At 47.2% G+C, this 285629-nt stretch overlaps 3 protein-coding genes across 11 annotated transcripts; 1 reads left to right on the plus strand and 2 right to left on the minus strand.

The window, feature by feature from the left end:
* Nucleotides 1-17123: 17123 nt before the first annotated feature.
* On the minus strand, nucleotides 17124-40829 carry STAM2 (signal transducing adaptor molecule 2). Of its 2 annotated transcripts, none has more exons than XM_068407939.1 (14): nucleotides 40699-40829; nucleotides 32767-32851; nucleotides 30457-30532; nucleotides 30139-30234; nucleotides 28054-28200; nucleotides 26467-26536; nucleotides 26131-26317; nucleotides 25211-25305; nucleotides 24339-24418; nucleotides 24058-24145; nucleotides 23205-23259; nucleotides 22390-22543; nucleotides 20853-21022; nucleotides 17124-20625 (listed from the first exon to the last, which is right to left on the minus strand). In XM_068407939.1, the coding sequence occupies exons 1-14, from the start codon at nucleotides 40736-40738 to the stop codon at nucleotides 20400-20402; spliced, it is 1569 nt and encodes a 522-aa protein (XP_068264040.1). In that variant the 5' UTR covers nucleotides 40739-40829; the 3' UTR covers nucleotides 17124-20399. The 2 variants fall into 2 exon arrangements, with proteins under 2 accessions (XP_068264040.1, XP_068264039.1); XM_068407938.1 differs by having other exon boundaries at nucleotides 24339-24421.
* Nucleotides 40830-64895: 24066 nt separating this feature from the next.
* On the plus strand, nucleotides 64896-196557 carry FMNL2 (formin like 2). Of its 5 annotated transcripts, none has more exons than XM_068407813.1 (27): nucleotides 64896-65074; nucleotides 131427-131510; nucleotides 141558-141638; nucleotides 144330-144406; nucleotides 146694-146777; nucleotides 148546-148698; nucleotides 156321-156429; nucleotides 157465-157541; nucleotides 159683-159776; nucleotides 173042-173116; nucleotides 176794-176904; nucleotides 178761-178910; nucleotides 179589-179690; nucleotides 180028-180343; nucleotides 180770-180970; nucleotides 183703-183827; nucleotides 184314-184516; nucleotides 185473-185707; nucleotides 186375-186443; nucleotides 186603-186683; nucleotides 186878-187007; nucleotides 187492-187655; nucleotides 188408-188509; nucleotides 188958-189056; nucleotides 189813-189936; nucleotides 193304-193350; nucleotides 194552-194668. In XM_068407813.1, the coding sequence occupies exons 1-27, from the start codon at nucleotides 64958-64960 to the stop codon at nucleotides 194588-194590; spliced, it is 3249 nt and encodes a 1082-aa protein (XP_068263914.1). In that variant the 5' UTR covers nucleotides 64896-64957; the 3' UTR covers nucleotides 194591-194668. The 5 variants fall into 5 exon arrangements, with proteins under 5 accessions (XP_068263914.1, XP_068263913.1, XP_068263912.1 ...); XM_068407812.1 differs by having other exon boundaries at nucleotides 193304-193397; nucleotides 194552-194641; XM_068407811.1 differs by lacking the exon at nucleotides 193304-193350 and having other exon boundaries at nucleotides 194552-196557.
* A 2048-nt stretch (nucleotides 196558-198605) lies between these two features.
* PRPF40A (pre-mRNA processing factor 40 homolog A) lies at nucleotides 198606-220429 on the minus strand. 4 transcript variants are annotated; one of them, XM_068407379.1, is made up of 26 exons: nucleotides 219811-220429; nucleotides 218496-218633; nucleotides 215486-215566; nucleotides 213410-213440; nucleotides 213169-213191; nucleotides 211401-211478; nucleotides 211189-211299; nucleotides 210625-210745; nucleotides 209324-209348; nucleotides 208648-208962; nucleotides 207634-207742; nucleotides 206899-206963; nucleotides 206098-206262; nucleotides 205421-205529; nucleotides 204812-204962; nucleotides 203871-204004; nucleotides 203390-203504; nucleotides 203141-203232; nucleotides 202853-202969; nucleotides 202196-202333; nucleotides 201722-201817; nucleotides 200671-200757; nucleotides 200487-200583; nucleotides 200327-200388; nucleotides 199453-199581; nucleotides 198606-198765 (listed from the first exon to the last, which is right to left on the minus strand). In XM_068407379.1, exons 1-26 carry the CDS (start codon nucleotides 220171-220173, stop codon nucleotides 198673-198675), a joined length of 3045 nt encoding a protein of 1014 aa, XP_068263480.1. In that variant the 5' UTR covers nucleotides 220174-220429; the 3' UTR covers nucleotides 198606-198672. The 4 variants fall into 4 exon arrangements, with proteins under 4 accessions (XP_068263480.1, XP_068263479.1, XP_068263478.1 ...); XM_068407378.1 differs by having other exon boundaries at nucleotides 203141-203244; nucleotides 219811-220266; XM_068407377.1 differs by having other exon boundaries at nucleotides 211401-211502; nucleotides 219811-220266.
* Nucleotides 220430-285629: the final 65200 nt, after the last annotated feature.

The raw sequence follows: 285629 nt of genomic DNA on the forward strand, positions 1-285629 counted from the left end.
AAAAATCAGAAATTCCTGGAAGCAGCAATCCCTGTAGCTCCAACCAACTCCTCTCTCCTGACATAACCTACGTGTCTGACCAGACATCCAGCACCGCAAATTATTCCCCAAAAGACAGCAGGAACAACTCTTTGGAAATTAACTGCATTGTGCTTGTGTTTGTGCCTGACCCAAGCTCTTTGCTGAAGAACTTGAAAAGTATAAAGACCACATTTAAATTACTAAAAGGACAGAAATGCTTCAGGACTCCAAACTCGGTGCTCAAGGATCGCAGCGTTACAAGCCTTAAAGTACCATCCCCTCCCTGTGGCTTTTCCCAGAAGTGCAGGGTTTTAGCCCACCGAAAAGCACGGCTCATGCTGCCAAGTGACTGTGTAAAGACACATGGCACGTTGTCCTGCGTGCAATCCTGCCAGTATCTCTGTATGACTATCTCAGATTATAAAGAAATAAGAATTGTGTATTTGATAAGCGATGAACACCTTTTAGTAAACCAAGAGGATCTTTATCTTACAACATCTTAACGCTGCCACAAGAATACGAGCGCAGAAAACCCCAGCGGTGACACGGACACAGTTACCCTTAGTGAATATTTCACATTAACCCATCAAAAACTCTGCTCACCAGATGAACCAGGGTTTGCCAGGTTAATCTTGCCTCAAATCCTAAGGAAGAATTTTGTGAAAAGAGGCTTTTAATATATACAAAGCGTAATAATTAATGACTTTGTAAGTGAACATCTGGCTCAGAGGTCTAAAACTTGTCTGAAGTGCTGTCCCAGTCCCCTGCTTGTACTGGTGACCACCAGTGCCCTTCCAGGGAGGAAGCGCCTGGTATTTGGCTCCATCCCAGAGCCAGGAGTTACAGCCAAGTACGTGACAGCCTGTGAAAACATTTCTCTGCTGCTGGTTTGTCCACTCCCGTTTTGATTTGATTTATTTTGGGGTTTTCTTGCATCCGCAGCACCCTGTGACAAGGAGTTCCCCACCTGGAAGACAGCGCTGAACATCTCCAGAAGATAATTATTCTCACTGCCTGGTAACATGGTATATTATCCATCCACGTGGAGCCCTTATAAGTCAAGTTGCAAGACCTAGCACTGCTTTTATCACACAGATCACCAGCAGAAGAGTTTATCAGCCTAATGCTACCAAGACCAGACTATATGAAAACTACTTTTTCTAACTACATCACTTCTGAAATATGAACAGCCAACTGATGTCATACATCATTCCTCCAGGCCAATCATATTTCATCGTTCTGTTGGGAACTAAATTGGTTTTGGTGCCATTCCCACAAATGGTTTTTCTTCATTTATCAAAATGTAGACGTGCAGGGGCAGTAAACTTCAATTTACTGACAATGGCAGACAAGGGGGGAAAAAAGTCTGCTTGTGTTATTAGCTTATGCAGTGCTGCTTGCTTCGCACATGGAAGACCCTCCCTGATTTCAGGAGGCAAGAGGGATTTGGTCCCAAATACACAATCACTGTTTGCTTAGACACATCAAAGGAAGAGAAATAATTTTGCTTAAAAATAACATAAAATGAGGAAAAAAACCCACAAAAAATCCTCAAGAAAGCACACATGAGATCAACTATATATATCCTAGGCAGGCTCCTAACACATGACAATAAAATATACGGGGTATCTCTGTTCAGTGTCTTGAAATTCCTTTCTCTGCATCCATGACAAAATCAAAATGGTCTTCCATGCTTGTCCCCACCTTCCTCACCACCAAAGCCTTCGCTCACTTCCATCTCAGCCGAAGCCTCCTGCCACCCTCTCTCCCAGGCTGCCTACACTGGTCCACCCACGCCGTTATTATAATGAAAATCACACTTCTCTTTGACTTGTTCTTCCCATAACGTTCTGTATCCTTGTAGCAAGCTGATTTTAGGTCCAAAGCTGTTCCATCTTCTCATGTTCCAAGCAATCATTCTTTACCTTCCAAATCCTCCTCAAAGCACTTTTCTGAGTGAAGCCATTCCAAAATTGCTTCTTGCTGGCTGGTGCTCTTACCGCTGTCTCATAGAGGGAACTCTGGCTTTGCAACTGCTCCTGAGATGAAGGAGAAGACCAGACCACTGCCCTGCTGCTCCCCAGTTATTACTCGTGGCTAAGTTCCTAGGTCTATATTCCTCTAACCATCCCCAAGCTTCAATAGCTTATGGCCAAATTAATATTATATTTATATATTACGCCAAGCAAATATTATATGATGGACAGCATCATACTTTGCTTTCTTCATGAACTGTTTGCAACTCACGGGTTCAAAGGTTTTGTGTTGCCCATGACCTAGGCTTGAAGGCTACAGCTCCAAAGATGTCCGTAGTCGAGGTTTGCAGGGAGATGATTGCACACAAGAGCAGGCTGCATCTTCCTAAGCACACATTTATTCACATATATCCTTACTCCAACAGCCAAGGGATCTCTTCAGAGATCTCCAAAGCACAAGATGTAAACTCTCACGTGGGAGGGCTCTGGGAGAAGTAGTAAATTTAGGAGCCCCTTTTCAAAACAGGGTCTTCAAAGAACAGGTCTGTTGTAAGGAAAATAAAGAAACATCCGGAACCTCACTTCAGCAAAAGTTTACAGATGATCTAAAAATAAAGGTGGGGCAAAAGGGAGACATTTGAGTCAATGTATGTACTGTAGAAATTTAGGGCATGATTCATTAGCCAAAAAAATCTGAACACCCTCTGTAGCTATTTTCAAGGAGGTACATGCATAATTTATGTGGAACAAGAGTGGGCTGCAATTTCCCCCACACTGCTTCTGCATAAATTACACCGGCTTGTAATTCATCACACTTCTGTTTTTCCTGCATGTAAGTGGTAACCTCTCATTTAACGGTCACAGAAAGGAGTTATCTGTGGAAAGGAAGGTGAAGTATTTACAGGAGAAGAAGCAGTTGCAGGTCTAACACACAGATGTGGTCCAGAGAACTGGAAAACAACAGCGGATACGATGAACCAACGTGGAATCATAACCAAGAAAGAGAGACAGACCCCAAAGGAGGTCTCACGTGGAATCTGGATGAGTGCCTGAGAAGGCAGGCACGCAATAAACGCATGTCTTGTCTGGAGAGGGTTGGTTTTGGTCAGGCTTCTGGGCCAAGGAAACTTTGCTTTGCTTTCTGAAGGTTTGGTCCCTGAGTAAGCTTCTCCTTACCACTGAGAAAGCAGGACCACATGTGCTGCAGTCAAGACTGCCTCAAAAAATCTCAGTGCTTTGCAGAAGCCTTATAAACTACATCCCAGGACTGGAAAAACACCTTGGAAAGAAGAGAGCAGCAGAGGTTTGACATTAAGAGTGCCCTTAAAAAGGCCATCGCGTGGCAGAGAGGCAGCAGGTGACTCTGGCCTTCCTGCTGCCTCCTTGTTGCCAGTATTTCTACCAATCCTCTCCCTAACTCTGTGGGGAGAAAGAAGAAGAAAAGGGACCAAAAAGAAAGGAAAGAGAAAGAAAAAAAAGGGATGAAACCAGCATGACCTGCTGTAGTACCAGCTAGCAGGGCTAGGACATGTCTGAGTGCTCCCTGAAGGCAAAGAGAAAATCTTCCTTCGAGAATATCTATGAACAAGGCTAAATAAAGTCACACAAGATGACAGTTACACAAGAGTCACCCATTCTGGCAAGCCGCTATCAACATTTTTAGTTCATTTACTCTTTGTTCTGCAAACCAGCTAGAGACGTATTCTGCCTCTTCTTCCCCAGTCTCTCCCCCCACCCCTTTCCTGCTTCCTCTCGCCTTTTTCTCTGCCCCTGGTTTTTGTTGGGTTTTTGGGAGGGTCTTTTTTATTTTTTTAACTCTTTAGCTCTTCACATCACTTGGCTAATTTGATGGGCAGCTCTCACTAGCCTGGGAGCAAGTGTCACACCATGCCGAGTCCACTGTCAGCTTTAAGAGAGAAACACAGGGTGTGACATATAGAATGTGAGACAAAGAGGATAACAACGTTCCCAGGAAAAAGGCAAGCAAAAAAATCCCACATACCGTCCTTAGTCAAATTTAAGTAGTTACTTCAGTAAAAATTTGTGATTTCCCCTCTTCCTGCTCTTTTTGTGTTACGCAAAACTGGGTATTAGACATTGGAATGGGCTGCCCAGGGAGATGGTGGAGTCGCCATCTCTGGAGGGGTTTAAGAAAAGCCTGGCCATGGCACTTAGTGCCCTGGTCTAGTCAACAGGGTGGTGTCAGGGCAATGGCTGGACTCGATGATCCCAGAGGGCTCTTCCAACCTCATTGATTCTGTGATTCTGTGATTCTGTGGGTAACAAGGCAGCTGCTGACGTTCAGCATGGAGGAATGAGGCACACGGGACGAGAAAGGAGACGGACAAGCCAAAGCCAGTGACCAGAAAGAGTCTTCAGAAGAGGACAAGAATGCCAGCAGTGGAGTTGGAAGAGGACAGAGAAGAGAAATAGGGCCGTGAGCTGCAGGAGGCAGCACAGGAGCGCTGCGAGGGAAAGCCACCCACGGAAGGAGAGCAGCTCAGCGATGGGAGGCGGAAAAACGGCAGGAGAGAATCACAGAAACCCAGAATCAACCAGGTTGGAAGAGCCCTCTGGGATCATCGAGTCCAACCATTGCCCTGACACCACCATAGCAACTAGACCAGGGCACTAAGTGCCATGGCCAGGCTTTTCTTAAACACCTCCAGAGATGGTGACTCCACCACCTCCCTGGGCAGCCCCTTCCAATGGCTAATGACCCTTGCTGAGAAGAAATGCTTCCTAATGGCCAACCTGAACCTCCCCTGGCAAAGCTTGAGGCTGTGTCCTCTTGTCCTATCGCTGGTTGCCTGGGAGAAGAGGCCGACTCCCACTGCGCTACAACCTCCCTTCAGGTAGTTGTAGACTGCACTAAGGTCACCTCTGAGCCTCCTCTTCTCCAGGCTAAACAATGAGAGGGATGTTAGTTAAAAAATGGTGAGTGTGGCAGGGTGGAAAGCATCACGCGGAGGTCTGTTCTGGCACGTGGCAATGCCCATTTACCTGCACCTCCAAAATCTCACTTCCAAACCTGCTCAATCCCCCATCTCATGAACATCCTTCCTACCCACCACTCAACCCGTGCTCTAACTGCATCCTGGCTCTCCCATCTCCTCTTCCTTCACCTTCCTGCTGCCTTTTAACCCCATCTCATTCTTCATTCCTCTGTGTCTCCGACCTGACCTTTTTCTCTGAGGAAGTAGGTTACATTCGGCAGTCCTGGATTCCCTCTCCTCCTGTCACACTGCACAGAAACATGAAGATAAGCTTCATTCCTGCTGCCACCCAGCACCGCCACCACCAGCTCTCCCATCTAACACCCCCAGGTCACACATCTTGTATATCCACGGTCAGCGCGTCAGAGCAGCTCATGTTATCGCCCCATAGGGTTGATATTTTCTCCCCATGATCCCAACACGTGGGGAGGGGAGAGAGGGAGGCGAAGATGCTCCTAATGGCCCAAGACAATCAAAGCCAAAACAGGAGAATATTTAAGCCATAATTGCTACGAGGAGCTTTGGAGATTAATGACTGGCTGGATGTTTAATGTCTCTTGGAATATTAACCCCAACTGGACAATAAGCTCTATGAAATGTCTAGTGCCAAGGCCATTTTTATCACTCTAAGATGAATAAAAGAGAGGAAAAAAAAAAAAAACAGCTTATGAAATGTCTCCTAATGGGAAAATCAGTTTCAATGCTAAGAGGAGATCACCCAAGGAACGAACGCCCCTCCAGGGACAGCAGATCAGGCCAACCCATCTCTAGTAAGAACTGAGTCTGGACTAGGTTCCCTTTCAGTCCTCCACATCTGTATTTCAGAAGCAGCCATCCCTTTTGTGGCTCAGTGTCCATGACCAGCGCCGTGCTGCTGCCTGGCCACAGAGAATCTGCCACCAGAGAGGCTCAGGAGTATCTGCCCTGGCATATTACCTGGGGGAGGCAGGGAAAGGCATCTCCATTTCTGAGTATAAGCTCAAGGTACATAGTGCCTTTGTCAGAAAAGGCTCCAAAAACACTTTACAAAAATTGGAGAAGAACATTTATTTCTGATGTGAGTGTTGTCACCAAGAAGGTCTTGTATGGGACAAGATACTACTGAAGCCATAAGGTAGGAAGTGAAGAATATATCTCACCACAAGAATGTGGGCAAGCAAAATCCACATCAGAGATATAATTTGGTTGGAAAATTGTAAAGTAATCTACCTTTCTCTTCGGAAGAGATATGTAAACCTGTAGTTATCAAGGCTTACTGAAGTCACAAGTGAGGAGCTTAACAAGTTAAGTTACACACTTAGTGCCATGATCTAGTTGACATGGTGGTGTCAGGGCAATGGTCAGACTCGATGATCCCTGAGGTCTCTTCCAACCTGGTTGATTCTGTGATTCTGTGAAGTTTCTCCTGCCAACAGTAATTCAGGCATAAGCTTGGTTTCAGTTCATGAGAGCTGATGGATTCCCACCCAACGAGTGGTATGAGAGCAGCTCTTCATGGAAAGCCCAAGAAACAAAACCAAAGGCCACATGACGTGCAGTCAGCAACACTGGGAATGTCCTTCAAACACCCATTAGGGTGTACGCTTAAGGCCACACAGAGAACCCCAAAGATGCATTTTCTTCTCGAAATGCTTACAATATAATAAAGAACTGATTTTTGTAAGCGTTGCACAGAGAGAATCTACTATTTTGCCAGAAAACACAGACCTCTGCAACTTCAGCTGAAGGACAATCCCCCACCCAAGACCGTCACCGCAGGAGGAGGACTTCAGCAGGACGCGTTTCTTCCAGATCCGATGGGAATGGGACTACAGGGCTGCCCACGTGCAGCTCGCTCCCTCTTCTTCCTCCCCCAGAATAAACCACATTTCTACAGGTGAAATGTGCAAAGTTAATGGAATATCACTGGGTAGAAGCTACCAGATTATCCCAATAGAAGGATTATCTTGACTAAGGTCAAAAGGTGTTTTCAAAATTCCGACCCGCAGTGTTTTACTGCGTTATCTGAATCAGGATATCAAATTTTGCAAGGGATATCAAAACACATTAAGTCTATTAACCTAAAGAAATATTGAGGCAAAGGGACAGTTCCTGCTGTCCATACGTATAAATGGAAAAATGATATATTATATAAGCTGGGAAAGTCACTAGTTAAGCACTGAAAGCATCAGTCCAGAGAATGACTGCCATAAAAATATAAGTGACAGCAGAAACACAACACAAGTAAAACCAAATGAAGGTTACAGCTAGAGTATTGCTTATTCTGTGCAAGAAAAGGTGGCATAACCCAGACCCAAGCAACACAAAGCCATCAGCATCCAGTAGTCAAAAGTGACTCTTACTTAAGGACATTAAATCTCTTATTTAGAACAAAAAAAGGTTTTCCTAAAAATTGTGATGCTCATTGTAAAATGTGTCAAGGAAACAGAGTGCAAAGAGGGTTTATTACTAAGAGGGAATGTGACTGGAGTGTCACTACTAAGATGTATTTTTACCCAAGTACCTTAAAGCATTTAATGCTCTACGGCGCAGATCTCACCAAAACCTGCTCTGGTGGAAGGTGTCCCTGCCCGTGGCAGGGGGGTTGGAACAAGACGGTCTTTAAGGTCCCTTCCAACCCAAACCAGTCTGTGATTCTATGATTCTAAACATGTTTTTAACATCTTTTCTCAATTATCCAATTATCTCACATCGACTACCATCATCACCTTTGGATTGTTTTTATTACATTTGACTGTTAGCCAAACACTGTCTTTGATGGGAGATCTTTTTAACATTGCAAGTGGCTGGAGAAGCTCCTATCTAAATTTTATTCTGCTAGAATTTTATTCTGCTATATTATATATATTATATATTATATATATTATTTTTTAAAGCACAATTTTGAAGAGTATACACATCAGGCTTTCCCATATAACCCTGAAACCAACAGAAAGAAACCAACATATTTTCCAACTCTGTGGGTCACCCGAGAGCTAAGGACTTTAGGAAAAAAGCTATTTCTGTCTCTACCATATCCTTTTCAAAGCAAGAGAGCATTTTTTAGCAAACACAGGTTTGGAGTCCCATGTAATCATCTCTGCTTCCTCCATATTCAGCACAGACAATCGCATCGGGATTGCGTTCGGCACAAACCATCGGTGACCATAGAAACTGCGTGACAGCGAGCGCAGGCTCGAGCTCCCCACAGAATCCCAGAATCAATGAGGTTGGAAGAGCCCTCTGGGATCATCGAGTCCAACCATTGCCCTGACACCACCATGGCAACTAGACCAGGGTACTAAGTGCCATGGCCAGGCTTGTCTTAAACCCCTCCAGAGATGGTGACTCCACCACCTCCCTGGGCAGACCCTTCCAATGGCTAATGACCCTTGCTGAGAAGAAACTATATATTAAATAAACTATAAACTATAATATTATATAAACTATTATATAAACTATATATTAAATACTATGCATTTGGTATGACGCTAGTATTCCAAGTGTTACTATAATCATGTAAATATTTCATTGTAATAACATTGCATGAATAAAGAGAATTCATTTTATAGGTCACGCTAGAAAAATCCACTTAAACAAACACCCACCAAGAGACAGACAACTCCCAAATACTCTGGATGAGGAATAGCCAAATCCTATTTTTTCTTCGTACCTACGCTGCTTACGCTATTAATATCTGACTTCTCTTGTGTGACTTTAGGCTATTTTAAAAACGAAACCTCGTTTCCATGGAGACAATAAGCCGGTCAGCACATCTGCTGAAGAACAGGACATAAAATTTTTAAAGTGAGACTTTCAAAGGCTCCGACTTTTATGAGTCTGCGCCAACGACTCCAAGAGAAGGGAGCCTGGTAACTCAGCGAGCTGTCACCTCCCAGGTCCCTGACAACCCTATTAGCACCAGGACCCACGAGCAGAGATTGCAGCTCTACAGGAGCTGGCACACCAAGGAGATGAATCAGGTCCTGCTGCCACGTGCTGTGCTGGCCACACGCGGGGAGCGGCGAGGACAGCAGCTCATTATGGGTATGATCCACTGGCCCTGCCCGAAAGGCTGAGAGATGGCTCCAACCAAAAACACAACTGGGGGGTTGGGTTTTTTTTAAAGAATGCAATCACGATCGTTATGTGCCTGCAAACACACACACAAAAATCGTTTTCTAAAGGAACACTAAGTGGGAACATAATTGGAGATTCAATTAGTACATTAAGAAACATTTAATTAAGCTTCCTGGTGACACAGAGATACACAGCTACACTCACTTCCCAGATGAAGAAACAAAACCCGCAGAAGTCTGCTGGCTTCTTCACGGTCAGATGAAGTGATGGCAGAATTAAGGAGAGAAGCCAACTTTCCTACTCTTTGTTCTATAACAAAAAAAAAAATCCATTGAGGGGAGGTTCAGGTTGGACATTAGGAAGCATTTCTTCTCAGCAAGGGTCATTAGCCATTGGAAGGGGCTGCCCAGGGAGGTGGTGGAGTCACCATCTCTGGAGGGGTTTAAGAAAAGCCTGGCCATGGCACTTAGTGCCCTGGTCTAGTTGCCATGGTGGTGTCAGGGCAATGGTTGGACTCGATGATCCCAGAGGGCTCTTCCAACCTGATTGATCCTGTGATTCTGTGGGCTCCTGCAGGGACCCGGGTACAGCCCCTACACAGCACACAGCCTACACGACACAAGGGATGGCCTCACCTCTGTCCTCCAGAAGCAGGCTGTCCTCAGAAATCATCTCTGCAATTTGGAAGTGAAATTCAGGCCACGATGACATCGGTGGAAAACACCGATTTCTCCCCAAGCTCACAGGACCTTTTGTAAACTTACTCCGTGGTGCTGCACACAAGAGAGAACTGCAAACCAGCCACAAAGTCACACGGCTGTTGGGGTACGAGAGCAAGACGCTCCAGGGACGTTTATTTCTGCTCGAGCATGCCTTACTTCACCTTATTGATTTAACCTAAATATGTAGATCTACAAAGTGAACCTATCTTAAGCACGGTTTAACTTGAAAGATACAACAGTTGGATTAGTTAATTACTTCGATTCAAGAAGAAAGGTGAGTTACAACAATGTCACTCCGCGGTGCAGCCCTGTGGAGAAAGGGCTGAATCTTTTATTCACCTGTCAAATGCTTTAACAGCTTCTGAACGCTGGGTAGAGAAAAATAACGCTCCACTCCTGTGTCTGAGGAATAATCATATTCTGTGACAGTAAGTTATATTTTAGAAATTAATGACTCATCGTAGAACTGAGCTCACCCTGGTAAATGACTGAGATTCTCATCTGCTCCTCTGCAGATATGTATTTTATTTCTCAAAATCAAATGCTGATTAGATTGATGCCTGGCTCACCGCATACCTAGGTTGGAATGGACAACACTACCCAGCATCACCCATCTCCTGCGTACCAGAAAACCTCTATTACTGAAGACCAAAAGCTCAAGAGTATCATCTGAGGTCTCACACACAGAACCACAGAATCAACCAGGTTGGAAGAGACCTCTGGGATCATCGAGTCCAACCATTGCCCTGACACCACCATGGCAACTAGACCAGGGCACTAAGTGCCATGGCCAGGCTTTTCTTAAACCCCTCCAGAGATGGTGACTCCACCACCTCCCTGGGCAGCCCCTTCCAATGGCTAATGACCCTTGCTGAGAAGAAATGCTTCCTAATGTCCAACCTGAACCTCCCCTGGCCAAGCTTGAGGCTGTGTAAGTCTCATTTCATTGAATGATTTTAAGACGTGATTTTAAGATTTCAGAAAATTATTTTAAGACAAAGGAAAATGCAGAATTGAAGGAAGAAATCAAGTGCATATTACAAGGTTTGTTAAGAAGTGGTCACTGAAGCTGCCTACATACATTGCTGATGAGCAAAGACCAAAGGTTGATTCCCCCTAATTCAGGTCATTAATTACAGGACAGTCAGCAAAAAAACATCAGCTACAAACCTCACACGTGTACTTCAGGCCACACATAGCTCTTGAACACGTCAGCGCACGTAATTGAGCTACCACCTGCCAGAGCTGATGAGCGACCTTGTTGGTTCTGCATCTGCGAAGGGACACCTGAGGTGGCAACCAGGCGGCCGCGTGTCCCCTGTGCCACGGGGAAGGTTTTCAGACTTTATAAATGACAAACAAAACTCAAGACACCCTTAAAGCTTCCCAAATCTGATCTACAACTAGTTTTCCTTGACTAAACAAGAAGATATCTGAATGTAGATGCCAATGTCCAGCTAGAGTGCATCAGAGTTGACCTTATTGCAGTCTACAACTACCTGAAGGGAGGTTGTAGTGGAATGGGAGTCGGCCTCTTCTCCCAGGCAACCAGCGATAGGACAAGGGGACACAGCCTCAAGCTTTGCCAGGGGAGGTTCAGGTTGGACATTAGGAAGCATTTCTTCTCAGCAAGGGTCATTAGCCATTGGAAGGGGCTGCCCAGGGAGGTGGTGGAGTCACCATCTCTGGAGGGGTTTCAGAAAAGCCTGGACATGGCACTTAGTGCCCTGGTCTAGTTGCCATGGTGGTGTCAGGGCAATGGCTGGACTCGATGATCCCAGAGGGCTCTGCCAACCTCATTGACTGGTGCTCTGGGAAGGACATCACAATCCCACCTCCACACACAGAAAAACACTCATCTGAAAACAAGGCAACAAAGCTCTTGAAAGATTTTTTAGTTTTTTTCTGCTTAGAATGTCATTAGGTTTTTTAAAAGTTGCTACAGCTTGAGAGCAGGTGCAATAACCCCCACCTCCAGCACCACAGGACCCCTGCTCAGGGGTCAGCCCACCTCCAAGCGTAAGAGTCCCTCTCTCAGATGCTGACCTTCCCTTGGGGATCCCCAGTCCCGTTACAAAGATGGAGCCATTTACTGTGTGTTTTTTTCCTCCCAAAATTATATTATCACGTGCATAAAAGGTTCTAATGACTTCTGGAACACACACCTACAGCTGCAGCCCCGGTCCCACTAACCCACCTGGGACCACCCGCAGCAACCAACAGCTGCTGGGGCACTTGCTTTTGACAAGGAGTGATGCTCCAACCCAGTGGTGCTCCAACCCAGTGATGCTCCAACCCAACGATGCTCCAACCCAACGATGCTCCAACCCAACGATGCTCCAACGCAACCTTTGGGTGACTCTTGTTGCTCTTCACAGGTCACTGAACTTTTCTCAGTGAAACAAACTCCATTAAAAATCACAGACAATAAAACCGATGCTAAGAGAAGTCAAAGGAAAAAAAAATAAATCACACATACTCACAAGTCACACCACGTCAAAAGAAAATCTCCCAGAAAAAAACAACAATGAATTATTATTGCAGCATTTTGCAAAATTATAAGCATATGTTTTCAGCTGACCTACTTATTGTCTTATAATTGACTTCTGTCCCTTAAGGGGGTTCTTAAATATAATTGAGCAGCACCTGCCACGTAAGAGGAACAATTCTGTACAGCCGTTCCTTGCTCAAATATCTCACTTAACAGCTTCAGTGCCAGGTTCACTCACAGCCTTGGCCGTGCTGCTGGAGACAGAGGTGCCCACCCAGCAACCTGGGAGCCTCCTGCACCCCAGCTCTCTCCAGGACATGGCTGATCTTACTCACTGGAGCAGCTCTTATTTTACACACCAGCCCAATGATTTCCAGCACATGTTCCCACTTGTACATCGCTCCGTCCATCCCTTCAAGTGCAGAGTTTCCCAGAGCAAGAGGCGATCACGGGCACTGCCAGCTTCTGCGCTGGGGACGCTGGAATCGGCAGCTCTGCCCTTGCAACCAGCGATAGGACAAGAGGACACAGCCTCAAGCTTCACCAGGGCAGGGTCAGGTTGGCCATTAGGAAGCATTTCTTCTCAGCAAGGGTCATTAGCCATTGGAAGGGGCTGCCCAGGGAGGTGGTGGAGTCACCATCTCTGGAGGGGTTTAAGAAAAGCCTGGACATGGCACTTAGTGCCCTGGTCTAGTTGCCATGGTGGTGTCAGGGCAATGGTTGGACTCGATGATCCCAGAGGGCTCTTCCAGCCTGGTTGATTCTGTGATTCTGTGACACACGCGGGGGACTCGGTGCGATGGACACTCTTCGCTTGTCACCGTGTGGTGTTGACAAAAATGCAAATTCAAAAGCTCGTCCAAACATTATTCCCTTACTAAATTCGAGTGACCAATGGATTGAAACCAAAAAGTAAATGCAACATATTGAAAAGCCAAGTAAGGAGCTCAAACCCAGGGGACCTGTGTCTCTCCCAACACAACAGGAAGCCAACGATAAAATCACCTTCGGTATTTTGGACTTGGGCAAGAGGCTGGTGCACAACTGGTAACACATACGAGATCTACAACTGATTTAAACTCACAGAATCCCAGAATCAATGAGGTTGGAAGAGCCCTCTGGGATCATCGAGTCCAACCATTGCCCTGACACCACCATGGCAACTAGACCAGGGCACTAAGTGCCATGGCCAGGCTTTTCTTAAACCCCTCCAGAGATGGTGACTCCACCACCTCCCTGGGCAGCTCCTTCCAATGGCTAATGACCCTTGCTGAGAAGAAATGCTTCCTAATGTCCAACCTGAGAACTCTTCTGGGACATTCATTGCAAACCTTACTGACAGGATTTCAGTTTTTTAAGTATCGTACCTCCAACCACCACAACGCTACTGGAAGTTAATCCCTGCTATTAGGACTTTTTTTTCCACTTACACCTCAAAAGCCTGACTGTTATTGGGAAAACCTCACAGCGGGAGGAGAGGACAGCAACGCCGGGCAGCTGGAACCGCGCTGCGGCCGCGTCCAGGAGCCAAAATCCCCTGTTCTCACAGAAAAACCACTAACCACAAAGGCTGAGAAAATGGTTTTGTTCTAGCAGCGAAGGAGCAGCAGAAACACCGTTGTGCAAGGGAACATTGTCCCAAGGATCTGAATCACCCCATGGTGAGGAACATCACATGAAGCCCATGGGGAGGAGCAGCGAGACCCTCACCCCGGCACATCTCCAGCTCAGCGCCAGCAAGGGCAGAGGGAGGCAATCCTGGAGCTGTTTTGGTTGCTCAGCTCACGCAATTCAAACGAAATCTTCTCACTGGTACCACGAAGAGAGCTACTAAAGTTTGCCTAAATCACAAGCTCCTGGTTTCCGTGTGAGCGCGGCACAAAACCCACCACCTGAAGCGACGCTTCTGACAAGCCAAAGGACTCTCCAGGACGTCTCCAAGCAGGGCCCACAGCCGCCTGCAACATCTCAACTGCCACGGGCTAAAACTACCTCCGTATTTATTTATCGGCGTTGCAATTCTAATTTACGTGGCTGAGATCACATTAAACGTCAAATTCTTCACTGTGACCCTTACGCCTTGTTCTGCTGGTGCTGGAAACGGGGACAGCCAGCCCGACACCGCTGAGGTCCTCCTCCAGGCTGGAACGGTGGCGAGGAGACCCCACAAAGCTTCCCTGGGTTATTGAAATCTCCTTCTCTGACAGACCGACCTCACAACTTCCACGGCCCGAGCAAACGCGCTTTCACGCATGACAAGTGTCCCCGACTCTGTCAAGGACCCAGTTCTGCTTTCCTTGCGCTTCCTTAAATTTCTACTGAGGAACCCAGGGGCGTGTGGGATACAGGCTCGTGCTCCAAGACACGTTCTACCTCCTTCACTTTTAAGGCAAATTAACAATATTTACTCTAAGAAGCATCTTTTAGGAGACAAAGTGATGCTTCAGTGAACTCGGGAGGTTGGTCGTTATCTTACCAAGGGACAGCTGGCAGGCAGGAGGGTAAGATTGGAAACAGCAGCGGAAAGGGGGACGGTGAGCAGGAGGTTTCACTCAGCTTGCTAACACTCCTCTCGTTCCAGGAAAGCAGGGCTGGTGTGTAATTAGCACCGACGAGCCCGCAGCCCCACACCGAGCCCCACACCTTCGCAAGTGTATGGTTTCCAGAAACACTCAGCTCTTCGAGTCAGAAGATGACCAAACCCTCAGCTTCTATTCTTTAAGAAAAGTGTATTTTTTGCCCTCAGCGTTACCGGGAATAACCCGAAAATCAGCCCAGCGTATAAATCCCAGCTCGGGAACCGGAGGCAAACACAATACGAGCTTTTATCAGAATAACTCATGACTTCAGTCGGGTTTTTTAGGCCCTTCTCCTCATCCCGGAGCTCGCTGGGTCTGTAGTTCCCAGCCCAGCTCCGCACCCGTGCCCAAACTCCCCCGGCGTTGGGCGCAGAGGGGACGGGCAGCGACCGCAACTCGGGCGGTCCCCGGAGCATCGGGATTTATTAAACCAAACCCCCCCCGCCTGGATCGGCGGGGAGGAGGCGGGCAGAGCCCCCGGTGCCCCCCGGTGCCCCCCGGCCCCGCTCACCTGCCGCAGGATGAAGCTGGTGGAGGTGGTGCTGCCGTCCGAGCGCTTCAGCCGGCTGCGCCGCGTCGCCGTGCCCCTCGCCACCTGCCCCGGGGGACCAACACATCAAGGTCGCGTCTCCCATCTCCCACCACCCCCCCACCCCGAGCCCCCCTACTCCCCCCCTCGGCAGCACCCACCGCGGCCATGGCGGCTCCCCCGGCCCCGTCTGCCTGCCGCCGAGCCGGTGCGCGGTGGGAAGGGCGAGGGCGGGCGGGGGGCGGGCACGGAGGGGGGGGACAGGGAGGTGCCGGGGCGGGGCAGGGCTGGGACACGCGTGTGTGTGTCCCCGGGAGCCCGGGCCGAGCCCCGCCGCGGCGAGGAGCGGGGGCGGGCGGGTGGGAACGCACCCGGAGCCCCCCCAGGGCGGGAGGGGACTGTGGCTGAACCCGCCCGGTGTATCCACCGGGTGTCACCGCGGCCCCGCTCTCCCCGCGTGGGAGGGAGCCCGGGAGGGCTGTACCGGGGGTCTGGTTTGAGGAAACACCCGCAAACTCCCGGTAACCGGCACCGCGCACGCTGCAGCCGTCGGTTTTCTGCGCTGGTGACTCGCGTCCCCCATCCCGGCTCCCCGCATCCCCCCCGGGACCGTTAGCGCTGGAGATGCGACGCGATTTAGAGACTCTGAGCCCGGTTTAACCTCCTTAAGCTGAAACTGAGCCCCAGCCGCCGTGACCACATAAACCACGGCACTGCCCGACGCTTCCGAGCATCGATCGGCATCAGTTTGCACCAAGTACCAGCGCTGTGACTGCACGGTATGGAGAGAAAAAAAGGTAAATCGGGAGATAAAGCGATTTGTTTGAAGTTAAAGATGAATTCTGGGGAAGGTTGGAAGCAGGACCTGGATTTCCTGCTCCTGCGCTTTAACCACACGCACACCTCACCTCCCACTGAAATGAGTAAGAGGAGAGATGTGTGCGTCTGAACTGATCTCACTTTCACACCAGAAAGCTCTGAACACACACACACACCCCTCTGGGCAAGGGCCAAAGCAAACGTTTCTTTCTCTCTCGCCATAGACACAAACCTCAGGCTTTTTTTTTTAATTCATTGGATGAAACGAGGCAGCCTGGTTTCTTTGTCAAAGACGAATGTGGGTCGTGAATGCTGGAGTCTAAATTAGATCATTTTAAAATTCAGTTTAATCATTAAGTCAGTACTAGGAAAGGTACTTTTCTTTAAACATTAATGTGAGCATGACGAGGTGGCTGCTTCCCAAGTGAAGATACTGTCCAGAAACCTGACACATTGTCACCTCACTTTAGCAAGAGGTAGTAATGGTTAGGTTGAGATTCAAAACCAAAAAGCAGACCAGCATTTGCTAGGAATTCAGTAAACACTTGGGCTTTAGAAGATCTAGATTTGCAGCCTGAGGTGACCTGAGCTCAACCCACTGGGGTCAGTAGCTCGAAAGGGCTGTAACTAAATGATGACACACAGTGATTTCCAGACAAATAACAATTAAGAGTCGTTCTCAGGTACATCAGGCTGCTTGCACGTTTTTTGTGTCCAGTCACAATGTTGGCAGAAGGTATCTTCAAAGGATTTATTCTTATAATTTGTTTCGAGTCTCCATGAAAACCTATAACAAGCCCTAAGCAATCACAGCTTGCAGCCTGGGAGGGCTGCAGTGCTGACCTCCACACACCACTCCCGTGGCTCCTGCCTTATCGTTCTGGCAGGGACTTAATTATGTGGCAAACAGAAGGCTCTGCACCCGCGTTCGTTAAACAAACGTGGTTTTATTCACACAAGGCAACGCACACGTATGCAGACAGGAGGCCGAATGGATACCGCGATAAACAGATCCCCTCTTCTTAATACTGCAAACTCTTTAAGATGATTTTCTGCAAGAACTGTGATACATCCATCAGCCAGTACATGTGCACCTTGAACCCCCGACAGGACAGAAGCAGAACCCTGCTCCGAACTCAAAGTCCAGGCGTGCCGTCCGTGGTGGCCAGGTCACGCGCTGGCCGCCCAGATGTCACGGTGTTGGGGAAGGCAGCAGAGCTGTGAACGCTCGGCCGTGCTCAGAACCTGCCCCAGCTCTGTTTCCTTTCCTTCATTTTTCATTTCCACCAATTCAAACCAGCTTGAGTCAGCTTCATGTAAAGCTTGACTGGTAAGAGGCATAAATCCTAAAAGGTTACTCATTCAACAAGACACATCACAGTGTTCAGTTAAGAGTAGTGCCTATTATTTCTTAGAAAAGATGCATAGATAAAAATAAGAAAAAAATAAAATCTTCCTATCAGAAAACAATTCCTTAAGAGATTGCAGCTGCAGCCATGCCCCGCTCAGCTCCCTTCCTACAGGACAGCCTTCGAAAGAACGACCCGAGCCCATGAACATCTATGAACAAAACCTAAAGCAAAACAAACACCAAACATTATTTTTAAGGTTTAACTTGTTACAGAAACAATTCCATTTTTTAACACTGTACTTGCTGTACCAAATTAAATACACAACGTTTGTCACATCAAGGCTGCAGGAAAGACCACGATTCCTCAGAACATCTCGGCGTGGGGATACTGCAGACAAACCCAGTCGTTGCTGTATAACACAGACATAATAACTTGCCAGCTCATACTAGAAGAAAATTTATCTAGTATTGATATTTTCAACACTCATGAAACAAATATATTACAATAAAATCCTCATTATAAAGTTGCACAGATTTCTATGTTAACCATTTAGAGTTTATATGAAAAGCAGAAGTGATCTACTGTTGGTTCCTGATACAAAACAGTAGGTAGAAACCTCATGTAGAAATCTGAAGTTAGAGAAATCCTTTGGCAGCATGTTCAGTTACAATCAGGCCTTAAAAATAAATATGATAATGTATAGAAGTATGAAGAGAAAAAACAGACCCTATTAACACCAAAACCCCTCTAGATACACTATTTTAATAATAATTAAATTATTTTACACTATCTACAAGTTGCATATCACAGATTAGGAATATAAGAGATGACAGAACGACAAATCCTGCTTTTATAAAATCTCAAGCTTTAACAGTATGCATATATGTAGCTGTGTAGAAAATCTCAAGACAAATGAGTATATACATTATTTATATTTAATAATTAACTGAACATAATCAAATCACATCTCAGTTTAAGATACTCAATATTCCTGCTGGGCCAAAGTTTTGAATCCAATCAAAACACCTGCCTTAATCTCAATTTACATGGAGAATCTATCTAAATGATAGCAAGGTTTAGTTTGACTACAGATCAGCTTGGAACAGAGTGAACTCTTACCAAAAAATCTCCAAACAATAAGAATTTCAAACAGCAGCATTCAAATTAATTGCTCTTCTTGAAGAACACAAGGAACAAGTTATCAAAATACTTCAGTATTGCAACATTTATACTACACGACTTCAAGGGGAAGGATACAGACAAAGTCACATCACAAGGAAAGACAAAAGCTTCCTTCCAATTGCACAAATTTAAATTAAAAAAAACGATTTAAAGAGCAGGTGCTGACTATCTTATTGCATAAGCATGAGGCTGCAAATGAATAAGGTCACGATAGTAAATAATTAAATAAAGTGTAAAAGAAATGGAGGCGGTGCTGAGTGAAGGGTGGGGTTTAGTACTCAACACACTCTACAATCTGATAGTTCTCATTTGGTAGAAAATTTATACACCAAACATAGTTATTTAGACATCTGGGAGTTTCATGCATTTAATCAAGGTGTTTCTATCAGTGATTTGCTTACGTTATTTTCCCAATCTGAAGATTATGACTCATCATAAAAGCATTAAAATAGGTATAATTAACGTGAGTAGGTAAATAGGAGGAGAACAAAGTGATTTTTTTCAGAGTTTGAAACAATAGAAGAAAGAAATCCCACATTCCTGAAAGATAATTCAGCTCCCCTGCTCCTCTTGGACAAACCCCACCCATGAAAAAAGTGCATCAGGGAAGCAATTCTTAGATTTCTTTTCTCAGCCACCAAACTCTACGCTGCCACAGTTTCCTAAAGACGTGTCTGTCATTTTCAATACCAACCCCTCCGTGTGTTAAACGAGGAGCACAATCGCTCTGACTAATCAGCATTTATTTAGACATGGAAATGGTGGCAGAGAAAGGAAATCCAAGAGAGGCAAGAACCCCCTGGTCCCACAAAGACGATTCCTGCGCCACTTGGCTCCCCACTGGAAAGGGAACAAGGCAGATTCTCACAGTCTTAAGAAGCATCAAACATTCTTGAGCCCCTCCTTTACCACGAGGAACTACAATACTCCTTCACTTCTAAATACATCCAAAAAGGGAAAATAAAGAGATTCTGCACAAGTTTCTGGCTCAGCACCTTGTATCCACAGAGTGCCCACCCAGGCAGCTGGGAGCATCCCTCCCCTCCCTTGCAAAGGCAACTCGTGCTTGCAGTACCTCTGCCAAAGGACACAAAGAATCTCATGTTTCATATTTCTGTAGGTACGTGGTCCTCACTGTCACAATATCAAATAATTTGCTCTTCCAGCTCCCGTCTGCCGAACTCGTGCAGTTGTTCCAACCACGCAGAGCCCATCCCGCTGCAAAGCTCGCTGCAGCAGCGCAGAGGGAAGGTGGTGTCTAAGGCAGCAGAGACTCTCTAAAGCCACTTGGATGGAAAGATGATAGTAAGATACCAGAGATGCATAACGAGAGCAACACGTAGCAATGATGGAGCATCCTCAACTTTTCATAAACACGTCTAAACCAAAATGATTTTTGGACAATCTTTTAACTTAAGATTCACAAGTGGTGTTTCCTGAAACCTCTGAAATAAGGGCTCAAAGGAATCTGAAGTTATTTTAAACCATTAAGTAATTTAGTTCAAGCTGTCTTTATGCAAACACTTAATCAGCTCTGATGTGTATTTTTACTCTGCACTAAGTTGGGTTATTTAAAAGGAAAATGCATTTTGATATCCGTGACAGGTATTTATAAAAACCATTAGGTCGGGCAATCTTTATTCCTTAATTCAGAAACACGAGCTGGTTCGTTTTTAAAGGAGAGGCTGCTGATGGTAATTTGTTTGCTGCTGTAGAACAGAATGAGCAGGAACTGCCACGGGATAACCTGGTCCTTGAGGCAAACTCGGTGTGTTGTTCTGGTACGCCGACACATCCACTGACATGCCCATCTGCTGCTGGGTGTAGGCAGCTGTGCCAGCAGGGAGGCCAGGGGGCTGGTTCACGTACGTCTGGGTTAACACAGGATCTGCTCCTGGGCTGCAACAAAACAAACCACATCCAGTTCTGACAAGTTCCTGTCTATCTGATAAGCAGGTTTGAAAATAAGAATATTGCTTAGTCCAAAAGCAATCTGTATATTTTCAAAATTATCACAGTGTTATGTGTCACTGTAAATATATCCCAAGAACACACAACCTCTAGACAAAGCAGTAAAATCACCACGAGGAAGATTTAACTGATTTAACAGTTTGCTGAAGCGATACCTTAAATACGCAGCTTGGGATGGCTGAGTTGCTCCAGAAGAATTTATACTTTGAGGCAGAGACCTCAACTGCCCCATCTGATCAGGTCCTAGGCTGTAACCTGGGGACATTGTGACCTGGTGAACACCCTGGATCATGTAGTTTCCACTAGGTGGCTGTACAGGATAGGACTGTAAATAAAAAAAACCATTGTAGACCTTTTATTGTCAATTAAGGAGCAGCAGATGTGGCACAGAAGACCACTACAATGAATATGTTAGGGTTCAAAGGTTGAATGAACATCAATTAATTTTTTCAACAAGGTTGTAAAACCAAAACCTGTAACTTCTCATCACACCTTTTAAATAGGAATCCTTTATTTCAGCAGAAGGAACCTTTCTGAAATGCCCTGCTAACAAGGTCAATGCTTAGTATCTGAAAGAAGAGCCTTTTGTATCATGTACAAGACTTCTGTCCTTCCCAGAAACCTTATTTCTTTCTCTCTAATTTGCCTTGTCTTTAAAATGTTCAATCCTTACGTATTTTCATGCACAGAGTTGAGTAGGAAGATGGGCACCATACGAGATTTGTTACTTAACACATTTTGGAAATGAAAACGTAGGAATATTCTAAGACTATAACACAAAAGGAAAGCAAAAACTTTAGTTTCTTGCACTTCTGGTTCAAGATAATGCAAGTTTTCACTGAAAATTCAGGTAGACCAGGTGGTATAACATGCTTAGCCTACAGAAGTCTGTGCTGCTCCTTGCTTTGGGACTTTGGATGGCATATGGACACTGAAGGAACAGCCAGCTTTGCACCAAGTAACCACACTAAGCTCAGCGTGGTTGGCATTACCTGGTATTTTTCACCATGGAAGCACACCTCTTGGAGGAAACAGTAAACTCCAGCTGCCTTTTGGCTCACGTTACTTTTTAACCTCCAAATATAATGATTTTTCCATCGTTACCAGGAGTTAAGCACACGGAATTACTTTTAACTGACATATTTTCAGATCTAGCAGTTACTATGGCAACTATTCTTTTCCCACTGAACAATTAACATTAAAGTAAAATTCACTTAAAGTAAAATCACTCACTCAAAGATCCTTTTCAGAGAAAGCGTAAAAATCCCTCTTTCCCCTCCATTTTTGTTTTATTAAAACATCAATATGGCACATTAGAGACACTGTAAAACAGTTTTGAGCAACTACATCCCCTAATATAAAATGTTAATTTCTTGAGGGAAAAAAAAAGAACCCAGACTAGTGTTTCTATATTTAGAAAAAGTACATTTTTTACTATTTTTAATACAGCAGCTTTCTGTTAAGTAGAGCAAAATTAACAACTACACCTTATTGTACAAGCAGGTAACTGCAAATTGAAGCACTCTGTTCTACTGCTTAAATGATATTTTATTCTAAAGGCTCTAAAAAGTCACGAGGCAACGTCAGATTGTTCACAGGCTAGCAAGAAAGTGTACACTTGATTTTTGCTGTCAGCTTTTTAAATAGCAATCTATATCAGGAAAGGCTCTATTTCCAGAAAGGAGTACTGACCTGCACCGAAACACCAGAAGATGTAGGTGGGTATTGTGCAGGATGGTGGAGTTTTGAGTAAGCTGAATACATTGGTGTTTCATTCATCAGTTTGTTATAGAGCTCCAGAGCTTCTAGAACTTTCACATTCAACTCAGATAATTCTGAATGTTTTCTGTTTCAAAACAAATACATGCAAACACTGAGTTTCTCTAACATCTAGTGTTAGGTGGCAAAAGAGTGGTTCATTAAACAGTTTTGAATAGGCAAGGAAAAAAACCTTAAAAGGTAGATGGTCAATTTGTTACACATCTATATTGTAAAACTGCCATGCTGCTTCTTACACCTTTCTGTTTCTCACAGCAATGGGACTGGAAGGAGAGTCCAAGTGGTGAACAACTCTTCTTCCCTAGCTGCAATAAGGCAAGCAGCTCCACAGGTTTTAGTCACCTTTTCTTTTCACCCTCAAATATCCCTAGGAGTCTGAGAGGGAAGAGGTGAAGATACCATTGAATAGATTCTTCTTCCATGGAGGACAGCGAGCAGCAAACTGAAAATACCAAGCTCTAGACAGAGTGCAAAAGGCTGCAGTCATAAAATCACTAACACAAAATGCACCCAGTAACTTATGCAGTAAGTTTTGGAAAGCAGCAATCAAATCTCAGCACACACACTTGGACCTCAGTACCTAAGTGTTAAAAAAAAAATAGTAGAATTGTCAAAATTTCTTTCTTGCAAGATTTTCTAGCTTGGGAGATAAAAGAGAAAGTAAAAAAAATAATACAACTGCACAATTTAATCACAGCAGATAATGCAGAGGCTCCGTTATGGCTCACCTATCTATCTCTTCCAGTTTTTCATCTATCATTGGACCCATCTGTTGGCAAATATCTGTGAAGACAAAAATGCCAAGGCAGTTAGTGTCTTGCACAATTAAGAGTTTAAATGCAGCCAAAAAATACTGTATCCAAGTACACTAAAATAGCACACGAAACTGGAGAGTGCACCTAGTTATCACATGTGTCCCAGCTCAAACAGACAGGAAAAATACTTGGGTTATTCTGCTTCATCATCCTCTCTCCTCTTTCCCTCTACCCTCTCAAACAAAAGACTACTGACAAAAAATATGGAGAATTTTGCATTTCTGCTTGCACCATGCAAGACCTATGACTTTCATCTCCTACTGGAATACCCAACCTAGACTGCCCATGAATGTATCAAGATCTGCTGTACCATAGAGCTTCCTTTACCTTCCCTTTCTCCATTCTAGAACACTCCTTTTTTAATGTACCTCAATTGTTATTACACACCTTGAATAAATTGGCTCTTAAGTGAACTGAACTTCCTCTCCCTTCCTAGCCAGTATATTTTGGAGAAATTTTGACGCAAAATTAATTGCTTATTTCAAGCAGAGTTTTGATCTTGCAAAGATCAGGCATTGTACACTAGCTGGTAGTTATGCAAATTACCCTGCTAAACATGGAGTTGGCTTGGCAACTACTAGAAAATTTAGAGTTATACATACAGCCCCACACTCCCACTGTGAAATGAGCTATTCTACAGCACACTATTAGTACAGACCACGGTTTCTCTAAGCTTAAAATAAATGCAAAAGAATTACCAGCTCAATCCACAAAAGGTAATTGTGGAAGAAATAACAAAAACTAGCTCACTTAGTGCTCAAAGTACCTTCTGAGTCGAGAAGATCTGGAGAATCAAGCTTTAAATCTGTAGGATCTATACTCTGAAGTACCTGCAGTGTTTTATCCATCTTATCCTGAAAGGTGAACAGCAGATTAAGAACAGTTATTGCTGAAGCATGGCAGAGGCTGTTTTAATTTTCAAATAAAAAGAAGTTCTTTATATAAAAAGAATTATCTGCTAACATTCAGTAACAAAACGATGTTGTAAAACTATGTAAAAACAATGTAAAACCTCAGCAATTTTTTATATTGAGAGTGACTGCATACCTCATCTATATAAACTGGCTCAGGTTCCGCTTTCTTAATTTCTTCTGCAGGATCCTCAGGAACAGAATTGTTATCCACAGCTGCTGAAAGAACAAACATGAGTTTCTTTTCTGCAGCTGTGTTCACAGAACCACAGAATCATCTTGGTTGGAAAGGACCTTTAAGATCATCGAGTCCAACCATCGAGTCCAACCATTATGTCACTATGCTAACTTAAAAAACACATTTTCTCTTTGCTTGCCATCAGTTCTTTAAACATGAGAGGAATTCAAGTAAGTACTTTAAGCAGGGATACACCTAGCTGCTGGGAAATGGGTTTGCCTAGAAAATGTTTGGACAGGCTGCTTCCTTTGGGCTGTTACCCTGATTGTGAACCTAGGACCAGCAAGGGAAGGACTCTTGGGTCATATTAGCACCCAAAACCACCTGCAACACTGCTGAAAGTACAGTTACTTTCAGCCAAGTGTTAAGATTTATTTTGGTATCGTGATAAATTTAACAATGTGATTCTTACAAACCACTGACATGGGTACGAATGTTATTCTGTACTAGGTCTGATGTCTGACAAGAGACTTTGACATTTTAAACGGCAAGTTACTGGATTCATATGTACTGACAGAACTACAGTAAATTGAACTGAATTTCTGTAACGTGAAAAAGGTAACAACTTAGAGGAGGATCAGAAAATAGAAATCATTGAAGCGAGCTACAGCAGTGGTATATGCTTGCTTGCTTGCCACAAGAGCAGGATTTCTCTCTCAATTCTTTCCTTGGGCTGATTTCAAGAAATTATTTTGCTGATGGGCTAATTAGCAGTTCCACCGTAAGCCCACCTTTCTAAAACAATCTGTCACTTTTAATAGCTAACTTACCTGCCTCGGGTTCCACACTTAAGTCAGAAGTCACAAAATTAGATGGGAACAGTCCTACTCCTCTATGATTTTCACCCTTCCACCAGTTGGCGTCACTGGGGAAAGAAAGCTGTGTTACAAAACTCTGAATATTAACGCTTGGTGTCAGTGACATTTTGGGCTTTTGACAGAAAACCTGTGATATCTAATACACAGTTTCCCTGTGTACCTGATAACAAAGGCAAAGGAGAACATTTGTAGAGATTAGTAGCAAAGCTAAACACAGGAGCTGAGGGGTGGGGAGGAGAGGAGGGATCAGGGGGAGTAAAATTGTTCAGTAGCAATCGCTCAAACTTTAAGACAACTCTTCATTTTTAGATTGATTAGATGATAGCCCATTACAGCTTCATCTAAAAGCTTGTAAGTAGTACACAAGTGGGGACTAACATTGGAAAGATCATTGATCTGTCACAGTCTGTAACAGCATTAGCAGGGAAGAAGTTCTGCTTCTTAGCTATCGTTGGGACAGCAGTGATAACAACAATTATCTTAAGTATTTTTTCTTCAGTTTTATTCTTAGCAAACGTGATGCTTGATAGCCAGATCTTGCCAATTTCTGGAAGTAGCTGGAATTTAGCACTGTAACATGTATGCATATTCTTATGACATATGTTATATCCACGTTAAAAACTACAAGCAAATTGGACCTGCACCACAGCATGAAATACCCAACGTAACACAGAGAGGTTCTCCCTGCACCAAGAATGACTTGAGGTCAAAAGTTTGGGCTAAGGAACGAAGAGTGGAAGATAAAGGGATTTGAGGGAGGCCAGAGTGATAATATACATTTCTGTGGGGGAAAAAGCATCAGAGGAAAAACTTTCTATCCTAAGAAAACAACAGCTCTGGATTAAAGACACCTTCATCTGAGTATATTATACCTGTCATCCAAAACAAAAATAATTTCTCCACTTTTAAAGGTGAGCTCGTTGTCCTCGACAGCTTCAAAGTCATACAGAGCTCGCACCTTCCTTGAGTTCTGGTTGTTTTGCTGAATTTCTGCAGATGGGTACAAGGATTTAGTTTCCATTTGTTGCTGTTTTTGCTCTTGCAAAGACAATTCGATAGCTACAAATAGGGGAGAAAAAAAGAAAAGGAAGTTTGTATATTTTATCCCTGCATACAAAAGCAGTTTGCTTTCCTAGTAAAAATAAACTTGCATTTTAACAAAGCTTTTAGCACACAAGCCTAACCCAAGGCTGTGACTAGCAATTTACCTTTAGCGATATCTTCATCTTCTTTGTTTTTACTCAATGATGAACCATTCTTAGCAGCATTTGGGGTAGCCTGCAAATGTATTAACAACAGAATAAGTTCAGGTTACAAAGGAAAAAGAAAGCTCTATAATTATATAGTTTAAAAAATTAGTAGTAAGTTGTTCCTGGTTAGCTGCCTTACTGTAGCACTTCGTTACTGACTCAACATGACTTTCTAGAAGAAAAAAATACTAGTCTTCAGATTCTTAGCCAGGTTTTGTTTTGTTTTTGGCAAGGAACAAAGCAAAATAAATAATCATATCTAATAATAACTGATCTCATTGAAGTAATTATTTTAGTCTCATTTAATCAAGTGAGAATACTCATTTAAATGACTGCTTTTTCCACCTTTGTCCTCCACCCCTCGCTTCAAAAGGGAAGAAAAGCTTTTTGGAGTCCTACGTCTGCGAAGACCCGAGTTATTAAGCAGCAGCTGCACTTGCTGAAAAGGGAGATCTCCACATCAGAGCAAAGAGCCACCCTCTGTCTCTGCTGGGGGGACAATGGGAAAGAAGAGCCAACATACATCAAGTTGAGAGCTGCTGACTTAAATAATACAAGTCTCCACAGCAGCAGAGTGAAGTCATTCGTAGGAGTTTTCATTCCAACAAGGAAGTCTTCCTGCACAAACCTAGTTTCAGACACTAGCTGTGTCTAGGGTTTACCAATAGTCCTAGAAAACAATTCTGTACAAATGTACCAAATAAAAATAAACCTCAGCTCTGCTTCTTTGAGGTGAAGTGTATGAGGTAAAAACATCAAGATGTCATTTTATATGTATTTGTAGGAAAGGAAGCATAATTGGTTGCCAGCGCTCTAGATCTTTCACGTTTCTGCCATATGTTTTAACACATATCCTAGATTTAGAAGTAAAAACATCTTTGTGGAGGAAGGAAAGATTGCAAAAGTAAAAAAAACCCTCTGTGTTTAATACAGAGAAAAGTAAACTTCATGTAGGGAATACATAATAGAAACTATAGTTCTAATTTTCAGGACTGGTCTTCACCTGACTCATAATTAACACGAAAATATTTAAAAGCATCAATAATAAAACATAGGAAAAAAAACACCTGTCATTGTATCTGCCAGCAAAGATGAGGTGTAATACACCACCAGCAGAGAAATACAAAGGGTGAGGTTAGGGATTGTTTTGTGAGGCTCTGTGAAGAAAAGTTAAGATGTGTGCTCCAAGTCAGCAATTAGAACCATGAAACACCAAGTACAAAGTGTGGGTGTAGAATTGCTTCGATTTAAGGTGGTGACAGCTCAATGATGCTCTAAAAGTGATCAGAAGAAAGGGAGGATCTGAAATGAAACAACTCAGAAGGGCATCATGAAATAGCCTTTAGTCTGTTCTTATTTTTCTTAGGAAGGCAGGGACATACAAAAGCAGAATGAGTGGAAGTGAACCTCAGCATAAGGAGGCAACCAAACCAGAACAAGGGTCCTGCTCTCCTCTGATTGGAAGCACAAAGATTCCACTTGGACAGCTTTTAATTTGTTCACCGCCAGGAACAGTGAACCTAACAGAACCAAATCAGCTTTTACCTGCGATCCAGCTGCAGGAAAAGTTACACCTTCTTCTTTTAAAGATTTAATAGTTGCAGATATTAAGCTACACTGCGGGTCTTTCTGAAATTCTTCCGACCACTCCACCATTAGAGTTTTTAGCTTTTCACATACTTTTGGATGAGCCTAGAAGACAAAATTGCATAGAAAGGGATGATTGTACCTCAAAATGAACAAAACCAGTAGTTCCCTTTCAGTAAAACTCCTTCAACCCTTACAGCAATCCTCTGATGCAAATTCCCTCGCACAGCTAAAGCTTAGATCTTGCAGGCAGCTCACCTACCTACACTGCTGTTATTTTAGTGGGGTCCATTTTAGGTGGTTAAGGAATGGTTAAGGAAAGACTGACAAACTTTTTGACATTTCAAATGTTAGCCGTGTTTCCATCTCAATAGTTTTGAAGAGATTCAGGCTATCTACTACACTTACCCCAACTTTTCTGCACCTTTATGCTAGTCACCCTACATTTTACCTCAATTTTCTCTTCACTACTTCTAATTTGTATTGTTATTCCCCTCTCAACCACCTAAGTTTGTCTTGTAGGGAAAGACAGTGTCTTACATTAGACCATACCCCTTCTCTACCTTTTATGATCTCTGCTTTCTTCTCCTCAGATGCCACAACACATTCCTCCCTGTTGACTTCTCAGATGACAGGAACTCATAAAAACCTGATCTTTGCACCATCTCGGTGTATACAATAACATTAAACATCAGCTGTTAATCCTGTAATCACATAATAGCCTTAAAAAATGTATTGGAGCAAAAAGAGCAACTCTTCAATATAGCAGCTAACATATGTGAAGGTCATGTCAGCACTACGAGGGTAGAACATGGACCAAAGCACTTCAGACTCCATACACTTTCTAGTTTTGTTGACAGTTGATGAAAAGACTATAGTTTGAACCCAAAGCATCCAACCTAACCTCAGGATACTTGCTGGTGAACAAGGGTTCTGGAGCTGCTGGGATCACCTACAAGCTTCACTTGGCTTGTCTGGATAAGAGCCTGGGACCGCACAAACGCAGTGCACGGCCAAGATGTCTCACTTGAGCGTAGCTCAGACCACATTGTAAGCCTGTGCCTCACGTGTAAACATATGCTGAACAGTGAGAACGTTGACAAGTTTGGGCATTTAATTGAAAGATGTAGCTTGATAGGCTCAGTCTGAGCACCAAGACATTTGTTACACTTGTCTGAACTCATTTTCTTTTGGAGAAAAGGGAGGAAGTACAATTTTATTTGCCCTCTGAAGATGATTCCCCCAAGTGGGCCAGGGATAAGGGTAAAACATAAGTATTTCCCAACAACAAAATTAATTATGCTCCAGTAGACCATTCTTCAGTGGGATTAAAGGTTTGTTTTTACATCCACAAGTGCTGTCAGACCATGAAGGTCAATGTTCTATTTCAGAATGGACCATGGCTAATGAGAACAAAGGGGAGGACTTTAAGACCTATTTTTCCATACAAAGCAAGAAACAGAAGAGCTGTGAACTCATTTTGCTTCCCAGCAATTTTATTAGTTTCCTTAATTGCTTTGCTCCACCTCTGATGATTCCAGGCCTCCCATATATTTGAAGACTAACTTCTTTTTAACCCATGAGCCATTTTGTCTTCAACTGGAGCAGTAATTAGGGGAAAGCTGTTTCTGCTTATTCATTACATCCAGATTTAGATCCCATCAGCTGCTTGACTCTAACCATTAAGGTCCTTTCCAACCAAAATGATTCTATGATTTAGGTCTTCCTTTCTTGGTTACCTCCTCATTCAGCATTCTGAGGATCTCTGGAAACTAACAAAGTTGACTAAAGACTTTACCTTTTTCCTTGTAAAAATGTAGTTTAACTTTCTCACAGTTATCCCTTTGCATTTCAGCCAAATAAAAACTCTCCTCAAGCTGCCTTCACCATTATCAAATTAACTGAGCTTAGGAAGAGCCACAGATTTGAATTAAAATTGCTCATGTAATTTTGTAAAAATTTGGAGTACGTATTATCAGCCTGTTCCTTCTTTAATACATCATATTTCATAGTAAAAATTAAAACACAGGAATAAAAAATTACCTTGTTTATTATAGCTCGAGCTTCACTAGCAAAATCACGAGAACATACTTCTAAGTGAAATATTTTTCCACAGTTTGATACACAGGCTCCTAAAAGCTGACAACAAAAATACAATTGTGAAAGTGTATGACAACAAGGAAAATAATCCAGAATAAAAGCATACATAGAAAGGGTTAAATTTAATCCTCTGTTGAGCGTGCACACTCTGATTGAATTCTACTGAAGATATATAAAGGTATTAATTGATCAGTACACACTTGCTAGCTGCATTACATAAAAGAATACAAAGTTTTTTGGAAACAGTGATAGTCTACTCACTGTAAGTGCTTGCAAAGCCACATGGGGAACTTTATGATTTACTCTCTTCATGATGGCTTTAAGGCAATCTTTTGCTCTGAAAAAGGAACAAAGAACCTATTAGTGATAAATGTGACTGACATGATCTGGGGAATGAATGATACCAGATACCACGCAGGGAAAGCAAACAAAACTGGGTCTATTGAAAAAGATGTAACCTAACCTAAACTCCTGCCAGAGCTAGTCTGGAAAAAATATTTAACAACTTGTTTGTTCTTATATATGTACTGGATTGGAACAGACTCCATTTTTACACTGGCATTTTGTATTAATGTCCATAAAACTGATGACAGCTCGTAAAGGGAGGAATTGCAATTAAGTTGAAGAAATGGATTTGAAATAGACAATGAAAGAAATGTCTATATAAAAAAAGGAACGAGGAGCAGTGATGATTAAATAAATGGTTATTTTACTGGCTTTCAGCCAGATCACTGCCAAGATCAGATTCACCAGGAATCCACCACACAATGAGCTAGAGGAAATATTTAGCAACCCTCTTGAGCACAAATTCTCTCTCCTGTCAATTTAAAGTCATCACTGAATTGCAACCTTAGGCAAAGCTTAAAAAAAAAGCCTGTGCAGAAATGAAACCAAAACTGTTTCACTGTTAACAGAAAAAAAAGATGTTTGTTTCAATGTATTGCGTGCACAGTAGTGAGAAAGACTTTATGCCACTATATTAAACAAGACAATAAACTGCATCTATATCCACATTTTGGTTTAGAGCAGTAGTCTGCTTTTGTCACAGATTTTCTGATCATTCCCACATGTTGCACATTTAGTGCACAGAGGAGTTTTGTGCATGCAGATTAATTTCCTCTTGGAAGAAGCTAAGCCAGAAGCTCCTCCATGCAGACCAAATGTGCTCCAACCTTTCCAGGAGCCACGAGAGCCAGAGCCAGTGACAGGATCTGCAGACAAATGTGCATCAGTGCTGGTGTGGGTATTCAGTTTAGGAGAAGAGATTAAACCTGTTCTGTAGGGGGAAAAAAACCCAAACACCCTGAGCTGCAAATTGGATGGATGCAGTGGCTTCAGCACCAACTGCTCTGGGTTACTACTCCAGCTCTCTTGTTCTAAGTTACTTGGTGATGGATACATAGCCAGAGAGTATGGTTTTAATCCTAACATTGAGTCATACTTAATATACAAACAATCCAACAAAGCCAACATACATGTTGTTAAGCTATATATTTATTTAAGGGTAGGCAACAATATTTATTACATTCAGAAGATGGCTCTTAGTGGAGGGCAGGAGGGAAGAAAACTACATAAAACTGAACTAAAATGTGCTAGCAGCAGTGGCATTTAAAATCCGGAATTTAGGATTTTATTGTATATACAAAAATATAAATCAAGATTTAATTACATATTTTTTAGATATAGTTACATATTTCACATGTGTAATTGTTAAAAAAAAAACACCCTAAATTTTTTATCTCCCCTCCTCCAAGCAGATCTGAAACAGCTCCCTCCACAAAAGTCTTTTGGCACTAAAAAGAAAAAATAATTTTTAAGAAAAGGCTCAAAGGACATTCTACACTTTTTAGGAATGAAGATTCCCAGATTGAACTGATTTGATATTATTTCCTGTGGGAGGTATTTAATTAAAAAAAAAAAAACAACTAAACTTTCTCAGTGTAGTAATCTTAAACTTTATATATAACTGATAAAAATTCTAAGATCACTTAAGAATCCAGCCTATGCACTAATTCAGGTTTACTTCAAAATTTAAAACATGTTATCACTAAAAAAGATTACCTTAAAATTCAGCAAATACTTCTGGCCATTATAGGATCACTCATGGTTCAGTATTACCACTCAGGCTAACCTGATTCAAATTAATCTATGTTTTGATCCCAATTTTTTCCGTCCTGTTCCTCCTAATGAATAAACACAAATTTCTCACCGTAAACAGCTAACCTAGCTAGCTAATTTTCTGCAAAGAAACTAGTTCACTTTTTCCTACTGGCACAGTTGCTTCTCGAAATTTATGCAAGACCATTAAATATGAATAACTTGGTCTACTGTGCAAAACTCCATAAAAATTAGAACGCACTCAGCATATACAAACTGCTTTACTAGAAATCCTGTTGGAACATTTCTTCTGAAGACTTTTAAAGCCAACTACACGTCCTTGTGGAGCCTGCAGGAGTGTCACATTGGTAGTGCTTCTGCAGAGCTGCCCACGATGAGCATTTTGAGACACATTCTCTCTGAAACGGTATTTTCACACGAACGTGAAATCGCACGTTGTAACGCTGAGCTTACCCATTAGGAGTACTTCCAACTTTGTCACATATATCCATAATAAGACCCCAGTCCTCACTGGTGTTATATTCATTCGTCGCTTTTTCTAGAAAGAAAAACAAGATTGATTAAGTGTAATAAATTATCACCTTCAGATTCTAGTCAACCAACATTTTCTCAGCCAAAAAAGGAGACTCCACACACAGAACACTGAGAGGCAGCGTCTTCTACAGATCATCACTAATTTTTGCTGTCTTGTCAAGTGTTACGTACAGTTTTCAGCACTGAACTAGCAGATCTGAGAAGTATTTAAAAGCTCCAAAAACAGAAACAACTCTTGAAGCGTAACGTTGTAAATGATGAAAAGGCTTCTGTACAGTTTTAGTTACTCCAGGTTTAAGTCATAGCCTTAGTTTACACTTTGCTCAAGTTCTTCTAACATCCACATGCCATTTAATATTTCACATGGATGTTCCACAAAAAAAAACCCAAAACCACAAAACCAAACCCCCCACTCTTTAGGACTCTAAAGCAAAACCATCTCCTCACCCAACACGCTCATTAAAATATTTTTTTCTACTAGATTTTTCAGGAAATCTAAACACCACAGCAAGTGTTGACAAAAATAAACGGCATGGCAGGATTAATAGAGAGCACAGAAGGGGGCAACAAAAAACAGACTGTTCTATCAAATGTATCCCTAATTAATATTTGCAGCATATCATTCTTTATATTAACTGATAAGGCTTAACGCTATTTATTTGTGCTTTCCTTTTAGGTTTTTATTAGAGCCATGTTATTTTAATCACATGTAGATAATACAGTTCTATTAAAACAGCTTATAAACAGCAAATTAAATATTTTATACATTGCATTTGCTGCCTTAGGATTGAATTTTAACCTGCCAGTTTAGTATTTTAACTAAATTCAAAGGTAAGTGCTTCTAGATTTTTACGTTATATATTAACACCATCAGAATGGGCTTCATAATCATGGCAAGATCATCATCAGTACTTCTACAGAATTTTACTTTGCTAAGAGAAGCCACTAAATCCCTTTGGGATCGAGTATTTTAAAGACTATTTAGTAGATTAAAGCAGAACGTAATGGTCACTCGCTATTAATGTGATCATGTTCTGTGACAGCAGCTGTTCCAAAACTACAAGGTTTGCTGACAGCAATACTACCGCAGGATAAACCCAATTTCACGTGTGCAATTAAGCATCTTCTCTGGTAATCAGCTTCACCACTTAGTTTTGCAGTTAAAAGTTGTAACAATACTCGGGCTGGCTCAGCAGAATGGCTTCCACAAAGAAAACGCAAGCACAGCAGCCAAGAGTGCCCCTAAAAAGCGTTTTGTTACAGATGTAAAAGCAGACCAAGAAGGAGGAGTAGAAATTTGCCTTTTTGGCCATAGGTTGCCTTCACAAGCCAGACTGATCACTTAGAGGAAGCAAATATTGTGTTGAAAGCACATTCCTACAGCACAAATCTTCTTAAAAACTTACCCAGAAAGGACATAATTCTTAAATTTTCGTTTAAGTGCATCAATGTTTTTAGGACACTAACACAAAACTCATTGCTTGTTCTTGAAAATAAATGAGCGCCTGCGATTTTAAACACTTTAACATTCAATTTATTAAAAAAAAATCACAGAATCACAGAATCAATGAGGTTGGAAGAGCCCTCTGGGATCATCGAGTCCAACCATTGCCCTGACACCACCATGGCAACTAGACCAGGGCACTAAGTGCCATGGCCAGGCTTTTCTTAAACCCCTCCACAGATGGGGACTCCACCACCTCCCTGGGCAGCCCCTTCCAATGGCTAATGACCCTTGCTGAGAAGAAATGCTTCCTCATGTCCAACCTGAACCTCCCCTGGCCAAGCTTGAGGCTGTGTCCTCTTGTCCTAGCGCTGGTTGCCCGGGAGAAGAGGCCGACTCCCACTGCGCTACAACCTCCCTTCAGATAGTTGTAGACTGCACTAAGGTCACCTCTGAGCCTCCTCTTCTCCAGGCTAAACACCCCCAGCTCCCTCAGCCGTTCCTCGGAGGTCAGACCCTCCAGACCCTTCCCCAGCTTGGTCGCCCTCCTCTGGACTCGCTCCAACACCTCAACAGCTCCAGCTCCTTCAGCCTGCTGGGACCCACCAACAGCTCTCCTCCCTTGATGGTGTTGGTTATGTAGACACAAGTGTCACTTTTGTCCTCTACAAAAACTCAAAAGCACCTGCCAGAGGATGTACCAAAGCTTTCCTGGACCCTCAGAGGAAATCACAATCAGCTTTGCCTGCCATGACAGAAGATGTCCCATGCTATCCAGACCAACTCTTACACTGCCAACAGCGAGGCTTAATGTTTACCAGGCTTCACCGAGAAGTTTTCAACTCCACACCTTCTACACCCTGAAGAACAGCATAGCTACCACAACGCTTAGCACTACTTACTCACAGCTCCTATGCTTTTCCTCCTCTCCCCCAGCCAGCACGTTTGTACATATAAAATGCAAACTCCCTCCTCTTGTATCTGCACAGCCTGATCTAGGCACAGACATGGTCCAGGTGAGCAGATGACGGCTGCCCTACAGCAAATTCTTACAGCTTTTGTGTTTTTCTTCCCTACCAGCACGACAAATTTAACAGCATCTGTTTTTTTGCTTAACACGAGCTCCAGCTGAAGAATAATCTTGAAGGATAACAACTTCACAGATGCTGAGACATGGACTTTGATCAGAAGCAGCAGATGTGGGAGGATGCATTTTCCAAGATTTTTTCAGTGCTAAGAGAATATAAACTTAAAAAAAAAAATGCTATGACTTCTACTCTGTAGTCCTCCAATTAATGAAGAAACACTAGACTTGAGCTTAGTTTTATGGAAATTATGATAAAAGCAAAATATGCTTATTTTTATTGCTGCTTGGTATATTTTTAAAAACCCAAAAAGAATTAAAAAAACACAATTAATCATTTTTAACTGGATCATTTCCTTGATCTGATTTGCCATGCAGCTGCACGAAAAACGATGCCAACACAGGAGAGGAGACAGCACTAAAATGAGTAGCTGGGAAGGAGATGGGAACTGTTTACTGATCTCACTGCCAAAAGCAGAAATGCTTGTCAAGCTACTGCCTTAAAACACCATCACCAGCTCTTCCAAAACAGAAGGTAATGCTAAAGCCAAGTTTTTCAGGACCCAACATCCAAAAGGACTGCGGGATCTGAAAGGAAAGCTGAACATCACCCTTTCCAGCCCAACTGCACGAGTTCTTCTCCCCTTTTTCACAAGGAAGGGATGGGTAATACACATATGTAACACCAAAAGACAGGGAAAAAAATATACTATGAGGACTGCAACTGGGCAACACGTGGCAATCCTCAAAAGCATTCCTGTTGAGATCTTTTCAAACAGCAAGTCCTCAGCCTCTGAAGATCCTGGCATAACGTCAAGGATCTGAATTCACAATTAAATGTGCTGCTGGGATCACAGAATCCCAGAATCAACCAGGTTGGCAGAGCCCTCTGGGATCATCGAGTCCAACCATTGCCCTGACACCACCATGGCAACTAGACCAGGGCACTAAGTGCCATGTCCAGGCTTTTCTTAAACCCCTCCAGAGATGGTGACTCCACCACCTCCAAATGTATATTCACAATGGCAAGAAGCAAGGGAAACGGCAAGAGCAACCGGGGGAATCTTAAAACACATATATGAACACAAAAAGGAAGAAAATAAAGGGAATTGTGAGAACCTCAGTCTCCAGAATTCCCCAAGTGTGATACGAGCACCCCAAAAGGTCTGTGGAATCTCTGCTGAGGTAACCAACATGACACTTTGATTCCTACCAAAAGTGTATCACGCTCTTACACAACACAACTCTCACTCACATTTAACATACAGCGTTAGCATCTGACACTGACATGGCGAAATCAGCGATCCTGGTCTGATGACAGCTCTACCTCCATGCTGCCTACCACCTATGACCTTCAAACTTGCAAAATATTTTGTTATTTCAGTCCTCAATTCCCTTGAGCCAGGCTTGCCAACACCACCAAACAACAGGACAGTTAAAAAAAATAAAAATACATTTTTTTCCCCACCTGTGCCAATTTTAATGCTAGAAACAGAGGGAAAACAAGCACTCAAGCACTGATTTAGCACAAAGAACTTTTCAATTTGATATGGCATTTGCTAAAGACTCTGATCACTAAAATAAACATTTTCTAGAGACTGATTTGCCCCCTGAAACTATGTGAAATAAAATCTTGTCTGCACACAAATATTTCGACTTTTACACAAAGCCATTCTAAGTAAGTAAAAACAGAGTTAGTATATGAAAAGTGCAAAATAAAAAACAATTGAGGACGACTCCAGACTGCTGTTTCTCAGAAGATAAAGCAGAACCACATGGATGAAAACCAGAAATTTAATCCCACGCACCTCTGTTTGTTTGCCTTGCCTTTGTCTAGCCAAATTAGAAAATTCTAGCTTTGATTTAATTAGTGATTATAGACAGGATGACACTATAGTCATATGACGTGCACTTCCAGTAACGCTGCATGGTCTGCTTGGTCCTTGCTGAAAAGGCAACCCTAATTTGCCTGGAAAGCACCAAATGAAAGTTACCAGCAGTCACACATTATATAACAAAACATCCCTCATAATATAATTAAAACCAAAAAAAGTGAGGCTATGATATATTAAAAAAAATAATCAAGGCAGGGCTGGGGGAGCAGACCAGTAATCTCAAAAATGAGAAAGAAATGTCATAAAATTTCAGGCTCAGAATTTAGGAACGCTAATCAGTCAAATGAAGGCAAAGCCATGGGCTGAAGACTGGAAAGTATCATCCCTACATTTCAGGAAAAAAAGAAACGACATAGAAAAAAAAAAAACAAAACAATTAGCTTGTCCTCAAACATTTGCAAGACTTTAGACAAAATGCTGCAGACAAGAATTATTAGAGACTGAGAAATGAAGAGGAAACATGGTGAATTGTAACAGAAAGCAGCTGCTCTTGGCAAGGATGTCTTAGCAAAGGCGAATCTAACATCAACTGTCTGTTCAGGTTTGATTTTGATGCCTCAAAAGTCAGTCTTGAAATGAGTATTAATATATCCTGGCTGAAACCAACAGCAAGGGTATGGGAAGCTGGAAGGTATCATCAACCAAAGGAAAGGCTAAAACATAACGTAAAGGGAAATGTAAACCCTTGAGGACTGGATTAGGTAGAAAAAGTTAGTAGGACAAATGTAAATTCACAGTCAGAATCAATAAAAGATTCTCCCAGAAACAAAGTGCTCAGCGGTTGGAAACAAGAGAATGACAAGTACACCAAGTTCTAGCCCAAGAGGACACAGGCCACCAAGGTAAAGCAGGCACACAAAGGCAAACACATGCTAGAACGAACCACGCCAGGTAAACATTGAGGCAAAGCACAAGGAAACATGAAATCCTGTCATAAAGGCTATCAGCGACCCACGGTACGCCGTACAATTCTGGATGCCAGTCAGACTCCACAGAAAAATACTTCCTACTCCCTTGATCACGTCAACAACCTTATGCAATAGGGCTAACTAAACAAAAGATGAAAGGGAATACACTTGTTCTCTGTTGAAGGAGCAACTGCTTAAGAGATGAAGGTTATTTGAGACAAAGGACAACGCTGGGAAAACAGCAAGGGCATATGAACTAACTCTGAATAGATTTGGACAGGAAATTAAAAGCTTCTCACACTCTAAAGAAGTGAAGTTTTGTGGTATCCTCTCAATAGGAAAAACAGATGAAAGAAACCACGTTCCTCTAAAACACCGTTCCATAGGTTAATCTTGCCCACTGCGACTGTATACAGAATCACAGAATCAATGAGGTTAGAAGAGCCCTCTGGGATCATCGAGTCCAACCATTGCCCTGACACCACCATGGCAACTAGACCAGGGCACTAAGTGCCATGGCCAGGCTTGTCTTAAACGCCTCCAGAGATGGTGACTCCACCACCTCCCTGGGCAGCCCCTTCCAGTGTCTAATAACCCTTTCTGTAAAGAAATTCTTCCTGATGTCCAACCTGACCCTCCCCTGGCAAACCAAAGCAGATGCCAAGGAACTAAGACTCTGCGCAGCTCTGCTGGAAAGCAAACACATGGGTTTAGAGCCAAGAAAGCAAAACCAGCTGTGGCAAAGCAAAGGTGCCCCAAGAAAACAGCAGTACTAGATGTATGGTCTGGAGAGAGAGCTGGGTCAACCTCATTGCTGGCTGCTGACAAAAGCAGAGCCCTGTTCTTCCCATTAACCTTTGCAGGGGCATCCTGCCCCTTTTTCACCACCATTTCACAGCCTTTGCTGAGCTGATTCAAGTCACCAACGTTCCAAACTCATCACCTTCACAGATGATCCAACCCACCAGCCAAATACTTTCTTCTGTCAAATTAGTCTGCTGGGCTCAGCTATTTTCTTGGCACGTCCCCTTTGTCTTTTTCATTTTAAAAAAGAAAACAAAATGTAAAAAGTTAAATCTTGACAGATGCATATTAAAAGCGAGGAAAACCACTCATGTAAATACTGCAAGTTACAGAATAGACCATCCACGTTTGGTAATTTGATATTCTGGACAGTCTAATTTACAACAGAATAATAATTTTTTTAAGAAGCTCCTAATAGCAAACAGATTTTTCCTGGCAAGGGACTGTAGGACAGTTACACTCAGTATATATAAGGGAAAATTTAAGAAACTGCAAGTGAACAGACTGGCACTTTTGAAGTATTATAGTCTTGAAGCTCTTGAGGCATTTAGGTTTGCCCAAGAATTCTGCACAGCTGTGAGAGTCCCCAGTTCGAAAAGGCTTCACTCGTGCAAATAAATTAGTTAGAGCCATATGAAAGATAAGTCTGGCAAAACACACCTAAAACTTCAAAAGGTATTTGAAAAACTGGACTATGTGCAGCGGGTCTGGCAAGTTTCTACTTTCTTACTTGTTTAGGTCAACATTAAAAACCTCAGGATGGTTTGTGAAAAGCTAAAAAGAAGCTTTTGTTACACAAACTTTGCAGGCACGTTAAGAAAACAGTGCAACTTATACTCAACAAAAAAGAGATGGTGTGGCAATATGAGCACTCACAACAACCTCTTCCATCTGTATACACCGCAGCCTTCATAAAAATCCCAAGAATGTAGAATTCTTCTCTTACCTAAAATTCCACTGTAACAAGAAATGTAAATCTGACTCTGGTATCCAGCTTAATTTAATTGCTTTTTCCAGTGCTTCAATTCAGAACAGGCATTGTTAAAAAAAAAAAAAAAAAAAAAAAGAAGAGAAAAAAAAACCCTAAAATAGCAACACACAGAACAAGTTTGGTGCTCAAGAAAGCACAAGACAGAGCAGAAGCACAAAACAAAACAACTGAGTCATCATTTTCATCCTGCCGATGGCACCAACTCCAGCCAAAGTTGCCTCATGGTTTTGTCATGGGAAGAAATATCAGCTCAGGCTTAGCTTGGTGCCCCCAAATCAGCCTCCAGACGACGCCTTAGTGTCAGGTACTGAAAAAAGCCATAAAAATGGGTTCCTATGGACACGAACAGAGGTGGTTTTCACCCTTGAGTTCCACACCAAAACGACACACTCCACGGACACCTTGTGTACCGAGCAACTTAACGTGAAAGGCGGGAGGTCACCCCACTCCCCGAGACCCAAGGCGGCAGGCGGGGCAGGCCGGGCCGGCGGCACCGAGTGCTCGTAACCGTGTCACAACCAGCACGGCGCTCTGCCCCTGGAGCTGCGCGGCGGGACTGCCGGGCCCCGACGCCCCGGCTGCTCACCGAGGCCTGCAACCGCCGCCCGCCGTTACTGTGTCTCCCTCAGAGCTGGAGGCCGCCGCCCCGCAGGCACCGGCCCTGCCTGCCGGCCCGCCGGGCCCAGCCGCCGCCGCCCGGCCTCCCCGCTGTCCCGCTCGCTCACCCACGTCCTGCTCGAAGGGGTTGGGAGCGAAGAGCGGCATCTCGGCAGCGCCGGCCCGGCCGCCCGCTCCTCAGCCCAGACTCCCCGGCTACCGGCCGCCCGATCCGCCGCCGCCGCCGCCCGACCGCCGCCTCAGGGCCCCGCGGCTGCCCCGCCGCGCCTGACCGCGTGGCTCAGGAAACGCCGCAACAGCACCGCGACGACGCGCCGGTCAGGCGCGGGGTGCGGGAGGGAACCGGTACCGCCCGACGGGACGGGGAAGAGCGAGGCGGGCAGCGGCCGCAGCAGCGGCGCGGTGGCGTCAGGCGCTCGCTGGGGCACCCCGGCGGGACGGGGGCCTCGAGAGGGCGGGGCCACCGGCGGCGTTGCCGCTGCTCGTGACGTCACGGGCGCCATGTTGAGGCGATGGCGGCGGGTTGTTCTCTCCGTCGCTGCCGTGTGCCCCGGAGGGGCAGCTCTGTGAAAAGCCACTTTCTGGGCGCACTCCTGTCCCTGTCCCTGGTCCCAGACGGTTTAATAAAAGCAAGCCTCAAAGCAGGCCCTAAAAGGCCCACTCTGTGCAACCTTTAGGCAGAATCAGCTTTTCTTTCAGCAATTTTCCCTTCAGCTATAGTAACAGTATGTTCTGAAGCTAACAGCATGGTTTGAAGGCAGGGTCTGCTGCTCGGACTGATAACACTTATAGTCATCATGGATTCTTGCTTGCGCTTAGCCTTAGAGAATCCAAGGTCTCTGTTAAATTCCTCACTAATTACAAAGAAGGGCCAGAGATAAGCAAGACTGTGAAGAACATCATTGTAGTGTCTTAAATGACTTGATTCACAGCTCTGGCGCCAGGAGCAGAGATAAATCCTGTAAGAATCAGAATACCTTCTCCTCGGAGCCACCTGCATGTGTCAACAGAAAGGCCTCGACCACGCTTGCGCAGAAGGGGGGTTGTGCAGCAGAAGGTGTAACTATGGGGGGGTTACGACCACTAGAGACCACCAGAGCCCACCCAAGACCCCTTCCCCTATTTAGTAAGCATGCACAAAGACAATTACATAATATATTAGCATATGCATAAGGTTTCTTGGAATAGGTGGGCTTTACTCGGAATTGTATGAATATTCATTTTTCTATAATGTATATAACGAGTGTGCTTCTGTCCCTGGGGGTGCATGCTAGGAGGAGAGATCCTCATGCACCCAGCGCTGCAATAAACCAATGTCGGCTTTCTAAACTATCATTTGGGTTAGAGAGTTTTCTTGGTTACTATTTTCTGGTACCATCCCCGCCGTGGGCAGCCGTCACCAGCTGCTTGCACAAACGTGGGAGCTCCAAGCTGCTGGGCGTACCTCGTTTCTCTGAGGAGTAACGTGACTTCAGATGAACTCAGGCCGGTCGGGGTGTGAGTCAGTAGTTTCGTACCCAGCACCGTGTGAGTTTTGGAATATGCACAGTCATACGGTTTAGAGCCACGTCTCAGTAGTCGTGAGCCTTAGTCACCATCACGGTAGTGTCAGCGCGTTAGTCACAGCCTATTTTCGACTTCTTCAACAAGAGAACTGGTGGAAAGGTGAGGCACAGCGGCGTTACAGTGGCTGTGTTTCTGTTTTAGAAGGGGAGGACTTTGAAAGTACTGAGAACAAGGCTCCTGAACGGTTTTTATATGATTCAGTGATACTTTCCTGCCCACTTACCTCGAATTTATGGGGCCGCGTTTCTTTCCTCAGCTGTCACACAGAAGTATAAAACTTAAAGATACCCAAGTTCCACTTGCACGTGTGAAAAATACTTTTAGCATATTTTGTAAGGAATTTTCGATTATATATTAGAAATTAAATTTTACCTGAAGAATACACTGATGTTTCTTCAAAAATGATAGCAGAGTTCGCATTTCTTGAACATTTGGTACATCAGGAGCATTTATTTTAAATCATTTGGGGCCTACGATGACGCAGGATTATCAAATGCGCTGGTTTTGTTTGGTGATGAAGTGACATTAGGAAATGTCAGCTGGGTGGCTGGTGTCCTGCCTGGAGTGTCCCTTCTGCTCCCGTTCTCCAGGCTTCAGGCAGTCTGCAGGTGGCACCCTTGGCTCATCGTCGCCCAGCCTGAGCTGACTGCTGGAAATGAACTCTTTTCTGTCAGGTTTTTAAGGCAAAATGGAGCGCCTTTCCCTCAGTCTTAAATTTACTTATTACGTTGAAACTTATGATTTCACTTAATGAATCAGACCGAATAAAAATGGCACTAATTTGTTTAATTGCGTTAAAAAGGAAGGACGAATCAATTTGTACAGAAATGCAATAAACATTAATGTTGTCTGGCTGAAATAAAAAATTGTAATGAGTTCTGTATAATTCAAGACAATGAGTTTTCTCTTTTATTAACTGCAGCTCCCTTCCCCTCTGCGGTGTCACGCGTGGTGCAATAATCACAGCAGCTGCACGTGCAAATAAATGCAGAGCTTCTCCAGCTCTTCAGATCCCGTCACAAAATGTCACACATCTCCACGTACGTTTGCTCCATTTGTGATCTGGTCGTGGTGGGACAATGCATCTGAGATCTGCTGTACCTCCTAGAGATGAAGGACTGGACAGGACCGCCCGTGCTGAGTCTGAGCCCCTCAGGTTCAAGCAGTCGTGGAGAACATATAGTCCAGAAGCATCTACAGAACTTCTGCTCTAGGTGACACCACAAACAAAGCCATGGGACATTTCCCAATGGAAAAACCTAAATCCCACAGTAAACGGTGAAATCCACAGTAATAAGAAGACTTGGGATGAGAAAAGAAAATATTAGGGCACTGCCAGTTATCCCGAGTGACAGAATCACAGAATCAATGAGGTTGGAAGAGCCCTCTGGGATCATCGAGTCCAACCATTGCCCTGACACCACCATGGCAACTAGACCAGGGCACTAAGTGCCATGGCCAGGCTTTTCTTCAACCCCTCCAGAGATGGTGACTCCACCACCTCCCTGGGCAGCCCCTTCCAATGGCTAATGACCCTTGCTGAGAAGAAATGCTTCCTAATGTCCAACCTGAACCTCCTCTGGCCAAGCTTGAGGCTGTGTCCTCTTGTCCTATCACTAGTTGCCTGGGAGAAGAGGCCGACTCCCACTTCACTACAACCTCCCTTCAGGTAGTTGCAGACTGCACTAAGGTCACCTCTGAGCCTCCTCTTCTCCAGGCTAAACACCCCCAGCTCCCTCAGCCGTTCCTTGGAGGTCAGACCCTCCAGACCCTTCACCAGCTTGGTCGCCCTCCTCTGGACTCACTCCAACACCTCAACATCTTTCTTGAAGTGCGATTCCTGCAGAAACAAACTGTTCATTAAGGAGAACTCCTCGGAAGCACTAGAGAGGCAGACAGGCAAACATTAAAACAAAGTTACTTCTAAACCTGTTTTTGCAGACCCCAGCTCTGGCAATCCGCTTGTGCCTGAGTGCAGAGCAATCCGTGGCCCTCACCATCGCCAGGACCACCTGCAGGCTCTGGGCTCCGTACCCCCGATGGATCAGCGGGGCTTAGTAGGCAGTCGTTGCTCCCCCCTCATCACACATCGGAGGGGCCAGCTCTGAGCTTTCCCCCTTCTGTGAAACCTGTTGTCATAATATTTAATCTCAAGCCTTAACTTTTGTAACAGATGTTTCAAAGGACAATTTGTATTGTCCAAAGCGTTTGCTTTTTGAAAACTTGGGTGACTCTCAGGAAGCTTTTTCCTGGTGCACAGAAGCGACTTGCTAAAACTTCTGGCTTTGTTTTGTGTCTGCCTGGGCTCTCTGTGTTTCTCCAGCTGCCCTCTAGGTTACTTTGGTTTACTGAAACATTTTTTCGTCTTTTTATAATGCACTCTCTTCCCTGGCGCTCTGTGTAGGAGTAATGCAGACAGAGAAACTGATTAAACAGAGAAATGCTGAAAATAATTCTGTATAAAGCATTTCAAGATGTATGTGAGGACTCTCTCCCACTCGGTTCTGATTTTACTGTTAGGTGATGCTGGTGACGAAGGAAGCTGGTGAGAAGCAGCTCTTTAAAGCGTTAATATCCTGCGCTCTGCTCAGCAGATGAACAGCCTTTGTATCCATCATGCCCTTGCACGAGAAACCATACTGCATCAAGTACATACGGCAGAGCCTGAGCGTTTTTCATGACAAATTTTACTGTACACACAGTCTGATGCCACTTAAATGGAACATACCCTTGCTGTTTAAAGGCTTTGATTCATTATTGTTAAGTTTTCTTTGGCTTTTGTTATTCAGTTTCCTCATAAAAGCATCTCGGACACTTTTTCACGTGTGGCTATTGCAGCACACTTGGAAACAAGTCGGTGTTCACTGGAATACCTTTATTTTTCTAATCGTAGATTTTATTTTCTTATATCTGTTGTTACACAGTGGGAGTCCTCTTTCTTACATTAGCTGCCACGGAGGAGAGAGATTAGGCAGCCAAAATCGATGCATCCCACTTTTTCCCACTTCTCTCATGCACAGCACCCACCCGGCGTCTCAATCCAGCAGTCATCCCAGCGCAGAGGGACAATTCCAGTGGCTAAGGACCTGGTTAATGGACCTTGCTCCGGGGCCTTAGCAGCTCCTTCCAGACATAGCCTCAGCCAAGGCAGGGTGGGTCGCTGCTTCGGGAGCAGCCAGAGGACCCGACCCTTAGACATTCCCCGGCGTAGCTTTTTGTGTGGGAGTGCTGCAGCTACTCGAGCCGCAGCTCTTCACTCCCTGTTTCCAGGAAACTCTGCCAAGACATGTCTAGCTCTGCCTAAGGCCTTGGTCTGTGAGGCTTTGGGAGGTGCTCTTCCAGCAGTGTAGGCTTCTGGGGATGCTTAGAGCACTGCAGGGTCTGTGAATGCACAGTGCCTGGGGTGTCTCTGGGAGGTGGGAGCTCAGACAAGAACATGTGGGGCTGGGGCATCACCTCCTCTGTGCTGGGGCTGTCTGTGGTGGAGCAGCTCCTCTGTGCTGGGCTCTCCATGGTGAAGCAGCTCCTCTGTGCTGGGCTCTCCGTGGTGGAGCAGCTCCTCTGTGCTGGGCTCTCCATGGTGGAGCAGCTCCTCTGTGGTGGAGCAGCTCCTCTGTGCTGGGCTCTCCATGGTGGAGCAGCTCCTCTGTGCTGGGCTCTCTGTGGTGGAGCAGCTCCTCTGTGCTGGGCTCTCCGTGGTGGAGCAGCTCCTCTGTGCTGGGCTCTCCGGGGTGGAGCAGCTCCTCTGTGCTGGGCTCTCCGGGGTGGAGCAGCTCCTCTGTGCTGGGCTCTCCGGGGTGGAGCAGCTCCTCTGTGCTGGGCTCTCCGGGGTGGAGCAGCTCCTCTGTGCTGGGCTCTCCGGGGTGGAGCAGCTCCTGCCTGTTTGTTGTTCTTTCACAGCAGCACATGGGAGGCAGGTGGCCCAGGCTTGTTCTGGACCATCTTTCCTACCCACCCCTCCCCTCCAGCCAGCAGTCGAGAGCACACGAGTGTTTTGATGTGGAGGACAAGTACTCCAGTAGCCCAGTAAATTTGCCTCAAAGAAGTGATTCCGTTCCATGACGGGTCACGCGGGGAGATCCCGTGCCCACCCCATATGGCAGTAGGTTCTAAACCAGCGTCCCAGGTTTTGGCAACACATTTGCCTCCCGTGGCCACCATATGGCCTCCTGGCCACGTCCCCTTGTCTGAATAAACGCACGGCGGGCAGGAATGCAGCTGTCAGGCAATCCCCATTGTTTCGCAGTGCCAGCCAGCTTTCGGATCAGAGGCTTCCTCTCATGAGCTCCAGAGTTCAATGTCCTTTCACTGCGAGCATTTACGCTCTGAATGAAAAATGCCGGCACGCCGCTTTGCATCTCGTTATGCGGGAACAGCACGCGCCCAGACAGCGTGTAAGCGGTTCTTTCTGCAGGGACCAGATTTGGATCTGTCTGCGCCTCCGTCAGTGGGATTGCACTCAGTGCACTGGGACAGCTCTAGCTTTATACTCCTTCACGACTGACATATCCCCAAATATCTAATTTCTCAGAATGCCTTGTGAATGCTCAGAGGTGACCTTAGTGCAGTCTACAACTACCTGAAGGGAGGTTGTAGCGCAGTGGGAGTCGGCCTCTTCTCCCAGGACTAGTGATAGGACAAGAGGACACAGCCTCAAGCTTGGCCAGGGGAGGTTCAGGTTGGACATTAAGAAGCATTTCTTCTCAGCAAGGGTCATTAGCCATTGGAAGGGGCTGCCCAGGGAGGTGGTGGAGTCACCATCTCTGGAGGGGTTTAAGAAAAGCCTGGCCATGGCACTTAGTGCCATGGTCTAGTTGCCATGGTGGTGTCAGGGCAATGGTTGGACTCGATGGTCCCAGAGGGCTCTTCCAACCTCATTGATTCTGTGATTCTGTGAGTCTGGCTTGTACCTGTCAGAGCTGTGGCTGCAAATAGTCAGAACTCAGTGCTGGGGAGCAACACTGCACGTTATTTTGGGATACTCGTCCTAACACAAGGCTGAGTACCCAGACACACTGTGCCTTGAAGCATATAATTAACAAGAGAGTCTAGAATATGCAAGTGTACATTTTTAATTAGTTCTGAACACATACAACCACCTGTACGGAGTCGGGGAAAGGACAGAGCACCACAGCTACACCCCAGACAGTCAGTCATTGTGTCAGAGCCACCTACACCACCGTGTACATTTAGTGTGTGCTCAGCAATCAGCTGATTGCACATTACAAAATGTGGCCGGTTTTGCTGCCAGGCTTGTTCCAGTTCTTCAACAGAAAAGCAGAACCATGTCAAAAAGAAACTCGGGAGGCTGTGAGATGCATCAGCAAGCTTGACAAAATTAACCCCTGCAGGTAACGAGCAACACAGGTTAAAATTAAAGGTGTCAAAAAGAGAGATCGTTCTGCTAGTGGTGGATGGAGCGGGGAGTAAAAGAAATCAATAAATGAAGCACTGAACTGTGCCCTTCAGATATGATTTGTAAATCCAGACGAACTCACGTCCGTGAGTGTGACCTCACAGAATCACAGAATCCCAGAATCAATGAGGTTGGAAGAGCCCTCTGGGATCATCGAGTCCAACCATTGCCCTGACACCACCATGGCAACTAGACCAGGGCACTAAGTGCCATGGCCAGGCTTTTCTTAAACCCCTCCACAGATGGGGACTCCACCACCTCCCTGGGCAGCCCCTTCCAATGGCTAATGACCCTTGCTGAGAAGAAATGCTTCCTAATGTCCAACCTGAACCTCCCCTGGCCAAGCTTGAGGCTGTGTCCTCTTGTCCTATCGCTAGTTGCCCGGGAGAAGAGGCCGACTCCCACTGCGCTACAACCTCCCTTCAGGTAGTTGTAGACTGCACTAAGGTCACCTCTGAGCCTCCTCTTCTCCAGGCTAAACACCCCCAGCTCCCTCAGCCATTCCTCATGACCTCGATGTGGCCTGCTAGTACAGGGCTGTGCGGGGAGGGTGACATAGCCCTGTCCGTGCAGCCGGGACTGGGGGCGAGGGCAGCAGGAACACCATCAGCAATGGTTCCCACTTCAGTCAGGAAGGGCTTTTCTCCCTGCCAGAGTGGTGTGTCATGTTGTTGGCAACCAGAGTTTTACCTGAAACGTGGCACTTCCTGTACTGTTATAAAGTCTACAACTACCTGAAGGGAGGCTGTAGCGCAGTGGGAGTCGGCCTCTTCTCCCAGGCAACCAGCGACAGGACAAGAGGACACAGCCTCAAGCTTGGCCAGGGAAGGAAATTAAGGAAACTTAAAGGAAATTCCCCAAATTGTAAGGAAATGTCCTCTCCCGTGCAAACCTGGGCGAGCTCTGGTTGATTACACACTTGTTGGACGAGTACGATGGGATAGGCCCTGCATGGGTGTTTTGTGGCTTCATTCATGTTTATTAACTACTCCGAGATCCTCAGATGAAAAAGGATTTATGAGCACAAAATAATAAGTTGCCAAACAGTTTCTAACCTCGTAAACAGATGATTTTAAATTCCAGGAGACACCGAGGAGGGCATGATCGTACAAGCGGCCTGGGAAGAGGGTTTCCATCACCCGTCCTGGGAGCTCAAAATGCAGAATTCCCTCCGCTGCTGTAAACCCAGCTGGCATTTTATCATAAATTGAGAAAAGCCTTTCTACATTTATTTTCTAAGTTTTAAAAATGGAAAACTCATTTGTTTTTAGCTAGCCTCCTCCTCCTTTTGTTTCTTTGACATTAGTCCTTTATGTCACAGAAACTATGGCAAACGTGTTCGTTGTGGGGCCATTTCCTGACACAGCTACTTCAGACAATTGTGCAGCCACGCTCGGGGAAGTTGTTGAGTTATTTGTGGGCCCTTTTGCAAATGGAATGGGTTGATCAATGATTAACCAGAGGCACCCGTGGGTAAATGGGCTGGATCCCTACATGACTTGGTGGCCATGAGCCACTGGCCTGGCCACCCAGGGCTTCCCTGTCCCGGGGATTGCTTGACCTCAGCCCCCTCGATTCCTCCAGGGATGCGTGTCCCCTGCCTGGGCTGATGCTTTCCGAGCTTTTCCTCCTGCAAAGGTTAAAGCTGCCCTGAGTAGAGCAGATCTCCAGGCAGAGCATTTCATCATAGAACCATAGAGTGGTTGGGGTTGGAAGGGACCTTAAAGATCATCCAGCTCACAGAATCACAGAATCAATGAGGTTGGAAGAGCCCTCTGGGATCATCGAGTCCAACCATTGCCCTGACACCACCATGGCAACTAGACCAGGGCACTAAGTGCCATGGCCAGGCTTTTCTTAAACCCCTCCAGAGATGGTGACTCCACCACCTCCCTGGGCAGCCCCTTCCAATGGCTAATGACCCTTGTTGAGAAGAAATGCTTCCTAATGTCCAACCTGACCCTCCCCTGGCCAAGCTTGAGGCTGTGTCCTCTTGTCCTAGCGCTGGTTGCCTGGGAGAAGAGGCCGACTCCCACTTCACTACAACCTCCCTTCAGGTAGTTGTAGACTGCACTAAGGTCACCTCTGAGCCTCCTCTTCTCCAGGCTAAACACCCCCAGCTCCCTCAGCCGTTCCTCGTAGCTGAGACCCTCCAGACCCTTCACCAGCTTGGTCGCCCTCCTCTGGACTCGCTCCAACACCTCAGGGACACCTTCCACCAGACAAGGTTGCTCCAAGCCCCATCCAACCTGGCCTTGAACACTGCCAGGGAGGGGGCACCCACAGCTTCTCTGGGCAGCCTGTTTCCCTGCAGAGTGTTTTGGAGGCTCCTTCCTGCACGTACAACAAACCTTTCGCAATCAGCGGGAGTCCAATGTACCCATGGGAAGGAGCCCGCCTGCGGGCACTCCCCACTGGGGCCAAAGGCAGGGCATGGGAGCCTCCATGCCAGCCGTGGTGCTCTTCAGGTGCTTGGGCAGCAGAACTCCCTTCCAGAAACAGGCTGTCCTCCGTGCCATGCAGGTTGCGCTATTTAATATTTTAATAGAAGGCAACATAATTACAGCTTAATCTAATGAATGAATCCTGATAAGAGCCAGCATAACATTTCCTGCTCAATACTTGCCCTGCAGTTGGTGCCGGGCGCTCGGTATGGAGCAATGAGCTGGCGAGCCAACGCTGGCCACCCATGGCAAGGGACGCTGCAGCGAGTGGGGGGAGATGCAAAATAAACAGCGTGGACGGCCATCTGCCGCTTCCGAAGCGGCCGCCAGCGCTGACACCCCATTAGGACACGGACCAAAAGCACAAATCTGGTGGTTTGGCCACCGGCGATTTTCATTTTTCGACCAAAAAGGCTTCTGGCATTTGTTAAAAAAAGAAAAAAAAAGCCAAAGGAAGAGAGCCAAGGGATTGGAGGAGTTGTTTAAATTATGGAAAGGCTGCCACTACCCGTTTTGTTTGTGTCACCAGAAAAGGTTACGGCTTTGAACCCACTCCTGGGCAGCCACGGCGCTGGGTTCACGCTGCCGCAGCGCTGTGATGTTGGGGGTTTGGTCACCTTTCAGCACGGGGACTGCGCCCGAGCAGGCTGGGTGCTCCCTCCCCTCTGTCTGAACCAGGGCTGCTGACCTCAGAACTAGCTGGTTGGGTTTTGTTTTTAACATAGAGAAAGGAGAGGGCAAGAATCGTAACATTTCCCTTCCCCGAAACGTTTAATGTGCTACAGCCTCCTCCTCCGTCTATGAAGTGTCACTGGAAACCCACTAAAGCACAAAACAGGGGTGAGCGTCACCCGTCCTGGCTGTACCCAGAGCACATCCTCCTCATCCGAGACCTCCTCCAGATACCAGGGCTAATTAATTGATTTTTAACAACATTTTACTGTGTTTTGGAACATTAAACCCTACGGTGATTCTGTTATAATTCTATAAATCACAAATCTTTTCTTACAACAGACTTAATTTTCTGTGTACTGAGCCATCCTACATTCCCCCAGTTCCCCTCTCCAGCCAGTGAGCAACCCCAAGGGAGTGCACTCACGCAGTCCAGCCTCTGTTTTACCTTTATTTCAAAATAAAACCAAGCTGGATTATACACATAGGATATATGTGTGTGATTATATATGTAGGATATATGTGTGTGATTATATGTAGGATATACATGTGTGATTATATACGTAGGATATACGTGTGTGAAATAGCCCGGTGCCGTAGCCAGCCCAGTTTCCATGAGACAGTGATATACCAGGAGTTAATTAATTAACAAAAAAAGCATCATTTCTGCTGGCAGAACCCCACTTTGCGTGTCCAACCAGGCCAGGGTTCGCCTGCTGCGGCCCTGCGCCTGCGAGGAGGCCGGGCCGGGGAGAGGGGAGGAAGGTTTCCCTGTGCTGCCACTACAAGAGAAGCACGTGGACATGAAATGCCTGATGTTGGCATCGTCGAATAATTCCTGTTTAACCACTTCTAACTCGCTGCCCTTCCCCTCCAAGTACTGGCTGGGCCATTTGAATCCCTTCTCTCGCATCTCCCTGTCTCTGACTCGTGTTGAAACCCAAACCAGTCCCCCTTGCCAGCAGCTCGAAAAATGAGTATAATGAGTAAAGGAGTGTACGAGCCGAAATACTGTGTCACACGAGTTTTCTGGATGTTTAAAAAGATGTTATTTCATTGCTGGCCCAGAAATAGACCTGCGTGACGTTTTCTGCAGGACACAGAGTGGGTTTGGCCGGCTCGGCTGGGGAGCAGAGCGGGCGCTGGGGCAGTTGCTGGGCGGTACGGGGTCTAGTGTGCAGCTAGTAACTACCCCAAAATGAACATCCTCTTGCTCAAAAGGCTGTGTGTGAAACAGCTCTGCGGGTAGAGCCCTGCAGGTCCTCTTGTGGTTGCGCCCCCTCCGCTTTAAAGTCCCACTGTGGGCTTCAGCTGAACCGTTCCAGGCTTACGTGCTGGGCAGGATCATAGAAACATAGAATCCCAGACTGGTTTGGGTTGGAAGGGACCTCAAAGACCATCCAGTTCCAACCCCCGGCAGGGACACCTTCCACCAGACCAGGTTGCTCCCAGCCCCATCCAACCTGGCCTTGAACACTGACAGGGAGGGGGCAGCCACAGCTTCTCTGGGCAACCTGGGCCAGGGTCTCACCACCCTCACAGCAAAGAATTGCTTCCTAAGATCTCATCTCAATCTCCCCTCTTTCAGTTTAAAACCGTTCCCCCTCGTCTGTCACTACTTGCCCTTGTAAAAAGCCCCTCTCCAGCTTTCCTGTAGCCCCTTCAGGCACTGGAAGGTGCTAGAAGGTCTCCCCGGAGCCTTCTCTTCTCCAGGCTGAACAGCCCCAACTCTCTCAGCCTTTCTCCAGAGCAGAGGGGCTCCAGCCCTCTGAGCATCTCTGTGGCCTCCTCTGGACTCGCTCCAACAGCTCCGTGTCCTTCCTCTGTTGGTGCCCCCAGAGCTGGACGCAGCACTGCAGGGGGGGTCTCCCGAGAGCGGAGCAGAGGGGCAGAATCCCCTCCCTCGCCCTGCTGGCCACGCTGCTGGGGATGCAGCCCAGGACACGGGTGGCTTTCTGGGCTGCCAGCGCACGTTGCCGGCTCATGGTGAGCTTCTCGTCACCCATCACCCCCAAGCCCTTCTCCTCAGGGCTGCTCTCCATCCATTCTCCGCCCAGCCTGGATTTGTGCTTGGGATTGCCCCGACCCACGTGCAGGATCTGGCCCTGCCCGCTCACCAAACTGTCTCTGTGGGTCACATCAGTACGGGGCGACTGAGCTCGTGAGAAAATGCCGCAACGGCTCGAGTGGCTCCATGGGCCCTGCTTCTGTCTTGGGAACAAGGGCTCAGCAAAGCCACCTGCAGAGCCTTGGCACGGGAGCGTGAGCAGCCCTGGGTCTCTCGGGGTTGTCAGCGTTATTGTACCCTTATTACTGCAATCGTTGATGCTAATATATCTCAGAAGGTTGCTGGAAGGACTCCACCATTACAGCGGGGTTTTCCAGTAGCTTCATTAATAGTGGTGCTAATGTGCAGGAGTGATTTGCATGATTGACAGTTCAGGCAATAAAGTTCACCTTGTTTCAGTGTGGGGCTTGGTGGGTTCACGACGGGACAGCAGGGCTCTGGTGACCAGGCAGGTCCCCCAAAGCCCATGAGGACAGCGGTGCCGTGGCATCACCGCCGTGCTGCGGGAAGGGCTGCTCCATTGCGGGGACGCGTGCTCTGAGGATCCTCTCGGTCAGAAGGAACAGGCAAAAAAGCTGGAGGAATGTCACTGGCCACATTCTACATCTGTTACATCTCAGAATAATTTATTTTAACCTCTGAAGATACAAGGGAAAATATTTGAAGGGGATGGAGCCTTGCCAGTATTTCCAGTTCATTATAAGCAAAGAACTGTTGCTTATAGCACTTTCTTGGAGCAGAGAGTAGTCTGGTTTTAAATCCCTCCAGCAATGAGGAATCATTTACTCACCAATGGAAACTGTTCTTCGGTAAAGTATTTACTAATTAAAAAAGTTTAATTTTTAAATTCAGTCTAAATTTCCTCCCTTTACATAAACGTTCTGTCTGCTTTCTGCGGGCATGGCTGGGTCCCCGCTAACCTCAGCTGGGTTCAGCCCAGGGTCTTGCCTGGTCTCAGACAGGGCCAGGGGCAGGGGCAGGGGCAGGGGCAGGGGCAGGGGCAGGGGCAGGGACAGGGACAGGGGCAGGGGCAGGGCTCGCTGGAACTATAATTGTCTCAAAAGAAGCTAAAAATGTCTAAACATTGCAGCTGAGAGGCGGAGGAGAGGCCAAGGACAAGCGATGCCCCAGCGATGGAGCCGGTGGGAACACTGGGGGACCAGTAGCCCACGTGCCACCATCCCCGGTGGCAGCGGGGACGGGGGCAGCGGGACGGGGGACTAGCTGAGCCGTGTGAGGAGACGTGAGCAGGCTTGAGGACAAGTGGCCAGCGCACCGAATCGAGGAGACCCAGAGACATAAACAGCGAAGCAGCTTTGCTTACAGATGACACCGTATGAGCAGATATGTATGAGTGTTACCAAGATTAAACTTTAATTAAATTCCTGCAAGATTTTTGGGTCTTCATGAATTTCCTTTGAGCTTTCTGCCAACTAGGATATGCTCGCTGGCTTCGGAATACAAAAGCAAGTGTTGTTGTGTTTTGCAAATATGTTTTATAACGCATGCAAGTGCTGACTATGCAAAAGTCTCCCCGGTTTCCACGATTAACAAAATTACAAAAGCACAAAGCATAGCAGTTCTTCTTGTTTTGGACTATCCTTTAAAAACACGAGATGGATCAAAGTGTCCTGTGATTAAGTTCATTAATCACACCCACGTCGTGAAAAACCATTGAACCTGCTTTTCACAGAGGGAGGAGTTGGCCGGGCTGGATTCTGGTGTGGGCTGGTTGTTTATTTACTTGTTTTTTCCCAAACGAGGACCTGGATGACTTGGCGTGTCCGGGGGGCAGGGATGGCTCTGGCCATCGCACTCATTTCAAAGGCTGTTGTAAACATCTCTGGGAGCCCGTAGCAATCTCGCTAGACGCGTGTTAAAGCACCTGGAAAATTCAACAGCAAGCTGACAATAACGTCCCCAAGCTTTGCAGAGGACAAGAAAGGGATTTCACGTGACTCCAGGTGAGGACCACAGCTCCAGCCCTACGAGCAGCACCTGATGTTGGTGCTTCTTCGAGTGACGGAGCTGGAGGAGCTTCCAACCGGCCGGGAAGTCACAGTGACCCACGTAGGATGTAAATGTCACCTGCTGTGTTCAGCATAAACCCAGAGCTTTCATAGATGGCTTTTGGGGCCTGACAGTTAAGTGGACACTGAGGAGGACACGTACCTGTGAGGGTCCTCCCTGTCCTCCAAACACAGAGCAGCTGGCCCCAGGCTCTGGCCAAAGGCATCCCTATATGAACGGCACATCCCGGCACAGCCCAGGCAGTGACCTGTGCTACCTACTGCCCCCTCTAAAACTAGCCCACGGATGTGTTTTTTAACCAAATCCTGCATTTCTGCCCTCAAAAGCAAACCTGCATTGGCTTTGGTGGGCAGGAGTCCAGGTCTGCCGCTTCTGTTGGCTGCAGAGACCTGTGGGAGCGATACAGAATCACACAGAATCCCAGAATCAATGAGGTTGGAAGAGCCCTCTGGGATCATCGAGTCCAGCCATTGCCCTGACACCACCATGGCAACTAGACCAGGGCACTAAGTGCCATGGCCAGGCTTTTCTTAAACCCCTCCAGAGATGGGGACTCCACCACCTCCCTGGGCAGCCCCTTCCCATGTCTAATGACCCTTGCTGAGAAGAAATGCTTCCTAATGTCCAGCCTGAACCTCACCTGGTGTAGCTTGAGGCTGTGTCCTCTTGTCCTATCACTAGTTGCCCACACCCACGAGCAGAGATGAAAACATCTGATTCTGGGTGGATTGGCACCAAACTAGGAATACTCTGCACACCGAGGACAAGTTGCTTTCAGTGAGTGGCGTTTGCACCACCCTGTCATCCCACTTTATCTTCTTGGGGGATTGTCTGTTTATAATTCTGATTTTTGTGTTTAAAATATCAGAAATGTGAAATTGCCAAGAAGCTCAGGGAAGCCCTGGAGATGTTTATGGTGGGATTCATCCCTATGATCAATAGGAATAAGGTTTTTGTGTTGTATCTTTCAAGAAAAGTTTCCTCTGCATGTCCTTACAGATAAATGGGGTTGGAACTAGATGATCTTTAAGTTCCCTTCCAACTGAAACCTTTCTATGATTCTATGATTCTATGATCTGCCATTTGCAAGGTGCAAAATAAGCCTTTATATGACACCACTATTTTTTTTTTTAATCTAAATTAACGCTAGGGCAGGGGCTGCAGAGTTTAAACCTCGGCGCAGCATGGAAGGGGTTATAGCGATAAGCCAGCAGCTCCACGTGGAACAAAGCTGGCGTTTCAGGGAGAAGACAATGGATTGTATTTTCTGTGTTCATTTCAGTCATCCATTTGGCATCGGGGCTGAGGTCACCCACCCAATCGTGCACTGCAGCATCTCTGTTCTAGCTAGCAAGGAGAAGCAAAACAAAGAGGAGCTGAGTCGGCAGGAATCGGGTGGCAATCATGTATGGAAAAGTGCTCCCTTAAACGGCTTTTCGATAGCGTTGTCGCAGCCCATTTCAGGACGCTGTTTAAAATCCTTCTGAATAAGCATTTTCTCCGACACACATCTTAGCACTTTGCACGGCCACTGGTCACACTCAATTCCCCTCTCACATCCCAAACAATAATTAACCAGCTTGGCCTGGTTTTGTTGGCTGAATGATGTGATTTGCAATGCAAGCATCCGAGCACCAGCCCAAAGGATGCACCGGCTGCTGCCCGGCTCCAGCAACAGCTTCTTTTCCTCTGAAACATCAAAAAGGCTGTAGGCCTGACACGGTGTGTGTGCAGGCACATGGCTTAAAAAATACACAGGCACACCCCCGTCCTGGTTTAGCCGGAGCTTTGCCCCATGCAAAGCTCCTGTTTTCTGGGAAATGTGCATTAATTGTGTTACTAACAGCTCGGAACCCTGTGCCCGCTGTCGGATGGCTTTATCCCTGGGCGAGATCCTCTGCCTTGTTGGCTGACAGTGCAGACAGTCAAGGACGAGGCGTGATCCTCATGGCCAGGCAACTGCTGCTGGTCGGTGGAGGAGAGCACACGATGGGCTCCAAGGCAGAGCTTTGGCGTTTGGTGCTTGCTTTCACACAGAATCCCAGAATCAATCAGGTTGGAAGAGCCCTCTGGGCTCATCGAGTCCAACCATTGCCCTGACACCACCATGGCAACTAGACCAGGGCACTAAGTGCCATGTCCAGGCTTTTCTTAAACCCCTCCAGAGATGGGGACTCCACCATTTCTCCACATGCAGGAGGGTTTGGGATGCACCTTTCCAAGGCTGTGACGGTCCCCGTGGTGGTGTCACCATACACACAGCCGGAACCATAGGACACAGCTGTACAGGGGGCCAGAAAGCGACAGGGACTTTGGAACCAGATCAGCTGGTATCTCCAAACGCTCACAGCCAGTTTCTTAAAAAAGCTATTAAAGATGCAGCAAGTCTTCACGCTCTCTGCATCATCTAACATCATCTCAGTCTTGTCTGGGTTCAGCCAAAGCCAGCCTGTCTGCCTTCAGTCCCATGTTTCACTGAGGCAGTAAATAATTCAGCGTGAACTTCTGTTAGCCTTGTCTCGTAACAGGAGCGGAGATGTTTCCAGTTGGTTGGAAAGGGAAAATTTTTGTTTTATGGGAAAACCTTCATTGTTGGCCATTCGTTTAATTTGGCATCAGAACAGTGTGGGACCTGGAGGGAAACAGTCCATGTCCCAGCCACAGGTCAGGAGCAAAGCAATGACTTGTCCCAGTGTCCATCCCTCAGCAAGCTCACCGGGCAGCTGAGGAACTCCAGCTTCACGTACCTGCGTGCGCATGGCAGTGTTTATGCTCCCCTGAAAAGCCATCAGCTGAGACTGATTCATCGCAGACCAGTAGCCAACACAAACAGGCCCTTAGAGGTGAAGACAGTCACAGAATCACCGAATCAACCAGGTTGGAAGAGCCCTCTGGGATCATCGAGTCCAACCATTGCCCTGACACCACCATGGCAACTAGACCAGGGCACTAAGTGCCATGGCCAGGCTTTTCTTAAACTCCTCCAGAGATGGTGACTCCACCACCTCCCTGGGCAGCCCCTTCCAATGGCTAATGACCCTTGCTGAGAAGAAATGCTTCCTAATGGCCAACCTGAACCTCCCCAGTCACACTGGTTTGGTGAAAATCAGACCTGTGAAGCCTGTGACGCCACTTACCCACCCTCCTAATGACCCTACACACCCCGTGGGGCCGGGGGGGACCTCACAGGCTGCAGCAACACGCAGAGACCCCATGCCCTGACTTTACCTGATCATCAGGGAGCAATGGGAAGCGTTCCCACCACCGCCCACACCCCACACTGCTCTGGCCATCACGGATGTGGACGTGGATGCAGGCAACTCTTTCCTTGGGAGATGAAGAGTCGTCCCTAAATGTGAACCAAAAGCGAAATGAGGGCCGCGGTGCTGCCCTCCCTGCCTTGCCCTTGCGTCTGTGGGGCACCCTGGGGGCACCAGCCCCGGCACGGGGAGCTCAGCGCTGCCGGGAGCTTCAGCCGCAGTGATGTGTTGATAAAGAGAGAGCTGGTGAGGTTAGAAAACGTGCTTTAAAACACACGGTCTAGAAAAGGTGTTTCCAGCGACTGCACAACTCCCGCTCTTGCAAATCCTCCCCCTCCCCCTGCCTTGCTGGGAGACAAATGTTATTAATCAGCGCTGTAAATTGGAATCCATATATTTCTCATGAGTTCTGAAACCCATTTAAGGCCTCTAAACAGCTTCTATCAGCTGAAAAAATTAAATTAGTTTTATTCCTCTTGCCTAACCATCCTCGGGAGTTCTTTGTCAAGAGATTTTGGTGGGAAAACAATGGGAACTTGTGCGGCGTTTCTGCGCGAAGCCCGCGTGGAAGCACACCGAGGTCCTCTCCTGCCGCGGGGACAATGGCCGGCATTGTCCCATGGCTGTTGTTCGGAGCGAGGAGCCAGCTGAGGGCCACTTCTGTCCTAGCTATGGTTTTCCCAGCCAGCCTGAAGCTGACAGACAGGCGCAGATACCCATCGAGCCCAGCCTCTCTCTCCATCCAAGTTCAGAAAGTGCTGCTTCACACTCAGATAGAAGCTTTATTAAATATTGACTCGTTCCCTACCATTATGTTCTGCTCCATTATCTCAGTTTCATCAGCATTTACAATCCTTTCTGGGAATTCGGAAGTTGTGTTTTACCTGCTTGTCTTCCTGCCAATAAATCATGAACAAGCTCCTGGCCAGGGTGCATCACACCAGAAAATAAGACTCGTGTTGTATTTGCTCACGAGCGAGATGCCTTGAGGCTGAACATCGGGCAGCCCAGCCCAGCAGCAAACCCACCGTGCAGTGCCCGAGCATCTCCCGGGCAGTGCACGTCCTGGGAGCTTCTCTGTAGCGCCCAGATACGGCCTGAGTGAGGATCACAAACCTGGATCCTCTCGTTTGCAGAGCATGGAAAATTTTAGCCTTAAATTGCATTAATTCTTGAGGAAGTATGACAGATGAGCGAGCACGCTGTGTTTGTGAGGGCCTCTCTCGGGGACACGTTTTAAAAGCAGACGCTCTCTGTACACCATCCCACAGAACAAATGCTCGTTCTGTTTTCTGTAATTATTTTTTTCTCCAGACTGTAGCAAATCATTCAGATCAGATGTCCAAAGAAGAAGAATAATCTGAACTTTGCTAAAAATGAATTCTGGAGCGAGTCCAGAAGAGGGTGACCAAGCTGGTGAAGGGTCTGGAGGGTCTGACCTATGAGGAACAGCTGAGGGAGCTGGGGGTGTTTAGCCTGGAGAAGAGGAGGCTCAGAGGTGACCTTAGTGCAGTCTACAACTACCTGAAGGGAGGTTGTAGCGCAGTGGGAGTCGGCCTCTTCTCCCAGGCAACTAGCGATAGGACAAGAGGACACAGCCTCAAGCTTCGCCAGGGGAGGTTCAGGTTGGCCATTAGGAAGCATTTCTTCTCAGCAAGGGTCATTAGCCATTGGAAGGGGCTGCCCAGGGAGGTGGTGGAGTCACCATCTCTGGAGGTGTTTAAGAAAAGCCTGGACATGGCACTTAGTGCCCTGGTCTAGTTGCCATGGTGGTGTCAGGGCAATGGTTGGACTCGATGATCCCAGAGGGCTCTTCCAACCTCATTGATTCTGTGATTCTGTGGTTAGCAGGCAGAAAACCAGACGTGAGCCCCTCGGAGAAACGGCAAAGGAGCTTGGGGGCCTTACTTCACCTCTCAGAACCCCAGGTCAGCACCCCGGCAGTGGCAGCCACGGGGCTGTTTGCCATCACTGCAGCTTTTCTGCTGAATGCTTCTGCTCAAGCTGCTGGTAGAGGAGTGGTCCTGAGCAGAACCCGGGGGCTGATCTCATCGCTATTGACATCACAGTTTGCTTTGATGAAGCTGCATCTGATCCACACAAACAAGTGTTGGAAGTAAGGCCAAGGACGTCAGCGCAGTTAAACCAAAGCGTAGCTGCTGCAAGGAAATCAGATTCAAGGTTAATAATTTAATTTCTAGCAGACAGAGAAAAATCAGAGGGCTAATAAGATATGAACCTAATAACTCGGTGTGCTGGGACCGAGCATCTCCATCTGTTCTCACAAGCTCAGATCTCACAGAATCACAGAATCAGTCAGGTTGGAAGAGCCCTCTGGGATCATCGAGTCCAACCATTGCCCTGACACCACCATGGCCTGACCATTATTTTGCAATTAATTTCTCCAATCTGTTGAGGCTAGATAAGGCAGGTTTCTGGTACTTGTAGGAAATTGCTACAAATAAAAGACTAACAGGCACTGAAGTAGATAGCAGATATGTTGTACTAGGTAAAACATGATGAACCAAAGCGAAACTGCCTCTTTAACAGCGGATGTGCATGAGGATAAAGACTATCTATCAAGTCTTTTATTTCCCATCATCAGGAACTCCCTGCAGAGGCTGATTTTCCTTGAGAAGACCGTTCTCAGAAAGCAGCCTATTTTTTTTGCTTGCTTTTATTACGGAAAAAGTCCTCTGTAGTCTTCTAGGCAAGGTCAGCTGTTCATGTGCTGCAATCAATAATCTCTTCTTAACTCAGCCCTCGCAATGGAGTTTATGGTTGCACTACATCTTTATTATGAATGAACGCTACCTTTGCCACTGCTGAGCTAGGATCTAGCTATTTATTAAAGCCTGACGCTGACCCTCCAGCTTCAAACCCATTAAATCAGATCACCTGGAACTTCACTGAAATGTCAGCTCGGGGTCCGCCTGGAGATGCTGAGCATTGGGAGAAAATGAGGGTTCATAAAACAATCCTCTTTTGCCTTCAGAGTTTCTTCCATAGATGGAGAAGTAGACACTGGCTCAGGGGAATTTAAGAAAGGCTTGGACCCAAACTTCCAGCTTTGTTTTAATGTGGAGATTTTGGTGACAAACAGAGGTACCAGTTAACTTTAGTAAAGGATGAGAAGTATTTCACAGAATCACAGAATCAGTCAGGTTGGAAGAGACCTCTGGGATCATTGAGTCCTACCATTGCCCTGACACCACCATGGCAACTAGACCAGGGCACTAAGTGCCATGGCCAGGCTTTTCTTAAACCCCTCCACAGATGGTGACTCCACCACCTCCCTGGGCAGCCCCTTCCAATGGCTAATGACCCTTGCTGAGAAGAAATGCTTCCTCATGTCCAACCTGACCCTCCCCTGGCCAAGCTTGAGGCTGTGTCCTCTTGTCCTAGCGCTGGTTGCCTGGGAGAAGAGGCCGGCTCCCACTTCACTACAACCTCCCTTCAGGTAGTTGTAGACTGCACTAAGGTCACCTCTGAGCCTCCTCTTCTCCAGGCTAAACACCCCCAGCTCCCTCAGCCATTCCTCGTAGGACAGACCTTCCAGACCCTTCCCCAGCTTGGTCGCCCTCCTCTGGACTCGCTCCAACACCTCAACATCTTTCTTGAAGTGCGGGGCCCAGAACTGGACACAGGATTCAAGGTGTGGCCTCACCAGTGCTGAGTACAGAGGGACATATTTGTCTCATTCTCCAGACATATTTATCTCATTCTCTAGTGAAATTCCCCACGCGCTCGTGGCACTGAGCCCTCGCAGAGCTGGTACAGCCGTTAACCCCGGTGCCGACAATGACGTCCCTGGTGGCATCACCTAGTGTGAATCGCCCGGCTACCTGGGATGAGCTCTGCAAATTACACATTGTGTAGCTGGTTACTTAGTTTAAATACCTAAATGTAAAAACGAAGGTCTTGTCTATTAATTTTTATCCCAGAATAATTTCTTTAGCTTAAGCGTGAGCCAGCTAAGTAGCTGTTTTATTTAGCAATGCTACCACGCTAATTTTGACATTTGCAAACGTCAACATCCCAGTTACAGACAACAACAAATTGCTCAAAAATCATCTTGTTGTCTTAAAAGAATTCCTTTCCTTTGCACCTCTGCATTGATGTTGAACAGTCGCCGTACGTACGGATGGTTAGTTTCATTAAAAATTTTGCAAGTCCGGTTTTGAACTGAATATGCCTTATAGCATGATTTAGAGCTGCCTTTGGCTTCTTGCCTAAATGTAAGCCCAAGAATCCAGTTTGCCCTGCAATTATCCTCACCTCTCCCAGGTATGTGTGGCTAGCAGCGGCTCCCAGGCCTCAAACGTCTCCCTTCGTCCAGAGGGACTTAAAAATGTGGAGATGATTTCCCCTTGATTCAGAAAACCGAGGCTCCTGAGCGCTTCCATGGTGGGAGTTATTGGCTGGGGAAATGCTGGGGCTCCTCAAACCGGAGTCAGTTTGTTGTCGTAGGTAATTAACAGTGACATGAGTTTATTTGTAAAGCTGTGTCATGGTCACTTTCCCCTGTGCAATACACAGCAAATAACACTTCCCCACACCACACAACGGTTGTGTCTGGGGTACTTAAGTGCCACGTTTTCTGCTGGGTTCGGCTGGCAATCGCTGCTGGGAGAGCGAAGGATCCTCGGCTCGAGCCTGCCTTCAGTGCCTGTACCCTGACCCTCATCTGTTATCTGCGATAGGCGAACGCTCCCTTATCTCACAGCACTCTTGTGAAGCTTAATTAACTAATTAATCTTTCAAAGAATTGTGATAGACTTAGATAAAAGGCATCAGCCAAAGTATCTATTACTCTTTCCTTCGCAATAACATTGTTATTAACTCCCAAGAACCGTCCAGGGATTTAAAACTTTGTTTATTAAGGATATTGCAAGAATTTTAGGCTTCTAACAAAGCAGTTGTAGGAAATTTAGACATTGGAAGGGGCTGCCCAGGAAGATGGTGGAGTCCCCATCTCTGGAGGGGTTTAAGAAAAGCCTGGACATGGCACTTAGTGCCATGGTCTAGTTGCCATGGTGGTGTCAGGGCAACGGTTGGACTTGATGATCCCAGAGGGCTCTTCCAACCTCATTGATTGATTGATTGAAATTCTGACCCGTCCCTGGGTAACACCCTTCCTGGTGCCCGTGGAGCAGGAATCCACACCTTCAGCATCGCTCGGGGTCCTGGGCCAAGTCCTTCATGGGCTAGTGCTCCATGAGCGAGGTGGCCCAGTGCGGTGTAAGTCAGGACAGGGTGTGTTGCTCACTGCCCCGGTCGTGAACACATTATGTCTTTTTTTTAATTAGAAAGAGCACATTTAATTAGTCGTGGGTTTAGAGCACTCATAGAGGACAGCTTGCTGTGTCCTCCTTGGGTCTCGACTGCAGGAATGCGCGTGTTGCAGCACGTGACTCCCAACGCATTGCTTTTGTGGCAGCGTCGTAAGCTGTGCTTGTAGCACAATCATCATCCTAGATGATAATGTAAATGATGAAATGGCCATTTTCTAAACAATAACGCTTATCGTCTTGCTTTTTTTTCCTCCCAAATTAACTACCATGTGGATAGTTACCATCTCCTACCAGGCAAAGCCAGAAACGCTCCCATATCCCAGCAGAAATTTACGGATCCGGCCAAATCCCTTGCAGAGCCGGCCACCAGGTAACAGCACTAGTAAAGCTTTGGGTAGCTTGATTCATGGGATTTACTGAATTTCCCAAACTAGCTGGCAGCAAAAGGCAGAACTTCACAGATAATCACTGAAAGCCTTTAATGATGTTTGTAATTTCATCCGTAATTGCGAGGCTGGCACAATGCAGAGCAACAAAGCGGGGCATGTCGTTGTGAAGGTGAAAGCTGAGGGGAAATCCTTCTTCTCTGGAAGGATAATCGAACGTTAATATAGGACAGAGGGATATGGATTGGCAAGGGGTGACAGGAAAGGAATTAGGTCTTGGACTGGAGAATAAAGCTGATCTAAGGGCAATAGAGCACCGTCACCAAATGGGTCGATGCCATCTCGAGCCCAGCTGCAGAATTCTCTTCAAACTGGAGGGAGGTACTACCATGCTGCTGGGCCTGGTGTTTCTAATGCAGCCCCTGCACCATGGCCCGGATTAAAACATTAACGGGCTCTGGGTTTGAGCACCACAATGCTTAAACACCGTGTCGGAGAGAACTTGCAGGGAGTGCTAAAGAAATGGGAAATCCCATCTGAAGAGCAGGCAGCTTTGACACGCTTGGGAGAAGGATGATCCTCCCGATTACGCCCCAGCGGCATTGTCTCGGTTACGGATTTGTTTGGGTGGCGTCACCCTCAACCTGCGGAGATTTATCATCAGTAAATCGAGCCGTGGGCTGTGAGGGAGGCGAGCGCGGCCATGACTCCTTGGAGGCCCCTCAGCGTGGCAGAAAGCTTCCCCGCCACGCGAAGCCCAGAAGGGGTGTCCGCCAGCCCCAACACCCCCTCAGGTACCCGGCGACACACGCCCCGGGCCCCCGGCGGGGGACAGGCCCGGCGGTGGGGCAGGCCGCAGGGTGCGCTGAGGTAACATGGACGCCGAGGGGCGCCTCGACCCCCGCCCGCCCCGGCGGGCCCGCGGCCGGCCCCTCCCCCTGACGGCGGCGGGACTACGAGTCCCAGCGCGCCCCGGGCCGGGGGCGGAGCGGGGCTTTGTGCGGTCCGCGGGGCGGCATGCGGGGGAACCGCCGCCGAGCTGCAGCCGCAGCCCGAGCTGGAGCCGGAGCGAGCCCGCCCCGGGGGGAGGGCGAGGGCGGCGAGCCATGACGGGCGGCGGCGCGGCGTTCCGCCGTCGGTGCTAGAGGGCGACCGCGGGGCGCGGAGCCCGCCTGGCTCGGCGGCGCGGAGCGCGGAGGCAGCGCGGAGGGGCCGCCGCCGCCGCCGCCATGGGCAACGCGGGGAGCGTGGACTCGCAGCAGACGGAGTTCAGGGCGCACAGCGTGCCCCTCAAGCTGCCCATGCCCGAGCCCGGCGAGCTGGAGGAGCGCTTCGCCGTCGTCCTGGTGAGTGCCGGCCCCATTGTCTGTGGGGAGCGGGTCGGGGCGCCGGGGTGGGGGCGCCGCGTTCCAACGGCCGTGCCGCGGGCCTCCGCGGAGGGGCCGAGGAGGAGCCGCGGAGCGGGGTGGGGGGGGGGGGCGTGCGCGGGGGGCGGCCGGTGCGCGGCTGGGGATCGGGGAAAAGTTGGGAGCCCGAAGCAGGAGCTGCCCCGCCGCGCTCTGCCCTCCGCGGCGGCGGCCGGCCCGGCCCCGCCGGGGGCCGGCGGCACAGGTGGGCTCGGCGGGGCGGTGCCGCCCGCACCTCGGCCCGGCTGGAGGCGGCGGGACGGTGCCGCGGCGGGGGGAGGCCGAGAGGGGAGCGGAGCGGGAGCGAGGCGTGTGCGCCGGCGGCGGCTCTTTGTCTCGGGAGCCCCCGGAGAGCCGCCTTCCCCCGAGCCGAGGCGGTTCCCGCACGCCGGGGTCTGTCCCCTCCTCGCGGGCGGACGCGTGGGGAACCGCCGGGAGGGAGGAGCGGCTCGTTGGCGGTGCCGGCCGTCGGCGGAGGGGAACGGGCCGGCCGGTGCGGGCAGCCTCGGTGCGGCCTCGCCTCGGCCTGGCGGTTGGAGGGGGCCCGCGCCCCTGGGCCGGCGCTGGGCCGGTGGGTCCCCCCGGGACACGCCGGTCCTCCCGTCCCTGGCACGCGTGTGCCGTGCGCCTGGGGCTGGGGCTGCGCTGCCCGCGTTTCTGTTGGGCTCTGGTTTGTATTTCGCTCTTTTCCCCTCACCGGAGTGGCACGACGGGCTCGGTGTTGGCGGTCGCCTGCCCAGGAGAGCTTTCCAAGGCAGGGCAGTGCTTCCCTTGGTGCTGCATGAGTGTTTTGGGCAAACGTCCTGTTTTCTTTCAGGTATCTAAGTAGCGCAAGTAGATTATCATGATCCATCTATTCTTCCATGTCCTCCTTACTTTTGAGCAACGTTTACATGAAAAACAGAAGCTGGGGAGGAGGACGACTAAACCCCATGTGCGAGCCATGCCCTGCGTCCCTGTAACGCCGTGTGAAACCCAGCGAGGCGAGCTGCTGCGAGTAATTCCCGTGTCAGATACTAGAGCAACCCCCTGGTATTTGAAATGCTGCTGGTGCTGAGCGAGGATTCACAGGCTGGTGTGTGTTGGGGATTATTTCTGGTTAGACCCAATTAGATTATCATGTCTAAGAAAAGAATAAGCCTATTCAGTCAGGAACCCCCACTGACGAGCCAAATGGCGAGTGAGATGTTACCATTATTAAGCACAGAGGAAAAAGCCTGATCTCGCATTGCTCTTGTCGGGGAAACCCGTGGTCGTTTTATAGACGGGAGATGTCCCCACAAGCAGCGCGTTGCTCAGAATCAAGTTGTGATTCATCTTAACCTCCCGAAAGGGTGCCTGGCTTAATTTGTGTGCGTGATCTGTGGGAGAAGATCAGTGGTTTTTGAGTTAGGACCAATTGATTAGATCAGTAAAAGGAAGAGACGTCATTTGGGAAAGCAGAGTGTGTTAGATATGGGAGATAACAGGACCGTGCCTGTAATTTCTTGAGTTACTTGAAAGGAATAGATGGTGGCTGTTTTTAGAAGATGGACTTAAATGAAGGGTCAGAGGATGAGTGCTGTGGCTTTGCTGGAGGGGCAGCAGGCCGTGCCGACACGTGTCTGTAGAAACAGGGTGTTGGATGGTCTGCTCCTGTCGGGAGGAACTGCAAGATGGGGCCCAAACACCGCTGCTGGAACAGCCAAAAATCGCCTTCAGCCCGTTCTCGAAGCCAGCCGGGGATGGCTGGTGTTTGTTGCAGCTTCCAGGAAATATCTGACCGTTTTATGAAAGAATAAACTCCTAGGCTGTTATTAGTTTGTTTTCTCTGTGGCTCTGAGGGGAAGATGACTGTGCCACTGGTCAAACCCCAGAATGGGGTAGGCAGGAGAACAGCAGGGATTAATGAGAAAGGAATGGTGGTCAGGGGAAAAAAGATGAGCAATATTCTCTGTAGGGAGAGAGGATTAGTGAGGAGATGAGAGCGTGAGGAAGGAGATGCTGAAGGTTATAGGACTAAATCTCACCTTCTTTGCACGCTGTCTTAAGAAATCAGCCTGGCACGAACGTTGCTCACGCGCTTGGAGAGCCCTGGTGAGGTCCCGAAGGGCTTTGCTGACAATAGCAATTTTCGTGCCGCTAATGAAATTTCCAGGACTGTTTTTGACGTTGGTGAACGTGCCGCTTGGTTGAGCTGCAGCCACGTGCAGGTACACAGTCACCACGCTGAGCGGTTCGTCTCCCTTTCTGTGTGTCGAGTGGGGCTGTAAGGGTTCCTCCTGTGCAGCCTCACAAAAGTATTTTGAAGTTTTATTCATCTCTCCTTGTGCAAATCCAGCACAGTGAGCTGTAGCCCTCTAAAACACGTGCGTGTCCACGAGGAGGACGCGGGTTGGTCACATTTTTACCACAAGTGCTGTGACATTGACTGTTGTTTTATTTTTTTCCGCTTTGAACGCACTCCCCTGATCTTTTGCAGGAGCTCTGTGGTCCCTTCAGCAAGGGGATGGGTGAGCAGTGGTGTGCCTGGAGGTGATGCATGTGTGTGCTAGCTTGCCTTTGCCGGGCTCTTAGCAGCCTTAGTCTAGAGGAAGGTCTCTGGTCAAGTCATTTGTCCACTTCAAACATACCGAGTCACCTTGCTGCCTCCTTGCTTAGCCTCGCTCTTTGAGGTCTGAGGTGTTTCCCTCTGGGTCTGTATCTCCTGGTACTGTTTTGGGGACTGGCGTGATAAACGTGCTTCCCTGGCTTGTTTGGTGCTTTGAGATTTGGCTAGTGAGGACCAGGGTCTGTCTGTGTTTCAGGAAGACATCGTATTTGATGGGATGTAGCTTGAAGAGAAAAATGTGGAGGACAACCCAAGAGAGATCCAGGTTTGTCTGTAAGCTAAGTGGTGTTTTTTCCATCCCCTCAAACTGATGTGAATCCTCCCCTTTTGGTAGGACACGTGAAAGAATTCCCTTCGTTTCCAAGTGTACGCAGGAGTGTAAAGTCTGAGGAAGTGCTGGTGTTATTACCACCGAGTTCCTGATTTGCCCGTGAGGGATGTTTGATAAACAGAGCGCTGGTTCTGGCTTTGAGCTGGGAGGCACTGGCACAGTGCACGTCGCAGGAGCCTCCTGCCGCCGTCCCTTCCCCAACAAGCTCCCTTTTCCTCCTCGGCTGTGTTGGATTTTTTTCCTGGCTTTCTCCTACGTGGAGCAAGCGTGCATAAATCATGAGTTCTGTAGCCAACCCTAGTTTATTGCGCTGGAAGCCGTCGCAAACCCAAGCGTGCCGTAGACGTCCCGGCGCTGCCGTCCGGTGCAGCGAGGCGCGGGGGTGAAAGCCAGGCTCCCAGCGCCCGCGCCGGGGTGGTCTCTCTCTGAACCCGTAACGGGGCTGCACGTTTGCAAACGACGCGGGGTTTGGAGGAAGCAGCCAGGACGGAGTTGGCAGGGTAAACTGTTGCCTAATGAGCTGTGATTGACATAATTTGACTGCTGGATTACAAATCTGCGGTGAGGTTAACGGGAAATATCCTCTTACCCCCACCGAGGGGTGTTCCATTTTACAAAGGACTCTTCTGTGCCCGGGCCTGTGGGATGGAGGGGAGCGTGGAGGGAGGAGGGGTTTCTGCCGTGCTGTGCCCTGTCCTCAGTTTAACGCCGTGGTACCTACCTGAGGCAGGGCATCAGCTCTGCGTCGGTTGAATCCACACGAGGCTTTGCCGATAGGAACTTCGTCGTTCTGCTACAATCCCCTTCTTCCCAGTGGGTTTTGTCCCAGCATCGCTTCCCGTACCAGTCAAGGGAGTTTTAGTGTCTATTGCTAAAGAATCTGAAAGCTCAGTGTGAAAACTCTGTAACGTTTCCCAGCTGTTTTCCATTCCTCCTCCTAATCCTCTATCAAATATATTGTGCATTGTTTTATAGTATATACGGTTTAGAGTCTGCGAATCATTAAAAGAGCACGACATGGTTGCAGGAGGTATCTGTGGTGTAGTGTTGGTTCCCTCGCTTCGGTGGGGCACTGGATTCCTGGTTGTAATTCCTAAATTTAACAGAACTCGCTTGGGATGAATTTCAGTTGAGATCCTGTACTCAGGATAATGTGTATTGTTTTTGTGGCATTTGAAAGCAATACGATGGAAGTGGAGAGACACTAAATTAGATTTAGGAACCTCCTTCAGGAAAAGGAGATTTCTAAAATTCAGATATTGAAAAGACCTGTTGTGTTTCCTTGTTCAGGCCTCATCTCCAACAGGTTTCTGCCGCTGCACTCTCTCCTCCAAGTCTCGTTTAAATTATTTGAGCAATGACACCTTTTGCTCGAAGAAACAATCTAATAAATCACGTCATAAAATATATGTATTTCTGAAGGGTTAAATTCACAGGGTTAAGTAGTGCTTCGTGGTGACACATCTGTCAAGCTTGTAAATCAGTAGACAGCATGTGTAAGTTTTTCCACCTAGACATCACAGGAGAATATTTTTGTAAAACAATTTTTTTTTTTGAGTGTCTGGAATACAAGGATACTGTGGTGGGTATTTAGCTACTAGCAAGTTAGTCACATTCCTAAAATTAATTTCCGATCCTGGAAACCTGGAAGACTTACAAAATGGCTAAGCTGATGTAGATGTATATATTTTTCTTTGTACCATTTTTCCACACAAAATAATCTCTTTAATTTATTGGGCTATAAATGATGGAGGTATGAACCCATTCTGTCAAGCTGCATGTGTCACTTGTTCTAAGTGCCGAACAGCCTGAGAGAAAGTAGGAGGCTCTTTGGTCAGAGTCCCACATGGAAGGGATGGGTTTGAAGCGGGGCTGAACCCCAGAGAGCCAGGACTATCCCGGGACGGGGCTGCTCCGAAGGAGCCACAGCCCGGATCTGCAAACCCAGGTACGGTAACGATGGCAAAGAGATTTTCTAATCCTTTTTGTGCTGTATAAACCCATCATCATGTCATATTTCCTTGCAAACCTGCCTTCACCCTTCGCCTGCACCATCATCTTCCCTCCGGTGCGTTGAAGCTTTATCAAGCATCTCTATCAACTTCCTTAACCCTGCGTGCAAGATAAAGTTGTTTTTATTTCATATTCACAAGGAAGGTCATGTAAAACTTGGCCCCGAGGTGTTAAATGGTCTCTGCTGTGGTACTGTGTGCGGTGGGTGATGCTTGGGAAGGAATTTGAGAGACAAAAAGTGAAATTCAGAGTTTACAAGATGATCTTAAATAAAACAGTAGCTGTTGAGTTGTTTTTGATTGACGATTGAATGACTTGGAGCCACTGGAGTCTGCCTTTAGTCTTTCATTTAGAAAAAATAGTCACTGTAGCTTTTTGTGCTGCGTGAAAAGGTATTAAAGTCTACAGAAACTTCCCCCCGGAACAGCAAAACCCAGCAGAAACAGAAACCCAACAAAAATGTTAGGCTTCCCCCACGTGTTTGCTCAAAAGAACCCGAAATAATTCAGATTTGGTGGTGCTTGTTATTTTTATTATATTTTTGCATCATTCGGCAAAGATTATAAATTATTCAAGCAACTTTTTGAAGAGCCCAAATCCTTTTTAAAATAAAACAGCTGTCTGAACCATGCATGCTGGTTATCAACCCATGTCCTGTGCTTGTATGGCCACTTAAGAGAAGAAGGGGAGTATTTTTTCCTTGCTGGGGTTTGGGTGCTCCTTACAGTTGCAAAAGGGACCGGTCAGGTGCTTGGATCAGCACCGCCTCGGTTTTTAACAGGGTCCTGGCAGTCTTTTGCTCTCATTTTGAGGGCTGCACCTGCTGAATCAAAGAGGTTTTTTTTCCCCAGTCTGTTTGGAAAGGTGGTTTAAATCTGTCATCTTGGTCTGTCAGTTCTTACGCTGAGGGAGTCAAAGGCCCTGGAGGAGTAGCTGGTTTTTTTCCTCATTATTTGTAGCTTGAAATATATCCTAAAGTGAAACCAAGCTTTGACATCCTCTTACTGATCTTTTCTTTGGTTATTGGGGTGTTACTAGAGGGCAAACCTAGTGCCAGTTCCTGCCTTTTCCCCCAAATACATTTTTAGTTTCGAGCTTTCAGCATTTCTGCTCATTTTCCAGTGTCGTTGCTGTTCTTCTTCCAACTCGGTAACAGAGAAGTGAGAATGAATGCAGCCCACTGTTCGGTTTTAGAAGTGGAAAATCCCTGTGATTGATTTCAGTTTTGCTTTTGCTTTTCTTTGCTGACCCAGCTACTGGTCTTTCTGCAATGTGGGATGCTTGGGAGCAGCAGCTTCTTGAGTGGGTGTGAGTGGGAGGTGGCCGGGGAAGGGTCTCATGGGGCAGGGCTGTGCTCCAGTGACACCAGCACTACTTACGTCCGGATGAAATGGGCCCACGCCAACACTGATGCCCCACGCTGACCTGTAGCATGGGGAAGTCAAATCAACCTCTTCATTTCTGCTGCAGGTTCTGCTGCACAGGTTGTTGTAGGGAGTTGGTGACGTCCCTCGGTAGAGCTTAGTGCAGTTTACACCACGGCGTGCGAGGGGACGTGTCTGGCAGACGTCGGTGAGCTGACTTGTGCCTAACCAAGTGTGAAAGGGCAGCATCAACTTACAGAATCATAGAGTTGTTAAGGTTGGAAAAGACCTAAAAGATCATCAAGTCCAACCGTAGACCCAATGCCACCATGCCCACTAAACCATGTCCTGAAGCGCCACATCTAGATGTTTTTTGAACACCTCCAGGGATGGTGACTCCACCACCTTCCTGGGCAGCCCGTTCCAATGCCTAATGACTCTTACAGCGAAGAAATTCTTCTGAGATCCAGCCTGAACCTCCCCGGCACAACTTGAGGCCATTTCCTCTCGTCCTATCGCTGGTTACCCAGAAGAGACTGACCCCCACCTCACCACGACCTCCTATCAGGTAGTTGTAGCAGGTGATAAGGTCTCCCCTCAGCCTCCTCTTCTGCAAACTAAACAACTTGCCTCTTTTTGAGCTCCTTTTAAACCAAGGTGCTAACAGGGTACTCCTAGAGTCGGTCCTCGGCCCGATTCGGTGGGGCAGGGAGGGCTGTGGGAGATCCTCCATGGAGGAAGCCGTGGAGGAGCACGTGTGTGCTCTGCCATCTCGACCTCGCGCTGAAGAGCTCTCCACAGCACGATGAAATGAATTATGCAAAACATGCTAATGCAGCAACGCTTTTCAGCACCGGTTTATTTTTAAGCATCTGGGCTTCCTCTTGAGTTTGAATTAAGCACATTACGATCAGGATGAAAATACTTCCCAGTGCAGGAAGCCATAAAGCAAACCGCAAGCGGTTGTTTGTCCCGGTCCCTTTCGGGTGCGTGTCAGCAGAAGGCACGGCTGGTTCAGACAGGCTTTGCAGGTCTCCTGGGAGTGCTCGTGGATGGAGCATGCCCTGCTCCGGAGGGTTTTCTCACCGCTGGGAGAGGTAAACATGGTTTTCTTTGGTAACCAGAAGATTAGACCTTCAAATTAGCTGAGGAGCAAAACTGTTTTAGACAAACTGAGCCGAGTTATTGTTTGTTTTCTTCTTTGTTTGGAAGAGTCCATTTGGGAGTTTGGTGTGGGAAATAAGTGACACCAACTCAATCGATTGGATTTATAATTGCATTAAAATGCAATTCCAGTACCTGAAGGGGCTACAGGAAAGCAGGAGAGGGGCTTTTTACAAGGGCAAGGAGTGACAGACGAGGGGGAATGGTTTTAAACTGAAAGAGGGGAGATTTAGATGAGATATTAGGAAGAAATTCTTTGCTGTGAGGGTGGTGAGACCCTGGCCCAGGTTGCCCAGAGAAGCTGTGGCTGCCCCCTCCCTGGCAGTGTTCAAGGCCAGGTTGGATGGGGCTGGGAGCAACCCTTGGTGGAAGGTGTCCCTGCCCGTGGCAGGGGGTTGGAACTGGGTGGTCATTAAGGTCCCTTCCAACCCAAACCAGTCTGTGATTCTATAAAAACATCTAGGCCCAGCCTCCAGCTCGTAGGAGCTGCAGCATCGCTGCAGCCAAAGGCCTCGGCCTGCTAGTCAGGTAAAAGCACTTTCAGCTGCTGTTGCTTAAAAAACAGTAATTCCAATTTATCACATCCTGCTGATTTAAATTCTGAAGGGTCAGTGTAGTAAAACGAGCAGGTTTTTAGTGCTTGGGCTTCACACGATTGCACCAGTTGGCCCCGAAGGCCTGTGCTGTTACCCACATAACACTGGCAATGAGAAATGCCCTGTTCCCAGTTACTTCTGCAAGGGCTCCTGGATCTGCAGTGGCAGAAGGTACATGACGTGCACCCCCGTTCTAATTGAATATTGTTTCACTTGCACTGATTATTTTGACCTTGATAGTCTGCTTTGTAGTTTTAATAACTCGAGATGCACAACGTTAAATATGGATGTATTGGAAAATATAAGCATTAATTTGTCCCAGGCTTTGTCTCTTCCTAAAATAGTGTCTTGCTGCCTTGGATAACTTGCCCATACTGTTATAACTAACATACTGTAGAACTCCGACGTGTGTTCGTTTTCAATTTACCATGGGGTCTCTGACAAAACCAGTGTTTGTCTTCTGGAATTGTGCATCGTTAAACATATATTTGGGGAGGATATTCATAAAGCACCATAATAGTGGTATTGTGTTGGGAATGAATGGTCTTCAGATGAGTGCTGTGCGATGCGCGGACCTCCAGGACTCTGCCTTGCAGCTCTTGAGAGCAACTGTGTGTGCTTGATCATGAGCTGGAAACGTGCCCAAGCGCTTCCCAAGTGAAGCGCTGAAGAGGCAAGTGGGGACACTCCTGGGAAATGTCCTGCAGTGTGCTGGGACTGCTCCCGGGCCACTAGCGATAGGACAAGAGGACACAGCCTCAAGCTTGGCCAGGGGAGGTTCAGGTTGGACATTAGGAAGCATTTCTTCTCAGCAAGGGTCATTAGCCATTCGAAGGGGCTGCCCAGGGAGGTGGTGGAGTCCCCATCTCTGGAGGGGTTTAAGACAAGCCTGGCCATGGCACTTAGTGCCCTGGTCTAGTTGCCATGGTGGTGTCAGGGCAACAGTTGGACTCGATGATCCCAGAGGGCTCTTCCAACCTGGTTGATTCTGTGATTCTGTGGGTGACGGCACTCAGCACAGCCTCATCTGTGCCCCAGAGAAAACCCCCACGTCAGAAGGATCCTCAGGAAAACCCCGAGCAGATGTGACTTGTCGTGTCACGTTGCCTGGACGGTGCAGAGAGCAGTGTTAACCGTGGGCTCCTGCCCTTTCAGCAGTCGTGTCCCCATCCAGCGGGCAGAAGCGCTTGGTGATGGTGGCAGGAGCCCACAGAGCCTTCTCCAGCGTTTGTGGCCTGCTCTGGCCGCTCTCCTCCATGCAGATTTTGGCTGAGGGCAGAGGTTGCTCCTGGACAAAGATCCTTGAGGCCTCCAGGAGCATATGAAGAAGTCTTCGCTTTTTTAGTGTGTGTTTGGGTGTTGTGGGAGATATCTTAAAATACAAGAGTTAGTGGGATGGTTTTTGTGTTTGTTTTTTTGTTTTTTAATATACATTATGTGACCAGAAGTCATTTTACTATAAAAGGACTTGGAGTGAATATAGATTGTACATCTGTTACTTGTTTGCCTGCAAAACGACTGTACAGTTGAGGCCAAAAGTGAAGAATAGAGGCTTGCACAAATTGGCAAAGTTTCTGAAGTCTTTCAGAAGCCAGTAATTAAAATGAAGAAGCAAATTGTTCAATCCAGAAGTTCTGGTTGTTCATCCATCTAACGCTCTGGCATGTCCCTCTGCTGACTCCTCATCCTCCTTTCCATCCCCTACGAGAGGTAAGCGAGTAACAACGTCCATCTCCAGCAGCTCTGACGCCAGCTGTGCCCGCAGAGGTGGGTGGCACTGTGACCGAAGGGTCTGTGAAGCCATGGAGATAGCTCCGTGGAGTTGGTACAGCAGTTTTCTGACAAATCTTTCCAATAATTTAGTGTGTTTGGGAGTGCTTCAAAGGCCTTTCTGCCCAGCTCTGTGAGCCTTGCGAATACAGAAGATCAAATAAATTAACTATCACAAATATTTAACTTAAAGTGCGGTCCAATAGGAGCTTTGATGTTGCATGCGCATAGGAGAGCCTCTGTGTGGCTGTGCTTAGGTCAACGTTGTATTTGTCTCTTTTCTTAGACATAATAAGCCTAATGCTGCAAATCTAAATAATTGTGTTCCGCCTTCATGGACAGGCAGGTTACCTGGCATCCAAGTGAAATGTGGCGTGGAGTTTTGCTGGGGAGCTGGTGGTAAAAGCAAATCGTGGCATGGTGTGGTCATACTTTTGAGGACGGTGGGGTTGATTGGCATGCCACCTCTGCAGAAGGCATTGGCTCGTGGGTTATCACAGACTCACAGAATGGTTAAGGGTTGGAAGGGGCCTCTGGAGATCATCTAGTCCAAGCCCCTGCCAAAGCAGGGTCACCCAGAGCACGTTGCACAGGGTCGTGTCCAGGTGGGTTTTGAATATCTCCAGAGAAGGAGACTCCCCCCCTCCCTGGGCAGCCTGTGCCAGGGCTCTGGCACCCTCACAGCAAAGAAGTTCCTCCTCATATTCAGATGGAACTTCCCATGTTTCAGCTTGTGCCCGTTGCCCCTTGTCCTGTCACTGGGCACCACTGAGAAGAGTCTGGCCCCATCCCCTTGACACCACCCCTAAGGTATTTGTAAGTGTTGATAAGATCCCCCCTCAGTCTGCTCTTCTCCAGGCTGAACAGCCCCAGCTCCCTCAGCCTCTCCTCACAAGAGAGATGCTCCAGCCCTCTGATCATCTTCATACCCCTCCGCTGGACTCTCTCCAGTAATTCCTTATCTTTCTTGAACTAGGGGGCCCAGAACTGCACACAGTTACTCCAGGTGTGGCCTCACCAGGGCCATGTAGAGGGGGAGGAGAACCTCCCTTGACCTGTTGGCCACACTCTTCCTAATGCACCCCAGGACACCACTGGCCTTCCTGGCCCCAAGGGCACATTGCTGACTCATGGGGAACTTGTTGTCCACCAGAACCCCCAGGTGTTTCTCTGCAGAACTGCTCTCCAGTAGATCAGCCCCCAGCCTGTACCGGTGCAGGGGGTTATTCCTCCCAAGGTGCAGGACTCTGCACTTGCCCTTGTTGAACTTCATGACGTTCCTCTCCACCCAGCTCTCCAGCCTGGCCAGGTCTCGCTGAATGGCAGCACAGCCTGCTGGGGTATCGGCCACCCCTCCCAGTTTGGTGTCATCAGCACATATGCTGAGTGTACCTTCTGTTCCTTCGTCCAGGTCACTGATGAGTAAGTTGAACAGGACCGTTATCTTTCATTGCGTCTGCATGAGGCATTGCTTGATGGCCAACAACACCCTTCAGGTCAACTGGGCAAGTCAATTTGATGTAATGATAATTATTAAAGCACACCATGGTTTGAGCCAGGGAGCATTTGGTAATAATTTTAATCCTTTTGTGATAGCATCTAGCTTACAGGTAACTTGGGTGAATTGTTGTGAATCTTGTTCTCTAAAAATTGCAGCTTCTTAAAATAGTCCTGGAGTTGTCACGTCTTCTCCGCGCTCCTCTCCCAGCGCGCAGGGAAGCGGCAGCGTGTCTGTGAAAACGCAGTTCTGCTCCGTGTCAGAGCTTCAAATACAAATCCCTATTCTCTTGATCATGTAAATGAATATTTAAGTGTGGCAAATGTATGGTATTTTATTTTTGGTGAATAAAACAAGAACTTTTGTACTTTGCAGCGTTTTTTATCCATGAATGTTTCACGAGCCTCAGAGTGCTGCGGAGGAAGACGAGGAGCGAGAGTTACGCTCGTTCCCTTTTGGAAAGGAAGCCTGAGGTGCTGTGAGCCCCCAAAAACTGAGCAACAGGGAAGAGATTAGAAATAACGTCTCCCAACTTCCCAGCGCTTGCTGTAACCCCTGGGAAAAGGCCATGGGAGCGTTGGGTGCCTCCCCCTGTGAACACGTGTCTGCCTGGAGACCCGGGACCTGGCCTTTGGCTGTGTGAAGTCACCTTTGCAGGTCCCCGTCAGCTTTCCTTTAAGGTCTGTCATTTGTCTAGCTCAGCTGCACAGAAGCTGAAGAGCAGCACTTTAGTTTGTTTATGTTCTGGTGTTTCAGGGCATCTTTTCTCTCTTGGAGAAGAAAAGGTGGCATCAAAGCTGTGGTGGAGCTTGTTTCAGGAGAGAACGAGGATGAAAGGAGGTCACAGAATCACAGAATCAATGAGGTTGGAAGAGCCCTCTGGGCTCATCGAGTCCAACCATTGCCCTGACACCACCATGGCAACTAGACCAGGGCACTAAGTGCCATGGCCAGGCTTTTCTGAAACCCCTCCACAGATGGTGACTCCACCACCTCCCTGGGCAGCCCGTTGCAGTTACATTCTGGTTTCATTTCACCTCTGTTTTTGAGGTCCAGTTTACATTTTGTACAATCTTTGAGAAACTCTTGCTAGGTGGTTGCTTGTGAATTGTCTAAACTCTGCTTCCACCTGCAATTCTGGTAGTCGTGAGGGTCTTGGCTTGGAAATTAGTTCAGTGTTTTCTATCAGTAGAAAACATTTCTTCTTTAATGTAGAGATGTGTGAGCAGATGAATGATGTACAGAAATCACTGGGGGGAAGATGCTTTTCTTTTTATTTATTTATTTTTAAATCCTTTTATATGAGAACCTGTCATACCTGGGGTAGATAGTTAACAGTGTTTTCCTTCCTGAATGCACTCATGACAAGCAAGAGATTCAGCTGACTTGGCTCAAATGGCAAAAGAATGGGAGAAGAGGAATTTAGGAAGCTAAGTCTCAGACTTTGTAGGGATTAAAATGAGATGACCTTTCAGATCAGCACACGGGGAGGTTTACATGGTGAGGTATGTGACTGATGACCTTTCCTCCTAAGTTGAGGCAACTCTCTCACGCACAGTGAGTCTGCAGAAGCTTTGTATGGCAAGTCATTGGTACAGTACGGTATTGTACCATGGTTGGAACCATTGGTACCATGGTTGGAACCATTGTCAGGGCAATGGTTGGACTTGATGATCCCAGAGGGCTCTTCCAACCTCATTGAGTCTGTTGTCCAGCTCTCTCTGTTTGTAGGCCATCATGTGGTCTGCAAGCTACCGAGATGTTTTCCAGAAATAAAGCTGTGTGTACACCTGTAAATCCAGACTGATGTTCAGACCAGAAGGCAGGTGGTTTTCCTGTGCTAGGGGAGGATTTTGGCAGAAGATTAAGTGCTTCAATTAGAATATAGAAGAAATTATGCAAGAGTTTACATGAGCTGAGTCCTTCCATGCTCAGCAGCAGCAGGATCCTTCATCGTTGTTTCACAGAGCAGGGCAGGAAAACCAGCTCGCAGTTTTCACATGCTGATAACACTCCTGCATCCTCAGATACTGCAGCAGTTACGGAGGGCAGCCAGTGCGTCAGGAGCACGCTGGATTTTCAGTTAAGATGAGGAACTCAGATACCTACAAACGTGAGTGAGGCAGAAATTGATTAAGCATGAAATTCTTCTTGGCAGTGAAATCTTGGTTGGCTCGGAGACAAAAGGTTGCACAACCGAAAGGGAAAAGTACTTTCACTTAGCTCAAAGCTATTGTTTGTTTGGTTTTGCTAGTGTTTATTTTATGTCTGATGGCAAATCTTTGTTGAAGGTGAATTATCCTTTCTGTTTAGCAGATGCTCTTGTAAGGCATTCAGTAAATTGTTAAACTGTCTCTCTTTGAGGTGCTCTGAGGAAGGGGGATCCTTGAGGTGCGATAGCCCGGGTAGACTGGACTATTCCTTGTGTTTCTACCACAGAGAACAGTTCTTTTGCTGAATCAACCCAGGCAGTGTACATAAATAAGCATCACCATCTCTGGAGGTGTTTAAGAAAAGCCAAGACGTGGCACTTAGTGCCCTGGTCTAGTTGCCATGGTGGTGTCAGGGCAATGGTTGGACTCGATGATCCCAGAGGGCTCTTCCAACCTCATTGATTCTGTGATATAGATTTATGGATGCATTGAAAGAGAAAAAAGAACAACCTGTTGTAATATTTTTAAGGTTCACCTACATTATTTGGGTACATTCTCCCAATTGCTACTGCTGTGCCAAAACGTGTTCCACGGAAAAGGTGTGTAAGGAGAAAACCTTCCCCTCTTAACGTGGAAAAAAAGTCCTATATGGATTTATATTGTCTTCAGAGATGGTGGGTTTAGGAATTACTTGTTAAGAAGATATTCCTTGTGTGGCAGCTCTTCATGGGTGTTGCATCTGCCCGAGTCCGCCCTTCCCAGCAGGGCTGTGGCTGGAGGAGAGCCGTGTTCTAACGCCTCGGTGAACCTTGAGCGCCGCGGTTTACTGCAGCGAGAGCTTTTCTCACGCAGTCACCAGTGACAAACAGGGAGTCTTTCGCTGAGCTGTGAAGCAGTGTAGCCAAAACACTGATGAAGGCCTTGAATGTGGCTGCTCTTATCCTGCTGAGCTTCCAGCGTGGCTGACCTTGTGCTGTGTGATACCACGTCCATGGACACGTCTGCCGTTCCTCTGTGGAAGCCGTGCACACTGACTCTCCAAGGCTCAGTAATGACCTAATTTTGGTTTCCAAGTTGCTGCTGCTTACTCAAGGTGCTGGGGGCCTGGCTGTGGGCTGCTTCCTACTCTTACAGTTTGTGGAGGTTCTTAGTTTTGTGCTTATTCCCTTGATTAGCAATTTTTGGGTTGAAACTTTCACTTTCCTCACAGGAGTGAGAATCAGCAGCGATTGCAGCATCTCAGCATACTATAATAATAATAAAGGCTTTAGATAGTGGTTAAAATAGAGCAGATCAGTAGATTTATGGATTTTTCTCTATTCTTGGAGATGTCTGTGCAGGTCCCTCCTGCAGGGGCTTCTCAAGAATTGTGCGCAGGTGAGAGTGGAGTTTGGTCCTCAGCAAAGGTGGTGTTTGCATCGCTGTTACTGCCAAGTTAACTGCCAGCGCAGGACAGAAAGTTTTTAAAATGATGGAGATTTACACAGAATCACAGAATCAGTCAGGTTGGAAGAGCCCTCTGGGATCATCGAGTCCAACCATTGCCCTGACACCACCATGGCAACTAGACCAGGGCACTAAGTGCCTTGTCCAGGCTTTTCTTAAACCCCTCCAGAGATGGTGACTCCACCACCTCCCTGGGCAGCCCCTTCCAATGCCTAATGACCCTTGCTGAGAAGAAATGCTTCCTAATGTCCAACCTGACCCTCCCCTGGTGAAGCTTGAGGCTGTGTCCTCTTGTCCTATCGCTGGTTGCCTGGGAGAAGAGGCCGACTCCCACTGCGCTACAACCTCCCTTCAGGTAGTTGTAGACTGCACTAAGGTCACCTCTGAGCCTCCTCTTCTCCAGGCTAAGCAAAAGTCCTTGCGTTTGCATCTTACACTCCAGGAGTTGTACCAGCTGACATCTTCTAGGTACCAAGCAGCGCTTTCTGGTGGGGTGGCCTTCACTCCTGTTGAACTGCCAGGCTTGCGGAGCAGGAGAGACCCAACAGGGCTCTCGGAGGGGTTGCGAGCGTTATTTATTACCCGTGTGGGAACCTTAGAGGCATTTTAGTACTTTGATGAGCCTAAATACAGCCTTCCTTGGCTTTGGGTTGCCGTGCTTTGTTTGTGGATCCATGCAGTGATGTGGGAAGTGGTGTGGTCTTGCATGGAAAAGTTAGGAGGAGCTGGGCGGCGGGTTGGCACGTTCAGTGTGTTTATCAGAAAAGCGAAGGGCACCCCAGTTTCGTTGCAGACATGGGTTGTACATTAACAGGACACTTCAAATGTGGCTTAGAGCAGCCTGCTCCGTCTCCCCTCGGTTATCTTGAAGGCATTTCTGACTGTGTGGGAGGGAATGCGGCTGAAGAAATATCAACATGCCATGAGCAAGTACAGTTCGTTAGAGAGCACAGTGTAAAATTTTTTCATTAGTAGGAGGCTGAACTGTGTTGTTTTTGTCGTTTGTGTACTTGGTGGTGGACGGAGAGAGGGAGCTTACACACCCTGCGTTTGAGCAGCAGGGAGCAATTTGACAATATATAATAAAAATTCATCGGAAGGATAAAGCGTCCCACAGCCGCGCCAGCCCCTGCCCTGCTGGAGCAGCTCTCCCTGGCTGGGCACCTGGAGATGCAGGAAGCGATGCTCCTCTTCAGGGGATGCTGCGGTTCAACAAGTGGTGGTTAACCGTGGCTTCGCTGGTGCTGTTATCTTGTCTGTAGGTGATGTGACCTCTTATGCCACATTTTTATCACAGAATCACAGAATCAGTCAGGTTGGAAGAGCCCTCTGGGATCATCGAGTCCAACCATTGCCCTGACACCACCATGGCAACTAGACCAGGGCACTAAGTGCCATGTCCAGGCTTGTCTTAAACCCCTCCAGAGATGGTGACTCCACCACCTCCCTGGGCAGCCCCTTCCAATGGCTAATGACCCTTGCTGAGAAGAAATGCTTCCTGATGTCCAACCTGACCCTCCCCTGGCAAAGCTTGAGGCTGTGTCCTCTTGTCCTATCACTGGTTGCCCGGGAGAAGAGGCCAAAGGCAGAGAGAATGGGAATGAGCACAGGGCAACGTTTGTCCTTTGCCATCGGAGCTGGTCGCCGGTGGCCCTTTCCCGGTATGACCCCTGCAGAGGAGCCTTGCTCTTCTAAAGCTCTTAAAAACAAGAAGAAAAAGAGAAACCAATTGTTTCCAAACAGTAAATAACCTGTGAGTAAGTGGACCTGTTATGTGTTATTTAATACTCATGTTGTTCATCACTTGCAGCAACAACTTCAGCAGTTTATTTTAAGGTTTCAGAAGGTTCCTGTTGTCTGTTCCTTTTGTTGAATTTCTCAGGTGTATTTGTCTCAGATCCCCTCTTTTTCTTTCTATGTTTTTGGTGACTGTGAAAGGGTATCTCCCCCTTCCTTTGTTCCCATTTGGAGCCTGATGTGTCGCAGTCCGTCGCTGCCTCCCGCTCCTCTGCCAGGAGAGTACAGTTTTTCCTAACTTTTTAACACGACTGGGACTTCTGAACTGAATATTTTGATGCCACCTGCCATCTCTAGCTTTGTAAATTCCTTACTGATGATGAAATAACTTGGGTTTACTATTGCGTGTGGCATCTCTCATCTCTTCGTATCCTACATCCCGACAGTTTAGAGACTTTTGTTCTTCCTTTATGCTTTGCTCAAACCTTAATCTGAAGATTAATTTATCAAATCTCAGTCTCGTCTGATCTAGGGTGGTTGGTGAGGCCAGTGTGGCTTCTGAAAATGCTCCTTTACTTTGTCTATTCTCTTCCCTTGACCAGTTGACCACCTGCCTTCCAGTGGTCCTCTCCCTCTCCACCTTCTCCTGCACATGACACGCTCGTGCCCAGCTGGGAGGCTCACAGCTTGTTATTCCTTCTGCAGGTTTTTATGTTGTATCTGACTCCTTTCATCTGGACTGAGCTACAAGAGCTACTTTTCAGTATCTTAATCCTCATCTGTCTAAATCAATCCATTTTTTTTTGCTCGCAGATAATATTATCCCCTCGTTGTCCCTGTTGAACACTCCGCAGGTTTACTTGCATGTCCCTTAAGCAGCTTACATCTAAAAATGAGGATAATTTTCTAGTAATTTCCTGGGTTACCCAATTAAAATTTAGTTGTTCCAGTAATTTGGTGCAAGGGTTATTTATAGCACGATCAATCATGGAGTCTTGGAGTAGCCTGGAGCGCTCAAGCTTGCTCAGCTCCACGACACCCTGGCTGGGGAAGAAGCAGGATTGTGCTGCCCGTGAAGGGACAGTCATGGCTTGCCTGGCGAATGGGCAGGAAATGCAATATATTTTCTTCCTTTATAGAAATCCTGTGTCCAGTTCTGGGCCCCGACCTTCAAGAAAGATGTTGAGGTGTTGGAGCGAGTCCAGAGGCGGGCGACCAAGGTGGGGAAGGGTCTGGAGGGTCTGACCTGCGAGGAACGGCTGAGGGAGCTGGGGGTGTTTAGCCTGGAGAAGAGGAGGCTCAGAGGTGACCTTAGTGCAGTCTACAACTACCTGAAGGGAGGTTGTAGCAGAGTGGGACTCAGCCTCTTCTGCCAGGCAACCAGCGATAGGACAAGAGGACACAGCCTCAAGCTTGGCCAGGGGAGGTTCAGGTTGGACATGAGGAAGCATTTCTTCTCAGCAAGGGTCATTAGCCATTGGAAGGGGCTGCCCAGGGAGGTGGTGGAGTCACCATCTCTGGAGGGGTTTAAGAAAAGCCTGGCCATGGCACTTAGTGCCCTGGTCTAGTTGCCATGGTGGTGTCAGGGCAATGGTTGGACTCGATGATCCCAGAGGGCTCTTCCAACCTGGTTGTTTCTGTGATTCTGTGAAATGCCTTAGCCTGTATTTTCATCGTGGAGCATTAGTGGGCTGCGGCGCGGCTGGCGCTGTGTTGGGAGTTAGCAGGGAACAATGCAGCGAGGGGAAACCGTTCTCAGCTGCTCCGGCCCCGCTGGATGAAGCGCTGGGGCTGGCTGTCGTTCTCCTTTGCCAAGAGACCTGGTTGGAAACCAACTTAAACACAGCCTGATGTAAAGAAGCGTGGCTCTGGCCCACAGATGTTTCAAATGAATCATGCTGCTTGTCTTTATTTCTCAGCTGGGGTTAACTCCTGGCCTATGGAAAATAAAAATGGGCTTTTTATTGCTTTGGAGGCTGCATTGTTGAGCTGATGCCATGGATGCTTGGTGATGAATGCTGTAGCACCAAACAGCTGTCTGGGAGAGCAGTACGAGCGGGAGGCAATATGCAGCTCACCCGTCCAGCGAGATGATGTGATTGAATCACAAACAGATAAACAGAGCTTTGTGTATTCTCCGTGTGTTTTCTGAACGGGGGCTTCTCTTCCCCGTGATTTCCAAAAGATTAAAACTCACAGAAATGAGTAATATTTTAGCTAAGCAGCACGACACTCCCAGCAATACTCTTCCTTGCTAGATTTCTTATGCTAAATCTCCATAAATTTCTTTGAAGGCGGTTGCATTAATGACACATGACAACTCAAAAGCAGCAATAATAATCTTTCTGGTCATTAATTTAGGGCATGGATTGGAAAAACTTCGAAGTCCTAGAAGCTAGGAAGTTTCCAGGCTCTGTCAGCACTCCCGTTTGCCTGATGCTTTTGGCTCTCACCCAGGTATCTCCCAACACGTGCCCTTGAAGGCAGCGTGCTTTGACAGATCTTGGCTGATGTAGGAATAGATGCATAAATATAAGCGTGCAGAATTCAGAGTTGATTGACTAATGCTTTTATTGTGGCATGAGTTGAGCATACTAGTAGAGGCGGATAGTTAATACAATTGGATGGATGTTCTTACGAAAATCATTCTAGCAAATGTTTTTAATTGTAGGCTAAAATGTATTAAAATACATGAAATTCATTGTAACTTTTCAATTTCTTAAACTTTCTTGACAGCAACCCCAAATCTAGGCTTATCAGTGCAAAGTGATCCTTGCTGAGAGCTGTTTATCGACTCTGCAGTGTAATAAATCTTTCTTCTTAGTTTTGGCCATCGTTGCCTAGGCTCAGCGGTGCAGCAGGGAGTTAGCACTGCAGGCTTGTTTCTGCAAGCAGTTGTTAGGGAAGACAGGACACAAGTGGTTAAGGGCAACTTCAACAGAATCAACAGAATCAACCAGGTTGGAAGAGACCTCAGGGATCATCGAGTCCAACCATTGCCCTGACACCACCATGGCAACTAGACCAGGGCACTAAGTGCCATGGCCAGGCTTTTCTTAAACCCCTCCAGAGATGGTGACTCCACCACCTCCCTGGGCAGCCCCTTCCAATGGCTAATGACCCTTGCTGAGAAGAAATGCTTCCTAATGTCCAACCTGAACCTCCCCTGGCCAAGCTTGAGGCTGTGTCCTCTTGTCCTATCTCTGGTTGCCTGGGAGAAGAGGCCGACTCCCACTGCGCTACAACCTCCCTTCAGGTAGTTGTAGACTGCACTAAGGTCACCTCTGAGCCTCCTCTTCTCCAGACTTAAGAAGAATTAAAGGTTGAAGGTGGATGTGATGCAGTGGAAAGAGAAGACGTTATATTAAATACTACCCCCACTTTCACCAATATGAAGCTTTGTGTGGTTTGGCCTGTTTGTGGGAGTTGCCCAGTGGAGCTGATGGGGTGGAGCGCTGCGAGAGAGACTTTACTGAACGATGCTTGTTGTTGAATGTGGAAGGTGTTAATCAGGAAAATGGGACATTCTCGTGAAGTAAATTAATTTAATTGCAGTTCAGATTTTCTGCATGAAGAGGGAGCGATCCAAGTGAGTTCCCTCAGCTGGGGTACGGCGTGGATAGACATCTCTCTTTGGTGGGCAGTGGATTAGTGATCCCAAGCACCCGAGTTCAAAGAGTTCCTGTAGTCTGGTGCATATTTTGCTATGCTTCAGCCATTAACTCTTCGGGACAAAAATTTCCCCCTAATTAGGCCTCATTTCTCACCTGGCCATCTGTTCGCTGAGCCCTCCCTGAACCTTCCTCTGCGCAAACCCTCCTCTGGCCACGCTGGGATCCTGCCCGTCTCTCAGCCGCTTGTGTAAAGCGAAACAGACTGACCTGAAACAAGCTGGTGTTGAGCCTTCGTACCCCGAACCCGGGAGCAGCTTGCACTGCAGAAGTGTTTGTGGATGGACTTAATAAATGAGTCTATCTGGGCAAGAAAAGACCCACAGGACACCCGTGACAGCGAGTTAACAAACAGCCCTTGCAGACAATGGCCTTTTCCCAGCCCCAGACTGCGCGTCTCTCTGGCTCCCTTTTTGTGAAATGCCAGGACTCTTTTCTCTCCCTCTGCTCCCCTTTTAAACTCCGCTTTTCTCTCCAAAACCTTCCTTTAACTCTCATAAGACCAGTGCTTTTGGGATGTCTGCTGCGATGCGTTTTGCAGGTGGCGCGTGTGCTGCAGATGAGCCCAGCTGATCGGCTCTCCCCAGCGCGGTGGGAAATCCCTCTGGTGTTATTGCTTAGCAAAGAGAAACTGGAAATCTGGGCAGGCTTCACCTTCCTCATCTGTGGTTTATGTGACAGCCCCTAAGCCAGGCTCTGTTTGGGTGAGTAGCCTGAGGTTATGTACCCAGGTACACCTTCTGCGAATTCCCTGCCTGAGCAGCTCTCAGAAACCTTCCTGTCCAGCTAGCGTGTTGGATCTGAAATGCCTGCAGTCTCCTGGCCTCAGGGGGATCCAGATGTATTTAATAATAATATATATATATTTTTAATCTCTGTATTTCCCTTTGCCATTGAATGTTTTACAGTGCTAGCGTTAATACACCTTAAGGAGTGACTCCTTCCTGCGGAGGCAGCCCAGGCAGTGCTAGGTCCAGCTCTGCTGCTTTGGGGGTGGATTTTGTTGAGAGCATTCCCCCTGTCATTAAGGGACTTCTCACAACTTGAAGGATAATACCAAATTTGCAGTGATTTTTTTTTTTTTTTTTCTTTTTCCAAGCAACTTCTCGGTTTCTTTCATAATTGCCATGGTGGTGTCAGGGCAATGGTTGGACTCGATGATCACAGAGGGCTCTTCCAACCTGGTTGATTCTGTGATTCTGTGATTCTGTGATAATCCCTGCAAATACAAAAGGAAAGGAAAGAACGAAAAACCAGTTGAGCACCAAAAGGTTTGCAGGTCGTTAGACATAGTGATAGTGATAGCTGGTGTTACCTTCTCTCATAAAATAGAGCAGAAAGAGGAAATACAGATCTGACAAAGAACCAAAGCCCTAAATAAAGCTGTCTTGACGTTGGATTAGAAGACACATTTCATGTTGAGGTGTTGGAGTGAGTTTAGAGGAGGCGACCAAGCTGGTGAAGGGTCTGGAGGGTCTGACCTCCGAGGAACGGCTGAGGGAGCTGGGGGTGTTTAGCTTGGAGAAGAGGAGGCTCAGAGGTGACCTTATTGCAGTCCACAACTACCTGAAGGGAGGTTGTAGCGCAGTGGGAGTCGGCCTCTTCTGCCAGGCATTTAGTGATAGGACAAGAGGACACAGCCTCAAGCTTGGCCAGGGGAGGTTCAGGTTGGACATGAGGAAGCATTTCTTCTCAGCAAGGGTCATTAGCCATTGGAAGGGGCTGCCCAGGGAGGTGGTGGAGTCACCATCTCTGGAGGGGTTTAAGAAAAGGCTGGACATGGCACTTAGTGCCGTGGTCTAGTTGCCATGGTGGTGTCAGGGCAATGGTTGGACTCGATGATCCCAGAGGGCTCTTCCAACCTGGTTGATTCTGTGATTCTGTCTAGTGATGTTTTACATAATACTTGTTCAGTTGAGACAACAGTAGTGCACAGTGAGAAGCAACGTTCCTGTGCCCAGAACAGAGCTCTGGACTCTCCCGTCCCGCTCACGCCATGCCCCAGGCACCCCGCTTTGGGAACGGCTCAGGTGAATCGCTGTGCCAGCCCTGTGACTTTCAAAATTCCCATCACACGGAAGGACGCTGGGGTCAGTGGTCGAGCTGTCTTCCTGCTGACTCGGTCGTGGGCACCAGCTGGAGCAGCCACCTGCTCGTACCTTGCGGCCAGTTTTGTAATGCTCAGCCGTCTACACAGACACATTCCTGGGGGTCCTCGTGCGGTGCCCTGGGGTCCTGCCCGCGCGGCGAAGGAAAGGGGCTCGGGAGCAGAGCGGGGGGTGCAATCCCAGAGCGTAAGCAGGCTGCACAAGAATGAATTATTTCCAATTTTCAGAAGCAGTAGTGGGGTTTGGTGTCAGTAGGTAATTAAAACACTTACCCTGAACGAGTTATCCCTGAAAATCACAGAATCACAGAATGTGAGGGATTGGAAGGGACCTCGAAAGATCATCTAGTCCAATCCCCCTGCCGGAGCAGGATTGCCTAGATCATGTCACACAGGAACGCGTCCAGGCGGGTTTTGAATGTCTCCAGAGAAGGAGACTCCACACCCTCTCTGGGCAGCCTGTGCCACTGCTCTGTCACCCTCACCGTAAAGAAGTTTTTCCTCATATTTATGTGGAACCTCCTGTGTTCCAGCTTGCACCCATTGCCCCGTGTCCTGTCAAGGGATGTCACTGAGAAGAGCCTGGCTCCATCCTCATGACACTTGCCCTTTACATATTTATAAACATTAATGAGGTCACCCCTCAGTCTCCTCTTCTCCAAGCTAAAGAGACCCAGCTCCCTCAGCCTCTCCTCAGAAGGGAGATGTTCCACCCCCTTAATCATCTCCGTGGCTCTGCGCTGGACTCTCTCTAGCAGTTCCCTGTCCTTCTTGAACTGAGGGGCCCAGAACTGGACACAATATTCCAGATGCGGCCTCACCAGGGCAGAGTAGAGGGGGAGGAGAACCTCTCTTGACCTGCTAACCACACCCCTTCTAATACACCCCAGGATGCCACTGGCCTTCTTGGCCACAAGGGCACACTGCTGGCTCATGGTCATCCTGTTGTCCACTAGGACCCCCAGGTCCCTTTCCCCTACGCTGCTCTCCAACAGGTCTGTCCCCAACTTGTACTGGTCCATGGGGTTGTTCTTGCCCAGATGCAGGACTCTACACTTGCCCTTGTTATAGTTCATTAAATTTCTCCCCGCCCAACTCTCCAGCCTGTCCAGGTCTCTCTGAATGGCAGCACTGGTGTGGCAGCCACTCCTCCCAGTTTGGTGTCATCAGCGATATAGCAATAAAATCAGTTTAAACTGTTGGGGATTTTTCTTCTTGCTAACACCCAACAAGAGAGAGCGAAAGGCATTTGCCAGTCCTGTTAAGTCAACGTGAACCTGGGCTCAGCGAGCCTTTATCCGGGAGCAGTTGGACAATGGGATGAGGGGGTCAGTTTTGCCACCTTTTGTTTGTGACCATCAAGGCGTAAGTTAACACTGCCCAGGGGACCCGGGCACACTTCATTATTATTTTTTTGGGATCTCTCTCAGGAATGGTTTGAGATTAGCCTCTCTCTTTTCCCAGGCTGTTACAACGTGCTGTCCCTTTCTTCAGGACGTGATAGGTGATGGCACTTTGTTCATAATATCATTGCGTATCATAATTGTAGAACTATATAATATGAAGCTTAGGAGTACATATGAAAGGTTTCTATTTTCTAGCCGTTGCATAAGAGTTGGATTTGTGTATATGCAATTTATGATTTATTTTCAGGAAGGATGGAAGTTTTGTCCCTGTGGTAGCTTCTCTTGAGTAATCGGTTTCATCCTTCGTATTTCCTGTGTTTTCTTTTTTAGCAGAGCACAGTCTCTTTAGAAGAGTTCAATTTACATTTAATTTGTGTTCAGTTCTCTATATATTCATGGTCAAATTCTGGTTTTAGTTAACTTATAGACAACTTCATTGACGTCAAGAGAAGCTGGATGCATGTAACAGCGATTTTATGCTCTCCATGATTTTATGCATTTATTGCTTTCATTTTGGCTCGCAGATACAGATCTCTGGTGTCTGCCATTACAAAGAACAGATGCCCCTCATTTCAGACCCAAATTTATTCCTATCCCACACAAATCTGGTTAGTGTTCTTGCCCTGTTATTGTTGTATGCTGTGCAAATGCATTTGAAGTGGGAGGTCAGGGACCCGAGAGTACACACAGTGCTATATGTTTAAATTTTGCAGTCTCACAGTATTAACAGTTTCTTACTTTGCTCTTTCCACGTTCTTCATTTGGGGTTCTTACGCATGGGAGAGAGCTAGAGCCTTGGTTCACGTTTGTGTGTGTTTGTTGTCCTGTATTAGTGACATGCTTTTGGGTGCTGGGATACACGTTTGTCACTGTCAAATGAAGTGGCTTTAAAAGCGTGGACTGAATCCCGTTCCCTGGCTCGGTACAGATGTGCAGACTTGCAGGGATGTAAATGAATCGGAAGTTGCACCTTTCAGCTTTGAAGCTGTCTTGCTGCTTTGGTGTCTTATTTTGACGTGGAGAGAGCTGTGAGCGCTGCCCGTGTGCCCCGTAGCTATTGCACGTGCTTTTTAACACTTAAAAAAATGAAATAATCACAGAATCACAGACTGGTTTGGGTTGGAAGGGACCTTAAAGCCCATCCAGTCCCACCCCCTGCCACGGGCAGGGACACCTTCCACCAGACCAGGTTGCTCCAAGCCCCATCCAACCTGCCCTTGAACACTGCCAGGGAGGGGGCAGCCACAGCTTCTCTGGGCAACCTGGGCCAGGGTCTCACCACCCTCACAGCAAAGAATTTCTTCCTAATATCTAAATCTCCCCTCTTTCAGTTTAAAACCATTCCCCCTCATCCTGTCACTACTTTTCCTTGTAAAAAGCCCCTCTCCAGCTTTCCTGTAGCCCCTTCAGGTGCTGGAAGGTGCTAGAAGGTCTCCCTGGAGCCTTCTCCAGGCTGAACAGCAAATAATAATTTGCATCTCAGTTCCTGGAGAAGAGCAGGAGGGGATTTGCAGCAGTTGTGACCTTGTTCCTGTTTGACCACTGAAAAGCTGTCCAAGCTGCTGGGTTCTGTCCTGACTCGACCCCAGGCCGTGCTGGGTGGATGTGGTGGGGCCTTCTGATCCTTGGCATCGGCGGAGGCTGCTGGCAAAGGCAGTGCCAGTGCCGTCTGTCGTGCTGATCGCAACACGAGTGCTTGCAGTGCTGTGGCAGCGTGTTGCTGGTACAGGGCTCCTCATCCTCACCGCTTTGTGCCCTTGAAGCACCTCTCTGCTTTTGCCTTCGGACGGGTAAAACGGGGGTCTTGGAGGAAGCCACAGAAGTCTTGTTCTAGGAGCTGGGAGATAAAATTAGACGTTAGGATGGGTGCAGCCACTTCAGCCAGCCTTGCATCCCTTCAGCGTGATGCCCGTGAAGGTTTGGCAAGGCTCCTGCAAGAGGTGGGCTGGGGCCTGGGGAAGGCATCAGAGCTGCGGGGCCGTGGTGGTGGGGTGGCCGCAGCCGCCGTCCGCCTGCTCCGCTCCGGACGTGGGTGCTCGCAAAGGGATCGCTGTGGCAAGGCAGAAATCGGCTCCGTCGCCCTCCCTCCTTCTCTTTGTTACTGGGGTGATTTATAGGTGCTGGTACAAAAGCTCCCCGTTGAAGCCTCGTTGGGTTTAATGGAGTGAGTTCGCCGTGCTTGGAAATGAAGTAAAACCCCTAACGAGGCAGTAACCTTTGAATGAACAAGAGGGTGAGTAGGATGCTTTATTCTGAACTGCCTGGGATTCTGAGCCGTTTGCCAGATGTACCTGCTGATTAGAGTCCTAACGAAGAATTAAGGATCAGCAGGAGAAGATGGTGTTAAAAAAAAGTGATTAAAAAAGGATACTGATACCAGGAGAGTAACATCTTTCCTGAACCACTCTCCCAGAGTCGTGCCATGGACCCCTCGGAGCTCCCAGGTCAGACCGCGTGTCTCAACATGGACTTCTTGCATCTTTTGTGCTGGGATAACTGTAAATACCTGCCCACGTTCATGGAAAGGCGTCTCATGGGAGCTTCTTCCTTCTGCGAAATTACAGCTTCGGCTCCGGACTTGCCTACACACGTTCCTGTCCCCAGAGCTGCTCGGGGCTCGCTGTGCTGCTGGCAGCCCCGGTGCGGGGTCTCGGGAAGGGGGATGCTGCCTGGCTCGGGGTGCCAGCAGGGACTGAGACCAGCGGGGAGCCAAGGGGCGTGGGGCAGGGTGGGAGTCTGGGCTCTGGGAGGTGGACGCTGTGATACCCCAGCCTTGGTTACAGCTGAGGACCTTTAAGAAGTCTGGAGCATTAACATATTAATAAATCTCAGCTGTAAAGATAAAACAAGTTTAACCTTCCTTGGTTCCCCTCAAATTCAGAAAATATTGTAATGCACATATCCATCTGAATCAAACATTTAGAGAGTGGAGGGTGAAAAGTAAAATCATAGAATCACAGACTGGTTTGGGTTGGAAGGGACCTTAAAGCCCATCCAGTCCCAACCCCCTGCCATGGGCAGGGACACCTTCCACCAGACCAGGTTGCTCCCAGCCCCATCCAACCTGCCCTTGAACACTGCCAGGGAGGGGGCAGCCACAGCTTCTCTGGGCAACCTGGGCCAGGGTCTCACCACCCTCACAGCAAAGAATTTCTTCCTAATATCTCATCTCAATCTCCCCTCTTTCAGTTTAAAACCATTCCAACTCGTCCTATCACTACTTGCCCTTGTAAAATGTGAGTGCAGAATCATTACTGATGAAAAGCAAAATGTGAGTGCAAAATCACTACGGTAAAGTAGAATGTGAGTGCAAACCCCTCCTGCTCTAAGGAGGTGTAGTAAGGGAGGTGTAGTCCTCTCAGAAATAATGTCTTCTGTGGACCATTAACAGTGAACTCAGGAATGTTAATTTCAGTATGATTGTCCTAGACAAGGGATATTATCTCTAATAATTATGTGGTTTGCACATCCAAACACGCTAGCAAAGAGCAGAAATAATATCAGCCCAAATTCAGCCAAGCACCCTCTGAATTAGCTTGATGAGGGTGACATAGTCAGATCTGAAGTCTGAGATCAGCCCTTTGCGAAACGGGCAGCTGGGCTCGTGTTCAAGCCCCCGCCCGCATCGGAGCTCCCACAGAGATCGCCAGCTCTGGGGTTGTTTAAGCAGCGTGAAAATGCATCAAAGCTGGGGGTGTTTTGGAGAAGAGGCGGCGAATTCTGGCCTGGCTGTTTGGCTGAGGCATGAGCCGCTTTCAAAGACGCGTTGGAAGAGAATGCAGGACCTCTGAGTGACTTGAAGAAATTGAAACTGCTTCAAATTTGGGTGACTTAAAAACAGTTCTGTGAATTCTTCTGCCCAGGGAGGTGGTGGAGTCACCATCTCTGGAGGGGTTTAAGAAAAGCCTGGACATGGCACTTAGTGCCCTGGTCTAGTTGCCATGGTGGTGTCAGGGCAATGGTTGGACTTGACGGTCCCAGAGGGCTCTTCCAACCTCATTGATTCTGGGACTCTGTTTCTCCAAAGGATTTTGTGTTGCTGGATTTTTGGGTGGTTTTAGATGCGAACTGCTCCGCTGTGACGCTGAGAGGATGAGACTCTGACGGGCTTTGATGTGGTTGCACAAGCACGTGCTCTCACGTTCGGTTGCATAGGTGTTTGTTTTTCTAGGAGATGAAGTGAAAGGAGGAACGTGAGCCTGGATTTCTTCAGCCCCCTACGTTTAGCAGAGACGTGTAGTCAGTTCGGTTGTAGTTCTTATTGGAAATTTGGGAAGTCCCTTTTAAATGCATTTCTGATTTGTCCCTAGATGTCCCCTTTGTGGAGGGGAGGCTGCAGGTGACCTGGCGTTGGAGGCTCCAGGAGATGTTGCTTTGTCTCCTGGCCCAAGGCAGTTGATGCATAAGCTCTTGATCCAAAACCAGCAGGGAGATTTGCAGCGGCAGGCTGGGAAACTGGAAGTGAAAGAAACCCCCAAGCCCTTCTGGTCCATAGACAGAACTGCCTGCTGCGGGGATCGAGGTAGAGAGGAGTTGGGTGGCGAGGGAGCTGCAAGACAAGGAGGATCTCCTGGGCTTTGGGATCCTTGCGAGCACTTTCAAAGACCTTGGCCACAGAGCAGCGCGTTGTTGGATGCTCACTTCGGAAGGAGGGTGTATACCAGCCTCACATTTTCCCTCCTTTTCTTGGGCTCATCGAGTCCAACCATTGCCCTGACACCACCATGTCAACTAGACCATGGCACTTAGTGAGTGATTGCAGCGAGCTGTCAGCTCTGGAGCTGCCAAGACTATTTTCCTGCCTGTCTCTGGATCAGATGGAGCCAAGGGAAGAGAGCCAACGTGAACTTTCTTCCCCAGATTTTCCATAAGGCTTCAGGAATGCTTTAAGGTGAACCCAGAGCTGCCGTTGGGAGGTGTAACTCTGGTGGCTTCAGGAGAGCTTCCTGGGGATAGGAGAAAGGAGGTTTTAAGGGGGTAGCTGTGGGGTGCAGGATCTGTGCACGTATCAGAGACACCCCGACCCGCTCGCACGGCGAAGCGTCGGACAGGCCAGGTACGAAGCAGCAGGAGCACGCCTGGATTTTCTTGTTGTTTTAGAGATTATGTTAAGTGTTGCTTAAATGAAAAGGCTTTATTTTCTTACACCCACGTGCGTGTTTACTTCCTTGTCATACCTTCTGGAGTTGAAAGGGCTCTTTCATTAAAATTCCCCTGCAGACCGGCACTTCTGTTGTGGTTTTGTATCATGATGGACCAATGAGTGTGTGTCTGCGTTTCCAGTAAGAGCTTGGCGGATCCTGGGTCCGTGGGCTCCTTTCTGCCCTTGTGCCATTGAGTCAACATGTGCCGGTGACTTGGTGATGGTTCCTGTGGGAACGGGTTATGGATCCTCCTAAGGAGGGGAGGAGGAGTGGGCAGAGGGACGAGGGCTTCTGCTGAAACGTGGCCAGGATTTCAAGGAGAACATCATGGCATGAGTCCTTGAGCGAGCGTTTGTGCTCGGTTGCACTCTGTTGAGCATCGCTGCTCCTGGTTTTGTGTGGGTTATCACCAATATCGCTGGTTTTGGGTGAGATGAGAGGGAGGACAGACAGACAGACAGACAGTGATGCCAGCTCCTCGCTGGGTCTGGTGCCAGCAGTACAATGAGGTCAAACTCCCAGTTTGGTTTCCAGAAGCTGTGCGTAACGTGGGAAGAGCGTTTATAATAAATAATAAAGATGTAACCGCTCAGAAATACAAGACCCTTCCTGGTAGTACTTAAATGTTTGCTTCTATATTGTTTCAGAGAAATTAAAATAAACTCCGGTCAGTTTGGAGGGTTTGCAGTGAAAGGCCTTTGTCTATAAGATTTGCTCCTGGAAGTTGTCCTCATAAAATGCAAGAAAAAAAGCAAAGGTGTAAAGCACCCATGTGTGCTTTTGATGCAAATAAATTACTTAAGAAAATAAGAGAGAAAGCAGGTTGGTGTTGATACTATTCTGGAGACAGTTTTGTTACTGTATATGCGGGTGTTTTTATTACGAACAAGTCGGTTGTTTTTTATTATGAACAAATCTCCTATTTTAAAGATTAAGTCAGCAAATAAAGGGACATGTCATTGTCTCAGATTGATAAAGACCGAGGATCCAAACCTCGCCAACATCCTGCATGGGCTGGATACTCAGTGAGGATTGCAACGCAATAATTAAATTTGGGATGGGAGCTGCGTGGTGAGGACCCATGCCTGACATCTCTCTCGAATGAGATCGGTTATTTAAGCTCCAATGATGCAGTGAACCCACAGAATCACAGAATCAATGAGGCTGGAAGAGCCCTCTGGGCTCATCGAGTCCAACCATTGCCCTGACACCACCATGGCAACTAGACCATGGCACCAAGTGCCATGTCCAGTCTTGTCTTAAACCCCTCCAGAGATGGTGACTCCGCCACCTCCCTGGGCAGCCCCTTCCAATGCCTAATGACCCCTTGTGTCCTCGATTCTGGTGATGTGTAGGATGCGAATCCCAGCCTGTGACATTTGCAGTGTGTTAGGAGACTGCGGGGCCTCAGGGACTCGCAGTGACACCGGGGCTGGAAGGGACCTGAGGACGTCTCTGGTCCTCCTGCCCAAAGCGGGGTCAAGACTAAAATCAGCCCACGAGATATTATTGAGCAGGAGAAGGACACTGCCTGTCTGCTGCTGCTGTGTTTGGTGATTCTGAGGAAAGAATGCAAACAGGGAGGGCTTTTCGAAAGCTTTATTATTGTTTTGTTCCCCTTTGGCCAGCTGCACGTACAGCTTCTGGGGCTTGGCGGTGCTTGTTCTCCTGGAGTTGTGACTGGGTGGTTTCCACCTTTACTGCACATGAGCCAGCAAACACGTTTCCTTTTAAGCACTAAAAAGACGTGCGGGTAAACAACTTTGGAATATGGCTCCAGTGGACACAAACATATTTTTTCACTATCTTCTCGTTACGTTGCAGGAGTAACGCAGCCTCTCTTGGTTCGTTGTTTGGTGTTACCTACGGGAGCACCTTCTGCATCCCTTTGAGAGGTCTGGAGGTCCTTGTCCCGTGGCAGCGCTGGGGCTGCACGTGCCCCAGTTAGTGTGTTACTGGGCTAGTGGCACAGCTATATCCTCGGCTGGCACCAAGTGCTGCGTTGCAGTGTTTTAAGACAGTTTGGGACGAGCTGTGTGGCATCATGCCATGTTTTTTTCCAGGCTTTCTGTCACTCACTGTCAGGAAGCCCTTTCTGGGCACTGATAACTCAGAGTCACAGAATCAATCAGGTTGGAAGAGCCCTCTGGGCTCATCGAGTCCAACCATTGCCCTGACACCACCATGGCAACTAGACCAGGGCACTAAGTGCCATGGCCAGTCTTGTCTTCAACCCCTCCAGAGATGGTGACTCCACCACCTCCCTGGGCAGTCCCTTCCAATGTCTAATGACCCTTGCTGAGAAGAAATGCTTCCTAATGTCCAACCTGAACCTCCCCTGGTGAAGCTTGAGGCTGTGTCCTCTTGTCCTATTGCTAGTTGCCCGGGAGAAGAGGATGAGTCCATGGAGGTGGCACGGGGTGCAGAGTGAAAGGCTGCGTGGCTATAAGCATCCAAAGAGGGCAAGCTGTCAGCCGTCCTGCGGAAAGCTGGAAGAACAGACCAGCCATTAACGCTCTGGCCATTAGATGTTGCTCAAAGTACCTGGGGAGAAAATTTCACCCTAGCACTCTCACAGAGTGAGCGGCGCCTTTGTTGGGCTGCCTCTGTGCCCAGACAGCCTCCTCGGGGTGGTTGTAGAGGGTTTCTAGCTGTCGGCCTGGGAGATGCTTGGCCCTCGAGGGTATAACAGAAAAATTAAGGGTTTTCATCCGAGCTGTACGCCTCTCCGCCTCGCTGGTAAATTGCTGGCGATGCGCTTTCTGATGGCTTTTAAGCCTTTGGGATAAAACAGGAAACAATCAGAGGTCAAGGGAAAAAAGAAATCGTTTTGCTGAAGAAGTAAAGAGCAAGGCCAGGATGTAGGTCAGATGCACGCAGCACAGGACGTTAAGAGCTCTTTTCTGTGGCTAAATTGTACTTCGAGGCTTTTTGAAGTTCACATCTGGTGAGCAGATTGAAGGTACAAGCCTCCAGTGTTTGCGTAGTAGTTTCTTTGCTTGCTTTCTAAAAATATGACCTGGAGACCTCCCTTTCAGTGAAAATGTTGAGAATCTCACTGGGCTTCTTCCCCTTGCACATCGCAGAAGTGACTGCGGAGGCTCCAGCGATGCAGCAGGCAGATTAAACTTTGTATTTTCGCGTTACCAACCACCTGCCGCTCAGATTTTCCAAGTCCAGCCCTGGACGAGGGACCAGGGAGCCTCTGGGAGCATCCTCGGAGCCCTTCGGCGTGTCGGATGGTGCAGTGTGTGCGTGGGTTGTGCCCGATGCTTCCCTCGCTCCGGTGTTGCTCTCGTGTTTGATCTCGCTGGAGTCGCTCCAGCCTTGCGTCAGAGCCAGCCCCAGCTCTCCTTTCCTCCGGCAGAAATCTGGACGAGCTCTGCTTCAGGCAGCAGAGCAGCAGAAATATATTTATAGACAGGAAGGGAATCTGGTCTCCCCCCACCCTTTGGCAGAGTAACTATCAGTTTCCTTAAGATACATGCTTGGCAGTAGGGAAGTGTAATTCATCCCAGTGAGTACACTTCTCCTCAGCCTTCATCAGATGTGAAATGTCATGGATTTGTCATGTAATTTAATTTCTTCCATTCGGATATATGTTAGGAATGAAGTCAGCTGAGGAGATCACAAAAGGCGTATTGATGCTGCGGCCCCTGCGCGTACTTCGAGGGGAGGGATGAAATGCCAGTGAGTTATGGGTTTATTGGGGAGTTTGGGAACTGTCACGCTCCTCCTGTAAACAGTAGCTGTAGGTTCATGTTTTGTTCTGCCTTTGCATTTAAGACAAGACAGGCTACGACTTGATGGGTCTGTCACCACTCGTAACGTTTGAGGAAAAACCCTGGCGTTGTTTCTTCACTTTAATAGGAACATTATTCACCTTGAAGCAATGGAGATAGTTGTCCTTTGGAAGTAGATGAGAGCTGAAGTGATGTGGGAGGAATTAGAGCAGTGAAAATACTATTTTATATGTAACAAGGATCTGCTTTGCAAAGGGGGATGCTGTCGCCTTCACGCGTAGGAACTCTTGGCCAGGTCTGCGGTGCCACGGAGCCTGCGGGGAGCTGGGCGCGGTGCTTCCCATCAGCTGAGATCTGTACGGCGCCACAGGCAGTTTTATCTTTTGGCTGCTAGGACTGGGAAGGAGGCTTAGTCCCGGCTCCTCCGCCGCCTTGTCTCGGCCTCGGTGAGCGCGTGGGGTACCAGCCCTGCTTCCCCGCAGAGCAGGAAGGCTTCCGAGCCGCCCGGCAGAAACGTGCCTGGTGCGAGCCCTTGAGGTGATGCTTTGGAGAAGGAGTTTTGAGGCATAAACACCCTGGGGAGGGAGGCACGGAGGAGCGAAGCAGGACACGGAGCCATGTGGGTGGGGGCAATCCCAAATCCAGGCTGGGCGGAGAATGGATTGAGAGCAGCCCTGAGGAGAAGGGCTTGGGGGTGATGGGTGACGAGAAGCTCACCATGAGCCGGCAACGTGCGCTGGCAGCCCAGAAAGCCACCCGTGTCCTGGGCTGCATCCCCAGCAGCGTGGCCAGCAGGGCGAGGGAGGGGATTCTGCCCCTCTGCTCCGCTCTCCTGAGACCCCCCCTGCAGTGCTGCGTCCAGCTCTGGGGCCCCAACAGAAGAAGGACACGGAGCTGTTGGAGCGAGTCCAGAGGAGGCCATGGAGATGCTCAGAGGGCTGGAGCCCCTCTGCTGTGGAGACAGGCTGAGAGAGCTGGGGCTGTTCAGCCTGGAGAAGAGAAGGCTCTAGGGAGCCCTTCTAGCACCTTCCAGTGCTTGAAGGGGCTACAGGAAAGCTGGAGAGGGGCTTTTGACAAGGGCGTGGAGTGACAGGACGAGGGGGAACGGTTTTAAACTGAAAGAGGGGAGATTGAGATGAGATATTAGGAAGCAATTCTTTGCTGTGAGGGTGGTGAGAGCCTGGCCCAGGTTGCCCAGAGCAGCTGTGGCTGCCCCCTCCCTGGCAGTGTTCAAGGCCAGGTTGGATGGGGCTTGGAGCAACCTGGTCTGGTGGAAGGTGTCCCTGCCCGTGGCAGGGGGTTGGAAGTGGATGGTCTTTAAGGTCCCTTCCAACCCAAACCATTCTGTGATTCTATGATTCTGCAGTAGGAGACTGCTGGACAACTGGTGCGACCTCCTGCAACCACCACCAGCAAGTATATACAGACCTTCTCCTGCTCCCTGTCTGTCAGACACCGTGAGGAGTTGAGGGAACACTGTGGGAATGGGGATGAGAGGAGTCTCACCCTACTGCTTATGGTCCTACTGTGGCCATGAAATAGCAAGAGTCCCGTGGATACGATGATACACTTCCCATCGAGGGGCACAGCCCTCGGCTTTCTTCTCGGGGAACACACATTTTTTAGCAGTACCATCGTGTGTGTCACTGAAAGTAACACTTGCACAATCCGTCCCAGGAAGGGAAACTTTGCCTGATGGAGCCGCGGTGGAGGAGGTTTATATATTAAATACCTTTTAATTAAAGGTGAGGAAACCAAGATGTGGAGAGATTAAGGACCAGTTCTCTAAAGCAGCTCAGTGGCTCGTCAGGACTAGATTTTCAAAAGAGCTCAGCACCTCTTGAAGTAGTAAATGAGCAACTGGATTTTCAAAGCATCTGATCACGGTAGATGCTGAGCCCTCCCAGCCGGGCTGTAATTGCCCACCCCGGGCGAGGGGAGGGTGCTCCTCTCCCGCTGCAGTCGGCGATGGGGTTGTTTACAGCTCAACTGGCCCCTTGTAGCGTGGGGAGAATCGGGCGCTCGGGGCTGGGAGAGGTTTGACTGGGTTAGTTTTGCATGGGAGAGCTGGGTCACAGAATCAACCAGGTTGGAAGAGACCTCTGGGATCATCAAGTCCAACCATTGCCCTAAATGTCCTGGACGTGCTCGTTCCTCTGTGTTGTCTGCAGAGGACCATGACCTCAGAGGTGTGTATCTGTGTGGAGAAGGCAAGGTGAAGGTCAACATCAGCTACGCTGAAGCTCCCAAGTGCTTCGTGAGCAAGGGGGTTGCATGGGTAGACATAAGCAGATGCTTGAACCAGGTGTCTATGAAGGAAGACATAAAAATCATTGAAGATGCTGTAATCTAGTTTGGTGCCTTTGCTGAGTTAGTACTGGAAATGTTTTCCCTGAAAGCCGTTGAGTTCCATGAAAAATAAAGGATGTGAAATAGTCTGTAAGCGGTACGCTGGATTATCTCTGTTAGAAATACCGACTCTGAAGAACAGAAAGTGACCGAGACATCATGAAAGCTTTTCTTCTCCAGTAGTTTCCTAGTTTTAAGTGGAGACCCCAGTGCAGCAGAACTGCCCGAGGAGGGAAGGAGGGACGTGGTGTGTATTGTCCCTTTATAGTGTACAAAAAAAACGTGTAGGAAGTTAAAGAAAATGTATTTTCCTGTGGAAATATATTTCCCCACTCTTTTTTTTTTTCCCCTTTTTTTTCTCTTTTCCTTTTTCTTTGCTTTTCTTTTTTTCCTTTTTTTTTTTTTTCTGTTTTTCCTGTTTGGTTTTTTTCCCTGTTTGTTTCTTTTTTTTCCCCAGGATTTTTTTTCCTTTTTTTTCTGCTTTTCTGTGTATACACGGAATCAATGAGGTTGGAAGAGCCCTCTGGGATCATCGAGTCCAACCATTGCCCTGACACCACCATGGCAACTAGACCAGGGCACTAAGTGCCATGTCCAGGCTTTTCTTAAACCCCTCCAGAGATGGTGACTCCACCACCTCCCTGGGCAGCCCCTTCCAGTGTCTAATGACCCTTGCTGAGAAGAAATGCTTCCTAATGTCCAACCTGACCCTCCCCTGGCGAAGCTTAATAGGAGCCGTTTTCCTCAGTGTGGATTAGGAGGTGAGGGAAAGGGAGGACCTGGGGGAGATGGGGACAGATGTGGTTACTCACAGCAGTGCCGTTGGGAGGGTGTGGAGGTGCACATCTCCAGCGGGCTTTAGGAGTGGGTCCAGCACGTGGGATTTGGCCTTTCGGAGGTGGGTGGAAGCCCCGCTGTGGCCAGCAGCTGCCCAGCCCCACGGCTGTGCCCGTAGCGTGCGCCCGGGGCTTGTGCCACCCTGGGCGTGCTGTTAAATGTAACTAATTAATTTCTGCTGCTGCTGGAGGAGAGCTGCTCCGGGGTGGGTTCAGGCCAGACGCGTTAGCGTGGGCCAAACCAGTCTGACTGGTGCGGTGCGTGAAGGCAGATCCTGCTCCTGCTCTGGTCCCCTTTGCTCTGATTGAGGCTCATCCCTCCAGCCCTCGGTGTGGGACCAGCAGCCACCACCTTTCCCTGCACCCTCTAAGCGACGCAGGTGCCCCCGCAGCCTTGTTACCCTTGTTACACAGTCACTGCCTGAACACTCTATTTTAGGTTTTAAATTGGAGGAGGATTTCTGAAGGTGGTGTGGGTTTTGAAGGCAGAGCTGACGTGTCCAAGAGCTAAATGATGCCTGGGGTACTGAAGTACTGAGAATTTTCCACAGATAATAAAGGAGAATTTATCACGAGAATAGCTGTTACTAAAACCAGTCCCCAAACAAGAAGTCACAAACAAGAAGGATGCCTGAAGACAGGCTGAGAGAGCTGGGGCTGTTCAGCCTGGAGAAGAGAAGGCTCTGGGGAGACCTTCTAGCACCTTCCAGTGCCTGAAGGGGCTACAGGAAAGCTGGAGAGGGGCTTTTGACAAGGGCAAGTAGTGACAGGACGAGGGGGAACAGTTTTAAACTGAAAGAGGGGAGATTGAGATGAGATATTAGGAAGAAATTCTTTGCTGTGAGGGTGGTGAGACCCTGGCCCAGGTTGCCCAGAGAAGCTGTGGCTGCCCCCTCCCTGGCAGTGTTCAAGGGCAGGTTGGATGGGGCTTGGAGCAACCTGGTCTGGTGGAAGGTGTCCCTGCCCGTGGCAGGGGGTTGGGACTAGATGGTCTTTAAGGTCCCTTCCAACCCAAACCAGTCTGTGAGCTGGCCGGCGTCGTGCAGGAAGAGGTCCCTCAGCGCCGAGCCTGATTTGCGATCCCACGCAGGGAACATTCCCAGTGACATCAAAAGGAAGTACATGGAGAGCAGGGAACCCAGTTGATTTCTTATGTAAATCTGATGAGCCACTGAAACACCTAAGAGCAATAAGCTGGCTAAATAAGTCTTTTTGCATATTGTGTTTGTTTATCTTGTCCGTGGCTCCCAGTTTGGAAGGAAGGCCGTGTTCCAAATTAATTTGGGTAGGAGCCTAAGGTCTCTCCAGTTGCTCCCTACCCTCTCCACACCTTTTCTCTTCTTAGATGGCAGTTTAATTGGGACAGGAACAATATTTTTGTCTTAGCTGGGGAAACAATGAGCTCAAGCAGCAGCAACAGCCATAATAAAAAGCCAAATTAATTCCTGATGAATTTGCATCACTTTGCATGGGTTGTTTGGTTCTTGCAGAGCACAAATGGCACATATGGATGGGTAAAGCTGCTCGGCTGCAAGTTGCTTTGGAGGTTTTTCAGCCTTGAGCTCCTGGGAGCACGAGCATCACCTGCCCTGCTCTAGTGAATGTACACGGAGAGTTTTGAGCTCCCTGGATGGAAAACGCTCCGGTGAGTGACCGGTGGTGTGACAGTCCCTGGCAGGGCAGCAGAATCACAGAATCACTCAGGTTGGAAGAGCCCTCTGGGATCATCAAGTCCAACCGTTGCCCTGACACCACCATGGCAACTAGACCATGGCACTAAGTGCCATGTCCAGGCTTTTCTTAAACCCCTCCAGAGATGGTGACTCCACCACCTCCCTGGGCAGCCCCTTCCAATGGCTAATGACCCTTGCTGAGAAGAAATGCTTCCTAATGGCCAACCTGAACCTCCCCTGGCCAAGCTTGAGGATACGCAGTAGCTTGAGCAGTAACGGGGCAACAGGATTTTGGGGTTACGGTTATAAAGGATGTCACCACCACAGCCTCGTTGGACATCTTCAGGTGCTACGAGGAGGTTCAGGTTGGACATTAGGAAGCATTTCTTCTCAGCAAGGGTCATTAGCCATTGGAAGGGGCTGCCCAGGGAGGTGGTGGAGTCCCCATCTCTGGAGGGGTTTAAGAAAAGCCTGGCCATGGCACTTAGTGCCCTGGTCTAGTTGCCATGGTGGTGTCAGGGCAATGGTTGGACTCGATGATCCCAGAGGGCTCTTCCAACCTGGTTGATTCTGTGATTCTGTGAGCAAAATACAACACCTTGGCACTGAAGAGAGTTCACGGGTGCAAGCATGTGGTGGGCAGAGCTCAGGATTCTTATGCAATTGTCTTAACATTGCAAGAGCAGGTTTACTTAAAAAACCTTTTATTACCTTTTTCTAGTTGGTTTTCATTTCCACAGTAATGTTTTTAAGCACAGATTTGTATTTTTGCTGCGTGAAGAGCTAATTAGAAGGATGCCAAAAGCCTGACTGAAAGTTGTCATTCTGATTTCTGTCCAAAAAGTAATTGTTTGCTTTACCCTTGCAAATATGTACACATGGCACCGGCAGCTGGGTGAAGTGATTTAGGGCCAGATCCTGCTTTCGTTGCAAGTGGCATCATTTCACAATAGTCCCTTAGTCTGGATTCTCACTGGGTGAAGGCTCTGAACCCAGGAGGGCTGCAAGTATCTGTTGTGTGGCTACATACACAGTTTTCGTGTTAGTATATGGTAAACCAGCAAAATACCTTGTTCACACTTGAAAATGGGTTTGTCAGCATTTTTCTGGTATTTTATTGAAAAATAGAACAAAATAAGAGCCCTGTAGTCAGACATAAAACCCCCTCTCTATCTTCTCGGTGACCCAAACGCCTGGATCAGACGGGTTTGCTTTGTGGGTGGCCAAGGAGGCCAGAACGTTTATGGGGTTTATCTGATGGAGCAGCTGGGACACAGCACCCTACTGCGTGTCCTCCGCACGCACAGCGGCTCGGGAGGAACTGTGTGAAAATTGTGTTTTGATTTTTCACAGAATCGTTTTGGTTGGAAAGGACCTTTAAGATCATCGAGTCCAGGTGTCAACCCGGCACTGCCAAGCCCACCACTAACCCATGGCCCTCAGCACCACATCTACACAGTTTTTAAATCCCCCCAGGGATGGGGACTCCACCACTGCCCTGGGCAGCCTGTGCCAGCACTTGACAACCCTTTCAGTGAAGAAATTGTCCCTCATCTCCAATCTAAACCTCCCTGGTGCAACTTGAGGCCATTTCCTCTTGTCCTATCTCTTGTTACCTGTGAGAAGAGATCGACCCCACCTCGCTACACCCTCCTTTCAGGCACTTGTAGACAGCCATAAGGTCTCCCCTCAGCCTCCTTTTCTCCAGACTAAACCCCCCCAGGTCCCTCAGCCGCTCCCCATCACACTTGTGCTCCAGACCCTTCACCAGCCCCGTTGCCCTTCTCTGGACTCGCTCCAGCACCTCAAGGTCTTGACGTGAGGGGCCCAAAACTGCACCCAGGATTCGAGGTGCGGCCTCACCAGTGCCGAGCACAGGGGGACGGTCCCTGCTCTGGTCCTGCTGGCCACACTAGTGCTGATACAAGCCAGGATGCTGGTGGCCTTCTTGGCCACCTGGGCACACTGCTGGCTCATATTCAGCTGCCATCGACCAACACCCCCAGGTCCTTTTCCCCCAGGCACTTTCCAGCCACTCTTCCCCAGCCTGTAGCAGTGCGTGGGGTTGTTGTGCCCCAAATGCAGGACCCCACACTTGGCCTTGTTGACCCTAAGGTCCCTGCAGTGTTCATTGGTCCATGCATTGGTGGAGGATGAGGGATGCTGTGGTGAGGTGTTCCCCTCAGAGCATCCAGGAGTGGCTCAGCGCCGCTTTACAGTGGAGCCATCCCCACGCGTTAGCTTTTAAAGCTCTTTTCAGAGCCTTAAGGATTGTTAAACTTGTCTGGCTACGAAACTGGTGTGATAATTAATTATGCAAATAGAGTTAAGGAGAGGGTCAAACTATGGGAAAGGAGTAGAGAGAAATCCCCCTTCCCTGGCCGGTGTCGAGGCGTGAGGCTGTATTGCAAGTGTGTCCTGGGCTTTTGTAGGTTTCAACATAAACTTATGACTTTTTGAAACATCCTGTAGAACCTTCAGCGATCCTGAATAACTGCATAATCTTCAAAGGAATATTAGTCTGTCTCCTCTCAAACTCAGTTTGGCAGAAAGCTCTGCTTGAAGAAATACTAATAAAACGGGGCATGATTCACATAGGCTTAATTGATTCAGGTTTATGAAGAACTTTGATCCAAGAATGAAAGGCATTCAACAGATGCGAACAATTCCAAGTGACAATTAGCCTTTCTTTGCAGAGGTGCTCCCTTGTTTTGCTGTAATTAATCTGTGTTGTTCACGCACAGCCGGCGATGGGGAGGATTTTTCGTGGTTCCCCAATGGCTCCCGTTGAGTTCAGGCTCTCGGGGTGGGTCTGGAGCGGGTGCTGCCCTTGCTGCACCTCTCCCCTACGCCCACGCCGTCTGCTCGCCTGGGCTCCCCGAGCGTGTTAAAGCTTGACATCACCCTTCGGTCCCAGCCTGATTTCGCAAGAATAAAAAGCAGGATTTGGAGAGCGAGCTGCCCGTGTTAATAAGCTCTGAAACACACCCAGCCAAGTTTACTTTATTGTTCTTGGGCTACGCGAAAAAAAATTGTTTGTACAATAACGTATTTTGGAGGGTTTGGCCGACTCCAGCCTTTCCTGCCTCCTCCTTTGTTTTCCGGAGGCATCAGCAGATGTCCATGGAAGTGCTAAATCTGCACCCTGCCTGACCTTTGCCACGGGGAAGGTAAATCACTGCTGGCAGGAGCCTTCCCAGAATATCTCCAGAGCGATACTATTGCTATTGTAAACAAGTCTAATTAAAGAGGAATCTGAAGAGCTTTGGGTGGGTTTTTTTTTCCTGCTAATGTTTTAATCAGTAACTTACACATCACAGTGCCTGCGTAGAGTTTTACACTTTGGCGCTTTCTCCAGACGTGAAAAACTTGCTTAATGATTTGAATTTTATTCTTTTAAAGACTTTTTTTGGGGGCAGCGAATAACTTAGAGATTAGGCCACCAAAATTAGACATATGACTTGGAGCAAGATGTTTTAAGTCTTTGTTTGGCACACGTGGCAGTGCTGGACTCCTCTGGGCTCTCCTGACCTGGTCCTCGGTGCTTCGGGGCTAAGAGGAACGTTAGCTGGAAGGAGTGGAGGGCAGGAGCAGTTATCCAAGGACCCAGCCTCAAAGCAGGGGAGGTTGAGTCTCTGTCACAGAATGAATGAGGTTGGAAGAGCCCTCTGGGATCATCGAGTCCAACCATTGCCCTGACACCACCATGGCAACTAGACCGTGGCACTACGTGCCATGTCCAGGCTTTTCTTAAACCCCTCCAGAGATGGTGACTCCACCACCTCCCTGGGCAGCCCCTTCCAATGGCTAATGACCCTTGCTGAGAAGAAATGTCTGTCTGGATCCATCTCGTCAGATGGATCTTCTGCTGTTGCTGTATGTCCACGGGTCATTCTTCTGTCAGTCCTGTCACTCTGGTTAACAATTTGGCCACTACTTCGTCAGCAATTAAGAAAACTTTGTGGGATGTAAAGATAAGTTCCTAAAGCTGTATGTGGTCACCTAAGTAAGCAGATTCCTTTCCCAAGGGTGTGTCTTTAGGTTCTTAGTACAGATTTGAAAGCTGGGCTCAGCCCTCCTGTGGGGACATCCTCGTCCTGTCCCTGTCCCTGGAGCATGTTCCAAGAGAGGGGGAGCCCCAAGTCCCCAGGTCCCATCTTCTGCAGGTGTGACCCCGGGAGTGGCTGCGTTGATCTCCAGAAGGGTTCATCTGGAATACCTTACAAGTCAGATGATTTACAAGTGACCTACAGCAGAGTGAGTTGTTGTATGTCAGGGCAGGGACTGGTGTTCACCTGAGTGCTGGCTGGCAAGATGACCAGGATGGCGAAGGCTTCCTGCTGCCTTTCATGGGAGTTTTTGGCACGTGCTGTTTGCCAGGTAGCTCTTGACCCTAAGAAATGTAATCAAATCATTCTATAGATTTTTTAAAATAAAAATAAGGCCACTATTTTTAAATTGTGACATGTACACGTTAGCAGTATGAACCTCAGCGTGACGATGAGACTGTACTTTGGCTTAAAACAACTCGGACAGGAAACTAATCCTAACGCCCATTTCAACAGCTGTCGTGTGCCAGGAAATCACTATAATGCATTTTCAAATCAGAGCCTCGTTCTGCATGAGAATTGAGCAATAAAGTAATGACTAACACACAGGTAGTGTCAGAGCCCTTCAAAAGTGTGAATTATTTGCCATGGGGAAGAGCAGCGCATGCAGGTACGTGCACGGAGGGTGTTGAAGATGATGGGCTTCACGTTTGGTCCCCACCTCCCCTAAGCGCTGTGTCACATCGCTCCCACAACTGGCATTTTGTCTGAATGTGCAGTTCCCTGCCCTGGGATGGGGAGGAAGAGTTTCCTGGGAGCTGCGCCTGGGGCAGCGCTGGATGTATCTTCTCCTGTGGATCAGCTTAGTGTTGAACAGAGAAACCACACTTAAATACCCCCAGGGTGTTGGTGGCAGTCCTCTTTCTTGACCCAGGATTGTTACAGATACCTTCTACACTCACCTTTGTCTCAGCACTACCTAATGCCAAGTTAGTGGCTTCAGACTCTGGAGCAAGTCGAGACGAGGGCGACCAAGCTGGGGAAGGGTCTGGAGGGTCTGACCTGCGAGGAACGGCTGAGGGAGCTGGGGGTGTTTAGCCTAGAGAAGAGGAGGCTCAGAGGTGACCTTAGTGCAGTCTACAACTACCTGAAGGGAGGTTGTAGCGCAGTGGGAGTCGGCCTCTTCTCCCGGGCAACCAGCGATAGGACAAGAGGACACAGCCTCAAGCTTGGCCAGGGGAGGTTCAGGTTGGACATTAGGAAGCATTTCTTCTCAGCAAGGGTCATTAGGCATTGGAAGGGGCTGCCCAGGGAGGTGGTGGAGTCCCCATCTCTGGAGGGGTTTAAGAAAAGCCTGGACATGGCACTTAGTGCCCTGGTCTAGTTGCCATGGTGGTGTCAGGGCAATGGTTGGACCCGATGATCCCAGAGGGCTCTTCCAACCTGATTGATTCTGTGATTCTGTGTAGGCACATGGGTGCTTTGCGTGTCCTGTCTCCATGTGAGCTTGGCAGTGGCTCTGCAAAGCGGGAGTCCCTGAGTGATGCAGTTAATGGCTCCTGTGACAGGCGAGCTGCGCTGGGGGCCTGGGGGGAGATACGAGCGAGAGCTCTGAAATGCAAACTGAGGGTGATAAGGGTGTCGGGGTGCGGTGTGGTGGTTGGAAATTTGGGGTGCAATAGGTGCCTTGGTTTTGCTTTGCAGGGGTGGGGGGCAGGAAGGGGAGCGCTCCCCGGGCATGTCGGGGCGTCTGTGTGGTTTTGGCTCCGGATCCCCTCTTATGGAGCAGCAGAGATGGGGAGATAGGATTGAGATGCTGCGCTTTTTTTTAGTTGGTGAGACCGGCCAAGTGTATGAAGATAAATATACATGAAATTTGCATAACTGGCAGAAGATGACTGTTTACTGAATCCTGAGAAAATTGCCTGGCTTTTTATTAGTAACGCATTAAAATAGCTGAGCGCACAGCCGGAGCTCCCGCTGGGGGAGTTTTGGTGTCCAGGATGGGTCCCTGGGATGCGGTCCCTCCCCACGCTGAGCCCCACCTCGGGACCCCTCTGGGATTCTGTGGTTCGGTGACAGAGGTTCACCTGTAAGAGCTTGGCTGCTGTAGCTCGGATCAAGAAATTACAAGAGGAATATGCTGAAATGGATTCCCATCTTCAAGATACTTGGGGTTTGAGGCATGTCCGGTCTTTTCTTAAACCCCTCCAGAGATGGTGACTCCACCACCTCCCTGGGCAGCCCCTTCCAATGCCTAATGACCCTTGCTGAGAAGAAATGCTTCCTAATGTCCAACCTGACCCTCCCCTGGCGAAGCTTGAGGCTGTGTCCTCTTGTCCTATCGCTGGTTGCCTGGGAGAAGAGGCCGACTCCCACTCCACTCCAACCTCCCTTCAGGTAGTTGTAGACTGCACTAAGGTCACCTCAGAGCCTCCTCTTCTCCAGGCTAAACACCCCCAGCTCCCTCAGCCGTTCCTCGTAGGTCAGACCCTCCAGACCCTTCCCCACCTTGGTCGCCCTCCTCTGGACTCGCTCCAACACCTCAACATCTTTCTTGAGGTGCGGGGCAGAATGGTTCCCACTTTCTGCTGAATGAACTAGTAGCAGGCCTTGATCAGTGCTAATCTCTCTGCGTTATTCATAATTCCCACTATTCCTTCCTGAACAGCCTTTGCAAGCGCCCGCGCAGGGGTTTGGCCCAGCAGCCAGCCACCCCCTCCCGGGGCACCTCTGAGGAGCCAGAGATGTTTATACCTCTCGGAGCAGAAAATGGCCACGGCAGAGCTTGTGTGTGGAAAGCTGCAACAGCAGAAGATCTTGGGGTGGAACAGAATGGATAACAAGGGACTATAATTAATTAAACCCACTTAGGCAGACTTCAAGGGGTTCTGATGACAGCGTGGCAGCCGGGAGAAGAAAGGACCCGCGGCTTGAGATGGTATCTGTGACACCCCGATACGTGTGCCGGGCTTTACGAACGGCTTTGCTGTGTTGTGTTGGATGTTTTGATGGATATCACGAGGCCCTAATTGGGAAAACATGTTTTATTAAAATAGCCCTCTGCCCTCATGCTTGGCTTTGTGCGGAGACAGGGTTTGTCGGAGGAGATGGGAAGCGCAGGAAGGCTGAGATCCCCGCGGGGCTCCGCCTGGATCGCGCTGGCGTGAGGCCTGCAGGGGTGTATCTGCGAGGAGCCCCGTCATCCAGGGTTAACTGTGCCAGGAATCGGCTGGCTGCTGCTGGGCTGCGGTGCGGAAGGGAAAACAGCGTCAGATTTAGAGATTCAAACACAATTCCATTGATTATATTATTTCTTGTGAAAGTATTTGGTTGTCTGTGTCCCTGTAGACATGAGTACTCGTGATCCTGCTTTTGGGGTGGTTTGGAGCATCAGTGTCACAGCTGGTTTGTATTGGGTGCTTTCTAGCATAAAGGTGTTTTTTCTGGTTTTTCTTTCCACAGACGGTAGCAGGGGGTAGTGTAACTCCTCCTGTCAGCTCAGCCCCTGCTTGGTGGGAAGCTCTCGCTGGAATAACTATTGTCCAGCTGCAGAAAACACCACGTCAATCCCTCTCCTGCCTTTTTCATTCGTTACTTTGCGGCCGTCTCAGACCGCTGTTGATGAAGACGTCCATCCCTGTCTTTTGCTGCTTGCTTATCCTTTCTCTTTTTTAAGTGATGTTCAACTTTGGGTGGTTCTGTTTTCCTTCTGACAAATGCTTTTGGACGAAGGCGTGTGTTTCTCTGGGTGGTGGAGAGCTCGATTGCACAATCTGATTAATCACCGCCGGCAGCAGGGCCCGAAGAGCCAGAGCAGGCCGCGGGGCTGGGGGATCCCGGGGCTCGTGTCTGCTGGGGCGGGCAGCACCCAGTTCTGCTTCCCAGTTAAACTGGGTAGTGCTCTGTTTCCAGATTGCTTCTTACCAGTAATAAGGATTACATTGAACCAGGAAACTCAGAGCACTTGCTGAAAAAGGGTAATGAAACACCACGAGAGAGGTGTTGTCACAGCCCCGTTACAGAGGCACAAGGGGAGATGCAAGAAATACATCAAAGAACAGTGTTGTATTGTTCTCCTCGCTCACAGATGGTTATTTTTCTTGTCCAGCGTGACCTTTTGTGTCTGATCCTGCGTGTCTTCTGCTGTTTCTTTGTTGTTTTCGGGAATACAGGCCCTTCTTTTGCATGGGGATGTCCTCCTTCAGCTGCAAGCACGGCTTTCAGGCAGCGGGGTGAAGGGCTGGAGGCTGTTGTTTCTCCTCTGGTTTGCTGTGCTGCTGCTCTAGCAGAAGGGATTTGGAAGTACAAATGAACGTAGCCACATCTGTGATAATACTAAGAATGCCATCAGAGAAATGGGGTCCCCACTACTGCTCCAAAAGCTGTTTGCTGCAGATGACCATTAGCTCCCCGATGTCTTGGGAGTGGATGTGTCTGCCTGGGAGGAGCAGTAATTATGGTGTTTTGAGTTACGTGATTTGGGAATGGATCATCTGTTCTCATCCCGTAGCGCTGTAACGTATCTGGTTGCTTTGTGTATTTCTTGGCAAAGTGTTGGGGTGGGCATTACACAGCCAGATCCTTCATTTCACAGACTCACAGAATGGTTAAGGGTTGGAAGGGGCCTCTGGAGATCATCCAGTCCAACCCCCTGCCAAAGCAGGGTCACCCAGAGCACGTTGCACACGGTCATGTCCAGGTGGGTTTGAATATCTCCAGAGAAGGAGACTCCCCCCCTCCCTGGGCAGCCTGTGCCAGGGCTCTGGCACCCTCACAGCAAAGAAGTTCCTCCTCATATTCAGATGGAACTTCCCATGTTTCAGCTTGTGCCCATTGCCCCTTGTCCTGTCACTAGGCACCACTGAGAAGAGTCTGGTCCCCTCCTCTTGAAACCCACCCCTAAGGTATTTGTAAGTGTTGATAAGATCCCCCCTCAGTCTGCTCTTCTCCAGCTGAACAGCCTCAGCTCCCTCAGCCTCTACTCATAAGAGAGATGCTCCAGTCCTCTGATCATCTTTGTAGCCCTTTGCTGGACTCTCTCCAGTAATTCCTTATCTTTCTTGAACTGGGGGGCCCAGAACTGCACACAGTTACTCCAGATGTGGCCTCACCAGGGCCATGTAGAGGCGCAGGATAACCTCCCTCGACCTGTTGGCCACACTCTTCCTAATGCACCCCAGGACACCATTGGCCTTCCTGTCCCCAAGGGCACATTGTTGGCTCATGGGGAACTTGTTGTCCACCAGAACCCCCAGGTCCTTCTCTGCAGAGCTGCTCTCCAGTAGATCACCCCCCAACCCTATTCATGCAAAGTCAGTGTTGATGCCACATAATTGTCAAAGAAAGTTCAAAGAAAGCCTGTGGAAACCAGGCTTTCTGCTTGCTGCCTTTCCTTTCACCTGCCCATCCTGGGTTCCTACTTCTCTAGCATCTTTTATGGGTGACATATGAAATAAAGGTGTCCCAGGGCTGCCCTGCACTCTCCTGGTTGCTCTGGCTGAGGGTGTCCGTCTACGAGCAGCTGGGTACCGTACCATACACACCAGCATGAGCTTCTTTGAAATGCAGACATTTAAGAGGGATTAAAGGTGTGGCTTTATCTTATATTATTTCGAAGGCTAAAATACAATCAGAGAAACATGGAAATAAAAAGGATTATGCAAAAGCATATTAGTGTTGAGCTGCTGGCCTTTTAGAGCTAGCAGAGACTTCACTGAGGGAAATACGGAGGTGCGCGGTACAAAATTGGCTGCCGCTTTTATGGGAGGTTTGGTTTGTGAGGTTTGGTTTGGCTGTGTTTAACAGATTTCCTTACCGATAGCCCCAGCCGCTCTCAGTGTGTGCCAGCTCGGTCAGGGCACGTGTGGCTGGAGGAAAATCATCTCGATGGGGCATCCATCCATGCACGGTAAAGAAGAAATGACGTCTTTAATTCAGGACTTTTCGTCCCTGCTGGGGTTAAGGGATTCTGTGTGTGTGTAACGGCGGCACGTTTGATTGCTCTTCACTACCGCCGTCCTTTGAAACAGAATCCCAGAATCAATGAGGTTGGAAGAGCCCTCTGGGATCATCGAGTCCAACCATTGCCCTGACACCACCACGGCAACTAGACCAGGGCACTAAGTGCCATGTCCAGGCTTTTCTTAAACCCCTCCAGAGATGGTGACTCCACCACCTCCCTGGGCAGCCCCTTCCAATGGCTAATGACCCTTGCTGAGAAGAAATGCTTCCTAATGTCCAACCTGACCCTCCCCTGGCCAAGCTTGAGGCTGTGTCCTCTTGTCCTATCGCTGGTTGCCTGGGAGAAGAGGCCGACTCCCACTGCGCTACAACCTCCCTTCAGGTAGTTGTAGACTACACTAAGGTCACCTCTGAGCCTCCTCTTCTCCAGGCTAAACACCCCCAGCTCCCTCAGCCGTTCCTCGGAGGTCAGACGCTCCAGACCCTTCACCAGCTTGGTCGCCCTCCTCTGGACTCGTTCCAACACCTCAACATCTTTCTTGAAGTGCGGGGCCCAGAACTGGACAAAGTATTCAATGTGCAAAGACCTGTCCTCTCTCGCCATGCAGAAGAAACTTATCCCAGTCCTTTACTCAGCCCAGCAGCTCAAGCCGGGAAAACTTCACATCAGCCGTCCTGGAATACAGACATCACAGTGACAGGGCAGTGCTCGTTTCCCACCCTCATTAGCTTAGCAGAAAAGGAAGACTAATTAGCCGCGCTGTGCTCAGCGTGGGGCTGCTGCGTGCTGTTCCGAGCGGAGCCAGCCTCCCTCGGCTCGTTGCCCTCCACTGCTTGGCCATCTGGGGCTGCTCAGAGCCTGCCCTGGGTCCCTGCTCACCCATCCCGCGTGGGTGCGGTGCCACGGCTCCCGTCGAGCGTGTGCCATCTGCTTTGCTGTGGTCCCACATGTTCCCCCCACCCCGGTTTCACCCTGCAGGTACCCCCCGGTGCGTTTACGGGGGCTGGCTGGCATGGGTGCTCTCCTGAGCAGGGGGTCCTGCTGCTCCTCGTGAGGACCAGGAGTAGCAGCCTTCCAGTATCTGAAGGGGCTACAGGAAAGCTGGAGAGGGGCTTTTTACAAGGACATGGAGTGATAGGACAAGGGGGAACGGTTTTAAACTGAAAGAGGGGAGATTGAGATGAGATATGAGGAAGAAATTCTTTGCTGTGAGGGTGGTGAGACCCTGGCCCAGGTTGCCCAGAGAAGCTGTGGCTGCCCCCTCCCTGGCAGTGTTCAAGGCCAGGTTGGATGGGGCTTGGAGCAACCTGGCCTGGTGGAAGGTGTCCCTGCCCGTGGCAGGGGGGTTGGAACTGGATGTTCTTCAGGGTCCCTTCCAACCCAAACCATTCTGTGATTCTATGATAAAAACACACAGTTATTATTTGAAGCAAGCTTTATGGTGCTGGCTTGAATTCCCAGTGCCATGCATAGTGTGGAAAGTCACTTGACCACAGGAAGACTGCGGTTCACATTACCAACATACAGCCCTGACTCCTTCTTCTAATGTATAAATTTCAACTGATGCATAAATAGATGTACCCGGTGGATGGGCAGGAGACCTCATGTTCAGAAGAGCTGAGGTTCTTTTTGTAGGCATTTCCCAAAGTGTTGGCCTCAGCTTCGTTCTCTGCTGATGTTATTTTGAATACTTGGTCAATTAAACATAAGGATGGGATTTGTCATTAGCCAAAGGGTCATTAGCCATTGGAAGGGGCTGCCCAGGGAGGTGGTGGAGTCCCCATCTCTGGAGGGGTTTAAGAAAAGCCTGGCCATGGCACTTAGTGCCCTGGTCTAGTTGCCATGGTGGTGTGAGGGCAATGGTTGGACTCGATGATCCCAGAGGGCTCTTCCAACCTGATTGATTCTGTGATTCTGTGAATCTGTGAAGCATTGGGGTGAGATTCCCCAAAGCCCTCTGGGTGCACACCATGCCGTGTTTAGGGCCCAAAATTCGGGTCCTGTTGGAAAACCTCAGACAAGGCTTCCCAACACTGTCACTTGGATTTAAGAGACACAGGAGTCGTGGGCTGCTCTTGTGTTCAAGCACTGGAGCTGATATCTGAAATCATACACGTGAATTTGACTTTTTTTTTGACATTCCTTCCCTGAGGCACTGTCAGCCATGGAAGTGCATAGCAGGGACCTGGCTGATAGCATCTTTGAGTGTTTGCAGATGAGGATGATGGAGCGTGAGTACGATAAGGATGTACAATTGCTGGGAAGAACATATTTTTTCTTGCCAACTCCGACTAAGGGTAAAGGCTGTTTGTGATCTGGAGAATGAAACTTCCTCTGGGTCTGTCTGTCAGAGAAAACGTGCTTTACTGTGGGGTTGGTGCCGCTTCTCCCATCGCTGCCAGATCCTGTGAGCTTTCCTGTGGTGGTTCACTCCAGTCCATGATCACAGAATCACAGGATCAACCTGGTTGGAAGAGCCCTCTGGGATCATCGAGTCCAACCATTGCCCTGACACCACCATGGCAACTAGACCATGGCACTAAGTGCCATGTCCAGGCTTTTCTTAAACCCCTCCAGAGATGGTGACTCCACCACCTCCCTGGGCAGCCCCTTCCAATGGCTAATGACCCTTGCTGAGAAGAAATGCTTCCTCATGTCCAACCTGAACCTCCCCTGGCGAAGCTTGAGGCTGTGTCCTCTTGTCCTATCGCTAGTTGCCTGGGAGAAGAGGCCGACTCCCACTTCACTACAACCTCCCTTCAGATGATGGGCTGGGGTGGTCCCAGCCCCGGCTCAAGGCAGGTTGCTCAGGACTGGGTCCTGTTGGGCCTCCGAGGATGGGGGCTGCACAACCTCTCTGGGCAGCCTGTGCCAGCGTTGGATCATACTTACTGTATAAAAGGGGTTTTTTATGTTTAAGTGGAATTTGAGGTATTTCAGCCTGTGCCCATTGCTGCTTGTCCCGGCGCCAGGCTGGGGGCTGGTTGCTGTCGGTGCCAGCGTGGGATGAATTCTGCTGGTTGTCTCCGTCATGTGCCGGCTGAGGGCTTTTGCTCGTGCGCGGGCTCGTTGTCATTCAGTGCCACGCTCTGCTTCGGCGTGAGCTGTTTAACCCAATTACCACCCCGGGGACGGCCTGAGCTCCCGGCGTGGGAAGCCGAGGAAAGCCGGAGCTCTATTGAGCAGAGATATCTTCACTGCAGCCCTGCCGAAGGGCTCTGGCTGCGACGCGTGCCCGAGTGACTTAGACATTAAAAACCCCACTTTCACTCGTGGGTGGTGATGCCCTTGCGTGTAGGTGCCACTTGGGGTGTGGAGCAGGCTGTGCGGGTAACAAACATGCCTCCGGGGCTAAAATATATTTGTTAGCAGAAAAAAGTCTCCTTAGGAATAGCTGTTTTCAGCTGTTTCTCTCTTTGGGTATTTTTAAGCTCGCCCTCCTCCTGCCTTGGCTGTCCTCAGGTCTAGAGACACTTAAAACCCTCCCTCGTTAACGGGGGTTAATCAAAAGAGCATTACTGCTTAATTCAGGGCTCTTAGAGAGCAGCGGAGCCTTCTGGAGAGGCGTTAGATTGCTTAGCCTCCTTTTTTCCCCCCCTCTTCTTTTGTTGGTATTTACAGTGTCAAGGTCATAAAAAGAGGATTCCAGGAGGGGCACGGGAGGGCTGTGTGCTCTGAGCTTGCTGTCACAGGGGTGAGGTATTTGCCATTTGCCCGAGAGCATTTCCAAGGAAACCCACCCTGGTTCTCCCAGGACGTCCTGCCTGGACGGTTGTGCAGCCGCCTCCCGCTCCCTCTTACCCCGTGTAGTTTTTCACCACAGTGACAAAGCATGAAGGGCTTGTAACGCAGTGGGTGAGGTTGTCAGCCCGTGTGAACTGAAGAAGAAGAAGAAAAAGAGGAGAGGAGAGGAGAGGAGAGGAGAGGGAGAGGAGAGGAGAGGAGAGGAGAGGAGAGGAGAGGGAGAGGAGAGGAGAAGAGAAGAGAAAAGATAAGAGAAGAGAAGAGAAGAGAAGAGAAGAGAAGAGAAGAGAAGAGAAGAGAAGAGAAGGGGAGAGGGGAGAGGAGAGAAGAGAAGAGAGGAGAGGAGAGAAGAGAAGAGAAGAGAAGAGAAGAGAAGAGAAGAGAAGAGAAGAGAAGAGAAGAGAAGAGAAGAGAAGAGAAGAGAAGAGAGAGAAGGGAAGAGGAGAGGAGAGGAGAGGGAGAGGAGAGGGAGAGGAGAAGAGAAGAGAAGAGAGAAGAGAAGAGAAGAGAAGAGAAGAGAAGAGAAGAGAAGAGAAGAGAAGAGAAGAGAAGAGAAGAGAAGAGAAGAGAGAGAAGGGAAGAGGAGAGGAGAGAAGAGAAGAGAAGAGAAGAGAAGAGAAGAGAAGAGAAGAGAAGAGAAGAGAAGAGAAGAGAGAAGAGAGAGAAGGGAAGAGGAGAGAGGAGAGAAGAGAAGAGAAGAGAAGAGAAGAGAAGAGAAGAGAAGAGAAGAGAAGAGAAGAGAGAAGAGAGAAGAGAGAAGAGAAGAGAAGAAGAGAATATTCAGGCAATTGAATCCTGCCCCTGACAGCCAGCATCCTTGGTGTGCTGCAGGCAGGAGCCGTAAGCGTGCAGCATTTCAGTGTAATCTTTGCTCACGTTTCTGGTTGCTCTGTAGTTTATGAACATTCATCAAAGGGATTTTTGATGAAATGCAAGTTTCTTCTGTTTACAGTTTTCGTGTGCCGCACCGGGAAAATCAGGAGGTAGATATCTTGGAGGGTGAGCAGGTGAAATATCTCAGAGATTAAAAGATGAACTCAGAAACATATTTGTGGATAAACAAAGGCTATTGTAGTACATGTGTTATCATCAGGTGAGAAATCCTCTGGGAACGGGAAATACAGACAACCATGGGAGCGTGACTGGAGCTAGAGAGAAACCCACCAGCTGGCAGTTGGAGTCAGCCAGTTGGGCAGTGGCTTTTCTCACATCCTATGGCTAAGGAATCAGGTGATAACTTTTGTTCTGCCGTAAAGAATGAAGCTAAGAACAGAAAAAACAAACAAAAAAAGAACTATATTAATTGCAGAGGGTTTAATTTGTGTACAGCACCTGCACGGAGTTAAGCCTGGATTAAATACACAAAGCAGGTTTAGCTATTTGTATGTAGCATGTATAAAGAATTAAGCCTGTGTAGGTAGCCCTGGATGTGAGGTACAGGTGGGAAGTTTCCAGAACTTTGGTATCCCTCTGCTCACAGAGGTTAAAAATAGCATCCAGAATTGCCCCATCGTTTTCCAACATGCATTTTGAGCTCATAACTTTAATGTGAAGTGTCTGCGTTAACAGCCCTTCCCTTGGTTCGTGTCTGAGCGTGGCGTTGGGTAACGTGTGTCGTAGGTGGGTTTATTAGAAGTGAATTAGAAGCGGTGCAGGAGAGCTGAGGGCTGTGAAGTGCTGGTGACTGGTGCACACTGGAAACTTCAGCGTGCTGGTCGTGAGCAGGAGCCCAGAAAATGCAGTTGGGGCTTGATGTGGAAAAAGTAACCTAGCAGAAGCTTTTATGGGCAAGTTCAAACATTTATTGGTCTAGCATCTGCCTTTAGGACTGGTTTGGGGCTGGCTGCAGTAAAAGTGCTTAAAGAATAACCAAAGTGTGTTTCCCAGAGTGGAGCTTTTCCCAGGAGGGTTTTGTCCGGCGCCCGGGCGCTCAGCAGGCTGCGCCCCTCTGGGTACCGCGCGGCCGGCTCAGCGTGCCAGGCTGTGGGTCCTCGGTCCCAGGTTTTAGGGAGGGGAACAACCAAACCACATCTGGGATGGGGGAGCCAGCTGTGTGCCCACTGCTCCTTACTGCTGCTTGTGTTGGGAAGAGCATCCTGAGGCTTTGGGGTTAAAACCCGTGTGGGATGAGTGCTGATCAACAGCCGGCTAAACATGAGCCAGTAGTGTGCCCAGGTGGCCAAGAAGGCCAATGGCATCCTGGCCTCTATTAGGAATAGTGTAGCCAGCCGGTCTGGGGAAGTGATCGTCCCTCTGTGCTCGGCACTGGTGAGGCCGCACCTTGAATCCTGTGTCCAGTTCTGGGCCCCGCACTTGAAGAAAGATGTTGAGGTGTTGGAGCGAGTGCAGAGGAGGGCGGCCAAGCTGGTGAAGGGTCTGGAGGGTCTGACCTGCGAGGAACGGCTGAGGGAGCTGGGGGTGTTTAGCCTGGAGAAGAGGAGGCTCAGAGGTGACCTTAGTGCAGTCTACAACTACCTGAAGGGAGGTTGTAGCGGGGTGGGAGTCGGCCTCTTCTCCCAGGCAACCAGCGATAGGACAAGAGGACACAGCCTCAAGCTTTGCCAGGGGAGGGTCAGGTTGGACATCAGGAAGCATTTCTTCTCAGCAAGGGTCATTAGCCATTGGAAGGGGCTGCCCAGGGAGGTGGTGGAGTCACCATCTCTGGAGGGGTTTAAGAAAAGCCTGGCCATGGCACTTAGTGCCCTGGTCTAGTTGCCATGGTGGTGTCAGGGCAATGGTTGGACTTGATGATCCCAGAGGGCTCTTCCAACCTCATTGATTCTGTGATTCTGTGACTCTGAGTGAGGAAAGTTTACGCTTGTAAAAATTAATTTACTTAACCCAAAAGCTGGTGGGTTTGTAGCATCCTGGGTCACTGTGTGAACCCTGCTTGCCTGCTGCTGGAGCTATTAGCCAGTGCCCTCAAGGATGGGTTTTCTAGGGAGGGAACAAAGGGGCAAAGACAGAGGTGTTTGCCCAGCCGCCATGGGGGATTGTTCAGTCAAATCCCGATGCCTCGTACTTGGCAAATCCTTGGAGCCAAATGCCTGAACACTGAAAGGCGATGAAAGAAAATACTTCAGGAAGGTTACATGAAGATGTGACTGGTGAAACAGCAAATATCAGGGCTGGTAGTTTGCAGGTGCCTAATTTTTAGGCACTTAGAGTTACTCATACGATGTGCACGCGGATGTGTGCGTGCTCATGTCTCATACCTTTTTACTGCCTCTTTACAGTCAGCGCAGGCAGACACGGTGTGAGGGAGCCTCGAGGGTCGGTTATGATGGAGTAAAAGACAAAGCAGGCTTGCTGTGGGAAGTATTTCTCATTATGGCCAGAAAGTCACACGTTTGTGGTTCGCTTTGGCTTCCCCTACACCTCTTCTCTTGGGTTGCGGCGGTGCCTGCGGTAGTTAGACCTGTAAATATTTCCAATATAAACCAAAGTTTATAACTTGCCTTTAGAAATTCACTTGGGATTAGAGCTTGGCGGATCAGAGCCTGTTCTTGTGTTTACATTTTTACGTGTAACAATTTTCAGATCAATTCCTTTCACCGTTCATCAGGTGCTTGAGTGCAGCAAAGAGGGATGTAAATAATTTGCATTTTTTAAAAAGTGCTTCTCACTTATCTGACACCCATCAGAGACATAAAACCTGGGACCGGGATCGGGGCCAGGCTTTTTATCCCTCAGTTCATTTATTTTTCTTGGTTTATTCAGCCCTTAATATTATTCAAATGAAGATTTTGTTTCTAGACCGACATCAGTCAGGGAAGCTGGCTTTGAAATAGATTAGTTCAAATATGAGTGTGCATTTACATAAGAAACTCACTCTGAGTAAATTACACGTATTTATAGCCATATGTGTATGTATGTAGGGGAAAAGGTACATTCATACACATGAAACGGAAATCTAGGAGGTGATTGGTGACAGCCAACATGGCTTCACCAAGGGCAAATCATGCCTGGCAAATTTGGTGGCCTTCTACGACGGGGTTACAGCACTGGTGGATAGGGGAAGAGTGTCTGATGTCATCTGCCTGGACTTGTGCAAAGCATTTGACACTGTCCCACACGACATCCTTGTCTCTGAATTGGAGAGACATGGGCTTGACGGATGGATCACTCAGTGGATAAGGAATTGGCTGGATGGTCACACTCAAGGAGTTACTCTGCTCTGGAGACAGGCTGAGAGAGCTGGGGCTGTTCAGCCTGCAGAAGAGAAGGCTCCAGGGAGACTTTCTAGCACCTTCCAGTACCTGAAGGGGCTACAGGAAAGCAGGAGAGGGGCTTTTTACAGGGGCATGGAGTGACAGGACGAGGGGGAACGGTTTTAAACTGACAGAGGGGAGATTGAGATGAGATCTGAGGAAGCAATTCTTTGCTGTGAGGGTGGTGAGACCCTGGCCCAGGTTGCCCAGAGAAGCTGTGGCTGCCCCCTCCCTGGCAGTGTTCAAGGGCAGGTTGGATGGGGCTTGGAGCAACCTGGGCTGGTGGAAGGTGTCCCTGCCTGTGGCAGGGGGGTTGGAACTGGATGGGCTTTAAGGTCCCTTCCAACCCAAACCATTCTGTGATTCTATAAAATTTAACTGCTTTTTTTTATTATTTCCTCGGGATCTTGCAGCTTTTACCCAACGAGGTCGACTTTGCAGACTGAGCAGGTCATTGCTTTAGGTGGTGGGGTCCTGCGTGCTGGAGGGGAGGCTGGAGGTATTACATCCCACCCACCCTCTGCAAATCGCTTCTCTCATCCTCAGGGATGTGATATAACATAACCTGGTGCCCTGAAGCATTCAGCACGTGCACGGGCAGCAGCATCCTTGTCCCCTCGGTACCCTTCTGCCTGGGTCACCGTGGCTCCTGCCCGAGGCGTCCCCTCGCCACCGCAGCTCCTCCTGCACGGCGCTTGGGGCCGACCCTCCTCCTCTGGGAGTCAGAGTCTGCTTTATTTCACAGATGAGGTTTACACCTTTGGAAAGAATCTTTGGGAAGACCTTTCTGCACAGATGGCAGATGGGGTTTGGCAGCCGCTCATAGGTGCTGCTGCCCTTAATTTTGATTTTTCTTTTCGACAGTGGTGGGTGAGCAGCAGTTCGGTTTCACAGGGAGCTCTGCAACATTTGCTCTCATTTCCATAGGGTTTGTGGTGAGCAGTGTCACAAGGGGATGGGATCCTCTGATTTACAGTAAAGCCTTTTTTTTTTTTCAATGAGATCTGGATAAAAGTTTAAGAGAACAACTGAAACCCATCGGCATATTTGGGGTAATTGTGGGGATGCTCAGACTTTGCCCCTTTGTCTGTACTGCTGCGTGCCAGTGCAGGGCTGGAAAAGGTGTAAAAAGCCCTGAAAACCCTTGTCTGGAGGTCTTACACTGTCTCCCTGTCCTGCAGTGGCCAGCAACCTTATCACAGTCTACAACTACCTGCAGGGAGGTTGTAGTGGAGCGGGAGTCGGCCTCTTCTCCCAGGCAACCAGCGATAGGACAAGAGGACACAGCCTCAGGCTTGGCAAGGGGAGGTTCAGGTTGGCCATTAGGAAGCATTTCTTCTCAGCAAGGGTCATTAGCCATTGGAAGGGGCTGCCCAGGGAGGTGGTGGAGTCACCATCTCTGGAGGGGTTTAAGAAAAGCCTGGCCATGGCACTTAGTGCCCTGGTCTAGTTGCCATGGTGGTGTCAGGGCAATGGTTGGACTCGATGATCCCAGAGGGCTCTTCCAACCTCATTGATTCTGTGATTCTGTGAGTGCCTGGGGCTGTGGTCAGCTGCCCCGCTCTGATCTCGGTCACCTCTTTCTGGGATCATGGGGACTGACCACAGCCCATACAAGTCTGAGCACAGCCTTTTTTTAGCCTATATATTTTAGTTCTTTGGAAGACACTTTCTCAGACATTTCACTAAAACGGCTTTAATTTTGGATTCAGTGGTTTGCCTTATCAGCAGCAAGTGCCTTTGAATGATTTAATAAAGCCGCAGGGTTTGCTTGGAGCGATCTTCCCGGCCGGGTGAGTCAGCGGTGAGTTGGGCTTTGAAGCTTTTGTAGCACGAAACTATTTTTTCAGTGGTGAATTAATGAGGTTTCAGCTTTTCCAAAATGCGAAACGCATTAGGCGGGGTCTGAGTTTTTGGAAGGAGCAAAGGGCTCCGTGGTAGCAGCAGTCGTCCCTGGCCACCAACACCTTTGAGAGGTTTCCCAGGGGACGTTTCAGCAGTGGTGGCAGCCCAGCGAGACCCCCCTCGCCGCCCACTCGCCTGGACGACCTCGCCCTGAGATGTACGTGGGGAATCACACATCCAGAGTTAAAGAATTTGCCCTGTTTTTTTCTAATCACGTTTCTGAGGTGTTGGCGTCCCCACCGCAGTCCTGTGATGACCCCCTTGTCCTCTGAGCAGGGACACTGCAGCCCTCGGTAAGTCACCCCGTGCTGGCGAGCCTGATCCTGCTCTCCCTGCAGAGCCGGGGTGTGTTTAGGAGGAGAAAGGACTCGTGCAGCGAGAGCGTTGGTATTTTTAGATCAAAGACCAGTTTAATAAAAAAAAAAAAACCCAGAAGAAGGAGGATTAGAACAATAAGTACATTTAATTTTAGCCTAGCTTGGATTCCTCAAAAAGTCAATGAACTTTTGGGATTGCTTCGCTTGCCTCTAGCTTTCCTAAATAAACACACCGGAGCAGGACTGAGAAGTTAAGCAGCACAGAAAATTGCAAAAAGTTAAATTTTAATATTGTAGAAGAATATTAAGGGCTGTTTTACGGGCCAGATCCTGGAATTAAATTTTAATACTGTACAAAAATATCGAGGGTTGTTTTAGTAGGCAGCTACTGAAGTCAGCAAGAGACTTTTTTCTTTCTTTTCCCTTGCAGAAAGGGTCAGAGTTAGGGGCAGGGTGAGGGCTGGGACGGGGGGGTTCCTCCAGGGCAGTGCTGCCAGCTGACCTTCTCCAGCGATGGGGGGCAAGTGAGGCGAGTTGGGGCCGGGATCTAGTTCTTAGGGAGCTTTATCCCAGGCTAAACAGACCTGTGGCGTTGGGTGATCTGGTTGGTGGGTGTTTCACCTGGGAAGTGCTTTTGAGATGAAGAGTGCTCTACCAAGGCTTTAGATGTTGTAGGTCTTTAGCAGACCTCAGGTCAGAAGTAACTCAAGTGGGATGAGTAAGGAGGTCTCACTCGTGACGGCTTCATGGCCCTGAGTCAACATCAACAGGCACTGTCCCCTCTGACGCTGGTTGTCCCAGCAGAGGACAAGAGCTGAGTAGGTGCAAGTCATCCTTCATTGCTCGAGCCTTAAAGGATGAGCACCTTGAATCCTGTGTCCAGTTCTGGGCCCCGCACTTCAAGAAAGATGTTGAGGTGTTGGAGCAAGTCCAGAGGAGGGCGACCAAGCTGGTGAAGGGTCTGGAGGGTCTGACCTCCGAGGAACGGCTGAGGGAGCTGGGGGTGTTTAGCCTGGAGAAGAGGAGGCTCAGAGGTGACCTTAGTGCAGTCTACAACTACCTGAAGGGAGGTTGTAGTGGAGTGGGAGTCGACCTCTTCTCCCAGGCAACTAGCGATAGGACAAGAGGACACAGCCTCAAGCTTGGCCAGGGGAGGTTCAGGTTGGCCATTAGGAAGCATTTCTTCTCAGCAAGGGTCATTAGCCATTGGAAGGGGCTGCCCAGGGAGGTGGTGGAGTCACCATCTCTGGAGGGGTTTAAGAAAAGCCTGGCCATGGCACTTAGTGCCCTGGTCTAGTTGCCATGGTGGTGTCAGGGCAATGGTTGGACTCGATGATCCCAGAGGACTCTTCCAACCTCATTGATTCTGTGATTCTGTGATTATAAACTTGCTTCTTTTCACACCGACTGAATGTAGAAAACGTGAAGGAACATCTACAAACTCAAAAATCCTGCGTATCTGACAACGAAGGGTGACAATGTCAGTGTGTAAACAGACATTGAATACATGAACAGGTCTGAACTGCACGTGATGTGGCTTTCCCTTCTCTTTTTATTATTTTTGGCATTGGGTTCCTTTTGGATCCTGGTTTCTGGGAAGACATAGACACCTCACAGTGCCAAGAAGTAAACCTGGATCCACTCAGGAGCTGGTGTTTGGTTCTCAGGCTTGCTGTAGCCAGGGCAGGGGGCTGCTCTGCCTCAGTTTTACGAAGGTGGGAGGTATGGCTTTGACTTATGAACCCATTTGGGATCTGCTTTGTAAGAACTCACTAGATATTAATAAAAGTTTGAAATAGTTCAGGCTATGCCTTAAAACAGCAGAAAAAATTAAGATTGCAGCTCATCACGGTGGAGACAGTGGAGATAAAACCAGGAGAGCTGGAGGCAAAACGCAATAGCCATGGCTGTTCTGAAACTCTGCGAGGGATTCGTGAGTTTAACTGATGAGCTGGAGAATAAGCTCAGATTAGGAAATTCCAGGTGAGGACAGGGGGTCCTTGAGGTCTGCAGTTGCTGGAGTAATGAGCAGAGCTTTGATGTCGGGATGTAAATCTGAATCTAATTTACAAGGGCCGAGAAGATTGTTTTAAATGTATTAAAGCCCTGATCTTTTTCATCAATGCTGTTGTGAAGCCAAAAGCTACCCAGGTTTGTTTTTCTGTCTCTCTGGTAGCAGTGCGAGTCAGGAGTAACCCCAGAGGAAGGACGGGAGGAGAAGGTGAGCTGGGAGTTAGGAGCACGTGTGGGTACGAACCTGCACCCTTCTCTGCCGCGCTGGAGGTGCTGTTGTTGCCCATAAGTTTTTCTTGGGGTGCCTTTATTTTAAGTTACCAGTGCCGTTGTGGAAGTGGGAAGTTTAACTCTTTGCTGAGTTTTTTTTTTAAAAAAAAACGTTTTTTACATTTTACATCTCATGTTTTAGGGGTACACGTGCTCCCGTTGTTGTAACTCATGCAGGGCCGTTCGTGGGAGCAAATGGATCAGGAGGACTCGGTCGTGGTGTTGCTGGCACATTAATGCCATGATTCATAAATAAAAGGGATTTAGACTTAAAGGTGATAAGATTAATAAGAAAGACCAACAGCCTAATGCTATTAATTAGCAAAGCTTACGCTTTTGAGTCAGTCAAGTTGCTGCTACGCTTGTTTTCCAAAACATTGAGCCTTTTAATTCTCATTAAAACGAGGAATAAGTTAGAAAAAAATACAGCTCAGTCACCCCACCACCAGCATCTAGGTTGAGGTGCTGGTGCCAGTGTGACCTGGTCTGCAGTTCACACCCGTGGTTCCGTGCTGGTCCTTTCCTTGGCGAGCCCACGAACGCTGCTGGACGCGGTGGTGTTCCTGTGGTGGGGATCAGCTCAGCCCGTCGGGTTCCATTAGGTTGGACATTAGGAAGCATTTCTTCTCAGCAAGGGTCATTAGCCATTGGAAGGGGCTGCCCAGGGAGGTGGTGGAGTCACCATCTCTGGAGGGGTTTAAGAAAAGCCTGGCCATGGCCCTTAGTGCCCTGGTCTAGTTGCCATGGTGGTGTCAGGGCAATGGTTGGACTCGATGAGCCCAGAGGGCTCTTCCAACCTGATTGATTCTGTGATTCTGTGGTTTTCTTTGCATAATGCTGATAATACGCGGTGTCGTGGGAGCGCTCTGCCCAAGGCCCGGGGCCACCATGCGTGGACACCAGTGGCTCCATGGGCCGAGCCAGTGCCCTTGTTTTCCATGGAAGGTGATGGCGTGTAGATCCCCAAGGGCCAGGTTCAAGGCCAAGGGGAAGCCAGGCACCGTGGCGGTCTACAAAAAGAGATTTTAGTGCCAAAAAGTGGAAATAGAGACTGTGCAGCTTCCGTAGTCAATTCAGATGCTTTGTCGACTCAAAACCCAACTTGAAGCTGCTTTTCTAAGGAGGCTTCTGGAGGAGAGAGGTGAGAAGGTTGCAACCAGCAAGCCAGCCGGTTGGAGTGGATGGTACAAAATTTGGTCACTTTTGAACGGGGCAGCAAAGAGCAACCCACAGCCTTTCCCTTGAGTTACGGAGGAGTTCGGCTCTCCATGATGGAGCTGTACTTACAGTCGCCCTTCTCTTTTTTGGGGTGGTGTGTGAAGTGCTCGTGGCCAGGAGATAACGCTGCTGCGTGGGAAAGAGAGTTTTCCTTCCCTGGGCTGGACCACTGCTCCGTTGTCACACTGAGACGGGTGAAATCATCTCCTTGGGGTGAGGCTCAGACTCAACACGTCCCGGTACGCAGCGCCGTCACCCAGGCGTCTGGCCCCGTGCTTTGGAGACGCTCTCAGGGCTGCCAGTTTGGCCGGAGCTGGGCTTTGTTTCATAGGTTAAAAATACATATATTTCCTTGATGTGCTGTTGGTTTTATTTTTAACTCTTAAGCAATTGTAATATTTTGTAGGTCTGCTGGTATTTCCCCCAGTTTTCCATCTGCTACTGTGATTAATTTAAGTTCTAGCTCTATAATGCCAACCCAGAGCAAACGGAATGGAAACCTTACCTATGTTATTTGGCGCGGAGCAGTAGACGTGAATAACTCTGGAATTTGTGGGGAAAAGAGAAGTTACGGGGTTTTGGAGCCAAAATATGGTTGGAAATGGGCCCTTGCAGACAGCACGATGCCGTGTAGGATCTGGCTGCAGTCACTCCGGAGTGCAGCGCTCCAGGTTTGCGTTGGGAGGTGTTTCTGAGGAGCTGGAACCCTCGCTCCCGGCAGCGTGCACCCATTTCCTCTTGCACAATGACGTGCCACAGGTTTGCTCTTCTTTCTCTTCAGTCCTAGAAGCAGTGTGACGTCGTGGAAACTTGCAGCGCGGTGAGGAAGGTGGGATGGATTTCCTCAGGCTCTGGAGCTGTGGGAGGAGGGAGCGGAGCAAGGCTGCGGAGCTCGCCCGGGCGCAGATGCTCGGGGTGTTGAGCTGGGGCGATGACAGAGGCAAAAGCCCCAACACAGGGAGGTTGTGTCACGGCTACTACGTGGTCCGGCACGTTCATGCCACCGTGCAGCTCGCTGGACTCATGGCACTGATTTAAATTAAAAATAGCTTGGCCAGGAATGGTTATTTTCAATCCGGATCGTGGTCAGTCCGAGCCAGGCAGGCGTGTGTGCGGGGCCAGCCGGGGATGGGGATGCAGAGCTGTGGGGTACAGGACAGTGGGGCTGCTCCAGCTGCTGTTGCCACTGAAAGAAATGGTCTTTTGTGGGATCCTCATGGAAGATGGGTGTCCAGTGTGAAGGTGTAGTTCTTCCTGAGCTGGTCAAAGGCTGCTCTGCTGGCAAAGGGCCTCCGGGTGCACAAGTGCTGGGGGTGACACGGGGACAGTAAGGGACGACCTGGCTGGGGACACAGGCAGGAGAGGAGAGAGTGGGGCCATCCCCTCTGGCAACAGATTGTATCAGGAGTGGAATACTTAGGCTATCAAACCCCTTCAAAGCATGAACTCTAATTAGGGTAAAGATGGAAAGAGAAATTACAGCTCGTAGACCAGTAGTTAACTAAAACACGCTGGTATGTGTGAAGCCCACAGTCGTTAAGAGCTGGAAGTGGCCGGGAGACATTTGTGAGTCATTTCACTGATGCACAGAGAAACCCAGACTGCTGATGCGTCTGGTCAGTCCTGACTAGAGTCAGAACTACTGCAACCGGTCAGGCCACGCTGGCCAATTCAGTAGCCGCCTTTGCCGTAGTTACTGATGCAACAGCTAAACGTTATGCAATTAGGTGCAGGACACTTGGATTTCAAAAAGCCAGTTGGTGTAGTGCCATGCATAAACGTAAAGAAAATATATTGCTTCCCATTTAAGTGGAAATATCGTGGTTCAGAAACTAGTTTTCCAGCAGGGAACGGATGTTAAGAGTAAGACCAGCTGAAGAACAGCATTACTGAAGGTTTTGGAGAAGATATGGTCTACACTCGTGTTATGTCCATGGTTGGACTTGATGATCCCAGAGGTCTCTTCCAACCTGGTTGATTCTGTGATTCTATGTTGTACGAAGAGACAAGGGTGATTTGGTACAGCTACTGGCAGCCTTGATGAAGGTGTAGGTTGAGCAGGGTCAGGGGTGCTGGAGCACCGGCCTGGAGGTGCAGGAGAGCCGAGCCGGAGGACAGGGAGCTCCAGGGGGATCAGGAGACCCGATTCAGCAGATGTCTCATAGATGGGCGTGCGTGGTGCAGCCATAAACCTGCACGACAAGAGGAGAGCCTCAGGTTGTGGGTGAGAACGTCTTGCAATGGTCTCCAGTAAACGAGTGCGATTTGATCCAGTGCTAAGAAAGCCATTCAGACTGATTTATGTATAAAACATTAAAGTTAATGTCAAATGACTCTGCCAGCGTGAAAAACCCTGGTCCAAGCACATCCCTCCTGGTCCAAGCGCATCCCTCCTGGTCCAAGCACATCCCCCCTGGTCCAAGTGCATTCCCTCATGGTCCAAGCACATCCCCCCTGGTCCAAGCGCATTCCCCCCTGGTCCAAGCACATTCCCCCCTTCCCACGTGCGTGATGAGGCCAGAGTGCCAGCAGACCACAGAAGTAGCAGTTTCCTTCCCAGTTCCCTCCAGGAAGGGGCTAGAGGGGCTGCTGGGGTGACCCGCCGTGGTTTGCCTCAGCGGAGGGTCCTGTCCATAGCGTGGCAATGGACTTGCACACAAGCAGGTTTTAAAACCACTTTAAATATCTTACTGACAAATGAGTAGGTGCAAACCATCCGCTGGTTGCACACAGGGGTTTGAACCGGGTTGCACGTGGTGTATTTGGAAATAATTTTCCCTGTTGGAGCAGGGCGGGGGGTATCTGAAGTGAATTGCTGAAATACATGGAATAGTTGTGTGCAGCGAAACAATGCGGAGCGAAGGAGTTCACACTTCAAAATGAGATCGGATTTAATTCATTTCGAAGTGAGATCACTGGAACCTGCTGCCTGGGTCTTGTTTTCCCCGTTTCAGGCTTTCATCTGTGCTTAACTCTTGCCGTGACTGACTTCTGCAGAGGTTTCCAGGCAGGTTTCTTGTCCGAGCGCCAGCCTGGCTGGGTAAGCTGATTAGCTCTAAGAAGATCAGAGTTTGACAAGGGCTGCATTGCAGGTAAACAGTGCAGCTTTTCCTACAGCTGGGAGTTAGCGTAGCTATGAAATATGTTTGCGTCCTCAGAGGTAAGGAATGGTGCTTGAAAAAGCCCCAGGAAAAATACCAAGCAGTGCGTTGGAATGATAAGTAGAACTGATAAGGTACACGGTGAGAGACTGAGAGGAGAATCGAGCGCAGATACGATCGCAGCCTATAAATACTGTCAACATGACAGTGCAGATGAGCAAAAGGAAGAGTATTTGTTATCTGATGGCAAACAAGCTTTGGGAAGAGCAGTCAGCACAGCAGCAGGGCTGGGGGGGGGATCCCCAGTGACCCTCCTCAGCTGGGATGGGGGGAGATAAGGTCTCGTGGGACGACAGTACCACTGCGATGTGCGGTGAGATTGGCTGGAGACCCGTGCTGGCCTCGCCTCCCTCGGTGGCCCTGCATGGACCAAGGGGTACAAGTGCACCAGAGGGGTCCCTCGTGGGTCTACGGGGTTCCTGGTAAGGAGGGACGTTTGCTGTCACACTGGAGATGTGGGAGGACGGCGTTTTGGGCGTGAGCCTGTTGCTGCCTGTGCTCCTGTGCGCTCAGGGGGGATGCTGGTGCTGGGAGAGGAGGTGGTGGCTGCATCGCGCCAGCCCACCCGGGGACACCGTTGGGTGAGGGGTCCCCTGCGCCGAACTGCACGTGTGGCTGCTCCCTCGGCGCGCGGGGAAGGCAGATGGCTGCAGCAGCCTGCGCTTCTCCCCCCTCCTCCTCGCAGGAGGGCTGGGGCACGATGCGGGAGCAGCCGTGGCATCCCTTCGATCGATCGCTGCCTGCTGGAGACCAAGAGGTGCTGGAGAGGTGCTGGAGAGGTGCTGGAGACACCTTTGTTAGGGCAATGGTTGGATGGACTTGATGATCCCAGAGGGCTCTTCCAACCTGATTGATTCTGTGATTCTGAGACCGAGAGCTGGAGACCGAGAGGTGCTGAGTAGGTTTTTGTTCAGCTGCATGCCGCCACGCTGATAGGGAGGCTCTCCAGACATGGTGCTTGGAAACCTCTCGAGGTGTTCCTGGGCTCTCCAGGAGCGTAGGCACGACAGTTATGCTGGACATTCAGAGACATTCTTTGGCAAACTGCCTTGGGAGCAAGTAGCCAGCCTGTGCGCCCTGCCCCGGGCAGCTGCCCGTGGGAAGGTGTCTCAGCTGACATCAAAGGAGGCAGCAAACGATAGTTTGGTATCATCTAATAGGCATCATCTAATTGTGCCTCTCCCCGCCTGCTGACTCGGCACTGCCGGTCGTCATCCTCAGTCTCGGCATCGTTATCTTTGCATGTGTGAGCAGCACGTCACGATGGGCAGCAGCAATCCTGCCTCCGGCGTCTGTGTTACCCAGATAAGGTTGCATGTGGTGGCATTTAAAAACCTGAATGGTGTCCCGCTGTTGGAATGAAATGAAAAGGTATTTCAAGATGTTGTTTGGAGAGAACTGGCCCTCCGCAGTGCCCAGCCTGCCGCTGGAGCACGCGTTTCCCTTACGAGCGTGCCCAGGCGGGGGCAGGCGAAGGGCAGAGGGATGTGGTGCACCCCGGGGACCTGTTTGGGGTGGAAGGTGGCTCCTGTGCCGTGGCAGCGCGGGGAAGCCCCGTCCTCCCCTCCGGACAGGGGTGGCTGGTGCTGAGCTCCGGTCGCTCACCTCCTCCTGCGTCCCGGCGTGGCCCAGCACCGAGCCCTGCCCGTCGGTGCCTTGGGATTCACTGGTGCTTTTGGGGCCAAAGACGACATTTGGAGGGAATGTTTCCGAATAACCCTGTCAACAGGAATTCACAGAGAACAATTACAGCGACCGCAGCCGCCTTGCCTTGGTTTGCTCATGTCTGGCTCCGCCTGAGCCCGAGCCCACTGCGGTCCCTCACGTTTGCTTTCTCTTTCTCCGCAGAACGCGATGAACTTGCCGCCCGACAAAGCCCGGCTGCTGCGGCAGTACGACAACGAGAAGAAGTGGGAGCTCATCTGTGACCAGGTAAGGGAGGTGCAGAGGGCTTTTGGCAGACATCCCATTGCGAGCACTGGCTGGGGTTCAGCAGCAGCGTCCCTGCGCTTGGGAAGGGACCGTGCAGAGGACAAGTGTTGGAGTAGTTTTGAACACTCATTGGCCTTATGCTCATTAGTGGTAATGACTCATAGAGGCCTTGCAATAGTAATTCCCTTTTTTGCCACGAAGCGATATTTCTGTCCCCTCTGACGTTACCATCAACCCTTGTGCCTGTTTCCTCTGGATGGTGGATGCTGCTTATTTTGCCTGGCACAGACTCGAAGAGACTGACCTTCAGTCGCCTCTCGGCGAGTGCTTTGAGTTTGGTCTGTCTTGACCTGTGTAATAGGTCCTGACCCAGCACCTATTTGGCTTTCCACATTGTGAGCTGTTGTCGCAATGGTGGTAGCTGTCGCCTTCAGGGAGGTGCGATGGTGATGTCGCCTGAACTCCTCTTCGCCTCCAGAGGCTGAACCACCACCTCGGATTAAGCAGCACCGTATGCTGAGACATCTGTGTACGAGCTCTGCTGCGGCGCGCAGACTTGGCAGCAGTATAGAACAATTAACAGGTTGGCTCTGCTGTGATAAATGAGCAGAAACTGCATTATTTAGAGAAAGTGAAGTGTGCAAGAGGTGGGATGTGCATTTGTGAGCCAACAGCAAGATGAGGTTCTGCCATAAACTTCAAAAGTAATTGCTGCTGAAAATAATTGATCCAGGAGTGAGAAAGTAAGATGTTGCCTTGAAGTGTAAACACAGCGGTACCAGGGTGAGAGTTTGGCAGAAGGTACAGTCATAGCCTCAAGCTTCACCAGGGGAGGTTCAGGTTGGACATTAGGAAGCATTTCTTCTCAGCAAGGGTCATCAGCCATTGGAAGGGGCTGCCCAGGGAGGTGGTGGAGTCACCATGTCTGGAGGGGTTTAAGAAAAGCCTGGCCATGGCACTTAGTGCCCTGGTCTAGTTGCCATGGTGGTGTCAGGGCAATGGTTGGACTCGATGATCCCAGAGGGCTCTTCCAACCTCATTGATTCTGGGATTCTGTAGGACATTCTGTGAGGTCAGGAACTTTTTAATAAAAGATTTGTGGGACATTTCCTATTTAGCTGTTACAGTGGTGGACCTCTGATAAAATCCAGCTACCTTCAAGTAAAGCTGAATAAAGAACGACTTGCTTTTTTTCCATGAGTTTTCTGCGCAGCGAATGTAAAGCGTTGAGCTATTTAAAGTTTCAGTTTAGTGAGACACTGAACAAGTTGCTTAATCTACCATAAGTGATTTGTTTCATGGGTGTTTGCTTAGAGCATGCACGCTCCGAGCACGCCCGTGTAAGCGTGGGCTTTGTGCTGGGGTCTGCGTGCTGTCCTTGCACCGAGTTGGCAGCGGGGCCGGCAGAAGCAGTTAGATCCCGGCCCCTCAGAGCTGATCCACCCTGTGCAACGTGCAGCTGCTGCTGATTCACTCCTGAACTCTACGGCAAGACAGGAGGGGTGAGCAGATGGAAACGCAGCAGAGGAAATGCGCGACCTGGAGTAATCACGTATCTTAATAGCTCATTTCACAACGCTGAGTCCACCCCCGGGCTGGGATGAGTCTGCTTCCCATCGCTGGGAGAGGGCGGGCGGAGGAGCAGCGCAGGACTGGTGTCACCAGGACCCTGAAGGGACGGGAGGTGACGGCGTGCCACCCTGCCAGGGTCCGGCCACCCTCGCTGCGTGTCTGTGACCTGTCGCAGCTCCCCGGCTGCTCTGGCATCCCTCGTGGGTGCTTGTCAGCAGCTGTAGGTTAGAGCAGCGTGAAGCAGGTGTCTGTTAAAGCGCCGTAATACAGCACATGGGGTGTGAAATATTTATATCTGTCCACGTAATTATGGTGCGTGGCTGAAAGTACTTCCAGGAATAGATTTTGTGCAGAATGTATGTTTTTGGTGTGGGTGCAAATTTTGACTGCTGTTTTCTGTTGGTATCACTCATTACACCATTTTCGCCTGGTTTTGCTTAGTGAAGGACTGAGGATGTGAATTACTGTAACAGTGTGAGGAAATTAACTCTTACCTGCCTGTGCTCATTTTCAACCCTTAAGCTGGTTTTCCTGATCTGAAAGGAAGAAGGGTCCAGAGGTTGCTCTTAAATGATGAGGACAAGAGGACACAGCCTCAAGCTTGGCCAGGGGAGGTTCAGGTTGGACATTAGGAAGCATTTCTTCTCAGCAAGGGTCATTAGGCATTGGAAGGGGCTGCCCAGGGAGGTGGTGGAGTCACCATCTCTGGAGGGGTTTCAGAAAAGCCTGGCCATGGCACTTAGTGCCCTGGTCTAGTTGCCATGGTGGTGTCAGGGCAATGGTTGGACTTGATGATCCCAGAGGGCTCTTCCAACCTCATTGATTCTGTGATTCTGTGATGGGAGGGACGTTGGGAAGGACCCAGGCAGGGAAGAGGCTGCCATTTCCCGGCCTCACGAGCCAGCCCTTTGGTGTGTGCTGAGCCTCTTTATCCGTCTGCATGCCATGAGGCGTTACAGAGAGGGCAGGGATGTCGAGGGAAGAGGTTGGGGACATCTTGCAAAGTTCTTCATTGCCCTCTAATGGCAAACTGTGGCAGGGGCATCACCGTGTCCTCACCTTTGGAGACACTGGAGGTGCGTGTGGGGAATAATGAATTAAGAGACCTAAGGCGAAGTTCATGCGGTTTACATCCAAAATATCCTCACTGAGGTATCTGTAGAACTCTCTCCATCTCCTGATGAAACTCAGAATGAAGGCGGGTGCCGGCTGTTTCGGAGGCTGGTGGCTGGCGTGGAGCTCACCAGGATGGCGGTGGGTCCTGTGCCACCCTCAGCTTTGCTTCCAGGGGCTCGGGCCCCTTCGTGCCTGCGTTGGGGGTAATTACAGCTCAAACAAGGCCACGCGGGGTGTGTTGACGGGGTGCCGTGTTCCGCTTTAGGGTTTATTTCAACTTGTGACTAAGCAGCGTGTGGGTACAGGCCCTGTTGGAAACACAGCCCCGGGTGAGAAGGTTGTGCCGTGCCAGGCCCCGAGTCCCCCAGCCCATTCCTCGAGCTCTGCAAAGGGAATATGGCGTGCGGCCTTCCCAGCCTTCCCCTCTGTAAACCAGGTTTGCGGGGAGGCAGGTTCTTGGTATTGTTTTTTTTTTTTTTTTTTTTTTTTTTTTTTTTTTTTTGTGAGATTGTGCACTGTGGAGTGGTTGAGAGTGTAACCACACAGAGCCGTGGGGGTCCATGCCTGCTGTGTTGGAGTCCAGACAAATATCCGTACATCCTTTGGATTTGGACTGGGAGTTACTTGAAAGGCAGCAGGGCCACGTCCAGGCCGCAGGCAGGGCCATGTCCAGGCTGCAGGCAGGGAGGGTGCAGGCAGGGCCACGTGCAGGCCTCAGGCAGGGAGGGTGCAGCGATGGAGCAGTCAGAGGTACCCACACGAGGGGTCCGAGGCTCAGGGGCACGGGGCCGGGCAGGGGTCGGCATCCTGGGGTGGGGGACGGGTGGGGGACACGTGTGCCACGTTTACGGTGTGTTTGTGCCTCGGGAGTGTGAGGACGCTGGTCTCCAGCCCTGCTTGTTCACCATGCACATGCTTTGTGCACTCCGAGCAGTCACTGCCTGTCTGCTGGGGTTTGTGACTTGCCTGGGTACGAGTGGGATGTGCTCTCTGCTTACCTAACGCACGTGAATCCTAAGAATGAAACCAGTCAGCGAAGGGAATAATAATAACAACAACATATGTCACTAATGCAGAAAATGTCCTGAATGTTTTTGGAAGCAAAAGATCTCTGGAAAAGCCACAATTTCCTGGTTACGCACTTAATACGTTTTCCAGATTTGGGTGAAGAAGAGATGTGTCGAGTTCTTTGTGGGATCCCGTGGAGGAGGAAATGCAGAAATCCGGCGGTTCCTCTTTGCTGCTGAAGTAAAGCCCACCCCAGCCCCCTTTTTTTGGGTATCTATCAGAAAAGAAAGTGCTAATTCTGAAGATTGCTGGTAAAAGCAGTGCAGGAGTGGCGTTGTGCTCCCCGTCCAAGCTTTTTCCCTGGATTCTCCTCATTTATTACCCTAAAGGGAGGTGCTGGGGACTGGGTTGTCTCACCGCTCTCTGCGCTTGTCTGTCCTTCTGGCTTACAGCACCACTCCTCAGCGATTTTTCAAGCAAGAAAGAGCCTTTTATCCTTGGGAAATTAGGTTAGTTTGCTTTCTAGGTGGCTGACAAAGGCAGGGCCGAGTTATTGCTGGCCTGTGCCTTTCTCCTTTCAGGGCTGTAGATAGTGGTGTTGCTTATAGGAGTCACGTAGCGGAGATAAAATAGGTTTCATCGGGATTTATTAACTTTGTTGTGTCTGAATGGCCCAGTCCTGGGGCGACCAGGAGGGGAAGCCACCATGTCCCGGTCGTGATGTCACCCACTGGCTCACGCTTCTTGCTCAGCTACGTTTGGACGCTCAAATAGGGATTTTAAACTTTATATGTGTGTGGTAAAAATCCCCAACCTCCTCGTTCAAATAGTGTTAAACCCCTTGTATAAATTCTTATTTTGAAAGCAGATTTGGCCAGTGGGCGATAGCGGATTGCCAGAAGTGGAGAGGAGGAGCAGACAGGAAAAAGCAAGAGTTTTTAACTCATTATTTGTGGTATCTAAGGCGAGTGGATTACGTGTGGGCAGCGGTGCCTCTGTGTTAGCCAGGAGGTGTCTTTGTCTCTACAGGGAAGCAGATCAATCCATCAATCAGGTTGGAAGAGCCCTCTGGGATCATCGAGTCCAACCATTGCCCTGACACCACCATGGCAACTAGACCAGGGCACTAAGTGCCATGTCCAGATGCTCTCCAGAAGGTCCAGAGGACCTTGAGAGGAGCCGGGCTGGCCAACCTGCACAGCCTCTTACCCTGCTCATGGCAAGCGAAATACCAGGCTGCGATCGTGCTGGTCCAACGAGCACCAGGCCTTCCCACCCGCTGTGAGCTCTGGCAGAACATCAGGTTTTTGGGAGGACGATGGCTGCGAGTAGACGTTCAGGGTGTCCCGGAGGCGTCGGGGAGCCTCAGGCTGCTGTCGCTGCACAGCACCGAGCCCTGGTTCTTGCAGCTTGCGACGTATCAGCCTCTAATATAAAAAAACAGTCAAAGCTGGATAGCCCCAGACAGTAATCACAGCCAGGAAAGGGCAATTTTAAAGGCTAATCCCTCATGGCTTTCCAAAGCAGAAAAAACACTTTAAGGGGCTATAAAAATGTTTCCAGGACGAGTAGATGTTTTCCACAAGTGGTTCTTGGTCCCTACTTAGAGAAGAGTGTTGCTGCTATCTGCTGTTCATAGATAATGTCTTTAAAATCCTTCAACACAAATAATTCCACTATACAGTAATGAGCAGCATCTTTTTTAATGAAGTAGCTGTAGAGATTATTACATAAATACATAATTACAGCTAGGTTTTAAGAAAACAAACAAAAACATACAGTATCTCCGTCACAGACTGCTAAATGTGCTCACTGAGCCTCTTGAAGCATTTCATTTTGAAGACTCCAGATATTAAAACTGGCAGTTAGGAAAAGCTCCTGTCACTTCAGCGGATGATGGCTGATTAGTTAGTAAGAGAAATAAATCCGGAAGAGTAAAATAGCTTCTCTGGAGGATTAGGCTAAACAGAGCAGAGCTACACCAGCACGAGAGAAAGGGTTATTAGACATTGAAAGAGTGGGAGTTGGCCTCTTCTCCCAGGCAACCAGCGCTAGGACAAGAGGACACAGCCTCAGGCTTTGCCAGGGGAGGGTCAGGTTGGCCATTAGGAAGCATTTCTTCTCAGCAAGGGTCATTAGCCATTGGAAGGGGCTGCCCAGGGAGGTGGTGGAGTCACCATCTCTGGAGGGGTTGAAGAAAAGCCTGGACATGGCACTTAGTGCCCTGGTCTAATTGCCATGGTGGTGTCAGGGCAATGGTTGGACTCGATGATCCCAAAAGTCTCTTCCAACCTGATTGATTCTGTGATTCTGTGAGAGAACCCCCAAGAAGAGAAGGAATAAATACGAGAGCTACCATGGAGCCCTGTTACCCTGGGAGGAGCAGGCTCCCGTGCCTGCTGCTCGCTGGTGCTCTCACGTCACCCACTGCTCTTGGGAGTGGGTGCACCCTTGCCTTGGTGCTCCACCACTTCCCTCCATCGCCTGCAGATGCAAAGAATAACATTTGGATGTGGTTATCAAACCACATTCTTTGGAGTGTGTCCAAAGAAGGGCAACAAAGCTGGTGAAGGGTCTGGAGCACAAGTCTGATGAGGAGCGGCTGAGGGACCTGGGGGTGTTTAGTTTGCAGAAGAGGAGGCTGAGGGGAGGCCTTATCACCCTCTACAACTACCTGATAGGAGGTTGTGGTGAGGTGGGGATTGGTCTCTTCTCCTGGGTAACCAGCGATAAGACAAGAGGAAATAGCCTCAAGTTGTGCCAGGGGAGGTTCAGGCTGGATCTTAGGAAGAATTTCTTCACTGAAAGAGTCATTAGGCATTGGAACGGGCTGCCCAGGGAGGTGGTGGAGTCACCATCCCTGGAGGTGTTCAAAAACCGTCTAGATGTGGCACTTCAGGTCATGGTTTAGCGGGCATGGTGGCATTTGGTCAATGGTTGGACTTGATGAGCTTTCAGGGCTTTTCCAACCTTAACAATTCTATGATTCTATGATAAGTGGCACAGTGAAAACACTTCTACCTTCCTGTTTTTTTGTAGAGGACGTGGTTATGCAAATGCTGTCGTGTCTCTGGAACCAATATAAAACTGTTGAGGGGGAAAGTGAGAAACAGTGGTGGTCTCTGAGGGCCAGATACCTCCTTAAACTCTTTACTAGTCTACAATGGGCCAGATTCTCATGTACAGCAACATGCTTTTTTTTGTCTGTCTGCCAGTGTGAGGAAGTTTTAAAGTGGGTTAATGGATGGAAATTGCTTCTAAATAACTTACATTTATGCCCACTGTAAAGCCACAGTCCACAGTGTCCTGCGGGGGCTGTAAGTCTGAGAAACTGGCTGAACAGTGGGCTGTGAACAGTGCAAGAATTAAGCTAGCAACTGTGATACTTGGGCATTTGGACTAGATGGTCATTGTAGGGCTCTTCCAAGTGAAATAGTCTAGTCTATTCGAATTCTGGTCTATTCTTATTCTGTTCTATTCTAATCTTTTAACTGATTTATTTTATGTGCGTTTATATTTTTATTCTTTTATTTCCTTTAAAATCCTCGCTAACATCTGTGGGTGTTCCTGCTCCAATTTTCCAGAGACTTGGATGCTAGGGCTGACCATTGTGCACCTCTGGGGAAGTGGCAGTTGATTTCTGTGCCGGTGGAGCTGTGTGATGGAGCCTTGGCACACCGTTTCCAAACCTGTCTGTAACTCCATGTGTCTACCTACAACTACCTGAAGGGAGGTTGTAGCACAGTGGGAGTCAGCCTCTTCTCCTGGGTAACTAGCGATAGGACAAGAGGACACAGCCTCAAGCTTCACCAGGGGAGGTTCAGGTTGGACATTAGGAAGCATTTCTTCTCAGCAAGGGTCATTAGCCATTGGAAGGGGCTGCCCAGGGAGGTGGTGGAGTCACCATCTCTGGAGGGGTTTAAGAAAAGCCTGGCCATGGCACTTAGTGCCCTGGTCTAGTTGCCATGGTGGTGTCAGGGCAATGGTTGGACTCGATGAGCCCAGAGGGCTCTTCCAGCCTCATTGATTCTGTGATTCTGTGAATGCACAAGACACAGTGTACATGTGAGGGTGCATGGAAAAAATAACCCGTTTGTAAAAGAGGAAAGAAATGCCCGCTGTCTGTCTTCCAGAGCTCTCGCCCAGGGCTGGTGCACCACAGGGCAGATATTTTAGTTCATTTTTTCCTGCTGACCATGATGAATTGTTTTTTTTACAGCAAGCAGCAAGATAATAACAGGAACAACTTTTAATGTTCAGACAGTACGTTTTGGTAACTGGGCAGCAGTTTCCTACACATTATGAAATAACTTTCAGATAATGTAGTCAAAATTGCATCCTGACCTAATAAAGGGAGGTTTCAGATATCAGTTATAAAATACGAAATTTCAGGAGGAAATTGTTGTGAGATCTTTCCTCAAGGGAAAGGGCAGAATAGTTTAAAATTCTTCCAAGATACAAATAGCATCAGAGCTTTTGGTAATGCTCTTCACAGGTTTGGACACAGCATACTCCTCGCAGAACAACTCGTGTTTCACAGCAGCTTTGTAGGATGAATTTTTGGCCATGCAACTGGTAAAAAAGCAAGCACAACTGAAGCAGCTCTCAGAGTACACACTTTGCAGGCCTTGTGCTGGCCATCAGAATCCTTAATTCAGCTCTGAACGTGTCTGAGGCTGGATTGCAGATCACAGAATCACAGAATCAGTCAGGTTGGAAGAGCCCTCTGGGATCATCGAGTCCAACCATTGCCCTGACACCACCATGGCAACTAGACCAGGGCACTAAGTGCCATGGCCAGGCTTTTCTTCAACCCCTCCAGAGATGGGGACTCCACCACCTCCCTGGGCAGCCCCTTCCAATGGCTAACAACCCTTGCTGAGAAGAAATGCTTCCTAATGTCCAACCTGAACCTCCCCTGGCAAAGCTTGAGGCTGTGTCCTCTTGTCCTATCGCTAGTTGCCCGGGAGAAGAGGCCAACTCCCACTTCACTACAACCTCCCTTCAGGTAGTTGTAGACTGCAATCTACAACACTTGATCTACAGTCAAAAAGTTGACTACAGTCAAAGATCTACAACAAAAGTTGTAGACTGTAGATCAAGTGGCCTGCTGTAAGGTTGAGCACTGGGAAGCCTTCAGGGGGAAACGAGTCTCAAAGGCAGGTGGGGATTTCTTGGCACTGGGCTGAGCAGCAGGTGAGTGAGATGGGGAAAGGAAATCAGGCACGTTGCCGGTGTACGACTGAAAGCGAGCGTGGGTGGTGAGGTGTTTTACATGGGTAAAGCCCACCATTGTGGGAACCTGCCTTCCTCTGTGTCCTGAGGTTGACCAGACTCCAGCCTTGGCGGGGAGGAGAGGCACGTGGTGGTTCCCAGGCTTTCCCAGAGGGATGGGGATGGGCAGCTGGCCCATCATTTCCCTGGGAAGTAGAACAGTGGCCTCGGTAGCACTTGCCAGCTTGCTTCCCACCACGCTGGAGATCCTTCAGCTCTGCCCTCGTGTCATACAGGTGTGGAAGGAAACCTTCTGAATCGCCGGGAGCTGTGGGTGGCTGAGACCAGCTCAAGCACCAACGCTCTCCCCGTGCGAGCGGTGCTGGCAGAAGTGGTGTGGGGAGCTGATCCCAAGGCACGGTCAGCGTGATGGTGCTCTGATGTAGGAAGTGGGATGCTGCTGTGGTTGGGCACCTCTGTGTAGAATGAAGAAGCCCTCCCATGTAAATGGGACCCTGCAGCAAGGGCTGGGCTGGGAGCTGCTGGGCCACGTACAAAGACAATCAATTTAATATCGTGGAGTTAAAACATTGCTGGTTTATTGCTGACACACTACTCTTGCCTTCATTTTTCTGGAATCCCAACAATGAAATGATGAGGCTTCTCCTGTGACTAGACCATGCAGCGAGTCTTTAGGCTTGTTCCAAGTGATAAAAAAGGTGTCCTGGCATTTGTGGTGAAGGCTTTTGGTCAACCACGGACACACGTCCACTCTTCTAACGCTTCTCTTTCCTCTCAGCACTCCTGGCTAGCAGAAACCCTGGTGTTCCAGGTGTGTGTGTTTGTATGTGGAACTAAAATTCAAAATTATCATTGAATATGTAAGGTACATTTTAATGCATCTTATATAAATTTCAAATTCCAGAATATCAAGATGCATGTAAATATGTTTTATTTGCATGCATATTGTATATGCATAAGTTATATACTTAGGAATATAACGTATGTAAATATAGAACTATATTATACATACATACTGTTTAAATATATATGTGTGTGCATGCATTTTATGCATATACTAAGTAAATACAGAAGGTGTTATAAAATGGCTGATGTTTATTCTTGTGTCCTTCACAGGAAAGATTTCAAGTGAAGAACCCTCCGCACACCTACATCCAGAAGTTGAAGGGCTATCTGGACCCCGCTGTAACCAGGAAGGTGAGGAGCGTCCTGTTTCCTCTCGCCCGTCCCTCGTTCCTCCGCGAGGATGGTCCCGGGTCCGGGTTCCTTCCTGCCTTTGTGTAAAAGGCCCCGTAAAGGTCTCTGAGAAGAGTCTCGGAGATGGAACAAAGTGCAGAGAGAAGCAAAGAGAAATTGGAAAGGCGCTGCAGGTTTCGCAGCTCAGAAAGGAGAAGAGATGTTGCGAAGAAAAGGACCATCTGACACATGAAGCAACTTGTGTTAATACCTTCAGCTTCAATAAATAGTCTGGCAGATTATTGCTGAGCTAGACTCTAGGTCACAGAATCACAGAATCAGAATCAATCAGGTTGGCAGAGCCCTCTGGGCTCATCGAGTCCAACCATGGCCCTGACACCACCATGGCAACTAGACCAGGGCACTAAGTGCCATGTCCAGGCTTTTCTTAAACCCCTCCAGAGATGGTGACTCCACCACCTCCCTGGGCAGCCCCTTCCAATGGCTAATGACCCTTGCTGAGAAGAAATGCTTCCTGATGTCCAACCTGGTCTGACTTCCCATGTGGGCAGTGCTGGTGGTGAGTAAGACCTCAGTCAGATGGCACTTTTCTCACCCGAGTGAAGGGGATGTTGCAGTTTTGAGTCCCTTTCTCTGGGCGTTTGCGCCACAGAAGTCCAGCACAGCAAACCTACGTCCCATTTGGAGGACCATCGCTGAACCTTTGGTATTTAACCACGTTGGATATCAGCTCATATCCTGTGTTGATAGCTATAAAAAAACCCCGGGTACCCTCCGCTTCCAGCGTGCCGGCGCTAACTCGTGTCTTCAGGGCTGCAACAACAGCTCCTGACAGTGCTTCTCTTGTTGGAGGCTCTGACAAGGAGTAGGAAACCATTTAGGAGGAAACCTTTAACTTTGCCTGTAGCTGATTATAGTGTTTTTTTAAAAAAAAATGGTGAACAGAGGTCTTTGTGTCTTTGTCCTGAAGGGTTTTTTGAAACTGGTTTAGTGTTTGGCTTTGCTCTGCGGTTACTCCTTGGGCACACATTGAAGCCTTTCTTATCCTAATACCGCTGTGAGAGTCCCATGACAAATGACAAAACCAAAGGAACCTAAAAATAACTCCGTTGAGTTCCTCTCTTTTGTTGCGTTATCCTGTATCCCCAGCAGCCTTTCCTCAGCCCGGGCTGCGAGGCGGAAAGATTTACAGACGGGCTTCTGGACGGACGTGGTGGGGAGAGCTCGTCCCACCAGGATTATTGCTGTCGTTGGGGTGGTGTCGGCGTTTTTGCCGACGTCCTCAGCGCGGCCAAGAGAAGGTGGCTCCAAACGCTGCTGCAAAATGTGCCTTTTGGCTTGAAATTGGGGTCATAATGGCACTGGTGCCTCTCGCTACGTCAATATTTTACCTTAACTTCTGGAGAGGTGAGGCTTTGTATTGCTGGCAGTTAGAGCGTGTGAACTCTCTCAGGAGCGAAGGCACGGTGGTTTTGTGCTCTGAGCTAATTAACTGAGGTCCAGAGGAGCTGTGTGTCTGATCTCAACTAGCTACTTCAGAGTGAAAATTAATAGTGCCTCGTGTCTCCTCGTGTCTCCTTTGGAGCGAGTCCAGAGGAGGGCGACCAAGCTGGTGAAGGGTCTGGAGGGTCTGACCTATGAGGAACGGCTGAGGGAGCTGGGGGTGTTTAGCCTGGAGAAGAGGAGGCTCAGAGGTGACCTTAGTGCAGTCTACAACTACCTGAAGGGAGGTTGTAGTGAAGTGGGAGTTGGCCTCTTCTCCCGGGCAACTAGCGCTAGGACAAGAGGACACAGCCTCAAGCTTGGCCAGGGGAGGTTCAGGTTGGCCATGAGGAAGCATTTCTTCTCAGCAAGGGTCATTAGCCATTGGAAGGGGCTGCCCAGGGAGGTGGTGGAGTCACCATCTCTGGAGGGGTTTAAGAAAAGCCTGGACATGGCACTTAGTGCCCTGGTCTAGTTGCCATGGTGGTGTCAGGGCAACGGTTGGACTCGATGATCCCAGAGGGCTCTTCCAACCTCATTGATTCTGTGATTCTGTGCTTTGAGCTGTGAAGTGGGACTCTCACTGCGTCCCAAGGAGGTTTTCCCAGGTCACCCTGTTTCCTCCCGTATGGAGACGACATGAAACCTCATCTCCTTTCTGCTGCCTTGCTGCCCAGCATTTTACTGCTGACGTTTATGGCCTTTTCCCAGCATCTCTTTTTGCAGATACAATTCAGTGTGCACAAATCATTAAAGCTGCAGGTGGCGGCACATGTGTACTTCATTATTGGCTCACACCCGCGGATTTGGTAATTAGACAGAAATCATGGCAGGTTTTTTGGTGTGGGTGTGAAGTCTCGAAAGCGAGATGAAAGCACGAGGCTGAGAATGAAGCCCAAACGCTGTAATTCTCAACAGAGAATTTGATACTAAAACAAAGCTTGTATTGTAAAGAAATGTTTATTTATCTATGAACTTTTAATTTTCTTAATCCTGGAAACTCAAAAATGTGCACGGGAACAGAAGTTATTTTTCTGCACGTGTTTTTGTTGACTGCTGGACTATTGTCGTTGCATTCCTCAGGATTTAGAGGGGTTCTCAGTTTACCTTAACATTTTATTTATTCAACCTGCACTGCATGAGAGGTTGATATTTTTAATAGCATCACATGAGTCTAATTGTTATTTTTACCTGCTCACCCAATTGCAGAAATTCAGAAGACGAGTCCAAGAGTCTACTCAAGTGCTCCGAGAACTGGAAATTTCTTTAAGAACAAATCACATCGGGTAAGAATTTTTGATGACCTCTGGTCTAAGGTTTTGGGGGTTTTATTTGAGAAAATATCTCTTTGCCTGTCAAGCAGTGATACCTCTTGATTGATCATTAAAGCCTGAAGGGCTCAGTTAAGGGATCGCTGGGCATCTCAGGAGAATAATTCGGCTTTAATCCTTTCCTGATAGGGTTCATCCACATCTCTGTGAAGGCTGTGAAAAGATTGCAGCCAACTTTGCTCACCCTAAGTCAGTCAGAGCAGGAGTGGGCATGATCGTGTCGAGAATATTAATAGTATTGCAGCCATAAATATATATATAACCCCCGCCGTGCTGTTTTATGGCTTTAGCATGATGCAGTTCATTAAACCTGGCTGTGAGTACCAGGATTTTACTTCCACAAAGCAGAAAATTCCTCTCTAATAGCAAAAGACTCTCAGGGACTTCAGATTTTTATTGAATGTGCCATTCTCGTCTGTGTTTCCACCGATCTCACCTCTCTGCTCTGGGGCTCAGGACCAGAAGCCGCTTCAGCACTGGTACATCAGCCGGGATGATGTGTTTCATGGTCACACACTGTGTCCAGCTCAATTACATCGATTTTACAGGATGCTGCTCTTATTTCGAGGAAATGAGGATGGTTTAAACTGTGGGAGGAGCAGCCCTTCTCTCTCTGTGGGAGCTGGCTCCCCAGCGTGGTGTGCACGGGCAGCGGGGGACCCTCCTGCAAGCTGCACCCTCACAAATACTCACAACAAACGTCTCCCACACCCCTGTGCTGGCTCCTGCTACGATTTCCCTCATTTTCCAACACAAAGGGGTCCCCACCAGAGGCTCGGGGCATCCGAAACGTGACACTCTGCGGATTTACAGCAGCTCATGGGTGCACAGAAGGAACCGTGATGGTGCACAGGATAAATAAAAGAGGCCGACAAGACCAGTGTTTATTTATTTGGTTCACATGGCTTTTGTAAAAATGCCAGGCTTTTATAACAACGCCAGGTTGTTTATTTTAGCAGGTAAACAGTGAAAGATTTAAAGCCTGAAGACTAGAATAGCTCAGAGGTAATGACTTCCCACTCTGCTGGGAGCAGCGCCCGAGGCAGAGCGAGCCCAGAGCCCCAGTTCCCCCCCAGGCTCCCCACTCCTTCCAGGGGCACCTAACCCACTCCTGGGCTGCCCTGGTTGGGGTTTGATGGAGAGTGGAGCTGGGCTGTGCTGACGCTCCTTGCTCACCTGGGTTTGCCCCCAGATCTATGGGTTTTCAAACTTTACTTGGCACGACACAAGAAGGACACGGAGCTGTTGGAGCGAGTCCAGAGGAGGCCACGGAGATGCTCAGAGGGCTGGAGCCCCTCTGCTCTGGAGACAGGCTGAGAGAGCTGGGGCTGTTCAGCCTGGAGAAGAGAAGGCTCCAGGGAGACCTTCTAGCACCTTCCAGTGCCTGAAGGGGCTACAGGAAAGCGGGAGAGGGGCTTTTTACAAGGGCGTGGAGTGACAGGACGAGGGGGAATGGTTTTAAACTGAAAGAGGGGAGATTGAGATGGGATATTAGGAAGCAATTCTTTGCTGTGAGGGTGGTGAGACCCTGGCCCAGGTTGCCCAGAGAAGCTGTGGCTGCCCCCTCCCTGGCAGTGTTCAAGGCCAGGTTGGATGGGGCTTGGAGCAACCTGGTCTGGTGGAAGGTGTCCCTGCCTGTGGCAGGAGGAACTAGATGATCTTTAAGGTCCCTTCCAACCCAAACCACTCTGTGATGATTCTGTGATAACAGGCTTTTCTGAATTGGAGATTATTTTGTATAATTCTCAGGGACCCAAATTCACAGTAACAGCTTAACAGCTTTTAAAAGGAGAAGGCAAAATGACTGTTACACATACATCCAGGCTGTCAGGCCGAGCTGCCCAGCACCCCCGTGACCCTCTTGCAGCAATGCCACTGTGGTGGGAAAGGCATTGCCAACTCTGGAGCTCGGTGCTTGGAAGAGCAAACTAGTTTCTGAGCAATGTAGAGTGTGCACAGAGGTTTTTATGGGGTTTTTTGGTGGCGTGTTTTTCCCATCATAGCGCTGCAAAAAAGCTTGTTTCAGTGCGTTTGTAAAGTCCTCTAAAGGTCTCTATTTTAAAGTCCTCTAAATAATAAAGGGCATTTTTTGAAAGGCCCCTTTTCCTGAGTGAGAAAGCAAAGATGTGCTCAGCAGTGCTGCCTGCCCTGCAGTGGGTCTGTCTCCAGTTTATCTGACAAGAATTCCAGTCGCTGCACCAAGCCTGTGAAACGCTCTGATGTCTAATGATTTTTCTAACAGATGGGTCAGAGAGTTCCTGAATGAAGAAAACAAAGGCCTGGACGTTCTGGTGGAGTACTTGTCGTTTGCACAGTATGCAGTCACGTAAGTAAGACGTGCCTGGTGCTCCCTGGGCTCGCAGGGCAAAGCAAGGCTCTGCCATCGCTGCAGAGCAAGAGAAATCCTGCCAGCAGCGTGGTGTGATACTGTGTGTGTACCTCAGAGCAGCAAAAATGGCACCATTAATCCAAACCCATTGGGTCATAACCTATTGCAGAGGAAAACAAACCTAAACCCTGAGATTATTTATCTCTAAGACTGTACTGACGTATTTTTTAGCTTTGGCCTCTGACTGTCTTAGAGGCACAGTGCAAAAACATTCAACAAATGTGTGTAAGCATGCAATAGGTACACAATTAGTAATTGTAATTATTAATTGTAATGCTGCCTACCACGTTCCAAGCATTAAGCACTTCTCACGAGGTTCCTGGTGAGCAAAGCTGTCGGCATCGCATGCAGCAGATGCACTACAAGACAACAGGAGGAATTTCAAGGTGATTTTGCAAGTTGGGAAGACGATAAAACAGGCTTTTGCAGTTCTGACATCTGGTTTAGCTGAGAGTCAGGTTTATTCATTTAGGTAATAAATCATTAAATGTACTCTATTAAGAAATTGGGAAAAAAATCAGCTTTCATGAGTTGTTTCATCACAAGGTTTGAAATAGACGTTCAGCTGAGGATCTGGTTTTATATATCACTTCAGGGTCTTGTACATGTAGATTTTTGTACAAAATTGCATGAAAAGAAGCAATAGGTTAAAGATACTGTTGTAGTTAGGAACTCGAGCTGAGTGGAGCTGATATTTTATTTTTAGAAAAGATGCTGTCAGATGTATATATATCATCGCACAGAAAAGAGATTTTTCGTGGGGTTGCAGTAAAATTAATGAAGGAAAATTATATGTTTTAGAATGTTACTAACACTGGAAAAAACTGTGCACAGCAGAAGTGTTTGTATAAAGATTTTCTTCCTAAAATTATACAAATGTACGCATGTTAGCTTGCTGGGTTTTTCCCCTCTCTGACATGGTAAATATGAGTAATAACCTCAAAAGCTGTAAGAGGAACAAGCAATTTTTGCCTGAAATAGCGGTACAATGGGCAAGGAGTCAGAAATCAAAGAAAATCTGTAATGATTATGGTAATATATTACATATGCTGGAAGATTGGTGAGGGGCAGCAAGGCAGCATAAATGCTTGGTCACATATCGATGGAGGAAACTAAATTAGTACTTGCACAACGTGTTGATTTATTGAAATAAAATGGAGACAGCTCTAAGCAGTCGCCTTCTTTCCTTCAAGGCAGGGCTATTCATCAGCAAAGCGGACAGTGTTGTATTTATTTTACACTGAAGCAGAATAACACGTAGCTGTTTGCAGTAACTATTGCAGTCTACAACTACCTGAAGGGAGGTTGTAGCGCAGTGGGAGTCGGCCTCTTCTCCCGGGCAACCAGCGATAGGACAAGAGGACACAGCCTCAAGCTTGGCCAGGGGAGGGTCAGGTTGGACATGAGGAAGCATTTCTTCTCAGCAAGGGTCATTAGCCATTGGAAGGGGCTGCCCAGGGAGGTGGTGGAGTCACCATGTCTGGAGGGGTTTAAGAAAAGCCTGGCCATGGCACTTAGTGCCCTGGTCTAGTTGCCATGGTGGTGTCAGGGCAATGGTTGGACTCGATGATGCCAGAGGGCTCTTCCAACCAGGCTGATTCTGTGATTCTGTGATACTAAAACCTGCAGATGTTGGACAGGAAGGAAAATGCAATGTGCATCTTTTCTGTCCAACCCGGCGCTGGAATTCCTTATTTCCTTTCAGGTTTGACTTTGAAAGTTTGGAGAACAACGTGGAAAACTCGATGGACAAGTCCAAACCTTGGAGCCGATCCATCGAGGACCTGCACAGAGGCAGCAATTTGCCCTCGCCGGTGGGCAACAGCATCTCCCGCTCTGGCAGACACTCGACTTTACGGTGAGGAGTTAAACGGGGCAGCGGGTGACCCACAGGCAGCGCGTGCCCGAGTCACAAGAGTCCGGTTTTCCCATTAGAATATTTTTCATCTTCCCTCTTTTCCCAGTATAGGCTTGACCTATATAGGAGAAGTGTCCTTGTGGTGGTGAGTTTGAGGTGGAGAGAAGTGCTAAGCTGGGAACGTGGGGCAGCGTTACCCAGCAATTGAGGAAGAGGCAGGAATAACTCAGCCTCCCGTGCCAGTGGCAGAATGATCTAAGGCTGCGCCATGCGTTTCCGTCAGGTACAATGTGGCTGGCACAGAGGAAGCAGTTCCTCTTCTCCAAAGAGTGTCTCAAGATTTCTGTGGACCCAGCTGGTCTGGGGCTCCAGTCCGGTGCCTCGTCCAAAAAGGTCTCTTCTAGCAGCATGTTCCTTCCATGCTACTATGAGCAAGATTTTTTTTAAAAGGCCACTTCCATCCTTCAAACCTGCTGTAAATCCTGTCACCACCCCAGGCTTTACTAAGAACTCCCTCCTTCCAAATACCAAGGGGTTTTAGAGTTTGTGGGAAAGGCAGGATCCCCTCGGTCACAGTCCTTCAACACTTCACTGTTACAAGGCGTGGAGCCAGTGAGGACTGGCAGCGTTTTCCTCCCTCCTCCATTCAAGGTTCAGTTTTGGTTTGTCAGTCAAGGGTAATGTTGGCTCTTCAGTTCCTGTGAAGTCAGTGCCTTCCACCTCCACCCTGAGCTGTAGCGGCTGTGATAGCTGGAGGATGCAGCTCACAGACCTCGGGTGGTGGAGAGGAGGAGACAGACACACACTTCTGGTGAAGAGATACACTGTGGAGTGCAGCAAAATCACTTGACCAGCTGATTATTTTTATCTTTTAATGTTGCAAAGGTGTTCTTAGTGGTTTTGGTTTCCTTTGATCTTTAATTACTATGATGGAGAACTGGTGGAGTCGTGTGCTTGCAGGAGGGTGCCTGATGCTGCTCTCTGTCTTTGGGAGGTGTGCTTGTGATGAGGTACACTAGAGATGTGTAAGCCAGGTGGACATTACGTGTCTCTTACATTTTTTCTCTTCATTTTCCTTCCATGCTTTTTCCTTTTTCACATCCCCCTTTATTCCTTACCTTTTTTATTTTCCCTTTCAATGTCTCCTTCCTCGCATCCTTCATTCCCCTCCCTCTTTCAAACGCTCTTCTCCAATCCTCTCTCTCGCCTCCTTCCCTCCTCTGCTCTCATCCGCCTCTCACATACCATCAGATTGATTTCTCTGCCTGAGCAACTTCAGTTCAAACGCCACCAGAGCTGCTTTTCAGCCACCTGCCTCTGGAGCGGCTTCCCTGGGCGCTCTGCTGACGAGGCTCCGAGCAGGAACACCTCGTAAGTCCCAGGGACAAGGCTACCCGCAGGGCATGGGGGCCACGTGGCCAGCACTGCTCCCCATGCCTTATAATCTGGTAATCCTACGGCGTGGTGGAGTTTTCAGCCTCCAAAACGTGTGGTTATCACATTATAACTTCTGAGGGTAGTTTGCTTCTGTAGAGTGGGATTTTCTAAAGGAAAATAAAATGTGTTTTACTGTGAAGCGAGATACTAGTTGTCTTTATCATACTGCAAATAGTGTTACTAGTTTCATAGCTAAGACACAGAGCCCTTAGTCATTGCACATGTTATTTCATCTTTTTTATTACAAGTAGAGACTTAACTGGCACAGAAGTGTAACCTAGCGCAGTGTTGTTCAGCCAAGTGCCCCCTCCTGCCTGCAGAGCCATCTCTGTGCTGAGGAGACTTGGGCAGAAACATGTCTGGGCCGTGCAGGGACCCAGGCCATGGGTTCAGGTTGGACGTTAGGAAGCATTTCTTCTCAGCAAGGGTCATTAGCCATTGGAAGGGGCTGCCCAGGGAGGTGGTGGAGTCCCCATCTCTGGAGGGGTTTAAGAAAAGCCTGGCCATGGCACTTAGTGCCCTGGTCTAGTTGCCATGGTGGTGTCAGGGCAACGGTTGGACTCGATGATCCCAGAGGGCTCTTCCAACCTCATTGATTCTGTGATTCTTCTGTGTGGAAGCTCCTCTTGTGTCTTTGTTATAAAAACCATTAAAATGGAGAGAAAGGAAGAAGCGGTCCTCCCTCTTGGATGAAAAAGGAGAAGGCTGACAATCTTAACAGGGTAATTTAAAATTCAGGAGCTGGACTCATCCCTGCTATGCCATAGCAGTATGAAAAATGAGAACAGATTTGGCCTGGATTCCTTTTTAGTAAAACAGCAAGAAGATTTGGGGAGACAGTGTTTCCTGCCAGCTTTAACACTGGGTTTGCTCATTTTTGGTGCCTGTATGGCAGTGTCAGGGCACCAGCTCTCCTGCCTGTCCTCAGGGTTCGACAGCAGAGACCTGCTGTAGCCCTCAGCACCCTGCACGGTCCCAGCTGATGTTCCCTCGCAGCCAGCCGGGGCGAACTTGGGCTTGGCGTGGGCACGGAGGCTCTCTGTCCCTTCGTTTGCGTGGCCGAGGCTGTCCGCTGCTAATTGTGACTTTAACTGGCTTCCCGTAGCTCTTTTTAGTAGTGCTGAAGCCTGCCAAGTCCCTGCTCGCTGGGTTTCCTTGGCAACTGAGGGGTTTGGGGTTGTGGTTTTTTTTTTTTGAAGAGGAGGCAAAGGGATTTGGGAAGCAAACACCAAAATGAGGGCAGAGGGATAAAAACGGGGATGAACCTTTGGGGGTTTTATTGCTGCTTTTTTGAGAGGAGAGAGCATTACTTTCACATGAGAGTCATACTCCTGTCAGATAAATATTAATGCAGACTGTAATGTCCCAACCCATTAGAAATTCCCTTTCTTCCGAGTCAAATACTTCAATTTTCATGTGGATTGAACTGAGAATCTTCATTTCTTTCTTCAAAATCTGCGGAGTCCGTAATGAGAGCGTGATCCAGGCAAACACATCTTCATCCCTGAACGCATTCGGTAATGGGACTCAGCTCTGGCCCTGCTGCTGACGCTGCGATGAGTTGGACTTCGCCGTTAACGCTTTCACTGCTCAGGGACATACAGACACCCCCACCTCCAAACCACCACCACCAGGATCGCAGGAACGCGATGCAAAACCCACCAAACCCAATGAAAACCAGGAGTCCCAGCCCACGCAGAGCTGGGCGAGCTGCCAGGGGAGCGGTGAGATCCACCCTGGGCTGTCCTCTGCGCTCAGTGCTCCTACTCCGAGGGAGCCAGCGTAGAGAAATGAGGGCAGGATATTCTTTAGCAGATAAGAAGATAAAAATGAGAGGAGAAATCAGCTGTAACTTGTATTTGTTATTAATGTGGTCCATTAGAAGTCTGTCTCCACCATTGGACTGGGCACGTGTCCTCGTTTCAAGCATGGAAGTCCTTCCATTGAAGTTGGTGGAGATGGCAGGAGTTTGTATGGAGATTTGTGCTTGCTCACCAGAGTGGAAAGGGCTTTTATTTACTTTGAGTATCCTAATGTGTTGTGTAGGTGTTTTAATTATCCATCTGTGGGTCTTCAGTGTCAGTGTGAGCTGGTGTGCACCAGAAGACACCCTTGTGTGTTGAGTTTTCTAGGTCTTGGTTTACAAAGTGCTGGATGAGTCCGGGATACACTGGACATTTTCAGCGGTTCTGGCTGATCACGTTAACAAAGTAGCGTGGCCATGGAGGCAGGAGGAGGTTAGCAAAATTAATTTCTTCAGGCTTGAATGGTCCTTCTCACCTTTCTGTAGGAGGCTGGTGGGTAAAAGAGCAGCCTGGTCTCCAGAGACGTCACGGTGGCACCTTTACGAGCACTGAATTAAGTAAATTGTTAGTAAATTGAATAAAAATGATGCATGAGTTATTCTTGAATAGAAATGTACTCTGGGTGAGAAAAAGAACCTTAAATCATCCTGTGTATTTCAGCATGGGTTTAGCCTCATGGTGGTGGGTTTTCTCACACGGGTGCAGCGTCCTGGCTCTGGAAATGTCCTGTCCCCACCGCCCGTGAGAGCCTCACGCGGCAGGAGCTCGCGCCTGGGCAGGTTTTCTGCTTCTGCTTTTTTTTCAGCAGTAAGGTTTTGTAGTTCCTCTTTAAAGGAGGGGCAGAGGAAATAAAAGAGGAACCATCTGAATTTAATTACCAGGATAAATATACTCTTGGTGACATAATCTTTGACCTGCAGCAGACAGGAAATCAAAACCAACAATTCATCCAGATGCTCGGATCAGCCTCGTGTTTGGTAACAAGAAATGAAATAACAGCAAAAGAAGATCATCCACCCTGGTTTGGCTCGTGTCGTGTAAAGGGAGGTGTTAGAGCTACCGCCGGTCCGCCCTGCCTTCAGGAAGGGAACAAATAACATCAGGGGTCGTTGCAGTCGCCGCTAATACAGAGAAAGCATCTCGAACCTCAGTTCCCGTGTGCAGAGTCGTCGTAAAAGAGTTTCTGTACAAAAAAATCCTCATTAATTCTTGGCATTCATGTCTGTGTGAAGAAATTTGCATCTGTTGAAGGGAAGCGATCTAAATCTAGGGCAGAATCCCATCTGTGCTGGAGCTATTTTCTCTGCACTGCAGCGCTCCATTGCATATTCCGCACCCGTTTCTCAGCCCAGTCGTAAGCTGACACGGGTGGAAGCTCTGTGAGCCGGAGGGTGTGGAGTCCCCATGTCGCTGATGGTATCACTGAATGCCACCCGCCCGCCCAGGGGTGTGTGGGGCGGTGGGGAAGGCAGGAGGGCAGCCATGGGGAGAGGGCCCCGCACTTGAAGAAAGATGTTGAGGTGTTGGAGCGAGTCCAGAGGAGGGCGACCAAGGTGGTGAAGGGTCTGGAGGGTCTGAGCTACGAGGAACGGCTGAGGGAGCTGGGGGTGTTTAGCCTGGAGAAGAGGAGGCTCAGAGGTGACCTTAGTGCAGTCTACAACTACCTGAAGGGAGGTTGTAGTGGGGTGGGAGTCGGCCTCTTCTCCCAGGCAACCAGCAATAGGACAAGAGGACACAGCCTCAAGCTTCACCAGGGGAGGGTCAGGTTGGACATTAGGAAGCATTTCTTCTCAGCAAGGGTCATTAGCCATTGGAAGGGGCTGCCCAGGGAGGTGGTGGAGTCACCATCTCTGGAGGGGTTTAAGAAAAGCCTGGCCATGGCACTTAGTGCCCTGGTCTAGTTGCCATGGTGGTGTCAGGGCAATGGTTGGACTTGATGATCCCAGAGGGCTCTTCCAGCCTCATTGATTCTGTGATTCTGTGAGAGCACGGAGCGGGGCGGGCAGCCTGCGTGGGGGCAGAGTCCCCAGACGTGGGGGCATCTTGGGCTCTGGGGAGAGAGCAGAGCAGCTGCCTCTGGCCTTGCCTGTGTGGTCACTGGGATGAGAATCCTCCAAGGGCACACCTCCAGGCTGCAGAGCGGCAGCTTTCCTGGCTGCGGGCAGCCGTACGGGATGTCTGCGGCCCTTGGTGGGTTTCTGGGGGTCTTTTCCACTCTCCAGAAGAGGCGAGTGTTGTTTTCACCTCACACCTTCCTCGTGGTGCCTGCCTTGCTCCTCGGAGCAGGCTTTGGTAGGTGCCCAGACAGCCGTGCAGGGTGTAGAGGGGAGCATCACTGAGCCCGGGGTGATTTTTTCCTTCTATCAGTGGCCTGATAAAGATCTAATTACTCTGCTTATTTAAAATGTAAAGAAAAATAATGTGTGCAGTTTAAAATGGAGATAAGTCATTGTAGGAACGATCTCTGTGTGACTAGAAATGACTTTTAAACCCCCCCTCCACGGGGTCCTGGCCCCCAGACCCGGCTCCCGGGCTTGAACCGTTCGCTGTTCTCGGACAAAACTGGGTCATGTTTCCTGCAAACCTGCAATCCGTCTGGAGTGCCCTGAGCTGATTTATGCATTCATATCTATGGGGGAAAAAAAAAAAAGCAGTTTGACTGAATTCTGCTTTGAATTTTGGGGTTTCTTTCATCTTGGCGCTCCTGGGAAATGACGCCCAGAGCCTCGTGCCAGCTGCCTCCTTCGTGTTGTTCGGTGCATTTAAAGGGAGAAAATTTGCAAGGATGTTCTTTGTGTTGGAGAGTGGGCTAGTGAGTCAGAACAAAACACAGAACCACAGAATCACTCAGGTTGGAAGAGCCCTCTGGGATCATCGAGTCCAACCATTGCCCTGACACCACCATGGCAACTAGACCATGGCACTAAGTGCCATGTCCAGGCTTTTCTTAAACCCCTCCAGAGATGGTGACTGATGTCAGCCGTGTCTGATGCCCTCTCTGAACCTGCCCAGGAGCAGATGCTTGGTGCAGGAGATGCTCAGAGCCCGTGGTTAGTAGGAGCAAGGCAGATACCCAGTGATGTTTCTCCTGGCACGTGCTCCTGCTTCCAGCAGACTGTAGGTTTAAGCATCCCCATCTAAGGATTACATCTCATGTTTAATAGTTCTTGATGGATTTTTTTTTCCTCTGTGAATTGCTGTAAGTGCTTTTGGAGCCCGTGCCAGGCTCTGGGCTCCGCAGCAGTGGTGCTGAAGAGCTCCTGCTCTCCGGAGCACTGTGTGGAGGGGGTGCCTCGAAAATCACCGGGTTTGCTTTGATCCTGTCACCTGATAATTACCTGTGATGCTACGTAGTTCCCGTGTTACGAGGAATAATGACAGGTCGTTCCTCGTTGGTCTCCGTGTGAGGCCAGCTGCAGTTGTCTGAAGAAGCCTTGTTTTTACTGAAGGTTGTATTTACCCCACCAGCCAAGCTGCTTCTATGAATTCCTCTTTCCTCCCCCAACGGAGTTGCTCTTCACATAAATGTCAGAATTTGCACATCACTGCAAGCGCGTCACATTATTTTTCTTTCTGTCTTTTTATTTTTATTCTTTCTTCCTCTGTTTTCAGGCCCGAATGTGATAGCTGGAAATGCAAAAGGATAAATAATGTGTTTTTCCACCCCCAAACACCACCTTTCGCTGTCGGGGTCACCTGTGGTGCTGCCGGCGGGGGCTGCTCGAGGCAGCCTGAGCAGCTTTGCAGAGGACCTCCACATCCCTGGCACGGCCAGGGGAGCCCTGCAGACCCTCCCTGGTTTGGATGTATCTCAGGAAGAGCTGAAATGTGGTTTTCATTTACTACGCCATAGAAATGACAGATTTAAAGAGTTCCCTTTGTGTTTATTCCATGTGCTTATTTAATTGAATTCGAGGTTGATTTACCAGTTAGGGGTTACAATTAAAATAATTAATGCCTCTGTTCTGAGGAAAGTTCCTAAGGGCTGTATTTTCCTCACATAATTCGAAGGGCTTTCAGAAAGCTCAGCTGCAGAGTAGAAGAGAGGCACCATTCTTAAACGAAATGCAGCGGGAATTAATACATTTGCTGATGCCTGTGAATGTTCAGTTCCTTTAAAAGTCTGTGCCATTCTCGTGGGCTGTGCTGGCCCTGGGTGGGCAGCGGTGGCAGCCGTGGAGCCCTGCATCTGGGCTTCGTCTGCCCGTGGAAACAGCCCGTGGCCTTTTTTCTGCTTTATTTGCATGTGTATTGTCCGCTTTCAGCTCTGCAGGGCTGAAAGGTGTCTGCAGTTTCACCCAGTGGAGGAAAACTTCCAATCCTTTATTGTTACCACCTAAAAATAGTCTTGTGATTGATGAGAGCTGGTTTTATTCGCAGGTATAACACCTTGCCAAGCCGAAGAACGCTAAAAAATTCCAGATTAGTGAGTAAAAAAGATGATGTTCACGTCTGCATCATGTGTTTACGAGCCATAATGAATTACCAGGTATTTCCCTTCTTGTTCTTTGGACCAAGTAACTACTTTGTTGTTGGGAGGGGAGAGGAAAAGGGTAGTGGTGAATTGTTAAGGTAAAACTGGTGTGAAGGTTTAAATTCCTACTCGTAGGTGGGAAGCAATGCAACACAGTCCTTGTGTGCCCGTGCAGGTGGTTTAGTACAGATGTGAAGACACACGTAGGTGAGAGCATGGTCCTGTGTGCAGCGATGGGCTCAGTGTGCACCAGCCTGTTAGCCACGCAGCTACACAGCTGAAGTTACAATTTGTCTCAGAATTTACTACTAACACTTAGGAAATACGAGTGTTTTTCAGATGAGCTGCACACTGATGGAAAGTCCAAGCTTTTGCTCATTACATGTTTATCACAAGGCAATTGCAATAACTGCAAGTCAAAGAATAAACTAGACCAAAAGTAATCTTATTCTCATGAGTTTCTTCTCTTGGGATTTTTTGCTGAAGCAGTAACAGCTAAAAGTTACGTGCTTTACAGAAAGGCTGTGGTGAACACCTTTGTTACGAGTTGTAGGCTCGTAGGAGGTATTTCTAACAGAGCTGTGTGTGTGAACCCTGCCCTTGGGGACACCAGCTCCCAGTAACTGCAAGCTGCAGTCGCTCTAGGGCAGCGTGTGTGTCGGAGTAGGAGTAATTTTGGCAACTGAATTGCAAATTCCTCTTTAGAGAGTAAAGGAGACATTTGACTGTCGGAATTAAAAAGGGGTTGGAGGGGGAAGTGACGAGCAGAGGGGCTGAGGGTGGTGTAGGAGCAGCTCTTGAGCCCCTTTTTGTTGGTTGTATGACCAAAGCGAGTGCTCTCAGCACTGTTAGGGGCAGAGAAGTTGTTAGGCAGGGTGGTAAACTCGTGCCTAACAGCTTGGTAAAGTAAACTCGACAACGTTTTGTTTGGCTTACAGCGTTGTGAAAGACTGCTGCCAGATCTGGCCAGAGATATGTAATTTGTTGGATTTTAAATAATAATCATTTCAATCTCAAAACTGAAGCAATATTTTCCTCTTCTCTTTTCAGTATGGATTCAATATGGTCATGTCGCATCCACACGCCGTTAACGAAATTGCACTAAGTTTGAACAACAAGAATCCCAGGTAGGCTGTGCTTGCTTTTAGAGTTTAAGAAGCAGGTAAGTAAAGAGGGAAGGGATTTTCTGGGGTATGCTCATGCACAAACCTGTAGCAAAAGTCAGACTTCATTCTGTATCAGATTAAATCTGTTTCGTGGTGCAAATAGATGAGCAGTCGCCATCTAGTTCCATTGGTTCAGAAGCTGCTGACTCTCCAGCTGGAAGTTCGACGCTTAAACCCTCCAGCTCTGTGTCAGTGCCTGCTGATAATGAGCGGCTTAGCGTGGGAGTTCCCTGAGGAGTAGGAGAATCTTTACAGAGTTTTATCTAAAGGGTCCTTAGGTTTGAATTTCCTTGAGTGAGGGTTTAATTCTCGTTCCGTGGCGGGTTGCTGTTCAGCCCCAGCAGCAGTTCTGCAAGCGAGGCCGTGTCCCCTCTGTCCCCGCACACACCGTGACCCTGGCAGCCCCTGCCAGCACAGCCCGGGGCTGCAGGACCTCGTGCACATCTAATGCAACCAAATCTGACAGACTGATGTTTGCAAGGAAAGGTAAAACCAGGGGGTGAGACAAACTAAACAACACTATATATGTGTATCCATATAGGCTGTCCGCTTGCTTTGCAGTGCTCTGCGTGAAATCTTGTCCTGATGGAAGTAGGTACTTCCTTCTTCTCTGTTATCTAGCCCTAAATCAGCAAGCCTAGGCACAGGATAAATGGGGAGGATATGGGAAGTTTGTTGTTTTTATCATTTATGGTGTCCTGTGCCTAGAAATCAGGTGATCAAGAGAGCACCCAAGTTTTCATTTCTGAAAGAAGTGGGTTGTTTAGATTTCTGTTTCCAGAAAAAATAAACAAAAGCTTTCAAACGTGGCTAAAATAATCTGAAGACAAAACTTAGTGCTGTTCAAAACCGAATTTCTTTTTGGTTTAGCCCCATTGTAATTTTTGAGGAAGCCAGAGGTTTGAGTGCTTGGGGTTGGCTGAGATGGAGCAGCTCTGAGCGATGCTGCAGCATGGAGCCCATCCCCGGACCGTGCCCGCTGCAGGACTGGGCAGGACAAGTGGGGGGTGATGTAGGGAGGATGAGTGGCTCCGTCTCCTCTGCTTGTGCCCACACAGATGCCACTGACACAGCGTCACTGTCCCCTCCCCGTCGCCACCCCAGATGTGGAGGCAGCAGCGGGGTGGCAGGAAAAAAAAAAAAAAGATGATAAGAATTGAAAATGATACATTTAAAATTTCCTAGGAAAGTGAACATTTTATCTGGTTTCCAAAGATAACCTTGACACTTTGAAAGCCAAAAGGTATTTCTGTTTCTGTAACATCTGGTTTGAGTCAGTGCTTTAGCATGAGACTAATTTCGTATGTGTCTGCATGACTTTACTCTCTGCTCAGAGCTCATCTGGCCATAAAGTCCGGTTGGTGCTTTTGCCTGATGTGAGCCCTGTAAGGAAGTACTGGGGATTATTGATATTAGAATTACACTGAGTCTGCTGCATGCTTTTCTTTCAGTAATCTGTTGTCTTCCCTCATTAATACGCCTGTGTTAGTGCTGCTGTCAATCAGTTGCCCAGATTTCTGATTCAAGAGGGGAAAGACGTGTGAAGGCATCCTATATTTACTGCAGCGAGCCACGTCTGTTGTTTTTGTGGCTATGAATAATGCAAATTATCATAGAAAATAATTCAGATTTGTATCAGGAAAAATACAGATTTGAATTATAAGCACATTCGTGAGAGGGAAGGGGCTGCGTTGCGGTGAAGCCAGCTGGCTGATGGCTGGGTGCGGTGATCCTGGCTGGTGTAAAACACCCTCCTCGCCGGCAGCACAAGCTGTCCAGGCTGCCGTGGGGTGCCTTGAGTTACGCAGCTGCCTTTGGTTTGCTTGAGTTGCCACGAGTATAATTTGTGATTGAAACTTTTGCATGTTTTGAGAAGCTTTAAAATGGGGGAAAACTGCATGATCCTGGGAGAGTCGGAGTGCCCTGGATCAGGTGGTGCTCAGCGTTCTGCATCTGGCAGGTTTACTGGTTTGAAGGGATTCGGAATACACGGGGTGCAAACTACATCTCCCGGTGTCTCCACGTCTGTTTTGCAAGCAGGTGGAAAGAAGGTGGTTCAGCACGTGGTGGTCATTGGCTGTCACCGTTTCTTTTCTTCACAGGACAAAGGCCCTTGTCTTAGAACTTTTAGCAGCTGTTTGCCTCGTCAGAGGAGGACACGAAATCATTTTATCTGCCTTCGATAACTTTAAGGAGGTACGTTATTCTGCTTTATTACTCCTTGGTGTGTCGATGATTCTCTTGCTAGTGACTAGAGCTTTCTCATGCAGCTAAATTTCCTAGAGTGAGGATTTTCCATAAACTGCAGATTTTCCGTAAGTCGCTTTGAGCTGCAGCGGTGTCGATGCCATCGTTTTGGTCATGTTTGCGTAGAAGAACCATAATCCATCCCAACAAGATGACTCCAAACTGTGAATTGCTCCCTTTATCTTTTTTGTGTCCCTGAAGTGGAAAACTGATGGAGATCTTGAGAGCTTTACTCCAGTTGTTCTGTCTCTGAAACAACCAGGAATGGTGGATTAGATCTCCCATGTTCAGAGCCGTTCACACAAGCCCTTGAAACGCAAAATTCCTGGTTTTACTCTCAGTAGGAATTTTATTTGTGAAGAAATAACAAAATCAAGTCTCTGTGCTGGAACACTGACTGCTGAAATGAATACAAGTGTTCCAGTTGGCTCAAGTGGGGCAAACCAGTGTCATCCATAGTTGTGTACGTTCAAGTGTATCACAGGTTTGCGTACAGTGGTTAACGGGATTTGAGAACATTGCATGAAGGTTTGGAAGCACTAGTGAGAGAATCAAGTCCTAGAAAGCTGCTGTCCTGGTTTATTTTGAATATTGGATATATGTGTGGATTTATTATTAAAGAAAAAATGAATCTAGACTTCCCAGCTCAAAAATTGTTCGACCTGATGAGTCCCAGCTGGGCTGTGTGTAAACATGTAGCGTGTTTTTCCTTAATGCTGCTGTTGCTAGAAGTGGGTTAATGCAGATGATCGACAAACCAAGTTGTTAATTTTTTTACTTTTTGTGCTTGGGGAATTATTTCTGGTGGGGAGATACCAATCTCTGATTTACATCCGCTGTCAATGTTTGCATGTCGTAGACAAATAACTGTGTTTCTGAGGTGCTCTCCCTTACACAGAGCCAGAGCAAAAGGTTTGAAGTCATCTCCAGCGTAGAGAGCTTACTGTTGTAACCTGTTGTAGAAACCTCAGCTTTGCAAGACCAGACCTGACCTACGTGTGAGCTGTGTTGTGCATGTAGAGCTGCCTGAGGACAGAGGTGATGGGAACGACACGGCTGCTGGTGGCTTCCCCGGCTGTGAAGTAGAAGTCGAGTTGGAAGTGTTGTGTGACCATGGAGAAAGCCTTGCTTGTGGGTTACACCATGGTCAGAATACAGAAATACGACGTTCTGCTTCCAGCTGGGGTGAGGTCTGCAGCCCTTTAACACAGAACTGGAACTGGAGATTGCAGTTTGGTTCTTTCATGTATTCATCTGTAGCCTTGGGCAAGCTGCTGGTATCTTTGTCTTTAGTTGCACCTTTGTGAAGTGAAGGAATCACGGAAGCTAATGCAGTCGAGATTGTTATGAAGAACAATTGGGTCATATGAGAGAAGTGCTTTGAATAGGAGAAAGCACTGTAAACATGCAAAGTGCAGTGTTATTATTCCAGGCTTAAATTCTCCTGGCTTGTTACTGCTCTATTGTAGAAGAAACACGACTCATTAGGGAGGATGGTGTGAGGGATTACTGGTAAGCTGGGCAAACGACTACAGCCAAAACACCACTGGTGGGGAGGGTCTGGAGGCTCCTTGAACCGTCCCTTCGCGTGTCACAGGAAGGGTGGGTGAAGTCCCGTTTGCTTTCTTACCTTCCTGACATCCTTGGTCGAGGTTTTGCTCCTCCTTTTCTTCCGAGTGCTCTATCATTTCTCCTTCCTCCTGCTGACATTCAGAAATTCCCCTGTAACACGTGCAGTTTGTCTGCCATTATTTATTCCATTCCTGTTTGTGGTCGATGAAGTGGTTTGCTGTAGGGAACTGTTGGATGTCGCGGGTGAAGGGGGTGTGCAGGAGGGGATTTTGCTTTCTCAGTTCTGCGTTCGGCCGTTCCTCTCTTTATCCAGTTATGCTGCTTATTTCTTGCCCCGTGCTGTTGTTTTCCAGTTTCTTCCTGGGCAAATTTTCAGTAATGGTTTCAAGCCTTCATGTTTATAACTCATTCAATCGGTATATTAAAAATCTCTTGAGCTGCTGACATGTGAAGTACCCAGGGTTGGATTTCTAGCAGTGTACTTCCAATTTACAGTACTGTAAACTCAGTAATATTTGTGTGGCTTCTGTAACTACGTGTTGCAGGACTGCCACAGCTTCTCTGTGGTTCTTTCAGCAGACACTGTGTGCATATTTAGGACAGATTAGACTCGTCGAACTAGATCTCTGCTGCTCTATCTCCTTGCCATAAAATAACTTCAGAAGAAACCTGGACTCCTGCCTAACGCTCACCCTGTAATAAAGGCGGTAGGGAAAACAGGATATTTGGGACCAAATTCTGCTCTCATTTACATCAGGGTGAACATCAAATATTTCATTAGGCTTTGAGCTTTGCTCTGATGTAAATGAGAACAGAATTTGGTTCTCAGGGTCTGACTGAGCTGGAAAACCACAGTTGATCTGAATCTTGTCAAGAATTCTTTTTGAAAATGACTTTTCGTTTGAAAATTATTTTACAGGCCAATCTTTTTCTGGCTGGACTCTGGCTGTTCAAATGGAGGATGGTTTGTTTTGTTAAGCTGTCTCCTGAAAATCATTCTTGCCCCTTCTTTCATCTGAAATCACTGATTCTCGTGCACAGGTGGTTTCTCTTTGCAGGGCACTCAGCTCTGTGCGTTACAGACCCAGCCCAGCGCTCACTTTTCGCTGCAGGGGTAAGATCATGTTGCACAGGTCACTTGTGAACACAGAAACACGAGGATATGTCAAAGCCACCAAGAAGTTTACAAGAAACCAGGAGCTTGAGATGGAAGATGAATATCTGGAGATATTCAAAACCCGCCTGGACACAACCCTGTGCAACGTGCTCTGGGTGACCCTGCTTTGGCAGGGGTTGGACTGGGTGATCTCCAGAGGTGCCTTCCAACCCCAACCAGTCTGGGATTCTGTGATTCTGTGAATTGAATAAAGCAGAACTCAACAGGATAAGAAAATCCAGAAGCATTGTTACTGATGGAGGACGGAGACCAGGAGAGGGAAGGAGGAGGCTGGGATGGATGGAGGGAAAGGCAGGTGTTTTATGCAAAGTTCATCATTGGAGTTGAGGAAACCAGGCTTCACGCAGTCACGCTGGTGGTAGGACACGGGCTGGTGAGCGGCAGAGCTGTTGAATACAATTTTTTTTTAATTTTGTGAAAAGGAAGCAGTTACGGTGAAATCCTCCTCTGTGTTGTACGGAATGAATCAGGAGTTTCAAGGCAGACATCAGTATTAGTTTCTCCCATCTGTGTATTTCTCCTTTGTGTTCTCTGTAATGTTGAAGGAGTTTGGATGTTGAGTACATCAGGGGATGGTTTAGGTCAGTCTCTCGTGGTGTGTGTCTGCTTTCTGCAGCTAGCTCAGCATTTTGGGAACTATTTGGCACTAACAGAGCGACAACTTCCAGCTCTCTGAGAAAGCAATGCCCCAGATGTTCACACACCATCTGGTCTGGTCGTTCCTTCCAGGCCAGTGCAGTGCCCAGTTTCCAGCCTAAATTCAGCTCATCCATTATCAGGAGGTTTCGATCTGGGCTAAACGGGAAAGAAAGTTCAAATTAAACTGTGAAGACCCTGTCCCTGCTTGTTGCTGAGCGAGGTGGATTACACCATCCCGTGTTTCTCCTTTTGAAGATATTAGTTCTGTAACTCTCATCACGTTTGAAGTCCAGGTGCTGCTTGGCCTCTACGTCAAGAAAGGCCTCTGCAGCCCGGCGAAGTTTGTGCTTGCAGGACGGTCAGATCCCAGCTATGAGGAGCTCCACTCCTGGCCTGCAGATGTCACGGTTGTCCTGCAGCCGCTCCCGGTGTCATCAGGCCTCAGACAGCTTCTGAAAGCTCCCGGGGCAGAAGGAGCACGAGGAGCCCCCTCGGCTGGAGCAGGCCTGTGCCTTCTCCTGCAGCCACCCGCACCCTGCAGCAGGAAAATGTCATTTTTCTGAGTGACGCTGGGCTGAATTCTGCTGTATTTGTGGGAAATGGTCTGGGGTTACTGTGCCGCAGGTAACCCACCGGATTAGCTGGGGCCTTTGGCTATTCCCTTGTCTTTTTGGTACTTTCTGGCCTGTTCCCGGCCCTGTTTGCAGCCACCCTTATTCCCAGCACCTCGCACCGAAGGCAAATAGCACCTTGCAGTACCTGAAGGGGCTACAGGAAAGCTGGAGAGGGGCTTTTTACAAGGAAAAGTAGTGACAGGATGAGGGGGAATGGTTTTAAACTGAAAGAGGGGAGATTGAGATGAGATATTAGGAAGAAATTCTTTGCTGTGAGGGTGGTGAGACACTGGCCCAGGTTGCCCAGGGAAGCTGTGGCTGCCCCCTCCCTGGCAGTGTTCAAGGCCAGGTTGGATGGGGCTTGGAGCAACCTGGTCTGGTGGAAGGTGTCCCTGCCCGTGGCAGGGGGTTGGAACTGGATGGTCTTTAAGGTCCCTTCCAACCCAAACCGTTCCGTGATTCTGTGATTCAATGAAATGATGCTTGAACGGGCTGTCGCAGCCTTGGCTTGGGGGAGCTCTTCGTCATGGCCGCGACCCTGCCTTCCCCCGCTTGCCAGTGGGCTCCTTACAGCGTTCCTGGCCCTTTGTGCTTGTTTCCATGGATCTGTGAGAACTGGCTGCGCCGTTTTATCCGAGTTGCCTGGGATTTGTGCTGCAGGACGAGCGAATGCGCTCCAGCAGAATGCCTGGGGAAGAAAACGAGAGGGGAGTTAGCTGCAAGAGAGCTTTGGGGGAGCTCGGGGAGGCATGGACCAGATGCTAAGAGTTGAAGCAGGCTGAGTGCACTGTTAGAAAACAAGATATATCTTCCTAATGCTCATTCAGAGCAGTTAATTCATTTTAATAGTGTGGATTGCATGTGTGGGTATACAGAGAATTAAGCTGCCATCTTTTACTGCCAACAGTAAAACTTTGTTTTGCTGTTACTTCATTGCTTACTCCCCTTCATGTTCCTTCATGTTCCTTTGGTCGTGCTGGAGCTCAGGCGCATCGGTGCCCTGGTCAGTGTGCCTGTGCCGGCAGAACAGACGTGGTGTGAAGGCTCTGCTGCTTGAACCACGGTGTAACCACACGCCGCTCGCTCAGGACCCCAAACTGGCATCGTTCCAAAGCTGCCCTTGCTCTCTGTCATTTCCCTGACATCTCTCTGTAATCAAAACTCCTTCGTTCATCACTGCCTTGTCAACGATGTTTTCGTGTTGATGAGATTCTGCAGACTGAGAAGATCTTTTAATCATCGCTGCTGTTGACTGGATGCTTCTAACGTACTTATATGCCGAGAGCAAATTGTGTAGGAAATGTTTTGCTGCAGTTGATACTGGCTGGAAGATGAAAAAGGTTTTACAGAGTTGAGAAAAATAATATGAGAACCAAACCTGTTATTCTCATGTCAAGATTTCTGTGCAGAGGTAAAGGTGGCTGACGGGGCAGCTGTGATTTCAGTCAACTGAACCCCGCCAGGTCTTGGTCCAGGGAGAATTTGTGGGAAAATTTGGCTTTCCACATGGCTGGGATTTTGAATTGCAGGGAAAATACGTTTTAAATGTAGCAAAATATCGAAGGGGGAAATTTCAATGCACTGCACTCTGCAGAGGTGTGTGACCTGACTTCCCTTCATCAGCGGGATAACGAACGGCTGATCGTGGCTGTAAAGTTTCTTACAGTTCTGTGTACCTAATAACAGGTAAATAATGCTTTGCCCATTTTATATCCATATTTATATACGTATATGTACATACATAGACACCTTTGACTCTTGGGTCAGTTGTAAGGAACTTTTGCTTAGAGTCAGAGTCTCTCAGCCCGTTTCTCTTTAGTTGTAGAAAACATCACTGACAGAGCCTGGAGGCAAAGGCTTTAGTGCATCACGTATCCCCAGAATTACCTTAATTAGCCTAATTGCATGCAGGGCTCAGGCAGCATCGCGGGCATCCCTGGGAAGCAGGTGGTGAGACCTCCCATGGCAACACCACCCCAAATAAGCTCCTTCCCCAGCTCAAAGACTGCACATGTGGTCACAGGCTGTGACAGCATTACCAGCCTAAACGAGGATTCCTCAGAGCTAAGGCACAGAAATAACGTGGGCAGAAATAATTGTGAGCAAGGTTCGAGCTTCATGCTTCACCAGGGGAGGGTCAGGTTGGACATGAGGAAGCATTTCTTCTCAGCAAGGGTCATTAGCCATTGGAAGGGGCTGGCCAGGGAGGTGGTGGAGTCACCATCTCTGGAAGGGTTTAAGAAAAGCCTGGACATGGCACTTAGTGCCCTGGTCTAGTTGCCATGGTGGTGTCAGGGCAATGGTTGGACTCGATGATCCCAGAGGGCTCTTCCAACCTGATTGATTCTGTGATTCTGTGATGAAATCTGGGGAGATCACCCAGAAAGAGAACTAACAGAAAAGTTCGAGTTCAACAGAGTTGCAGCTTGTTGAGGCTACTGGTGCAGAAGGCTGTTTCCCAACTCATTCATGGCCTTGGTTCAAAATTAAAGATTTTTGCGGCATTTCTAGTTAGCTGTTTTATTTACATGGTTTACATGGTTTTAATTTACTGAAAGCATAGTAGCCAATAAACGAATAGCTTCAGTAAGTGAAAAAAAGCTTCATACGTCGAAAAAAATCACAACCCAACAGGACTAATGTGATTGCATAATGAAAGCAGTTACAAAGAAATGTTGGGGTTTTTTGCAGATATTAATTTCCTCAGCTTTAGTGAAGATCTGAAAAATGACAGTTTTTGAATACACTTCCCAGCACTCTCAACTAACATTTTAAGGAGCAAAATCACAGATCCTTATGCAGCTTTTTGTTAATCTCTATGTTAAACACAGGAGAGTTTACTTTCATAACAACAAAATATTTCTGGGAAAAGACCAGAGGACTCTACCACTCTTTTTTTTTTTTTTTTTTTTAAACACAATAGTAGTTTTAAAACAGATCCAAACCGAGGAGGCGAAAGAATTGACTGGGATCTGTAGTGAGACAGAAAACCAGCCAGAAATAATCCTGGCTCTCTGCAGGGAACAAGTCCTGACTTTGGCTCTCATCCAGCAAAGCAGTTAAATTGCTTATTATGCAAGTATATACCAGAATAATTGAATTCAGTAAGGTGAGTGTATGCTTGTGTGCTTCTCCGTATGGGAAATAATTTTAGTATTTAAAAATAAAAACAGAATTGAGGTGCTTTTCCTGAGATGAACCATACCTTTCAAGAAACCGCCTCGTTTTGCTCCAAGACAAGAAGAAATGCCAAAAAATAAATGGGAATTCAGATAATCCAGAGAATTTTTGGGAAGCTCATCGTCTGGTGGTTATTCCAGCGTAACTCGATGGAGGCCAGGGGGTGAGAGAGGAGCAGGGTCTGGCACTCTGGTGCTCCCTCTTGTTTTAACAGCACTTTAATTTAGATATTAGGAAGCAATTCTTTGCTGTGAGGGTGGTGAGACCCTGGCCCAGGTTGCCCAGAGAAGCTGTGGCTGCCCCCTCCCTGGCAGGGTTCAAGGCCAGGTTGGATGGGGCTTGGAGCAACCTGGTCTGGTGGAAGGTGTCCCTGCTCATGGCAGGGGCGTGGGACTAGATGATCTTTAAGGTCCCTTCCAACCCAAACCAGTCTGTGATTCTATAATTGACTTATGTGTTTGCTGCTTCTGAATTATTCTTACTGGTCGTTATAATAACCCAGTACTAGAAGAAACTGTTTGCAGGTGCTGGAAAATGTAACTACATTTGTTATCTTTTGCACTGTGGCAGTATTTTGAGAGCGCCTTAAGCCTGCTGGTAGAGAAGTGAAAGGTATTTTAACCTAGTAAGTATTAAATAACTGTTTACTTAACCAGTAACTTATGGGAAAACTGATTTTTTTGTTCTTCAGCAGCCTGCAAAAATGTCAGCGTGATCAGTGCAAACACAGCGTTCCTGGGGAGCGCTGCTTGCCGGTGGTGGGATCTGCTGGTCACAGTGGGCTGTTGTGGGGGAGAGAAAGCCAGCATTGTGCCGCCGGACAAAGGAGCACAGACAGGAGAGGAGGTTCACAAAGGGCCCCGTGAATTTTGGGGTTGCATATACTGTTGGTAACACCGCATCCAGTCTGGGCTGCGTTCGTCTACACAGTGCGTGTTTGCTGGGATATTGTGCTACTGCTTCTCTCTCTTACAGAACTCAAAGTTACTCAAGGAGGGGGGAGCAGCTTCAAACAACCTTTGGGAAATACATGGTAGATGCTCATTTTAACGTTTACACTGACTCAAAATGTCCTGTATTGCAAAGCCTTTGCTAAGGTTTAGATATTTGAAATTTGGTCCTTCAGAGAGTTGTTTTCCCTGCCTTGAGTTCGCTGTTAGCTGCCTTGGCCATGCCAGACCATATCCACCTAGCTAGCTCCGAGCTGCGTTCTCTCTCCCCACCTTTGCTGACAGACCGACGCTCACGTCGAGGCAGTGGCTGTGTCTGGATGGGGCTTTCTCCAAAATACCCTTGTTGTCTTTCGCTCTCTGCCCATCATGCCTTTCTGGAGCATCTCACGGTAATCCAGCCATGGAGCAGGAGCAACGCAAGGGTTGTTGTGGTTGAACTTTGCTCTTGGGTGGTCTGGATGTGAACTGTACAAGCTGAGAGCATTGCCAGGTGGATATGGATATAATTGTCACTACATTTTTCATAACGGATCCTTTTCACAGAATCAATGAGGTTGGAAGAGCCCTCTGGGATCATCGAGTCCAACCATTGCCCTGACACCACCATGGCAACTAGACCAGGGCACTAAGTGCCATGTCCAGGCTTTTCTTAAACCCCTCCAGAGATGGTGACTCCACCACCTCCCTGGGCAGCCCCTTCCAATGGCTAATGACCCTTGCTGAGAAGAAATGCTTCCTAATGTCCAACCTGAACCTCCCCTGGCGAAGCTTGAGGCTGTGTCCTCTTGTCCTAGTGCTGGTTGCCTGGGAGAAGAGGCTTCCTTACAGGATTGTACCGTACCTTTGCTGTAGATCTGTGAGGGGTTTACTTCATTAGCACCCAAAGCCTTTCCCAAGAAAGGACCCTTCGTGGGTGGTTTTCCATAAAGCCACATTGTTCTTCTAGAATGACGTGGGCTTAATGCAACCTAAAAAGTTTTTTTTCACAGCCTAAGTAGAGACAGAGGTTTTTTATAGCTGTGGTAACCCGTTTAATCTTGCTTCTTACACAGAATAATGCTAATAAAAGAAAGATCAGCCTTTCGTAGTCCCAGCCATACTTTCAAATGACAGACCTTGGAAATTTATTCAAATATAAATGGCAACATATGGTTTTATGCGGTGGGATTTGATTTCAGCGTTCGTCTTGGATTTCGGCCAATCTTCAGGCTGTCGGCTTCATCTACAGTTTCACTCTCTTTAATCTTCCAGGGTAAATTATATCATTTCATGGAAGTCAGCTCGCCGTCTCTCGAAGCGCACGTGTTCCCAGCACTGACTCATCTGATGATAGTGTGAAGTATCCGCGGGTTGTTGTTGCTTCTCCTCTTGCTGTCGGCTGCTGTATCCCAGCCCGTTCTCTGCCGGGGCTGCAGCACTTCGGGTTGCTCCCTAATTTAATTAGTCAGCCATAAATGGCTTGTAGTTGTTGATGTCAGCTTTTCTCATCCATGTGGAACGGTTTAGATTATATTTCCCAGAAATGGGTCCTTCTGGCTTCTATTGCTGAGTGATCGTAGGCACCATTGTTGTGTTTCCACAATACATTATTTTGTTCAAGTCGGCTCCATTTGTTCTGGAGTGGGTACAAGAGAGACACAATTGTTCAGAGCTCACAGTTGAGATGAACCTACTTTTTCTTCTTCTGTTATGTTGACTCTTAACTGTTTTGTGGGGAGGGGAGAGTACGGAGAGTATGAAGGGCACTGGAACAATTTGCAGTTGGTTGAACTGAAATACCATCCCGTTTACTATAGTAGGAACAAAATGGCTTGGGATGATAACGTAGGGATGAGTGCGTCTGAGCAACCTGTGGTGCAAGTGAAGGAGAAAGTGAAGTGATTTCTTCTCAGCAAGGGTCATTAGACACTGGAAAGGGCTGCCCAGGGAGGTGGTGGAGTCACCATCTCTGGAGGGGTTTAAGAAAAGCCTGGACATGGCACTTAGAGCCCTGGTCTAGTTGCCATGGTGGTGTCAGGGCAATGGTTGGACTCGATGATCCCAGAGGGCTCTTCCAACCTCATTGATTCTGTGATTCTGTGAGAGGGTTCCTCGGGTTTGCTTTGAGTGGGGATTGGATCAGACCCAGCCTACGCCTCCAAGATCAAATTATATCAAATTATATCAGCGGGCAGCTGCTGCCTCTGATCCTTGCAGTGCCAGTAGGTTCTGGAAACTCGGCCAGATTCTGGTTTTCTCTTTGGCTCTTCCTGACAGAGGCCGGCCTCTTCGCAGCGTTGTGCCTCTTTTCCAGCTGAAGGACGTGTTGCTCCTGCGTGGAAGCGTGTGCGTCCCGGGAGGGGTGTACGGCACAGCAGAGCTGCGTGCCTGCGGGCTGCAGCCTGCCAGCAGTGCTTTTGGTGGGCCCTTGGGGAGAGGGTGCCTGGCAGGGCGTTGGTGGTAAGTGCCTGAAGCAGATCACATTGCCACATGGTCAATGAACATTAACTTCTTCATGACGAAATGACTCCTGGTCCTGCACACGGAGAGCGGGGCAGCAAGACGGGATGCTGGCAGGTGCTGGTGCCATCGGCTGGTGCGGAGATGCTCTGGTCCCCGCTGGAGTGTGTTCACCCCACCTCTTGCTGTTAAATGCACGCTTGTGAAACCAGGATAGTCATCCCAAATGCTCATGATGATCTGCCCGTTTTCCACGACGTGTATGCGGCGTTTGGGCTTTGATCTCCCAGCCAGGCGATCCCTGACGCTGTAGGGAGGCTTTATGAGGATTACTCCTGTGAAAAGCCCAAGGTTAGACTGAAGATGTACAAGCTGAAGCTGAATGGCACTAGGTCTCCAAACTCACCCGTCCTTCCCGTGCCCCAGAGCCCCCATCTCTGCTAAGCAGAGACACAGGTCGCGTGTGCTTCGCCCCTCGCACAGCTGCGGGCCAGGCAATGCCAAGGAGACTTGCTCCATCCAAGAGTGGGGCTGTCTTGGCTCTGTTTTACTCTTAGACCTTAATGTGTGTCTCATGGGCCTAGTGGAGCAGCCCATGTAAAGGCGTTTAATGCTTCAAAACCACTTTCATGGCATAGCCTGTAGAAAGAGCCGAGTCCTTTGGGTGATAATCATGATATCACCCAAATCATGATAATTTGCTTGACCAACCAGTGTAATCTCTTTTTTGTGAGGGTGCATGCTTTGTTCTTTAAGTGTGTTTGTTCTACCTTGTGAGTCTTTAAGGTTCAGCTGGAAACATTTAAATACAACCTCACCACAGGCTGTGCGAGCCGGGGCTGCTGAGCCTGCACGGAGCCCGTTAGCTGCCACTTGTGGGGTTGTGGCCAGGAATATTGATGAACGTTATCAAACGGTTCATCATAACCAGCGTCCCTGTCCTCCCGCAGAGATCCAGTGGCAGAATTCCCATTGACGTCAGGTACTGACCACAAATATCTGAATAATAACCCAGTTGTGGCAGTTTTGCATCGGAATGGCAGAAGATGTATCCCGTACACCACAAGTTTTATGTGGTCATAAGAGGCAGCAGAAAGCGTGGCGAGAGGTCACCCGGCAGGCCACGACTCGCAGAGCTTTGCAGATGTTGTGATCAGCTCAGTTCAGGTCCAGCTAAACTCTGAGTGACTTCACTGAGGTCTGCTCGGTGCCTTCATCTTTGTGTAGGTACATGCTGTAAGACAGACACAGTTAGAAAGAGCAAGCTGATACGGGAGTAGTAATAAGTTTCAGTCCTCCAGATGACCGGACTCTGCTTTTCAGGACCTTTAAGAGCAAACCAGCTTCTTTCAGAGCTTCTTCTGTCCCTCTGCAAGCAGCCAGCACCTGAGGAGGGTGACGCTGGGAACAGCAGTTAACGTTGGTGCATGGATGTGCCCACCCGGGCACTGTCCGCGTTGTTCGGCAGAGCGTGCCTTGCTGTTCCTGAATCCACTGCTCAGTTTGATGCCAAAATCCAGCAAGACAGAGGTCAGCTCATGGTGCGGGGTACAAGGAGACTCCCAGTGGATTTGGGAATGTGCCGGACCCTCTGCAATGCCCCCATCACCTCCCATCTGACCGTGCTGGGCCGGCTGGGCTCGGGCAGCTGCCGTGCACCAGCTCCTGCCCCTGAGGTTTCAGCGCTTGGTGTAGTTCATTAATTCAGGGGTAGAAAACCCCCCCCGCAGGATGCACCGCAGAGGGAGGAGCTGCAGCTGCTAATTAGGGAGGACGGGGAAATGGGTGCACCTCCCAGTGCTCCCTTCTTCTCCCTTTTGCTGCCCAACTTACTTAATATTTTGTGATTTTGGTGTGGATTGTTTGTGTGCTGAGAAAAGTGGGACTGAGCCAGAGAAGCTGCTGGGAAGTAATAAGATTTAAACAACATCCTGAGACCTGCTTTATCTTAGATCTTACTTCTCCCTCAAGTTGCTTGTGTTCCCTGCCAACACCCTTGTGTTACGGCTCTGTAATTCTGACCAGCTGATAGTTGTGCTGATGTATTTCACTCCTTATTTAGCCAGTGAGTTTTCTTTTTTTCCTCCCTGTAATTTGGTCTCCTTCCTAATTACATTATATTACAGTGGAAAGCCAGTTCTGAACTGTGAAAGAGGCCGAGCCTTCCTGTGGCATAGCCTGGTGCAGCTCTCTTGCTTACATTGGTACCATCAGTGGGTATGATTAAATCTTTAGGGGGAAAAGAGATACCAAGAGTTACGTTATAATTGTACCTGACCCCTTAGCCTTGCAGTGCAGGTGTTCACGTGTGGTGATTCAGCTGGATTTGTCATGAAGAATGTTTTTATCAAGAGAGGAAACCTGGACAGAGAGGTTTTGAGCAAGCAGAAAAGCTGCTTTTGAAATGAAAATGAAATTTCATTTGTGAAATGAAATGCCCCTCCCTGGCAGTGCTCAAGGCCAGGTTGGATGGGGCTGGGAGCAACCTGGGCTGGTGGAAGGTGTCCCTGCCCGTGGCAGGGGGTTGGAACTAGATGATCTTTAAGGTCCCTTCCAACCCAAACCATTCTGTGATTTTATGTTTTTAATCCTCTCTCTTGCAAGCTGCAGTTTAACAAGCACGTGGCGATTCTTTTGTAGGTGTGTGGGGAGAAACAGCGCTTTGAGAAGCTGATGGAGCACTTCCGAAACGAAGACAACAACATAGACTTTATGGTGAGTGCTATTTACCATCAGCAAACTTTGGTTTCAGCGTTGCTGTGTCTGGTCCCGCTGTCGCAGGCAGGGATGTATCTGCCCTTCTGGTCTAAAATGCCCACAGTACAGGTTTTAATATTCCAAACTACATAACGTGCGTTTCATTTTTAGCTTCCATTCAGTTCAGTCCTCCTCAAGAAACGCCGTGTGCCGTAGCGAAGGTAAGAGGCGAGTGGCCTTTTGGTCGCGTGTGCTGTTCCTCTGTGGCAAAGCAGCAGCTTCTGCGATGGCAAGACGCGTGTTCTGCCCGTGTGCCAGCGTCCTCGGAGCCACAGACAGGGAAGTGGGGGAGAGACTCACTGCAGCTGCTGGCTGTCCTCATCTGCTGATAAATATAGCGGTCGTTTGCACCACTGTTGGTTCCTCAGTGTGCGTGTGCATGGTCATTCACCAAATCCGCTTCCCCTGGAGCAGCGAGGGGGGAAGCTCTGGCTGCACCCACCAGCACCGGCGCCAGCTTGCACGGCGGCAGCACGGGAAAGGAGGTGGGGACAGTAAGGAGGAGCTGGCTGGTTAGGTGTCCCATACCAAAAGTACTGCTGGGTCCAGTTCTTTAGTCTATGGCAAGTGAGTGCTCGTGTCACAAGCGTGACAAAGTCCTGTTTTAGTTAGAAGACAAGTGGTGGCATGGTCAGCGCAGTCTCCCGTGCACCACTCGTGCTCAGTGCCTTGGATCTGGTGTGATCCCACGTCAAGGTGAGAGCAGAGCAGGAGGCCTTTCCACCCAGTCACACTGGCCTGTCTGCTGGGGCCTCTGTTAAGCATCTCTGACACTTTATACTGTTTTAGTGCTGAGCGTTGTGTTAAAGACCTTTTTCTGCCAGGAATTAGGTGTTAAAGCACCCAGTGTGGTGTTTTCTACAGGCTTTGAATGCTCCAGTGTGAGTGTTGTGCAGCCGTGATGGCCAGGGCAGGCTCGCACCCTCGAGGGGACAGCAGGATAAAAGGGAGGTGGTGTGAGCAGACAGGATGGCCTCGTTCTTGTATTTAAAAAGAAAAAAAAAGTTACAGTGATCCCTGCAACTGCACTCAAGTCAGCAAGCTGCTCTCAGCAACTCTCTGACGTGTTACAGTTGGTTTTGTTCCTTATTACTCCAGTCCCAGTAAGGACATGTTGGTAGGCACAGTATACATTAAGTATTCTCAGATGTACATACAATTTAGTCTGTAATTTAACAGGAAGATTTGTCAGTGCTCAACACCCGACTCTTAGTCATTTTTCCTGTGCTGGCAGGGAGGGGTGATCGTATTTGGGGAGCGGGAGAGGAGCCCAGCTCAGTGCAGCCTGCAGCCAGCCACCCTGCTGTGAGCTGCGGGGTTTGTCCACTCTTTTCGAAAAAAAATCATCCCTCATCTTTACTTAAGATGTGAAATGGTGTATTGTAAGGGTGTAATAGGGAATTGCAGTCTACAACTACCTGAAGGGAGGTTGTAGTGGAGTGGGAGTCGGCCTCTTCTCCCAGGCAACTAGCGATAGGACAAGAGGACACAGCCTCAAGCTTCGCCAGGGGAGGTTCAGGTTGGCCATTAGGAAGCATTTCTTCTCAGCAAGGGTCATTAGCCATTGGAAGGGGCTGCCCAGGGAGGTGGTGGAGTCACCATCTCTGGAGGGGTTTAAGAAAAGCCTGGCCATGGCACTTAGTGCCCTGGTCTAGTTGCCATGGTGGTGTGAGGGCAATGGTTGGACTCGATGATCCCAGAGGGCTCTTCCAACCTCATTGATTCTGTGACGTAATGTTAAAACTTGAGTAATTCCAGGAGTTGCAAGGCCTGAACATAAACAAAGAGCTGTTCCTGCAGGACCTGGCTTTCACGCCGCCCTAAATGGAGAGCTGTCTGGGAGGCTGGAGCTGGAAGGGGCCGTGGTTAATTGCACGGATCGACGGGGAGGAAAGAGCAACAAAAAGGCAGAAGTATTTTAGAGAAGGTTCCTGTTGTTCACATTGACTTGCTTCATTTTAAAAGCAACTTTCTTAGGTCCGTTTTCTTTGACTTGATAAATTCCTTAGTTGTGTATGTAAGGATCTGAGAAAGGAAATGAGAACTTGGCCCTAACGTTGCGAGAGCCAAAGCAAGTGCAACAAAAGCGCTTTTGAAATAGGGGGATTTGGCTCTGGGTGATAGGACAGGACAGCAGGGTTCAGCTGGCAGAGGCCAGTACCAGCCCTAGGAGGGACTGGGGTTCGCCACAGGAGCTGGAAAGGGTCCTGCAAAGACTCAAAACCTGAAGTCAGGTTTCCAGCTGCATGGATCGGGTTGTCCGTGTGAGGGATGGGTGCACACAGAGAGGTAGGGATGAGGAGCTCCTGGATGAGTCTTTAGACCATTTTCCTTCCTCTCTTCCTTATCCCTGTGGCCAGTCTCACAACTTTGCATTATCTAGGGTTAAAGTCATTTTGGAAACAGAGTGGTTAAAGCTGGTCAGGATCTACGTGGGAAGATGGAGCTGAAAGGTGTTGCTTGACCTTTGTTGAACCATTTTGGCTTGTTGTGTCCCTGTGGTCCCAGCTCCAAAGCCAAGCAGTACGGGGCAGTCCAGCCAGGGAAGTGTTTATGGCAGCTCAGCGGCTGCTGGGAGCTCTGGCTGGGAGGAGCAGCCTGGGGCATGCCGACCAGACCTGTACTCAAAGGCCACCATGCAGCAGATGCCTGCCCACGAGTTTATCCTCTGGGCCCTCCAGCACATCAGAGAACTGGCCCATTTCCTGCAGCAAACTGGTAATCCAGGGAGTGCCCTTCAGGTTGTTCTTCCCACAAAATGACCCAGGGACGTGGGGTCTCCTGGAGGCTTTGAGTTGATCTTCTCTCAGATTCATCCTAGAACTACTGAGACGCTTCCCAGATACGTTGAGAAGGTCGGTGTTGCCCCTGCTGTGGCGTTGCCGGCAGGATAGGGTTATGCCCTTGAAAAACCCAGCAAGGACTAGGCAAACCCTGTCTTAAAGCAGCTGAGAGGGTGACAGACGTGGTCATCTGTGAGCTGAAAGAGGGTTGGGGTACTTGTGCAGAGCAGGATTTGGCCGTGCCTTACACTCAAGTAAAGGGCAAACCTTTTGGGGTTCGTAGCGGGAGGTTTCCCCCACTGCTTGAGGCCCGCTTCGCTCGAGAGACTTTTACTTTCCTTGGACGTGTTTGGGTGCCAGCTCCTATGATGTGGTCCCTCGTTCAGTTACCAAACCACAGCTTTGGAAATAGGCTTTCTGCAAACAACAAAGCGCCTTTTGTGAAAGCCCCGTTTCCTGGGCTGGGGGTTCCAGTTGCAAAATGAATCACACTTTTACAGGCGGTTTCAGAAACAGCATTGTTTTCTTAAGAGCTTGTGTGCTTGTACGACGTCTGGCCGAGCGCGCTGGCATGGAGAGCGTTCACCGGCACGCAGTAAAGGTAGACGCTGCAGACATGACTTAATTTCTGGAAGCTGCGTTTGCCTTTATCACAGCAGACAAACGCCCCGTGAGCCTGCATCCAGCTTGGAAAAACGCTGCAGAACAGCGGATCACAGTTTCCCCTCGTAGTAACGAGGAAATGTGGTCATTCGCTGGGTCTGGCCCACGGGGAGCCGGGTCCGACCCCGACCCACAGGCAGCTGGGGCTGTGCCGCCGCCTCCTCTCACGTGCGGGGGTTCTCCTTGCAGGTGGCCTGCATGCAGTTCATCAACATCGTCGTGCACTCGGTGGAGGACATGAACTTCAGAGTCCACCTGCAGTACGAGTTCACGAAGCTGGGCCTGGACGAGTACTTGGACGTGAGTATGACCTGGGTCGCTACGCCTGGGTCTGCTCTCCCGGCAGGGCTGACCTCTGCGTGGGGCTGCGGGCTGGATCCACCAGTGGCCCTGGAGGGTCCACGCCACGTCCCTCAGTGCCACCATTGCCCAGCCTAGCCCCAAACCTCCTGAAACGCCCTCACCCGAGAGCTTTCAGGAGGGCACAGCTGGGTTGTCCCATAGTCTCTGCTAAACATACCCTGCCTTGGCCGCTGCCTGGGGCTGTGGCCTGGAGCCACCCCTGCAGAGGAAAAATCAGCTGTGACTAGCTGCAATTACAGCCTGGGAGCTAAATTTGTAGCTTTGCCTTATAACAAAGGGAGGATGAACCGCAGCCGTCCTCGCCTGCGCCACGTCCCTGGCCTCCAGCCGCGGCCTGCAGGCCTCGTGTAGGCCCTGGCTCAGGTGCCCCAGAGCTCCCTCCATCTCCCTGTGAAAATAAATCCCTCTGAGCGTTCCCCTGACAGCCAGGCGCTTGCTGGCGTCCTGTGGGATGTGCTCTCTTTCAGAAGAAAGCTGCTTTTCTATTTCCCCTTTTATATTTTCCTCTCTCTCCCTGTCCCTGCCCTTGGGAGCGCACACATGAAAACAGTGCTCGTGTTGACAAGGGACTGGTTAGTCCCCACTGACTTCTGCTCAGCAGTAACCAGGAGAGAGGTTCTTTGCTGTCTGCAAGAAGTATTTGTACACAGCGATGCCGAGCATGGGTCTGTTTGGGGTCCCAGGGTGGCACAAACCCTGCAGTCCATGGGGAACAGGCATGGGGTCCTGGGGTGGCACAAGGGAACAGGCAGAGCAGTTCAAAGCGTGCTCTGATGTTATCTCTGGAGATAAGGGATGCTCATTTTGAGCACAGCAAACCCAACACGAGGTCAGTGAGAGCGATCAGAGGGATTGCTCCGGGCCACGTGGCTGCTTCGAACACAAACACGAGTGATGGCTTCACCTCTGCGTACCCACCACGGGCAGCAGCAGGGTCGGCCCCACCGGCCACCCGCCTCGCTGGCCTCGCACCGGCCCAGGGCTGGGTGGTGGATTCAGAGCTTGCCACGGTCAAGCAGCAAGTGTGGAGGAAAGCAGTAGTATCCTCTGTAGTAACAGAAGATCATAGAATGGTTTTGGTTGGAAGGGACCTTAAAGACCATCCAGTTCCAACCCCCTGCCACGGGCAGGGACATCTTCCTCCAGACCAGGTTGCTCCAAGCCCCATCCAACCTGTCCTTGAACACTGCCAGGGAGGGGGCAGCCACAGCTTCTCTGGGCAACCTGGGCCAGGGTCTCACCACCCTCACAGGAAAAAATTTCTTCCTCATATCTAATCCAAATCTCCCCTCTTTCAGTTTAAAACCGTTCCCCCTCATCCTGTCACTCCATGCCCTTGTAAAAAGCCCCTCTCCCGCTTTCCTGTAGCCCCTTCAGGTGCTGGAAGGTGCTAGAAGGTCTCCCTGGAGCCTTCTCTTCTCCAGGCTGAACAGCCCCAGCTCTCCCAGCCTGTCTCCAGAGCAGAGGTGCTCCAGCCCTCTGAGCATCTCCGTGGCCTCCTCTGGACTCACTCCAACAGCTCCGTGTCCTTCTTCTGTTGGGGGCCCAGAGCTGGACGCAGCACTGCAGGGGGGGTCTCACGATAAGATGCTGCTTAGCTTTATTTGAAAGCTCTGGATGTTTGGTCTTCAAAAGTGAGTGTTTATCACTTCTGACCCCAGCTAACATTAAAATACAGCGTTTTCATGGGTGATGGAAGCAGCCTGAGCTCCCACCGCTCTCCCACCCCGTTTGCTGTCTGTGGCCCTTCGCTGCCCGTGCCGAGTGACACCCTTGTCTTCTTGGGTTTGCAGAAACTGAAACACACGGAGAGCGACAAACTGCAGGTGCAGATTCAAGCTTACCTGGATAACGTTTTCGATGTGGGAGCTTTACTGGAGGATGCTGAAACCAAGAATGCAGCCCTGGAAAGAGTTGAAGAACTGGAAGAAAACATTTCCCATGTTAGTACCACGCTTTGTCCCCTCTGTCTCTGCAGCTCAGAGCCCTCTCTGTGCGTGGGCTTTGCTGCTGCCCGTTTCGGGAGGTGGAAGCACGGGCACAGCGGGGCTGCAGCCTTTGGGGTGAGGTTCACTTAGGAGAAGCCTTAGGGCTACTGTGCTTCTGCACTGGGGGAATGACCAGATATTTGGCAAATGAAGGAGTCAGGGAGATCTCAGGCAGGTAAACTTCCTGGGTGCCTTCATGAACCTCGTATTCTGCATGTTTTAGGTTACTTCTGTTCTCTTGTGACATAAGCTAGACTCATCCCAGGAGTACGGACATAAGTTTCTGTCATGTGTTGACAGAAATACTAATAATAGACTTGCAGAAGTTTTACCTGAAAAGCACAGCAACCGGTGCCACCTCACCCCCTCTGCAGCCTCGCCTGCCTCGGCGTGCTTGGTGGTGGTGGATAAAGCCAACAAGAACTGTGGGGCTTTCTGATCCCATGTTTGTGGGGCTGGCAAAAATAACAATAAATCAGAAGACAATGGAGGAAAAAGGGAATAAACTCTCTTCAGGGTCTGGTGGAGTATCAATAATTTACCACGTACCACTGCTCCAACAAGCGTTCCTGACATTTGGGTTGAGAAAACGACTTATCCACTGACATAATCTGTTTCTCTTTTGAATGATAGTTGTCTGAAAAACTCCAGGATACGGAGAATGAAGCCATGGCGAAGATTGTGGAACTGGAAAAGCAACTGATGCAAAGAAACAAAGAACTGGATGTGATTCGGGTGAGTGCGATGGGAAAGCTCTGGCCGGGTGCCACACTGCAGGGGAGCGGTGTCCTGTGTGCTTGGTGTATGGGTGGTAAGGACTTTTAATGGGCCAAGTGACTTCTGTTAGCTCCCTAAGTTTGAACCTAGGACACATTTCAAGTAGAATTACTAGTGTGTGCACTCAAAGATGGACATAAAACTCTCTGGATGTGCCAGCAAATCAGTGAATGAGTCAGGTACATCTTGTCACTGAGGTCTGTAGCATCTGTGTTGGGAGTTCTGCACGTGTGGTTGGCTGCTGAGGGGCCTTGGAAGCCAAATTCCTTGTTTCTGTTTCTCCATTCACTCTCAGGAAATCTACAAAGATGCAAATACCCAGGTTCACACCTTGAGAAAAATGGTGAAGGAAAAAGAAGAAGCCATCCAGCGACAGTCAACGCTGGAGAAAAAGATCCATGAACTGGAGAAGCAGGGAACCATTAAGATCCAGAAGAAAGGTGACGGTGACATCTCCATCCTCCCCGTTGCTCTGGCCTCTGGGATGGTGCCGGCAGGGTCAGAGGCTGTGGCTGGCACATGTGTGGCACCGGTCGCTGGAGCTTCATCTTCAGTACCATTGCCACCACCTCCACCACCCTTACCCGCCTTAGCAGCAGCATCTGAGGCAGGTAAGAAGCAATTTGTCCCCAAGACATGGGCTGGCCGGGAGCTGGAGGTGGAGTTCATTGTGCTGGGGACAGCCACAGCGGCCTTACACTGACACAGACACCTTCAGGTGTAATGAGCCTGCGGGTCATGGCACCTAGCCGAGGGTGCTGAGGTCCCCTGGCTGTGTTTACACTCACTCCTGGGTGGCTCCCATGTTTGTCTGATCCATTTCTGAGCCCTTCAGCTGAGAGAGAAAAATACTAGCTTCTTTCATTAGAGTAGTTTCCTCCTGTGTTCATACACTGAAGTACTTTGGTGAACAGTCAAAAAAATGCTTGGGCCAGTGTAGTGGTGGAGGGGAGGTGGATAGTGGGGGACAGGGTGGATGCTGGGCCTTTTTCTGTGGGTGCTTGTGAGTAATCCCTCATTTTTCCATCATTTCATAGTGCAAAACGGTCCTGTGTCGGTGCCGATGCCGCCTCCACCCCCTCCTCCACCACCACCTCCACCACCGCCACCACCTCCTCTCCCAGGTCCATCTTTGGAGACAGCTCCTGTGGCTCCGCTGCCCCCACCGCCCCCGCCATCAGCACCCCCTCTGCCCGGGACCGCCTCTCCCACTGTGGTGTTCAACTCAGGGCTCGCAGGTAAATCACCCACGTGTCTCCTCGGCGTGCTGCAGGGTGAGCAAAGGCAAGGGCAGGGCAGGGTACCGAGGTGGGACTCCTTCACCTAAATAACACCCATTATCTCTTACTGGTATTATGCTTAGAGGGGTTTATAAAAGCAAAGAGCATTTATCAACCAAACACTTTCAGTTTGGTCTGGAAGAGATGGCTTCTGCACGAAGCTATTGCCAAAAATATTTTTCAAACATGATCATTTTTGGCTTTAAGCAAACAAAATGTGGGTTTAAGCAAAGCAAAGCTTCATGGTTTTGATTTCTTCTGAGGACTTAATAGAGAAATAACTGTGCAAAAAAAAAAAAGGGCAAACTTTTTGTAATTTCTTGGAAGGGAGAAAAATTTACTGACTGTCTTTAATCATGTTTTTATGCACTCTCTGACATATGCCAAGCAAGTAAATGCTAATTGGTACCCCAGGAAATCTCAAGAGCATGATATGAGTCCAGAAAGAGAGACCGAGGAGCTCTGATTAATAGCTTTTTTCTTTTGAAAACTGATTAAATATTCCAGCCTTTAAAGTTTCCTCTGAAAGTGAAAAGCATCGTGGAAGTAGAGAGTCCCAGGGCGTATCACAAAAAAAAAGAAAGCACAAAAGGCGCGATACGGCAGGGGCTCCAGGGTTTATCATAGAATCATAGAATCCCAGACTGGTTTGGGTTGGGAGGGACCTTAAAGCCCATCCAGTTCCAGCCCCCTGCCACAGGCAGGGACACCTTCCACCAGACCAGGTTGCTCCAAGCCCCATCCAACCTGGCCTTGAACACTGCCAGGGAGGGGGCAGCCACAGCTTCTCTGGGCAACCTGGGCCAGGCTCTCAGGGCAGGAGCCTTCCGGGTCAGCGGGTAGTCAGTGAAATAACAAATTTTGCTTTTCTGACCATTACTAACATTTTTTTCTCTGTTCTTTCTGCTTCCTGGTAAGACGGTCCCATCAAGCTCTTCTGTAGGTTGCTTTCTGCTAAGTACTTCCCTCCCTCTCCGCGTTCCCCTCTGTGCTGTGCCCGTGTGTGTGCCCGTGGATGTGTGAGGGTGGTGGGGAGGGGGTGCAGGGGCGCGCTGGCCGGAGCTGGCACCAGAGCTGGAGCAAGCCAGCAGCTCTGAGGGTGCTGCCAGGCCCCAGGATCTGGCACTGGGAGGCCCTGAGTCAGCAAAGCACTTCAGCAAGTAGTTAAGACACGATTTCTTTTGAGTGACGTGCCTCCCGGGAGCGTCCCCGTGCCAGGGCTCTGTAACGGAGGAGGAGGGGAGATTCTGAGAGATTTTGATTAGCTGCATCAGGAGCTGGCCCACGAGGCACTTGGCTTCCGTTCCTGTCCTGAAATAACTCAGGAGCAGCTAATAATCTATTCTAATGTATGCACAAGTGGAAAATGGTTTTTTGGATGGATGTTTCAGATGGAAAAAGCGATTTTTTTTTTTATTTTAGGAATTATTTTGAAGTAACCACATTAATTAAGCAGAGAGTAAAACCCTGTTTAGTTTAAATGAGCAGAAGTTGATCACGTGTGTTCATGTCTTCCAGCTGGATAAATATAATTGTCAAAATACACAGCTGAATATTGTGTATGTTCCCTGTTATGCACTTACGGTTTTTTGTTTCAAGCAAATACTCTTGCCAGTAATTTATTCTTTGTGATGTCCCTGCAAAATGAGCACGAGCATGAAAGGGACTTGGGCACTCAACTGGATTCTTGTTTTAAAAGTGGGATGACAAAGTGAGAGAAATGTTTCCAGCATTCACCCAGCTCCGGTGCACGACAGGACTGTCCCCTGAAATAGGTCGTCTCTGTCCTGGCACAAACAGAGGCAGAAAATCATTAGGGGAAAATAAAATAATTACTTGCTCAAGTGCTTTGCAACCTGGGAACCCAGCCGACTTCTGAAAGGGAGGGGAAAAGATCGAGCATCTCTCCAGAGCATTGAGTGTTCAGGGTGCTTTAACGAGCATCCTGGTTTTGTAGCAGCGAACAGCTTCGTGTTTAAATTGAGATACAAAGAAATGAGACCTGAATCGCAGAAATTATTCATGCACCTTCCAGACCTGTCAGGAATAGGAAGAGAAAAGTGTTTTCCTTGCTCCAGCATTGCTTTGTTGTACTCTGTTCACAATAAGAGTAGTCAGTCTTCATTTTCATAGCTCCTGTGTAAGTTACTAAGTCGTTTACTGGTTCTGCACGGCACGAGAATATTAAATCTGGTATTTGAACCGTGTTAAAGCTCCCGTGTGCTGCAGCGTTGCAGCAGCGTACCCTGTACCAAAGCCTTGCCAAAGGGGCTTTTTTTTCTTCTTGTCACCTCTTCTGCGTTGAGGTTGTGCCACAGATCAGCTGTGCAGCGGCTCGTGCCAGGGTGGGCTCTGCAGCCAGCAGGACGGGGTTAAATTCAACCGCTCTCTCCATTTTCTGTAGCGTTTAAAAATAGCCTTTTAAATCACTCCAGACAAGATGCGGTAAGAAAGCAAGAACACATTTCCTTGAGTGAAGTTTTCACAGCCTGTGGTGTTCAGTCCGGTGCTGCCGAGGCTGGGGGGAAGCCCCTCAGCGCTGTTTGCCTCTCGGGGCAGTGGGATCCTGCCAGGCTTTCTGGTGGGATCATTTAGCTCTGGCCCGTTCCTCCTCCAGTGCTGAAATACCGACTCAAAAGCTGCACCCAGGTTGGGGAATTTGTCATTTTCTTCTCCTCTGCTGTCTTTAGCTGTGAAAATCAAGAAGCCCATCAAGACCAAGTTCCGCATGCCGGTGTTCAACTGGGTCGCCCTCAAACCCAACCAGATCAACGGGACTGTCTTCAACGAGATAGACGACGAAAGGATCCTGGAGGTACGAGTGCTGCGTGCTGCCTTCTGCCTCCTGCTTCTGTCCGTGACATGAGTGAATTCTGGCCTTGGCAGGGATAGATTGCAGAATTATTTTGGCAAACGGCTCGTCCAGTGGCCCCTGGTAGCCAGTAAGGAGAGTGTAAGGTCAGTGTGGGCACCTCAGTTGAGAAGCAGGGATGGTAGCTGGTAGTATCACAGAATCAATGAGGTTGGAAGAGCCCTCTGGGATAATTGAGTCCAACCATTGCCCTGACACCACCATGGCAACTAGACCAGGGCACTAAGTGCCATGGCCAGGCTTTTCTTAAACCCCTCCAGAGATGGTGACTCCACCACCTCCCTGGGCAGCCCCTTCCAACGGCTAACGAGGGATCCTGAAGGCCAGGTTTCCTGATCACTAACTCAGGCGTGTGTTCTGGCACACTACGAGGCAGCGCGGGTTTAGTGTTCACTGCCGGAGGGATAAATCATTTTCTTTCCTTTTTAGGATTTAAACGTGGATGAATTTGAAGAAATATTCAAAACAAAAGCCCAGGGTCCAGCCATTGATCTTACTTCAAGCAAGCAAAAGATAACTCAGAAAGGGTCAAACAAAGTCACGTTACTGGATGCCAACAGGGCCAAAAATCTTGCCATTACTTTAAGAAAAGCTGGAAAGACGGCAGATGAAATATGTAAAGCTATTCACGTGTAAGTAAAACACCTGTCAGCAAAGAAATCATGTTTAAGTTTTACTGTGATTTTGGTAAGTGGGATGGTTTTGAATTGGCAGTTGATGTAAATGTTTTTGCATCTGGAAAAAATCCAGGGGTAAGGATGGGACCCTTCTGAATTCCCAGAAATCAGATTCCCTTGAACTAAAATAAAAAAATTCCATTTTTATGTTGCTGTATCACTAGTTAGGCTTAACAAATTAACGCTTCTTTTATTAAAGAAGCTAACTCACGTCTACCTGCAGCATGCCATTGCATACTGCATCTCTCATTTTGTTTGCACAGTACTTTCTGCTACAACGAACACTCAGAAGCCGGAGTGTTGGCAAGAGGCAACTATTGTAGTTTGCTTCATAAAGCAGGACTTCAGTCCAAGTGCACTGGAAGGGTTTTGCATGGAATTAGGTTTATGTAGCGGCCCCAGGCAGTGCTAAGCTCCGGTGTGCCCCCGCTGATATGGCCCCTCGCCTGCGACTCCAGCAGCTGCTGGGGATGGAGCGCAGGTGTGCCTCCTCCTTGGGGCTGATCCTGGATCCAGCCAGAGGTGCTTAGTACAGAGTCACAGAATCAACCAGGTTGGAAGAGCCCTCTGGGATCATCGAGTCCAACCATTGCCCTGACACCACCATGGCAACTAGACCAGGGCACTAAGTGCCATGTCCAGTCTTGTCTTAAACCCCTCCAGAGATGGTGACTCCACCACCTCCCTGGGCAGCCCCTTCCAACGGCTAATGACCCTTGCTGAGAAGAAATGCTTCCTAATGTCCAACCTGACCCTCCCCTGGCCAAGCTTGAGGCTGTGTCCTCTTGTCCTATCGCTGGTTGCCTGGGAGAAGAGGATGACTCCCACTGCGCTACAACCTCCCTTCAGGTAGTTGTAGACTGCACTAAGGTCACCTCTGAGCCTCCTCCTTCTCGTTTGTTATCTCACAGGTTTGACCTAAAAACGTTGCCGGTGGATTTTGTCGAGTGCCTCATGCGGTTCCTGCCCACTGAGAACGAAGTGAAAGTGCTGCGGCTCTACGAGCGGGAGAGGAAACCCATCGAGAACCTGTCCGACGAAGACCGGTTCATGATGCAGTTCAGCAAGATCGAGAGGCTGATGCAGAAGATGACCATCATGGCCTTCATAGGCAACTTTGCAGAGAGCATCCAGATGCTGACCCCGGTGAGTGAGGGGCTTCCCAGGGGTTCAGCCTGCACCTAAGAGCTGCGCTCTGTGGCGTGGGTCAAGCTTGTGGAGAGCATTAGTCATGTGAAGGTGTGGGGCAGTCGTGAAGGTTATAGGTGAAGGTTAGAGAGGATTTAATTTTTCTAAAACAGGTGGTTTGAGTGTTGTGATGGTCAGTTCTCACAGAGACAGAACAAGAAACAATTACACAAAGGGAAAAAGTGGTTTTCAAGCTGTATTTTCATACATCAACACCTGATATCCCAGGTGCTGTTTGTACCCTGGACTGCTCCATACCATCCTGTTCCTTTACCCTGTAGAAGTTTAAAACTGTTTTAAATGAAAATCTACTTGTATCATCAGGGAAAGTTGTTATCAGTGCTGCTCCGTGGGCTCTTTGAAGCGTGCCCCGTTCAGCCTGGTGCATCTTTCACAGTCGTAAGGATGCAAATATAAATATGCTTTTACCCAACTGAGTGTGGTAGATCTGCGGTGCAGGTGAATTATTTGAAATCCTGACGTGTCAGGGCAGGATGTCATTCATGCTAGGGCCCATGGGATGGATGAAAAACAAGGTGTTTTTCAGAACATGAGTGTTTAGGTTTTAGTTTTACTCTTGGGTTGGACACGCATTAACCAAAGCTCTTCCTGTGTTTACTTGCAGCAACTTCACGCCATAATAGCTGCCTCTGTCTCCATAAAGTCATCCCAAAAGCTTAAGAAAATACTGGAGGTAGGTCTGATTTTAGATACTTCAACAGCTCCCTCACTCACTGGTGTGTCCCCTGAAGCCATACCTGCATGCTGACATACCAGCTCTCCCTCCAGACGTTCCTAAAGCGTCATGTGTTTGGCCTGAAAATTCACGCTCTGCTCTGTTTCACCCTGGCAGATAATCTTGGCTCTTGGAAACTACATGAACAGCAGTAAACGAGGAGCTGTGTATGGATTTAAGCTACAGAGTTTAGACCTGGTAAGTGAAGCAGAGGTGCCTCGTGGGGACCAGGTGGGGATGCGTGTCGGGTACCTAGCGAGTGGCTGCTGGGGGACTCGGTGCTTCCCAGAGGGTGAAGGCAGAGAGCAGCAGCGGGGAAGGTTCTGGGGGAGTCCCTGTGCATGGAGCCTGCTGCAGTTCCACCCAGCCAGCTCTTTGCCTTCTCTCCCCAGCTCCTCGAAACGAAGTCGACAGACCGAAAGCAGACGCTGCTGCACTACATTTCAAACGTGGTCAAGGAGAAGTACCAGCACGTCTCCCTCTTTTACAACGAACTTCATTACGTGGAGAAGGCTGCTGCAGGTACCGTCACCCTCCTGTGCCTGGCCAGCGGTGGTGGCACACGAGGGACTCCACAGCACATCACAGAATCACAGAATCAACCAGGTTGGAAGAGCCCTCTGGGATCATCGAGTGCAACCATTGCCCTGACACCACCATGGCAACTAGACCATGGCACTAAGTGCCATGTCCAGGCTTTTCTTAAACCCCTCCAGAGATGGTGACTCCACCACCTCCCTGGGCAGCCCCTTCCAATGGCTAATGACCCTTGCTGAGAAGAAATGCTTCCTAATGGCCAACCTGAACCTCCCCTGGTGAAGCTTGAGGCTGTGTCCTCTTGTCCTAGCGCTGGTTGCCAGGGAGAAGAGGCCAACTCCCACTTCACTACAACCTCCCCCCACACACACATGGGCTCTGAGGCTCTTCTCAGTGGGGAATTGTTCAAGCTGTGGGTTCAGGCGCTTGCACAGCAGGAGCGATGCAGCACGTTTGTTTTATTCCCTAGTGTCTCTTGAAAACGTCCTCTTGGACGTGAAGGAGCTGCAGAGAGGCCTGGATCTGACGAAGCGCGAGTACACCATGCACGACCACAACACGATGCTGAAGGAGTTCATTCAGAACAACGAAGGGAAGCTAAAGAAGCTGCAGGATGATGCCAAAATAGCCCAGGTATTTCTTTCCTCTCGGGGTTTGGCGAGGGGGTGCGAGTGACGCAGTGACTAGCAGCATATCACTGCAAAGGACGTGCTTTAATACACAGCAGGGAGGGGAATCACAGAGTCATGGAATCATGGAATCGTTTTGGTTGGAAAGGAACTTTAAGACCGAGTCCAATCGTTAACCTACCAAGGCCACCACTAACCATGTCCCTCAGCACCATATCTACACGGCTTTTGAATCCCTCCAGGGATGGGGACTCCACCACTGCCCTGGGCAGCCTGTTCCAGTGCTTGACAACCCTTTTGGTGAAGAAATTGTCCCTGATCTCCAATCTAAACCTCCCCTGGTGCAACTTGAGGCTGTTTCCTCTTGTCCTATCGCTTGTTACCTGGGAGAAGAGACTGGCACCTCCTCACTACACCCTCCTTTCAGGCAGTTGTAGGGAGCGATAAGGTCTCCCCTCAGCCTCCTTTTCTCCAGGCTAAACCCCCCCAGGTCCCTCAGCCGCTCCTCATCACACTTGTGCTCCAGACCCTTCCCCAGCTCCGTTGCCCTTCTCTGGACTCACTCCAGCACCTCAGTGTCTTTCTTGTAGTGAGAAGGTGCAGCAATTTGTGGGTTTGTTCCTGAGTTCAGGTGCTAGATGTAGATGTGCTGGTCTGAGCCGAGGGTTTCGCAGCAGGGGAAATCTAGACCCTTTACACTGAACACTGCAGCAGTGGGTGGATTTGTTCAGCGCAGTAAATCGGTGCTTTTTGTAGGATGCCTTTGATGACGCTGTGAAGTACTTCGGGGAGAATCCCAAGACGACACCCCCCTCCGTCTTTTTCCCAGTGTTTGTCCGGTTTGTGAAGGCCTACAAGGTAAACAGGAGCATCCTCCTCTCCTCTTCCATCCTTGTGAGCCCCAGTTGGTACCTGCGTGGCTCGGGGCTCCCGACAAACCAGCCTGTGGCTTCCCTCTGGCTTTGACGTGGTGCGAGCACAAATACTTGTTTGGGGATTATTTTCGGGGCTGAAAGACAACCCAGCTGTCTCAGACGCTGGAGGAATCCTCAGAAATTGGATGTGTGGGCAGCAGCTTTCACCTTTAACCCTGAACATGTGTCTTTTGGGACTGGGCGAGGATGGGTTGTGTGACCCAGCAAGGTCCCTCCCAGCCCAGCTTTGTCAGACTGTGTTCAGAGGCAGCTGAATTGCTACACCTGATCTTGCTTCCTTGGAAAGCCTCGTGGTAGCAAGTGATATTGTAATGTTTAGGTTCCCTGTAGCAATTGGAAGCTATAATCTGTGCTTTTTTTGTGATAAATAGCAAGCAGAAGAAGAGAATGAGTTGAGAAAAAAGCAGGAACAGGCCTTAATGGAAAAACTTATGGAGCAAGAAGCATTGATGGAGCAACAGGACCAAAAGGTATGGAACAGCTGCGTCTTAGAGGCAGGAGCCATCGTGTTCATGTGTTTTTCCTGGTGGTTCAGAAACCTCAGCTCTGTGTAAGAGCTTCAGTTGCTCAACTTATTGTTGCCTATAAATAGATTCTCTGGAAGTTTTCTCCTGGTGGGGAGAGAACCAAAATAAGCTGAAAGAGTGCAAGTGTGTGGTTCTGCTACTTGGAAGCCTGCAAAACGAAGGAAAACTGAATAGACAGAAAGTCACCTCGTGCCCATTGCCATCAGCTGAACTTTGTGCTGCTCTGGCCTTGTATCTGGTAAAACCCCACCGGTGTTCAGCGTGCAGAGCACCTTACACTTACAGGGGCAAGGAATGACCCTCCCCACGTTACTCTTTTATAGGAATTGCCCTGATTTGTTGCTCTTTCTGAGGTAACACTTTAGATTTGCTAGAGAAGGTTTCCCATGGCTCTAGAACGGCCACTTTGTCGGCTGGTGCTGCTTCCCACAGCTCTTGGTGGGATCTTTAATCCCAGCCACGCTTTCTGCCTCGGAGGAAAAGCCCGTTCCCCTCATTCCCCTGATGTTTTTCGGAGGTAAGGGCTTGGAGCTCCAGCCCCAGGTGGTGAGAAGGCTTGGAAGCAGATTACAAGGGTAAGAAAGCAAAGCAGGCTGGCAGCCCCTGGTAGCGGGGCTCACCTGGTGTTTCACGTTCAGGAAGAGAGAACCAGGAGAGCTGGAGGTCGGTCCTTGCAAACCCTCTCTCCTTTGCTTCCAGTCTCCTTCACATAAAACAAAGAGGCAGCAGCAAGAGCTGATCGCAGAGCTGAGGCGGCGGCAAGTCAAGGATAACAGGCACGTGTACGAGGGGAAGGACGGTGCTATTGAAGATATTATAACAGGTAAACACCTCTTCTGTCGTCTCACAACGGAGAAAAACGTGTATCTGCTTAGTAGCTATTGTCAGTGCTTCATGTACTTAAAGCATTACTCGAGCACAGCTTAGGACATTGTTTGTATGGTGTGAATCAGGTACAGACACTTTGGCTAATAGTCTATATACTAATGGTGTGTAACAAACCAACCCCAGTAACCTGCCTTTACGTGCCCACTGCCCTCGGGGACACGCTGGGTTCCTTAGCTCCTGCCTTCCAGCATGGAGGATGTACTCATGCTCTGCTCCTTAGAGTAGCCAGTTCGGTGCCTGAGCTCAGCAGATGCTCCGGTGGGGATATGCATGCTGGGCAGATCTTTCCCAGAAACCTTTTTTCCCCCTAAATGAATGAATGACGGATGTTTAACATTATTCAGAGCCTGCCTTTTCACTAAAATGTACTAATGGCACCACCTTATCGCACAGTTACAGCAAATCATTTAGTCCAACCTGAATGATTTACCATCCTAAACTGCTGCTGGTTTCACTGCTGCTCAGACTGGTAGGCAAGGGCTGCGCTGACCCAGCCTGGGCTGCAGGGAGTTGACTGCACATTCTTCACCCGTGCTGTGGCAGGAACACGATTTTAACACTGATATAGATTTACAGTTGGTTGTTTCCATTGCAGAGAAGCTCAAAAAAAAGCTCTTGGGGCAGGATTTCCTTGGCTACTGCTCTGGAATGTTTTTCACCTGGGTTTTTCCTGCAGGAGAGCTGTTTTACTGCTCACTGAGGAAAGCCAGGGAATTTTTGCCCGACTAGATGACAGGGCTGAAATGCTTGAAGCTTTCACAGCTCTCCGTAACCTCGATTAACAGCTTCCTAAGATAGTATTAAATATCTAATCTGTTACTGCTTCTGCAACTCCTTCAGACTCCTGGAAGCTTGTTTAATTGGTAAAGTGGTTCTCCTGCTCCAGGGGAGAAACAGGTTGTGTGGCAGAAGAGCATCCACATGCAACAGGCAGTTCAGTGGAGGGAGTGCCAGACTCTAAGGAAACATTCAGCCTCAACAGGAGGAAGAACTTCTTCACTGTGAGGGTTACAGAGCACTGGAACAGGCTCCCCAGAGAGGTTGTGGAGTCTCCTTCTCTGGAGACTTTCAAGCCCCGTCTGGATGCGTTCCTGTGTGACCTGCCCCAGATTGGTCCTGCTCTGGCAGGGGGTTGGACTCAATCTCCAGAGGTCCCTTCCAACCCCTCACATTCTGTGATTCTGTGATTTCCTGTGGTCTCGTGCCTGGTATTTCCCATTATGGGGGTGTTTGAGGGCCTCAAGCCATGTAATCACAGAATCAATGAGGTTGGAAGAGCCCTCTGGGATCATCAAGTCCAACCATTGCCCTGACACCACCATGGCAACTAGACCAGGGCACTAAGGGCCATGTCCAGGCTTTTCTTAAACCCCTCCAGAGATGGTGACTCCACCACCTCCCTGGGCAGCCCCTTCCAATGGCTAATGACCCTTGCTGAGAAGAAATGCTTCCTCATGTCCAACCTGAACCTCCCCTGGCCAAGCTTGAGGCTGTGTCCTCTTGTCCTGGGAGAAGAGGCCGACTATGATACAGGTTAGGCACAGAAAGCCAGGTAGGACTGAGGCCACTTGAATATGGCCCGTCAATGGTATGGAAATGATCGAAAGTGTCGTTTGAAATTGGACAGTGCCTCGTTAGGTGGGCAGGAGAGCTCTTCATCAGCAGAGCAGAGCTCTGTATAACATCACACCCTTTTCCAGAGCGTGCTTAGCCGTAGTCTCTCAAAACAACTAAAAGCCACGTAAAATAAGATCTTGTTACTCAAAGACTTAGCACAGGCCTGTTGCCAAAGCCTGCTGAGCTGCGGTGCTGCCAGACAGCAGGCTGGGCCGTGCTGACCGGCCCCGGGGTGTCCCTACCCGAGCACTAACCCCGTACTAACGCGGCGGACGCGCTTCTCACGGCTCTGTTTGTCTGTTTGGCTGTTGTTATTCCCATGCAGTGCTGAAGACTGTGCCCTTTACCGCTCGAACCGCCAAGCGGGGCTCTCGGTTCTTCTGCGAACCCGTTCTCACTGAGGAGTTCCATTACTAAACTGTCCCTCTTTCACATCTGATGCTCTTAGAAAAATGAAAGGTCGCTGTAGCTTTTTTGACACTTCTCCATTCGTACGGATCTCAGCCAGGATCATGTGAATGTTGAGTGTATAGTCACGTCCGGCGTCCACCCAAAGTTGTGTTCATGTCACCTCTCGCATGTTCTTGTGTTTCAGTAACTCTTTATTCCATCCCATCGACTCGGCGTGATGCTTTTGGCCAGCTTTGCGTGCCAGAGGCATCTCGCCCCTCCTGACAATGCCATAGAACAGCGAGTGGTGGAGTCACGGGGGGTTTGGTGCAGGTTTCCTGCGGTTCACAAGACCGAGGAGATCACACGTGGTCAAAAAGTGATGGTTCACTTGGCTTTTCTATGGCATCTCTCGTGGCCTGTGGCTCGTTCTCAGGCAGCCCGTGTGAAGTGCATGTGATACAGTCAGCTAAAGCAAAGGGATGGGCTGCATGAACTCGGGGCTCACTTGGGATTTCCCTTCTGGCTGGGAGGGTAACAACGTGTGTCCTCTGCCCGGGGTGGTTTGGTTTAGACTTTTTAACCAGCACTTGCATATTTGCATGTAACAATAAACAGCATCAAACCTGTCCTCATTCGCTCACATCCATATTTAACTGCTTTCGGTTCCATGCCAACTCGATCTAAATAAACCAGAGGTGTTTGCTGAGCGCTCACCAATGCACTTGGGCTTTGTGCCTGACCCCGGGGGGACGGGGGGAGCGGGGCTGGGGACACTCACCTACGTACCCAACCCACCGACACGGTGGCAGTGAGAAGCTTGGCGTGGAACTGAGCGATGTGCATCGTGTGGTGTGAAGTGTTAACGAGGGCGTCTCTAACCCAGCATGGCTGTTAACACTGTTGTCTTGAATTAAGGCCTCTTAAGAAGACAACAGTGTGTCACCTCTGCGACGTGTATTTTTATGAATGCTTCTAATAAAATGGCAAACTAGAACCAGCTCAACGGTTATTCACTCTGTCGAGTTAATTGCTGTGTTACCTTCCTGGAGCCAATCTTCAAAGCAGCTTGGAATTGGGTTAGCGAGAGGCGGGGGTGGCCCTCCTGTCCCTCCCTCTCCTGTCTAACCTCCTCTCGTGGCCTCGCCTTCCCCCTCCTGCTCTGTTGGCTAACGTGCCTGGGAGTGTTGAACGCTGAGTTGACTTGCTCTTCATTTTCCATCCCATTTTTTTACTTAACCATCATTTTGTGTTTTGTTTTGTTTTTGTTTTGTTTTGTTTTTTTTTCTGTTTAGCCCTAAAGAAGAATAATATCACTAAATTTCCAAATGTTCACTCGAGGGTAAGGATTTCTTCTAGCACACCGGTGGTGGAGGATACACAGAGCTGGCAAGCATCACTTTTTACTTAGCTTCCTCCTCTCTCTGTATGCCAGGCAGCCTCTTGGTAGATGTGGCTAAGGGTAATACTGGTGAGAGCCTCAAGGCCTGGGGAGTCTGAGACCGTTTAATTCCACCCTCCGTGGTGCAGGGGATCCACACCATGGGCTGGTGACCATCTTCAGCCCTTTCTCTTAAGAGTTCAGCCCGAGTTGGGCAGTCCTGCCCCCAGGTTGGTTGAACCCCGTAGTTCCCTCATATTCTGCTGCCCCCGAATGGGACGTGCGAGGTGGAAAACCAGCAGCTCCCAGCGCCGAGGTGGGAGCGGGCGGCCCCCAGCGAGTCCCCTCTGCTGGGGTGCCCCAGGAGCTGAGCGCTTTGGGGCTTGTGGTTAAGCCAGGACATCAGTCAGTGAGGAAATGGGAGGGAGGGTTTGCCCAGTCCAGCGCCAATTTGTTAGCGAGAGAAATATTTTAACTCGAATTATTCTTCAAGTGCTCGTTATGTGGTAGCAGCACATGTAACACCTAACAGCACATGTAACACCTAACAGCACATGTAACACCGGCTGTCCTCAACAGTCCATCTCCAGCTTTCCCTGCTGTTGGGTCCATCGCACGCTCAGCCTTCCCTCCTGCCCCCCCCAGCCCTCACCCCCCCAGCAGCAGCGGCAGGCAGGTGAGGAGGAGGAGGGAGGGGGTTGGCCGCTCCGCTGCCCTCGGCTGATGAAGCATCTATGAAGCATCTTTTCAGCTGGGCGAGGTGGTGGCAGGGGGGCAGCTACCAGCTGCTTTATCTCAGGGCACCCCCTTCTAAATACACAAGTATCTGGGGAGTAGAGCCCCACCCTCGTGTTGCTCCATCATACCCTGGGTCAGACACCTTCAGTGAGCTTCATCCCGCTGTAGAAACCCCCTTTCAGGTCACCCTGACGGTGTCCCCACCGTCCCTCACCAGTATTACCTGCTGCTTGGGCGCGTAGTGCGAGGGCCCGCCAGCCTCCGCTCCCTTCTCTCACCGGGTTGGATCCCTCCTCCCGTCCCTACACAAGCTGCTTTGATTGGCTTCCAGCAGGACCTTTCCGTGTCTAGCCCGCGCGTGCGTGCGTGCGTGTGCCCGGGGCCGAGCCGGGCGCGCTGACGACGGCCCCTTTCCTCCCCGCAGATCTTCGCAACCAGCCGTACCGCCGGGCCGACGCGCTGAGGAGGAGCGTCCGGCGCCGCTTCGACGACCAGCCCTTGCGCTCTGCCAACGGTGCCGAAATCCCCATGTGAGCCGGAGCCCCGCGGGCGGCGAGGAGAGGTGGGGGGGGGGTGCTGGCGTGATCCTTGTCCGTGTGAACTCGTTTACAGCCTTGGGAACACTCAAATTCACCTTCCGAAGGGCTCAGAGCAAAGAAAATGCATAGGAACATCAGCGCTGGGCTCGCCAACCAAGTGCCTGAAACTGAAGTACCTGCTCAGATTAATGGAAGCAATAGGACGTTGTTTGATTGGGTATCTCTTCACACCAATACATTATCCAGTATTTTTTAACCAAAATGTAAAATACGTGTTGTTTTGAGGGGGGGGTGTTTAGTTTGGTTTGATGATTATATAACAGTTTAGTGACTGGTCTCCCGTGGACCTGACCTGCATCCCGACTGGTTGTAAACAGGTAGTACTTGGACGTGCTCTGCTTTTAAATGCATTCCTGTGCTGGCCGCCGAGGGGATTCACCTCGCCTTCAGCTGCACTTACTGGCTTTTGGTTGTTTTTTTTTTTCTAAAAAAAAGGAAGACATTTAAGGGCTTTTCTATCTGTAACATGGAAATAATCCCAAGAGAAGCGCCGTACCTCACCCCACCGCGCAGCCCCCGCCTGGGACGTGGCCCCACGTACGTCGGGGCTCACCAGACGTGCAGCAAACGCACCCGGCGTGTCCCTGGGCGGTGGGAGAGGGGGTTTGGGGTGAGCACTTTGGGGACACAGGCGAGGAGGGTGGCGAAGGCACGGCTGCGTTCTTCAGCTAGAGGCAGCTTTTGAGTAACGGCGTATTTATTAATTAGCACTAAGGTATTAACATCTCGATAATCAGTATTAGGATCCCGAGGGGCGCTGCGGTTCAGTTACTCACACAGAGAATCATCCCCACCCCGAGGGCTGGGACAGCGCGGGCCAAAGCCCCGCTGAGGAGCGGTTGGTCAGCCCCAGCTCGGCCATCGCCTTCTGGAAGCTGAAAACACTCGAGGAGCCTGAATTTAGCAACATTCTGCCCTGCTGCTGGGTCGCACCCGTGTCCCCGAGCATGAGATGCAGCAGGATCCTGCAGGGTGCGGGAGCTTCTCCGGGGTGAACTGGACTGAAGAGAGATTCGTGCTTTCCAAGATGCATTTTTGCTCACAGCTTCCCCGCCCTGGTCCCACTGCATCAGTATGTTCATTGTAAAATTTATTGTATAGTATTTAACCACTGAATTCCTTTTTTTCTTTTATGTTGTGCTTATGTGAACCACTGGTGAAGGTCCCATTGTTTTTTTTTTTCCCTTGGATAACGTGTAGTTATATGATAATCCGTTTTTAAATGTACAGATATTTTGCTACAAAATTGGTGCAGTTTTTTATGGTTTTTACACTTCTCTTTTATTCCCACTTCAGCCTCTGGGTAATATTGTAAATATTGTTTAAAAAAAAAATGCATCAGCCTGTGCTATACAATCTGAATGTTATTTTAACTTATAGTTTTTGTTTTTATATTTAACTAAATGGACAGTTTGGGGCTCAAAGTTGCCACGTTGACCTCTGCTTCCCTATTTACAGGATGTTTACTTTAAAAACTGCCACCTTCTTGCATTTACAGCAACGTGTACCTGACATGCTAAAGAGAACATGCCACGGCGCCTCCTTCTTCACTCCCAGTGACAGAAGAGCGTGTTAATCTGCATAAGAAAATTGGACAATTAATTTAATAAAGTGTTAGGCAAATGGTTACCAGCACTAGCTCTGGCATTCTTAAGCTCAAAGGTATTTTTTTAATTGACGACAAAAATTGTTGTACAAGAACTATAACGGTGGCATGTTCTCTTTAATATTTTTCTAGTAATAGACCTTCTTCTTAGCAATATTAGAAGTGTTTTATAAACGCAGTTCATGTTACTTTCCTGGTCTGTTCCTGGCATAAGATCAAATAAACTATTTACACTACTACACGGTAAGCTGTGGGGGGGTTTTTTTGGTCACTTTTATGTTTTTTTCCCTGTAAATAGTGGTGTTTGCCAGGTGAGCATCCGGAGCTTGCAGCGGCAGGGAGAAAAACCCGCTGCTGGGCTGCTTTGGGGGGATTTTTTTTGTGGATTTTGTTGTTTGGTTGTTTTTTTTTAAACGCCTCCCTGGTCGCTGTTGTACATCCCATCGCTCCGTGACTGAGAATCCCAGCATCAATGAGGTTGGAAGAGCCCTCTGGGATCATCGAGTCCAACCATTGCCCTGACACCACCATGGCAACTAGACCAGGGCACTAAGGGCCATGTCCAGGCTTTTCTTAAACCCCTCCAGAGATGGGGACTCCACTACCTCCCTGGGCAGCCCCTTCCAATGGCTAATGACCCTTGCTGAGAAGAAATGCTTCCTAATGGCCAACCTGAACCTCCCCTGGCCAAGCTTGAGGCTGTGTCCTCTTGTCCTGTCGCTGGTTGCCTGGGAGAAGAGGCCGATTCCCACTGCGCTACAACCTCCCTGCAGGTAGTTGTAGACTGCAGTAAGGTCCCTGCCCCGAAGTGTGACTTGTTGGGGTGGTTGGAGTTGGGGCAGGGATGGAGAGGAACCTCCCAGGCCTTTTCCCACCCCCTGCAGCGATTGCACCCTGGGCCGAGGCCACCTTTGTGGTGGGTTCCCACACGTCCCTGCCCCTCTGCCACCAGCCATCGACACATGGTATTGACACCGAAATACGTCCCCAGGTCACTGATTTGCATCATCTCTGCACTCTGCAACCAGACCAAGGCTGCAACACGCTCTGCACTGAGCCTCCTGCGTGTCCTGTCAGTGAGGAATGGCACCAGCTCCTGCTGTCCCCAGCCGTTTATACTCCAACTGACTAATTTCAATCTCAAACCCTTTTCTTAAGGAGTCTGAATCATGTAACCACCCCAGCAAGAAAAGATGCTGTAGGAATGTAGGGGATTTATGCACAGCTGTCATGTTATTAGGAAAAACCACACTGAAAAGGAAGCTGAACTCTATACTGTGAGCACTAATGTCGCTTAATTCCAATAATAAATTTATCAGAGCTATACAGAGTACTTAAAACTAGAAATAAATACTAGTACACACTAGAAGACAAGGTTTAATAATCAATAAAAATGTACAAAAATATTCCCATCAGCGAGGTTTCTGACCATGTACCCCCGCAGCCCCCGCTGGGCACGGGGCAGGGCTGGCACAACCTCCCCCAAGTAGCCCCAGGAGCCGGGGCTGAAGCTGCTGCCTCCTCCCCATGTTCTACACCCGTGGCTGCAATCGGTGGTACATTCTTCAGCAGGGTCTTAAGGCAACACATTGAAATTCATTTACAATTTGATTTTTATTCTTGCTGTGAAGATAAATGCTGAAATAACACCCATAGCTGTTCTGGAGCAGGTTGAGGGGACACAAGAGGTGGCTGTGACACAATTTTCTGTGTCTCCCCGACAGAGAATTTAGAGGAGCCTCACCCAGGGAGTCACAGCTTCTGTTTCATACAAACCTTGGGTTGGCCAGTGCCACCACAGCTCCCAGAAGAGCAAGTCCAGTATCTGACACTTTTTTTGCAGTACAGACCCACAACTGGATTCGTTACTCCCCTTCCCTTGCAAAATAAAAACAAATCCATAAAACAAATTAAACCACAAGAAACTATATTAAGAATCTCTTCCTAAAAATGAAATTTCACCTGCCTACAGCAGCCAGGAGAAGGGGCGTCGCTACCTTTCTAGGAAGGCCCGTCCTTGGGAGGTGCTTTGCTAGAAAGGTGCCAAGGTGGCCCTGGGCACCAGAGGCAGAACTTCCCCCCTGGGGTCCCCTCGTGGTGCCCACCGCACCCCTCCTGCCTCGCAGGGCTGGGGCAGACGCTCGCCTTCGCCCTCGGAATTTCATTTACTTCTCTAGAGTTGATGCCAGGCCCGTGACAGTAGTACTTGAATGTAGGGATGTGGTAAAATTAATTTCATTTCAACAATGGAACCCAGGATATCAGACCCCATGTCCTGCATTAGACATTGGTTTCTTTTATTATGCCACAATGTAAACATATTTGGTATAAATAACGTTCTCATTGATCTTCATCCAGTTGTTCCAAAAGAGTCCTCCTCTGTTTTTCCAGCTCCCCTTCGCTCAGCTCGCTGCCAGAAGTGTCCCAGTTGGCCTGAGGAGAGAAGCAGGGTCAGTGGAAGCAGGGTTTACCCCCCACGCTGTACTGGAACCCCGAGAGCGGCGGCAGCCAGGACAGGACGTGGGGAGGGCAAGGGGGAAACTGGAAGGTCCTCGTGCAGACTGCGTCTGGGTTCACATTCTCAATAGAAGCCACCACCTTAGGCCCTGTAATTGGGTTTTTCAAAGGCAGCTGGAGGCCAAAGCAGCTTATTTTAAGAAGATAATATAAAAAGCAGACACCTGCCTCCCATCTCCTGAGAAGGTGGAACATACGGGGCGTTATCCACCACCACAATAACCAGAGCGAGGGAAATAACCCCCCTGAAGAGACACCAAAGGTCTTGAACCAAAAGAAATCTGTATTTTTCATTCACACACTTTTATGCATCTTTGAAAATACTGCTCTAGTCCCCTTCCAAGCCAAGCTACACAGCGAAGCACCACAGCCACAGGCACGCTCCTGCAGGACTTTCCAGCCTGAACCCTGCCAGAATTGCAGAACTTTGTTCCACAAAGGTTTTCTTCCAGCTCCAGCCCAGCACTGCAACTGCTAAGACTGGAATGCAGGTGCCACACAGCCACTCAAGTGCTTAACCAGCTCTGCTGCTCGTCTCTTTTGAGATCAGCCTGAACACAGAAAGCCCAGAGCACCAGGTAAAAAGGAAACAAGAAAGCTTACAGAATCCTTCCCAGGTCGTTTTTTAGTAGGAGATTTATGTTTAGATTCAGATCTTTGTCTAGCTCTGTCCTTTTCGCTCTCTCGTTCTTTCTTGTCTTTTTCTCGTTCAATATCAGATTCTGGTGAATCCTGTGGAAATAAAGGGGAAAATATTAAATATATTAATTATTAATTTATAGAATAACACCTCAGAAAAGTCTGACTTGAGGGATTAGGTGTCACTTAATAAATGTGCTTATTCCACATTTCACCCCAAAGCTGCTAAGCTTACGTGACCCTGGTTGTGTAACAACCCTAGCACTAGTATCTTACTCAGTGACTAACAATTAACACCCCTCCTCCTTGTGAACAGTCCACTGAAGAGCACAGCTAACCACTCAGGAATTACAGGAACAAAAGAATACATCAGTTTTGAAGAGTTTTGCAGCCAACATGGGTTCAGAGACCCAAAAGTCTTTCTTTACCCAGGACAAAAAAATATTCACTCTATCAGCTGAGGCCAGAGAAATCTCTTTCTGCTCTTTAGGTCCTTTTGCTGCTCCAGTACATCAGATATCAGAGCTTCTAGCACAGCCCTGACACTCAAGCAGACAAAAGGAATGATGCTGAGCATCAGGCAAAAGGAAAAGGCCGCTGGGATTCTTCCCAGCTCTCCACAGTAAAAGCAAACACCAAGACTTGCCACAATAAGCAGTCTTAAATGGTTTAATATTAAGATATATATAACAGGAGGTTACCAAGTTACCTCCCCCAGTCTGATCCCTCACAGCCCTATTGCAAAGCCAGCTGGATGATTACAGACACCCAAAAAGGATTGCTGACACCATAAGGTGTCAAGTAGCCCATTAGCCAACTCAAAGTTAACTGCACTTACAGACTTATGTCTTCTCTTCTTGCTCTTTTTCTTGTGTTTTTTTGACTTCTTGTAACTTCTCTCTGCAGACATAAGAAACAAAAATACATCAATAAAATTATAAAAACCCAGCAATAAAACAGTAGCACTAATTTAAAAACAAACAAAAAAGATCTCATACCAGATTCTGCACTGGAAGAACGCTCCGAAACTGATCTGGATTCTGAACGCTGCCTCTTCTTCTTTGAATGGCTGTCATCATCCTCGGACTCTGAGCCCTGGAGACACAAACCCAACGTGATTAGTGAGGCGACAGCACTACCAACAGTGACAGAAATAGATATTAAGACACTGTAACACCTTACCGAACGGGAACGTGATCGCTTCCTGTGGTGTTTTTTAGACTTTTTAGAATGTTTCTTGTTCTTTGAATGATGATGCTGACACTCGTGCTGGGGTACAAGAGAAGGCAAACAGAATCACAGAATCAACCTGGTTGGAAGAGCCCTCTGGGATCATCGAGTCCAGCCATTGCCCTGACACCACCATGGCAACTAGACCAGGGCACTAAGTGCCATGGCCAGGCTTTTCTTAAACCCCTCCAGAGATGGTGACTCCACCACCTCCCTGGGCAGCCCCTTCCAATGGCTAATGAAGCTTGTTGAGAAGAAATGCTTCCTCTGTCTACAATCAAAATGTTACAATCTGTCTACAGGACACCTCTGTCTACAAAACATTACAATCTGTCTGCAGGACACAGCAAGAAACTGTGATGATGTTTCTCATCATCCACAAAAGCATCTACAGCTAGCAGTGGTTAAAAGAAATAAATAATCACACATTTACTCTGTCAAAACCCATAAACAGCTACCAGCACTGCCATGTTACAGCTGTACTAACAAGAATGACTTGTGAAACCTTCTGCAGCTTAACTCTAATTAAGAATGAAACAAAACTACATCATCCCTTCTGCACATCAGCAAAAAACTGGGTACAGAATAAAAAAAGGTACATCTGCAGAGCTCAGCATGTTCCTGAAGTCCCAGATTTGTAGTGAATAAAATACTGCAGAAGTTCCATTTTCAATTTCATCATGTTTTGTATGAAATCACAGCAATAAACAATTTTTCTAAAACAAACCAGGGAATTTTGATGTTAACTTCCAAAAATTCTTGTAGGGAAGCAGATTGAAAGAACAACTGTGTATCAAATAATATCAAGCAACTGTTAACATGTCTCTGCAGTTCCTTACTTTCAAGATCAAGTTTTAACATCCATTACTTTTAGATGACACACAATGTCCACTGGAAGAGAAAGCAGTAGAATTCTAAATCTCTCTTCCTTCCCATGCAATTTAAGAACCAATCAACCAAGACATTTTTGTGTATTCTCTTATCAGTAAAAAGTAATAATTACCTCTAATACATGCATGAAATCTTTAAATATTCTTTTTCTTTCAGACTCGAGAGTGATGTCTTCAAATGCTGGTTCCTTCACAAATCTATCTCTGATCTGTAAGAAAAACAGCAATGAAATACTAATATGAAAGTTAGAGACTTTTAACTACGCTGAGTGCTTTATCTCCAATTAAATCAAGTTTGGGGGCTTTGTGGTGTTATTTTTTTGGGGGGCGGTGGTAGTTTTTGTTTGTTTGGGTTTAAGGGGTTTTTGGTTTTGTTTTGAATTCAAATGAAAGCATCAACAGAATGAAGTTAATCACATCAAATTTCAAATTGCACTGAAGAAAGGACAGGACAATTATGGGTCTGAGTGATATAAACAGAAACACTAAGAGCTTGCAGAATCTAGGTTTACTTATAAAAGCATCAGCATGCAGCAGCCTGTTAAATGTATTTGGGAAGACTTTAATAATTAAGTGATGATACATACATCTTCCCAGACAGCGTCCAGTTCAATCGGAGGAGTAGCTTGCTTCAACATACTCTTGAAGGCAGACTCTTTCCGCTTCATTTTGCGAGCTTCTTCTTTTTCCCTCTCTCTTTCACGGGCTTCTGCCTTTTCTAGCAGCTATATCAAGCAAAAGTCATAAGATCATTTGAAAGATATCAAAAAGGAAGACTAATAATTCAGTTTAATGCAATTGTTGGAAAGCCCAATGACAGTGCACTGTTAAGTTTTCTATTAGTCACTTGAGGATCCAGGAAAATTACCCAATTACTTACTTTCAAAGCATGCAACTGCTGTTTGTCAAAGAGAATCTAAAATAGAATTAATACATTATGCAAGCCAGAACTACAGAAACACACACACATATAAAATCCCTGAGAAAAGTTACACATAAATGAGAGAACATTACTTAATTCCTACCACAGAATTTCTCAAGTTGAAGTGTTTATGTTTTGAATAAAGATATACCTCTGCAATCTTTATTTTGGGAACCTACAGCAGGATAAGCAAGTCTGAAGTACAGCATCACTCAAATATTACTAAAGCAGTCATAGCAATACAGTGAAAATAAGTGCCAATTCCTGTTTTTACAGATTTCACATTACAAGTTTTTGAACATTCCCATATATTAGTACTTACACTGTTGAAAGCCAGCTTGATATTTCCTGCATCTAAAGTAGTAGCTCTTTTAGTTGAGCTGATGACCGTAACGAAATCTTCAAAAGAAGTATTCACTTCAACCACAAATCCTTTATCCTGGAAGGAAATTGTTTCTTTGGCATCAGGTAAGTCAAGAACTCCCACTTCAGTGCTAATGCACGACATGAACACAATGTGACATCCCATCTCCCCGTAGCAAAGAGTTCACTCAAATGATATATTTGGTATTAAAAAAACCCCACAGAACAGAGCATTTCCCCCTCTCACCTTTAAGATATCTTTTATTATCTTCTTTTCATCATGGTAACGTGCTTTCAAGTCTTCAACATAGAACTTGAAAAGATCAAGTGCTGTTGATCCTGATGAAAAAACTAGATAAGTCAAAAGCTAGCTCTAATACAAGAGCTGCATTTTTTTAGACATTTAGAAAATATATAAATAACCCTGCTCTATTCTGCCCCAAATCCAAGACCTCTACCTTACTTTCTACAGGGTTGCAAGAGATAGTATTCTTACCAGGCTGACCAAGCATGTTAGTGAATCTGATGTCAGAGCTTATGGTTGGGTACAGCTCCATCCAAGAGGACATCGAATGTAATTGTCCATGCTCATGCAGTTCATCTAAAAAGAGCTACAAAATACAAATGAAATGGAAATTTGTAGTCACTCATCCTACTTTTACTTGGCTAACAGCTAGAATGGATACTCTGGATAACCAGAATTCCATTTTTGTTAAAATGTGATTGAAAAATCATTCACATCATTTCTTCCTGCCTTCCTCCACCATTTACAATGTCCTTTCCATTCAAATCTATCTCCTTTTACTTTCCCCTACTCTCGCAGCTTTCTGGCAAACAGATGTATTATATAGCAGACAAAATGCTAGAAAACTGATAACTGATGTATTATATGCACCCACCAGCCTACCCGAAGAAATAAAAAACCCCCATACAATATCACATGACACATCTAGGACAGCAAAAGAAAGTCCACCAACCTGAAAAGATTCTCTATTTTTACGCTGCCGCCTTCTTTCTCTAAGCAAACTTTTCTGCTTTTCTTCTTCCTCCTCTTTTTCCAATGCCCTGATATGTTCCTCGAAACAGATCAGTGCATCCTCCTTATCCATGTCTAGCAAGACAACAACAGAGGGATAAGAGTAAAAATGAGGTATTTCTTTCCCACTAACTGTAGAAAGTTTCTTACTAGGAGATAAGAGTTGCCATTTGTTACTGTGAGTGGAAGTCACAGCAGCAAAACCCAACCTCCCCCAACCTGCAGACATTATCTTTGCCAACACAGAGCACAGAAGCCTTTAGGAGAAAAGCACCATGGATGAGCACTTGTGCATCTCCCTGCATTACCACAGGTATCTTAAAAACAACACAGGACAGTGGTGAGAGCACAGAGCATCTTTGTCAAATGCTTTAGCAGCTGTGTAAGTGCATATGCTGCTCTTAAAAGACAGGATCAACTCATTTATAAGAAAAATGTGCTCACAGTGGAAAAATCACAGAATCACAGAATGTTGGGGATTGGAAGGGACCTCGAAAGATCATCTAGTCCAATCCCCCTGCCAGAGCAGGATTGCCTAGAAACTGCCGCCTTACTCTAGCAGAAGGTAGCGTAAGTATTTGCAACACAGATCACGTTGTCAAATAATACTTCAAATTTCAAAAGGCCAACAACTACTAAGGCAATTCAATCCCACAGAAAAGGTGTCCTTTGTTTTATCACTAAGATTAATCAGCAATGATTTTTGAAGCTGACATCTCTTTCCTAGAACCCAAACAAGACAGGGTCCTTGATACAGGCTGCTCAGCAGCTGTCCTAGTGGCTCCAGACCAGGCAAGAGCAAGCCATACCCAGTCAGGAGGCCTCACTGCTCAAGACAAATCCACTCCCTCTTCCAAAAGAAATGATGGACTTTTTACATACTCTGAAGCTCCTCATCTTCTGCAAATGTCGGATTGTCCATCAGATACTGCTGAGCCTCCGACCAAGTAGTACAGTAAGTGACATTAGCCATGTTATCTAGTATGTTCTTCAAAGCTTCCCAATTCCTCTTCCGTAACTGTTTGGCTTGTTCCTGAGGAGAAAACGCGTTTTTTTTTTTTATTAAATTTGAGGTTGTATAGACAAAAATACATGACCCCTCAAGCTCGTTCTCCAAGAAAACACAAAATTAACCTTTCATTTACATGTACACAAAAACCTTTCAAAGAAACTGCTATGGTATCTGCCATACAGAGTCAAATCATCTTGTCCACCAGCAGACCGCAATGAACTAGGGAAAGATGACAAGGGCAATCTACTCCTAGCATGCCTGCCCAGTTTCAGACAATTTTGATCTCCAAAACATCACCCTGCAGCAGATAGCTCCACAACTTCAGTTCTGTACTGTGCAGGAACAGAAATTCCAAGAGTTTGTTTAGGTAAAGATTCACCACCTTCTGCCTGCTAGCTCTACTGAATATGCCTTATGCATTTTGACTGCCCCTGATTTACAGATAACAAGTAAAAAAAAGAGGTTCAAAAGAAACTTACCTTCTCTTTCTTAGAGAGAAAAAACAAGACATCTTCATAAATTTCAAGACGATCACGCTCAGATATCGCATTCCAGACTTCCATCTCCCCAAACATTTGTTCAGCTTTTCTGTACAAAACAAATTAAAAACAAAATCATTTATTGGAAAACTCTGACTTAAATTGTCCCATCAGCTTACAATAACATTAAATGAACTCTGTTATAAGTAGTGATGCTTTTGTACGACATCTCCCTAATTTTCTCTCTTGGAAAACTTTCTGTGACACCTTTCTATCTCTTATAAACAAAGGAAATAGTTAAAAATTATATGTTATATACGAAATTTTCAACAAGCTTATTAGCTATACGTCCCTTCGTACATGAACTTCCATGAACAAGCTATCAGAACTACTTTGTTCTTAATGGTAGATGTAATAAAACTCCTCTCAGTGTCATCTTTCATTTCTACTTACTAGAAGCTCAACCCATTATCATCAGCACACCACTCATTTGAGTTGTTTTTTTGCCTTGGTCTATGAAAATGAGAATATTTGTGGTCCTATAAAAATTTTAGTTCCAGGCTGTTCCAGGCTGAGCGCACACAAAGGTTAGCATTCACCAAGAGCAAGCCAGCAAGATTTGATAATTAACTTGGCAAGCTCGTAAAGGCTGGAGCTTCATTTAATATTGCTCTTACTTGTATCTTGTTGTGGATGTCATCTTTTCATGGTTTTCAAGAAAGCGCTGGAAGGATTCTTTAGCTTCTTTGTATTTTGATCTTGCTTCTTCCTTCTCTTCTTTTTCTGTCTGAACTTTGTAAGCATTAAAGGCTTGCTTTTTTTCACTTAATTTTGCCAAAGCACTTCATATCAAAGAAAAAGTAAACAACAATGTTAATTATAGAAAAGAGAATTAAATTAGAAAAACAAAACCAAGGAATGAAAAGATAACACAGATCTGAATAATCCAGATTTTTGAGACAAAATTAAATATAATCTAAATGGCCAGTCATCACTGTCTCTCCCTTAGGATTAACAGAAGATCATTTAAAAAAAGCAATAAAAACAAGCACACATTAATAAAAGCAGTTAATAATAAAACACAAGCTACTATCATGCTTTCAAGTTGCACTTACACATTTTGCATTACAACATTTTCATCATACATATAAACCATTTTTCTGCCAATGTTTACAGCAGCTGCTCATTTCAAAAGGTAACCCAGAAAGTCTTCAGCTCCATCATTGTACATGTGTGCTTTTATTCCCAAGAAAATAATATAAATAGCACAAAATACAACCAACTACATCTTTTCCAAATGAAAAATTAAGCCTAGGACTTGCATTTCTTTATGTAGGAAAGGAACAAAGTTCCCTGACAATGGTATGTGTTTCACAAACACACAAAAATCTATTGAAACAAAGTTACATCAGTAAAGTCAAACTACCTAAAATAGTATTTGTGTAGTAATTTAAGGAAAAAAAAGAATCAAGCAGTACCTGTATCTAGGATCATTAATGATCATTTTCATAGCTTGCTCCCAAGAAGCATTGGATGGTACTCGCTGCGAGGACATTAAATAATTAATTAGATATGGAACCAACAATTTCTTACAAAGTAGCCCTTAGGAGAAAAGCACTACACTTCTGAGGCTAAGACAGCTTTCTTTGTTCTTACATCTTTTATTAATAGTCAACATGGAAAATGAAACAAGGTACTTTTGGAATTATTGCCATTTCTACAATAAATTCTTCCTGGAAGTTTATCTACAATACAACTGTGTTGACTCACTAGACAAAACACAAACAGATCCCATCCACTCTGAGGGAAAACCAAAGCCAGTCTCATTTTTACTCTCACATCATCTCCACCTTAAAACAAAAGATAAAAAATTCAGGGCTCAGACAATCAGGTAGCACTTTTATTAGGAATGTACCTCACTGTCAGACAAAAATATTGGCAATAAATTTCCAATAAATAAGAAAAAAACTGAACTGAGAGCCCTGATGAAAATTCAGCACTCCCCCACAGAGCTGAAAAAAAAGTTTAAGCCATATCTTGTTTTCACTGTAGTGTTTTTCTCCCTCATTTCTTGTCTAGTACAAAAGTCCTTTCACAACAGTGAGAAATTCTTCACACACAAAGTCTAACAATTCCTGGCAAATGTAGTTTTTGTAGTTCTGTAAAACACGTAGAATGTTTTACATTCTTCCAACAGAAGTTGGCTGAAATACCTTTTCTTTTAACAGTTCTTTAAATGCTTGCTTTGCTTCTTCCTTTGTATTCCACGTGTAGGTTTTTTTAACCGGTTGGGCATCGTCATCCTCCTTCTTTGAAGAAGCACTATATACAAAAATCAATAATTTTATTTTTTAAGTATTTTTTTCTTAAGTTAGAGCCACTGAAGAGTCATAAGCCACCATAATCAGATAGAATGAGTTTTTTAAAGAGCAACTCCAAGAAAAATAATAATGCTACACATGATAAACAGCACAATTTGTATGAGACTTTTCCTTACAGACACCATACACAACTGATCCAAAAAAGCTAACTACTTCAGAAAAGTATTATCACTTGTGCAGCTGGCTACCTGCTCAAGTTATCTAGAAATGATTCATAAAAAATATAATGTTGAAGCTTAGCAGGAATATTTAGATACATATTATATAAAAACATAAAGGGGAGTGCCTAAAAATATGCCTCCTGCCCTTAATGAGCTCCTGCTGGCTATAATCCCCCACAGCGTGTTTCTTTTTTGTTTGAATGATAAAAATCATAAGCTATAATTCTCCACATAATCAATTCTCCATTATTAAAAACAAAGGATCTCATTTCTGGTGGAACAGATAACGATCTATCTAGTGTTGCATTTCCTTCTAGTGACAGACAATTGCACAGATCTATGGAAGAGGAAACATACAGGGTAAGCATCCAATGTTACCCCAGGAAGCTCTTACAGCTACTGAAAATTTATGAAATGTTCACACCACTCATGTCCTCTGTAGGGTTTAAGAGCTCTGGGAGAGGGTTGGCAAGGGAAGGGTGTTAATTTTTCTAAAAATAATTTAATACTTCTTCCTCTCTTTCTTACTCGTTATTCTTCTCTGCTGCTATTGATTCATGCTCACGTTTCACTGAAGAAACAGCTAACTGTCAGAGAAGCCTGGCCACCTACAATTGAAGATAAATCAGATCCCAGAAGAAACACAAAACTGCAGCAAAGCCACACGCTTTGTAATTTCACTTACTCTCCTGAGGCCTCCTGCTTGGAGGAGTCGTCTGCTGCGTTAGCTGCAGCCTCTGCACTCTGTTCCTGCGCAGCGGGTGCCGAAGTTGCTTGTCCCTGTTCCTCAGCTGCAGCCGTGCCACTACTCTCATTTTCCACCCCAGCAGAAGCTGCAGCAGACTCTGCTTCGGGGGCTGCTGTTGCTGCAGAAGTAGCAGTGGTGGTGGTGACAGCTGCAGCAGTTTCAGCAGCAGTCGTGGCTGTGGTGGTTGCATTTGTTGCTTCTGCTGCAGCAGCTGGAGCAGATGTCGTCGGAGTTGATTCTTCAGGCTTTGTGCTATAGGTATCAAAAAACAGAAGAGTCACCTACAAGCATGTGGTAACTTAATGGTTTAGGGAAACCCATAGTTTAAGTTAATAAAGTACAAAATGAGAGGTTCAGGTCTAGTTACAAAGATTTCTCAGAAGACAAAATCTTAGCTCAGAGAAAGGAAACGCTTTACTGAAACTGTGTATCTACGTAGATCAATCATTTCAGTTAAAAAGAAACTTAGAACATATTACTTGAGTTTTTATATATTAAGCCACTATTTGGAATGAAAAGCTGCCAGGAGAATGTTTTACAATTCAAGAACTAGATTCCATTTTAATAGGCAGCTTAACATAAAAACCTCATTACCATACTATTAAAAACATACCTGTTTTCTTCAGCTTTAATCATTGCTAGAGGAGAAAGGGGAAAAAACAATCAAAATATAGCTTCAAAAATAGTTTATATATACATGGTAAAAAGTTATTGTTAACATAATTAAATAAAAGCATAACTTTAAATATTTTTGTTACTATCGATAATTTTAATATTTGTGCCCTTTAAAGACTGAAATCAATTCAGACTAAAACAAAATTTAGAAATCCCACTGAAGAACTATTAAGAGTATATAAAGAAGGACATCTTGGTTTAAAATAATTATTTCAACTTTAAAAGACTAGTTTAAAGAACAGAAAGCCAGGCTTACTGAAACAGATGTTTCCTTCTTTTTTATTCTAATAGTCACCGATGCTTATTCTTTGTAGCACTTTTTTAAACGCTCATTTCTTACCCCAGCTGGTTTTGTAGCTTTTTTGTCACCTTACAATACCAAACAAAACCCTGCTAAAAGTGAAAAACAGGAGCACAGCATCACGTTTGTCCAAAAGGGGATGCTGCCTTGGTAATACAGAAGGGCAATAAAAAATTACTAATATTTTTGCCACATCCTAGTTTCTCAGAGTAATTTTTGTCAAAAATTAAAAGCAAATTGGTACCTACGCAAAGCCTTACACACAATTTTGGCTTTCAGCAGACAGCCAGTACTACTGCTTTGAGTATAAAATACATTACTGTGTTCAAAATTCTTCCAAGACACCAAACCAAAATGTAATTCTTGCTCAATTACAAGCCATCCTGTGTCACAGAAGCCCAACACCCTTTCACCCTGGTTTCCCAAGTGAATGGGGATTAGCACAGCCGCCCCTCTGCCTTGTCCTTCCCCATCAACCTGAACCCCTTCACAAATCCTAAGTTCCTACAGGTTTCCAAAGGATTGGTGGCTAAGGAAGAGCCAAGTCCTACCACAGCCCTAAAATGAAGACTTGAAGCATCACCTACTGCTAACACAGAGAGCGTGCACATAGCCCTGACCAATCCACAGCACGTTACATCCTATTTCAGTTCCCGTTCAGGGACACGAGAGGGAGCTGATGCTGCTGCCACATAAATAAAGAACTAAGGGTGTAATAGAAAAGGGAGGATGAGGAGGTGGTGAGGACACAGGAGACAAGACCGCGCCATCGAAATCTCCGACTGCATTAAATCTGCTACACGCAGCTTATTTCAGTAGATTTAATTCTAACAGAAGTTAGACTGCTATGCTTTGATACCAAATCTCTGCCAAAAGTTATACACATGCACAGCTTGCAACTCACTGCCACCCTCCCTACTCATCTTTGTTAACATTACCTTCAAGATCCTCAAGCTCTTTGGGTTTTGCCCAGCGTGATTCCTTTGTTTGGGAATTATAATAGTAGGGCTTTCCAGAATCAGATTTATACTCTTTCCAGGGACACTTCGACAGCAATTGCTAATGGACAGAAAACAAAAACATAAAATCAAGCTTACAATGGTGTTTTAAAATTAAAAGGATAGCTAGAAGTGAGCCACAAACATTACACCAAGAAATAACTTGCGGATCAATGAATACAAGGGCTTACACTTTCCAAGGAAAATCCTCCTTAGCAATAAACACACACATTACTTATCTAAATATTAAAGAATGCCATCTTTTCAATAAGGAAAATTTATCTAAAAATTAAGGAAAACTGCAGAGAGTTTTGTCCATTTTGCAGCTTCAAGTTCTACCAACATAAGGAGATATAAATATTTTTGCAAATTTCTTATTTGAAGAGTTTGCTCCCACTGGGAAAAAATCTATTGGCATAGCTATCCTCCTGCACAACAGTTATGTTAGTAAATCCCTGCTTTCACACAAACTCACACAATAATCTTCATCTGAATTTAGTTTACCTCAGCAGGTGTTTTGAGATCATCTGGCTTCTCCCACGTAGACTGCTTTGTTTCAGTGTTATAGTAATATGTTCTTCCATCAGGTGATTTGTGTTCTGTCCACGTAGTTTTCTAGGAAAAATAAAAGACACCATAAATGATGAACACTAATTGCTGATCAACATGCTATCAAAAGCCACTAAAAGTTAAATACAAGGGGAAAGCAGATAAACCTGTTTAGAGTGCTCTTCGTTAACAGAACTGTTGGTTGTGGCTGTTTGCTGGGCTGTGCAAACTACAGGATGTGTTGTCTGAGGGCGAAACAAAACAGAGGTCTGAAAAGACATTCTGGTTAATATTTATTTTTCATTTGAATGTGTATATTAAATATACTAAGTAATTCAGCAGCAAAGACAAGACAGCAAGCCAAAATCTGAACACATTTAAGTCAGTATTGTTTTCAAGAAACTAATTCTTTGTGACAAGAGCTGTTAAGAGTCTCACACCCCCTCCCAGCAACCCAAGGCAGCCAGTTACCATCAGAAAAGAGAGCAAAAGCGAATGTGATCGGACCCTAACAAGTGAAAGTCCCTGAAACACACCAGAAAGACTTGCTTCAAAAAGATTCTGACTTCAAGAGTTCAGTGTGAACTCAGCAGTACCTTCCTACTGCTTTTCACTGGCAGTTTATATAAACTCTCTGAAATTAGGACTGGCAGAACACAGCTTTAGCCATCTGCTCTGTTTCAGTGACTGGATATGGCTGAGGAAACAACTCCCTTACAGGTCCAACTGCCTTGTTCAATTACACAGAATGCAAATCTCAGAGAAATAAAAGGACAATTGATATTCACTGATATTTAATAATTCAGCTAGGTACAAGGTCCTCAAATTTCCAAACAACCACCACAAACTTCCAATGGAGTATCTTCGAGGCCACATCACTGTTTTTACAGATTCCACCTCTTAATTATCTAGCCAAACTATTTTCTTCATAATGTTAAAAACTAAAGGTAAATGTCTGGGATATCTTCTAGAGAAGTAATTTAATATTTACAAAATTTTAAATAGAAATCTTATAGCGACTGAAAGTTATTCATGGTCACTCGAGGTGCCACGAAAGACAAATGTAAAATTTGAGATATTCCCTTTTTATTTTTAAAGGGTTTGGTAACAAAACTCTCAGTAAGCTGACAATGCTAACAAAGGTTCCAATAAATCACACAGGACTGAACAACACCAGAACCTTGACCTGGCTCCTCCTGCTAAGCACAGGAGTGTTAAGGAACAGCAAAGAAGACCTAATCATTGCTTACTGAATCCTGCTATACACATCCGAACTGCCAAAGCAGAATATTCATTAATATGTAATGGGCAAAAAGTTACCCAAATGTAAGTGAAATAAAAATCTGTTTATAAACTGATCATTGATATGGAAGGGAAAAAAAAAAAGAGGAAAAACATAAAAAAAGGAGCAACCTTCAGTCTTTGTCAGTGCAAAAAAAACCCCAGCTCTACTATGACTAACTATCTAGCCCAACACCTGCAAAGATTAAAGCTGACTGTTTTCAGATTTAAAAGTAACACAGGTATCTAGGCTACAATCCACTTGCTGTTCAGGTAGGGCAAAGAGACCTAAAAATGCCACAAGAAACATCCCATGTTGCTGGCCTGCATACTACAAGAACTAGAAATAAATAGACTTTGGTGCTCAGAAGTTAGTGGAAATACAGCAGCAAGCACACCTACTTTAGTTCAAGCTCAATTTCTGTAAATAACAAAATACTACATCACACAAAAACATGTGTGCTTGACAAATAAGAAGAAACACATTTGGAGCTATTAATTTTAACATTAATTGCAGACTGACAGTCAAATAAGCAAAGCAGCTCCATATGAGGAGAAAAATAAGATACAAGGTTTACTTTTAAGCCTCTAAAGCCATGCATGTGCAACACCACATTGCCATTACAATCTTCTACAACTTTGGTTTCCACATACCTGAGTTCCAGGAGGCGTTACACCTAAAATATAAAATTAAAAAGGGTTTGGTTGCTTTATTGTCTATGTAAAGACTCTAATTAATCAATGTTTGAAAGAAAAAAAAATATTCTGGGTATCAATGAAGGTGTCAGTTAGTGAAATGCTAAATCACCTTTGCCATAAAAGTATATTCTTTTTTAATTACTTAATCTAATTCTGCTGAAATATTGTGAAATGGTAACAAATTGTTTATACTTACCTACACTCGCATCCATACTGTTCACCCCTGGCTGTAGAAACAACCAACAGACATTTCAGTACTGAGTGCAATTGTAATTAAATCATCAATACAGTACGTACTCAAACAAGTGCTTTCAGCAACAAAATGCTCCACTGCCTTAAATATGGATTCCTGGCTTCCCATCGCCCACTTAATTATTCCTGCTTCTTAAATAAGCGATTAGGAACATCAAGCTACTCTTCAGAAAGGCAATATATACAATAAACCACACCGGGGGGTCCCTTGCCATCATTCCAATACCCATCTTTATCTCCCAAATTAGTACGTTGGGAGGAAAAAATAAAAGATATTCTGAATTTCTGCTGGAGCAGCTTAGCAGGGTTCTGCTATAATGATGTGGCATAAGCCTCTGAATGCATTAGTGCTGCATTCATAAAACTGCTTGCAAATAACCAAAGCTCTTGCAGACACCCTTTCTGAAATTCCTTCAAACTGAGGAAAAAGATTAGCAGAATTCAAATAGAGTTTTCCCAATTTCTTTTTCTGTAAGCAAAAATACAGCTTGCAGATTGATCTTTTGCTAGGATTTATCTTTCAGCTCCCTTCTACAAAATTCATTAACGAGGAACTCCTCAAGTAAAATCTGTTAAAAAGGGAAAAGAAATCATATTGGATCAATTATGTTTGATATGATCTGATAGAACTAAACCAGGTGAATTGTCAACGAATTTTAGGCCTTTAAAGTGCATTCTATACATTAGCTATTCCACCATACTTGGGTGAAACAGTCAAGACCAAAGAGCCCTGACATCAGTACAAACCCTCCAGCTGGCCTCAGTGAGCTTTAGATCACATCTTACAGCTGGAGAAAGCATTTTCCATCAGACAGCCAAACCTAGAACAAGTCAATCATCTCATGAAGTTTACCAAGCAGATCATCAGAGCTGCAAAGAAGGTCACGATTTTTCACTCATTGACAAATTATTTTAAATTAGGAAGTAGTAAAATCATTCTTTTACTTCTAAAACACTTTCCAGGCTGTGGTACACATGGTACAAGAATGCTGCCACGACAGACCAATGCCTTCTCACACATACACACAACGGTGTGAGCTCCTGCTACCACTGCCAAGTGGGTTAAGGGCAAAGTTAGAAGCTGGAGCCCTCTGCCATGCTGCTTTGCCTCCTAAATACCATATATCCACAGGCTTAATTCAGTCAAAATTTATTCTTATTACTCCAGAGGGCAGATGAGCTGCTTAACACAATGCATCTGGTTACACACAGCATATTTAGGAGGGGAATTAAAGATCTCTTTCAGCAAACCCTTAATGAAAATAAACAAGTGGAGTATTAACCAATTTATTTTTTAAAATAATCAGCAAAAGCAGGAGCAAAAAAAATGCAGAGTTCTACAAGGGTGAAATCTGACTTGGGGGTGTAGTATCTGCATGGTAAGAAAATAAAAATTAATGTATTTCTAAATTTAAGTGGATAGAACTGTTTTTCAGTGGATCTCCTACAGTTACTTTAAATCTCCAAAAAGATTATGTTAATAAGAAATTTAGCCTTTTCCACTTCAGAGAGAGACTTCATCTGTAACATCTGTTAATTGTTCCCTCTCCACTTCCACTCAAATAACTTCTTCATATCTTTACTGACTTCAGCAAATTTAACTCAAGATCTCAGACATGCTGTATCAGATATATAGTGGTCTATTAGCCCTCCCTCCACACAGCCAGACTTCACACTGGTTCCTGTCAAGCTACAAGCAGGAAGGGACAAGGGAGGAGGCCAGGGGTGTGGGAAGCATTGTGGGGAGCAGAATCCAGAGAGAAAAAAAGAAGCGAAAAGCAGATGCAGTTACAGAGAATAGTTTAAAGACTGATGAAAATCCACAGGACACCAAGGATCACCAGCTCTACCTCTCGCAGAAATCTTAATTTTTACAATAACTCAAGAGCTAGATAAAACTTCACTGCAATTAGCAATACTTTTTTCATAATCCAGTTCAAGAAGGGCATATCCACACTGCCATAACGACAGCAACTGACACAAAGACCTTTTAAAACCTAAAAAGTTAAGTTAAACTCACCGGAACCGTAGGCTGCATAGCAGCTTGGGACATGTGAGACATCATCATCCCAGGCATTACTGACTGCATCATTCCAGGCATCTATAATCAAATAGTATTTCAGATATATTTTATGATATTATAAACACAAAGTATGAGGATACTTTTATTTTTATTTAATCCAAAAAAAAACCTTTTAAGCACTTGGCAACAAGAACTAAGGTTTGTAGAATTTCATTACACTCCTACAAAATGGACATTAGGAATAACACATCTACAGTATTCCAAAGTCTGAAAGGAAATATTAATAAAGAAGACCATTTAAACGACAAAAGAACAGCAGCAAATGATGTGTGATCTGTTAACAAGCTGTTACTGAAACCTTAAGTTAAAGGAGGAAAAATAAAGGTTGGGAAAGATGTCTGCAAAATTCCAAGGCCACAAGGAACAAACTAAACACAGGAAAAGTGAACTAAGAATCTAAGATTAGCTCTGCTCACGCTTTTTGACAACTTTCAACCTGTCTCCCTTTCCTCTTATCGCACAAATAGAAAGAAACACTTTACAGGGACGCTAGAAGAATGAATTTCTGCAAACAGCTTCAAGATGAAGAGAGCTATTAAATTTAAATATGAAAGCCCTAAAACAATTCTGAATGCTTTTTTTAAAGGTCTGGAAAAAAAAACCCTTAATACAGACATCCAATACTAAACCATGTAACAGTGTGAACTTGGTAATGGGGACACACCACGCTACAGAAATGAAAAGTTTGAGTCTAGACTTGTGTCTGAGTTTGTTGGGTGGCCTGATGAGACCAAAAAAATCACAGAACTGCTACTCAGATAAGCTAGCTTTTGCCCAAATATTTATGCTTAAGGGATGGTCACGTAGAAGTTATGCATCACTGAAGTGATGCACTGAAAAAATGCTACTGAAAAAGTGTTTAATACCTTGCATGTTTCCCATTATTTTTGCTGATCCTGGCTTTTAAGAACTAACAAGCCATAGAAAAAGTGGCAAAATGAACAAAATATATAATTTAGGTCATTACGAACATCAGCTTTTGGCCACTCATCCCCAACAGCTCTCGAGAAGTCAACCCCCTTCAACCTTCCAGTTACACCCCTTTACCTTTATGGTCCTTGGCAGGCTGGCCAAGTGACCCCATCCCCCTGTATCTTCAGGGAGCATCAGGTTACCACTCTCCTCATCTTGCATCTCGTGTGGAGAGAGGGATATGTGGTAGGGCTACTGCTCCACCCTCAAATCCACAAGGTTTTCTTGGGAGGGTGAGGGAGGAAGGAAAGACTGGAAGGCGGCCCCTCCTATTCCTCGCCATCCTGTAGAAGCAGGAGAAGAAAGCACTCTTGCCCCACCGCTACTTTGCGACTAAGGGGGCTCTGAGGGTGTGAAACTTCTTAAAAGCCCTAGCCCAGGTCCTGAAGAAACCCTGTACACTGCTTGGCTTGTGCATAACACTAACCCAAGGTCAGCAAAGGAAAAAAAAATGGGAAGGAGAGGAAGTTCTTTACCAAAAGACCTTCCTCTGAATGATGCTGACAGAAGGGTCACCTGTCCTACGGGGGTTCACCTCAGAAAGGAGAAAACAAGCTACAAAACATCCCATCCTGCAAAGCCTCAGAAATAAACCTCTGCTATCTGCTGGAAGAAAGAGCTTATTGTTCAAGGAAACAAGCCAACCTGGGCTGATGGTTCCAGCACAATAGTTCCCATATGAGAATATCACCGTCCTGTCCCATCCTTAAGGCTGTAGGGTAACTGAGCCTCTAATCTCCTCTCTGCCACGCCATTTACCTTGAGCATTTTGCTCCACATCTACCAAAAAGTCCCAAGTTCTCTATATTGCTCACTAAAATATTAAAGATTGAAATATTCAATATATGAGAGTGAGAACAGTGGAACAGAAGCTACAAAAGAACTGTTAAGTAGAGGAATAAACAGAATTGCTACTTAAGTTTCGAATGAACACACACAAAAGCTCATGCTATTAGCTATCATGCTAATGGTCAAACCCTCCTCATCTTTTAAAACTGCATTATTTTTACACCAGAAGCTCTAGCAGGCTGAATCATGCTGAGGAGATTCCTACCAAGCCTTTACACACCAGTTAAAAAACCCCAAAGACGACACACACTCTATCCAAGGTACTGCAAAGGAAGACATTGAGTTGCCAGCATGACCTTGTGGGCTGTTCTCAAAGGGTTAATCTTTCTTGCCATCCTCTGTCTGCTCTGGTCTACTCTATCCCTCTGGTCTAGTTGATGACACTCAGTTTCTACTCATGTAAACCATCATCACAAGTGATATCACTAAAATATTTAATATATCCAGAAAGAGAATTGTTTCTTGTAGGAGTTCAGAATTTAATCAGAAATCACACAGGAAAAGATCTTCAATTATTAAAAATAAAAGCTTTAAAATTGCAAAAAGCACAGATATGATTCTGGCTACTCTACCTGTCAATCCAGGTTCACACCTGCCAATTTGAATGGCCAAGTTTATTTTTCAATCACACGACACTAGCAACAACTGCATATATACAGAATTATAAACCACCCCCTAGGATTCAAGAAGGAATTCTGCAAAAATTCAAAATGTAATTATTTCTTCCCCTGCATCTCCCTATAATTTTCATCTGTGTAGACATAAGAGTTAAAGAAACGTGAAGTTCTCTAACTCTGAAAAGAGCCACTACTTTGTTTCTAGGATATATTAGTAGGACAACCTTACTTCTTCAAAACCTAAAGAAAACTACCAAAAAGCTTTAATAAAAAACAAATTATGGATTCATACCTACAGCTATTTACAACTGATGTTACACATGAGGTGCATCAATTACCTGTTAATAATGAAAAGTTTCTGCATGGACAGGAACTGTGGCATAAAATACTTTGAATTATTAACCTTACCATTTGCAAGCTACTGTATGAGACTTACCTCCCTCAGGGATTACCTGACAGCATGATGGGAAGAAAAAAAGAAAGAAGAAAGTCTTGTAAAAGGGCCTCACCTGCCCCATTGGTGGTCCTCCCATGGGAGGCATCATCTGAGGCATCATACCGTGCGGAACTGGCGGCATATTTGGTGGTCTCTGACCCATAGGGTGCATTCCCATGGGAGGGTAATGTGGCATGCCCGGGTGTCCCATCTGAAAGGCAGCAACAAATGAGAAAAATCAGCATGAAGCCAACAACCCAAACCCCCCACAAAAGCATTCATAACAAGGAAGCGTTCAACACTGAACTGAAAAGGATTCGGGCAATTTTAGATTGATGCTACAAAACAGCAAGCAAGATCACTCACTCTTCTAGGTCCTCTAGAGCCAGTTAATCACAATTAACAAATCCATTTAAAATTTCAAACCCAACATCCAAATTAAAAAAAACTCCATAATCTTCCAGCTTATGGTTTGTCACAGAGAAACATACTACATTTAGGAACACAACTACTTCTGCGTGCTCTTTTGTAAACTACAACTAACCCTCTGGCACAAAAGTCAATCAGAGAAGCAAAACATCTTCTACTCAAGATGTTCAAGTCTGAAACAGCTTCTACACCGACTACCACCCCCGTCTCTGTATTTTCCTAAAAACCTGAACCCTGGTGCTGTTCTAACACTAACACTACTGGTAGAAAAGTGGATACGGATATTTTTTCCTATTTTTTTAATTACCAAAACAAGGTTTACCTTAAGATAAACCCTGGAAAGCATTTTGACAAACATATAACTTAAATATATGCACACAGAAGTGTGTTAGAAAAGTCCACTAGTTTATTAATATGAGAACTATTCTTAAACAAAGTATCATTTTAGGAGGGTCCTTAGCACAAAACAATAAATAACTTATTTTTGATGTGTTTAAAACCAATTTTTCTACGATTCTTTTGTACCAGAAGACTCTCTGAAACTGGGAAGGGGCAGCTCACACGTAGAAATCACAAACAACCAGAAAGGTTTGAAACTTCTGGATGTAACAGTTGACTCCCCACCGCATCCTTGAGTCTCACAAGACACGCAGTGACAGCTCGCCTGCTCACCGAGCCTCAGGTGCTGCCTAAATAACTCACGGTGTAAGAACAGTGTTTCTCAGACCCTCCTGCGAGTGTCACCGCGTCTTCTCTTACTTCTGCCGCTTGTCACCTTCCTGCCCGGAGCAGCACTGGCTGAGCCCCCCCTGCCCTCAGCCGCGCACCCGGACAGCAACGCGCCGCCTCGGGAGGCGCAGGCCCGCCGGGACCGAGCGCCCCGGCAGCTCTCCCCCGTTCACCGACAAAGCCCGCCCCGCCACGAAGGGCCCGGGCCGGCCCGGCGCGTCCCCACTCACCATGAGGGAGCCGCGGTCGACGCCGCCCGGCCGCATCGAGGGGCTCAGCAGGCTGCCCCCGCTGCACCTGCCAAGAAGGCGCCCTCTGAGTGGCTGCCGCGACGAGGGGCCAAAGGGCATGAGCGGCTCGGGCTCCCCGCGGGGCGGGAGCAGCGGGGCCAGCAGGCTGACTGGCTTCCCGGCCGGCCAATCCGGGCGGCCCGTCAGGCGGGTGTTCTTCGGCGATTGGTCCGCGGCGGAGGCCACGGGGCGGACGGCGTCCCCCGGCGTCAGCTGCATGAGGGGAGGGGGCTTCGGCAAGGAGAACGGGAGCGGCTGCGGGGAGGCGGTGGCGGCCGCCGCCGCCGAGTCCCCACCTGACATCCTGGCCGCCGGCCCAGCCGCGAGGAGCTCTTCTCCGCCTCTCTTGGCGGCAAGGACCAGGCGGATGGAGAGAGGCCCCGCGCCGCGGGGCGAAGAACGCGCGGAGAAAAGGCGGCCCCCCGGACTGGGAGTGCGGCGGCAGCGAGCGGAGGGGCCTCCTGGAAAGAAGCGGGCCGCTACCGGCGGGAAACGGGGCGCAGGCCCGGCGGGCCGCGGAGCGGGCGAGGGGGAAGTGGCTGCGGCGGGGGCCGAGCGGAGGGGACGCTGGGAAAGGGCTCACGTGGGCCGGGGGCGGGGCGCGAGGAGCCGGGCGGCACCAGGAGCGTCTGAAGGAGGGGGGAGGCGCCCAGCGCGGTCTTCGCCGCTTGCTCAAGCAAGGCCGGGAGGTGGCGCCCGCGCTCCCCTCCGCCTTGCGGCGGGTGGTACGCGCCGGATTGGAGGCTCGGCCTCCTTGTCCTTCACCCCCGTGCCGGCGCGGGTTGGTACGTGCCGAGCGGGGGCTGCTAGAGGCGCGCGGCGGGGAGGCAGCGTGCGTCCCCCCCCGCCTTGGGCGCGCGGTGGTAGGCGCCTCCTGAGGAGGGAGCGGGCCGCGCGCGGCGGCCATGGCGGGGGCGGCTCCTCAGGGCGGGAGGGGGCCGGCGGCTAGGCCCGGCCCGGCCGCCCTTCCTCCTTCCCTTCCTCCTTCCCTTCCTCCTTCCCTTCCTCCTTCCCTTCCTCCTTCCCTTCCTCCTTCCCTTCCCGCCGTCGAACCGTGGCTGAGGGCGGGCAGCCCGGAGCTGCTCGGGCGGGAGGCTGCGGTAGGCCCGCTCCGGGCCTAGGGCTGCTGGGCCAGCTGTGGGCCCGCGGAGGAGCTACGCTCAGCCCGCCCGGGAGCGGCGGGACGGGTAGCACCGCCCTGAGGGGGGCTTTGTGCGGCCCCGTGGGTTGAGATCCGCACAGTCCTGCAGCAGTAACTGTCCTGGTCCCTCTGCCTCCTTCACAGAATCATGGAATCATTTTGGTTGGGAAGGACCTTTAAGGTCATCGAGTCCAACCGCTAACCCAGCACTGCCAAGGCCACCACTAACCCATGGCCCTCAGCACCACATCTACACGGCTTTTAAATCCCTCCAGGGATGGGGACTCCACCACTGCCCTGGGCAGCCTGTTCCAGTGCTTGACAACCCTTTCAGTGAAGAAATTGTTCCTGATATCCAACCTAAACCTCCCCTGGCACAACTTGAGACCTTTTCCTCTTGTCCTATCGCTTGTTACCTGGGAGAAGAGACTAATACCCCCACCCCGCTACACCCTTCTTTCAGGCAGTTGTAGAGAGCGAGAAGGTCTCCCCTCAGCCTCCTTTCCTCCAGGCTAAACCCCCCCAGGTCCCTCAGCCGCTCCTCATCACACTTGTGCTCCAGACCCTTCACCACCTTCATTGCCCTTCTCTGGACTCGCTCCAGCACCTCAAGGTCTTTCTTGTAGCTTGGTTTCTCTCATACTAAAAATTGGTTTATCTTCAGCAGTTCATAAAACCATCATCCTTTCCTAACAGCTTGGTGTGTCCTGCTGCGTGATTTAAGACTTGATTCTTAGGCTTTAATATGCGCTGTGAGCACTGGAAACAAAGTTTAAGTTTTACAGACTTGTGCTTGTGAATGAATGAACTGGATGATTTCTCTGTTTTCTGGGGAGGGCTGAACGCATGCTGTGCCCTTAGTGAAGGTGACACGTGTCTGTTCTTGAGAGTTTTGTGAAAGTTTCATGAACTCACTGTAAAAAACCTACCAGTTTGTACTCAAAACTTACAAGAGGGATGGATGCATATAAGAGATGTGAACAATATCCTGGAGACAACGGAGGTAAGAGTTTTGCCTGAAGGGAAGAATTTACCTAATCTCTTGTTTAAAAAACTCTTGCAAAGTTGAGCAGTTTGGACAGAACCAGCTGTGTTGCAGCTGTTCTGGGTTCTCATTATTAGCCTCTGTTCTTCTTCTAACTAGAGTTCTTCTTCAGCTAATGTTGATCTGTATTACAGCTGCACTAAGTAACTGCACTGCATGTAAGCTAGGGAGTCACTAAATAATTGTTAAAACCTGGCAGTTAATACATATGGCCATTAATTATGGTATAATGGATTTGGGTGCTGTGATTATTGCTGAACTGTGCATTATTTAAAATATGATGCACTCATTAAACTTAGACAAAATGTTCTGGTTTTAGAGAAAGGAATCTAGTATGAATGTAGAGGTGAAATTGCATATGTCAGAAATCATTTCATATGACCTTGATACTAAAATTACTGCCTGTGAATTTAGTCAGTGGGGAGATACTTGAATAAAATGGGAGAAGGGCTGGAGGGGCGTGAAGGGTGGAAAAAATCTGAATAATTTATAATTTTGTTTTGTGCCATTTAACTGCAACACCAAATGTAGCTGTGATGGGGGTGGTTTTCTAAGGTCCAGCTGTGGAAACAGCTGTAATGTGGGAAAGGGCCGAGGGCTTTGAGAGCAGTATAAGCTGAGCTTAACAGTGTCATGGTGCTGCAGAGCAGGGAAATGCTGTCTCGAAATTCACAGTTTAAGAGATCCAGGGAGTCATGTGCTGTGCCCGGCGTTGGCATGGCCCTGGTTGATCTGCTCGTGATCCTAAATGATCCGAATGACCAACAAGCTGGCACAGAACTTGCACAGAGGTGAGACGAAGCGCTGAAACAGCGGCTGCTGCAGACATTCCTCGTGCAAAGGCGGCAGCTTCTCGGGTTGAGTTGTAATGGTGACACATTCAGATTAAAAATTAATTTAAAAAATTACTTTATCACAAACTAAAGGTGGAGAGTGAGGATTTATTTAGAATTTAAATACTGGCGCTATTTTCTTCACGCTGTCATGCACAAACACTTGTTTTCTTACTTAATTTTCACCGAGATAATGTATTGCTAAAACGAGTTAAATTTTAACAACTGCAGTAAAAAACTTCTGGAAATAACTTCTGTGGGAACTAAAGGAAAAACCACTCAGACCTGTTCCCTTGGTTAGCATAAGTTTATTTGTCAGGGTGATGTCATGTTTAATCTTCCTGTTGCTACTATGTAACTGTTGTAATCGGCGTGTACTTCCTATAATTGCAACACTTGTAGTATGTTTTTCTTTTACTAGGTTGCGCTGCATCTCACATGTTACATTGCCTTCCCCTTTGAAGAGCGTCTTTCCTGGATTGTGGGAAAAATTCTTTATAAATATCCACTGTAGTTCTTAGGTAGGGGATAAGAGATTAAAAATGCAATCAGCTTGTATAATTTTAATTCAGCTCTGAGTGTGTTTGTGCATGATTACACATATTGAAGGGATGCTTTATACATTGTGTTTCTTACATTGTTCAATATATGAAATAGAGGTATTCTGGTGAGGAATTTATTTCATATCTCTGATGTATGTGTTAATGTTTTCTGTTGAGTATTTCTCTTCAGTGCTAGCCAAGAAAGCCTGTTTTACCCTGTTTGTAGACATTGTTTCTTAAGTGTTTAAGGTTTGTTACAAATAGGGTAGAATTCAGCTGAGGGTGATGGTATTAAAATGGAGTGGGCCCTGCTTTTACTGTTTCCAGTCCCACACCAAGCCAGTTCTGCCACTTCAGGATGGAGATACTGATCCACTGTGGAATAGCTCCTCAATCACTGTTTTACAAAATTCATACGTATCTTGAAACGTGAGTTAAAACTACAAACCATAATCCTTGCGCCTCTGGCGTAGTCCAAATTAGCAATCTCTAAATACATAGACAGTAAAAGGCCTTTACTTCATCAGATTTTTCTGCCATGGTGGAATTAATTTTTTAAATCTTGTATTTGCTGTCTAGAATTAATGGTGCTGCTAAAGCATCCCCTTTAATCTGAAACATCCTCCTATCCAAACAAGATCTGCTCGCCTCGTACAAGAAGAGAAGGGATCTCATTCGAAATCTGCAAGCAGGTGCTTCACCTTTTCTTGTCTCTGCCCAGCCTTCCCTGGGTTACTCTCTTCAGCCTTGTGATCTGTGGTGGATTTAGAAGCTGTAGGTGAAGTTCCACAGTTCTTGGGCACGTCTTCCCAAACAAGGACACCTGAAAGACGTTCTTGCCCTCTCGTGTGAGCGCTTCACCCTTATTTTGCCTGTGTTTGCCTCCTCAAGCTGTGACTCTCTCCCTGTGGCTACTGCACCCCTCCGTGCTCTGGCCCTTCCCTGCCTGTCAGGCGCAGACTTGAACCGTCCTGGTGTGAGAACCCCAATTTGCCACAGGAACCCCCAGCCTGGAATGATTTCAAACCACCCGTTGTCCTAAGGAGCGATGTGGTTGACTTTGCTTTTGTGTTCAGGAGAGCTGAATCTGGCTGCTTTCGAATTCACACAGTGAGCGCAGCTCCAACAGGGGGTTCAAGTTGCTTTTGTTATCCCCAGGTGCAAGTTTGCTATTTACAGTCTCTTTTTCTCTCTTTTTTTTTTTTGTTAAACATTTTTGCCTAAAGTCTAAATCAAGTGATTTTTTTTCCCCCTGAAGTTTTTAACTTTTTTCATTGTTTTTCATACGTGTTGGCAGAGCACCTATCTCTCACCCTTCCTTCCTTTCTGGTCCTGTAGGAAAGTCCCCTGCCAGCACATCTGTATTTTGAAACAGAGAATTTGTAGGAAGCTGGAGGCAGGAGTGCTTGTTTCTTTTACAGTGGAATTATAGCACCACTGGTTAGAATTTATTTAAACACAGAGTGGTCTTTTGGTTTTGCTCTTAGAAATGCACTTACGCTTTCTATATATAAACTGAAAACAAAACTACTCTCAAGTGTTTCCCAGACCCCTGTCACGTTCTGTTTGGCTCGTTAGTTTTTGGAAACACAGCGGTTCCCAGCACAGTCTGAGGTCTGGCCAGCAGGGTGAGGGCTTGTACCAGAATAGGCTTTAACACCGTGAATCTAAAAGGAAACATTAGTGACGCTTCCAGCTTGTCTGTCTTGGGATTCAGTTAATAAACCAGGAGCAGCTTGTTAAGGAAAAAACCTTTGTAAGATTTTTTTTTAAATTTTGGAGTGCCACTTAGAATTCTGTCCTGCTTCGTGTGCACTGGTAACATTTTCAAATGTTGGCGTATGAAGCAAAGAGCAAGTGGGTCTAAAAGGCAGTGTTGCCTTAGCAACTGCCGTCTTAGTTTCTGGATAGATTAGAACTATTGGTTTCTAACACGCTGAGTTAAAGAAATCCCTCTGGACATTAAAAAAAACGGGTGAAATCATATTTTACATGAAGCTACTTATGGTTTTGGTTTGCTGGTGTGTCTGATTATTTCACAACAGATGTGCTTTAAGTTATACAGAAGGATTTATTTCTCTTTTCCATTAGAGCTTCATAAGTCGTACAAGAATTGGATTGATTGTGCTTTTTAAAAATACAGTTTCGATGCTGTGATGAGGGTGGTTTTGGTTTTTTATGCCTTGCAAGGAGTCCCAAGGAGGTATCTAGTTAGATATATTCAGCACATAACCCTAGTCTCTTTTGAAAAGAGCTGTAGGGAGCTTTGTCCCCTGTCCCAAACATATTCTTTGCAGCTTATTTCTTCCCCTGAATAATTTTACCTAATTTTCACTCTTTATAAAAAATATATTCAGATTTTCCACTACTGTGTTTATAAACTGTGGGATTGTATTATATGCTGGGTGCTGTATCATCGTGGCATGCTATCATGATTGTGTGCTGCTTCCACTTGCACTGCTGTCACAGAACACGTCAGACCAAGAGCAGGCTGGATTCGGATCAGTCCAAGGCAGGGAAAAGGAACAAGAACGTGTCTAACTTTGTTCCTGAAAAAAGTCTAAAGCTGAGGATGAACACAGAGTTATTTCGAGGGAATCTAGAGAGGGAATGCCTGGAAATGAGCTGTCTTCTTTGTGGGGTCTGAAACTTCCTTTGAGCATCTTGATCGTGGAGGTGTCCGTTTCCTGAGGTCCTTTGGGGGAATTTGAGAGCCTGAAAAACTCGGGTTCTGGGGGAATCAGTTGAATCCCTGCTCCTCTGTCAGCTCAGGAAGGCAGAGTTTAGGTGTCAGGCGCCACGAGAAGCAGCACGTCCTAAACCCAGTGCCAAAGGAAGGGTGCGAGGCAGTTGTAGCAAAGTTAAGGCAAAATGAAAAGCTAAAATATGTGACAAATAAAAAAACCTGATATTCACCTTGGGTAGCTTATGGCTTTGTGAGTGTGTGTTCTCCCCGGGGGAATTCTCACTCTGAGATGGATAATTCATGCATTTGCAGGTCTTGTGTGGTAAATGTTGGATGGCTTCACCTGATTTGCTTTTTAGTAGAATCCTTGCTAAAATCTGATGCAAGCCACTAATTACTGATTTCGATGAAGCTAATAAGGGATTTTGTGATGAGTAATTGCATATCCCACGTTATTTGTTCATATGCTTGTTTTGTTTCATAAAAATCACGCAATGAAACATAGATCAGTAATGCTTGTTGCTTGAGCCTACTGCTGTATAGCTGATGAATTCATGGATTTAAGACAAATAATCCCTATTTCATTACTAGCAAGTGCTAGATATAAAAATGTGCTCCGGACTATTGGTTGAAAAACAAATCCTGAAGTCATAAGAGAGGATTAAAGTTGGGGGGAAAAAAATCTCTCAAGAGAAATGTTAAAAAATGAAGAGAGTAATGACATCTGCTTAATAGCATCCAGCCCTCTCAACCAAGTCGTGAACCTTTGAAGTCTTTAGATATGGGAAATAAAAGGGGGAGGGGAAGGCAATGTGTGAGGAAAATCAGAATAAAATAGCAGTCCAAGTTGCCTGAATTTTTTATTTTTTACATAGGAAAGCTTTGAAGCCTGTCTGAAATGTGTTTTAATGAAGCTAAAGATAAAAGTGGGGGGATAAAGCTTAAAGGGCAATAGAGCTACACTGAATTTCCAAACAACATTAGCAGTAGCAGGAGAAATCTTATAACGTCAGGACATTCTCCTTGTTTCTGAAGGAGGTTTCTTTCACTTCAGGGCACCTATCAGCAGGAAGGGTTTTTTATTTGAGGGAAAAACAAAGACAGCCTTTCAAATTAACAGCAAGTGTGATGGAAAAGTCAGAACAAACCCCCTAAATGGGTATATTGAAGGAGTTGTGGAAGTGCAGCTCGCTCCGTGCCTACGTGTGACCTGTCCTTCAGGGAGGCAAATCAATTCTTTGTTAATCTTCCTGAGTGCTATTTTTTTTTTTTTCAAACGTACTAAGTCTTATGTAGCTTGTTTCACTCCTGGAGTTTATTTTTTAAGGAGACTTCTTAATGCATCGAGAAAGGAATCAATTTGTTGTGAGCCAGGAAGCTGTCTCTGCAGGTAATGGTTTTCTGTGAACTTAAGCTTGAAAATCAGGGTAAATGGAGCTCAGCCACACAGAGGAATGTTGTTCCTCAGGCTTCTGATGGAAATTTATTTCCTTGTTTCTGATGGTCCTGATTTGAACTTACAGGGCTAAACACAGAGTGAGTGTTATTGGTGTAAGTGAATCAATGGTATTATAAATAGTTAAGTTCTGGTCTGGTGGGTCGCAGAAAGTAGGCTTTACCATCCATAATAATGTTGCATAAAAATGAGCTTAATCTTATTATTAGTTTTATTCCCTTCCTCAGATGGTGTTTTACTGTGAGAGTCAATGTGAAAGTCGTTGGTTGTCGCAGAGGTTTTTACAGAGGTTGAGATGAATCCCTTAAGGGTGTAAAATCAGAACATCAGTGTTTAAAAAGTGGGATATCGCCTGGCAGGAGGGTCTGCTTGGGTTGCCCTAGCTAAATCTTCTGGTGTTCCTTTGCAGCGAGTGCTGATCCGAGTTCACTGTCAGGAAGGGTCCAGGCTTACCTTCGGGAACAAAAGTCACCCAGACTATGGATGATTAAAGGTTTGAAAGAAACCATCCTATTTAATGGTGGGCGTTTTCTAATCTGCTACTTAATCCTGCAAATAATAGCATGGGAGGAGCAGAAGAGCTAAAATCAATATGTTAATCCGATGTAGAACAGGAGAAATAAGCTGAACGTGGGCAGAGGGGAGAGCAGGTTCCTTCTCTGACATGTCCCACACCTGGGAAGAGCCCTGTCCCAGAGGTGTCAGGAGGCCATCTCCAAAGTGATGTTCTATATAATCACTCAAAAAAGCTTTTTAATTACACTGGCATATGCCCGCAGAATGAAATAAAGGGGACATTGGAACTGTCTTTCTCAGTAATCCATTTGAAACTAGCCAACAGTTGCTGCCTGGGTCACCCTGCCATATTTCCATTCAGCTTAAAGAGGAGGCTCAGAGGTGACCTTAGTGCAGTCTACAACTACCTGAAGGGAGGTTGTAGCGCAGTGGGAGTCGGCCTCTTCTCCCGGGCAACTAGCGCTAGGACAAGAGGACACAGCCTCAAGCTTGGCCAGGGGAGGTTCAGGTTGGCCATTAGGAAGCATTTCTTCTCAGCAAGGGTCATTAGCCATTGGAAGGGGCTGCCCAGGGAGGTGGTGGAGTCACCATCTCTGGAGGTGTTTAAGAAAAGCCTGGCCATGGCACTTAGTGCCCTGGTCTAGTTGCCATGGTGGTGTCAGGGCAATGGTTGGGGTCGATGATCCCAGAGGGCTCTTCCAACCTCACTGATTCAGTGATTCTGTGATACAGTGACTAACTTTTTTTTTACTGTTTCATTTGACTTTGACTTCAACGTTTGCAACCCCTACCCCTTGCTATGGAGGCCTTTTTATAAAGAGAAGATGTCAGCCTGCATTGCTGTAAAGAGCTTTTCCTTGTTTTTCCCATCGTGTTCAAGTGTCCTGGCAATCTGCGTGGTGTGCAATGGACAAGGAAATCGGTTTGACAGCACCAAATGTTAGCTGTACACCTGCTTGCTTTTGGCACCGTTCAGCAGCTTTACGGTTCTTCCTAATGCACCACTGAAAAGTCTCTCAGAGGCAACTTTTTTAACAATGCCAACAATTAAAAATTAAACATTTTAGTCAAGTTTTGACATTTTCCTGCTGGTACACCGCTTCCAGCTGGGCGTGCTCGCAGACGGGCAGCGTGGAGAGCAGAACAGCCTGTCCCACAGCCAACACTTTCTGCCGGCTGTGTGTTTTCGTGGGGAGTGGAAACCCACGGGGCTGTCACCTTGTCCAAAATCCACGTTTGGAGAAGTGTTTGAGGGAGACTTGAGGAGAGGGATTTCCTGGAGACCGGCTGACTCTGCACATGGGCAAACCTCACAGATCAAAGCCTACTGTCATTATTAAGAAATGTAATTAAGCATTTTCTTATGCTTGTGGAGTTAACCATGATTATAGAAGAGTTCGTGAAGAATTTTTCAATATTTATAAGTATATTTAAAGGTGTTGAGTACAAATAATAAGTTTGATTATATGCAAAAGGTAAATAAAATATATTTTAATTTTGGCAGTACCTATTTTATTGACTGGGGCCTAAGTTCTACACCGATGCTGTCCATTTGCATTATTTCCCTCTCACTTCTTAAGCAATCTCAATTTCAGAGAGTTCTTCAAGTTTTCAGAAAGCAATCATACGATTGCTTGTGTTCATGAACACCCCCGAGTCCATTTCTGAGGAAGGAAGGGGTCCCTGGAGGCCGTTTGGTCTGGGCCAGCACTGGAGCAGGGCCAGCTCTGCGGTGGGTTTGTCCTTGAAGATCAGCCAGCTGGGGACCTTGTCCAGCTGGGTTCCAGCATCTCCAGGGTGGAGGTCCCTCAGCAGGACACTGCAAACACTGTGCAGGGCACTAATACTGTGGTAACTAAGGCTTCCTACAGGGTCGGGGTGTTGGGGGTAGAGCTATTTCATCACGAGCTCACAGCAAATGTGGCAACGATCTTTTTTTTCCTAGTACTTTAGAGCATTAAAATAGCTATTTTAGATCAAAGTGAAGCTGACAGCAGCCGTAGCTGATCTGATCTGATAGTGATGTGTGGGCTCAGTCACTTGTAAAGTCAGAGAAAGGCTTCTCCTACTTGTTGTCCTTCATTGTGCCTTGGTTTTAGGACTCCTACTTTTGCGCTGATGCACTTTTTTTTTTTTAAACACAAAAAGTTTTCCCGACCAGAACTTCCCCCTGAATCCCACAGCAAAGAGTTTGTGGTTTAAATGTGTCTTCTGCAAAGATTGCTTCTGAATTACTGTTATCATCGTCAGGGCCCCGCCGGGCGCTGATTGCACATCAGAGCTATTGTTTCTGCTGCAGGACCTCGAAGATAATACGTTATAAATAAACATCCCAAATCCCCCTGGAGCTGCAGCACACGATCGCATGGAAGATTGGATGGAGAGCTGAACTGATTGCAAATTGTCCATTTCAATACGGATCCTCCAGCTGTCTGGAAGATGGCGCTGATCAGGTTTTCATGCAAGGTTCTCTTGTGCTTTTTTGGTCAGATTTTATGTTAAATGTGTTTGCTGTGTGACACAGTAGCTCCAGTGGAAACATAAGCATCCATCAACGAGGAGCTTAGGGCAGAATTGGGGTCTATGTACACAGCACTAGTCTAATCTAATTAGCCTCAAGCTTCGCCAGAGGAGGTTCAGGTTGGACATGAGGAAGCATTTCTTCTCAGCAAGGGTCATTAGCCATTGGAAGGGGCTGCCCAGGGAGGTGGTGGAGTCACCATCTCTGGAGGGGTTTAAGAAAAGCCTGGACGTGGCACTTAGTGCCCTGGTCTAGTTGCCATGGTGGTGTCAGGGCAATGGTTGGACTCGATGATCCCAGAGGGCTCTTGGAATCTGATTGATTCTGTGATTCTGTGTAATCAAGGTAGTGGTTGTTCTTGGTTGTAGGAAGTCTAATGTAATTCTATTCAGCTGATGCACGTAAAGTGGTCTCCTTAAATTGTGTTACATTGGATATCAAATTTGTTAATTAAAATGGCTTTATAAAATAGAATAAATGTATCTGTATGGTCGGTGGGTGGGTTTGGGAGACTCTGTGTTTGTTTTAATGCTTCCTCCCGTGTGCTGTGTCTGATGCAGCTACTGATGGACTAACTGGCATGGGTGATTGCCAGGTGCCAGCTCGTGAATGACTTTACAGCTGAGTGTAGCAGCTAAAATCCAGGTTCGCTGGAGTTGTAACCTACTCCTTAACTTGCCCTCAACTGGGAGTAAAGGCAAGATAACTCATTGTTACTTCTCAGATCTGCTTGTCAGCAGCTAAAATGTCCAGCGTCCACCCAGTTAGAGTTAAAACTCTAGTAAGAAGACCCTGAAGTTCCCCTCTGAGCCCTTTTGGATGTGGGAAGCATGACCTACAAAGCGTTGTATGTTTGCAATGACTGATGCAAACACCTTACCTGCTGCTTTTGGTGTGTCTTGCCCTATTGCACACGTAGGGGAGAGAGTAAACGTGAGCTTGGGTAAAGCCTGATTCTCTTGTAGACCAATCCCTTACGTGTTTGCTCTTCACTACGTGCTGCTTTGTTACAGTTCGAGAAAGAAAAATAAAAAGTACACAGATGAAGTGGGCTTGATTAATATCACTGTGTAATGAGGTGGCTGCTCTGGAAAAGGAGCTTTATTTAAAAGGCAGCAGCATGGGAGGGTGAATTGCTGGGCTATCAAAAGAGCACACTGGATTTCTTGCTTTTATTAAAGTGCCTGGGCATGGCTCACAGTTGTGTCGAGGGCAAGCTCACTGCAGAGGTGAGCTTTCTTTGAGTTAGGCTGGTGGGCAGGTAGTGATACCTTTCCCTTGCGCCAGACCCCACTGAGAAAGGGGTTATGATTATTTGCCCTGCCTGCCCCATGGTCCCTGCCTGCCCCACGGCCCCTGCCCGCCTGCCTGCAGGCTTTGGCATTCAGCTTCTCACCCGAGTTATGCTTTGTGCTTCGCAGGGTAACTGTGAAAACGTGTCCATCAAAGAATGTTTCTTCAAAGATCCGAATAAAAGCAGCCATAAGCGCAGCAGGTATGTTATGACTGACAGCTCAAATTTAAAAATGTATAAAAATACGTTTTTATTAACACATGCAATGTCTGTGAAATCTTATCGAGTTTTTATACTTGTTATACAAAGCAGTCAAACAAGGTCTGTCCTGTTCCTCCTCCAGCTGTCGGGCGGGGAAAACAAACTGCTGCTCCCATTTCAAGTCTCTTTTAGCTGTTGCTCATTTAAAGTATTTGAAATAAATACGTTTTAAAGTCAATGTCATTCTGCAGGGCCTGGTTCATTTAGTTCAGAAACTGTTTCCATCAAATAAAAGGACTCTTGCACCCTTCATCCTGAGCAGAGTCAGAGCTTCTCCATGGCTTTAGGATTTCTTTCACCCCTCAGCCGTCTGGGAGCGGATGACAAAGGCGATACGATCCAACCCTGTGTCAGCAAAAGAGTGTTGAGAGGTAATGCAGTCGCGCTTTCATGGCGTTCTCCCTCCTGCCTTCTTTTTTACTCATTTGTGGACCTAAACGTGACCTTTCCACCCTAGTCATTCCACACAACGTTGTCCCCCTGCACGTGTATGAAACGTCTTCAGCATTTCTAGGTGATTCACTATTTATTATACAGTGTGTGAAATCGTTCTCTGCGCTTCGTAGAGCACGCGTAACATCCACTGGGGATTTTTTAAAGTTCATTTTTAGCTTTTCCAAATAATTCACAGATTTGGATTAAATTTCCCTCTACGTAGCAATTTAAAACAGTTGGTGTATGCTGAACGTCTGTCGCTGAAAACCGTGACCTACAAAAACTGTGTGATAATATCCTAAGCAATGAATTATTCAGATGCTCGCACATACTGTAGATGCAAGAGTGGCTTCGGAAATCCAGACTGAGCTTTTGATCCCGTCATTCCTCCCCTTCTGGCACTTGGCCTGTGCTGCAGTCGGGGAAAGGGCTACGGGAGGCCAAATAAAGCTGTGTGGAATAAACCAGAGAAAGAAGATGGAGAAGAAAAACAGCCTGGTGGAAAGAGACCTCAGGGTGCTGATCGACAGACGGCTAAACACGAGCCAGCAGTGTGCCCAGGTGGCCAAGAAGGCCAATGGCATCCTGGCCTCTACTAGGAATAGTGTAGCCAGCCGGTCTGGGGAAGGGATCGTCCCTCTGTACTCAGCACTGGTGAGGCCGCACCTTGAATCCTGTGTCCAGTTGTGGGCCCTGCACTTGAAGAAAGATGTTGAGGTGTTGGAGCGAGTGCAGAGGAGGGCGACCAAGCTGGTGAAGGGTCTGGAGGGTCTGACCTCCGAGGAACGGCTGAGGGAGCTGGGGGTGTTTAGCCTGGAGAAGAGGAGGCTCAGAGGTGACCTTAGTGCAGCCACTCAACAGCATCACAGCGCTGCAAGAAGCATCACTGCCCAGTTCAGCCTGGCTCTAAAGAAACCAGTACCAGGTCTTGTTTTTATGATACTGATTACACTACACATTCTCTTCACACTTATTGCTGTGCACAATGCACCTCCTGTTCGTTGCTCTGAGGGTGGCCAGAACATCAGCTGGAGATGTGCCCCTGCTGATGCCCCCGTGGTTACGGGGGGCTGCCGTGGCTGGGGCAGGGGGGTGAATGCAGGTGGGGGGAGGCTCAGCTTAAATGTCATCCTTTTCCCAGAGAGCTTTAGTCTTTAGGTTTTCTTGCTAGACTACAACGCATCATTCTATTGCCAAATTGTATTAAATTAACTCTAGACTGCTAGACCAAGTTAACAGATCTGTATATCACCAAACAGCCTTTTGTCAACGCTGACTTCAGTCGCATCAGGACCTAGAGACAGTCTCTGTGTTGCAACATTATTTTTCCTACTATTTTACTTACTTGTGGGGCAGTAGTGGGGAAAACTGTGTGAAGGAAGCATCCGCCCTCAACCACGGCCTGCAGCAGCACTCGTTTTGTATTTTTGTGTTTATTTTATCAAAGTCTGAAATCATAAGTAAAAAGAAGTTTAAAAAGCCCTATTAACATACTTCCTTATCTTTTTAATGACAGCTAAGACAGAATCCTATTTTAAGTCTGAAATGACAAAAACTATCTATCTCCATGGTTAAAATGTATTTTGCCGAGTCTTTTATGTTTTTGATGTAAATAAATAGAAGCCTCTGTTGTTCTGGGCTTTTATCTAAATATATTACTATTTTTAATGTCAAAAAGCAATTTATCTCTGCCATTGACTGAATAAATTCTAATACTGATGCTTGATGTACGGATATACTGATGTATGTAAAATAACATTAAGTAGTACTTTGTAGTGAAATTAGACAGAGCTATTAAATGATTTCCCGAAGGCTGCTCTTCACATAACAATATCTTCAAAGCTCTCTGCAAATACGGTGTAATTAATGCTCATAACAGGCTTGTGAAGTAGCTGGTATGTGCCGTGGTGGGGACGGCTCCCGGCTCATGTGCAGAGAGCCCTGAGAGCCACTGGCAGCTCCACGCGCCGTCCCCAGTCCCACTCACCATCCCCACTGTCACTGGGTATAGAGAGGTCAATGTTGACACTCAACGCTTCTCATCTCAGGGTCCCAAATTGCTTCATGGGGTAACTGGGGACGGTTACTGCCCTGCTGCACAGACGGGGAAGCAGGAGAGAGGCAGCAGCCACCCCAAGTACTGCAGCAGCTCAACGCGGCAGCGGAAAGGATCTTCTGACTCCCAGCCAGGATATTAGAATCACAGACTGGTTTGGGTTGGAAGGGACCTTAAAGCCCATCCAGTTCCCACCCCCTGCCACGGGCAGGGACACCTTCCACCAGACCAGGTTGCTCCAAGCCCCATTCAACCTGGCCTTGAACACTGCCAGGGAGGGGACAGCCACAGCTGCTCTGGGCAACCTGGGCCAGGGTCTCACTACGGTTTTCCTCTGTTAAAAGGCAAATGGTTTGTGGGAGAAGCAGGAGGAGAAGCAGAATATGAAAACACCCTTTTCTCTCCCTTTCTTTCTCTCTCTCGTGTTCTCTGACAAACTAAACTGTGTATGGCAGCGTTACTGCTGGTAAGCTCTTTGGCTGGTTTGTTGGACATGAGTTACTGGGAGAAACTCTCCCAGGAAACTAGCGATAGGACAAGAGGACACAGCCTCAAGCTTGGCCAGGGGAGGTTCAGGTTGGACATTAGGAAGCATTTCTTCTCAGCAAGGGTCATTAGCCATTGGAAGGGGCTGCCCAGGGAGGTGGTGGAGTCCCCATCTCTGGAGGGGTTTAAGAAAAGCCTGGACATGGCACTTAGTGCCCTGGTCTAGTTGACATGGTGGTGTCAGGGCAACGGTTGGACTCGATGATCCCAGAGGGCTCTTCCAACCTGACTGACTCTGTGATTCTGTGAGCAGCAGCACACACAGATGCTGGGAGAGCGATGGAGCAGCAGCTTCATCTAAAGCGCAGTGACCGCTCTCCAGCGCCAAGCTTCAGCTCCAGCGCTGACCCCGCGGTGATATTGCTAAAGGCACCTTTTGGCTTGTATCCCTGCTCTCGCCCGTGGCTCCTCAGCCCGGGTTTTTGGGCTGGTGCCAGGGCGAAGGATTACAAAAGGGTTTGCAAGTGATATCAAACGCTTGTGTTCTGCTTTTGTTCGGTTGCAAAGCGGCCGAGTCTCATCTGCCAGCTAACTGCTGGTTTGTATCTGAATTCCAGCTTCGCTTGGGTCGGACAAAACACCATTGAAACAGGTTAAAAAAATAGAAACTGGCAATCTGCATACCTTAGCGGCATCCATGGCAACAGTATTCCAGCTGCAATTAGGTAGACTCAGGAGACAAGAGTGTTTATCATGCTGAAGGGGATAAATAAAGACTAATAGCCACCTTTTTAATAATGCTTCCCCCTTAAGTCTTCCATTTTTACTGGATTAATGTTAATGATTTATGGTTAGGAATGCATTATCTTGCATATTGGCATTTTTTATTCAGATACTGATCTTTTATGTCTTTTGGCATCTGGTCAATGTTATTTCCTAAGCAGAGTTTTAGAAGATGTGTACCCAAATCCACTTTGTCTACTTGAGTCCTAAAGCACTGGTTTGTTTTCAAAAAGTATAAGCTGCACGGAAATATATGAAGTGAAATCAACAGCATATACTGATATTAATGGTCATTTCTCTCCATCATTTCAAAGACGACTGTGTCTTACCCACTGGGCTGGACAGACATGACCATCACATTTGCTACACCTGCAAACTGAGCTAAAAACCCTGGAAAAGATCCAAGTAGTTTGACAGTAAAAGTTGCCACAAAACCCATGGCCTCGTTCCCTCATCCGTGCGTTAGTGCCAGGGGAGGTTCAGGTTGGCCATTAGGAAGCATTTCTTCTCAGCAAGGGTCATTAGCCATTGGAAGGGGCTGCCCAGGGAGGTGGTGGAGTCACCATCTCTGGAGGGGTTTAAGAAAAGCCTGGACATGGCACTTAGTGCCCTGGTCTAGTTGCCATGGTGGTGTCAGGGCAATGGTTGGACTCGATGAGCCCAGAGGGCTCTTCCAACCTGGTTGATTCTGTGATTCTGTGGGGCTTCTTCAAGACATTTTCCTTTTCTGTCTTTTTTTTTTAGGAAAGCAGAGGGCAGGGAGTGTCAATTAGGGGCTCCCACGGGGCGACTCCAAACCTAAGAAATGACAATAGGGCAGAAACATCAAGACATCTTCTGTTTTCCTCAGCACCATACATGATGCAGCAAGCAGGATGTAAGGATTATATGTTTTTAAATAGCGTATCCCACAGTTTACAGGGCCTTGAACTTCCTGAAGTTCACCCTTTGTGAAATCGCTCCTCTGCTAATGCCAGGATGTTTGTTTCATTAAGTCTTTTTAACATAAACGTTGTGGAAACTTCCTGATATATTTTTTTTTGGCAATGAGCTATTTGTGACAGATAACTAACACCGCACTCCCTGCAAACTGCGATGCTTGATTAAAAGGCTTGGTGTCATCGAAATGATGGAAGTGGATGTTCTCAGGGTTGTTAAGTCCTACGGAGAACAATCAAAAAGTCAAGTTACGATTCCTCAATTAGCTGCAGGGTTAACTTGTGATGAAAATGAGGCACCCAGAAATGCCTCAGACTGTGTCTGACAAGGCTTTCTATAAGGAATTGCTCAGTGCTTTTGTGCTCTGGCAGCACTCTTGGTTGGCTGAGCTGCAGAGATGGGAGGTGTATGCTGGAGTTTTTAACTCAGAGAATATAGGCTCTGGTTTTGCTTATGCTGTTGTGTCACAAGGAGTATTTAACATCATTGTTAAATACCAAAGAGTCATTGCGGAGAATAACAATTACAATTTCTGTCACACGCCCAGAGCTGGGGACAGATGGCAGGCAGCCCTGGGCGTGCTCGTTTGCTGGGGGTATAGTCAAGGCAGGTCTTGCTCCCTTCGGATGCCAGCCTGAAATATCCACAGCTGGGATCTCATCCCTCAAAACCGAGGAAAAGCTGCCGTACCGATCCCACAGAGCGGAGCGGGACACGGGGTAAATATAGAAAGCAAAACTAATGCGAGCAGCCTGAGGGAGGGCAGAGGTGAGAAGCAGCAGCTGTGGGCAGGGGAGCTGCTGAAGGACACAGTTTTTTCTTCTCAGCAAGGGTCATTAGCCATTGGAAGGGGCTGCCCAGGGAGGTGGTGGAGTCACCATCTCTGGAGGGGTTTCAGAAAAGCCTGGCCATGGCACTTAGTGCCCTGGTCTAGTTGACATGGTGGTGTCAGGGCAATGGTTGGACTCGATGATCCCAGAGGGCTCTGCCAACCTCATGGATTCTGTGATTCTGTGTCACTCCTCATTTCCCCTCGCCACGTGCCAAGGAACCTCGGCAACATTTGCATCGCGTTGGCACCCATTTTAAGCCACAGCATCACCATTTAGGCTCGGCTGATAACACGGGAGTCCAAATGCGCCCTGAGAAAGTGACTCTGAGCGTGGCCAGGATCGAGCTCTCCTGGTGTACAACTGTACTGACAGCAACTCCAGCCCAACCCACCGGAGATTTATGGATTGCCAGGAAAAACATAACTTAAGAAATTACTGGAAATAGAAAAAAGTGTTACCGCTTGTTGAAACGTCTGGGAATTTTGCTGTTGATTTAAACGGCGTGATGGTGTTGCCCTTGATACTTTACTAAGCACCTTGAAAATACCTCCCACAGTTCGCTCAGTAGGGCTGTAGCTATTTTTAATTGCGTGACTACTGCTCATGCACAATAGTTGCATTTTCAAACAAGTTCCAGAAGGGTTCCCGTTAATAGCCCTGGGACTTGTTTAGTATGTACAGCAAGCTTTTGGGCTGTGGAGAACATAAAGGATCCAAAATAAATCTCACTTTACAAGTAGATGATGCACATCTTAATGCCTCCATAGTTCACTGTAACAATACCAAATGATTAGAGCAAGCCCAAGCACTTATTCCTGGGAAAAACCATTCATAGGAGAGATCACAATCAAAAGTTGTTTATTCCTTTGCTTCACATTGACAATAACATAAGGTAACACGATAATAACCAGATTTTCTCACTTATTCCCTGTCCCTGTTGCTGTAAATATCAGGAGGAAAAAAATGAAGGTTTATTATTGAGGAACTTTGTAATCAGGCTTGGCTACAGTCCTTGGCAAAAGAAACCTACATCTGTGCCTTTTAATTTTATCTATCGTCTCGGTTATAAAGGCCCTAAAATTTAATTCTTTGTATAAAATTTTGCTGTTAATCTTCATGGAATTTCCTCAGTAGAATCTAAACAAAAAGAAATTAAAAATCTACAAGTAAAACACCATCAGCATGTCCAATTGTGTAATAAAACGTAACATATATTTGTAGGTAACAGAAGAAAACCAAAAGCAGAAAATGAGAGCAGTGAAGAGACTCATGGCACTCTGATGTGCTGTCCACCTAAATTGTGGTTTCTTTAAAAGAAATGGCTGATCATTAGTAAAAGCAGAGCTTTGACTTTATCTAAGCATTGCTGAATTTTATGTTTCCAAATTAGCAAACTTTAACAATTCGAGTGAGTTACATGGCGATGGGGATCATTCTCCCACCACTGTGGTCATCTCCTGCACTTCTCATGCTGTCCAATGTCCAGTCATCTCAGAATTCAACACATAAATGGAATTTATGGTGGAAATAAATAATTTGTAAACGAGAATGGATTTTAAAGTTCCTCACAGACTTGTTTTCCAACAAATGTCCTTACAATTACATAAGGCATGAAGTTGATTACATTTCAAAACTTCTTAGGTGCTTCCCATTGCCTCTGAGGCTCCTGGTGCTTGAGGACGATGTCTGCAGAGCTTTGGAGCTGGACTGAGAATTTCGAGTACGCCCATCGGAGCAGACCACGGCCCACCTGTAAGAACAACTGACAGCAAAGAGAAGGTCCATTATGGCAGTAGTTAGGAGGACCAGGGTGGAGATTCCCAACTCTTGACTTGTGGTAGATGCAGGAATTCCCACGTCCCAGCGAATAATGGTGGCAGGGTGTCTGTCTCTCCTTGTTGGGGTTGCTTTGTCTGATTTGACTTGTAAAGAACAACTTGCAGCCTGGAGGTGAGGGACGCTGGGCTCAAACCTCTGAGTAATATTTATTTCTATGGAGTGCAACAGTATGAAGAGAAGCAACTGGGAGAAGGTTCCCCAGGTTCCTCCAGAGCCTGATGTTCAGGGCACCTTGCTGGGGTGGAAAACAGCTCCGTTTACACCTCTGCAGAATGGGGCTTAGAAATGGGGGCTGCAGAGAGTAAGTGGGTGCTCAGGCAACGCGGTAGGGACTTGGGTCTGTGCTCCTCTGGTTCTGCCATCCTTGCTTGTTAGAGTATCTCATCGTACACCGGTGAGGAAGGACTTGGATGCAGGATCCTGGCGGAAGAACTGAGCCCATCACCTTTCTTACAAAACATTTTTCATGGAAAGATTTATTTTCCCTTCCCCCCTTGCATATTTTTTCCTTTCCATCTTCTTCCAAGCTGTCAGGAAGCCCCTCTGTGTGATATTCACGAGAGAAGGCAGATGAATAGCATCCTGTCATCTCCCTTATTACAATGGATGGGCTGGGGATTTTTTTGCTCACACTGTTCTTAAACCTGTTGGTGATGCAGTTAGAACTGCAAATGGTTCTAGGGACAAACGTAGAGGTAATCTGTTTGCTGATGAATATCCCCTCGAAAGTGGTTTATCTGCAAATTAGGAGCCTATACTATGAAGTGAGAGCGCACCCTCAGTCAAATCTGGGCTTTATTTGAAGATTATCTAAAGAATAAAATAGATTCTCCATCGCCTGTGTTTAACAGTTCACATCTGGAGCAGCTGGGTCGTCTGGCTGCAGTGGTTCACAGCATTCATTACTCTGCATCATTTATCAGTGAATTATGTGCTAATTTGAACCAGTAACAGCAATTCACGTCTTCAAGGGCAATTGTGATGTTGGGGCTGAGTTTCTTGTCACTTTGCTAGTTTTTTATGTCAGAGCAGTCAGAGGACACAGCAGAGCATCTGGTGCCCCACGAGCTGTGGCTCCCTCTGCTCTTGCTGCTTATTCAGCTCCAGTTCCCACCCACGGGCTGGTAGGAACACACACTCAGAGCCACTCTCCAAGTTCATGCCAGCCACGCCGTTACGAGCAAGGAAATTAATTAAAATGGTGCCAGTTTTCTTAGATAGGACTTGCACACCGTAGGTGCGTGAGAACAAAGCCAAAGAGCCCGGGGTCACCGCAGCCCTGCGTGGTACCCGGGACCGGCGGGGCTGAGTGCGCGGCCGCTCTCCTCCAGCTGGTCCATCGCCAGCACTTCCATCAGAGGGAATCTTCGGGGCGTATAAAATATTCTCTCTGGAGAGCCCATTTATGAGAGAGCTTTAACGCTGCTTTTAAGTACAACAGCAAGAAAGCAAAAAAACCACCAGTGACGTGACCTTTTTGTTTACCCCTGGCTCTTGCACACTGAGTTGAAATCCGTCACTGATTGGAAACTCTTGGAGCGTGGTCCAGGAGGTGCAATTTGGCTGGAGTTTACACAGCTGAATTCAAGAGCGTGATCCAAGAAACTTGGCTGGTGGCGTGTAGATGCCATAAACAAGTTTCCAAAAAACACATCTTTGGGCACCTCCAAGTTCTTCTGTCATACGTACCTGGACTGGCCTGAGGGTGTAGGCTCACACATCCCGTGATGGTGCTTGAGGTTCAGAAAACTAACGGCCCTACAGACCGCAGGACCCTGTGATTTGATTATGCCAACCCATACTGCCAGTGCTGAATTCTGCTTCAAGTGATGGTGGTCGTAACAGCCGTGTGTCCATCACCAGCCTAAAAGATGTCAAGGTCGGAGCCAACAGTGCCCACTGTGGGGCCCGATCCTGGGCATGGAGCAGGCTATGGCCCCGCTCCCCTCCAGCCGTCCTGGCCCCGCACAGCACTGCCTGGAGAGCGGGTGGCACAGCCGGTGCTCCTTGATAGTCCTCAGGAGGGTGTTTCCCAAATGAAGGTCTTTGCTAGTGTCCCACTTGGTCTTTGTCCCCCGCTATGGCAGGTTTGTGTGTGCTCCCCTCACCCCATGTTTCCTGCGCGTGCTGCACGGTGTGTCGTGGGGCAGCAGGACGAATCGTCACCAGATGTGCAGCATCTGCAGCGGCCAAGGACTTGCTTTGCCCAGGCAGAGATTTCAGCTCCTGCCTGATGTTGATGCCACCACACATTAGAGAGAAACTAATGCAGTGCTGGCAGCTGCCTCCCCTTAGACGAGACAACGATCAAGGACTGGGGGCAGAAAAGGGGGTTTGGGGCTCTTTGCATCCAGACTTTGGAGGGCAACAAAGGCAAATCACGTCCTGGGCAACATTCACTCGCTGATTACAGAATCACAGAATCAATGAGGTTGTAGCAGAGTGGGAGTCGGCCTCTTCTCCCAGGCAACTAGTGATAGGACAAGAGGACACAGCCTCAAGCTTCGCCAGGAGAGGTTCAGGTTGGACATTAGGAAGCATTTCTTCTCAGCAAGGGTCATTAGCCATTGGAAGGGGCTGCCCAGGGAGGTGGTGGAGTCACCATCTCTGGAGGGGTTTAAGAAAAGCCTGGCCATGGCACTTAGTGCCCTGGTCTAGTTGCCATGGTGGTGTCAGGGCAATGGTTGGACTCGATGATCCCAGAGGGCTCTTCCCACCTCATTGATTCTGTGATTCTGTGAAGTTCTACCAAAATTATGTAAGAATATCCATGATCCTGGAAAGTTGCTTTATGCTCCGGATCCACTTACGACTCCTCCTTTTCCATCTGTAGGGTTTTTCACTGCTGGCTTTTAACGAGCTGTTTGGTTTGGGTTTCATTTTGACTTCGTTCACACCCAGTTGGAAAGCTTTGAACGTATTGACATCACCACAAAAAAGCTATTATTTTAATTAGTTATTAAAGAGAGGATTTGACATTGCTTCATAGTTCTTCCTGCCCGTGTTTCTTGAGGGCTGTCTCTGTGGGCTTTGGGCTATCAAATACGAATTACTAGTCTTGATCAAAGTCCAAACCAGTTCTTGATGAATTATTGAGTTCTTGGGAAAGCTGTGTGCCATTTGCAGGCACAGGGAACTTGAAATCTGAGACAAAACTTAACAAAAGGGCACGAAATGACTTACAAGTTTGGCGTTCTGAATATTCTGAATTCTCATTTTAATAGCAGAGAGCACAGCTTCGGATTATTGATCCCATTTTTTTTTTCTTTCTTGCAGCTCTTGTACTAAATTGAAAGAATAAAATCTGGAGAGCTGTCTTGGCATCTGGCAGAGATCTGAATGCCTAAGAAACCGTCTGAATAATGCATTGCTTCTTTCCTGGCTGTTGTCCTTAATATCAGCTTCCCTACTCTCAAGCATGTTGGAGTGACTCTTTTTAAATATTATATTGCAAGACCAAGTGTATTAGGGCACAATATGGCTGCCCCCTCCCTGGCAGTGTTCAAGGCCAGGTTGGATGGGGCTTGGAGCAACCTGGTCTAGTGGAATTGTCCCTGCACGTGGCGGGGGGTTGGAACTAGATGGGCTTTAAGGTCCCTTCCAACCGTTCTGTGATTCTAATATCCTGGCTGGGAGTCAGAAGATCCTTTCCGCTGCCCCGTTGAGCCGCTGCAGTACCTTGGGGTGGCTGCTGCCTCTCTCCTGCTTCCCCGTCTGTGCAGCAGGGCAGTAACCGTCCCCAGTTACCCCATGAAGCAATTTGGGACCCTGAGGTGAGAAGCGTTGAGTGTCGATATTGACCTCTCAACACCCGGTGACAGTGGTTTCAATGTTTCGCGCTGATTTAGGGACACTTGCTTCTTGCAGCACTCAGGACCAGGGGGACTCAGGACCAGAGGTCTGGACCCGCACCCCCACCACATGCAAGTACCCCACTGCAGCCAGAGTTCTCACTAATCGTCCTTTAACATCTCACAGGTTTCACTACGCTTTACTAACGAGCCTTCCTTCTAGAGGTTGTAATTTACTATCACATGGGAATCTTCTCTGCTTTGTTTGTTTCCACATGTTTCTGATAATACGATATGGATTAATATTCAGTGCTCTTCAACACCGTGTGTAGACTTGTGTCTTTATGGTCACGGGGTGACAGGCAGCTGTTACTGTTAAGTTATTCACAGAATCCCAGAATCAATGAGGTTGGAAGAGCCCTCTGGGATCATCGAGTCCAACCATTGCCCTCACACCACCATGGCAACTAGACCAGGGCACTAAGTGCCATGGCCAGGCTTTTCTTAAACCCCTCCAGAGATGGTGACTCCACCACCTCCCTGGGCAGCCCCTTCCAATGGCTAATGACCCTTGCTGAGAAGAAATGCTTCCTAATGGCCAACCTGAACCTCCCCTGGCCAGGCTTGAGGCTGTGTCCTCTTGTCTTATCGCTGGTTGCCTGGGAGAAGAGGCCGACTCCCACTGCACTACAACCTCCCTTCAGGTAGTTGTAGACTGCAGTAAGGTCACCTTTGAGCCTCCACTTCACACCTCCTTCTTGTCAATGTCTTCACATAGAAACAAATCTGACAAAGTAAACAGTAAAGATATGAAATAACCTAGGAGAAAATATTAAGATATAAAATAATCCAGGTCCTAAACCTACCATATCTGGATCTGACCAGCTCAGCTTTATTCACCCTTCCTTGGGTACCCCTGCATGAGCTGCAGATACCAGGTTTGGTACAGAATAGGTAAGGTACATAAACCCAAAGCTTCCAAAGAAGCAGGTGGGCAAGGTGCTATTAAGGAGAGATTTTAACAACCCTGCTGATGTTTTCTGTCAAACTTACTATTTCTGGTAGGTTTACCCTATCTTTTAGATCCTAACTCTTCCAAAAATGTCTAATACTTTTAATTCTCAGTGTGCCTCACCTCAATATCTTACAGCCAGCTTCCACAGGAGGAGACCAGTCTGTTCGTTCTGCCATTCATTCTTCCAACCCTACTAACACACAAGAACTTGGAGATCATCAAGAGTTTAAATCTACCATCTTTTATGAGAAATGATTTATAAAGCACTGTGGGTGTGGAGATCTTTCTAAAAACAGGTCATGCTTCACCTTAAAAAGTGGGCAGCCTGTGGGTCTGATTTTATGGGTTCTTCATGCATGTACGTAACGCCTCAGTGAACAGTGCAATCAAAGTCAGCGTGACCTGCACTTAAATAACCAGATTGTGCCTCCTATAATGGGCCCTCAAAAGACAAACTGATTCTTCATCCCCTCTGGCAAGCTTAACCCTCAAGGCTAGTGGAATAAATACAGCCATGCACTTAGTGTCAATAATTTATTTGTTCATTAGTGCATCCAAATTTGGTCTGGGTCTCATTTAAAATGATGCGTAACTAAGTGACAGCCACTCTTCTGATGAGCAGGTGTTGCAAATGCTTCTCCCAGTGCATTGCAACTGCAGCCACCAGTGCCTGTGGTGATTCCTGCTCGTTCGGTACGTGGCCTTTCATAAAGGATCAGATCATTTTGCCAAAACTAGGCAAAATCCCACTGATTTTGACTGAAATCCCACTTCATTGATTGCAGGACTGGAGACTTCAGTCTGTGACATTATCCAAAGACTTGAGGGTGAGAGTTTTTTCTTCCCTTGACTGTCATGTCTTCCTTCAGTGGGGCACCAGCCCGGTACAGCAAGTCAGCCTTGTCTTTGTTATACCCATCTTTGAAGGTTATGTTTACATAAGCAAGAATACTTTAGTCCTAATAGAGGTTTACTCCATGTTGCGTGCATGAATACCATGCCATTTACATCTGACACAGGTTTACTCCATGTTGTGTGCATGAATACCATGCCATTTACATCTGATACCATGTGTGCTAGAGTTAGCTCTGCATGGATCCACACCAAGGGGAATATGCCCCAAAAGAAAAGAAATGAAGAGGAAAGTCACAAACTGAGCTGACCCATTGGGTTTGGGACATTCAGAGATTTCACAACCTTTTGCATGCATGTATCTTGAAATTTGTGGTATCAAGCAAAAATAAACTTTCAAGAGGTGAAAGTCTCACACGTGTGACAGTCCCATGGTCACAGCCTCCCACTTTCGTGGTTGCACGGACCATTTCCCTTCCTTCTGGCACAGCAACTACCTCCTCGTGCCAATTACAGCAAGGGGCTCCATGGGAAACCAGCGCCGAGGCCTCTCTCAGAGCACGCTGAGCCTCCTGCGAAGGGGGTTCAGCATCTGGGCACTGGGAAGGGATGCACCATGGGACCAGCCAGCTATTTCCAGACCATCGCCAGTTGCTCTGCAGATAAGTTTGGATGAGGGATTTGGGCGAGCAGCCAGGAGCAATGGAGACAAGTAGTCAGAGAGGAATAAAGAGAGAGAGGCTGCTCTTCCTAATGAGGGCAATAAAACAATAAAAGTGCAATTATGCAGTAAAACTATTGTCATTCTGTGTTTAGAAGATAATGTACTAGGCAATGGTACTCATTTTAGCCTGTGTTTTCAGGCATCCTTTAGCCTCTGACATTATAATTACGTACCGCTATCTCACTCCTGCATCTCTTCATTTTTATGGGTACTGAAGCATCGCATCAGAGCAATGTCAGATCCCGAAATTCTGTCCGCTCACGCCGGTCCTTAATGTTGTTTTGCTTTGCCAGCTTGTGCCCGTGCCTTGAAATGGAGTCTCTCTCCATCTGTCACGTTTGTCAAGAGTTATGATAGCACAGAGAGAAACAACTCAAGCTTGGCCAGGGGAGGTTCAGGTTGGACATGAGGAAGCATTTCTTCTCAGCAAGGGTCATTAGCCATTGGAAGGGGCTGCCCAGGGAGGTGGTGGAGTCACCATCTCTGGAGGGGTTTAAGAAAAGCCTGGCCATGGCACTTAGTGCCATGGTCTAGTTGCCATGGTGGTGTCAGGGCAACGGTTGGACTCGATGATCCCAGAGGGCTCTTCCAACCTGATTGATTCTGTGATTCTGTGATTCTGTGAACTACAACCAAAGTGCGAGGTGTATTCCCCATGCTGAGCACAGCGTGGCTATTTCTCTTGCATATGAAATGTAGAAATTGTGCATGACATAATTTTTATCAGCTTCCTCCATACCTTGTATAATAGCATAATTTTATAGATGTTACAAATTATGGTTTTGGTTTGATTTTGAAAAATGTCCTACTAATTCCTGTGGTTAAATTTTGATTTCATAACTGGAAACACCAACAGCATAGCCTGCCTTCTTGGTGCTTTGTCTTTTTTTTTGGCAAATATTATTTGCGCTGCCTCTGCCTCCCTGGTTTCCATCGGTTATTTTGGAAATCAGTTTGATGGTGGACTATCAGAAATATACCTGTGCTGTTTGTGTGTGTTTATACTTAACTCACTTCAGTATTATCCCCTGGCTTCGGGCAGTTATTTCTTATGTACTGTTACATCTTAATTGTTGTGAAGTTTTTAAGCTGTGTTAGACTCAGTTTAGTGAAGGGATTTCTGCTTTGGGGTGGTCTAAAATGATCACCTGGGAGTTTGACCAAACTTTTTCCCTATGTGCTAAAAACAAACGTTACTATTTAGAAAATTTTATCTTAAAGTTATATCTGCATGATGATATAACACCAGAGGAAATTCCTACTTTAACTGTAGCTTTAGGATTTTTGCAATGGTATAATAATAATCATCATCTTCTGTCCGTTAGGAAAGCACCATCCTTCAATTTTTAATTGACTTGGGTCTTATTCTTAACAGTGGTTCATCCTGAACGCTGGGATGTAGTCCCTGCTTTTCTAAAGGTTAATATAAATCTGTAATGAATGGTACAGATTAAACACTGGTGACATTCTGTTTTCCCATCTTGTACAGATAAAATATTTACACTTTAACAGAGATCAATTTAGAAAGCAGGTGCAGCTTTGATGTTTACATCTTTTAATCAGCAACCTTAATTAACAAGTTGTTTGCTAATGATTAATCACCTGCACAAATACCATGTGGATTTGTCAATGGTGAAGTTAGAGGCATCTCGGGTGTTGGGTTTTTTCACCTTAAGATGAAAAATGACAGAAGATGACAGATGATTGTGTCCTTCCAAGTGCTTGAGCTGGGAAGGTGCAGGAGCAGCACCAGGTGTTTCCCAAATCCAAAGCAGGAAAGGCAGCCCTGGGCTAAGCAGGGAAATGCATCTTTTGCAGAAACACAGACATTATCTACCAGGGTTTGGTAATTGCTACAATGCTTCTGGTATCATCCTTCCCAGGTGCAGCTTTGCAGGGAGGAGGTTGGGGGTGATCATTACCTACACCTGTTAGTAGCTCCTCTCCATATAAGTTAGGCTGGGGAAGGTAGGAGTTGTTTGCTGGGCATGGAGGAGGCTAGGCTGGCTGTTGCTTCTGACGTTGGCTTTTGAGAGCAGCGCTGCTAAAGGTACAGGTTTGTTTTGCTTCTGTCTTTGTGGGGGCTTGGAGAATGATGATATCTAGATAAGGAAAATTATCAGGTTAGGGCATGCTCTGGATTAGAGGAAAATACTAGAAAGCAGGCTGGAAAGAAGGCATCAAGTGTTTAAGGGGGGAAAATGTGTGTTAATACTTGAACTTTTGAGATGTGCCCAATTTGTTTCATTATTAGAAGTTATTTCCCCAAATAATGCTGCCCAGTGGCTCAGACTTTGCTTCTGAGTTTTTAACTCCGGGGCCATCGAGGTGCGATAACTGTTGCAGTTTGGCCTGCCTAAGAAGGGTGAGAGTTATAATTTGAAGTATTATTTTTCTTTGGACAAGTTCAGTATGGATTTGGTGACCTTTTCTGGCTCTGGGGGTTTCTTTTGGCCTCAATATTGTTGTGTTTTTGTTGTACAGAACTAAGTCTTTTTTGCATTACACAAGACTGCCTTGGTGACTCGAAAGCTGCTAAAAGTAGCAGTATCAGAACATATTTGCCACAAACCCAGGGGTTTATTACTTTTTCTGCAGCATCCCTAGTGGGCAATGGGAGCCTCTCTCTTTTTCCTGCAAATTTTCGTGTCAATGACAGATTTCTGGGCAAACTCATTAAAGCTTAACTCTGCTGTACAGCTTGTGATGATCTATTTTTGTTAGGCAATATCCTGCTTTCTGGTAACAAAGGCAGAGGTTGGAAACTGTCTCTGCTACAGCGGTGTCATTAAGTTTTAATTCCCTGCTTTATGCTATGAAGTGCTCCGTGGCTTCGTTTAGTCCTATGAAGGTTTTGACAGTGATGAAGGTGGAAAAGCCTCTGTCCTCCTAGATGGGCTTCATGGATGCTCCATGGAAAGCTCCCCTGCTGTTAATGACCAGATTATTTGCAGCAGTCTGTTAACTCCTCTTATTACTGGATTGTGAATCTTACAGCTGGCCCCTCGAGTGCTGAGGGGGTGGCGAGATGATTGGTGTCTATTCTGCTGTTTTATATTACTGTGCCTCCTGTGAAATGAATTATAATGCTGAATCACTGAGGAAATAAGATTTAAGGGAGGTTTTGTGAAATGAGTGCGATATTTCAGAAAATGTAATTAGGAAATATTTAGAGGAACAAGACACCTTAATAACTGTCTTCAGTAGAAGTGAGAGTATCTGGATCCCCTCGAAGGCAAGGAATTGATTGCTCTGCGGTACAGTTCTCCTATCGATTGGTAGCCCATCTCTGGAGACGAGAGCTTGGCATTTAACCTCGCACAGCAGAGGCACGAAGCCTGAGCCTGGTGTGTGCGGAGCTCTCTGTGCTCTGCTTCAGCTGCTCTCAAATGCCAGAATAAGAGCTGCTGCTCCTTGAAACAGACTTTCATCTGCTTGTGTGACAGGCTGGTAGCAGCTGATTTTGTGAACAGCTTAAGGATTACTAGAAATGTCATGTTTAGGAGTTTACCCTCCACTGGAGACAAGATGCTGAGCTGACACTAATGAGGGCACATGTATGGTGGATAAGGAGGAAGCGGGGGCTCCTGTTGGTTATTTCTTCATTGTTCTGTTACTTATATGTATCTTGGCCAACTACAGCTAATCCTGTATTTCTGGACTCACAAACAATAATCACCTGCTGTGTTCCTGCCTTAGGGCCTAGGGAATTAACAGTGCTGTCTACCCAACAAGAAAAGCCTGGACGTGGCACTTAGTGCCCTGGTCTAGTTGCCATGGTGGTGTCAGGGCAATGGTTGGACTCGATGATCCCAGAGGGCTCTTCCAACCTCGTTGATTCTGTGAACAGTTGGAACTACCCAGTGTTATTTGCAGCACGCAATACAAACTTATATTTCAGAAATGCAGTTTGCAGCCTGGTACAGGTTTCCTGTGCCAGGTGCAGGAGTGTGTGGATTACAAGTAGTCCTAAACCCAATGCTGTTGCAAATTTTTTTCCTTTATGCCACAGCAAGGATTGCTTCTGTGTATCAGTGGGGATAAACGCTCTCCACTGAGATGTGCTTGACCAAATGATTCTGCTAGCCTAAAACTTGAAGTATTTAGGAGGTAAGTTTCTGCAGTAAGTGGGGGATTGAGGCACTTGGCAGAGGTACAAGGGGAGAAGACTCTTAGCCAGCTGGGTCACAATGTCATCTGCAATACCACTTGGTGCACCCTCCTAGAAAGATCTGGGTGAAAAGAGGTCATGCTTCCTCTTGTGCAAGCTCAGTTTGGTGACAGGAGTAGTTGCATACCCATAAGCACAGTCTGTTTTTTGCCTAGAGTGTGGCTGATGGGAAGCTGCTTAATGTTTTTCAAGTTAGAGCAGCTACAGAGGTTCTTGGTTATGGCATGATAGGGTGAAAGCTGGCTCTGACTGGTGGGACATGTGCAGAGAAGATATCAATGCGTGTCTGTGGGCCTCTGCTTCCAAACTGCCCCCTCCAAAGCAAAGCTCTAGTCTCTTGCTTCGTCATGGAGGTGGTCACAACCTACAGTCTTTTATTCTAGGTAAAAGGATGCGGCATGGTGACAAACATCAGACTTTAAACTGGAAAACGTCTTGATGCTGTATGTCTGTTCACTGTGAGCCCTGCTATAAAGGACAAACTGCTGCTGAAATGAGCGAGCAAAGCACTAATCCTGAGATTGAAGGCGGTGGTTTAACCAGCCTGGCTCAATTCTTCAAGCAAAGATGCAGGCCCCTGATAGCTCAGATTGAGGGGCTAAAGCATTGGTTATCTGCAGGGGAAGGGATTGTTCTTGGAGCATTTTCTTACTTGAATCTAAACAGTCGCTGACAGCTTTGTGGCTGAGATGCTCAGGTGCACAAAAGGGATAAAAGCCTTCACAGAGCCCACAATTCCCAGCATTTAACAGCAGCCCTCGGCTATTGTGAGTGGCATTATTCCATACTGGTGCTGTGATTTCTGTGTGTGAGGGTTTGGTCTGGATTTGGTCTGTTTTAAGAGGTCACACGTGAATATTAATTGTCTTTGCTGTAAAGACACACATGGCATTTACAATGTGCTCCTCAGTTTCCATGGATGATTTCTTTCTACCTATTTGCAGTAATTTAAAGATTGATGCATAGCAATTAAGTGTAGCTTATAATGAGACAAAATTTTTTAAAAAAATGCATATCAGTCTTCAGTGAAGGTATGTTTCAAGATGAATCTCTCGTGCAGAGTTCATCTTTAGTTCTGCTATTTAACTGGCAATAAAATACCACTTTGTGTTTCTGTTGCTGACTTTCTTCACGAACTCTTACACCTCTGTAATAGACTGAGTCTGTAAAACAAGATTTGATGTTCCAAAAGATAAAACTGGAGGCTAATTCAGTATGCATTTCTCAAAAATGGGGTGTCCTCATGCAAGGCAGTTTGCTATGGAGTATAAAATAATTATTAGGAAATGCACAAAGTCGTCATGAAAAATAGAAACCTTATATCTGAGTGTGCTGCCAATTTAAATTTACAGAAATGTTCTTTAAATAAGAGCATGTCCAAGTAATAAGTTTTTAGCATGTTTTATTTGGTACCAATTTAGCTGTATGGGGTAGATTCATTTCTAGCTAAGTGCCATGTCCAGGCTTCTCTTAAAGTGACTCCCTGGGCCACCACCTCCCTGGGCAGCCCCTTCCAATGGCTAATGACCCTTGCTGAGAAGAAATGCTTCCTAATGTCCAACCTGAACCTCCCCTGGAGAAGCTTGAGGCTGTGTCCTCTTGTCCTATCGCTAGTTGCCTGGGAGAAGAGGTCAACTCTCATTCCACTACAACCTCCTTCAGGTAGTTGTAGACTTCAACACCCTTGCATACACTAAGTATGTGCAGTTTTGCATGGATGTATTGGCCAAATTTTTGTTTTTTAAGCAAAAACACATGGCCAAATCTTATGTAGTTCTACTGCAGGTGATGAGCAGTACCTCTTTACTCCAGCTGGGATATAGGCCACTGTGTTTGCCACGAGTAGGGCAGTGTAGGTGACGGGCAGGAGTCTATACAAGCACACAATGAGTGCTTCCCCTGCGCCTCACCTGGTGTTTGGTTTGTGTTTCTTTATCCCTAGAGCAGGAAGGCTGGTCTGTGTCCCAAGGAGCAGATTGAAGGGCTATGGTGCATGTGCTCTTCTCTCCTCTGCCCCTTGATGCTGCTCTGGGCACAGCTGGCACCAGCAGCCTGACAGCAGGCATGGCATGTCCTGCCCAGTGGATCTTGCCATGTGGACCAGTATCTTGACATGAATTCAGAACACCTAAGCTCAGAGCAGGAACAGAGATCAGATCTGTGTCCATCGTATGTGGGTGCCCGTTTCCAGCAAAGACCACTTAACTAGTGAATTAGGTGTAAAATTTCGTTCCTCATCCTTACAGCAATAAGTTATCACACTGAAACATGAGATGCAATTTTTTTTAATTAATTGCATTTGAGCATACATAAATGCATGCTTTGTTATTGTCTGTAAAAAAAACCCTTTTTTTAACATCCAGCTGCTGTGCTTGACTCCATCCTGCTGTGGCAAACCACTCCACATGTCACTTGGTTGTGCTAAGTATCTCTGCTTTGAGTTTACAAGGTGAGAGCAGACTTATTTGTCCTTTTACTTTGCACTAGGGAAGCTGCAGAGAACTAGCAAGTCAGCTGTGGTGAGCTAACTGCTCGTCACTGAGTGCATTCATTGCTGGAGATGTGGAATTTGTATTGGCTTCCAATTTAAAAAATTCTATTTGCTTCAATTTGTGATGCTCCTCACTGTCCAGAGTGTCAAGTTAGCATGTACTGACAGACCTGTTTAAAAACAAGCTCCAGAGGGGATGCTTGTGTTTGTCTTGGTGGAAATTATTTAAAACCTGCAAGGATTAAAAGGCAGAGAGCTCTTGAACTCTTTCCCCCCTGAAAAAATTTGTGATTTCAGGTCTGTGGATGATGATCTGATGGACATAAAACTGTGCCTGATGTTCTGCTGTTGTCATAAACCCTACAGCTTGATGGCCAGTGGTGCTGGGGGTCTGTCTGCCTTCTGCTCCACTCAGGTCATGCGTGACTCCTTCAGACAGTGTGTCATCCACCTCGGGATGCTTTCCAAGGTGAATGTCCCAGAAGGAATGTGGTGGTGTGAAATGGCAGTGACTGGAAGCATGAAAAGGTTACAGAGCAGTGCCCAACAGCGTGGCTGGTCTTTAGGGTGCTTTTCCCTAAAAAACAAGGAACAGAAGCAGAGACTGAATGGTGGGAGCAGGTGGCAGGAGCTGTTAGGTGTGTGTTAAAGGGTCTGTAAGAGCAGCTTGTGCCCACAGGTAAGGGTCAAGTGTGGGCCTGGCTGAAGGACAATGATGTGGTTTCACAGTGGCTATCTAGAATTTAAAATCTTTCCTTCCATGTAAGAATGAAAAGAAAACCTAAGTGCCTTTAAAAAAAATTGATTCAAAAATGTCATTTTGCTCAGAGATGGGGTTTATCTTTAGAACAAGGACGCTTATAAGTTATACCTGAAACATCAGGAATATTGCTATCAGAACCCAGAGAGACCTGCAGAAGCCTCACTTGCAGCAAAAGCAGCACTAAAAATGGGTAATTTGGAGAGGATGCCAGAAAATTGACTGCATGTCGTGTGTTTGTGTGCACTGAGGCTGAAGGCTGGCCAGGAACCTGCTGGCAGACGATGGTGTGGACAGAGGCACTGGTGGTGGCTTAGTGCTTATTTCTGGTTTCACTGCTGTGCTGCCCAAGGTATTGCAATAACCTTCAAAGAGGGTTTGTAGTTTCTTTGGTAATTTGCTGCCTGGTGGCTCAGCAAAACGGGCACTTTGACTCCTCCAAAGCTGCTCCTTCAGTGCCAGCAAAGATCAGCGCAGCCACCCCTGGGGATGGGCTTTGGCTCAACACACAGGTTGCCTCACCAAAGGAGACAACACGGCGAAGCAGATGATCAGAGGGCACAAAAGACAAAATCTGTCTGAGAAATGTCAGGCACATGACAAAGGGCTGGAGAATGGTGTTATTTCTAAAACACAGCTATAAGTGACCTTTAAATGCTCACAGCAGTCCGAAGAAAAGCAAGAGGAAGGCAGAAAAGATTTTGCTTTGCTAACTTTAGGTCACAGAGGACAGCAAAAAAGCTGGAATTGTGCAAAATAAAAGATCCTTCTTATAGGCAAAAGTTAAAAAAGATTGGTCACAGGGGTTTTGCACTGTAACATTTAATTTAGTCCAATATATTAGAGGTTGTTGAATGGTTGCAAGCAGGAGGAATTAAGTACATCACAGAAAATATCAGTTCTGGAGAATGAGTTTCTCTTCAGTAAAACCTGGGTATGTCAAATCCTGTATCAACTGTGTATTTCACCCTACTCGAGTTCACAGAATCAACGAGGTTGGAAGAGCCCTCTGGGATCATCGAGTCCAACCATTGCCCTGACACCACCATGGCAACTAGACCAGGGCACTAAGTGCCATGTCCAGGCTTTTCTTAAACACAGACAGAGATGGTGACTCCACCATCTGAGTTATCTCAAGGCATCATTTCTTTATCACTTTGGTGTGTAGGCAATGAAGCCTCTGCCTTCACTTGCTTTGATTTCAAGCATTAGCTTTCACCTGCTGTGAGCTAAATTGTTTTAAGGCATGGAAATAAAATTTTCAGCTAGACTCAATTCACATGTTCAGTTTAAGTTATACCCCTAATTATATCCTAAGTGAATTTACAGCCATTTGAGTGTTAAGCATCTTGCCCAGAGTCGTCTTATACTAGTTCTGGCTGAGTTGGGCCAAAATGAAGGTTTTGGGGATCCCTTACTTCCAGGTCCACTGCAAACCAGTGGGCTTTGCTTTCAGCCGTTGGGGTGCCAGGGTTGGGGTGAACACTCCTCCCTCTGGTTAGCCAGGAAAACTAGGACTCAGAGCCTGCTGTTAGACTACCAGGAAGGTAAGATAAGGCTCTGACATCCTGCAGGATTACCCAACCCCTGCCTCAAAAAACCCAAAGTAGCAGCAAATGCTGACTGCTGTATGGAGATGGTTTAGGCAGTAATAAAATATTGAGACCCTGGTGCTCACTTAAATGGCTGCAGAGCAGTGACAGTTCACGTGCTGCTCTGTCAAAACATCACGCCAAGGCTGAGGGTCCCTTCTGCATCACACTTGTGGTGTGGGATGTCTTGGGGGGCATCTGCATTAGCTTGATGAGCACAAGTGGACTCATCTACTAATGCCACCCCAGAGTGCCCCTACAGCCTCTATTTTCAGCAACATGAAGTGTGATGGGTGGGGGTTATCTTGTTTACAGTACTGCTGTTAAAATATGCTTCTGAATCTTTGAGACTAATATTTGCTCGGGAAAAAAAAGTCATTAGGTTTCTCTTGTAAAGATGAATGTGTAGTTTTGAGGAACCGTATCTGTCCCAGAATAGTTAGCAGCTGCTGTAATAATTCTTCTGAAGTCATAAAGTGATAGGCTTCCTGGGGTTTGTTTTGGTAGGAGTCCAAAAAGGAAGAAAATTGAGCTTCAGGCACCAGATTCATCACTGGGGCTGGAAATGAAGGGAAGTCAGTGCAGCCCTGAAGCTTTGCTCCATGTAACGGCAGGAGAAAGTCTTGCAACTGCCAGCCCTGCTTCCCCCAAAAGGGAAAATCCATGGTTGTGGTTGGTTGTGGGTCAGAGAAACACCCTGGGCTGGTCACATCTTTTAAAGACCCTGTTTTGGAATAGCTGCAGATTGAAGCATGCTCCTCTCTGTTGGTTTCATATAAATCTCATTCTTCCATGCTGTTTTCCTGAAATCATAAAGCAGATGCTCCCTGTTCTTAGAGTGGAACGGAGTAAGAATGGTTACAACCTCCTTAAAGCTTGTTCTGCCTATGGGGCTGGTGTCCCTTGTGCTGGATTAGTGTTCCTGTTCTTCAGATTTCATAGGTGTCCATCACTGTAGAACAATACATAAATATATCTCATACCTGAACAAAATAAATTACTTTTTTTCACCTAGAAATAGCCTAACTGGAAGAAATGGAGCATAAAATATTGCACAGCAGGTGGCAATGGTGAAATGATAAAAAAGAAACAGAAAATAGCTGCATAGTTGCTTCTGTTTTTCCTTTTCTTTCCCAGGAGGGAAAATGATTTGCAAAGTAATTTGAGATGGATGCTTTGAGCCTCAGCAGTGTCAATTTTCCATGACTGAGGGGACATAGTGCTTAATCTACCTACTTGGTCTGTGTGGGTAACAAGCATCTTTTATTTCTATGGTTTAATGAGCACATGTAAATCATACCAGGTTCCCAGACAAGCCTAAATCCTAAGAATACTCCAGAAGCTTTCTTTCCTCCTCTGAACTCTCTGCTCAAAACTAGAGAGGGAAAGCTGTCAAGCTGGTGAACTGTTGATAGACGTGTCTGTGAAGGGAGTCTGAATTCATGCTCTCCAGCTGGCAGCAAAATGAGGTAGGGAAGAATCTGTGGGTGCCTTCTAGCTTTATAATCAAGTAAATCTTGTAATTGGTCACCTCTAGTGGCTAGTCTCCTCTGCCCAATTCTTCTGCTGTCTGCTCTGCAGTGTGCAGCTCTTGGATGTATCTTCTTGAGGACTGGACACTGTGGTATCCCTTTGAGGGCCATGGGGATACATGTGATGAACATCTGGGTGTAGGTGAGGAAGATGAGGTGACTCTTCTGCCAACAAGCCTCTAGGATGCAGTACAAATGTTGGGAAGTGAATTGATCCTTGTGTGAATTCATCCTGACACATAGGCTGTACCTGATGTAACTTGGCTTTGAATCTGTAGACCAACAGCTTTACCCAAAACCTGCCATTTTTTTCAACTTTGGGTAACTTTGCAGGTGACTTTAGGATTCCCTGAAGTCCCTGGCATTAATGTCTGTAAGGAGGATGTTACTAGATGAGAGAAACTGTTGCTTTTTACTCTTGTGCTCTTTCAATACCCCAAGTTTTGTGTAATGTCTAAAGTTGTGAATTAATTGATCTTAGTTGAACTATCCTTCACTGTCTGCTGGCACTTTTGTACCTGGAAAGACCCAAGGATGAATGGATGATGGAAACAAACTGTCTGTGTACAGAATGCAGCATTTTCTGTTAAAAACCTGGAGGAAAGCTGTGTTCTTCAATTCCCTCTGCACATTTCTGTTCCAGGACTAGGCAACACTTGCATCTTCTCAGAAATCCATTTGGTACTTCTTGTGAGCAATAAAATCAAATCTGAATCAAAGGAGAAGTAAACATGGATGAGAACACCCTGTTGTTTTGATGTCAGACTGGCGCCAGTCTTAAGAGTTCTGGCTGAAGCAGGTTTTTATCAAAATTTGGTCAGCTGACATACAAACTGCTGCAGGAGTGTCTTGGTTTTGAAGTCCTTGTTGAAAGCATCACGATTTGGGTGGGAGGGAGCCTGGCCATGGAGCACCTGGGGCATTATGGGCTTGGGTTGTGTAGGCTGGCAGAGAAAACCTCTCTGGAAAATACCAGAAACAAGATCACTTAGTAAATCTGCTTTGGCACCATGTATGTGGGCATTATGACAATTACAGGATGACTTATTGCATGCTTCGTGCACTTTGAGAAGGCTTTTCTTAGTCATAAGGCTAATATGCATTTGTTTAAATCTTTTCAGTTTTATTTTTGATCATCTCTAATGACAATAAGTCTCACAAGTTAATTGAATTCTTAAGCAGTCTCTTTTTTTGTTTTTCCCAGGAAAAACATCTGATCTCATACATTTCCCTGAAGATGCAAATCTTTGAAATGTATTTAAGTCTAACGTGGAATTTATTTTATGACAAAACAGAAGATACTTACAGATGAAAAATAAATACCAAGAATAAGTCATGCGTTTTTCATTCTGAGTGTGAGGGCAGAGAGCTGAGGAGTCTAAATATTTAAGATAAGCCCTCTGGTACCCAGAAGAGCTCAGTATGGATGTGTGCATGCTGGGTGATGGCTGAAGCCTCACGATGCCACAGGGATCTCTGCTGTTTTCCAAGTTAGCTTGGAGGCAGATGGTCCTGGAAGGATGGAGCTCCTCTGCCCTGAGGACATGCCTCATTTGACACGTGGAGCTGTGGGGATCTGCTGGGTGATCCTATGTTCCACTGGGATGGCTGTTTGCAGGGATGGGGATGGGAAGAGCCCCAGCTGTACGGTGTGTGTTGTGCTGGACTCCCAGAGCAGTTAGACTCTTGACTGTCCACTGTTGTCACCACATATTAAGTGGAATTTTTGGGGGGAGGTTAGGATTGAAGTGATCCAAGCCTGTAAACCAGGATGGGGGAAGAGGTGATGGTGGAGGGAGGGAAAGTAAATGACTGATCCTCAGGTAATTCCTCTGTAAGACAGAAGAGTATCATGTCTTTTCCAGTTTGTACCTTTTTAACCTCCTCAACGAAACATTTTGTCCTGCTTATATATGGGAAACCTCAACAATCCTCCAAAACACATGTATTGCTCATTAAGAAAATCATGCAATATGCTAATGTATGCACCAGGCATCACTGAACTCTAATTGCTCTTCATATTATAGCAATCATCACCTCTGAATTTGTTGTCTTGGGTTGCTGCATGGGCATCGTTTATATGGGTGCCTATCTGTTGGCAAGTGGAATTGATATCATCAGCTCTGAATTGGTGAAAAATAAAGGATATGGAAGGAATAACAATTTTTTCAGAGATTAAGATCCATGTGGTTTTCAGAGTAGTGAAATTGCATTTTTTTCTTCATCTGTTTCCAGCTGCAGTTGTCTTTATCACTACTCTCTTCCTTTGCTTTTCTTGATCTTGCTTCCTTTGACCAGTAACACTCAGTCTGAGCAGCCTACAGGTTACCAGACTTTCATTATCACACTTTTCCTTACTTCCCCCTCTTGCAAAAAAATCTTGCCACTTTACAAATTGTTCTTCATCAGAGATAATGTGTCTCTCTGAAATGGAAGCACTTTTCCCCTCACTTTTTCCCAGAAAGTGGCCAAAACACCTGCAGGTGCTGATGGGTTTTAAAAAAGGAAAATCAAATGTTGTCTCAGCCAGAAGGCTGTTCAATTAACTTTTCCTGCTGGGAGTTACTGGACCTGAGGCTGTGCTGTTGGGAGGGATCATTTCTTAGCATCAACGCTAAGTGAATTAGGGCTTTGTTGGTAACAGAAAAACTTCTCAGAGCATGAGAAGCAACAGCAAAGCACTGAAAGTTTAAATAAATATCAGATGGAGTTCACTTCTGGAGGACCATAATGTTTTGCTGTGAAAAATACATTTAAATGAGAATGTATTTGGTAATAATGTCTACATTTTAGACATCAAGATGTGCTACAGGAATGCCAACTTAAACATGGGATTAAGAGCAGAAATTTTTGATGTTTGCTTATTTTTTTTTCTAAAACTTACCTCTTCCTTAGCACAATCTCTGAATTCTTCCTTTATACTGCTCAGCTCAGCCTGTCCCTGGATAAAGGGCAAGCAGCTCCCATTAGGGCAGGATGACTTGCCATGGTGCTTACATCCCATTTTAAGGGCTCTGTGGACCACGGGTCAAAACCAGAGCCTGCTGCATCCAAGCACTCACTGGTTTCTCGGCGCTCAGGTGAGTGCTCTGACTTGGTCCAGTGGCCAAACTCTGACATTTGAAATAGGAGAACTCTAAAAATCAGTGGATTATACTTCAAAAGGTAAATTTTTCCATCCATGTAATGTTTTTAGAAGCATTACTGTGGGCTGAACCCCAAACTCTTTGGAAACCACTAAACACATCATCAAACTCTTGCGTATCTTTTTATTTGAATCTTCGACAAAATCGTGAGCAAACTGTATTTATTTGAGCCTAATTGTGTTTTTAAACAGAATATTTATTTACTTAGCAGTGCTGCTAAGGGGGATGCAGGGTTTGGAGGGATGCTTGTGTGGTGAATAGCACCTCCTCCTTGCTGGTACACCTGCATGTGGGGCTGGGCACAGCTTTCCCATCACACTCTAACAAAAGTTATAAGCACCAGAATTTGAGCAGTTCTTAAAATGCACAAGAGGCTCTTTAAAACTAACTTTCCTTTTCTGCTTTAATAGGTCACTTTTATGCAGTGCTTTTCTTCTTGATACACAACTTCAGCTTCTTTCTTTCCTTCTGACCTTCTCCAATTCCAGTATTTCATTCCTTCCCAGATCTTCCCTGCTTTGGTTTCTTCTGATTGTGATTTGATTTTACTCAAGCTGTTTTCTGGCACTCTGAAAACCCAACGCAGCAGCATCAGCATCTCTAACTGATCACAGGCTCCCAAGGGCAGCAGCACCCATGACATTTAACAGAGGAGCCCAGAGCCTGTTTGCAGGGAAACCTGATGGGGACTTGGGAGTCCAACCTGTCCTATCCATCTCCCTTACCTCCAGTAACTCACCTGTTTAAGGGGATCATTGTGTGTTAACGCTCTCCATATATCAGCAACTTAGTGTGGTGACACTCAATTGGATCTCTTCCCTCACGAAGAGCAATGGTTTTCACTTGTCTCACTTCAGAGCAAAGGACCAAGTTTCCATGAGCAGCTTTGGAGCTGGTTTTGAGCAGCAGAGGTGTGCCTGTGGTGGGGGAAAGTAAAGCCTGGCCTTAGCAAGCACAAAATAGCACGTTGCAGAACCCCTCATCTACATTGGGTGCAATGTGACATCTCAGCATCCACCATCCAGGACAAAACTAACACAAGTTACTTTTGGGGGAAAACCCATCCCTCAGTCACGTAACTGCGCTGTCTTTGGAGGAGTTGCATGGTGGTATAATGAACAAGAAACCCAGTTGTTACCTTGTGGTGCCAAAGGATGAGCTGAATGATTACTGTGTGAAAGTGGCTTTTTGCTTGGGGGGTTCTGGGTGCCCATTGTGCTGCCCAGAGGTGGTTTGTGCAGCTGGCACTGGTGGAGAAGGTGGTTTTCTGTGGGGTCGTTGTATTTATGTGCATTGATATGTATATAAATACTCTAATGGAGCAAAATCACACAGTTTAAAATTATTACTCTGATCTAAAGCTCTTCTGTGCTTATCCTCCAGAAATCTGGAGGATTACTTCCCCTCCAAAATCTGGCTTAGAAATGGAAGGGGGTGATGTGCTTCACCTTTCTCTTTTCAATCCAGGCTTGTTAAACAGCTCCAGATGAAGGCTCAGCTGTTCTGACTTGCTGTTGTGGGAGAGCTTTGGGCAAATTTCTTTAGGGACTGCTCCCAGGTAATTAAAACATGCCCTGCCTCTCACCCCACCAGGCTGATTTGAATTTGTACTGAGTTACAGAGGGGAGTTACTGGGATTTTCTTACAGGAATTTATTTGCTACAGACAAGTGATGTTAAAATTTAAGTAGGTAGAATCAGTAAACCTGTGCTGTTGGGGTTGGAGTGGTCAGGTCCCAGGGAACCTCAGTCCTGAACCACTTTGCTGACAGGATCTTGCAGACACTTGGGTGATGAGCTGGGAACCAGCCATAAGACCCACTATTAAAATAAATAAAGCTCCATTGCTTGGCATGTGGGCTTTTAGCTAATGAGCATCCCAGGGAGCGGACACAGCTCTGGGCAGCGCTGCCAGGAAGGAGAGGGCTGATGGCAGCATGTGAGCAGCAGTGGTAATGGAAAGTGCAATTAAGGCATGTGTGTCAGCTCTCTCTGATTGAATCTGGGGGCTGCAAAAAGAGACCTTCAGCTTGAGCTGTCCTTACTCACAATGCTTTAAGCATGTCTGTAGCAATCTCTGATTTCTGAGGGTTTTTCTGGCTTTATTTGGGAAGGTGATGCTCCTTTCTGTGAAACGGTGTCCTGAGCTGGTCCTGACCTGTGGGGTGAGGGCTGGCGGGGTCCCAGCGCCTGTGGGCTGCACCCATGAGTGCTCACCCAGTGCTAATGCTTTAACTGCTGGGTCTATTCACAAGAAACTCCTCTTCCACTGCTGAAATACATAGTAGTCCTTATAAATCAGCAGTACGCTAAGTTTGTGTGTCATCTTTTAATTAGGGGAAAATCCCTGGGATCAGAAGATGGCATCGTAAGGTTTACAGCTCAGCTTTAGTTTGGCTTCAAATGCCTTACTTGGTCAAAATTTGCTCTCAAATTCAAAAGAATTTGTCTGAATAAGGCACGCAGGATGCAGTTTATCATCACTGTGTGCTGTGGGTAATTGTACTTACTCAGCTCTTAGCTGCGTACAGCCTGATAAAGCAAACAGCCCAGCCACATTACAGCCTAAACCAGATAGATAAATCCTTCCTTTCAAAATGAACTAGGCAGGAAAGCATGTTGTTTTTCACTAAACGTCTATAAGTTGTAGCTGAATAAGGTATTTGTTCTCTCTGAATGGAGCAAGGGCTATAAATAATGTATGGCACAGTCTGGGTTTACTCTCTCTGACAGGGATTTAAGGGAGAAGATGCTCCCTAGAGCTGAGTAAGAGCAAAATGTGTGTTGGCATGATGTCTGCAGCTCGGGACGTGGTGATGGCTGGTTCTGTGGGAGGTGGGCAGAGCCAGGCATGTATGTAACAGCTAAACATAGTGACACAACTCCCCCCAAATGTATAGACCTGTATATAATATATATATTATATATAATTCATAATTAAGAATGTATTAATCCTGGTGCTATCAATTAACCCAACTGGCATAAAGATCTGGGAGGGGATGACACATACTCAAGGCTTTAAATAAAAGAAAAAGATCTGAGAAACTTGCTTTTATGTACAGAGCAAATACTAACAGGTTGCTGATTTAATAGGAGCAATAGGCAGAGGGGTTTGGCAAGACATGCAGCTGTGCAGGACAGCTTTGTTTGCCTCTTTTATACAATGATGAAAGCACAGGCTGAGAAATTCATTCTTCTACACTTGAAATTTGTTGGGAAACATGGGATCTGCTCCACTGCGGAGGGAATAAAGGCGTTTAATTGGGTTGTTGCCTTGGATAAGACAAAGATCAGCAAAGATGAGTCCTCAGTGAAATTTTATATGCAATGGTAGAGTGGCTTTTTTCTTTATTTCTGTAAATACTGTGAGCCCATCAATCCTTTGTAAACTTGTGGGAAATTATAGACAACAGGGCTTCAACCTTTAGCATAAAGGTTTCCTTGGACAGGGACAACAAATGCCAATAAAATAAAATTCTCTTCAGGCTTTTTCCTTTTGCAAATGACCCCCTCAGTCTCCATAAACCATGATGGATTCTGTTGCCATGGCTCTGCTGAAGCTGGGGGTGAATTTCTGCCGGCTGTGGCAGGTTTTTGTGGTGTATAATCAGGTAGCTGAGCTCTCTATTCCAATTCAGAATGCAAAGTTTCCTCGTTATATTTTTCACGAGATAAATAGCTCTGTTGAACAACTCGAATGACACGATGGCAAGTGCTTGTTTTGAGGCAATGTTCTGCTGTTGCAGGCTTATTTTTGTACTGAGAAATAAAAGCACCTTCTCAAAGGTGAGAGGATACAATCCACCAAACTACAGAACTCTCATTTTTCCCAGCATTTGATAAATACTTCCTAACAAAGTATTTCAGATTCCCCAGTAGTTGTTTCTGGAGAGGTTTTATTTTGGCCTACTAAAATGATGCTCACAACATTAAGCCATTTTATTAGTTTTTAACACTTCCACATCCTGTCAGGGTCAAGAATCAACAATTCTGCTGATCTAATTGCATCAGAGCACTGAAGGGCAGGAAGGGCGGTGTGGTTCAGCAGGCTGGGCAAGGGCTCCTTGACCTTGCTTTTGGCAGGACCAGGACTCCTTCCCTTCTGTAACTACTGTTCTCTGTTGGTCGTGGGCTGGTTTAGTTGGTCGTGGGCTGGTTTAGTTGGTCGTGGGCTGGTTTAGTTGGTCGTGGGCTGGTTTAGTTGGTCGTGGGCTGGTTTAGTTGGTCGTGGGCTGGTTTAGTTGGTCGTGGGCTGGTTTAGTTGGTCGTGGGCTGGTTTAGTTGGTCGTGGGCTGGTTTAGTTGGTCGTGGGCTGGTTTAGTTGGTCGTGGGCTGGTTTAGTTGGTCGTGGGCTGGTTTAGTTGGTCGTGGGCTGGTTTAGTTGGTCGTGGGCTGGTTTAGTTGGTCGTGGGCTGGTTTAGTTGGTCGTGGGCTGGTTTAGTTGGTCGTGGGCTGGTTTAGTTGGTCGTGGGCTGGTTTAGTTGGTCGTGGGCTGGTTTAGTTGGTCGTGGGCTGGTTTAGTTGGTCGTGGGCTGGTTTAGTTGGTCGTGGGCTGGTTTAGTTGGTCGTGGGCTGGTTTAGTTGGTCGTGGGCTGGTTTAGTTGGTCGTGGGCTGGTTTAGTTGGTCGTGGGCTGGTTTAGTTGGTCGTGGGCTGGTTTAGTTGGTCGTGGGCTGGTTTAGTTGGTCGTGGGCTGGTTTAGTTGGTCGTGGGCTGGTTTAGTTGGTCGTGGGCTGGTTTAGTTGGTCGTGGGCTGGTTTAGTTGGTCGTGGGCTGGTTTAGTTGGTCGTGGGCTGCTTTGCCCTTATTTCTCGACGCCCTTGTTGGGAAAACCAACCTGTTGTCAGTATGACCTTTTCCCAAGTGCTTTTTATGCCCTAAATCTTTTGCAAAACCTTCTTAGACCAGTTATCTTGCATTTGCAGGTGAGACTGAGCCTAAACAATGGCAATGGTTGGACTCGATGATCCCAGAGGTCTCTTCCAACCTGAGTGATTGATTCTGTAAACAGCTTAAACCTGTTAAGCAGACAGAACCCTAAAAGGGTCATTAGCCATTGGAAGGGGCTGCCCAGGGAGGTGGTGGAGTCACCATCTCTGGAGGGGTTTAAGAAAAGCCTGGACATGGCACTTAGTGCCCTGGTCTAGTTGCCATGGTGGTGTGAGGGCAATAGTTGGACTCGATGATCCCAGAGGGCTCTTCCAACCTGGTTGATTCTGTGATTCTGTAAAAAAACTCCTTAGCTTTGGGACATCTGTGCTCCAGAGCTGGATATTGAGCTTTGGGGTCACATCTGTGTATCCCCACAACAGCTTATCCATCAACTGTGTTCCTTTGGGTTTGTCTGTGGCTGATTATAATTAAAGGTCTGGGTATAGAGTTACTTTCAGAGGTAGAGTAATGAAATACAGCTTTCATTGCAATGAACTTTTAGAGTGTCAGAATTTGGCATTTTATTTGTTGTTTTTTTATTCTGATAAGGCTCTCTTGAAAGATGTGACATTTTGAACAGGTACCTAAAAAGGAAAATTTCCTCTGCAAATGAGTCTTGTGGAACTGATTAGAAATGAGCATTTTGAGTGATCTCCCACTGCTGCTGCTCATCTCTGATGAGACCTGAGACACTGTGAGCTCGCTTCGTACCAGCCTCGCCAAGGCAATGACTTTTAAATTTTGTGAATTCTTTAATAATGTCTTCAACTTAATGGGCAATCTGAGACACACGTGATGCTGTTTGTTGCTCACCAGATGAAATGTCCTGCCTGTAAAGCTAATCCCCCATCGCTCTCCCTAGCAATTCTTTTCATCAGCCCTTAGTTCCACACTTAAAAAGCCAGATTATTGTATCAATATCTTTCCTGTACCTACCTCTAATTAACTAACTGGGGAGACACATTTCTCTATCCAAGTGAGATTTTTTTTTTTGACTTAAGCCTTATTTTTACTGTTTAAACTCAGATAAGTCTCCTGAAGATTTTATGCCCTTTGTCTTTCAGCTCACAGTTAGTCAGTATTTCTTAAGGGTTGTCAGATGACGTGCTGGCAAATGAAACACTGGTGGGTCTTTTTTATCTGATCTCACCCAGTCTTTCCTCAGTCTAGGCTGAGAAAACTGATGATCAGTGTGTTTGACTCCAATGTAAAAGGGGTTTTTCCCTTCACAGAACAAATTACCCAGGGAAGCATCGCTCCATGTTCAGTTTAGTTGTTTATTTTGACACTGCCTAGATCTCAATTAGGGCAAGAGGTCACAGCCTCAAGCTTGGCCAGGGGAGGGTCAGGTTGGACATTAGGAAGCATTTCTTCTCAGCAAGGGTCATTAGCCATTGGAAGGGGCTGCCCAGGGAGGTGGTGGAGTCACCATCTCTGGAGGGGTTTAAGAAAAGCCTGGACATGGCACTTAGTGCCCTGGTCTAGTTGCCATGGTGGTGTCAGGGCAATGGTTGGACTCGATGATCCCAGAGGGCTCTTCCAACCTCATTGATTCTGTGATTCTGTAATTTTTAGAGAATAAAATCAAAACTGAGCAATGATGGGAAAGAGCAAGGAAGCATTTGATGCTATGCCTTGAGTAAAAAACTTTTCTTCCAAGCAATCTAGAAAGATATTTTCCTTCCTGAGAAGACATTTTTACAGACCATCAAATGAGCTGGCTGCTAGCTGACAAGAGTGAGAAATAAACAGATACAGGTCAGGATCTCTGGGTTCCTGTGTGACTCATGACATTGTTGCAGCTGAAAATGTATTTTGATGGGCAGCTTGTCAAATAAGAATTTTGTTATGAGACTCTGAATAAATATGTTTTCAAGACACAAATTGCAATATCGTCTCTGAAATGAAAATATGGGAAATGATAATTTCTAGGTGCTCTAAATAAAATAGTGGGGTACACTTTGAGTTTATGGATCTTTGCTTCTCTAAAATGTTCATTTGACTGAAATAAGAACTGTAATTTATCCAATTAATGTTTTGGAATGTGTGATTACAAAATAGTACAATCATTTCTGTTGTGTTATGTGGCCTTGAAACTCAAGAGCAATGCAGGTAGGACAAAATGCACGAGAGGGGAGGAAAAATACTGATATTTAATTCCCTGAGGAGAATAATAGTCTCAAGACATCCCTATACGTGCTGCTGTGGCCAGTTGGCTTTTCACGCTGGGAACGGCAAGTGCTGCTTTGGTGGCACACGGTCCCTCTGCCCACCCACGGTTGGGTGGCATGGCCAACCTGCCTGCCAGCCCCAGCCATGAGCCCTCCCCACCTCTGCCTCCCATAAGGGTGCTGTGGGTGCTTGGGCTGTTTATTTGGGTGCTCTAACAAACTTTGCTCGGGCTCATTTGCTTTAATGGCATCTGTGTAACCTTTGGGGGTGATTCTCCATTGACGGGTCACCGTTTGCATCCTTTGCCATAAGGTTTTACTTTCAGAAATGTGGTGGGTTTGTGTCTGCAGTTATATATTCAGTCCCTCTCTGGCACACGGGAGCTTGTTTCCCTAGAAGCTCAGCACAGACAGCATTTCCTAATCCAAAACTTATCCCTTTCCTCTCCAACCCGCTGATTTTCTTTGACACTTTTTTGCAAGCTTTTTATGACAGCTGATTTCCCTTGTCTTTCCCCTTCCATACTGGTGGGTTATATTGATTTTATGTCACCTGCACATTGTGTTTCTTGCGGTTTCTCTCAAGCTGTGCTTGCAGGAGGGGAGGGGGGTGAGGGGCACAAGCCCAGAGCCATGAGCACGCCCTGGAGCTGGCCCCTGCTGTCCCTGGTTAATCTGCAGCATGGGAGAGGAGAAAAGGATTTCCTTTTTTTTAATCTAGGTTCTTTGTTTTGCCAGGTGCATTTCAAAAGTGTGGGCAACTTGTTATGTTTATGTTCATTACACATATCTGTCAGTGGAGGTGTTACACAAGTCTGCTATGAAATAACACAATTTTTTCATGTCCCTCTAAGCTCTAACCAAAGCCAGACCCTTGTCTCAGATCCCTCTTACATGTCTCATCGGTGGAGTGGGTGTCCCAGTAGTCCCTGTCTGTGGGGCACCCAAAGGGCCCCTGTCCTGGGGCACACCATGACTCCCACAACCCTTGCAACAGAAACCCGTGGGGCCCTCCAGGGCCCAAAATACATGTGATGAACCCAAAACGTGGGTTCCTGGCAGTGGGAAGGTTTCCTTCATGATTAAGGCTCTCAGATGTGTGACTGCTGCCTGGGTTTGTTGGCTCTGCACTTCATCGTAGGGCTGCGCTGTTTGGAGTTGTGATGTGCCAACCATTAATGAAATTCCCCCTTGCAAAGGACCCCGAAGTCATTAACCAACATCATTGATTGCGTGTGAATGTTGATCGATGGCTTCTGCTGGCGAGCGTGGATGCAGTCAGATCGTGTCCCAGCACAGCAGATGCCCATCTTCTCAACTCACCAGTTTATCTGTGCTAAACCCTGTGCTCCTCTGTGGCTCCATCACGGGCACAGAGGAGCAGAAAGGCTGAGTAAGGACCAGCAGACTGGTGCTTTTAAAATATGCAATATATTTGACTTCTGCTTGCTCTTTTCCTTGTGTGTCTTCATTGTTTTGGTTTTTTCCCTCCTTTAACGTTGAATTATAACAAATTGTAACATCATTGACACTCACAAATGACTTAATGTTGGCATTTCTGTGGATGGCAACACACACAGCCGAGGGTTCAGCAGATGCATTTGCAGACTGTGGGGAGAGAAAAGAAGTAAAAAGAAAAAGAGCAGGTGACTGTTGCTGTTATGAAGCCCTTGCCTCCCCACTTCTGAATAATGAATAAACCATCCATCCGATGGCCTCTTCTCCCAGGCAACTAGTGACAGGACAAGCGGACACAGCCTCAAGCTTGGCCAGGGGAGGGTCAGGTTGGACAGTAGGAAGCATTTCTTCTCAGCAAGGGTCATTAGCCATTGGAAGGGGCTGCCCAGGGAGGTGGTGGAGTCACCATCTCTGGAGGGGTTTAAGAAAAGCCTGGCCATGGCACTTAGTGCCCTGGTCTAGTTGCCATGGTGGTGTCAGGGCAATGGTTGGACTTGACGATGCCAGAGGGCTCTTCCAACCTGACTGATTCTCCAATGAAAATGCAGATCTTGGATCAGGGTTTGTGTAGCTCTTCTTTTATAGACAAGGTTTGCTTACACAGCAATTTGAAACGTTAGTCCCTTGATTTGGGGTTGTTTTGGCTTGGTGTACCCTGTATGGTGCCTCAGCCAGAGCTCTCTGAGCCTATTGGTGTTGGGATGAACAGCAAAACCCACCTTGCTGCTGCCAACTGGGCATTAATGGTCAGAAACTCTCAAACAGAATCATTTTACTCTAATTTTCTGGTCCTAATTCTGGGGTTTTATTCCCAGGTGTCTGGGGACATTACAGGGCAGAAGGGAGGGTGAGAGGAAAGAGAAGACTCTCTTAAGGCATCAGGAGTTTATCTGAAATTCTTTAATGGTTTAAATTACCCAGAATCTCGAGAAGCAGTGAGGGATGAAGAAATAGTAGCATTGACTGGCTTATCATTGAACAACAAGCAGCAGAGCCTGTCCTGGTGTGCCTTTAAAGCAGGTTTTTCTGTTCTGTTAATATTAACTTGAAATATTCTCTTAAGAGTATCTTTCCAAAACAACAAGCTTTCCTACATCCAAGTGTCCTTGTAGGAAAGGACTCCAAGGCATGGGACTTTTGCTTTATTTCCTTCTTTTCTCCTTAGAGATGAATGTTAATAGGCTGGGGATAATACAGGTTAAGCAGATTTTTGTAATGACTTCTGATAAAAGCAAGTTTCCCCAAGGCCTCTGCTGTGGGAGAAGTGATATCTCAAGCCACAAACAAAATCACCAAATGTGACTGAGGGTTTCAGATGAAAATGAGACCAAACTGACCCCACCACACTCCTGCTCTTCCTTTCAGGTGGTTGCAGTTGCAGTGGTGCTGGGTGGGATGTACGGGGTCATGGCCCCCATGCTGGGACAGTGGCACTTGGGGATGCTCTGCCTGGTAGTGTCCATCACCCAGTGCATCCCGTGGCCCTGGGCAAGCTGTGTGCCAGCCCTGCACCATGTCAATAAATGGCTTCAGGGTTGATGACCTGTTGGTCTGATGCCATCAGAAGGCATGTTGACAACGAGGTGGGGTTGACTACCCTGTTAAATACATAAGGCTGGGGAAGGAGCAGCTGGTTGGGTGAGGAAGGACCTCTGAAGTGACCTGGGGGGAAGTGGGTCCTGCTGTGAGCAGGGTGGCTGTGCTGCAGAGGGCTGGCTGGGGTCCTGTGAGGCCATGGGCAGCTCTTGATAAGATGAGATGACTGAGCTGGTTTGAAAGACCGCTGGTGTGTCACGCTGAACCCCATGGGGATTTAAAGTGCTCTGTGAAACTAAAAATAACCAAATGAGCACAGCCTCATCTGAGCGTGCTGATGTGTGTTTTTATGTTCAGCCCATCCAGCTCTCGTACACTCATGTCTGAAGACCATGCAGTGCTCCAGTGACGAGAGAGGGGCTGCTTCCAGCCAAGGGCAAGGAGGCTCCAGGGCTCTCTGACCGCAAAGATGAAATGCCCTCCTCCTGCCATCTTGTGGGTCCTTCACATCACACTTGTGTTTAGGGCCCCTGTCCCACTGTGTGGGATGAAAAATGACTGATGTTGTAAAAGCAAGTCAGGATTGGTCATTACTTTCCTCAGTGTTATGTTTAAGGGTCATTAGCCATTGGAAGGGGCTGCCCAGAGAGGTGGTGGAGTCACTGTCTCTGGAGGGGTTTAAGAAAAGCCTGGACATGGCACTTAGTGCCCTGGTCTAGTTGCCATGGTGGTGTCAGGGCAATGGTTGGACTCAATGATCCTAGAGGGCTCTTCCAACCTGATTGATTCTGTGATTGTTTGCAGTAAGTGGGAAACTTCACAGCCATGGCTTCCAGAAAATCCCATGGCAGATTGGTACGCAAACTGCTGCTTGCTGTAAGAGTTAGAAGTTTTCAGTAACCAAAGGAGTTACTTCCAGGTTACCTGTTGCACACGCTGGTCTGTGCCAAATTACTGGACTCCAGGCTTGTCTTAGCAGTGATGGAAACTGGGTACATCGCCCAGCTGCAGGGATTACTTCTGGTTTGGGGCTGTGGTGTTGGCAAACGTGACTCTTGCCCAAGCTGAGCTTTGGTGTGTCTTTCTGCCATCTCTGTGCAGACGGCCAACAGTTGCTGACTGAACGCTTGTGCTTCTGATGCTGCATGAGCTTGGGCTCCTCTTGCCCCTGGGGTCCTGCTGGGCCTGGCCCCCCTTGACCCCTGCTGATGGTGGCAATTCTTGGAGCACCTCTTTCCAACATGTACCTTGTATGTGTGCTCCTTACGCTTGGAGAAGCTGGGCTGCACATTTTCCCAAATCACTGCCCTTTCCCCTCCCATTTAGACTTTCTAGAAAGCCTGTGCAAACCCCTAAGCTGTTAAATAGTCAGTATCTTGTGACACCAAAAAGTTAATCTCACAGTTGCTTTGTACTTCCAACTTAAAACCCAACATGGTTCACTCCAGCATTTTTTTTTAGATTTTTTATTATAGCTTCCTCATGTTAAGTTTGCTTTGATGTCTTCGTACAGCACCTGGCATGGTGCAGCACACCTTTCAGATTTGAGCCCTTAGGCGCTGACACAATAGAATTAGTGATCTTCTACCATTGCAGCCTCTTTTATAGAGCACCTAGTGTCTTGCTGTTGCGTTGGCTTTGTAGAAAGCTCTTGGCTTCCATTAAAATGATAGAGGGCAATGTTGGAACTGTTTGAAATGATTCTGGTGCTACAAAAATAGATTGTAAAAAGTGCCATTATTAAAGTGACTGGAAGCCCTTTTTTCTACATAATCTTGGCAATGAAGATACGTCCCTATCAGATAAAAATAATTCAATTTTTTAAATAACTTCCGTCATGTTTATGCTCTGTGGCTCGGGTTTTCTCAAGGGCTCCTGTTTTACAAACACCAGCCCTTGTGTTCGTCGAGATACAGCGCAGGAATAACCTAGCTGGCAGCTCTTCAGACTGAAATCTGGAATTGCTGTAACAATTGTTCGTTTGCAAGGTAAGACCAAAGAGCTTAATTGCATGCACTAAATGAGCTGAGCTCCAAACAATTGTATCCTCATTTTAATTAAACTGTGAAAATGAGTCAATAGCTGTCTCCTCCTTTCTTTTCCCCTCCATCCTGTAACTTCTTCTAAAGATTAAGTCAGCTCTGGCATGACCCCTTGGGCGTCATGGGTTTTGCTTCCCCTGCAAATGTCACTGTGCTGATGGATGAACAACCAAGTGATGTGCATGGGTGTGTTTGGAGAGCACATCACAGACTTGGGTGTAGAGAGAATAACTCCTGTTTGCTAACTTGATGTTGGATGCTTAATAGGTGTTAAGTGAATTGTTTCAAGAAGTAGCTTTGGAAACTTGTCCCCTTTCAGGGCTTCCTTGCAGTCAGAAGGTGTGTTTGGACCACCTAAGAGATGAGTGTTCAAGTGCTGTAATGATTTTTGAGCAAGGCATGGGTTTAATGTGTTGAAAGTTCACATCAGTAGGAAAAAATATCCATGTACTCTTACACCTTATCACAGAATCATAGAATGGTTTGGGTTGGAAGGGACCTTAAAGATCATCTAGCCCTAACCCCCCTGCCACAGGCAGGGACACCTTCCTCTAGACCAGGTTGCTCAAAGCTTCACCTTGTCTCATTTTAATTTGTTGCAAAATAGCTGATTTCAATTCTCCATCCCAAGCAAGCCATGTGCACACCTAGTTACCTACGGGTGATGTGGGGTGGGGTTGGGAGGCTGTGGGGCATGGGAGAAGGGCTGGGATGCCTGATTCAGGGTGCCATGCAGGGCTTTAAGGGGCTGTTTGTTCCTTTAACACAAGGTCAGCAGTGATCCTTTAACCTAGGGCTGAAACAAATATTAAGAATGAGGTGCTGTGAAAATGTCACTTTAGGAAAAGGAGCCCATTTTAGAGGAATATATTGATTTTCTTTCCCTCCCTTTGTTTTGGGTAACAAATAGAGTTCCCTCATCGTTACCTAGCTGACAGCGGCTGTTACAGCCCGTGATTAATAGTTCAATTGCTTTGCCAAGGGGATGCTTTAATTCTGTTTTAATACAAGCAGTGATGCTGAGAAAATGCTGTACGTACACAGGGAAAGTAGCTTTTCCCATGGAAAAATTATAATCTCCCAACTGCAGAGTAAATTTCTGCCTTTTATAAATAGGGACTGTTGGATATTACAGAATCACAAGCAGATCACAACTGACTGGGATCTTGTGCAGAAAATACTCTTGACAGTAGTGATCTAGGCTTTAAAAATCTGATTTACCCAGCTAAGAGTGATGTACAAAAAAAGAGGGCTCTTCCCTATCGTATTATTTTTATGCTATAATAAAACCACCTTCTGAACTCTACCTTAGTGTCAGTCTCCAAGCATCCAACCAAGAGGTTGCAGGTAGATTGATCTTTCTTCTCAGCAAGGGTCATTAGCCATTGGAAGGGGCTGCCCAGGGAGGTGGTGGAGTCACCATCTCTGGAGGGGTTTAAGAAAAGCCTGGCCATGGCACTTAGTGCCCTGGTCTAGTTGCCATGGTGGTGTCAGGGCAATGGTTGGACACGATGATGCCCCTATCGCATCCTCTCACTGTGAATGCTTCTTCTGGACTGCCTCAGCTGCCTGGAGAGTCTGTTAGCACCTCCTTGGGCAAATATACTTCATTGCGTGCTCACTGCCAAGCAACTGCTGTGAAAAAGCTACCTGAGATTGTGCCAAGCGATTTTGAAGGGCTGAGAGAGTTTTGACTGAGAGCAAATATCCCTGCAAGGGACTTGGGATGGAGACTTTGGGCTTTGAAGGTGACTCAGAAGAGTCAAACCAGACTTGTGTTTGGGTTTAAATAGATTGGCTGATGTTCAATTTCCCGTAATTTCTAAAAACCCTGAAAAGTAACGTTCGGTAGAGGTGCAAGGAGTCGTCTGTAGTGACAATACACTACTTGATCCAGTATTTATTGTTGATTTGCTAAATTTGAAGAGCACAGACCAAAGATAACCTTTGCCATTTAAACAGGATAGAGGGAACATTACCATGCTCTGCTCCTGCAGCCAGTCATGAGGGTAATGTTTGCAAATGCTATTGAAAGGAAAATCACTGTAGGAGGGGAATAGTTCTTAGGTGTATCGACTGATTTGAGGCATTTCTTCTGTTTTAGCAAAAAAAAAAGTCAAATTATAATATAGAAAATAAAACATGGTTCTCTGGTTTTATTCACCTCTAAAGGTAATAAAGTAATCGGACCAAAATGCTGGTTTATTACAATGTCTCCTATTTTGCTTTTTTTTTGCTCCCAAGATGTAATTTATATAGTGATGGAAACAAATATCAATCTTTAAATTGCTCTCAGTGGTGCAATACCAACACGCATTGCGGCTCTGATAATGTGCTTGATCTTTTTTCCTGCTCAGTTAGTTTCGCAGTGCAATACTGAGTTTATTTACACATATTTCTGAGCAATGTACGTGATAAAGCTGCGATATAAATCCAATCCTGCGAGTGCAATGAGAGCCTGCTACTCTGCTGCTGATTTTGTTATTCCCATTTCAGTCTCTTATGCCAGAGTTTGTGGAAAAAGATTCTTTTCAAATTTAATCTGTTTTTTGCTAGCTCTGCTTCAACCTCATCATGTTTCATTAGAATGCTCAAAGTCCTTAATCCTGAATTAGAGCTTGGGTTTATGAAATTTGCTTTTGAATCTGCTCCTAAATGTGAAATTATGTGAATAAACATGAACTACATTATTTTTTGTGGCAGTGAACGTGGCTGAGGATATTTCTAGCAAATCAGTCCTGTCCCCCCATCCCAGTTTGGTCCCTTTGTGTCCCAGCTTTGTAGCTGCGGGGCATGGTGGTGTGCAACGAAGAGGCGCATCTTGTCCAGTGGCTGAACTGGTCTCTCTGTTCTTATTGTTTATTTTTATGGTTATTTTTGATCTGGATCGCTTTAGCAACCTGGTTTACAGTGTTGTCATGTCAGTAAAGTCTTAGAAGCTTAAAAAAAAAAAGAAAAAATAGTAGTGAGCAGCATAAGGGGAGTGGGATAAACACAAAAGCTTTTAGTTGTCACTGTTTGGGAGATGTCATGTGCATCTCTACACTGAAAACCAATTCCTTCTTTCTCTGAAAGAAATACACTTCCAATTTTTTTCACCCTTAATCACATAAACTCACTACACAGGGCATCCAACCCACCCCATGGAGGTGATGGTGATAGACAGAAAACGCTTCTGCACTGCGGTGAAAACAAACACTTTGTGTTGGAGGCATCAGGTGAGCAGCGTTTTCATACATGCTTTATTTTTGCAGTGTGTTTAGTTAAAATCTAACACAACATTGAGTTCAACTTGAAAATAAGTAATCTATGTTGGAAACTGTAGCGCAGCATTTTTGAAAAACACTGAATCCAGCCCAGTTCTTATGTATTTTGTCTTGCAAATTAATGACTCTCTTAAGATTAGTGTAGTAGGAGAATATTGTCTCAGCTCTTCATTCTCTAATTTGGACACATAGTCCAGTTTTAGACCCATTTGAAAGAGGTGTGTATTTCTCAAAGATAATTGTTCCCATCAAATATCATGAAAACTGGCTCTCGCCAGGGGAAAGCAGCCTAAACTATGGGTTTTGCTGAATCACGTGCTACTCCGTGTGCTGGAGTTACTTGTGCCAACCTTTGGTTACTTACAGCCCTAAGCCTCTGACTGTTAATTGTTTATTTTGTCCCTCATGGTGTGATTTTCCTCCGGGGAAGCTCTGTGCCCGCCAGCATCCATCCCCACACCATGCTCCACGTGCACATGCCGTGGCAGGGCTAAGTTCAGGGATGTGTCTAGGGGTGGTCCAGCTCGGTCTCTTACTCCACATCAGGCTTTTGCTCAGAGCACTGTCTAAGTATCCCCTGATGGATGTGGATCAGTAAGACTGGTGACCTTATGACAGTCTACAACTACCTGAAGGGAGGTTGTGGCGCAGTGGGAGTCGGCCTCTTCTCCCAGGCAACTAGCGATAGGACAAGAGGACACAGCCTCAAGCTTCGCCAGGGGAGGGTCAGGTTGGACATGAGGAAGCATTTCTTCTCAGCAAGGGTCATTAGCCATTGGAAGGGGCTGCCCAGGGAGGTGGTGGAGTCACCATCTCTGGAGGGGTTTAAGAAAAGACTGGACATGGCACTTAGTGCCCAGGTCTAGTTGCCATGGTGGTGTCAGGGCAATGGTTGGACTCGATGATCCCAGAGGTCTCTTCCAACCTGGTTGATTCTGTGTGACTGACACTTGTATTGCTGTTGCTCTTAATTAAGGCTGGGCTAATTATCCCACTGTTTGCAGAATACCCTGCACAGCCATGCTGGAGCTCTTCCCTCTGTCGCCTGGCTTTGCTTACCCATCGTGTCCCAAGCCATGCTGATCACTCCTTCCAATCTCCCTCGGACAGCTGCTGCAAAATAATACTTACAAAGACTTTCCCACTGGAGGGTGAGGGATTTTTTTATTTCTTTGGTCTGGACTCCTGCAAAAGAAACCTATGAACCCACATATGAACTTTTAAGCCTTAACAATTTAATTTGTCTGGCTTTTCCTGCTGATCTGCGTGACGGCACCAAAACACTGCGAGTCTGCTCAAGGATGTTCAAAGTTGCCCATTTCAACCCTGGTTAAGGTTGATTCTGGGAAAAGCCCTGCTGCAGGCAGTGCTGCAGGTCTACTGCCCTTGAGGTGTCATTTTCTCTTGAATAGAGATCAATTCAATAAAGCTATTTTTTCTAGTTAGCATCTTCCTGTCTACCCCTCTCTGCCCTCTGCGACTTGACTGACAATGTTTGAAGGATTTATTTTTACACCTGGGAACATTGCCAGATTTGAGCAGTTTCTTTTGTAGGCAGATGCTTCATGCTGTCCGTGTGTTCATGTGATCTCATGCTGCTTATGGCAGGTTCCTAATTTTTCCCTGGCTTATATATTAAAGAAAAAGGAAGACGGGAAAAAAAAGTCTTGAAATACATTTTAAAACACAACCCAATCCTTGCTCCATGTAGATTTAGAGTAACGTATGGCTGGTGTCATGGTTCCTGTCTCAGTTTAGTGCACTTTCTACGCATAAAACCAGGATGGACCTTATCTCTCAAACCTTATTTGTACAGTGCCTTGGGATGTGGGACAGGAGAAGTGCTTTACAGAGTTTATTGTATTTTATGATTGTGTTGTAAGCTACCCAAGGCTACGGAGTTGTATATCCCTCTATCCAATAACGCAGTGAGTGATAGGAGTAGGAGCTGCGCACATCGCTTTCCGTCTTGCCTGTGTGAAGCCCGTTATTGGGTTATAATGAAGAAGGATGGAGCAGAGGTGGGATTGACGTCTGCACCCTGACCCCCTCGGGGCTCCACCACGCCAGGGCTCCCAAAAATGCGTGCAGTTTGGGGGCTCTGATGTCTTACTGCATCAATTCAGCTTGGCATCAACCATGGAAACGAAATTAAAGGCTTATCCTAAAAAAGCCTGCAGGCTGCCAGGAGCTGGAAGAGGAAGGGGAAGACAGGATTTCAGCAAATTTCTCCCCCCATAAGGAAATGATAATGGGGAGCGTAGACAGTGTTTGCCTGCAAAGAGTGAAGAGAGGCTCTTCCTGGCCCCTGGTCCTTGATTTTCATGTGCCACAAACCCACAGATAGAAAGAAAACCACATTTTTCATGCACTGGATGTGCAGCTGGGTGGGAATGACCAACGCTGCCCCAGCAAGTGTGAGCACAAGGGCTGTGGAAGGTGCGGTTGCAAAGCTGGGGTGCACGGCGGTGGGTTTGAAGATCGTTAGCCATTGGAAGGGGCTGCCCAGGGAGGTGGTGGAGTCACCATCTCTGGAGGGGTTTAAGACAAGCCTGGACATGGCACTTAGTGCCCTGGTCTAGTTGCCATGGTGGTGTCAGGGCAATGGTTGGACTCGATGATCCCAGAGGGCTCTTCCAACCTGATGGATTCTGTGATCTCACGGTGGGGTGTGGGTACAGGTCTTGCTGCAATGGCAGAGGCTGCTTAGCTCCACTTTGCATGGTTTTGAGAGCTTTACGATGCTCAAACCCATCAGCAGTTGCTCCTACAGGGCTGAACGTCGCCTCTTGTGTGGTAGTTGTCTTTTTACAAAAATATGTTGGCCAAAAATAATGCGCTTTGATGAAGAGCTTTAGAAACTATGCTTTGTGCTTTGATACTGGGCAAGCGTTAAATGCATTTAATTTCCTCATGGAAAGTTGCCTTCCATCGACTGGAGAGTTTTGGTTTAGTCATGGGATTAAACATAAATTAATCAAAAATAGAATTGAAGCTATTCCATTTATTTCAACAAATACTGGATTGATTTAAAGAATTAAGGGTTTCAGAAGGCTCAATGATAGAAAAATTTTGGCCAGGTGAACAGTAGCAATTAGTTCTTAAGGATGGACAATATGAACAGTTTAAATCTAAACTAAAATGTTTATTTTTAAAAAATATATATTCAGATGAAATGGATAAAAAATTTAATCTATGTGGGGATAAAAAGTTTTTACCATGGTCTGCTTCCTCTTGCTCCTAAACTGAAATGTAAATTATTCACTAAGTCCACTAGTACCATGCATACTTCTGTGCTTAATTAATTTACATAATATTTTTACCTCTAATCTCTCAGTGTTTTTACTATTCTCACTTTTGCAGAGGTGGTTCATGTCATTCCTTGTGCTGTTGTACAGGTGGAAACCGAGGCAGGGACCCCACTGGTAATAAAATGAGTTTTTTCAGGCTGCCTTCAGCAGTCGTTGTTGGGGAGGTGGCGTATGGCAGTGCCGAGTTGGATGTCCCATTCACTCCTGTTCAGCTAACTGTCATGTCTGTTTAAATTAAGTCTTCAAAATAGGTGCAGTTGGCTTGCAATTAGACTAGAATGGAAATTGGTAGAGTCGTCAGACTATTTCTCAAAACCTTTGTGAAGTATGATAAGACTTTGGCCTTATTGTAAGACTAAATTACGCCTTAACTGCAGCACAGAGAGCTGATCTTAAAATAGTGCAATTTGTTTTCTATTTCCTTTTACACGCTACTAAACTGCTGCTTAGTGGCCCAAATTATTTCCATTAAAGAAATATTCATTTAACTTTATCTTACTTTAAATATGAATATTTTCCTTAAGGAAAAACTCGGGTAAAATGGGAAGATACTGGTATAAAGAAAAGGGCTTTGTGGATGGGCAAAAAGCAATTCTGTTTGGAAACGATGGGGAAAAATGAGAATTCAGCAGCAGAAGCAGTGTCAATGTTTAGGAGCAAGAATAATTAAGCACCAAGTCTCTAAACGAGGACTAGATAACTTTCTGTAAGGTGCTTGAGCTCTAAGACAAATCATGGTCTTGCTGGGGGTGAGTTACTGTGGTGTCGGTTTGTAAGAAGCCTTGTAATGTTATTGTAGTGATTCCTCCAGCCCTTAAAATGAGTGAAAGCATTTTAAGAAGAAATGGGCTTATCTGAGCACAGCACTAAAAATTTAATTTGTCGCCTTCAACTCCACAAACAATAGCTACTGCTGAATAAAAGACACGCAAGGACATTACTTTTAGCCAATTAAAACAATTGTACAAAGGGATGTTAGACTTTATTTCTACTTCTGAATCTAGCGATGGGTTTTTCAGTTTTACACTCAATTATAACAAACAAAAAAATCAAACCCAAACCAAATAAAAATAAAAAAAAAACAGAACCCACACCTACCCCCATATCCAACAGCTCAGAAACTTACTGTACATACACATATTTCCACCAAATTCTGTAGAAAGAACTGAAGTCAAGGTTAAACCTTCATATATATTTATTCATTCAGATGTCTGCTGAAGCTGAGAGCAACCACTTTTGACATTTTTTTCAGTAATGACTCTATTATTGTCCTATGTAAATGTAAAGACTTTCTAAAAATACATTTTATTTTTAAGATACTGGGTTTTTTTAATGTCATAAACAGGTTGTTCTTTGCTCTACTTTCAATATTCTTCCAAGCACCTGTGTTTGGAGACTAGCACTTGAGGGACCTGTGGTATCTCCACAGATAATAACATTTAACTAATGAGATAGGGCATCAGTTAGCATTGGTAAACACCCATCCTGCTGAAGTCCGTGCCATGGGTAGTGTTGGCATCAGCGGGGCAGCGGTTGGTCCTGGTGATTTTATACTCTGCTTCAGAGCTTGTAAATTATTTTCCCCTTTTGTGGAGGTTCATCTCTATTCACACAGCTGTCTGTAAAACTGAGTGTTGTTCTGGAGTTCTTCAGTCCCTTCGTTTGCACTGGAAGCTCCAGCTCCATCACCGAGGGCTGTTAGTCTTGAGTAACGAGCGTGGCTGCCTCCACCACCTCCTGCACAAAAGAGGGGCTGCGATCCTTCACACCAAATTTATCTCTGCCTTTGTGCTGGGTATAATTCCAGGGATGAATTTGTCACTCTCCACGTATTTTCACCTTGAGGGGAAAAAAAAAACCCTTCTCTGTTCCAGGAACCTTTTCTAATTTTAGTTTGCTAGAGGATAAGCATGATAAATAATTCTGCTTTCACACAAGAGTTTTTCTGCATAACTGTTGAATTTTTTCCCCTACAGTAAACACTGAGCAGAACATTTTTTAAAATTATCTTTGAAATTCTCCATAGGAAAATCTAATGATGACTTGTCACAGCCTGAGCTCTCTAACTCTTACAGCCAATGAACACTAGAAGCAGACGTACTCTTCTTGATCTGGGTTGTTAAATTAATTGACATTTAGATCCAATTTATCAGAGGAGGGTGTGACTTCACTAGGGCGTTACAGAAAGTACATGATAATTTTATCAGGTGAAGGTAAGGAGAGTTGCAGTATCTTCACATCTCTGTAGCAGGAATTTGAACATGTGAAGAAGAGCAAATGCTCAAAAAAGGGTGAGGTGGGTGGATGACCTCAGCATCTTAGCACTAAATTTTTTGAAACAAACTAACATTTTTATGGTTTATGATTTAAGCCACTTCTGGGGACTTCTCAAGCAAAGCTAAACTGAGGGATTTGGGCTCCAGGTGTTGCTCTGTTTATCCCAACGTGGTGGAACATCTCATATTCTTAATAGCCTCAAATGACAGAGGAATGAACCTGTTGCATCTAGATTTTGGGTACACAAATTTTCACAGGGAAGAACTATTATATGAAAGATAAAAACAATTTCACCTTATGGCTTCTCCAGACCATTCTTAAAAAGCATTTTGGGGTTCTGGACATGCAACTGGAGCAGCCAAGGTCTCCTTTGTGTTCTCCTCAAACCTGCTCAAATGTGGATTATTCCTGTGAATTTTCTCAGAAAATTTGACCCTTTTCTCAGAAAATTATGGCCATGCCACTTACTGCCTTTCTTTTAGACAAACCAGGAGGCACCAGGGTGTTCCTGCGTGCTTGGCTGTGGAGTCACTGGCGGTGTGAGTGCTGCTCTGGAAAAGCAAGCAAAGTGTGAAGCTCTCCTGGGGCAAACCAGCTAGGTAGAAATTCTTATATTTATGTATACAAGGTTGGGGCAGGTTAATGTGCAATCTGCTCATCAGCCACCGCCGCCCATGGGATGGAGATGCTCAGTGCGTGCCTGGGCTGTTCGCTGTCGTGTTACGCTCCCTTTGTTGTTTTGTTCCAAATCCCGTGGGCAAGCAGTAAACCTGTCATATCTGCAGGATTTCAAGTTAATTTTACAGCTCTAATGAGGCTAATACGATGTTCCTATGCTCAACAGAAGACCATTATCTGGATATTTTTTGTGTCACCTTGTGTGGAAAATTCATGTCAATATTCAGCAGCTGCCAGAGGTCTTGCTGTCTCTCCCTGGGATAATGCCTGTTTCCTTGCTGGCAGAATAAGCCCCTTTTTGGGTGTATTTAGATAATTTACATAAATATATTTTCATTTCCCACAATGCTTTCTTCATGCTCTCCTTGAATTGAGGAAGAAGTCAATATGACCATTCATCATTTTGAGGTTTCTGCTCTCTGGATATCTTTTAAGATCCATTTATGTGATAAGTGTTCATGCTTCTCATTTTGTGCCTGGGAAGAAAGGTCAGAGATTTCTCAAAACTAGCAAAGAATCAGCCTCTTCTGCAGGCAAACATGTAGCCAAAGGCATTTTGAACCTCACCCCAAAATGGGGGAAACAGCTGGCCAGATTGTCCACATTTTAATTTGGCTTAAGGTATTTATTTCAATAAATTCTTAAAATTGTAAGGCAAGGAGATAGAAATGATGAATGTGGTTAGATTTTTTTTTTTTCCCTTATTCTCTCAGGAACAAGCAAAGACCTTGAGCAATGGGAGGCTGCTGGTGGCATTCTGCATCCCTTTTAAAGCAAACCTCTGGCAGTGACAATGAAATCTTTCTTGGGAATTGACTGCTTTTTTCTCTGGACCACAAAAATTACCGAATTTGGAGTCTTTTTTTTATTAAGCTGTGGTCTTTTCAACATGCTGTGTTTTGCTATTGATTTTATTTGCCTCTTCTTTGTTGAAGAGTTGGACTTTCAAATTTTAAACCTGTCAAAACATGAATTCATCAAGGGAAAAGCAGTCTGGGAGCATCAGATGGCTGAACCCCGCTGGTAACACAAGGGGTGAATAATTGAAAAGATCAAAAAATGCCAGGTTGGGGATGGCTCTGTTATGCTTTTCACTGCAAGGCTGGTGGCCTTTTTAAAAGAAGTCTGTACATCCCAAATGGTACAAAAGGAAGTATTTTGAACAGCAATAAAGCCAGGGGGATTTTTTTTAAAGCTCTCTGGTATTGTCGTGTGGCCTCTGATCCACCAGCCATAACCTCGCCCCTGTCCTTGTCTATAAAATGCTTCATTTAACCCATAACTTTCAGCTGGGAGGTGCTGGTCTATGTGCTCTGCCCTGTGATGCTGCCCTGGGTGGTGAGGTCGGTGCAGGAGATGCATCTTGGGCCAGGAACGCTTTGCTTTCCTGCAGCTGCCCTTTTTGGGGGTACAAGCAGCACCCAAATGCCCCCACTGGCAGGCAGCGTCATAGAATGGTTGAGGTTGGAAGGGACCTTAAAGCCCATCCAGTTCCAACCCCCCTACCACAGGGGCACCTTCCTCCAGACCAGGTTGCTCCCAGCCCCATCCAACCTGCCCTTGAACACTGCCAGGAAGGGGGCAGCCACAGCTTCTCTGGGCGACCTGGGCCAGGGTCTCACCACCCTCACAGCAAAGAATTTCTTCCTAAGATCTTATCTCAGTCTCTCCTCTTTCACTTTAAAACCATTCCCCCTCGTCCTGTCACTACTTGCCCTTGTAAAAAGCCCCTCTCCAGTTTTCCTAAAAAACTTCGCAGCCCTGAAAGCTGATAATGGCCAAGAGGTAGGTCCTTGTTCAAGAAGGACCATTTCCCACCCAAGTGAAGGTGGTTTTCACATCCTCGGTTGTCTTTTACAGAAGGAATATAGATTAAGCAGTACTTGGAGACACGCTAGCTGATTTCTTCTGTGAGGATGTATCTAAGTTTTAATTTAGAGGAGGATATATCTAAGTTTTATCATGGCCACCTTCAGGCTTTCCCATCAGGGTGCTGGACTGGCTGCAAAATCTTTACTCAGCTTCAGTATTAAAATAATAAGGAAGGAGAAAGTTAGGGCTAGGAACGCTGGACATGAGAAATGCAAGGTGGTGGCAGTCTGCCTCCAAAATCATGTAGATTATATCTGGGAGCTGAACTTCTTGATATCACAAGGTGAAGAACTTGGTTTTCCTCTTGCTGCTACCTATCACTGTCATGTCTAGGGGGTTGAAGTGTGAGTGGGAAGGGAAGCAGAGCAGAGACCATACAGCAACCAGGTGAAAGAAGTTACTGGGTGGAGGAACCTCAAATGAGACTTCACAAGAGAATTGATAAAGGTGATTTAAAGTAACCTGATTGCTTTAAAAAAAAATATAAAATCAAGGGCTTGTTAATAATGTTTAGAGTATTTTGCTTGCCACATCCAAATTCTGGGGGGCAGCTCGGGAAAGAGCTAATGATTTAAGTCCTCATGGAGCTTAGAAGCTGCATGTCTGGAGGCATTTTCATCTGCAGCCTCGGTGGTCTGGGAGGTTTGGTGCACAGACTGGGGGGGTTCAGTGTTTGGCAGCTGCGCTTTTTAAAATAGACATCAGCGACTGTGAAAAACATCCAAGAGAAGCAAGGATGTTCTGCAGTGACAGGGCATCACCAAAGAGTGCCCTGGAAAAAAATAATTGCCCTGCAGCAATATTGAAACCTAATGGATTTTTTCTGTGCAACTCCAAGGCAGGCAAGAGAGAAAAATCAGATCATTTCACTGGGCACAAAGTCGTGTCGGATTCCTCCCATGAGGATCTCTTGTAGCTACTGCATGGTTATATAAAATGCCTCCATGATAAAGCAAGTTCTTCACTACTTTTATGTCAAATTTGGTATGTAAAAGAGCAGAGAAAATCTGGGAGATTTGAACAGTGTGGGGAACGCCATTGTATCCTACTGTTACATAAACTCGGTTCTCTGCCTCTCTAAAATCAATTGTCCTGGGAAGCAGCATTACACGCTGACACATGGAAGTACTTTGTCACAAGCAATTATGCCATGCTACAGTAGATGGCCATACAATCTATTACGTTATGGGACACGCGATCTGGGCAACGTTTTTCCTCAAAGCTTAATTACACATTAGCAGAAATGGGATTTGCAAGGTTTTCCTAAGACTTTTCTGAATAAACAGTATTTTAAAAAGGAAATAAAATAGTAAATAGGGAATTTTAATATCTGTTGAAAAGACTGTTCTGCCTTGAAATAGAAGTGGTTCTTTTGATAACACCCTCTCACTGCAGAGTCACCTTCTAACACAAGCCACTGACCTGAATTAATCTGTATATGAGAATATATCCCTGTGTGGCTTGTGCAGAATACTGGCCAGCCCTAACACCGACTGGAAGACAAAGCTGAAATACTCCCTTATCCAGTAAGGGGGACTTTGAAAAATAGAGTTAAAATAAGACCCTTTAAAATGGCATTTTGATGTTCTGTGGTAGCCGGAGTCCTGTGCTGAGCTGGGATGTCCCAGCGGCTGCCCTTGGTGGCAAGTGTTTTTTGGGATGTAGCTGCCAGGGTAGGGGTTGATGGATGGATCTAGAAGGAGCACTAACAGGTATTGTGGACGCAGTGACATGGTGCTGTTGTCCAAAAGCTCGGAGCTCCCATGAGTCGCATCCCTGGGCAGGGTCCTCCTGCCTACGGTGCCAACTGCACTCCACGTCGTGCCTTCCTCCTGTAGGACAAGAGGACACAGCCTCAAGCTTGGCCAGGGGAGGTTCAGGTTGGACATTAGGAAGCATTTCTTCTCAGCAAGGGTCATTAGCCATTGGAAGGGGCTGCCCAGGGAGGTGGTGGAGTCACCATCTCTGGAGGGGTTTAAGAAAAGCCTGGCCATGGCACTTAGTGCCCTGGTCTAGTTGCCATGGTGGTGTCAGGGCAATGGTTGGACTCGACGATCCCAGAGGGCTCTTCCAACCTGATTGGTTCTGTGATTCTGTGGGTCTCAGCTCTGTTTATTGGCTGCCTGGGCTGTGTTTCATGAATTGAGTAATACCATTAAATTGGTATTATAGTCCTGTGTAACAACATTTAATGATGCTATCCCAAAACAAATAATTCTATATTAAGGGCTTATTAATAGAACGACTCGGAAATCCTTTCACTGAAGCCACTGACCTATCTGTGTACATGAATGTGAAGTTTTTAGTACCTGTTTTGTACTTTGCTGGCACGCCTCCCCCAGATTTTACGTAGGCTGTAACAACTGTGCAAAGGTTATAGTTTTTAAGCAAGATATTTATGTTCCTTTTATTACAGCTGGACGTCTTCAGTTGCTAAAAGGGAGCTGAGATAACAGTTGCCTTTGCACAATGGAGAGT

The sequence above is a fragment of the Nyctibius grandis genome, chromosome 9, assembly GCF_013368605.1.
Source record: "Nyctibius grandis isolate bNycGra1 chromosome 9, bNycGra1.pri, whole genome shotgun sequence".
Taxonomy (NCBI): domain Eukaryota; kingdom Metazoa; phylum Chordata; class Aves; order Nyctibiiformes; family Nyctibiidae; genus Nyctibius; species Nyctibius grandis.

Bases quoted from the DNA above. Each gene is read 5' to 3' on its own strand.
- STAM2 (XM_068407938.1), bottom strand. From the start codon at position 40,738: ATGCCGCTCTTCGCTCCCAACCCCTTCGAGCAGGACGTGG. The intron at 25,306-26,130 runs GTATAATATACT...TTCTTTCCCCAG, and splicing joins ATTTTTGTTTTGGATGACAG to TGACGCCAACTGGTGGAAGG. The intron at 24,146-24,338 runs GTATGCAGTCAC...TTCACCTTTCAG, and splicing joins AGCCAGTTTATATAGATGAG to GATAAGATGGATAAAACACT.
- FMNL2 (XM_068407810.1), top strand. From the start codon at position 64,958: ATGGGCAACGCGGGGAGCGTGGACTCGCAGCAGACGGAGTTCAGGGCG. The intron at 65,075-131,426 runs GTGAGTGCCGGC...CTTTCTCCGCAG, and splicing joins AGCGCTTCGCCGTCGTCCTG to AACGCGATGAACTTGCCGCC. The intron at 148,699-156,320 runs GTGAGGAGTTAA...TTTTATTCGCAG, and splicing joins GGCAGACACTCGACTTTACG to GTATAACACCTTGCCAAGCC.
- PRPF40A (XM_068407376.1), bottom strand. From the start codon at position 220,173: ATGTCAGGTGGGGACTCGGCGGCGGCGGCCGCCACCGCCTCCCCGCAG. The intron at 203,505-203,870 runs GTTGGTGGACTT...TGTATTTTGTAG, and splicing joins AAAATAGAGAATCTTTTCAG to CTCTTTTTAGATGAACTGCA. The intron at 200,758-201,721 runs GTAATTATTACT...CTTGTACCCCAG, and splicing joins ATTTCATGCATGTATTAGAG to CACGAGTGTCAGCATCATCA.